At 44.7% G+C, this 288,358-nt stretch overlaps 3 protein-coding genes and 2 long non-coding RNA genes across 15 annotated transcripts; 2 read left to right on the top strand and 3 right to left on the bottom strand.

Moving 5' to 3' along the window:
• The first annotated feature begins 15,352 nt into the window (after positions 1-15,352).
• Positions 15,353-60,318, top strand: MGARP (mitochondria localized glutamic acid rich protein). 4 transcript variants are annotated; one of them, XM_075929940.2, is made up of 7 exons: positions 15,353-15,544; positions 18,036-18,139; positions 18,813-18,918; positions 28,386-28,616; positions 51,194-51,352; positions 53,668-53,716; positions 59,807-60,318. In XM_075929940.2, the coding sequence occupies exons 1-6, from the start codon at positions 15,472-15,474 to the stop codon at positions 53,712-53,714; spliced, it is 720 nt and encodes a 239-aa protein (XP_075786055.1). In that variant the 5' UTR covers positions 15,353-15,471; the 3' UTR covers positions 53,715-53,716; positions 59,807-60,318. The 4 variants fall into 4 exon arrangements, with proteins under 4 accessions (XP_075786055.1, XP_075786059.1, XP_075786058.1 ...); XM_075929944.2 differs by lacking the exons at positions 53,668-53,716; positions 59,807-60,318 and having other exon boundaries at positions 15,368-15,544; positions 51,194-51,453; XM_075929943.2 differs by lacking the exons at positions 15,353-15,544; positions 53,668-53,716; positions 59,807-60,318 and adding an exon at positions 15,552-15,666 and having other exon boundaries at positions 51,194-51,453.
• Positions 46,691-56,276, bottom strand: LOC112546013 (uncharacterized). Its single transcript, XR_016349462.1, has 3 exons — positions 56,120-56,276; positions 51,161-51,434; positions 46,691-50,575 (listed from the first exon to the last, which is right to left on the bottom strand). It is a non-coding gene; the product is annotated as an uncharacterized LOC112546013 (long non-coding RNA).
• A 1,092-nt stretch (positions 60,319-61,410) lies between the features above and the next one.
• Positions 61,411-72,180, bottom strand: LOC149524549 (uncharacterized). Its single transcript, XR_016349463.1, has 3 exons — positions 71,723-72,180; positions 69,145-69,333; positions 61,411-69,018 (listed from the first exon to the last, which is right to left on the bottom strand). It is a non-coding gene; the product is annotated as an uncharacterized LOC149524549 (long non-coding RNA).
• Positions 72,181-81,000: 8,820 nt separating this feature from the next.
• ELF2 (E74 like ETS transcription factor 2) lies at positions 81,001-146,902 on the top strand. 7 transcript variants are annotated; one of them, XM_075929935.2, is made up of 10 exons: positions 81,001-81,227; positions 98,222-98,293; positions 98,378-98,593; positions 99,614-99,779; positions 127,341-127,454; positions 131,604-131,777; positions 137,453-137,539; positions 142,711-142,903; positions 143,130-143,480; positions 145,193-146,902. In XM_075929935.2, exons 3-10 carry the CDS (start codon positions 98,522-98,524, stop codon positions 145,815-145,817), a joined length of 1,782 nt encoding a protein of 593 aa, XP_075786050.2. In that variant the 5' UTR covers positions 81,001-81,227; positions 98,222-98,293; positions 98,378-98,521; the 3' UTR covers positions 145,818-146,902. The 7 variants fall into 7 exon arrangements, with proteins under 7 accessions (XP_075786050.2, XP_006124485.2, XP_075786049.2 ...); XM_006124423.5 differs by lacking the exon at positions 98,222-98,293; XM_075929934.2 differs by lacking the exon at positions 98,222-98,293 and having other exon boundaries at positions 81,001-81,311.
• A 12,195-nt stretch (positions 146,903-159,097) lies between these two features.
• On the bottom strand, positions 159,098-185,580 carry NOCT (nocturnin). 2 transcript variants are annotated; one of them, XM_006124422.5, is made up of 3 exons: positions 184,687-185,580; positions 162,469-162,738; positions 159,098-161,300 (listed from the first exon to the last, which is right to left on the bottom strand). In XM_006124422.5, exons 1-3 carry the CDS (start codon positions 184,715-184,717, stop codon positions 160,465-160,467), a joined length of 1,137 nt encoding a protein of 378 aa, XP_006124484.2. In that variant the 5' UTR covers positions 184,718-185,580; the 3' UTR covers positions 159,098-160,464. The 2 variants fall into 2 exon arrangements, with proteins under 2 accessions (XP_006124484.2, XP_006124483.4); XM_006124421.5 differs by having other exon boundaries at positions 184,336-185,579.
• Between the last annotated feature and the right edge of the window lie 102,778 nt (positions 185,581-288,358).

The following is a 288,358-nucleotide window of genomic DNA, read 5'->3' as shown; positions in this document are numbered from 1 at the left end:
GTTGATTGCAGAGTTTTGGGGTCAGAAGCCCTAAAAAGGGCTGGATCCGATCGGGTCCCAGGGAGCAAAGGATTCGATCCCACGGCGGTTGCTTAATCAGGCGATATTCAAACAGGACCCCGGGCGGATACGACACTCGAGCTTACCTCACCTTACAGCGCACACAGACGTACTCTCCCCCTCCCAAGACATCCCCCAGCGCGGGGGAATAGAAATTTTCTAAGTCCCGCCCGCTCGCTCACCGCCCGCCGCCCTCTCCTCGCTCACGGCGACCACAGCGAGACCGACCGACTCAGCCGCCCCGCGCGCCTCCTCCGGCCTACCCTCCCTCGCCCCAGGAAGGCCCAGGTGGTGGTGGGGCGCCGGGGGCCCTCTGGGCAGCACCCCGCTCAACTCCCTCCCTCCCTCCGTCCTGCCTTTCTCCCTTCCCGGCAGCCCCCGGGTTCATATGCAGACAGGCTCCGCCCCCTCTCCCCGCAGTCTTTCTGTCTTTGCCTCTGCTCTTCCGAGCCCTCACTCCCGTTCTTGATTTAAAAAAAAAATTAAAATGAAAAAAAGCGGCGGCTTGCCAACGCTGCCTTTGCAAAAACCTCCCCCAGGAGACCAGGGAGAGGCAGAGCAAAGCCGCAGCGAGAAAGTACGCTCCGCGTCTCCCTGGTCCGCTGGGGGTTCCCCCCAGCGGACCAGGGAGACGCGGAGTGGCTTTGCTCCCCGCGGCTTTGCTCGGCGTCTCCCTGGTCTGCTGGGGGGGGCAGCAGACGCTGGGGGGGGGGGGCGGGGGCGGGGGGCGAGGAGACCAGGCAGACGCGGAGCAAAGGTCCACATCCAGATCCAGATCCAGCGGAGCAGATCCACAGCCGATAGCAGAGGATCCAGTGTAGCAAAAAGGAAAGAGCAGCTGTTGCTTTAAGGCAACAGAAGAGCCTCCGCCAATAGGCAGTCTCAAAAGACGTGCCTGGGCGGGGCCTGAACAGCTGATTGCAGATCAGCTGTAGAGCGGCCGGCAGAAAAACCGCGGTAGGGATTTCAATCCCTTCCAGGCTAAAAAAAAGAAACCGCACTCAACTGGAGACTTTTAGGCTCCGGAGCGGTTTCCGAGGGGCCTAGAAATAAGGCTGTTGATTGCAGAGTTTTGGGGTCAGAAGCCCTAAAAAGGGCTGGATCCGATCGGGTCCCAGGGAGCAAAGGATTCGATCCCACGGCGGTTGCTTAATCAGGCGATATTCAAACAGGACCCCGGGCGGATACGACACTCGAGCTTACCTCACCTTACGGCGCACACAGACGTACTCTCCCCCTCCCAAGACATCCCCCAGCGCGGGGGAATAGAAATTTTCTAAGTCCCGCCCGCTCGCTCACCGCCCGCCGCCCTCTCCTCGCTCACGGCGACCACAGCGAGACCGACCGACTCAGCCGCCCCGCGCGCCTCCTCCGGCCTACCCTCCCTCGCCCCAGGAAGGCCCAGGTGGTGGTGGGGCGCCGGGGGCCCTCTGGGCAGCACCCCGCTCAACTCCCTCCCTCCCTCCTGCCTTTCTCCCTTCCCGGCAGCCCCCGGGTTCATATGCAGACAGGCTCCGCCCCCTCTCCCCGCAGTCTTTCTGTCTTTGCCTCTGCTCTTCCGAGCCCTCACTCCCGTTCTTGATTTAAAAAAAAAATTAAAATGAAAAAAAGCGGCGGCTTGCCAACGCTGCCTTTGCAAAACCCTCCCCCAGGAGACCAGGGAGAGGCAGAGCAAAGCCGCAGCGAGAAAGTACGCTCCGCGTCTCCCTGGTCCGCTGGGGGGGCAGCAGACGCTCGGGAGGGGGCGGGGGCGGGGGGCGAGGAAACCAGGCAGACGCGGAGCAAAGGTCCAGATCCAGATCCAGATCCAGCGGAGCAGATCCACAGCCGATAGCAGAGGATCCAGTGTAGCAAAAAGGAAAGAGCAGCTGTTGCTTTAAGGCAACAGAAGAGCCTCCGCCAATAGGCAGTCTCAAAAGAAGTGCCTGGGCGGGGCCTGAACAGCTGATTGCAGATCAGCTGTAGAGCAGCCGGCAGAAAAACCGCGGTAGGGGTTTCAATCCCTTCCAGGCTAAAAAAAAGAAACCGCACTCAACTGGAGACTTTTAGGCTCCGGAGCGGTTTCCGAGGGGCCTAGAAATAAGGCTGTTGATTGCAGAGTTTTGGGGTCAGAAGCCCTAAAAAGGGATGGATCGGATCGGGTCCCAGGGAGCAAAGGATTCGATCCCACGGCGGTTGCTTAATCAGGCGATATTCAAACAGGACCCCGGGCGGATACGACACTCGAGCTTACCTCACCTTACGGCGCACACAGACGTACTCTCCCCCTCCCAAGACATCCCCCAGCGCGGGGGAATAGAAATTTTCTAAGTCCCGCCCTCTCCTCGCTCACGGCGACCACAGCGAGACCGACCGACTCAGCCGCCCCATGCGCCTCTTCCGGCCTACCCTCCCTCGCCCCAGGAAGGCCCAGGTGGTGGTGGGGCGCCGGGGGCCCTCTGGGCAGCACCCCGCTCGACTCCCTCCCTCCCTCCTGCCTTTCTCCCTTCCCGGCAGCCCCCGGGTTCATATGCAGACAGGCTCCGCCCCCTCTCCCCGCAGTCTTTCTGTCTTTGCCTCTGCTCTTCCGAGCCCTCACTCCCGTTCTTGATTTAAAAAAAAAATTAAAATGAAAAAAAGCGGCGGCTTGCCAACGCTGCCTTTGCAAAAACCTCCCCCAGGAGACCAGGGAGAGGCAGAGCAAAGCCGCAGCGAGAAAGTACGCTCCGCGTCTCCCTGGTCCGCTGGGGGTGCCCCCAGCGGACCAGGGAGACGCGGAGTGGCTTTGCTCCCCGCGGCTTTGCTCGGCGTCTCCCTGGTCTGCTGGGGGGGCAGCAGACGCTGGGGGGGGGGGGGGGGCGGGGGCGGGGGGCGAGGAGACCAGGCAGACGCGGAGCAAAGGTCCAGATCCAGATCCAGATCCAGCGGAGCAGATCCACAGCCGATAGCAGAGGATCCAGTGTAGCAAAAAGGAAAGAGCAGCTGTTGCTTTAAGGCAACAGAAGAGCCTCCGCCAATAGGCAGTCTCAAAAGACGTGCCTGGGCGGGGCCTGAACAGCTGATTGCAGATCAGCTGTAGAGCAGCCGGCAGAAAAACCGCGGTAGGGGTTTCAATCCCTTCCAGGCTAAAAAAAAGAAACCGCACTCAACTGGAGACTTTTAGGCTCCGGAGCGGTTTCCGAGGGGCCTAGAAATAAGGCTGTTGATTGCAGAGTTTTGGGGTCAGAAGCCCTAAAAAGGGCTGGATCCGATCGGGTCCCAGGGAGCAAAGGATTCGATCCCACGGCGGTTGCTTAATCAGGCGATATTCAAACAGGACCCCGGGCGGATACGACACTCGAGCTTACCTCACCTTACGGCGCACACAGACGTACTCTCCCCCTCCCAAGACATCCCCCAGCGCGGGGGAATAGAAATTTTCTAAGTCCCGCCCTCTCCTCGCTCACGGCGACCACAGCGAGACCGACCGACTCAGCCGCCCCATGCGCCTCTTCTGGCCTACCCTCCCTCGCCCCAGGAAGGCCCAGGTGGTGGTGGGGCGCCGGGGGCCCTCTGGGCAGCACCCCGCTCGACTCCCTCCCTCCCTCCTGCCTTTCTCCCTTCCCGGCAGCCCCCGGGTTCATATGCAGACAGGCTCCGCCCCCTCTCCCCGCAGTCTTTCTGTCTTTGCCTCTGCTCTTCCGAGCCCTCACTCCCGTTCTTGATTTAAAAAAAAAATTAAAATGAAAAAAAGCGGCGGCTTGCCAACGCTGCCTTTGCAAAAACCTCCCCCAGGAGACCAGGGAGAGGCAGAGCAAAGCCGCAGCGAGAAAGTACGCTCCGCGTCTCCCTGGTCCGCTGGGGGTTCCCCCCAGCGGACCAGGGAGACGCGGAGTGGCTTTGCTCCCCGCGGCTTTGCTCGGCGTCTCCCTGGTCTGCTGGGGGGGCAGCAGACGCTGGGGGGGGGGGGGCGGGGGCGGGGGGCGAGGAGACCAGGCAGACGCGGAGCAAAGGTCCAGATCCAGATCCAGATCCAGCGGAGCAGATCCACAGCCGATAGCAGAGGATCCAGTGTAGCAAAAAGGAAAGAGCAGCTGTTGCTTTAAGGCAACAGAAGAGCCTCCGCCAATAGGCAGTCTCAAAAGACGTGCCTGGGCGGGGCCTGAACAGCTGATTGCAGATCAGCTGTAGAGCGGCCGGCAGAAAAACCGCGGGAGGGGTTTCAATCCCTTCCAGGCTAAAAAAAAGAAACCGCACTCAACTGGAGACTTTTAGGCTCCGGAGCGGTTTCCGAGGGGCCTAGAAATAAGGCTGTTGATTGCAGAGTTTTGGGGTCAGAAGCCCTAAAAAGGGCTGGATCCGATCGGGTCCCAGGGAGCAAAGGATTCGATCCCACGGCGGTTGCTTAATCAGGCGATATTCAAACAGGACCCCGGGCGGATACGACACTCGAGCTTACCTCACCTTACGGCGCACACAGACGTACTCTCCCCCTCCCAAGACATCCCCCAGCGCGGGGGAATAGAAATTTTCTAAGTCCCGCCCGCTCGCTCACCGCCCGCCGCCCTCTCCTCGCTCACGGCGACCACAGCGAGACCGACCGACTCAGCCGCCCCGCGCGCCTCCTCCGGCCTACCCTCCCTCGCCCCAGGAAGGCCCAGGTGGTGGTGGGGCGCCGGGGGCCCTCTGGGCAGCACTCCGCTCGACTCCCTCCCTCCCTCCTGCCTTTCTCCCTTCCCGGCAGCCCCCGGGTTCATATGCAGACAGGCTCCGCCCCCTCTCCCTGCAGTCTTTCTGTCTTTGCCTCTGCTCTTCCGAGCCCTCACTCCCGTTCTTGATTTAAAAAAAAAATTAAAATGAAAAAAAGCGGCGGCTTGCCAACACTGCCTTTGCAAAAACCTCCCCCAGGAGACCAGGGAGAGGCAGAGCAAAGCCGCAGCGAGAAAGTACGCTCCGCGGCTGGGTTCCCCCCAGCGGACCAGGGAGACGCGGAGTGGCTTTGCTCCCCGCGGCTTTGCTCGGCGTCTCCCTGGTCTGCTGGGGGGGCAGCAGGCGCTCAGGAGAGGGCGGGGGCGGGGGGCGAGGAGACCATGCAGACGCGGAGCAAAGGTCCAGATCCAGATCCAGATCCAGCGGAGCAGATCCACAGCCGATAGCAGAGGATCCAGTGTAGCAAAAAGGAAAGAGCAGCTGTTGCTTTAAGGCAACAGAAGAGTCTCCGCCAATAAGCAGTCTCAAAAGACGTGCCTGGGTGGGGCCTGAACAGCTGATTGCAGATCAGCTGTAGAGCGGCCGGCAGAAAAACCGCGGTAGGGGTTTCAATCCCTTCCAGGCTAAAAAAAAGAAACCGCACTCAACTGGAGACTTTTAGGCTCCGGAGCGGTTTCCGAGGGGCCTAGAAATAAGGCTGTTGATTGCAGAGTTTTGGGGTCAGAAGCCCTAAAAAGGGCTGGATCCGATCGGGTCCCAGGGAGCAAAGGATTCGATCCCACGGCGGTTGCTTAATCAGGCGATATTCAAACAGGACCCCGGGCGGATACGACACTCGAGCTTACCTCACCTTACGGCGCACACAGACGTACTCTCCCCCTCCCAAGACATCCCCCAGCGCGGGGGAATAGAAATTTTCTAAGTCCCGCCCGCTCGCTCACCGCCCGCCGCCCTCTCCTCGCTCACGGCGACCACAGCGAGACCGACCGACTCAGCCGCCCCGTGCGCCTCCTCCGGCCTACCCTCCCTCGCCCCAGGAAGGCCCAGGTGGTGGTGGGGCGCCGGGGGCCCTCTGGGCAGCACCCCGCTCGACTCCCTCCCTCCCTCCCTCCTGCCTTTCTCCCTTCCCGGCAGCCCCCGGGTTCATATGCAGACAGGCTCCGCCCCCTCTCCCCGCAGTCTTTCTGTCTGCCTCTGCTCTTCCGAGCCCTCACTCCCGTTCTTGATTTAAAAAAAAAATTAAAATGAAAAAAAGCAGCGGCTTGCCAACGCTGCCTTTGCAAAAACCTCCCCCAGGAGACCAGGGAGAGGCAGAGCAAAGCCGCAGCGAGAAAGTACGCTCCGCGTCTCCCTGGTCCCCTGGGGGTTCCCCCCCAGCGGACCAGGGAGACGCGGAGTGCCTTTGCTCCCCGCGGCTTTGCTCGGCGTCTCCCTGGTCTGCTGGGGGGGCAGCAGACGCTCGCGAGGGGGCGGGAGCGGGGGGCGAGGAGACCAGGCAGACGCGGAGCAAAGGTCCAGATCCAGATCCAGATCCAGCGGAGCAGATCCACAGCCGATAGCAGAGGATCCAGTGTAGCAAAAAGGAAAGAGCAGCTGTTGCTTTAAGGCAACAGAAGAGCCTCCGCCAATAGGCAGTCTCAAAAGACGTGCCTGGGCGGGGCCTGAACAGCTGATTGCAGATCAGCTGTAGAGCGGCCGGCAGAAAAACCGCGGTAGGGGTTTCAATCCCTTCCAGGCTAAAAAAAAGAAACCGCACTCAACTGGAGACTTTTAGGCTCCGGAGCGGTTTCTGAGGGGCCTAGAAATAAGGCGGTTGATTGCAGAGTTTTGGGGTCAGAAGCCCTAAAAAGGGCTGGATCCGATCGGGTCCCAGGGAGCAAAGGATTCGATCCCACGGCGGTTGCTTAATCAGGCGATATTCAAACAGGACCCCGGGCGGATACGACACTCGAGCTTACCTCACCTTACGGCGCACACAGACGTACTCTCCCCCTCCCAAGACATCCCCCAGCGCGGGGGAATAGAAATTTTCTAAGTCCCGCCCGCTCGCTCACCGCCCGCCGCCCTCTCCTCGCTCACGGCGACCACAGCGAGACCGACCGACTCAGCCGCCCCGCGCGCCTCCTCCGGCCTACCCTCCCTCGCCCCAGGAAGGCCCAGGTGGTGGTGGGGCGCCGGGGGCCCTCTGGGCAGCACCCCGCTCGACTCCCTCCCTCCCTCCCTCCTGCCTTTCTCCCTTCCCGGCAGCCCCCGGGTTCATATGCAGACAGGCTCCGCCCCCTCTCCCCGCAGTCTTTCTGTCTTTGCCTCTGCTCTTCCGAGCCCTCACTCCCGTTCTTGATTTAAAAAAAAAATTAAAATGAAAAAAAGCGGCGGCTTGCCAACACTGCCTTTGCAAAAACCTCCCCCAGGAGACCAGGGAGAGGCAGAGCAAAGCCGCAGCGAGAAAGTACGCTCCGCGGCTGGGTTCCCCCCAGCGGACCAGGGAGACGCGGAGTGGCTTTGCTCCCCGCGGCTTTGCTCGGCGTCTCCCTGGTCTGCTGGGGGGGCAGCAGACGCTCAGGAGAGGGCGGGGGCGGGGGGCGAGGAGACCAGGCAGACGCGGAGCAAAGGTCCAGATCCAGATCCAGATCCAGCGGAGCAGATCCACAGCCGATAGCAGAGGATCCAGTGTAGCAAAAAGGAAAGAGCAGCTGTTGCTTTAAGGCAACAGAAGAGCCTCCGCCAATAGGCAGTCTCAAAAGACGTGCCTGGGTGGGGCCTGAACAGCTGATTGCAGATCAGCTGTAGAGCGGCCGGCAGAAAAACCGCGGTAGGGGTTTCAATCCCTTCCAGGCTAAAAAAAAGAAACCGCACTCAACTGGAGACTTTTAGGCTCCGGAGCGGTTTCCGAGGGGCCTAGAAATAAGGCTGTTGATTGCAGAGTTTTGGGGTCAGAAGCCCTAAAAAGGGCTGGATCCGATCGGGTCCCAGGGAGCAAAGGATTCGATCCCACGGCGGTTGCTTAATCAGGCGATATTCAAACAGGACCCCGGGCGGATACGACACTCGAGCTTACCTCACCTTACGGCGCACACAGACGTACTCTCCCCCTCCCAAGACATCCCCCAGCGCGGGGGAATAGAAATTTTCTAAGTCCCGCCCGCTCGCTCACCGCCCGCCGCCCTCTCCTCGCTCACGGCGACCACAGCGAGACCGACCGACTCAGCCGCCCCGTGCGCCTCCTCCGGCCTACCCTCCCTCGCCCCAGGAAGGCCCAGGTGGTGGTGGGGCGCCGGGGGCCCTCTGGGCAGCACCCCGCTCGACTCCCTCCCTCCCTCCCTCCTGCCTTTCTCCCTTCCCGGCAGCCCCCGGGTTCATATGCAGACAGGCTCCGCCCCCTCTCCCCGCAGTCTTTCTGTCTGCCTCTGCTCTTCCGAGCCCTCACTCCCGTTCTTGATTTAAAAAAAAAATTAAAATGAAAAAAAGCGGCGGCTTGCCAACGCTGCCTTTGCAAAAACCTCCCCCAGGAGACCAGGGAGAGGCAGAGCAAAGCCGCAGCGAGAAAGTACGCTCCGCGTCTCCCTGGTCCCCTGGGGGTTCCCCCCAGCGGACCAGGGAGACGCGGAGTGGCTTTGCTCCCCGAGGCTTTGCTCGGCGTCTCCCTGGTCTGCTGGGGGGGCAGCAGACGCTCGCGAGGGGGCGGGGGCGGGGGGCGAGGAGACCAGGCAGACGCGGAGCAAAGGTCCAGATCCAGATCCAGATCCAGCGGAGCAGATCCACAGCCGATAGCAGAGGATCCAGTGTAGCAAAAAGGAAAGAGCAGCTGTTGCTTTAAGGCAACAGAAGAGCCTCCGCCAATAGACAGTCTCAAAAGACGTGCCTGGGCGGGGCCTGAACAGCTGATTGCAGATCAGCTGTAGAGCGGCCGGCAGAAAAACTGCGGTAGGGGTTTCAATCCCTTCTAGGCTAAAAAAAAGAAACCGCACTCAACTGGAGACTTTTAGGCTCCGGAGCGGTTTCCGAGGGGCCTAGAAATAAGGCTGTTGATTGCAGAGTTTTGGGGTCAGAAGCCCTAAAAAGGGCTGGATCCGATCGGGTCCCAGGGAGCAAAGGATTCGATCCCACGGCGGTTGCTTAATCAGGCGATATTCAAACAGGACCCCGGGCGGATACGACACTCGAGCTTACCTCACCTTACGGCGCACACAGACGTACTCTCCCCCTCCCAAGACATCCCCCAGCGCGGGGGAATAGAAATTTTCTAAGTCCCGCCCGCTCGCTCACCGCCCGCCGCCCTCTCCTCGCTCACGGCGACCACAGCGAGACCGACCGACTCAGCCGCCCCGCGCGCCTCCTCCGGCCTACCCTCCCTCGCCCCAGGAAGGCCCAGGTGGTGGTGGGGCGCCGGGGGCCCTCTGGGCAGCACCCCGCTCGACTCCCTCCCTCCCTCCCTCCTGCCTTTCTCCCTTCCAGGCAGCCCCCGGGTTCATATGCAGACAGGCTCCGCCCCCTCTCCCCGCAGTCTTTCTGTCTTTGCCTCTGCTCTTCCGAGCCCTCACTCCCGTTCTTGATTTAAAAAAAAATTAAAATGAAAAAAAGCGGCGGCTTGCCAACGCTGCCTTTGCAAAAACCTCCCCCAGGAGACCAGGGAGAGGCAGAGCAAAGCCGCAGCGAGAAAGTACGCTCCGCGTCTCCCTGGTCCGCTGGGGGTTCCCCCCAGCGGACCAGGGAGACGCGGAGTGGCTTTGCTCCCCGAGGCTTTGCTCGGCGTCTCCCTGGTCTGCTGGGGGGGCAGCAGACGCTGGGGGGGGGCGGGGGCGGGGGGCGAGGAGACCAGGCAGACGCGGAGCAAAGGTCCAGATCCAGATCCAGATCCAGCGGAGCAGATCCACAGCCGATAGCAGAGGATCCAGTGTAGCAAAAAGGAAAGAGCAGCTGTTGCTTTAAGGCAGGCATGTCCAAAGTACGGCCCGCGGGCCAATTGCGGCCCGTGTTCCGGTTTAATATGGCCCCACAGGTAATTTGGCAATATCTATCTTTTATGGCCCCCAACAAATCCATATGTATTGAGATGAATACATTGTAAAATCTCAGTTAATGTCAGTTGGTCTAAATCAGTTATAAATATATTTGGACACAACATGTATACTTGGTGTTATGTTCCTGTTCATATTTTTTTAACTTAAAAGTTGACAGACAACCTTTATTACCAATAATATGTAATGTACTTTACAATGTTCCTAACATATATTTCAGCTACTTGGATTTTTTTTCGTCTGGCCTTCAGATATGAAAGGCAGAGTGATTTAACACCTGTTTAGATTTGTCATCCATGTGACGAAATGAAAAGTATGCTGTTTGCAATAAACTTTGCATAAAATAGTTAATTTGCATTTAATTTTAATGGTTCAAAGAATGTCAGGCAAAATGGTCGGCCCTCACGCATGTTCACTTCATCAAATCTGGCCCTCTTTGAAAAAAGTTTGGACACCCCTGCTTTAAGGCAACAGAAGAGCCTCCGCCAATAGGCAGTCTCAAAAGACGTGCCTGGGCGGGGCCTGAACAGCTGATTGCAGATCAGCTGTAGAGCGCCGGCAGAAAAACCGCGGTAGGGGTTTAAATCCCTTCCAGGCTAAAAAAAAGAAACCGCACTCAACTGGAGACTTTTAGGCTCCGGAGCGGTTTCCGAGGGGCCTAGAAATAAAGCTGTTGATTGCAGAGTTTTGGGGTCAGAAGCCCTAAAAAGGGCTGGATCCGATCGGGTCCCAGGGAGCAAAGGATTCGATCCCACGGCGGTTGCTTAATCAGGCGATATTCAAACAGGACCCCGGGCGGATACGACACTCGAGCTTACCTCACCTTACGGCGCACACAGACGTACTCTCCCCCTCCCAAGACATCCCCCAGCGCGGGAGAATAGAAATTTTCTAAGTCCCGCCCGCTCGCTGACCGCCCGCCGCCCTCTCCTCGCTCACGGCGACCACAGCGAGACCGACCGACTCAGCCGCCCCGCGCGCCTCCTCCGGCCTACCCTCCCTCGCCCCAGGAAGGCCCAGATGGTGGTGGGGCGCCGGGGGCCCTCTGGGCAGCACCCCGCTCGACTCCCTCCCTCCCTCCCTCCTGCCTTTCTCCCTTCCCGGCAGCCCCCGGGTTCATATGCAGACAGGCTCCGCCCCCTCTCCCCGCAGTCTTTCTGTCTTTGCCTCTGCTCTTCCGAGCCCTCACTCCCGTTCTTGATTTAAAAAAAAAATTAAAATGAAAAAAAGCGGCGGCTTGCCAACGCTGCCTTTGCAAAAACCTCCCCCAGGAGACCAGGGAGAGGCAGAGCAAAGCCGCAGCGAGAAAGTACGCTCCGCGTCTCCCTGGTCCGCTGGGGGTTGCCCCCAGCGGACCAGGGAGACGCGGAGTGGCTTTGCTCCCCGCGGCTTTGCTCGGCGTCTCCCTGGTCTGCTGGGGGGGGCAGCAGACGCTCGCGAGGGGGCGGGGGCGGAGGGCGAGGAGACCAGGCAGACGCGGAGCAAAGGTCCAGATCCAGATCCAGATCCAGCGGAGCAGATCCACAGCCGATAGCAGAGGATCCAGTGTAGCAAAAAGGAAAGAGCAACAGAAGAGCCTCCGCCAATAGGCAGTCTCAAAAGACGTGCCTGGGCGGGGCCTGAACAGCTGATTGCAGATCAGCTGTAGAGCGGCCGGCAGAAAAACCGCGGGAGGGGTTTCAATCCCTTCCAGGCTAAAAAAAAGAAACCGCACTCAACTGGAGACTTTTAGGCTCCGGAGCGGTTTCCGAGGGGCCTAGAAATAAGGCTGTTGATTGCAGAGTTTTGGGGTCAGAAGCCCTAAAAAGGGCTGGATCCGATCGGGTCCCAGGGAGCAAAGGATTCGATCCCACGGCGGTTGCTTAATCAGGCGATATTCAAACAGGACCCCGGGCGGATACGACACTCGAGCTTACCTCACCTTACGGCGCACACAGACGTACTCTCCCCCTCCCAAGACATCCCCCAGCGCGGGGGAATAGAAATTTTCTAAGTCCCGCCCGCTCGCTCACCGCCCGCCGCCCTCTCCTCGCTCACGGCGACCACAGCGAGACCGACCGACTCAGCCGCCCCGCGCGCCTCCTCCGGCCTACCCTCCCTCGCCCCAGGAAGGCCCAGGTGGTGGTGGGGCGCCGGGGGCCCTCTGGTCAGCACCCCGCTCGACTCCCTCCCTCCCTCCCTCCTGCCTTTCTCCCTTCCCGGCAGCCCCCGGGTTCATATGCAGACAGGCTCCGCCCCCTCTCCCCGCAGTCTTTCTGTCTTTGCCTCTGCTCTTCCGAGCCCTCACTCCCGTTCTTGATTTAAAAAAAAAATTAAAATGAAAAAAAGCGGCGGCTTGCCAACGCTGCCTTTGCAAAAACCTCCCCCAGGAGACCAGGGAGAGGCAGAGCAAAGCCGCAGCGAGAAAGTACGCTCCGCGTCTCCCTGGTCCGCTGGGGGTGCCCCCAGCGGACCAGGGAGACGCGGAGTGGCTTTGCTCCCCGCGGCTTTGCTCGGCGTCTCCCTGGTCTGCTGGGGGGGCAGCAGACGCTCGGGGGGGGGCGGGGGCGGGGGGCGAGGAGACCAGGCAGACGCGGAGCAAAGGTCCAGATCCAGATCCAGATCCAGCGGAGCAGATCCACAGCCGATAGCAGAGGATCCAGTGTAGCAAAAAGGAAAGAGCAGCTGTTGCTTTAAGGCAACAGAAGAGCCTCCGCCAATAGGCAGTCTCAAAAGACGTGCCTGGGCGGGGCCTGAACAGCTGATTGCAGATCAGCTGTAGAGCGGCCGGCAGAAAAACCGCGGGAGGGGTTTCAATCCCTTCCAGGCTAAAAAAAAGAAACCGCACTCAACTGGAGACTTTTAGGCTCCGGAGCGGTTTCCGAGGGGCCTAGAAATAAGGCTGTTGATTGCAGAGTTTTGGGGTCAGAAGCCCTAAAAAGGGCTGGATCCGATCGGGTCCCAGGGAGCAAAGGATTCGATCCCATGGCGGTTGCTTAATCAGGCGATATTCAAACAGGACCCCGGGCGGATACGACACTCGAGCTTACCTCACCTTACGGCGCACACAGACGTACTCTCCCCCTCCCAAGACATCCCCCAGCGCGGGGGAATAGAAATTTTCTAAGTCCCGCCCGCTCGCTCACCGCCCGCCGCCCTCTCCTCGCTCACGGCGACCACAGCGAGACCGACCGACTCAGCCGCCCCGCGCGCCTCCTCCGGCCTACCCTCCCTCGCCCCAGGAAGGCCCAGGCCTGCGGAGCGTACTGTGTCGCTGCGGCTTTGCTCCGCGTCTCCTTGGTCTCCTTGGGGAGGTTTTTTCAAAGGCAGCATTGGCAAGCCGCCACTTTTGTTCATTTTAATTTTTTTTTTTTTAAATCAAGAAAGGGAGTCAGGGCTCGGAAGAGCAGAAGCAGAGACTGGAAGACTGCTGGGAGAGGGGGCGGAGCCCGCCTGCAGATAAGCCCGGGGGCTGCCGGGAAGGGAAGAAGGCAGGAGGGAGGGAGGGAGGTGAGCGGGTCGCCGCCCAGAGGGGGAGAGTATGTCTGTGTGCGCCGTAAGGTGAGGTAAGCTCGAGTGTCGTATCCGGCCTGGGGTCCTGTTTGAAGATCGCCTGATTAAGGAAACGCCGTCGTGGGATCGAATCCTTTGCTCCGTAGGACCCGATGGGATCCAGCCCTTTTTACGGCTCCTGCACCAAGACTCTGCAATCAACAGCCTTATTTCTAGTCCCCTGGGAAACCGCTCTGGAGCCTAAAAGGCTCCAGTTGTATGCGGTCTCTTTTTTTTAGCCTGGAAGGGATTAAAACCCTACCGCGGTTTTTCTGCCTGCCGCTCTACAGGTGATCTGCAATCAGCTGTTCTGGCCCCGCCCAGGCACGTCTTTTGAGACTGCCTATTGGCGGAGGCTCTTCTGTTGCCTTAAAGCAACAGCTGCTCTCTCCTTTTTGCTACACTGGATCCTCTGCTATCGGCTGTGGATCTGCTCCGCTGGATCTGGATCTGGATCTGGAACTTCTATAATTATGACACCAAATTTTCTGAAATTGGGACTAAAATAAGTGGCATCACTCAAAATGAGGGGCATGGAGGAACATGATTCTTCAGTGAAAAATCTGCAAGTGAACTTTCCATTTGGGCCATGTGCAAGAAGTGTTGGATCAACTCCCAAAACTATGCCTCCCACATTTTACAGCATTCACAGAATCCTGGCCTATCAGGTTAATCCTGAATGTTGGGAGTCATAGATCTAGAACATGTGACATTTCTTTTACCTACAGGTCTGCTTATGAGGCAGTACTGGTCCTTACACTAAAATTATAGAAACTTCCAGATTGTGCCTTTTGCAGAAATCAACTGAGTTCTCAAAGGGTGATGATAAAAGTTTGACCATGAGAGTTAAGAATTGGTGGCATGGAACCCAGTATGAAGTTGTGCTATGACAATATTTAGCACAGGGTTAATGAATAGGCGTAACAGGCAGTAAGTAAGTAAGTAAGTAAGTTAATGAATAGGCAGATTAAGGGGGGGTGGACTGATAAAGCTTTTGAATGGAGTAGGATATCTTTTTATTTACTTATTTGTGTACAGGTTGCACTTGTACAGGTCCTAAACCAGGACTCTTGGACCACAGCTGTTGCTGTACAAGAGAGCCCTGGGGTAGGAGGGCCAGCAGCTGAGAGCCCCATGAAAAGCGAGGCTAGTGGTAGTGGGACCAGGACCTCAGCAGACCAGTGGCGGTAGTGGGGCTGTAGTAGCAGGGTAGGGACATGCTGGCCCAGCAACAGGGTTGTGCTGCAGCAGCCCAAGTGGAGCTGGGTGCCAGCCTGACAGTGGGGAAAGAGCTGCAGCAGTTAGGCCGGGCTGTGGCAGTCCAGCAGGGGAAGCAAGTCTGGGGCTGCGGCAGCGGGGCCAGGGCTACAAGCTGCCATGCTGGCAGTGGGTCTGGAGCAGCAGCAGGGTCAAGACACCTGGCTGCCAGCAGCCGGGTGGAGGAGCTGATGATGGGGAGGGGCCGCAGGCAGAAGAGCTTCCCTGGTCCGGCAAAATCTCTCATCCCAAGGATGCCGGACAAGTGAGGTCCAACCTGTATTATTTTTCTGGACCTTGCCTATACGGTACCGAAAGAAATTTAGATCTTGCCAAAAAAAAAATTGATTACTGCTGGGTTAGCGAATGGAACATGGTTAGTGCTCAACCTACTGTGGCCTAAATAGCACTCATAGAGGGGGAACGTTTAACAATCTGGTTTCTTCTGCAGCAAATTCGAGATGTGAAACTGGGCAGACAGCACAGCCCTGCTTCACAAAAGAACCTCCGGCCCTGGCACTCCTGGCTTTTAAATTAGCTGGCACCAACCAGCAAATCCCTTCAGCACTAACGGGAGAGCTCCCTGAGGGCAACACTCAGCTTTACCACTGTTTGTAAACCTCTTCCCCTCTGGCCACCCCAGCTCTACCGTGAGGCTGATGACTCCCGAAGGAGAACGCTCCAGGGACTCGGCCGTCAAGGACAGGAGCTCAGGTGCCGGTGGGAAGGGAGGGATGAGCCCGCGAGGCCCTGGCTGCTGAGGTGCGGCTGAGCCCAGGCAGGAGGAGAATGGGCCGGCTCTGCCCTCTCTCCCCTCCCACTCACGCGCTGCGGGGCGGACTCGCTGCCTGCTGCTCCCTCGCTCAGTCCCGCCGCCGCCGCCGCCGCAGCCGGGCGAGCTCCGCGCAGTCGCTCCAAGCCGCCGCCGCGCAGCACCATGTCCGCGTGCAGGGCCGCCTGGCAGGCACTCGCCGCGCGCTTGGCCACCGCCCCCCTTCTCAGGACCCCGGGTAAGAGCGCGAGGCAGCGGGGCGGGCTGAGCCCAGGTAGCCGCTGGCTGGGCTCGGAGGTGACAGCGCGCGGCACGTGCTGTGGTTGGAGCGCCCCGGGAGAGGAGAAGTGAAGGTCACAGGTGGGGAATGCGGCCCGGCCCGGCCCCTGCCAGGTCCCGCAGAGCGCGAGTGCCGGGCAGAACCAGCAACGAGACAGCCGTGCCCTTTGCCTGACCGGGAGGTGGTGCCATTCGGGCTGGAGCGACCGGGGCCCGCTGACTTGCGTGCCCGCTAGGGGTGGGCTGGTGTTTGCTGAAGAGGAAAAGACAAACCGCCCACCTTTTGTCTCCTGAGCGCTTCTTCTTCACTGAGCAAACACTGAGGGGTCATTACTGGGTGGTGTCATTCGGTCTGGCGACCCCAGAGGGCTACAAAATGCCAACTGAACCATGCACGGTGAGCGTGTTGTGCAATCGGAGTCACCCCAGACGTCCTCAGTCCGCGTCCTACAGGGATCCTTCATTTAACCAGCTGTCACAAAAACAGGAGATCGCACACCAGGTCCAACGGGAGGTCTGCGTGTGACTGGCAGAATTGTTATGCTGCCTCCTGCCAGTGGTTTTTGATCCAATTTATTTGTTATTCCTGAAAATGTAGATGCACTGCAATGTGCTTTGTGTTTCTCTGTATGTACTCACTCTGGTAGGTTGTATTTGGGCCTTCTGACCTTATCTTTCCCATGTATCTTTCTAAAGTCCATGTAGTATTATCTTAGTACAAAACTTGTTTAAATTTTTAAAGGTAATGGTAAGCAACTAGTAATGACACCTCAGTGTTTGCTTAGTGAAGAAAAATAAGCGCTCAGGAGACAAAAGTAAGTTTCAGGTGTTCAAAGGTGGGGATAAAGAAAGCTTGCAATGTGTTCCACTAATCTTCACTAGTAATGCTAAATATTTTCTGTAAAGAAACTGCTGTGTTTAAAAATTGAAGATGACAGTCTCCATAAAAAATAGAACTTCAGTTTGTTCTTGCCTTTTGCCTTCTAGTGCACATCACTGCTTGAACTTCTGAGTGATTAAAATGTATATTTCTCTTCTTTATTAAAAAGAACGTGCATTTATATATTTAGATGAGAATGTTTTTTGTTGTTGGGAGGGTTTTTTTGTACTGTAATTGGAATGAAAATAGTCAAGAAGGTCTCTGAGTAGTTTTCAAAACTGCAGCTTTCCAGTTCAGTTTGGAGCATAGCAGTGACACTTTTTGAGTCAGGAAGTATATAATCTGTAGCAATGCTTCTCAATCATACTGAATGTTTTCATCCTCACTGTATACTTCAATATTAGTAACACAGAAGTGCACTAAGAATCTCTGTCCACAGAACACTACAGCAACCGCTAAAACAGTTCTTCATCCATTTATGCAAAGTAAAAATACCCATCAGATTCCTGCTCAAAGAGAAAAGTCTGAATAGCATGTGATGAGACAAATGCTGCTAGACACAATCTGGCATGTGATAAAAGGATCAATAACCTCATTTAAAAAAAAAAACAGTTAACAGCCCCAAGTGTGTATACAGCTGCAGAAATGACTGGACAATATACATATATTTTAAATTGCAATAGACCCTGTGAATATATGATTAAATTGCTAGGAGCTGGAGTCCATTTTTCCTTTCTAGTCACCTTAGTTACAACTCTGATGACAGAGATGCTTTATATTTAATGAAAGATCCTCCAGGAACATAACACTTAGTATACATTATTAATTTTGGGTGCACTTACAGAGTGCAGTTAAAATACTTACTAGTCACAGTAGTATGTTAGATTATTCCTAAGCTCAGTTTGACATTTAAACTGATATGCAATAGAATTCTTTGGCGGTGCCTGTTGGAGCTACATTGGGGTGACTATCAATTCCCCAGAATCAGACAAAACAAACCCAGCTAACGTTACTGTGCCCATAACAAAATAAATCTTCAACCACCACTGATAGCATGGTGTAATTGCTGCATTTGTGAAGGCTTAAGGAAGGCTGGGTGAGACAGAATCTTGCATGGTGTCCTAGACCAGGACTCTGGGAGTGACTTCCAAATTTGAACTATTGGGACCAGGAGTATGTAAATCTAAGATCAAGGGTGCTTTCCATTCTTCCTCTTTAAAGTGACAGGGCCCAGTGGCTATTTTGATCACCAGTATGGCAAAATCACACAGGGACAAAATCATTTTCTCACATAGGTATGGCCCGATTAGGGCCATAGGATTTTATAGCTTACACAAATAGACAGCCAGTGTATCTTGTAGACTACAGATGTAATGTTCTAATGGTGAGATACTCCAAGTAGCAATTGCAGAGCTACGTTTAGTTAGTTAAGTACTTGCTTAATTTTTTTTTTGTCACCTGATTTTGTTTCAACTTTCTTTGGATTCATCACTGTCCAGTTTAGGTTAGATAATATTTTCTGTTATTTTATTAGCCCTTTATTTTAACATTATTTTAATATTTTATACAGCTCCTCTTCGCCAGATGTCCTCTGGCAGCGTGCCTGGCTCTTCAGGGGAGAACCTGATTTACTATTTGTTTGCTGGTGTGGCATGTACTGCTGGTGGATATTATGTAAGTTCCTGGTGTTTTAGTAGTATATGGAAGATATCAGTGGCATGTGGGTGAGATGTAGCATGATCACATAATCAAACATGGATTTAAAATGTGGACACAAAGTTCCTTGGTGAACTACCTCTTCTCTCTCCATACTGGAGAAATGAGATGATGGGTTCTGGATAATTAAATATCAAGTTGGTAGGGGGAGGGGAAATCCCTCATCCCAAACTGAAGAAGAAAATTCTCTGTTGGAGATTTGTGGTGAGAATTTCTCACCAAATGTTGATGCTCTTCTACTTCAAGTATTTGGTTTGTAACAATTTCTACTGCAGATTGGCAAGCATTTTTTTTAAATTAAAGACAGACTTGGGTCTGTTTTGACCGCCTCATTTTAGGGTTTGTAAAGCATACATTTTAAGAGAAATATTTTCTTGTTTTGAAATATTCATTTCCAATTCCTAAACAATGCAGTGTTATGTGAATGTGAGACTGACTGGTTTGTTTCCACTTTGAAAATGGAGGCAAACACAAAATTTAAAACTAGAATTTTGAATGATTAAAAATTTAAAGTAGATTTATTTTATTCATAATCTAAAGTCTTTCAGCATAGGAAAGAGCACTTGATGTTTTTAAAAAATTCCTTAGTAGAGCCATGGAAATAAGTGCAGGCATGTCATTTTATTTTCAGGCCTATAGAACAGTCACATCAGACAAAAAGAGGTACAATGAACGTATTCATGCTATTCAACAGAGTAATACAGCAGAGTGGAAACCAAAACCCTGGCCACCCCAGGGTAAGTTTTTGTTTTTAATTGTGTTTTTACCAAGTTTCTTTCAGCACACGAATCCTGCAAGAAATGGAACTTATTTCTAGACTAAACAGTCAGAAACCTTTGTCATACTCTGACTCCTTCACAGTCCGCAGCTTTTACTTGCTTTATAAGTTTAAATCAGTCTGCTTTTTAAATTGTAGAGAAAAAAAAACATAATGAGAAGACAGTGAATCTGGTATTTCTTCCATTAGAAGAAATACATTTGAAAGGAAATGGTTAAAAGAGGAAACAGTAATAGCAGATCGGGTGATAGAACTTGATGACTGAAAGTTTAATTAAACTTGACTAAATGAATAATGCTGTCAAAACCACTTCTGTTCTTTTGTTTATTTGGGAAGCGAAATAATATTTTTGTCCTGGTCAACAGTTTGGCTCCAGGCCATACATCAGTGAACACAATCACTATACAGTCCAATGTCAGCAGCTCAGCAGGCTGGGAGGAGAAGGTGAAATTTATTTAAGTTTTCAAAATACTATGTATAAAATTCATTTCCTCTTCCTGCCCTCATCTCCCAAGCACTGGGTTACTTTTAAAGTTAAATTGATATAATTTAAATTTTCAGCCACTTTAAGTGAACTAGAGGGCTACAGAACTCTGTTAAGTTTAGCAGAGACGTCATTAGCTTAGATACTCATGATGGAATCTTTTTGTTGAAACATTATGGTACAGAAGTTTACAGACTTTTTCTGATTAATCAGTCTAATATAGATGAAAAACTATGTTTCTCCCTGTGAGGGGGGGTCACTCACCACCGTAGCGGGGGTCCGTCGTCTGTCCCCGGAATCAGTCCATTCCGCCCGCACAGGCCTCCGCTCACGTGGCGTTTCCCCTCTGGAATCTTCTGGGCGCGTTGCTCTCTTCGCCACACTGCCCTCCGGCAGTGCCCAAGTCACTCGCTCTGAGCCCCCCTTCCGGGGGTTTGGTGTCTCTCCAGCAGGCCTGTCCGCAGGCCTAGCAGGCTGGCCGGTTGGCTGTCCGAGCGCCCTGGCCCAGCCTAACTCTCTAGCCCTGCCCTAGCTCCAGAGAGCGTCCTGCTCCCTCGGCAGCCAGGCTCACAGCCTTGCCGCAGGCCTAGCAGGCTGGCCGGTTGGCTGTCCAAGCGTCCTGGCCCAGCCTGACTCTCTAGCCCTGCCCTAGCTCCAGAGAGCATCCTGCTCCCTCGGCAGCCAGGCTCACACCCTTGCCGCAGGCCTAGCAGGCTGGCCGGTTGGCTGTCCAAGCGTCCTGGCCCAGCCTAACTCTAGCCCTGCCCTAGCTCCAGAGAGCGTCCTGCTCCCTCAGCAGCCAGGCTCACACTGCCTTGGCTGAAGCAGCCCTTCCCTTTTATAGCCCCCAGCTGGGCCTTAATTGGCCAATGCCGCCCAGCTGGGCTGAACTCCCCGGGGCCTGCTCCAGGCTGGGGTTTGGCTCTTAAGGGGCCAGTACAGGGCAGCTGCCCTGTTACACTCCCCTTGGGGTTTACTTGGCCATGTTTATATGTGCTATTTCAGATACTAGTCTATTTGTATGTGCTAGAGTTCACACAATGTGTACAACCTAACACTACTAAAACAATTTAAAAAAGGAGAGAGATTAAGGGAAATTAGGTTAAAAATGACCAGAGGGTTTTATTGAACAATAGTCCATCAAGTGCAATTCCAGTATTGAAAGTAACTGTAAAATGGTAGTGTAAGCATCCCTATGTATATTGCTTTAATTGCCAAATCAAATGGGATTAGTTCACAAATAAAGATATGGCATTTAGCTGGAACATGTGTTTTTGTGGCTAAAGTTTGCAGATATGATTGAATACGTACAGGGAGCAGATTTCTGGAGTAAAAAAGTGCCATCTTTAAAGTCCCATTTTAGAAAAGAGGTACAGGCAGTCCCCGGGTTACGTACAAGATAGGGACTGTAGGTTTGTTCTTAAGTTGAATTTGTATGTAAGTCGTAACTGGCGTCCAGATTCAGCCGCTGTTGAAACTGACAAGCGGCTGACTACAGGAAGCCCGAGGCAGAGCTGCTCTGCCCCGGGCTTCCTGGAATCAGCCGCTGATCAGTTTCAACAGCAGCTGAATCTGGACGCCTGGGACAGAGCAGTTGGGGTGCTGCCGGGTTGGTGGAGTGGCGCTGCGGGACCAACCCGGCAGCGCCCCAGCTGCTCTACCCCAGGCATCGGCGAGAAAAGCCTGGTCTGCTGGGGGAGGGGAGGGCGCACAAGCTGCGCTCCCCCCCCCAGTAGACCAGGGAGACACGGGTGGCAGGACCACCCAGACACAGCGCGGTCCCGCCGCCCGCGTCCTCCGCGGCTGTGCTCCACGTCTCCCTGGTCTGCTGGGGCCCCCCCCCCCAGCAGACCAGGGAGACACGGAGCGGCTTTTCTCGCCGTGGAGGACGCGGGTGGCGGGACCGCCCGTGTCCTCCGCAGTGAGAAAAGCCTGGTCTGCTGGAGGGGGGGCGCACCTAGTGAGCTGCAGAGCAACTTTTCTCGGTGTGGAGGACGCGGGCGGCTGGACCGCGGCACGTCTGGGCGGTCCCGCCGCCCGTGTCCTCCGTGGCGAGAAAAGCCCCGTTCGTATGTAGGGATCTGACGTAAGTCGATCCACGTAACTCGGAGACTGCCTGTATACTTGAAATTGATTACTTCTGTAAAGGTTTATTCCCCTCTTGAATTGTAGCGGATTGCTATTACTTTTGGGAGAGAAAGTTATATCATACTTCCTTCATTAGCTGTAAATTTTAAGATTAAAGGATTTTAACACTATTTTTAGAAATGAGAAAATATTTGTATTTCTTTCCTGTTTTTAAACAGCTGGAAAAGGTAAATTTTAAAATTTCGTCCTTTAGTGTTAGGGCTTGTTAGTTTAAATGCAAAACCCAAACCAACACTGACTGGGATTCTCCAAAATGTAAGTCTTTATTTGATAAATGTGTATTGATTCCTCATAAGGAATTTAAAATACTCTTGTGATGAGACCAAAAAGGAGTTGCCTTTTACTACATAGGCTTATGCAGTACAATATTGGGATAGTCTTAAAGCGATCGTATTCTGAAGAATCTGATATTTGTAGAGGGGGTTAGACAGTCTACTGTTGGCAAATAGAACTTCATAAAGAAAACTGGTATTACGAGGTTTGTGGCCTTAATTCAGCAGAGCACAAGTATACTTAACTTTCAGCTTGCGTGCGGTCCCACTGAAGTGAATGGGCCCACTTGCATGCTTTAAGTTGACTAACTAGGCTACGTCTACATTGGCAAGATTTCGCACAAATAGTTTTTGTGTTAAAGTATTTGCGCAAGAGAGCATCTACACTGACATGTGCTTTTGTGCAAGAGATATGCTTTTGCGCAAAAGCATCCGTGCTAGTGTAGATGCTCTCTTGCGCAAGAAAGCTCCGATGGCCATTTTAGCCATTGGGCTTTCTTGCGCAAGAAATTAATGTTGCCTGTCTACACTGGCCTCTTGCGCAAGAACAGTTGCAGAAGAGGGCTTCTTCCTGAGCGGGAGCATCATAGTTATTGCGCAAGAAGCCCTGATTTCACACATTAGAACGTCAGTGTTCTTGCGCAAGAACTCCCCACCAGTGTAGACAGGCAGCATGTTTTTGTGCAAAAGTGGCCGCTTTTGCACAAAATCATGCCAGTGTAGACACAGCCTAGGTGTTTGTGTTTTGATGAACTAGGGTCAGAGTCCCGTATACATTGTAGGATCAAGCTGTTATTTTGTAACTACAGGAAGTCCCCGGGTTACGTACAAGATAGGGACTGTAGGTTTGTTCTTAAGTTGAATTTGTATGTAAGTTGGAACTGGTACATATTGTAGGGGAAACTCTAGCCAAACATTTCTCCAGAGCTCAGTTTTATTCTCCCACACCTCACTTCCCTCAGTCCTTTATTCTCAAGCTGAGGTGTCTGCTGAGAAAAGCCGCTCTGCATCTCCCTGGTCTGCTGGGGGGGGGTGCTAGCTTCGCGTCTCCCTGGTCTGCTGGGGGGAAGCAGCTAGTGCAGGGTTGCCTCACCCCGTTTGTAAGTAAGGATCCGATGTAAGTCGGATCCATGTAACCCGGGGACTGCCTGTACCTTCAAAATCCTCTCTCATAGCTTTATATCTGTACTATATAATACCAAATATCTTTCATCTCCTGGATGTGTTTCACAAATATCTGATGTAGCAGTAAAGTTATCATCAGTGGAGGATGTGCAGATACCTTTTCTGTACTTTTTGCCAGTTCACAATTGTTCACCAGCCCTCCAGCCCCCTTCTTTAATGACCAAGCCCCTTAATAAACTTAGCTTACACTCCTCTGTCCAATCTCCTTCCCAGGATCATACTCCTGACTCTGAATGGAAACCTTGGGGTTTTCACTTTTAATTCTGCATATGAATAGCTGTAACCTCAATTTAGAATATAAATCTACTGTTGAATCAGCTCTTTCATTTCTACCCATTCTTAGCTTTCAAAATTCTTCTTCCCCTTTCTTCCTCCCTCTCGAATTCTCCTCCCATGTTCCCTAAACTGGCTTCTGTTCCCTTCTATTTTAGACTCCCTAAATTAACATTTTTTTGTTTTTTCAAAAGCACAAATGTCTTAGCTCCCGCTTTTTTTTCTTCTATAAGTAATGAATCCTGTATTTAGCATTTGTCTCATCACATGGCTTCTCCATGTGTTGTAGTTGCTAAGTGTCCTGTTTTGAACCGGACAGTCGGTATTTGAGCTTTCTGTCTGGGAAACAAATTTGAGAAAATACCGGACACATATATGTCTGGTATTTTATAATTAAGTAAGTTTTATTGTTATCATGAGTATCGGTACGTAGTTGCGTACTGCGTGAGTGTGTCTACCAGCCAGGCAGTACGCAGCTACACAATAGAGAGGAAGGAGGTAGGGGCGGGGCGGGACTGGAGCGGGATGTAATCCCCGGGGCCGGACTTGCTCGTGCACCCTCCCGGCACCATGCGTGGGATGGGCAGCACCCTGGGATCTGCTTGCATCCTGGTCAGCCCCGCTCCCCGCTGGCTGGTTCCCTCCTGGCCAGCCCTGCTCCCGCCGACCTCCTCTCAGCCAGCCCTGCTTCCTGCCAGCTGGTTCCTTCCCCCGATCTCCCCCTGCCAGCTCCGCTCCCCCTGACCTCCTCCCAGCCAGCCCTGCATCCCGTCGTCCAGTTCCTTCCCCCGATCTCCCCTGGCCAGCCCCGCTCCTCCCGACCCCCTCCCAGCCAGCTGGTCCCCCCCCCCAATCTCCCATGGCCAGCCCTGCTTCCTGCCAGATAGCTCTGCTCCCCCCAACCGCCTCCCAGCCAGCCCTGCTTTCTGCTGGCGGGTTCCCCCCACCCCCGATCAGCCCTGCTGTCTCTGACGCTGTCTCTGACCCCGTCCCGATCAGCCCTGCTCCCCTCCCAGATGGTTGTCCCCCCCCCCGTTCTGAGATAATGTATGTCTGGTATTTTTTGACAGCCATCTGGTAACCCTATTCCCGGCACCACAGAATCAGAATCCACAACTTCTCCAGTCCCCCGCAATTTTGAGCAGAGTTAGTCATCATGCCTATTTTTCACAATGCTTGTTGTGGAAATAATTAGAGAACTGGTGAACCTGCTACTTAGGAGAACATAATGTCGAACCCTTTAAAGCTAAATGATGCTACAGGTGGGGACTTATTTGAGAAATTTCTTATATTTGTGAGATGTTGGTGACCTATACACTCAATATACTCTTAGCAGAATACACATAATGGCTGCGTCTAGACTGGCAAGTTTTTCCGCAAAAGCAGCTGCTTTTGTGCAAAAACTTGCCAGCTGTCTACACTGGCTGCTTGATTTTGTGCAAAAGCACTGACGTTCTACTGTCCAAAATCAGTGCTTGCGCAAATGCTTTGACGTTCCTGTTCAGGCAAAAGCCGTTTCCCGGAAATGTTTTTGTGCAAGAGGGCCAGTGTAGACAGCTAAAAACTGTTTTGCGCAAAAAAGCCCTGATCGTGAAAATGGCGATCGGGGCTTTCTTGCGCAAAACTGCGTTCATGCGAATCTAGACACTCTTTTCTGCAAATGCTTTTAACGGTAAAACTTTTCCGTTAAAAGCATTTGCTGAAAATCATGCCAGTCTAGACGTAGCCAATAGATATACTTGCTTACTACTATTAATATCATGGAGGAGGCAATCACATGGCTAGAAGGACTGGAATTTAGGAAGAATTTCCCTCACATCCTCCCAGTCATTTGTCTTTCCTTTCCCATAAAGTAATCAATGTTTTTTCTCCAAAAATATTTAATTCTCAGGCGGCACACAGTGCTCACAAAAAGAAAGTGTACCAAAGAACGACAGGGTTAAGTAAATAGAAGTGGTATAAAAAAAACTATCAAATGTTATTTTCAAGTTTTTTTAATTTGATTATTTGAATACTTGAGAGAGTGCAATGAGCTCTAATAGCAAACTTTTTAAACTCTGATCTGTTTTAACAAACACAAAATGTAATAGTAGATTTAAAGTCTCTGGAAGGAGCATGACTAGAAATAGCGGTGGAAAATCTTATGGAATTACCTTGTAAAATGAATATTTGCCACAACAGAGTTCACTTCATTTTTTAACCTTTGAGTGCATGTATTTGCTTGTGTGTCCTCTTTTCTTATTCTACCGTGTCCCCTTCAAACTTGTTTCTGGTCTGCCTTTTAGTGATAATTTTCTCTTGATTTAACTTTTAATTGTAAAAGCTGATTCAGCCTTTCTAATTACTCTACTTTTTACACTTTCCAGAATAAAACACAAGGGAAATCTGAATTTCCAAACCTGAGGATGTAAAATACAAAGGGATAAATCTTCACCATTGCATACTTCGCACCTACCTTGGGATGACTTTATGCCTTCTACTGTAAAACTCCACCCACACTTGTGAGACTTAAAAAAAATACTATTTGCAAGGCCAAACCATATTGAGCTACTCAATATATCCTATAGAAGGCAACTTTAAGATTGTTAAAGACCTGGCTGTTTTGAATGAATGCATCTGTATATTTGACTGTCCAATAAAGTGTACTGAATGTTGAGCTTGGCTGTTACTCTGTTCTTTGTGTGAAAAGCTTAGTTTATTGAAAGATACTAAGGGACACTTAAAGGGACACAGTCAGGTAACTTGATCCTGATTTAGTGTATAGGGTTTTTTGGTTTGTTTTTGAACCAATGGAATCAGATTGTGTTTGAATTTAAACCTAAACAATGCAGCTCTCTTCTAGTGCATGAGAACCAGGGAGTGAAACTAATCAATTTCACTCCCCCTCCTCCTCCATCTCCCACCTCAGTTGAATGAAATATAAAAAAGTAAATAATGGCATATAGCCCTCCCTTTTATTCTAAAGTACTAATGTTTTCTAATACAGGTTTTTTTTAGACTGACAGTGTCTCTTTAAGCTTTTTTTTCTATTCTCTCTGCCTGCAACTATTGTACATCTTTTCCCAGTTCCATTCTTCACCTGGTAAATTTGGTATGAGAGCTAACTAATGATGAACACATGGCATACCGTTTCATTTTATCAACTTTTGTGCATGTGTGTGTGTTCTCCTGTGCATGCCCTTCTACTTAGGACTGTGTTCAGTTTTTTAATCCCATGTGAGACTGACCTAGTTCATGAGACAACATGGAGTTTCATTGTTTCTGAATAATTTTACACAGAGATGCAGGCAAACCTGCAGCAGAGAGAGTTTGGGTTTGCAAACAAGGAGACGATCACTTGTAAGTGGCTGCATGCATCTCCAATGTCTCTGGATGATCAACTGTGGTTTAGTTTTTAAAAACTGTTTCTCTATTTTAAATACTTAGTTTTGTAATAAGTGTTTTCTGTTTTTATTTCTGGCATATATGTATATATGTATAATGAGCTTTCCTTCATTATTTATGAATGCCATTCGTCTTGAACTGCAACTTGGACATGGTGCTAAATTGAATAAGAGCTTCTTAGCAGGACAGTGAGGGTACGTCTATACAGCAACATTATTTTGAAATAATTAGCGTTCTTTTAAAATACCTTAGTCCGCATCTACACAGCAGGCAGTTTATTTCAAAATAATGTTGAAATACTGTCAAGCTGGAAGATTTCTTACTTCAACTCCTGTAACCTTCATTGTACGAGGAGTAAGGGAAGTTGGAGGAAGAGTGTTCTATTTCGAAATAAGTGCTGTGTAGAGGCTCCCAATTTTGAAATAAGCTATGCAATTGACATAGCTCAATTTGTGTAGTATATTTCGCGTTAAGCCCTGCTGTGAAGACACACCCTTAATGTATTGTATTCCATGTTTAGATAACTTCATTGCTGAGTACTGCTGGAATGCAAACTCTGAGGGTATGTCTAGACTGCAGAGTTTTTCTGGGATACCTCCGGTACCCTGGAAAAGCTTTGCCGTGTCCAAGGAACACGTCTGGTTTTTCGGAACAGTTTCTGAAAAAGTGGATGTGTTCTTTCAGCATCCCTATATTCCTCTTGGGCTGTGTCCAGACTCAGGGTTTTTTTTCGAAAAAAGTAGCCTTTTTTCGAAAAAACTTCACCTGCGTCCAGACTCAAGCCGCGTTCTTTCGAAATTAAATCGAAAGAACGCGGCTTTTCTTTCGATGGCGGTAAACCTCATTTCACGAGGAAGAACGCCTTCTTTCGAAAGTTCCTCTTTCGAAAGAAGGCGTTCTTCAATGTAAATAGGGCTTCTTCGAAAGAGAGCATCCAGACTCACTAGATGCTTTCTTTCGAAAAAGCAAGCCGTTTTTTCGAAAGTTCAACGTGCAGTCTAGACGCTCTCTTTCGAAAGAGGCTCTTTCGAAAGTATCTTTCGAAAGAGCCTCTTTCAAAAGAGGCTTGCAGTCTAGACATAGCCTTGGTGAGAGGAATAAGAGATGTTCTGAAATGAGAGTTTTTTTCTGAAATTTGGCCTCGTGTAGATCGGCCAAATTTCGGAAAAGCCTCTTTTGGAAAAAAAGCAGATAAAGATACGCAAATTGCAGTTTGCAATTTGCATATCTTTATCCAACTTTTGTCTGCAGTGTAGACATAGCCTGAGCCTACTCCCAAATAAGTCAATGTCCATTTTGCTATCGAGTCCTTCAATGAGAACCAGTTTGGATCCATAAATCTTGCATCCCTTTAGCGTGGTTTCTGACACACTTTGTGTGTGCTCATTCTATTATTTTGTATACCATTTGCTTTAAGCCATACTTTCCTTTCTATTACAGTGACATGGCAGTAAAATAAAGCTAATGATTGAGAATATAGTTTAATAATATTTTAAACATCATCTGATGTGAGAGGTCTGTGAGTTCCTTGATTTTCTTATGGAAAATCTCAATCACAAAATGAACATAATTTTTTCATTTAAGATTAAATAAGATGGTGAAAGCAACTGTTGAACTTGTTTTCCTGTGGCATGCATACACTTTACTCTTTCTTTATTGTATTAACTAAATCCTTAAAAGGTGATGAAATGGAGACCGCTGAAGTCACTGAAGAAAGCATGCAAGCCACAGAGGTACCCACAGAGGAGGCTGAAGAACTAACTGCTGATGAATCTACAGAACAGAATGAGAGGTCTATGGTATCCACAGAAGCTGATGTCGAAAAAGAATTGCCAGTTGCAGATGCATCCTCTGCTGTGGAAGAAGTACAGCAGGAAGCCGCTGCTAGCTTGGAGGCTACCCAAGTGCAAGGTTAAGTCATAATTATTTTTAAAAAACAAAAACAAAGAAAAAACCGTTTACTACAGGGAGTTCTATACTGCTTACAAGTAATCATGTAGTGGAATTAACGTGCAGTGAAAATTAACTTCATCATCGTCTTGACAATCCTTGAGTTTCAAGTTAATTGTAACTCTCAAGGAGCGTACTGCAGTAATCTTTTCTCTCAAAAGCTTACCTCTTAGGGCATCAGAGTTGGTGCTAAAGGCCATGAGAATGAATGGATCTTATTACTTCCACATTCCATGTCTCTTCCACAAGTTTTTAGTGTGACAGGAATACATGTATGTTAGTGCCCCCTTATGAGAAATTTAAATACTTTGTTGGCTACTATATAGGCTTGCATATGAAACTATCTGATTCTATTTATATAAATAACTCATTTTAGGATACTGCTTATAATCCAAAAATAAATTGTTCCCTGATCTCAGACAAACAAAATGCCACCCTAAAACCTGCACAAAAAGAAGACATACAACTGGCAGTTTGATCATGCTTACAATTCAGTAAATACCCCCAACCTCTCCCAGAATTAGGTATATAGTATGACTTTGCTGCAGATGGCAAAAGAAAAAAGATTTTTTGGGGCTGTTTTGTCTAGTTATGTCCCCAGTTTTCTGAAGCTTTTCCTGTTTGGAACATAATGGTTATTCACTTAACAAGCTTTTTTTCCTCTTTACTGTAAAGCAATACAAAATCAAACTACAAGTACATTGTTGAAATGCAGTGTTTTTAAAGTGAGATGTTATATAAACTGCACAATAACTTGATTTTAATAACATAAATCTTGTTGCTGCCTAGAAATGAAGAGTATCCATTCATCTTGTTCTTTTTGAAAGGAACAACAAATATCAGTAGGGAGATATAAAACAATTACCATTTCATGGTAGGTAGGAAAGTAACACATCTAGTTAAATCCAAGATCTTTGGTAAAAACAGACATAATACATTTGATCTGTTGTACAGTATGTCAGTTCATGTCTTGAAGGAAAGATTTTTTTTTTTTAGTGTGACTGCAACATAGATGAAACATACATAAGTACACCTTTCAGTAGGATTTGCAAGGCAGCCTAGGAATATTTTGGGTGGATAGGAGAAGAGAATAGTGTTCCTGGAACTTACCTTGTACTGTGATGCATGATACTTAATTGATAACATGGCAGCCATAGTAAGTTGTAGTGATTTGAAATGGACTTTAGTAATGATCATATGAGATTTAGTAATCTCATTAAATTAGATGTATTAGCTAAATCTTGTATTCACAATATTGAAATAATTAGTACAAAGCTAGGGCTTCCTTCAGACTTGCTATTATAAGCAGACACAGCTTCATTTGAGCTTGTAAGTTGCTTACCCATTTTCGCCCATAGAGCATTTTTATTGGCAAACTATACTGAGTTTGTATGTGTCAACTGCCTATTACTAGGTAAAGCAGGGAACTACATTTTGCACAGGATTTCAAATTGCAGATTTCTGTAATATTTATGGATCTGTTTGGATTTTTTTCACGTGTGAAGTGTTTCTAACAGACAATTGTTTGCAAAGCAATCAGCTATGAGGTATATGTTGAGTAATAAACATAGTTTAAAACAAAGGAGTAGTGTTTACTCATTCATATTCAATTCAGTGGGATACTAAACTCTCAAAATAATTGTGTACTATTAGATATAATATTACCTGTGCCACTGAGATGTGGTGGCTTGTGTTTATGATTTTTTCCTCATTTGTTGGATATGTCTGCAATGATTCTTACATTCTGCATATGCAGTAGCAAGTTAAACAAGGGAATTATAAAGCAGAATTAAAGAATTTCAGAGAATCTTTCAAAATTTGTGTTGATATCTTAGCATCCTAAGAGATTGCTATTTTAATTCCACAGGAAATACAGTATAACATATTACAGTTCAGATAGATTAGAGTTGCAAAAACACAAGAGTCAGCAAAATATTTGCACAGCTCTTAGAAATTCTATATTTTTGTTTTATTTAGCATAAGCTCTGTCCCTTTGCAGAAAATTTACAGAATTTCTGTTAAGACTCTTCTACTGTTTCATTTATCTGGATGCAGTTTATTCATTTTCCTGTTTTACTTACCTGTGTATAGCAGGAGACATGTTAAATCCTGTATATCTTACTTATGGTAAATGTAATTGTCATGGTATTATTGATGTGGAAACTAAGACCCAGGTACTTATCTGGAGGTCAGTTTTTCCAGTGAGTGGGGTTTGTGAGACTGGAATTGGGGGTTCTAACTGTGGATACAGGGAGTTTGAGTCCTACCTTGGAAGTGCAAATCATTACTGAAGCTGATCAGAGGTAGGTATTGAATTCCAGACTTTCAAACCTACCTTTTTCAAGAAGTCTGAAGATGAATGGTACCAATGCTAACATTGACTTCCAAATGTTTGGTTAAGAGGGACTCTGAGATTTTGGTTAATTTTGAAAAAATGTAATGTTTTTGCAAGGTTTTCAGAATGTAAGGTGTGACATTTCTTGAACCAATCAAGCAAAAAAATTAAAAAAAGCCCACAAAATCTATTTACCCATTTACAATTTTCAACCCGCTCTCTGATAAAATTATACTACACATTAGCTGAAAGATTAGTTCACCATCATGTACCCACCCTCCCCATAAATCATGCCTTGCTCTCGTGGAAGGGTATACCTTGTCTTGTGTACCTATCTTGCTTGCCCCCCTTTCAATCTGATAGATTATGATCTTTGCCGTTACTATATTTTGACACTGAATGAACCTTTATGTACCAGTTTTACATGCTTACTGTCAGATAATGTCAAATTCTATTGGTCACTGTGTGGAGTTTCAGTCAGCCTCAATGAACTAGTCACTGGATCACAAGGATAGTCAGTCGCTAAATAACAATAAATTAAGATGTCCTCTTTCTTGAATTGTATTAAAACTGCAATTCCCTTTTTTCTGGTGGAAGATACAGAAAGCATCAATTCTTTATTTGAAATGATACAAGGAGAAAGTATTCTAACTCATATTGATAGCTGTCAATTTTAAGCAGATCAAGGACTGGGCAATGACATTATTACTCAAGGGACTTAACCTCAACATACCGTTTGCATTCTTTCTAATTAATTTTTCTTTTTGCTTTATCAGACAAGCTCTGGTAACTCCATCCTCTGCAGTATTGAATGTAGCCTCGTTATTTAAAAATCCAACAACTTAGGTCCTGAGGAGTTTTAAATGTGTCAATTATAGCACTATTTTTCTTTCAAATATTTAGGTGACTAGTACTGATAATGAAAAAGGCAGACTTACTAAAATACTTGAATTTTTTAGTAAGAAGCACCTTTCTCAGAGTTTATTTTTGGTATTTCTACATGCCTCCTGCATAGTGTTACAGGTTTTTTTTTTCTAGCATGTGAAATATAAACTTTCACTACTTGCCATGGGATAAATCAAGTTCTTCTGCCATATAACTAGAACTATTAAAAAATCCAGCTGGTGAACATCCCTCTTTAATTCCAGAGTGTAAAAAGGGATATTTAAGGGGCTAGTTCAAATGATTAAGATAACTACCATTTTACCAAGTAAATAAAAGCTAGTTATTAGTCAGAATTCTCTCCACACCTCTAATTCAACCCTTCACTGATATCTGTAATACATGGACACTGGACAGCTAGTCTGTATATTTAACAAGACAATCCTGTGAAAAATATTGCCTCTACTTTTACATTGCCAAATGTTGCTTTCTCTGGCCCAGTCCTGCAAACAGTTCTGACTACAACAAAGAGCTGATTCTGCTTCATTTAAACAATGAGAGCAGGATGGGTGCCTTAGTTCCACTGAAATCAAGAGGAATCTTTTGGGTCCTGTGCCTAATGACATGTGCACCAAAGCAGCATTTTAGAGAAGCCACAATCACAGCCTCCATGTAACTCTGAAATTGAAGGTTACTATAGACTTCAGTTTTCTGTTTAGTAGCCACAAAGCATAGTAGTTGAGCTAAGTGCCATATTGTTGTGTGAAACTTGTTAGTATCAATTTATATTAAAGTTTATGCATTAGGTGTTCAGAGGCCATTAAAAAGGTCCATTAGTCTTGAGATATACACATTATACAAAGCATAAACTGATAGGACATTAGTTATGAGAGCATTTGGACTGCTTTTATGCAATAAATATTTACTTCCACTCTGGTATTAATAGCACAGGAGCAGAGAAACATGTTTTGTTAACTCAGAACAGGCATTAGTTACTATGTATTTTAGGCTTCAACATTCCCGTTTCCTTCCCATTATTACTAATCTGTAGATTCGGAGTTAGATAACTAATGTCTGCACAGCTGCTTGTAGGCGTACTTGTTTAGCACCTCTTTTACTGACAGTACAAAGCTCTTCCACATATTTAATGTGATGGTATAAAGAAAAATATGGACTATTATCTAGCACTCTTCAATGGATCTCTCAGCTTTATTTTTTAATCAAAATCCCGATTCTTAAACAGAGTGACCTAAAACCCACAAAAACAATGTTCTGGACATTAAGATAACTTATTCAAGTAACTAACTAAAAATGTATACTTGAACATTGCCACTGTGAAACTGTAAAAAGTTGATTAATAAAAAGTGGTTTTCTTATACTTTGTTCTTGGCTGCTTTTGCAGACCTATGTAAGCAAGTGCTCTGTTTTTCAGGCATCTCAGTTTTTGCCCTAGCAATTATTGTAATCTGTAACTAAGTATTGTTATGACCACTCTCAATCTGGGATCAAGTGGGAGGATAAGATTAACTATGGGTAGGGTGACCAGATAACAAGTTTGAAAAATTAGGACGGAGATCAGGAAGTAATAGGATGCTGACATAAAACAAAGCCCCAAATATTGGAACTGTCCATATAAAAATCAGGATATCTGGTTACCCTAACTAAGGTGCAGTAAATGCATGAGAGCATACCTCTTCGAACTGGAAAAGCAGAGAAGGTAAACTATAAAAGCTAAATGTTTTAATCTGAAACTACCTATTAAGATTAAACAGCATTATATTATTCATGAAAGGAATTATTCACCCAAGGAATATTAAATATCTTATGGGTTGTAGGCGTTGATGTATTTCAAAGTACTTGAACAGTGTGGGAGAGGGCTTTGCAGTTATCCTCTATACCCTATTACTTTCATTGGCTGAAAATAGGAACAATGATAAGAATTGCTTATCAAAATTATTTGTATTGCATTAACTTATGTATGAAAGTATAAGTGAAGTAGGTACAACCCATGTAGGTGTTCTCCTAATTTGAGAAAAGTTTAACTATAACTTATTGTAGAGCTAATGACTGCAGCAGCAAAACCGTTTTCCTTGGAAACTGGCTTTTTGCAGAATGTATGAGTTCTAAAGCTGCAACTTAGGCCAGTGTTTCTCAACCAGAAGCATGTGCATCCCGGGATTAGCAGAGATCTTCTGAGGGTACATCAGCTTATCTAGATATTTGTCTATTTTTACAACAGTCTAAATAAAAAGCACCACAGAAGATAGTGCAAAATAAAATGTCATGCAATGGCCTGTTTATACTGCTCTCTATACGATACACTTAAATGTAAGTACATTTATATTCCAGTTTATTTATTTTATAATCTCTCTATATATACACACATTTTTCCTGTGGGATGACAAAGCGATGCCATCACGTCATTCTGCATCTACAGGAACCAAGCCCCACCCACTCCCAGCCTGGCCCTCCCCAGGGCCCAAGTGGAGAGCTGGGACTGCTGGGCTACAGCCCACCTGGCCCTCCCCTCCTCAGTGGCTGAGGGTGTGGGTCATGAAGAGACCAGGGTGGGCGTGGCCTCTGACCCGATCCTCGCTGGTTGCTGGGGGTGGGGGAAGAGACTGGGGCTGGCTTGGCCTCAGCCTGATTTTGTAAGCAAGTTATACTTTCATTGAGGTGAAAATAGGGGGTGTACAAGACAAAGAAGACTCCTGAAGGGGATGGAGGAGTCTGGGAAGACTGAGAGCCACTGAATTAGAGTGAAAGTGATTTGATTTTCAATTTGCAAACCTTAGAGTACAGACTCGCTTGCCAGTTTGGTGTTTCAAATTCTGTGCAGTCATGAAGGTGTTTAGGGGAGGTGAGTAAAATGGGTTTGGAAAGGATTAGTGTGAGAATGTGCCAGTGTTTTCCATGTTAAATGTTCGTGCACTGATTTCATTTAAAGCAACAGGGCTAGACTGCACTAGGCTGAAGGGCCACTGATTTTTGTAACAAGGTTCAGCAAAAACTCTACACAATGTCCCAAAAAACCTTTATCAGTAGAGTGTTATCCTTTTGTGTCTGCTGTGTTGTCAACCCCTTGTGCATGTCCACCTTTGTTTTAATGTCGATCCCAATAAAGGGAAGAAGATAAACTGGCATGTGAGAACCGCTTGAAGAGTGCTAGTTGAGGAAACGGTTGATGCCCCCCCGCCTGCTCCATCTACTCATCTTCTTCATCAGGCCAGTGTGACTTGGGGGAGAACCCTGCAACCTGCCTTTGGGAATTCTTCCACACTGGATGTTACGGAGAGAGGTAGAAAGGGCTCTGAGCTGGGACTCAAGAGACTTAGGGTCAATTCCTGCTGTCTGACCCTGAGTGAGTCACTTCCCCTCTCCTGCCTCTCTTTCCTCCTCCTCCTGTTGGTCTTGTCTATGCAGACTGTGAGCTCCGCAGGACAGGGGCTGCCATTTACTATTTGTAAACCAAGATCTCATTTGAGGCCTCTGACTGTTATAGTTAGGGTTGCCAGATGGTCTCCCAAAAATACCAGACACCTGCTATTTTTTGGTCGAGAAAAATAAATAAAAATAAAAAAGGAATGTGGGATAAGTAGCAATCACAACCCCACCTCCCAGCCACTCCCCCCGCCCATGCCAGGCTTCTGTCCGGTGCACTTGTTCGGTATTCTCTGATTTTTTTTTTACCAGACAAAGAGCGCAAATACCGGACTGTCCGGTAGAATACCGGACACCTGGCAACCCTAGGTAACACAAACAATAAAGAAATACAAGCCCAAATACATATTCGCCTCTCCAGGGCACTTTTTAAAGTCAAGCTATTTCTTTGATAGGCACCCCTTCTCTTGGCCAGTCCCTGTTCCTCCTCTTGCCACCTCCATACTCTATGGCCGTGTCCAGACTCAGGGGTTTTTTCGGGAAAAGTAGCCTTTTCCCGAAAAAACTTCCCCTGCGTCCAGACTCAAGCCGCGTTCTTTCGAAATTATTTCGAAAGAACGCGGCTTTTCTTTCGATGGCGGTAAACCTCGTTTCACGAGGAAGAACGCCTTCTTTCGAAAGTTCCTCTTTCGAAAGAAGGCGTTCTACAATGTAAAGAGGCCGTCTTCGAAAGAGAGCATCCAGACTCGCTGGGTGCTCTCTTTCGAAAAAGCGGATTTCCTCTATCGAAAGATCCGCCTGCTGTCTAGACGCGATCTTTCGAAAGAGGCTCTTTCGAAAAATGCTTTCGAAAGAGCCTCTTTCGAAAGAAGCCTGCAGTCTAGACATAGCCTATCTGTGCTACTGCAATACATGGGCCACTGCTTACCTATTTCTTTTCTCTTTTCCCTTATAGTTAAGCCACTGAGTAATAGTGATTGTAGTGCAGAGGTGGTCAAACTTTTTGACTTCCTAAGCCACATATGACACTCTTGTTTGTTAGCACCGCATTAATTTAGATATTAATTCAGATATTAAGGTATCAGTTATTGATCAGAATAGATCACTGGGGAATTTTTAAAACAAGAATAGGTAAGTTCTCTCATTTCTGTTAAACATAGCAAGCCTAAAAACATGTGTTCTCAATAAAAATACCTCCTACTTTTACTAAATTTGTGATTATAATGTAATTTTCCAACAATAACTTTGTTACACTTGTCAAATTAATAAAATATCTCTTACAGTGCTGTATTTTGGGTTTTTAATTGCTCACTTGGTAAGCCACTAGTTTGCAATGGGTCTTCTAATCATTGAAGTGAATTAATGAGGGCTATGTATGTGTGTAGGGGCTAATGACCTACTGTAGGGATTAATAACATGCAGAATGTTTGTTTGGAAAACCAATTTCATTGTTACACAGGGTAAGAAAACATTCAAAAATACAAACTTTTTGCTTGTTATTTTTAAATGTACTTCTAAACTGTTGGATTTATGATATCCAGAGATTTGTCACTGGGCTGAAGCCTTTTCTCAAGTTTCTGTTAAGAGGGTTTATGGATGAATTATAAAAGAAAAGGCTGATATTCTCAGTTATAGGGTCACAAAAGGTCAGGAATCTCAAGCCGGCTCCATTCTGGTTTTACTTCCTCAAAACCCATTATACACTAATTAAGCATTGTGTTCAGGAACGAGTTATGAAATTAGTGTGGTGCCAAAAGGAGGAGACTCTGAGTTTCAGAGGTATCCTGAATTGGAGCTAGGATATTTTTGTGGGTCCCTCTACCTGAACTATATCAGGCATCTTTTTGGCAAGAATAGTAGGATACGCTGAAAATAATTACTCCTGCTCAAATAATGGATACACTTTTAATCAACACTGTCCTAGTTTCTCTAAGTCATGTTTTGACAATGACTTGCAAGTTTAAAGAACCTTTCCATAGTGAGCTCTTTTAGAAAAATCTAGGTAATATAAGCTAGTGCTACTGGGATTCACAACTTCCTACTTCTTTTACTGTTTCAGTTCAGACTTGCTGTTAGTACCTGAAGTAGTTGCCAGCTGAAAGCTGTCAGGTCTTAGTGAAATTAGCTGGTCTCAGACTAGTTCCTAGTGGACAAAACCCTGTTACAGTTGGTTATCCTTGTGTAGTCTATGCAGAAAGGCCAAGGAATGGCATGACTATGGAAAGTTAAACTGCCCATTAAGTTCTGATGCCATAGTTACTTTAGGGTTAAAGTATATGAAAGGTCAGTGTGGGGAAACATTCACTACTGCTGGGTGGGCTGCAGCATCTCTAGATACATTAGACGACTCTCCTATCTATTGCTATCGATTTGTTACCTTGCACGAGATCTCAAAGGCGGTGCTAGCCCATTGGGAGCTCTAAATAGAAATAGTTTGGGGGGCCTCCCACACAACACCAAACAAAAAGCAGTTGCTTAGTCTGCTTATGCCTACTGCTGGCTCTGCAAGAGCTGCACTCGTTTAGGTCTGGTCTACACTTATAACTTAAATTGATATCACAAAAGTGTTGAGTGCCGTAGCTACACTGACGTACCTATCCTCCAGTGTAGATGCAGGTAAGTCACTAGAAGTATGCTTTCATCAATCTAGTTATCACCACATAGGGAGGCGGAGTTTCTACAGAGACAGGAACCCCCCCCCCCCCCCTTCTGTTATTATAGACTAGTGTTTCTCAACCAGTGATACGAGTACCCTTGGGGTACTCGAGAGAAGTCTGGGGGGTACATCAACACAACTGAAATTTGGAGAAAACTGAATTTTTGTTTTAAGTGTTACAGTGCTTTATTATTTTTGTACTTTTTACACCCAAAAATGTCATCGCCTGCCCGGCTATGATTAAGTTGTTTAAACAAATGTGTTGCAATGGTAGAAAAAATTGTGTCTCTGAAAACTGTAGGTACTGAGAGTACTTAAAATGGTTTTTTTGAAAGGGGGGTACTTCATAAAAAAAGGTTGAGAAACACTGTTATAGACCATGGGGTTACAGCAGCATGACGATCCTGCTATAGAACCCCTAGGCTACGTCTACACTGACAGCTTCTTGCGCAAGAACTCCTTTGCAGAAGAGTTCTTGTGCAAAAACTCTTCCAGGAGAGTGTGTCTACACTGGCATGTGCTTTTGCGCAAGAGCATCCATGCCAGTGTAGACACTGTCTTGCGCAAGAAAGCTCTGATGGCCATTTTAACCATAGGGCTTTCTTGTGCAAGAAATTCATGTTGCCTGTCTACACTGGCCTCTTGCGCAAGAACAGTTGCGCAAGAGGACTTATTCCTGAGCGGGAGCATCATAGTTCTTGTGCAAGAAGCACTGATTTTATACAGTAGAACGTCAGTTTACTTGCGCAAGAACACACGGCCAGTGTAGACAGGCAGCAAGTTTTTGCACAAGAGCGGCTGGTTTGGCGCAAGATTGTGCCAGTGTAGACACAGCCCTAGTGTAGACATAGTTTTATCCTGTTAAAAAAAATGAAAGTGTATTCCAAAAAGATTGATTACCATACATTTTGCAGGTCTTTCCAATTCAAAGGGTGCCCCGAAGTTTTATTAATTTATTTTGAAGGGGAGTGGGAAGACTTTCTCTTTTTTTTGAGCTGTGCTGTAAATTTTTTATATTAAATGAGTATGTAAATTTCATTCATAAACAGAGACTATCCTGAGGCTTTTCCCCTTTAATATATTCAGTAAACTCATATTTCAGGCATGAGACCAGACTAATGGATTGTTTTCTATGTTTCACTAGCATGTGATGTTTTTAGTCACCGTGTTCAGCAATAGTTAAAATATTATATCTTCTGTTCTTTTCATTAGGGTTTACCGTGAGAGAATTTTTTTTTCATTGCATTGTTCAGTATTTGATATGTTGCAGGTAGATTTTAATCATGAAAGACATCGCATTGCATTCGTGCCCTTATTTACAAGAATGTCATAGCTCCAGGCAGATTCCAGTTGTATTGTGCTGGCCAACATGAATTATTTTAGCTTCATAAGTTCTACAAAGAAACTTTGCAGAACTATTTGAACATGACATTATGAATTAGAAAAAGCAAATTTATCTTGTCTGAAAAATTAACTAATTACATGGAAGATGTGGTTGAGTGAAGTAGTCAGTCTTTTTCAGACAGGTTACTTTGCTTTTTAAATATTGCTTTAAATACCTAAGCAATGTAAATTTCTACTTCTGAAAAGATTCCTTTCTCGCTCTGTATCCTCTCATTAATTTCTAGCTTAACATTGTTTTGAGAGTATAATAGTTAAACCTTGTTTCCTACTAAGCAGGAAGAACTTTTAGGGAGAATTTACAAGTAGTAGTAAAAAAGAGCTTATGAATCAGGCACAAATCTGGGTAACTGTAGTATAGGAGTTTTATTCCTGAATAACAAGTTCTTCCCCCCAATGTGGAAAAACCCAACTCCAACCCAACCTGTCTGTCCTCACTCTGGAGGGGAGAACACGTGTGAATAAATTACAAGTTCGTCTCCGCCTCCCTCCCTTTGTCTCTCCTCTCCCTCTCTCCCTCCCTCCCCGGGAAGCGCCTTGTTATCTGGTCAGGTTGGGCCTAGGTGTCTGGGCTAATACACATGTGGGTGCATCAGTGGGAATTACACAGCACAGCACAGGGGGAGACCGGGTTACAGAACAGACAGAACCCCCACTATGTCACATAAAGCAATAGTTTTACCAACTTGTTTACTTTTTTCAGCACCTAATCTGTTACCAAATTTCAACCAAATCATTTGAAATATGCTGAACAGCTACTGAGCTGGCAGAACTGTAAGCGCAGCACATTTTTACACTATGACAATTCTGAATGTAATAGTCCTATTTTTACTTTAAAACTAATTGTGACACAGCCTCCTCTGCAACTATTTTCCATTTTAAATGCTAAGACTGAAAAGAGTTCATTATTAATTCCACAGGATACAATGTGTCACCTTTCTTTTTTTTTTAATTGTATCCTTTGGTTGTGACTATTTTCTTCCACTATTTGATCTGAGGAAGTAGGTCTGGCCCATGAAAGCTCATCATCTAATTAAACCATCTTGTTAGTCTTTAAAGTGCTACATAGTCCTGTATTTTGTTTCAGCTACACCAGACTAACACGGCTACATTTCTATCACTTTCTTTTTAAATTAATGTCGTTGCTGTAGAAGAAAGTTGAAACCTTCAACCGTTTGCCTTTTTAGTTTTTCTTATAGCATAATTGTGATTTGTTTGTCAGAATATTTCAACATATTACAGAGCCTCTCCTAAATACAGCTGCTTTTGTTGAATAGTTACTGCAATATTTAAAACCGTGTTTTAAACTACCATCATGGATACCCCTTAATTACAATATAAGGGCATGTCTAAACAGCAGGGTTAAATCCGAAATAAGCTACGCAACTTGACATATGTCAATTGTGTAGCAAAAGTTGACACAGCTTATTTCAGATTTTGGCACTGTCTACACAGCAGGAAGTCCAAGAACGAGGACTCTTCCTGCGACTTCCCTTACGCCTCATAAAATGAGGGTTTCAGGAGTCAGAGTAAGAAGTCCTCCAGCTCGGCATTATTTTGACATTGTCGAAATAACTGCTTATAGTGTCGACACAGACTATATTATTTCGGAATAATGTCAGTTATTCTAAAATAATATTGCTGTGTAGACATAGCCTATGTGTTGACAACATATCCTATACAGAACTGTCAACATCACCAATGTTCTACTCTTCTGCTTAATGTATAAAGATTCATTAAATGGCAGTTGATGTAGAACACTCCTTTTCTTTGTGGTCTCTCAGGGCTAGTCCAGATGGGGACACATAGGAAAGTTACCAATTAATTAAACCAAGTCTCTCTTGGTTCCCAAATTCACCAACTTCCATCAACATCTATTGAGAGTTTGCTAATAAGCGTGCTCAGTCACATTTTGTGTTTGCAATCATACATTTATAAAATTAGCTTGAAAGGGCATATTTCTTCCCAAAATACTTGTCCTCTTATATACAGTACAAAGTACAGGACAGAAATTAGCCAGCAAAAACACACATTTTTTATTGTAGATCTCAGAGTCAACAGTGCCTATAAGTGCCTTTAAAAGGTGCAGAAAATATCTTCCTTAGACGCCAGTAGTGTAATATGTAAGCTAGTGCAACTAGCTTAGTTCAGGAGTTTAGTTCAATTGTGAAATAATTTAGAGGAACAGAGAAGGTCTCCCTTAAAAAACTTTGAGCTCTCTAATGGCCCTCACTATCTTCTATGTTTTAAAAGCCACTGGAACCCTGCTTGGCTGAGCAGCCATGTGTAGAGGTAGGTAGGCCTTGTTTGTCATTAGTAAACAGTCACTTTAACCCCACTGGGCCCTGTGGTTCCTTCGTATTATATTTAGTTTTTTAAAGCATAAAGTCAGTTGGGGATGAGGATAGGCTCCTACTCCAAGAACACAGTGAAACCAAGTGTGACTGCAGTGGCCTAGTAAGTAAATAAACTAAGAAGGAAACGGCAGCTGCTGGGGCTGTGAGTTAACTCACCCGGAGATAAATTGAAATACCTAGCTGTTTGGAAGAAACAGGCTTGTTTGATAGCTCAGCGAAGGACTGGCCCAACTATGTCACAAGTCTGGAACATTGTGACTGCTAATGAAATACCTGATGGGAAAACAGGTAGCAAGTCCATGCGTCTAATAGAGAAGTGAGGGGTGTGACCAAGCTCAGCGTAGGGCACCTGGCTCCCATGTGGAGTGTGCATGCAATTCCCTGCTTTGTTCTCCCCTCCAGTTGTCTATAGGTTTGCCTTCAGTTGTGCTGCAGTATGGCTGAATAGCTAGAGTCAATAATCTAGCTCCTGTTCTCTGGGTAGTGCTGCCCAATGGCCAGAGTCAGTATACACACCCCTATTTGCAGGAAGTGCAGTACCCTGGTTAGGACAGAGGATAGGGGAGAGGGTTACATCCCCTGGCAGGGGGGGCGGTCCAGGTCCTCCTTCTCCACTGGACCCCAGCCCAGGGCCTATTATAGCCTATTAGTGGCTGTAGCTCGAGCCACTGAGTCAGTGGGGAAAAGTTCCTACCAAAATACGCTGACTCTCCAGCATCAGCCCACTCACTGGTTAGCCTTCCCCTGGGCTACTTCCTGCTGCCATCCCCACAGCTGCAGTGCTGGCCTCCGTCTCACCTCCCTGGTCCATGAGCTACCCACTTCTTGGCACCTTTGAATTATGTGAGACCTCTGGAAACATCTCGCCTTTACCCTGGGTTGCGGCATCTCCGTGCCTGGGTTTCCATGGCACCTTGCCTGGAGCAGGCAGTGTACATCCTCTCCTTCTGTCAGTCAGCCCCTTGAGCTTCTCTCTTTTATATCCGTGCACCTGGGATATGCCAAGTAAGGAGGAAGGGGTGTAGCTTTCTTAGCTGTTAATGCAGTGTTAACCCTCTCTCACCCAATGTGGGCTAAGTGTGCCCCCTCACAGGCAGCTAAAATTTTACAATGTGCTGTGCAATCTAACAGGCACATTGGTTAAAGTCAAAACCAAAACATTTGCTAAGATCATGGAAACTCCATCAAATTGCCTAACCCCAAAGACACTGGTGTAGTGTTCTGTTTAATATTTTCCAGCCATGTGCGGAATAAAAGACCTACCTGTGGACTCTCTGCTAATCAGCTGGGGGGTTGGCAGGGCATTTATATTTTTCCTGAGCAGCCACACAGGTGCACAGTTTACAGAGAACACTGCACTGGTAATTGAAGAGTGTTTCTGCTTTTATAAACTTTTTCAAGAAGAAAATGATACAATTTCTGGATATGGGGCTGTGTGACAGGGCGCTTGCCCTGCACTGGCCCTTTAAGGGCAGACCCCGGCCTGAACCAGGGCCGGGGAATTTAGCCCAGCTGAGGCTGTACTAGCCCATTAGGGCCCAGCTGGGCGCTATAAAAGAGAATGGGCTGCTGCTGTGGTGGGGAGCAGTGAGAACCTGGCTGCTGAGGGAGGAGGAGGCTCCCTGGAGCTAGGGCAGGGCTGGGGAGGCCAGGCAGGGCTAGGGGAGCTCGGGCCCGCCAATCCCCAGACTGCAGGGCTTGAAAGAAGGCCCGCTGGAAGAACATCAACCCCCGGAAGGGGGGCTCAGAGACAGACTTGGGCACTGCCGGAGGGCAGTGTGGCGAAGAGGACGCCGCGGCCAGGAGTAACGAGGGGAGGCACCACCCCAGAGAAGGCACCCTACCTGCCCAGGGAGCCAATTCCCGAGGACAGACGGCAGGGGGCTACGGTGGTGAGTGCGAACCCCCTCACAGATGGAGGAGAATGTGGGTACGTGCGGTCCCCCCCTGATACAAGGGGGCTACCTTGGTGAACTCGGGCCATTGGGCCTGCTGCCCTGCGACCAAGGGGGCTGGTTTGGACTCGGGACATTACAGAACGAGATGGACATTTATTGGAGGCCGTGGGTGGCCCAGCCTGCCGAGCAGCAGAAGAGGCCGGGCGGGCTGCTGCAAGGGTGGGCACCCAGACTCCAGGGACACACAGGCGCCAAGGGCTGGGAGCCCGGGCCTGGACTTCCAACTTGTTTCTCCTGCGGACATCGGGGCCACAGGAGGAGGGAGTGCTGCTACTGGGTCAGGGAAAGGAGGTCCCACCCAGATAGGATGGATGGGGGGAGAGTCCCCCCTGTGAAGGCAACAGGGGGGTTACGAAGGTGTTGGGCCTGTGGGGAACCTGGGCACCTAAAGAGGGAGTGCACCAGGGAGACCTACAGGGCACCGGCTAGCCCGAGAGGAGGGGCTAAGCCACAAAAGGCCTGGCGGAGGGCCAGGACCCAGGGGAGGCACAAACAGTGCTTTTATTGCCACGCAGAAGGCCATATTAAAAGGCACTGCCCTCAGGGAGGGGGGCGGATGGCCCAGAAAGAGAGCCAGCGTAAGGCGACTCCCCAGGAGGGAGTGGGGGAGATAAGAGCCTGTAGGAAGGGGAAGGCTGAGGCCCGAAGGCCTAGCCCAAAATGGGGAACCCGCCTCGGAATAGGCAGGGCCTCGGTGGGAACCCAGACTCCAGCTGTGGTCGAGAGGACCGCAGTGGGAGTCCAGACCCTGGAAGAGGGGAGTAGGCTGCTCCTGAGAGTGGAGAGCCTGCGGGAAGAGAGAGACACCCTACGGGCCCAGCTAAGGCGTACATTGGGGCGTTAGGGTACTTCCCCCCCCCCCCCCCGGGAGAGGTACTTAAGGGGGAGGGTGTGTGACAGGGCGCTTGCCCTGCACTGGCCCTTTAAGGGCAGACCCCGGCCTGAACCAGGGCCGGGGAATTTAGCCCAGCTGAGGCTGTACTAGCCCATTAGGGCCCAGCTGGGCGCTATAAAAGAGAATGGGCTGCTGCTGTGGTGGGGAGCAGTGAGAACCTGGCTGCTGAGGGAGGAGGAGGCTCCCTGGAGCTAGGGCAGGGCTGGGGAGGCCAGGCAGGGCTAGGGGAGCTCGGGCCTGCCAATCCCCAGACTGCAGGGCTTGAAAGAAGGCCCGCTGGAAGAACATCAACCCCCGGAAGGGGGGCTCAGAGACAGACTTGGGCACTGCCGGAGGGCAGTGTGGCGAAGAGGACGCCGCGGCCAGGAGTAACGAGGGGAGGCACCACCCCAGAGAAGGCACCCTACCTGCCCAGGGAGCCAATTCCCGAGGACAGACGGCAGGGGGCTACGGTGGTGAGTGCGAACCCCCTCACAGGCTGGATTAAGGAATGTAATAAAGCACTGTCAATTTGGAAAGACTGTAAATAATGAAGAGACTTGTTAGTACAGTACGTGATGTTCAAAATGAAACAATAAAAAGAAACCTGCTGATCATAGCTAATTTGACTAATTTTCCACTCTAAAACATGCTAGAAATTACTGAAAACAGCTATCAAAGATACCATGGAGTTGTACCAGCATCATGTGACATGTAATAAATAAGCTCAGAGTCCCACTGAAAGCACAACACAGAAAATTCTCCAAGACTGCATGGTTTCACTGTGGGAAATCAAATCACTTTCAGAACATAATCTGTAAAAAGTGGAATAAATTGGGGTTCATGCAGAAAATGTACGTGTTGGCAGAAAAGCATAACCATCTCCTCACCAAGGCAATTCCAGAGGATTTCAAAGTCATCAGCTGGCAATATAGAGTCCACAGAAAATGTCACAGCATCACTACAACTGTTAACGCAAATGAAGTGTCACTGGATTTCATTACAAGTGGAATGAATAAACTCCATCTCAAACCTTAACACAGGGTCTGCTGTTCCTGTAAGATTATCACAGGCTTCTGAGACGTAAAGTTGCAGAAAACCTTACTGCAATCAAAAGTATATACAGGGGAAATCTTTGCTTTCCTGGGTGTTATTATAGTGAAAGAAACTTTTTACAGTATGTGCTAAACCTTTACATTGTGAAATGGAGGGCTGCTCTGCTATTGATAGCAAATGGCTGAGAGAAATTCAGCTGGTCTAGAAAAACCTGCATTGTCCACAGGCTTAAAAAAGTAAACCCAAACTCAAGACAAAATTAAATGAACTGTTGGACAAAGGTGGCTGATATCTTTCAAGATGGCATCAGATCCTTAAAGACACATGAAAGCAAAAATTTGTGCTTGAAGAAGGAGCAGTTCCTAAATCTTACCAAATTTGGCTAGTACCGTTAGCCAAAAGTGAAGATGGAACATTAGCATTTACAGGACTCTGGAACTATTTCCATGGTTAACTGGAGAGAAAAGAACATCACTATAGTACAAGTAATGAAAAAGAATGTGTCTGACCCTACCTGCAAGGATTTCACGGTTGCTACTAACCCAGTGTTGCACGAATAGAAGATATATTTCCCTCATTAGCTGGTGGAAAGCATTTTTCCAAGATCAGTCTAGCCCAAGTCTTTTTACAAATGGAGACTGAACACAGTGCTAATTACAGCCTGGTGATTAACACACACAAGGGCTTATTTCAATGTATCAGGCTAGCATATAGCTTACATCTAAACCCGCTATTTGCCAGGGACCAGGTAGTACACGGTATTCCTGGCACTCGGGTGTTTATGTGGATGATATATTGGTCATAGAAGTTAGGGTATGTCTACACTACAAAGTTAATTCGAACTAACAGCTGTTAGTTCGAAACCTGCTACCCATTCATTTCATTTGGTGTCCTCTAGTCCTTCTATTATGGGAACTAATGAAGAACTTTTCTTTATGCACCCTCTCCACACTACTCATGATTTTATAGACCTCTATCATATCCCCCTCTAGTCTCCTCTTTTCTAAGCTGAAAAGTGCCAGTCTCTTTAGCCTCTCTTCATATGGGACCTGTTTCAAACCCCTGATCATTTTAGTTGCCCTCCCCTCTCCCACCCTCCCTCTTCCCCTCTCCCACCTCCTTTTCCCAATCTCCCTGAGTTTTGTTCAATAAAGAGAGTTTCTATTTTTGAACACACGTGTCCTTTATTTTGTACATCAGGAAGGGGGGCTAGGGAGGGGTAAGTGGAAGGAGGTGAGGGAGGAATGGGGTACGGCCCCCAATGGAGAGGACTGGGGTGGCTCTGCGGGCTCCTCGGGGTGGAAGCTCTCCTGCAGCCCCGCGATTGACCCCCCCCCGGATGGCAGCCTGCGGCAAGTGCAGCCAGGCTGATGGCCAGGTGCTATGATGTGCCGAGTGTGGGCACTCAGGGCACTCCAACCCAGGACTGCTTTGCAACCGGGGAACCCCTGAGAACTGTCTGTCCGGGGTGGGGGTCGGGTCCCTTTAAACACAGGCCTCGGCTAGCCTGAGGCAGCAGCTCCACTCTCTAAGTCCTAATCTGATGCCCTGCCGGCACTGCTTCCGGCCATCCTTAACCTCGGTTCAGGGTCCACTCAATGTGGACATGCTAGTTCGAATTAGCAAAATGCTAATTCAAACTAGTTTTTAGGTCTAGATGCACTAGTTCGAATTAGCTTAGTTCGAATTAACTAAGTTAGTTCAAGTTAGTGCTGTAGTGTAGACATACCCTTAGTGATGAACACCTTGAGAATCTTCACTTGCAAGGCTGAATGTGGCCTTAACACAAACAAAAGGAAAATATATATTTTTTTGAAGATTGTTGCATATTGTGGTTATTGATAAAGCTGGTTTGCATGAATCACAAGATAAAGCTGAAGGACTCCTCCTCCAAGCAACTTCAAAACATGTCGGCTACATCTAGACTGGCATTATTTTCCGCAAATGCTTTAACGGAAAAGTTTTTCTGTTAAAAGCATTTGCGGAAAAGAGCGTCTAGATTGGCATGGACGCTTTTCCGCAGAAGCACTTTTTGCGGAAAAGCGTCTGTGCCAATCTAGATGCGGTTTTGCGCAAGAAAGCCCCGATTGCCATTTTTGCGATCAGGGCTTTTTTGCGCAAAACAATAATGCGTTGTCTACACTGGCCCTCTTGCGCAAAAGCATTTGCGCAAGAGGGCTTTTGCCTAAATGGGAGCAGCATAGCATTTCCGCAAGAACACTGACAATCTTCCATGAGATCGTCAGTGTTCTTGCGGAAATTCAAGTGGCCAGTGTAGACAGCTGGCAAGTTTTTCCACAAAAGCACGTGCTTTTGCGAAAAAACTTGCCAGTCTAGACGCAGCTGTCATGATTATGTTCCTTCCTGGGAATGATTACCTATTACAACAGGCCCTTGCCTGCCACAGTAACAGCATTATATTCTCTGAATGAACTGTTTCATAGTGGGCAGAAATGGCATTGGCTTTTGATGAGGCCAATTGAATAAGCTATTAGCATCTGAAAGGGTTTTACATAGCACTATGTATCTTTGCCTGTAACATTAGCTTGTTACAATCGCCAATATGGAATAAGAGCAAATAGTTTCATGTGATAGAAATTGTACAGAAATTGCTTCTCAAACTTTTAACTTCTATCAAATGTAACTCTCCTGAATTTGATAGAGAAGCTCTGGATTTTTTCTGGGGAGTTAAAAAGCTTCACCAGTATCTGCATAGGAAACATTTTACACTAGGCACAGAATAACTGCTGCTTTAAATGTTTGCTTATCATTTAGCAAGCTTGCTTATCAGAGCTACCATTGGCAATAGCAGTTAAGGATACTGAAATGGAACCAGAAACAATAGATATAACTTCTGTGGTACAAACTGAGCCCTTGGCAGTGATAAAAGCCAGGGTGCAATGTGAAACAAAAAATGATTCAGTGCTCACTAAAATATATGATATTACAATGAATGAATGCACTTTGGCTTACAAACAACTCTTCCCAGCTTTCTTCCCTTAAAAAGAACAGTAAAGTGTATGTTATGGTTAAGGATGTGGCACCAGAATGGTGATTTCTAGGAATCTGGGGGCTTCCCAGAATTACCTAAAAGCCATTTGGGAATTCCACAGATGTTGCTGGACCAGAGAACTCTAGCACAATGATTGCTGGCTACTAGGAGCAGAGCTGGCTAGAGGGCCCAACGGGGCATCGGAGCCCATGGTGCACCAGAACCTGCAGCTGGCTGGGCTGGGCAGCTGGTGGGGGTGCCAGATCCCATGGGGGAGAGGGGCAGGGAGTGGCAAGCAGAGCTCACAGCAGTGCCGACAGCTGGAGGGGCCTGTGAATGGTGGCAAGGCCACGAGCATCTGCAGGGCTGCTGCCTGAGTTCGTGGGGCCCACAGGACTGCAACAGCCAGGAGGCTGAGGGCATTGGTGCCAGGTAGCTGGGGAGAAGAGTCCAATGGAGAGGCTGGTGTGCGTCCCCCAACCTTCCTTAGTCTGGAAAACTCCCTAATCTGGGATCAGTCAGGTCTCGAGGGAGCTGGGCCCGGGAGGTCCAAATTGCACACAAATAGAGAAAATGGTGAAAACTAGTAGATTGCCAGTACATGCTTAAACATGCTCTTTTGCATCCTATGCAATGGCTATGAATCCACACAGCCAAGGCTAGACAAATTTTGGGGTGTGTCTATGATTGCAACAGATGCCCATTCTAAATGTCCTGATGTCTTTGTTATGAATTCAGCTAGATCAGCATAGATGATGTAAGTGTTAAGACTATTGTTTTCATGTCCTGGAGTTAATGAACAGACTGAGACAATGGAATGAAATTCACATCTAAAGAGTTTCAATTGTTTGCCAAAAGAAATGGTATCAAATGTATTATATCAGCTCCTTGTAAACCTATCACAAATGGATTACTAGAAAGGCTTATCTAGAATATTCAATCAAGAGATCTGTGCCCTGGCTTGGATAAAAGTAGCTAACAACACAAGACTGTGATTTTCTTAGGTTGGCCTATAGGAATGTAATATTTGCAAGAACAAAGCAGATACCAGCGATGTTTATGAATTATGGTCTTGCTTGAACTTGTTAAAGTCTTATCTACAATGTAATGTTCTTAAGAAACATCTAATAGCCTCAAATAGTCACACCTAACTGTACAGTTTCATATGGGAGAAAACATCTTAGCAAGAGTTACTGGAGAAAAGTCATGGAAACTTAGAGTGGTTACATGTCATTCCGGGGATAAGCCTATAGGGCAGTGGTCCCCCACCTTTTGAGGCAGCTGGGTGCCCGGGGCCGCACATGCGCCGTTTGGGGGCAGGGCCATGCATGTGCCGCACGCCCAGGATAGGGGACGGGGCCCGGGGCGCAAGAATGGCTTGGCCATGCTGTGATCATTTGGCAGGTGTACATAAATGCCCTGGCAGGCGCCATGGCACCCACAGGCACCGCATTGGGGACCACTGCTATTAGGGAATGGGACAGAGATGGAGGAGAAAAGATACAAGGCTCTAGACTAGAGCTTTAAACATACTTTACCTTTTAGCAATCTGGCACTCTCATTTTCCAGAATGAACTTTTTCATTTAAGGTGCTAATATAGTGAATTAAGGTGTTTCAAGTTAGTGTATGCTGCCCATAGATCTTATTTTGTTAAACATGTGGACCTTGGTGTTTAATTAAGCTTTTTATTATACACTGGTGTATTGTTTCAAATAGCAGCTCAAAGCGCAGGATAGACCTTTCAGTAGCAGGAGGATCCACATAGTGACTTGGTGCTTGACTAGGGTTGCCAGGTGGTGTCAACAAAAATACCAGACACACTTGACATTACGTCACAATCTACATTACATCTTATTTAGAAAATACCGGACATTTCTATTTTCTCAATGTGTTTCCCGAACAGAAAGCTCAAATACTGGACTGTCCGATTCAAAACTGGACACCTGGCAACCCTGTGCTTGACAGGCTGGCGTGCTGTATCTTCACACCCCTGGCTTGCCTTGCAATAAGTCTCCATGTTGGCAAGCCTGAAAAAAGGCAAAGGGATATAAAAAAAAACCTCATCAAGTAAGGTTAAATAGCACTCATGCTATGGCAGTTCTCAAACCCAGTGACCCAAGCATGCGGTTAAAAGAAGGGCTAGTTTTGCATGCAGAACTGCTCAACAGTATCTTCATTACCCATAAAAGACAGGAAAGTGGAAATACATTTAATGTAATCTCTAGCAAACAGATTATCCAATCCCACCCAGTTTGTACTGAACCTTCTACAGCCAATTTAAGTCAGCATTGTGCAATATGGGTTAGAAAAAATTGAAAATACTGTACACTATAAAGGTGACCCACCAGGAGAAAACACTTTCTCAAAAATACACACTTTGTCTAGAATATTACAAATAATTCCAACATAGCTAATCAGTGCTCATAATTCTCTGTCCCTAGGATATGGGGATTTAACAAAAAACAGTAGTAGTGTCTTAAATCTCAGCCCTGCAAACACTTACGTAACGTATGTGCTTAAACTGTAATCACTGGATAATCTTATTTACTTAAACGACTTGTGCTTAAAATTAGAATCACGCTCACTAAATTAGGTCTAAAATGGAGCTTTACCTTTACTGATAAATTAACTTCTTTAATTTACAGAAGTTGTGGGTGAAGGCTTGGATGTTGCAGCAGCTTCTACTCATGAGGACAACGTAGACAGTATTCAAGAAGGAACAGCCACAGCAGCTCAAGAGATGCTGGACACATCTTCAAGGAATCAAAAGGCTGTTGCTGATGAGTCTTGGCAGGATTCAGAAGGTGCAGAGTATAGCCTAATCCAAAATGTTTTACTTGTAAAACAAAGTAATACCTATGTGTTTTGGGTCGGCTGCATCATTGTCTAGAAAAATTAAGCAGAGCTATATGTATGTTAACTAATATATCACATTTTAAAATGTCTTTTGTAGATCAAGAATTTAATATTTATTTAATTCATCACCAAACATTGAAAATGGCTTTTATTAAACTTTGGCTAATAAGTTAAACCCACAGAGCTTTTGGGAGGTAGCATATTGCAATTGCTTCATGATGGGTAGCAAAATTATTTGATGGAAAAGTTAGTGCCTAAAGAAAACTTCCTCTTTTGTCACACGATATAAGCTTTAGCCTAACTGAATTTGAAAGGAGGAATCTTCTCATATGAAGCTGACAAAAAGACCAATATGCAGACGTGGTATTTTATACCACACAGAATCAATGCAATGTTTAATACAATTATGGTACCCCATTTTCTCATTTGTTTTAACCAGTACTACGATAGAACTGAACTACAGGTTGGACCTCACTTGTCCGGCACCCTCGGGACCTAAGCGGTCCTGGATGAAGGATTTTGCCAGACCAGGGAAGGTCCCCTGCCTCTGGCCCCCTCAGCCTGCTGCCGTTCCCTGTTGCCAACTCCTTCGGCCCCGTTGCTGGTCAGGCAATATGGCTATCTTGACCCCGCTGCCATAATTGCTGCTCCAGCCTCGCTGCTGGCATGGCAGCTCACAGCCCTGGCTCTACTGCCGATCGGGCTGCCGAGCTGCTGCAGCCCCAGACAGGCTTCCTCTGCCAGGCTGCTGAGGCTCTGATCCCACCATGGGGCTGGCATGCAGCCCCGCTGGGGCTGCCTCAACACAAGCCCGGTAGCAGGCCAGCACACATGGGCTGCCCCTGTCCCGCTACCGTTGCCACTCTGCTGAGGCCCTGGCCCTGCTACCACCAGCCTTGCCTTTCATTGGGCTCTCAGCTGCTGGCCCTGCTGCCCCAGGGCTCTCTTGTTCAGTAACATCCATGGTTCTGCCTTACCAGGGATGTTGCCGGACAACAGAGTCCCAGTTTAGGGAGGTGCAATCTGTATAAGTCATGGTTGAGCAGTCTAGAGCATTTAAACACGTATGCCATTAAAATTTGAAACAAAATAAAGATAATGACCAGTAAGTGTCTAAATCCCCCAGACACCCTTGAAAATGTCAACCCATGAACCCAAACAGTATCTTTTTTCTATATGTATTTTAAAAAGTTTTTCCTGAGGGATGACAGACAAAAACAGTTTTTCCTGCCTCCTCCCTTTCTCCCTTCCCACTCCTAGCTTGAGCCCAACCTCGCTGCTTCCTGTTGCCATTTGGAATTGCTATTTTAAAACAAGCCCTACTCCCCTTCCTACACCCCCACCCCCACCCCCACCCCTACCCCACAGGGCTTTCAACGCCAAGAAACATGAGCCAACAGACCCCACATCGCAGCCGACAGCAGCCCAAGGACAGGTGCTAGGAGCAGGATGCCCAGCTGGGCTTATGTGCCAGCAGTGGGCTCTTGGGGGCTCCCCTGCTGCCAGACTCTTGGGGGGCCGGAGCACGGTGCCCAACTGCCCCGAGTCTGGCTGCTCCTGCGGAGGCTCACCCGCCTCCTCAGCAGCTGCACTTACCGCAGCTGCCAGAGCACCCCTGGGGGAACCACTGCACCGACCTGTCTGCTCCTTCCCTTCCACTCCTGGTGGGTGAACTGGCGGCCCAGGGCTCTGCGGGTGGTGCTGGGGCAGTGAACAACGCAGGCGGGACTGCACGGGGGACAGGTCAGGACAATGGCCCCCCCATGCTACTGCTTTCCTTACCTCAGCAGGCTGCAATGCCCCCCGGAGCATCACATGCACACAGCACTACCTGTGCCTCTCTGCTCCACGTGGGGAAGGCAGGTACCCTGTGCCTCCCTGGCCGCTGGGGTTAAAGCTGGGAAGCTGCGGGGCGGGGGCGGGGTTGGAGAGATAGGGCCTGGGCTGGGGTGTGGAGAAGGGGCCTGGCTGGGTTGGTGGGGGGGGGGGGGGGGGAGAAGGGGCCCGGGCTGGCAGGGGAGAGGGGAGAAGGAGAAGGGGCCCAGGTTGGCACAGCCATAGTGTATCCCTCCCTGGTGGCAGTGGGGGGGGGGGGGGAGAGAAGCTGGAGTTGCCTACCCCCTGCGAGAAGGGGGTTGGCAAACGCAGCGAGCAGGGGACACAGCCCCCAAGTATTTCTAAAATAAGGTTTGCTTTAATCGGTAGCTACACAGTTAAATCACTGAAAAGAAATGTTTCCAACTGTTTGTATTTTGTCTTGCAGGTTCTTCGGCAACAACTGGATCTCAAGAAATTCCTAAGAACCCTTAAAGGTATATGGTATAGTCCAGCATGCCATTTCCGAGCTCTCTCAGCTATTTACAATCAGTGCATATTGAAACTTTGTACATATATTGTGACTGTGAATCACATTCCATCCTCATAAAAAAAAAATTAATTGAAGTGTCTTGGCGCCAAAGGAAGCATAACTTCATTATCCTATCAATGGTTTCATAATTGTTATCTATTTATTTAGCAAGTTTACAAATCATTACCCTGTAAATGTCAGTGACAACATGATATTCATTACAACACAGAGTTTTTGTTTAGAGAAACATCATACAGTAATTTAATCCATCAGAGCTGTATTGAAGATGGTACTAATAAAATCTAATGATTTTTATTAAAGTGATCAAAGCTTCTGATTACACATGTATCTGACTCAGCTCCCACTGACTTTCAGAGGAGCTGGATCAAGCACTTAGGAGCTGATGGAATCCTAATTTTGTGCAAGATAAGAATTCTTCTGATGTTGATTTAAATGGGAACAAATACTGGACCCCTGGATTATTACCTTATCAAACTGAGCTCCTCTCTTTTTATCGTATGTAAACACAAGGGCTACGTCTACATTGCGCATTCTTGCGCAAGATAAGCAAATGAGGCGCGGCGATATTCATATTCGTCTACACTGCTTCTTCTTGCGCAAAAGCCCCTTGCGCAAAATGGCGGCTCATTAGGTATGCAAATGAGGCATGGGGATATTCATCGCCGCAGCTCAATTGCATATCTTATTGCGCAAGAATGTGCAATGTAGCCAAGCAGGCTCACTATGTGCTACTATGCTACGCCTCTGAGACTTTTCAGTAATTTGATTACTTCTCTTAGCGACAACAGAACTACTCGTAGTTTAGAGAGCGAAGGTGGTGAGGAAATATCTTTAAATGGATCAACTTATGCTGGTGAAAGAAACAAGCTTTCAAGCAGGTCCACAGAAAGGGGGGAGGCAATTGTCCCAAGGCTCTAGGCTGCTGCTCCTGCAGCAGTGTGCAGAGAGCGCTCCAGATACTTTAAATTATCACCAGAGCCCTGGATGGTGCACTCCAGGCACCACTAAGAGCTGGCTGAGGGGAGGGGATGTGGTGCTGCCTCCAGCCCTGCCCCTTCTGACTGAGGCCCTGACCCTTCCAGGACAGTGGAGCTGCCCCCCTCACCTTCGTGCCCAGGGGCCTGGCAATTCTGTTGTGCTGCCTGCTTTCAAGCCAAACACAGCTTTTCTTTGCTGTGGAAGACGTGGTTTAAACTTAAGCATGTGCTTAAGTACCTTGCTGAACAGGCTTTCCAGAAGAAAGTGTTACTATTCTAGGGATGTTAAATTTCGTTTAATAAGCTAATCGACTAGTCGATGGATTTTCCATCGACTAGTCGATTGGTTGATAAGCTGGGAACTGCAGCAGGGTTAGCTCCTGACCTGGGAGCTAGCTCCACTTCAGCTCTGTCTTTTAAATGTATTAAAAGCCTGTCCTCTTAGCAGGAGGGACTCAGCGTGAGCATGGACAGCTTATTCCCAGCTCACGCAGGGTCCCCTCTGCTGTGCACCAGCCCAGTCTCCATGAGGGGGAGTGGAGGCAGGGGGAGGAGTGGGGTCCAGGCACAAGCCAGGAATCAGCTGTCCTGGTTCACGCTAGGTCCCCCCTACTGTGCTTTAGCCTTTTAAATGCATTAAGAGCATGTCAGCTCTTAATATATTTAAAAAGCAGAGGCACGTCTGGGACTAGACATGAGCCAGGAATCACCTGACCGCTCGCTCCTGGTCCCTGCTACCTTCCTGCCTCCCCTGCCCCTCATGGAGATGGTGCTGGTGGGAACCGGATTTTAAGCTGGCTTCTCCCCCCCCCCCCACAGCACTGGCTCCTGCTTCCTCCCCTTGCTGCCTCTGAGAGTCAACTATCCAATAAGCTTTTGCTTATCAGATAGTCAACTAGTCACTTACATCCCTATACCATTCCATGTGAGATACCATTCCATGTGATTTTACATATTCCTAAAGGAGAGAGTAAGATAGTGAAATGAATCTGCAGAGCACTAGTAAAAGAAGAGGGGGAAGCTGAGCAAAAAATAACTCATTGTTCACCAGGGATCTGTCAAAGTAAGTGTGTGTGTGTGTGTGTGTGCGCGCGCGCACGCACACACAAAATGGTAAATAGATTCCCCTCCTCTATCTGTTTGCTAATTTGCTCAGTCCATTATACAGTACTATGTAAGATCACTAACACCTGTCACCCTCTTGTGATTAAAAAGGTAAAAGATGTTTTGTATTGTACTAATAGAGAGGCCATATGATCTGGTTTTTCATCCAGTTTTTTTCCCTTCAGCAAGCCAAACATTTTTTAATAGCTACACAATGTTTATTCATAATATATTGCTGTTCCAAATAGAATTTGCTCTGTGCTTACCAGAAATAAAAAGATGAAGTGGACAGGTGTTCTGTTTGTTCCACATGTTGTGAGCCCAGAGAAAAGCTGAATGAGTGTTGACACAAAGCAGTTCTTTTGTTCAGAGTATACACAGTGTGTCATGACAAATTCAGAACACAGAGCTACTGGAGTTTATTCCTGCAATCCAAGAAATGTGACCATATTGTTGAATCCTAAGGCAACAGCAACAACCCTAGTATAGATTTTAAAAGGAAATGTATTTTTGGTTTTTACGTGAAGATTTTGCAAGCCTAAATACTCGTCCCCATAAAAGTGGCCCAGTTTTTGATTTTGAAAACATATTCACCTTAGTGAATGTAGTGGTAGTAACTGTATTATGTATTAACTAACTGCAAATTTAAAGAAAACATTATTTTGGGCACTAAGAGAGAATCTATGTATATGGTTGCCACCAACTAAACAACATGGCTGTGTCTACACTGCACCCCTTGTCAGGAAAAGGGATGCAGATTAGACACTTCGGAATTGCAAATCCGCGGGGGATTAAAATATCCCCCGCGGCATTTGCATTTATATGGCTGCCGCTTTTTTCCATCTTGGGGATAAACCGGAGAAAAGCGCCAGTCTAGACGCGATTCTCCGGAAAATAAGCCCTTTTCCGGAGGATTTCTTATTCCTACTTGAAAGTAGGGCTTATTTTCCGGAGAATCGCGTCTAGACTGGCGCTTTTCTCCGGCTTATCCCCAAGACGGAAAAAAGCGGCAGCCATGTAAATGCAAATGCCGCAGGAGATATTTAAATCTCCCGTGGATTTGCAATTCCGAAGTGTCTAATCTGCATCCCTTTTCCGGAAAAGGGGTGCAGTGTAGACACAGCCCATGGGTACAAATACTACTTTTTAATATGTGTTTCTGCTCCAAAAAGCAACCTTTAAAAATAGTATGATGGGTTCCTAGTGACTCCATGTATAATCTTGTTTAGCTTACAAATAAAAAGATTCCTTGAAGGTTGGGCAGTTTTAATTATGCTAAAAATTAAAGTGTTTATAAATCAGCATGTAAGAGCTCGATAGCATACTAACACTACTGCTGGATAGTCCTCCCTATGAGATGATTTAAAACAGGCTTGATAGGAAGTGGTGGGTTGCAAATTCCAAACACATAGATGATGATTTGATTTAAAACTCTTAATACATACTGAAGTCCTTTCAAATACCTGATGAGACTCTAGGCATCATTTACAGCTTAATGACTATTATTTCATGTGTATATGCATTTAATTAATAAGATATTGTTATAAAATGAAGGCTCAGTTATTAATATATGACGATCATTTAACAGGAATTTGTAATATGGGCGTTAGTATATGTCTAAAGTATCTTTGCTTGATTTATCCATGCTTTCAGGATCCAGTATTATTGCTAAAACTAATTGTTTGCCCTTCAAACCTTATAGCTACTCTCTGCAAATCTTTAGTCTGGCTAGCTCCTGGTAGATAACAGGTCACAAGGTTGCATTAGTTATTGGTTAGTCTGTTAGTTTGCCCAAGCTAATTTATGTTAATAAATGTATAGAAATGTACTCTAAAAATATAATCCCAACTATACATACAAAATGAAGGGATTTATATCAGATGCTACCACGCAAGAAAGTGATCTTTGAGTCATTGTGGATAGTTCTCTAAACACATCCACTCAATGTGCTGCAGCAGTCAAAAAATGTTAGGAACCCTAAAGACAGAGAGAGATAATAAGACAGCAAATATAATGCCTCTATTTAAATCCAGGATATGTCCACTGTTGAATGCAGTTGTGGTATCTCTCTCTCTCTCTCTCTCTCTCTCTCTCAAAAAAAAAAAAGATATATTAGAATTGGGAAAATTACAGAGAAGGGAAACAAAAATGATTAGAGGTATGGAACAGCTTCCATATGAGGAAAGATTACAAAGACTGGGATATATGATATAGGTGTATAAAATAATGAATGGAGTGGAGACAGAGAAGAAAGAAGTGTCCTTCAGACAATACAAGATCCAGGGGCCATCCATGAAATTAACAGGCAGCAGGTTTTAAAACAAACCTAAAGAAGTACTTCTTCACACAACTTATAGTCAACCTATGACTGTTGATTTTAAGTGCAACTCACGACCCAGTACTGAGGGATGCAATGGAAGGCATTGGGTCGCCTTGCTCAGCACCCAGAGAGCCTTGAAATTCTGGTCAGCACCTCCGACTGGGCTTTTTAAAAGCAGGGCCGTCCCAAGGCTTCCCCACTGCTCCAGGCATGGGACTCAGGGCAACCCCCTGTCACAGGCCCCAGCCTGCCTCCTCTCCCCCTCCCGAGCAACATGACCTGGGGAATTATGAAAGGCCTGGTGCAGTGACAGCAGGGATTACCCTTCCCTCCACTCACTACACAGGCGACGAGAGTCAGAGTGGTTTGGCAGCCTGCTCTGCTGCATCCTGCCGCCCTCTCTCGGCCTGCTGCAGTCCACTTCATGGCAGCAGGAAGAAGAGTGCCCTGGGGCTGGGGTGCTCTGCTTCCCACTGCTGCGGGGAAGCTGAACACTGCGGGCTGGAGGGTGGTGGGGTGGAGCAGAGCAGGCTTCCAGGCCCCCATAATTTTCCTGGTCCCTCCTGTCCATAAGACGGTTTGGGCAGCCACCACAGGGCCCCAAAAGCGCAGGGTCTGGGGCGGCCACCTCGAACAATCCTATGAACGGAACGGCTCTGGTTAAAAGTCTCATCAGTGGTGCTGCCTGGCTGTGACTGGGTTGCAACCCGCACTTTGAAAACTGCTGGTCCTTACCTGTTCGGACATTGTGCTGTGCCCTGTCCGTCTCCTAGGCAAAGGGGTCACAGAGGCTGTTTCCCCGCCCCAAGCACCTGCTCTGCAGAGCTGGGGGGCAATTCCTGAAGGCAAAAGCCTTGCAGAGCCGCTTGCACACCTCCATCTCTGAGCTGGACTTGCTGCTGGCCACTCTGGGAATGCAGGGTAGTTTGCGGTGCCAGGGCATTCAGGAAGCCTGCCTTAGCACCTTGCTGTATTTCTGACTGGGAGCTACTAGAAGTAAGCCCCAAATCCATGTTCTAATCTCCTGCCCAAGCCCTGAGCCCTCCCCAGGCACAGAGGCCCCTTCTATACACCTAATTTCTCATCCCTGCACCCCACCCTTTTGCCCCAGCCCTGAGCACCCTCCCACATCCAAATAATTCATCCCCAGCTCTGTTGGGTCGTGGGCATCAGTGATTTTCTTCAACTGGGATGCCAGAAAAAAAGTCTGAAAACCACTGAGCGATGGTACTCGTTGCCAGGAGAAATTGTGAAGGCCAAAACAAAAAATAATGAGATAATTTCATGGAGGGTACATCCGTCAATGGAGTCAGCATGGTTAGGATGCAACTCCATGCTCTGGGATTTCTAGCCTCTGACTGCCAGAAGCTAGGTATGGATGATGGGATGATCATTCAATAATTGCTCTGTTCTGTTTTTTCCCTCTGAAGCATCTGGTACTGGACATGGTCAGAAGAGAGGATAATGAGCAAGATGGACCAATGGTCTGACTCATTATGACTGTTCTTATTTTCTTAAGCTAATGTAAATAAATAGCTGCAGAGGAAGTGATGGTGCATCAGGTTCTTCACTATTAAATATACGTTGCTATTTTATTTCTAAAACATCACTGTATTTTTTCCTCTTTCCTCAGTGAGCAACAGTGATACCTCTGAAGAGTCTCATGGAAATATGTATGACAATCAACCAGCTGACAGATGTTCTGAAACCTAATGTTCTTCCTTGGAGATGTAAAACAAATCTTGCAGGTTGTTGTGCCAAAAACTGCTTGTTAGGTCCAGTGATTGATATTTTGATCAGTATTTATTCCTTATAACTTACAACCTAACATGGCTTAGTTTATGCCAGAGAGAAATAAACTTTTGCAGTGGGTATGCTCCTTTCTGAATCAGAGACATAGTATACAGTAGTATAGTCAAGGTACCATACAGTACACACTAAATCTATTTACCAAGAAAAGCTGTAGATTTAATTAAATCCATTGTAGGTAAACTTTTGTTTAAGTTTTTCATTTAAATTTAGTTGTTTACATTGACTCTTACCTGTATTCTAGGCTGTGATTATTACATTGCAATATTCAATATTAATCAGAAAAACACTATCATTTTATTTGTTTTATTGAAATAAAAATGTTCATGGACACAATCTTGTACAAACTACATATGACTAATATTTTTATAAAAATACAGTACAATCTTGGCCACAAACAAGTTTTATATTATAATTAGGAACATTGTTAATATATGGAATATGGATCTATTTATAATGAAGTGTTTTATGTTATTTTTGCATAAACATTTTAGATTTTATCCTTCTCCTCACATTTCTACAATGTCTCTATTAAACAGCTTGAACTAAACTTTCAAACTAACATACAAAAAAGTATAATTCAAGGTTGGAAGTGCTTACAGGCACATAACTGTCAGAAGTTCAAAGCACCTGTTTACAAAATATAATTAATAACAATAAAAAAAAACCTTCCAGCAAGGTAAGGCAACAGTTACACCACAGAAAAATTACAGAAAAACTTGAAAAATACACATAAAACTTAATATGGCCAGTGATTATCATTGGCAATTATACCACTGCTAGTATCAAACATAGTATATTTCTTATACAATTCATATGGTAATTATGAATCCTAAAACTAGGACTAATATTTCTTCTGTAAAACTGATAGAGAACTCTGAAAAGAAAATTAATGTGGTGTAACTTACATGTGGATTTTTTCTTTCCAATTACATACAAGTGTATCCTCCCTCCCCGACATCCTACAGCAAGTTATAATGTTGTCAAGATGAAAATACGGCCCTATCTCCATTCCCTGTATAATATGAGTACCGTATTTTCCGGCGTATAAGATGACTTTTGATGTTAAAAAACATCCCCCAAAAATCGGGGGTCGTCTTATACGCCGGGTATACAGGCGGCGGGGCATCCCAGGCGCGCCTGGGCTGCCTCGCCACCCGAGCCCCTCCGCGGCTTTGCAAAGCCTCGGGGGAAGCCGGTGGCGGGGCATCCCAGGCGCACCTGGGCTGCCCCGCTGCCCGAGCCCCTCCGCGGCTTTGCAAAGGCTTTCCCGCTGCCGGGGCGTCCTTAGAGGCTTTGCTCCCGGTGTCCCTGGTCTGCTGGAGACGGTCCCCAGCAGACCAGAGGCACCGGGAGCAAAGCCGAAGCGGCGGCGGGGTGCCACGCTTCTGAGGCTTTGCTCTGGTGAAGCCTCAGAGGTGCGGGACCCCGCCGCCGCTGCGGCTTTGCTCCCGGTGCCTCTGGTCTGCTGGGGACCGTCTCCAGCAGACCAGGGACACCGGGAGCAAAGCCGGGGAGGCAGAGGAGCGCTGGGGTATAAGACGAAAACCTATCTTTTAACTAAAAAATTAGGGGGTCGTCTTATACGCCCAGTCGCCTTATACGCTGGAAAATACGGTACTCTGTATAATGTAGGGGTAGAATGAGGCTCCTGAACTTCAATAATCCCCCATATCACAAACTTACTTTCAAACAATGACACTCTGATTAAAAACAAATACAATTGTGGGAAGATCTATTTTGAATAAAAAAAGTCTTAATCTGGTATTTCTGTGGCTGTGTTTTGTATCTTAACTTACTTCTAAAGTTAAATGTGCTGTAACTATTTATCTATCTTACTACATTTAAAAGGCAGAGGCGCAAAATCTGGGACCAGGCGTGAGCTGGGATAGCTGAGTCCCAGGTCGTGCCCGGTTCCTTGCTGTGCCTCCCCTGCTCCTCTCCTCACCCCTCCCCCCCACAGAGATGGTGCTGGGGGAACCGGCTTTTAAGTTGGCTTCTATTCTCCCCACCCCCGCCTCTGATAGAGGCAGCAAAGGGGAAGAAGCGACTAGCCGAATAGTGATTCGACTACCCCAAAATACTAGGCTTATCGGTTACTTCACTAATTACCTACATCCCTACCCCCAAAAGACTTTATACTTTTATTTTTCAATATGAGCTGACTGTACTTCTCGAAAAGCGGGTTTTGGGGATGCCCAGTTGCTTTCTGAAGCTGCTCTTTCACACGAGTGTGAAGTCTGTCAACCTTCATGAAGAAAAGTCCTAAGAAGCAGGACTCAATCCAAGACTTGTTTAGGATATCCAGAGGCTTTTTAACTGAATTTAAGACTCTAAATTGCTCCAGTGCAAGCTATACGGCTGTTTCATATCATAGCTCTTTTTCAAAAATATGTGCACAGTGCTTCTGCAACCCATACAACAAGAAATCAACGACTGTACTGTAAACTCTTTCTCGGAGACTACACATTAGCACAATATGCTGCCTATCAAGCACCTGGAGACCTATGGATTTGTCATGTGATGGTATTTGGTAAAACATACCTGTAGAATTTGTTACTCTATGTAAAACAGCATACCAAAGTACTTAAAAGAAGTTTCAAAATATGAAGAGTAAATGCATCTTTGTCTATGAATACAGCACTCTTTATAACAATGAGAATATTAATTGGCGGTTATAATACGAAGGTGACAAAGTGCTTTATAAAGCATGGTAAAAATCATTATTCCTATTTTGTAGATGAAGAAAACGGAGGCTGAGGTGTCTGAAGTAACTTTTCGAAGTCACATAACAGCTTAATGGTGGAGTTGAGAGTGGAACATGGGTTTATTGATTCCTGTCCAGGTCCCTATTGGTTTGGATCATGTTGCCTCCAGTAAGATCCACCTATTATGAGGATGTGGAGGGTGCTCAGTAGTGTAGTACTTAGGTATCAAATGAAGCCAGTGAAGGGCATGTCTTAGTGTATCAGTAGTTCTGGTTGCATGAAATTAGTTTTGGAGAGAAGTATAACAGAATATATTTAGAGAAGAACACGCTTTTTCCCACCCACAGAGGGCAGTGCTTGATTTGTGTAAGTCTTGCTCTCTATCATAATCTTCTAATATAAAATGGTAATTCCAAAGACTGAACAAATCTGAACCAGTTGAAAAATTCTATTATGTCTACGTAGAACACTTCACAAAATCCTGTGATGCTCCCACAGCTGACTTTGGGATTTTACAATGGTCCCACATAACCACTGAGCCATTTTAAAGAAAATATTTCCTCTGCCATCACAGAAGTGGGACCCATACGCTTGTGCTTGGGGCCTTAGGTAGCTGTCAGCATCTAACATTTTTTAATCAAGGGCCACATTTTCAAATAAGACAAGGGTCTGATGGCTAGTAGGCCCTCACTGAGAAGAGGGCTGAGTGTACTCTGGTGGATTTATGTCCTGCACCAGCCTCCTTCCTCAATCTTCTGTTTATAGAATCTACGGGTATGTCTAGACTACATGCCTCTGCCGACAGAGGCATGTAAATTAGACATACCGACGTATTAAATGAAGTGGGGATTTAAATATCCCCCGCTTCATTAGAATAAAAATGGCCACCGCGCTATGCCGGCTCAGCTGTTTGTCGGCACAAATCAGCAGTCAAGACGGGAATCAGACGACAAGGGAAGCCTTTGCCGATCGATCCTGTAAACCTTGTTTCACAGCTGAGCCGGCACAACGCAGCGGCCATTTTTATTCTAATAAAGTGGGGGAATATTGAAATCTCCGCTTCATTGATTATGTCAGTATGTCTAATTTACATGCCTCTGTTGGCAGAGACATGTAGTCTAGACATACCTTAAGTGATTAGCATTGTTAATATATTAATACACAAAACTTTACCGGGAAACAGAGTTGCAAGGTTGCTACACACAGAAGCCCACAAAAGGCAAGACATTAAAAGATAAGACACTTAACAGTACATACCCTCTATTCCTCCACCCAGAAGCACATGCTTTATCAGTCCTACAATTATCATGCCCCACAAACCATACACAGCAACTGTTACTCTGCTCTATTTTCACATTTCTGCACATGTTCCTACCAGCTTATTTTCCTGTAGCAGAAGTAGTTGTGGATGTTGGGTATAGTAGGTAGGAGAAGGTAGTTTCGTAAAGGAATGTGTGAAGCTGAAGAGGGTAATGGAAGGCTGGCATCTCTAGGGATAGAGTAATGGCTGCTATCAGGGGGCTTAACTTTTTCATGACCTTGAATTTGTGGGTTTCTACTATCAGTATGGAGTAGCCGCTATTGTTATGTAAGGATATGGAAGTAAGTCCAGAGCCCTCTAAGGTTTTAGAACACAGACAGCTGGAAGACAGAGGGCAGACCGACTGGAAGGCAGAAGCCTCCAGCTGGCTCACATGGCTGTTAGGGAATATTTAAATAACACTAACTTAACTATTAAGCTATTTGTGCCTTAATAAGTACAAATCACCAGACACTGGATAAGAAGTAGGCTGTATATTAATTTCCAAGGTTTTTTCGGTGCTTAATGGGATGAGTGAAGAGGAGAGAGCCTGTGGGGCTAAAAGTGCAGTGGGAGTACATGTTTATCTATCAGCAGCTCTGCCTCCCATACTAGCAGTTGTATACAAACTCTCTTCTGCTGTGGGAGAGAAATTGGATACAAAAGTCCTGGAGATTAGGTCTGGACTCGACGTTGAGTCAGGGTTGATGCGCCTGCTCCTGTTCCCTCAAGCAAGGTTCTAGATCTCCCCTCACAGACCAACCAATGAGGTTTGGGTGTGCCTGTTCTTGCCTGCCTCATCATCAGTTAGGCTAGCATAAACATTCCCCTGAATTTAGTGTTCCCTCTAAATTCTCCTACCTCTGAGTGACATGAATTTTCTTGTGCGCGCCAATCTGGAGGTGGTGTTCAACATAGCACCTTCATACCGGTGCACATAACAAAATTCATGTGGCAGGTGTGGGGCCAAGGGGTTCTGAGTGTGGGAGGGAGATCAGAGCTAGAGCATAGGGTTGGAGTGCAGGAAAAAGGGCTCTGGCTAGGAGAATGGGCTCCAGGGTAGGGCTGAGAGCTGGGACAGAAGGTTGGGGTACAAAGGCTCTGGCTGGGAGTGCAGGCTCTGGGATGGGACAGAGGATAAGGGGGGCTTGAAGTTTGGGGAGAGGTTCAGGACTGGGGGCTGGGGTGCAAAAGAGGATACAAGGTTTGGAGTGTGGGCTTTGGGGTGAAGGAGGATGCTCTGGACTGAAGGGGACTTGACGTGGAGCAGGGGGTTGGGTTTGGGCTTTCCTGGGTGGCTCCCTGCAGGGGCTGGTGGAGAGGGGCTTTTTGCTGGCCATGGCAGCTCAGTGCTGGGCTGGCAGGGAGGGAAGGGTTCCCCTCTGCCAATCGCTGCAGCTTAAAGGCTTGAGGAGAGAGATCTCTTTCCGCTGCAGTCCTGAGCTCTTGCATGAGGCTTAATGGGAAGCTGTGCAGCTTAGGGGGCACTTAGCCCCACACCAATCAATCAATCAATCAGGTTTTGTATGTGTTCACTCTCTCTCAAATAACTAATCAGCTTTTTGTGTTCCTGCCATGCCCCATTAATCAAGCAGGGTTGCATGAGTGCCCCTGGCCTGCCTCCCCTCCTCAGAATAATCAGGATTCCATGCCATGTCATCAATTAATCAATCTTGTGCACATCCTCCCCTCTCACCCTCACTGCTACAATCAATCGTGTTATCACTTACTAGCACTCCATTGATCAGGCCTGCATGCACAGTATATTTAAATTTTCAGTTACAAGTAAGAAGCAGCTAAAATGACCAACATTCATTTAAAAAAATTCTCTGTTGCACCTGTTCTCTACAGGATCCACCTCGACCAAGTTTTTGTGTGGCTAAACAATGTAAATAGAACTGACTAGGAGCTTTTGAGTTAGAACATACCATTAAAATACAAGAGCCGCTGGTGGCATCAGGGGTCGCTGGGCATGAGGTGCAAAATCTGGGGTTCAGCACCCCACACACTTCTACTTCTCATGCCTATGCCTGGAGGAGAGGATGCCTGATTCAAATGGAGAGGGGACAAAAGTTTTGGGGAAAAAGTATAATGGAATAAGGAGCCAGGCCAAATCTGGTTGCTTTTTAGAGCATACCAAAGTAACTAATAGTCAGCATACAATCTGCTACCTCAAACTTCATCCAACATCCTTCCCCGCACGAAGAAAGGATGGGATTTGACAGTGGGACTCATCAGTGTTACTGGTTAACTGGAAAGGCTAGTGTTATAGTAACACAAAACAGTGTCTGAAAGGGACAGAGTGAATGTCCTTGCTTTAGTCTTAGTTCTTGGGCAGCCAAGTCAGGGTCAGATTTAGATATTATGAATGCCAATAGAAAAGACATTCAGCTAGGGAAAAAACTGAGTGATTAGCAGATTTACAAGCAATAATGCAATGGTACTTTGTACTGAGAACTGTATGAAATATTTTCTCTTACCAATATTTTCTCTCACTTTTCCAGTACCAACAGATTCAAATACGGTATTATAACTCTGTCTACCCGTTATGTTCAGGCATATATCACCTTTATTTCATTATTTCTTAAGGATCAATATAACATGAACGCCAACAATTGATCCATTTTGTGCTTATAAAAGGGCCTGTGGGCAGCAATAAGAATGAGGTCATCCAAAACCCGAATCCTTTAAATAGACAAAGTGAACACAGCTGGGGACATATTCTGGTATGGGTTAATGCCTTAGCTTTTCATCTCCTTAATATTAAAGTCAGGTCATGGTGGTCTTATCTGGCCTTGATTTGTACATGTCTTAATAACACCACTCAATGCAGTATAGTGGCTGTCCTAATCACTATGGTACAGGATATTCTGATATGGTGCTCACTCAGTTTCTCCTGTTGAAGTTGTTCCACTTAATCAGTGGAATGCATAACATTCATTGGGCCAAAGAAAGCATATGAATGACTATCTAGCCTGGTAGTTAGGACACCCATATGAAAGGTAAATGATCTCCCTTCCAATCTCTTCCTCTTCCCAGGAAGAGGGGGAATCTGGATTAGAAATCCCCCACATCTTGGGTAAGTACCCTATCCTCTACAGATATGAGGAGAAAGGACTTTTCCTATTAGCAGGTGCTATTTTGTATAAATTTACCTGAGGGCCCCAATCCAATAGGCAGCTTTTGAGCACGCCTAGAGGATTGTCCCTGCTCCCTGGGCTGCTGTACGTCTATCTTTTCTGGTTTGTGAAGCAGGAACTAGGCATCTGGGCACTAGAGTGAAATTGCTGTGCACATGCCCAGCTGCAAAAACTTAAGACATCAAGTGAATTTAGGCACCTATAGGGATAGGCAGCAGTCTGGTGGGAGTTTTGTGGATTACAATGGTGCTGTGATGGGGAATCTGCCCCATACTGGCCCTAACAAGGGTTAAATCTAGCTCTGGCAGAGGGCTGGGGTTGTGGAGTCAGCACCTATGGCACAGAGCAGCCAATTAGGGCCCAGCTGGGCCTGTATAAATAGGGGATCCTGGGGCGGTGGAAGAAAGAACATACTCTTGCTCTAGCTGTGGAACATGGAGGACTTAGCTGCCTGGGAAGCTCCAGAAGCTTTGAGAGACAGAGCCATGCTGGGGAAAGACATGGAGGCTGGCATGATTTTCCGCAAATGCTTTTAACGGAAAAGTTTTTCTGTTAAAAGCATTTGCGGAAAAGAGCATCTAGATTGGCACGGACGCTTTTCCGCAAAAACACTTTTTGCGGAAAAGCGTCCGTGCCAATCTAGACGTGGTTTTGCGCAAGAAAGCCCCGATCGCCATTTTCGCCATCGGGGCTTTTTTGCATAAAACAATACTGCGTTGTCTACACTGGCCCTCTTGCGCAAATGATTTGCACAAGAGGGCTTTTGCCTGAACGGGAGCAGCATAGTATTTCCGCAAGAACACTGACGATCTTACATGAGATCATCAGTGTTCTTGCGGAAATTCAAGCGGCCAGTGTAGACAGCTAGACGCAGCCGGAGAGTTGGGGAGCTACAGGGCCTGAGACTAGAGCTTAAGGATATGAGGGCTTCAGGGAAACAGCCAGTGCTGTAGAAGGCTGCAGGTTCACTCCTTTGCTAATGATGAGTGGCCATTTCAGATTGCAACTTGCCCCAGAAACAGGGGCTTAGATGACAACTGGCAGCTACTCTGAGGCGAGGTTCCCCAGGAGGAGATGATCCCAGAGTGTGGGGGAGGGACACTCTGCAGGGCAATACTGTGAAGAAAGGACACTGGAGCCTGAACCAGTGCAAAAGACAAGTAACAGAGGATGGGATGCTGGCCAGCAGAAGGTACTCCCAGGCTGAATAGCTAATTCCTGAGGAGCTCCCCCACCAAGCGCCGCGGCCATGCGCCAGGGCTGGCTCCGGCACAGCATGCACCACGTGCCCAGGGCCAGGCCAGCCCCGAGCACTTGGCGGGCGCACAAAAATGGCCCCGCGGGCACCATGGCGCCCATGGGCACCGTGGCGCCCGCGGGCACCGTGTTGGGGACCACTGTTATAGACTAACAAAACATGTAGATGGTATCATGAGCTTTTGTGGGCACAGCCCACTGAGGAGATCAGCAGGGAAGAGTTCAACACTAATATGTACCAAAACCACGACTCAGGTGCCTAAGTATCTCTAGATCCCAACCCTTGTGCCTCTCAATTCCTGGGTTCTCACCATCCCTTCTTCTCCACCATTCTTATTTCTTTTCTTTTTATCTGTCATCATTTTCAACGGTATTGGGATGATGACGAGAGCTAGGCTGGGGTATAGTTATAACTGTTAATGGATCCCATGCACCAGTTCTTTGATCTACAGACAATTACAGAGGTAGGTGAAACGGCTTGGTCTGCTAATGGGACACAAAGAGCTCTGTGTGATCGCTTCATTTTCCCCTTCTGTTTTTTATCAAATTCAATAGGGTTCTTCTGTCCATTGATGCCTAGAACATTCCCTGAGGTTTTGTAGTTGACTGAATGCAAAGTTCAAAAGTTATCCTGTTAAACATAGACAAACAGAAAAATGCCATCAAGTAGCATGTAGGACATTGCCGTGGTTGGCTAACTAACTACATTTTGCTGGACATTATCAGCTTCATGCACAGATTAAGTGTTCATAGATACCTCAAAGTGCTGATCATGATTACAGTAGCTCTCCGCATTCCAGATACCTGTGATCTGCTTACCTCAGTTATGATATACATATGAACCAAGATCTCTCATGAGGAAACTCTTACATGTTGCTACCTCTCCCATGGTTCAGCTCAGTAGGTGGTATCAATTGTAATTTGCTGCAGCAAAAATTCCGCAGTTCTGCAAACCAGTAAACAAAAGGAAAGTTAATAGCAATAAAATAGGGAGACCTAGTGGTATAAGAGAAACTTGACAAATGTTTCAGCTATGTGATATATAACTAACAAACATTACCCTGAAAAAGGACATTTTCTGAAGGACTATAATTACATTAAAGGGACATAGAAGCTTGTGAATGTTTCATGGCTTTTTCCACACAAAAAATTTCTAATGGAGCTTCTTTTCTTATGTCTAGTGCTCTTGTAGTTTTCAACTTCTAAAACATTTCAACCTGTTTCCATTCCCTTTAGTTTTTAATAATATTGTCTCATTTTAGGTAAATGAAGATGACAAATTAGTGGTGTTGTGTGTATTGACACTGTCCAACAGAAGAGGGCACTAAATCACAAAGGCATCAAGTTTCCTGAAAAGTACCACAAATGATCCTCCCAGTACACAGAAAACCTAAACTGAACAATGCAGATAACAATGAATAGATTCATGTTTTTTTCTGGAGGAAATTGGCTTGATTTTTGAAACTCATTGCAGCTTGAAGGAAATGCAAATCCAATTATTCTTTTTCATTCTATAGTTGTAGAAGGCAATTATTTTAAATGCAGTGTTTGGTTTTACATTTGTTATACTATGACTAGTGATAACCCTAAACTGCAGTCATTTTTCCAGACTTGATTGTATTTTGAAGACAGGGTAAAATGGGACTTGGCTCTGAACTATCTTGTGTTTTCTTGAAATGACCAGTAAGGTTTTGTAAAACTAAAATCACTTCAGTTTTGCCCCTTTCCACTGATGGAAACGAGACTGATTTAATGGAATTAAAAGGAGATGAAAACTATGGACACTGGTTATCTATGACTGCAGACAAAGAAGACAAGTACACTATAGAACTGATACAGTGTTTGAGGTTAATAATTTAATTCCTTTGTAAATATAAAGAAAAGCCTTATTAGTTATTTAATCTTTTTTTTTCTATCTGGTTTATTGTCCTCAGGACCTCTTTTTCTGTACAGGCAGTCCCCGAGTTACGCGGATCCGACTTATGTTGGATCCGCAGTTACGAACGGGGCCCTCTCCCTGGTCTCCAGCAGACCAGGGAGAGGAAGCAAAGCGGCGGAGCAGACGCGTCTGGGCTGTCCGCTGCCCGCGTGTTCCGCCGCTTTGCTCTGCTTTGCTCCCCGTCCACCTGGTCTGCAGACCAGAAGGACGGGGAGCAAAGTGGCTGAACATGCGGGCAGCGGACAGGCCAGACGCGCGTCTGGGCTGTCTGCTGCCCGCGTGTTCCGCCGCTTTGCTCCCCGTCCCCCTGGTCTGCAGACCAGGGGGACGGGGAGCAAAGCAGAGCAAAGCCTCAGAGCCCGAGGGCAGCAGGACAGCCACGGCGCGACTGGGCTGTCCCGCTGCCCCCGTGCTCCGCGGCTTTGCTCCAGATGCCTGTGGTACAGCAGCTGGGGCACTGCCAGTTGGTCCTGTAGCGCCGGTCTGGGCGCTACTGGACCAACCTGGCAGCACCCTAGCTGTTCTGCCCCAGGCGTCCTGATTCAGCCACTGCTGGTCAGTTTCAGCAGCGGTTGAATCAGGATGCCTGGGGCAGAGCAGCTTGGGTGCTGCTGGGTTGGTCCAGTAGGGCTGAGGAGCGGCGACGCTACTGGACCAACCCAGCAGCACCCCAGCTGCTCTACCCCAGGCATCCCCAAGTCAGCTGCTGCTGAAACTGACCAGTAGCTGACTACAGGAAGCCCCTGCCCCAGGCTTCCTGGAATCAGCCGCTGATCAGTTTCAGCAGCAGCTGACTTGGGGATGCCTGGAGTTCTTAAGTTGAATCTGCATGTAAGTCAGAACTGGCATCCAGATTCAGCCGCTGTTGAAACTGATCAGTTTCAGCAGCGGCTGAATCTGGAAGCCAGTTCCAACTTACATACAGATTCAACTTAAGAACAAACCTACAGTCCCTATCTTGTACGTAACCCGGGGACTGCCTGTATTAATTTCAAGATGCCTTCACCCTTGTAAAGTCCAGATGAAGACATTTATCAATTGCAGAGTTGTTAGATGCACAGATCTAAAAAGTATTTTTAAACGTGAGGGATAACATAACGTATTGTGAAAAATATTTTTTCTTGTTCAGGCCAAATCTTGTTCCTACTTCTCTTTAAAAGAAAATGGCTGAAAACTAGACTGGATCAAGACTGGATTTCTTTATATAAAGAGCTTCTTTTTACAGAAAACGTTCGCTAAAATGTACCAAAAAGGACTAAGATTTTTCCAGAAATAGGATGGACTCTGGTAGATGTTCTGTTTTATATCACTGATTAAGGAACTCGGTTTAGCAACACTTGCATCCTGCATATCTGTGTTTTATTTAAACAGTATGAATGTAAAAGTGGTATCTTACATCTCTATCATTCCAATGGTTCTAACTTTGGTATTCTCTCATCTAAAATACAGGAACCACCTTATCAGCATTCTATAGAACAAACAGAAGAAAATCAAGAAGGAGCTTAAAATACAGAAACACTCCAGATGACAATATCCTTGGATGCACCTATGTGGCTGCTCTTATTTCAGAAACAATGTGAGTTAATTTCAGGTCAGGGCAAAATTATTTCATTGGTGTTTGATGTAGCATTGCATTACTCCAGTCTAGTGCTGTGTAACTCATACTGATTTCAATGGAGTTACAGTGCTGAATCAGGCTTCCAGTAATTGTCCTGCCTTGCAGTGTATCTCATTTACAGGCAAAACAACATTAGTAGCACAACAGTTAAAATAAACATATTCCCCTTCTGTACGGCAAAACAGTCAGGTGCACACAAACAAAATGGGAAATGACTACATAAGAAGGAATACTGCAGAAAGATCTGAGGATCAGAGTGGATCACAAATTAAATATTAATTGAAGGGTATGTCTAGACTACATGGCTCCGTCGATGGAGCCATGTAGATGAGTTTACTAGACATAGGAAAATAAAGCGGCGATTTAAATAATCGCCGCTTCATTTACATAAAAATGGCCACCACGCTGTGCTGATCATCTGTTTGGCGGCACAGCGGGGCAGTCTGGACGTGCTGCGGTCGACAAGCGAAGCCTTTGTCAACTGCTCCAGTAAACCTCATTTCACGAGGCATATCGCCGCTTCATTTTCCTATGTCTAGTAAGCTCATCTACATGGCTCCGTCGATGGAGCCATGTAGTCTAGACATACCTGAAGTGTAACAGTGTTGCAAAAAAGCAAACATTCTAAGAATTATTAGCAGGAGTGTTGTAAGCCAGACACAAGAAGTAATTCTTCTGCTCTGATTAGGTCTACCTGGGAGTATTGTATCTAGTTTTGGGTGCCACATTTCAGGAATGATGAGGAAAAATTATTAAAGGTCTAGAAAACGTGACCTATGAGGGAAGATTGAAAGAACTGGGTTTATTTAGTCTGAAAAGAGAAGACTGAGAGGGGACATAAGTTTTCAACTACATAAAGTATTGTTACAAGGAGGAGGAAGAAAAATTGTTCTCCTTAACCTTCAAAGATAGAATAAGAAGCAATGAGCTTAAATTGTAGCCAGAGTGACTTAGGCTGGATATTAGGGAACTTATTCTAGTGCTTAACTATTTTGGCAGGAAGTTTTCCTAGAGAGGTTGTGGAATCTCTATCATAAGAGATTTTTAAGAGAAGGTTAGACACATACACCTGTCAGGGATGGTGTATATTATAATACTTAGTTCTGCCATGAGTCCAGGGAACTTAACGAGATGACCTCTAGAGGTCTCTTCCAATCCTACAATTCTATGATTCTGTGTTACTAAGGTAGGGTAAGAAACTCCCTGTGAGTGAAACTAAACTGCAGGTAGGGGTAAAGAGAGATAAAAACAAGGTATGTGCTTGTAGTTTCCCCAAGTAATGTTTTTCTTGGTTTATACTGAAATTGTTACCAGAGTACATTTGAAGTGAAATCAGTTGTTTGATTTGGACAGAAATAAATACAGTACAAAATGTAATGAAAAAGCTCAGAAAATCTCCTTAAATAACCTTATTTCTTTGTGTGCCTCCTACATTCCCATGTTTTTAACCAAGTGTAACTCTGTCAGGGTACATCTACACAGCAGGGCTTAACTTGAAATAAGCTATGCAAATTGAGCTATATCAATTGCGTAGCTTATTTTGAAATAGCTTATTTCGAAATTGGGAGCATCTACATAGCACTTATTTGAAATTAGAGCACTCTTCCTCTGACTTCCCTTATTCCTTGTACAATGAGAGTTACAGGAGTCGGAATAAGAAGTCCTCCAGCTTGACAGTATTTCAACATTATTTCAAAATAACTGCCTGCTGTGTAGACACGGACTAAGTTATTTCAAAATAACCTTAGTTATTTCAAAATAACGTTGCTGTGTAGATGTATCCTCAGAGACCATCACAAAAAGGAAAGTGGAGCGCAAGAACAAGGTGCTTTACAGCCAAGGTTGCGATCAGAATGTGGAGTTTGTTGAAAGCCCCTCTTCCCATTTTCTGTTTATTTTTTTAAATTATTATTACATTTTGAATACTGAATGATTGCATGAATGACACCCCCCAGGACTTTCATGACAATGAGAGGCACATCTCATGAGAATAGTGATAGAAATGTAGCCGTGTTAGTCTGGTGTAGCTGAAACAAAATACAGGACTATGTAGCACTTTAAAGACTAACAAGATGGTTTATTAGGTGATGAGCTTTCGTGGGCCAGACCCACTTCCATGAGACTATACCAGTAAACAAAGATGTTAAATAAATAAGCACATCTAAAAAGGTAGCACTACTTCATTAATAGTGAATGGTAAAATGGACCAGTTCAGACTGAGGGCATGGTGGCACTTAAAACCTCTTCATTGCTTCTGTGACACTTCATTAGTATAATTTCTTCCCTTTCATCAGAATGACAAAGGTAGTAAGCTCACTGCAGGCAGATTCAGACAGGCCTCTGAGGACTGTGCTTAAAAGCAATGTGGAATGTAACCTCCCACATGGAAGAGTGTCAGACCAGCATCAATTAAACTGCTGCTGATCCCACAGATTCCCACTGGAACATCCCAGCAGTAGCACCTTGGCTGAGGCTTATGGAGAAATCCCATCCATGCTGGTCAAACTACAAATGGGTGAAAAAGACCTTGTATGCACAGGACAGTTACACCAATTTTATTTAAATAATTTTAAAATTTATTTAAACCTATGCCAAACCATGTAGACCCTGATATTTCAATCTGAACATGGCTTATTTTGATTTAGCTTAAATCTGTTCCTAATGGATTTAAACAAAATAACAAAACAATCGAAACCATGCTTTAACAGAAATAAGAGTGTTCAAGCAGAGGTTTGTACCAATTTAACTACCTAAGGTTAAATCAGTGCAACTTTCTTTGGTAGACAGTTTGTGCTGACAGTGGCCAGTTCTAACTGTCACCCCTTGGAACACCTAAAGTGTGTCCCAGGTTAGGGAGCAGCTGGTTGACTGCTGAAGACAGCCAGACAATTTGATCTATAGGAGGAAGAATGAGAGTGGAGAAACATGTCAGAGGGTCAAGAGGAAAGGTCTCTTTGCTCCTCTCATCTATGTGCAGAGGGTGGGTAGGTGAGGAGGAGGAACAGAATGACAGGAAACGAGAATAAAGATGTAGTTCAGGCTCAAGAACACAGAAGGAGAAATGTGGGAGAAGCAGAGAGAAAAGGGTGTAATATAAACACATGAAATGAAGGGAGAAGACATCAGGAACGTCTGAAGTTTGCATCTTAGTTGAGAAGAGGAGGAACCAGAATGAAATAGAGGAATTAAGGTGTCAAAGGGCGACAGAATTTTAAACAGCAGAAACGTTGGCTGCTCTGGAAATAATTTAATTTCCACATTTAGATGAGGTTTGGTGGCTATGGGAACAGCCCAATAACCACATGAGGAAGCTACCAAAAAAGTACACATTGGATATTTTGTTCTTTCAGGTGAGTGTTCAGTTTGTCGGGGTTTCTATTTTGTTTACTATGGGCTCCACATTTTGGAGAGCTATGCACCTTTTGGGAGGAGCTAGTTGCCCTCAGCCATGCAGAGGGTCTCCTAGCATTGCAGCGGGGGTTCAGAATGCCCACCTCTCCTGGACTTTTAATTTGGACCTGTGCAAGGGGAAAACTGAATGTAGAGCAAGGATAAGTAAACATCACATCATGAATAAACAAACAATAGAAATTAAGATGCTGAACACTCTGATAATATTGTCAGTCTCATAAAAAGGACCAATATCAAAGGTGCAGACACCAGCTAATCTATTGTCAATTCTGCTCCATAATGAGACAATCTCTATCCAGCACCCCATATTCATCTTCCTACACCTGATCATTTATTTGATTTGTATTTTTTAAAATTTTTATAGGCAGTCTTCAGAAAGAATGATTATTTTCTATCTTGGAGTCTGTAGTCACCAACCTTAAGGCTGAACCCAACATAATGTGAACTTCCTGCACTCATCATCAGTGGGATTTTAACTGTATATCCTTGACTACATAATTAGCATCTCAATTATCTTTTAAAACATAACAAACTGCACAATAATATAAGCACTGGAAACTTATCATTTCTAACAGAAATCTCAAATCTGACCACATCCCTAATTTCTGAACTATTTGCATGAGTTCTTTACTGACTGCTACTGTAATCTTTAAGACTGATCAAAAATGGAATTGCTGATGTGATCAGATTTTAAAGTTACACACGCACACACACACACGCATATATATTAGATTGTGCTGAGTTTATTAACTAAAACATTCAGTATAAGTCTGCTGATTGGGTATGTGCAGGTGCATACTTAGTTGAAGGACAAGCAGGCTGGTTGCAGATGCTGAGACTTAATTTTGTTGAGCTAGTGTATTTATTTTACTAATAATTGTTAACTAAGTATATGCCTCAGTAGTGGCCATTTCATGTAATGGGCTGATTTATAGGTGGAGTTGATATCACTCCCTAATATTAAAGTGGTTCCACACTGCCAATTATAAGATTGTGCTCTTGGTTGCTTATATCTTTGCAAAACATTCTCAGTTTAGGCTAAATATTTCCATACAAAGTTTCTGCCTCAGGAGAATACATATTGTATTTTAATTTTCAGCCAAAACGATTTAGCTGTTTGCAAGAACAAGGCTAAAATGTTGTTTTTTTCTGTTAAAAAACAAACAAACAAAAACTCTGGCAACTTTTTAAATAGCTTTGCTGCTGCCAGGCTTTAGAGTAGGGACTTGACATTAGGCCAGAGGGCGTGAGAGCACTTTGTGTTAGGACTGTGCCTTTTGCCATCCTTGTGAAAATCCACCCATATTTGGCCAATTTACAAGCCTTTGGGGGGAAAAAATCAATAGGCGCCTAAATACTTTTAAGGATCTGGGTCTAACTACCATTGAAATAAATATGAATTAGGCATATCGTTGAGGATCTGGGCCTTAGATTTTAACAGCTAAAACCCCTGAAGATGCCATCCACACTAGGCATGCTGCTGCTTGAGGGTGAGCAGGATTTTCTTGTAGTTGCAGCTCTCAGTAGCTGAAGGTTCATGTACCTGAAGTAAGAGCAAGAAGCCCATCTCTCCTGTGCTCCCAAAGATCATCCCCCATTAATGCTTACACAATGTGAAGGAGAAAACTGCTGGATTAGAATGCAGATAGTGCAAGAACTGGACATGTGGGAGGCTAGTGATGGTAGGAGTTAGAGAAAAGGATCTTGAAGTGTAGCAACTGGGGCTGGAGGTTGGCATAGGCGAGGAAAACTGGGACCGGTAGGGCAAGGAGACCGAGATTGGGATGAGAAGGCTGATCAGTATAGATTGGGACTTGCTAGGTGAGGATAATGGGATTGGGAAAAGAAGCTAGGGTGAGGGAAGGGACCCGTGGAAAACATAGTATGTGATAATGTAATTAAAGACTGTATCATATTGCAAACACACAAGGAGGCTGAATTAAGGTTGCACGGTCTTATTTATGCTTTATACTTAATAACTTTAACAGTTTTGTATGTATAATCTGCACATAAATTTCTATTCTATTCTATCACAGCTAACACTATGGTATTTTAGCACAGATGAAGTTAAATGTTTGCAAACAGAAGAGTCAATCTAGATCTTACAGCTGTTTTATGCTAAGGGCCTGCTGTGCACAGGGAGGGCACTCCAGCTGGGGTGAAGAGGCCCCCTCTTTTTAACAGGTTAATCAATTAAATGGGATTTTACATCCTACTTTATACCATTGTAACTCACTGACTTCAGTGTAGTTACTCCTGATACACATTAGTATGAAAGCCAAGAATTTCCATGCCACATCACTGAGGGGATAATAAATGTCTTATACATTTGGATTACTCTAACAATCTTGTGATATATTTTGTATTTGTAGAAAACTTGAATGGACTTTCAACAGACACTACCTGTTATCTGGTAAGATATTTTTAACATAACTATTTCAAAAGGAACTCTTACTACATGAGTATGTGTCTACATTGCGTGTATGACTTCATTTTCAGAAATAAACATATATGATAATTTATTTGCACTTATTAATAGTTTTACATTTTTTCTGCTGATTTAGAGATTTTTTTTACATATAAAAAATGTTGCCAGAGAAGATTTTCAAGGATAGTGTGGTAGTCAGGAGCGAGTGATGTGGTATCCTGACAGGTCTCCTTCTCTGTCGATGATAACTGTTTGGCTGCATGTGTGTGTGCTCCTCCCATGTGTTGTGTTGACTTTGTGCAAGTAGTCAATACAGCAGACTCCAAAAGAATCCCCAAAGACCACACAATCAGATAAGGATCAAAGGAGTCTGGGCAGGTTTATTGTCAATGAAGTATAGTACTAGTTGTCTATGGACTTTGCTGAACCACTACACATATAAAACAACAAATGGTCTGGTAGCACTTTATAGACTAACAAAACATGTAGATGGATTGTATCATGAGCTTTAGTGGGCACAGCCCACTGGACTGTGCCCACAAAAGCTCATGATACCATGTACATGTTTTGTTAGTCTATAAAGTGCTAGCATACCATTTGTTGCTTTTTAAGTTTATCCTGTACAGACTAACTCAGCTACCCCCTGAAGCTTTACTACACATATATACCCCCTGACAATGGACCAGATTAGTCAGTGGGAGGTCCTACTCCCTCCTAGGCCAAAGACAGGCCATTCAAGCAACTTTATATACAGCTACAAACAAGTTACACATCACTCTGTATCAGTTTGCCACCCTCTGATGTTACCTAGACATCATCCATCACTCTGCATCTGGTGGCTCAATCAAAACATCTCTCTCCATCATGCTGTCATTTTAGACCCTTTTCTGAACTGGAGTCTGTATGTCCCTGTTACTGTGGGGAATGCATGGGTACAAAGATCCTTTTTTACCATCCTTCTGGAATGTGCTTTCAATCCATGGCAGTACCAATTACTGTTTTACAGCTGTGCCTATTACTAATTAGTGTAAAACACTATCAGCTCTGTGTGATACTGACAGGAACAGGGGCCAATCCATTGCTAATATAAAACTAAGCTGTGAGCAAAGTCTTGACCATTGTTAGCTAGGCCTCATATCAGGCCTGTGATTCATGGGCTTATATTTCAGGCTCTCATCTTACTACATATATAACCTCATGTGTTCATTTCTCTTATTCTCACATATGTCATTTCACTCATTATGTGAGACCAAGTTTTTCAAATCCATTTTTAGATACTTACATGAAAGTGGCCTGGTTTTCAGAAATGCCAAGGTGTGGAGGCATGCTCTGGATCCTGAGAAACCTACAGGCTCAGAGACAGCTCTACAACCTTTTCTATAGATGATGGGAATCTCCCCTTCCTTGCCTGAACGATATGGGGAAATTATGTGAGGGAATCTCTACAAGGGTCTTAATGCAATAATTTTATATCATACTACTCCACCAAGATCTAATTTCCCCCCTTGGTTAGAACATAGAAAATTATCCAGGATAAAGTCTAATCAGTGTACACCACAGGAAAAAAAAGGGAAAACTAACCACCAACTCTAAGTTCTGTAGCCTTGTTTAAAGTGAAAAAGGGAAGAGAAGAGAAAGTTGGGAGTTTTTCAATAAGAGCTGTTGACCAAAAAATCTCACTCTTTTTTAGTCTGAATGCTAAAAAACCTGAACATAGTTACTGTGTCATCCTATAGCAAAGTAAGCTCCAATCCTGCAAACATATATGGAGTGCAGGTAGTCACTATTGGATGCAGCTATGTTTACAGAAACTATCACTGAAAGTGTTTTTACTATTTTCATTGTTAAAAGCATGAATAGTGATTGGGCTATTAATATACAGCCTCTATTTTGAAAATGACAGCTGCTACTGACACTAAGGATCATTATTTTATTTTAGCAAAAATTAGTTTTTACAGATATCTGGGTACTCATGCATCAGAGTTTTAGACCCCATACAAATCTTTCATTTTTTTCATTGTACATTGATGTAATTACATTTTAACAGTTCTTCTCAATAAATATGACACTATTACAGAAAGCAGATATGCAAAACACAGAAACAACAGCACATGTTATAATATTACATATTACTAGAACAAAACATGTACTGATGACCTCTGGGAAAAAAAAGGAAGGAAAAGTCAAAGTACTTCCTCAGCAGGATTATTTATGATCTATTAACATGTTGATAGATATTTACTAACATTTAAAAATGTCTTACAGTACTAGCCCTCCTTTTTCCAAAGTAAGAGAGAAAACATACGACGAAAAACATCACTAATATAAATAATAACAAAAAAGAATTGAAATACAAAAATAAAAAATCCACAGCAAAAACTATTTTGAAAATCACTTGAAAGCGAGACCCTTGGTTATATTTTAACTGATACATCTAGACAACATCGATCATAACATTTTCCACACAGAAATCATACCTCAGTCTGGAAAATCGAAAGGGGAAAACATGGACATCGATACACAATTAATCTCAGTACTGACAAAACCACTCAAACATATTTGAAGATACTGAATACTTGTATTCTAGTTTTATTCAGTCAATCTAAGATTCCGTTCCACGGATGACAATCCAAATCCAATGAAGCCCTTTTATTAGCCTTATATTCTCTCCGCTTTGCTCCTCCTCCCTCCCTTAACCTACACCTGGTCACCCATCTTTGCATCCCACTGATCGTCCAGATTCTTCAAAAGCTGCTTCACTATCCTACAAGCCCGCTCTCTCTGCCTCCATCCCCTCGGACCCCCCGCTCTGTTTCTCTGTCTTCCTCTCTCCTCCAAGTTTTTGCTCCAGCACCGTGATCTGCTGCTCAAGCTGCCTCCTTCCCCCAAGTCGATCTGTTGCTCCTCCTTCCAATCCACACCGCTTTACACCTACCCCGACTCGGCCCCTATTTGCTCCTTCGCCCCCACTCCCCTGATCTGTTCCCCTCCCCAGTCACTCACCCGCCAGTCACTCCCACGAGCTGCTGCTGCTGGACCCATGCTCGGGGCGCTCGCTCCTCCATCCCTCCCGCCTGCTCCTCCCCCGGCTCGGCTGCCCTGCGCGCGGCGGGCGTTCCCTTGGCCAGCGCGAGCAGCCCTCGCGAGCCAAAGGGCAGAGTGAGGGCAGCAGCTTCCCGTCGCCAGTGGGCATGTGCGGGCGCCGCGCGCATGCCCGCTGGGCCCGCTCGGAGTGCGAGCATGTGCAGAAGGGACAGGGGCACGCTCTGAGGCAGGGCAGATTGTGCTGTTACACTGGCCAAGCCCCCTCCCGCCCCCCCGGGGCGGCTGCTACTGCTGGGGAGGCCCCGGCTCAGTCTCTCCGGGCGGCGGCGTTGGCGGCGGGCGCTTCTCGGCCTAGGGCAGGCGGGGTGACGCGACGCCTGCCCCTGACACACGGACAAGGTAGGCGAGAAGGGGTGTCGCTGCCTCCGCCCCGGGTGCGCCAGGGGGCCGGATCCTGCGCGCGCCTGGCAGCAGGGACTCGGGGTGAGTCCGGCCTGGGGGCGGCCGGGCGGGTCCCGTCCCCCCCCCGCCCCCCCCGCGTGGCGGGCCGGAGCGGGCTGACGGCGGGCGGGATGGAGGGGCCGGGTCAGGTGGTGTCCCCGGCGCTGTCTCTCGGCGGCCCCCTCCCGCGGGGCTGGGGTGTTACCTCGCCCGCTCCGGGGCCGGCTGGGATGTGCTTAGCCCCGCCGGTGTTTTTATCCTCCGGATCCCCCCCCAGCCACGGGCGCGTGTCCTGGGCAGGAGCAAGGACCTGTCCGGGCAGCGCTCCCAGGGGCAGCGGCGCGGCGTCCTCCCACAGCCGGAGCAAGAGGAGATGGCGCGGGGGCAGGTGCTGTAGGTATTTACCGCCGCGGACGGGCTGTCAGCCAGGGGAGGGGGAGCGCCGCGCCGCGCCGGCAGGGGAACTTGCTGGGCTGGCGCACTTTGGTGCTATGCAAACAAACAGGCTGGAGGGAGACGTCTCCGGAGAGCAGGGGTGAGCTGCAGCCTCCCCCGCCCGGGGCTGTCTCCGTGCCGGTTGCCCGAGGCCATCGCGGAGCTTTGCACCCGGGCGGACTGAAATGGAGCAGTTTGAATCGGTCCTTGGCGAATGCGCCGTCGGCGTTACCCCGCCGCCATCCCTCGCCGCCGCCGCCTGCACTTTCAGTTTCGTGTGTATTTCGCTTGCCTGCTTCCCCGCTCGGCCTTGCGTGGAGCGCCTGGGGGAAGGGTCAGGCAGAGGGGCTGACAACCACTTTTGCCTGCCGTCGTGGCTGTGATGAGTAGCGGTGGGTTGTGTGTTACTAGTTCTGGGAGTCAGTTTTTTCAACCGTGTGTGCGTGCGTGCTGGGCGGAGGGAGTTGGTGGCTTGGAAGTATTTTTATGCCTGTTGAGAACAACGGTGTGAATCAGCCTGCAGTCCACACACGAATGTTTTCCAGGGAAGGAGGCTAGATTGGGATCCCAGTAACTGAGCCCATCGAGGCTGTGTTTCCCTCTGACTTAGTTCTTATGCTGATCTAGCTCTTTGATGAGTCTTGCTTGGTTTTATGGTGATTCAAGGGGTTTCCCGTCCTGTCGCTTAGATGATCTGTAAACGCAGATATGTTAGGGACCAGAGGGCTCAGATCCTGGAATGGGAGGGGAGATTCCCAGCCAGACATGATGGCAGTTCTCTTCAGCTGTAGTATAAACATAGCCTCAGGAAACTTCATGTGTTTAGTTTCCTGCTTTCAGGAAAATACCTATTCCATGTTTCTTCATGTTACTTGTCAGTCCAGAAGCAGAACCTCTGATGGATAAATATGAACTTTACATATTTGTATGGTAACTTGAGAGGGCATTAGAAAATATTACAGAAACGTTCTCCTGTTTAGTTACACAGGATGGGCCAAGTAACATGGGAGCCTGAGCTTGCCTATGATAGTTGGTTAGCTGGTAGCCTTTACCCAAGTTTGCTTAAAAAAAAAAAAAGTTCTGCCACCTTCACTTTCCAAATCCTTTTCTGTTATTTTAACATTATTAAATATTGCTATTTTTAAACTATCATTATTCATTTCTAAGACTTTTCTTTTTTTTGAACTCTTATGTAAAACTTTCATATTGATATTTTGTAAAATATTAAAATTTATCAGTTTTGGTATTTGTTTTTAACTACTAGCCCCTTTACAGTTTTTATTCAGTTAATTCTTCATTTCCTCTTTCTGGTTCCCTCCTTATCATTAGTCAGTACCCTATCCTCCACCAGTAGTCTTTAACTATTTTACCACTTTAACAAGAACAGCAACAACAGCCTTTAAAGTAGTCAAAAGAGCCTTATTTTTGTGGAATACTACTTGTTTCCAGAGGATACACTGTATATGTTCCTGTTATGTCATCCAGTAGTCCAAATTTTTAAATATATGCTACGTATGATTCAGAATTGAAATTTACTATAATTATCAGTGCTACAGTAAAATTGGATAACATTCTTATGTATTTCTTGATGCACACAAAATGTCAAAGTTCTATGCTACTATTATAATTAGCCAAGACAAAGAACATGAAATAAGGGTTGACACAAACGTAGGCATTCTGTATGTGGAAATTTGAAATACAGAAAACAGCTTTGAAACAATATTGTAATGGTGAAGTATTTTTTTACTCTAAACAATATAGGCCTAAATGATATGATGTGGCCATTTAAAACCACACGGTAGATGCCAAAGCAACCCCAAGATCAGTATAAAAGGATATTGCTGAATTTGGGGGTGGGGTTAGAGAAAGTTTGAGTCAATGAATGGAAAAAATCTTATAAAAATTGAAAAGACTGGGATTATTTTCCTTAGCATGGAGATGTGAGGGACATGATAAAAACATAAAAATAATGAATAACCAAAAGTGTAGGTGGAGTTTGATTAACCCTATCTAAGAAATTAAGAGCCACAGGACATTCAATGAAATTGAAAAGTGAGAAACTCAAAACTGTTAAAAGGAAACAGTTTCACATAATATACAATTAATCTGTGAAATTTACTGCCACACAACATAACAAAGGCCAAGAGTTTAGCAGAATTCAGAAAGGGATTAATGACTTGTATACAAAAACATGCAGTAATAATAGTAAATACTGATGCACAAGATTTGTACAGGTGATAGAGATCTTAAGCTCTGAACCATGAGGATTTCTAACTACTGACGTCTAAGTACTAGCTACATCTGACAAAGTGGATTATACCCATGAAAGTTTATGTTCAAATAAATCTGTTTAGTTTTTAAGGTTACGTCTACACAGCAGGGCTAAAGTTGAATTAAGCTATGCAACTTCAGCTACATCAATTATGTATCTTAAGTCGAAATAGCTTAATTCGTTTTTGGCACTGTCTAAACAGCAGGAAGTTGAAGGAAGAACACTCTTCCTTTGATTTCCCTTACTGCTCGTGAGACGAGGGTTACAGGAGTGAGACGCCCTCCAGCTCGACATGATTTCAAAATGAAGGTGTGTCATGTAGATGTTATTTTGAAATAATATCAGTTATTCTGAAATAATGCTGCTGTGTAGACATACCCTAAGGTGCTACAGGACTCCTCATTGTTTTTGGAGATACAGACTAATATGGCTACCTCCCCTGCAACTCTTAACTACTGAGATTTTTGGAGGAAACTTTCTTTGTCTATACTGAATGGCTTCCTGTGTTCTTCATATGAAGGTGCCAGTATTTGTTGCTATTGGTGACAGGTCACTAGACTGGACAGACTGGTGGTCTGATCCAGGATGGCAGTTCTCATGCAATTGACCAAAGAAAGATCACCCTAGTGTAGGGGACACGTTGCTGTTGCAGAGCCTCTGGTGTGGGGGGACGTGGCCAAGATTTTATGCCTTGTTGCTCTTTAGTTCTTTTATCAGCCAGTTGGAACTGGCAACAGGTATAATTTGGCAACTTATTGGACTGTTCTGAGTTAACTGAGGTACTGACCCAATGGACAGATGGCTCAGGAGTGGGGAAGGCAAAGACCACTATTATATTCTCTACTTAAGCAATAGCAGTGGGTGCTTAACAGCGGTAACTGAAGATCAGCTGTAACTGAAGAACAGAAATCTTCCCTTTCTGGGTGGTGATTCTTGAGTTTCACAGCAAATGACAAGGAGTAACAGTGATCCAAACTTTCATATATATTTTTTAAACTATGCTTGAATGTTATCTTGGAGGATGGGAGGGGGAGAGGGGAATCTCACAGAAGTATAGGTGGGACCTCCCTGGTCTGGCACCCTTGGAAACCTGAGCGGACCCTAGCCCTGTTGGGGCTTTGCTTCCTGCCTGGGGCTGGAGCTATGCTACTCAGCGCTCTGACTCCGGCTGAAGTTGTGCTCTTGCCACTAGCTCAGGCTGCACTACTGGGTGCTGGCCCTGCTGCCTCTGGCCCGGGTGGGGCTACGCTCCCCACTATGTTGATTCGGCCCGGACTGTGCTGGGGCTGGTTCTTCCCACTGCACTGACCCTGCTACTGTTGGGGCAGCACAGCCCAGCCCCAGCCAACCCCAGGGTTCTCTAGTCCAGGAATTTCTGTGGTCCAGAGAGTCCCGTATTTTAGAGACACAACCTGTACTTTAATTGTATCAAGAGTAGCAGAGAGTAACAGTGAAAAATTTCTGGGATACAGAGGCCATTGTATTTGTTAAATTGGGCCCCTATGCTGATGTGAAATCCTGCTACAGGTAAAGGGACTCTCCAGGAGTCTGGGTTATTGGATCCTAACACAAGATTTAGACCTGAATTTGTAACTAATCTAACATGCTAGCAGACCTACCCCAAATTGCATCTGTGCAACATCTTCTGGCTGTTTTGATGGGTAGTATGCTACATTATTGTTTGTTTCATCCATATGAACACCTCCCAGAATCCATCCATCTGCACTCTGAATTAGGGAAGTAATAATGTAGTTGATGAGCTGATAAAACAAAAGCTTATAGGTTAATGCTATAGACTACATGCATTTCCCTATCCAACTCCTTCATAGGGGTGGATATAAGCGACTAGTGACTCAACTACTCACTCCCCCCGCCTCCTCCATTGCCTCTATGAGAGAGAGAGAGGCATGATCTCTGTTGGGAAAAGGTGCAGGTGTGCAGCAAGGGAGCTCGTGGCGCTTCCACCTTTGGAATGTAGCAAGAGCCGACAGGGCTCTTAGTACATTTTAAAGGTGGAGGCGCCTTTATCGACTAATTCAATAGTCGATGCGGATTACATCGTCTATTCAATTAGTTGTTAAATTTAGATTACTCATTCTTACCCCTCCAGTACATTTTTTAGCAGGTTGGTCAGTATTCCAGCTCAATCCTGGCTTGCGATGGGTCCTTAAGGGACCTACACTTGCTGCAGCTCTGCATTTAAAGTGTATTAGGAGCTGGGCAGGCAGGTAGCCCATCTTAGTTCCAGCTTGCGCTGGGTCCAGAAGCTCAGACCCACCCGCCCCCTAGACAGGGGCTGCTTTATCAGAGGCAACAGAACAGGGTGGCAGGCAGCTGGTCCACAAGGGGAGCTAGTTTTTAAACTGGTTCCCCTTGCGGACCAGCTCCTGCCTGGCACCCTATGCTGCTGCCTCTGATACTGGCTGACAGCCCCACTCCTGGGGACTATAGAATAGATGACTAACCGATAAGAATTCATGAGGTTACTTGACTATTCAATTAACTGATATTGAACATTCCTACTCTGAATATAAAAGAGTTAATGTTTCCTTATCCTAAGTTTCTTCTGTCTGCTGCAGGATCAGATGTCTTGAGTACAGGTCATATCCTTAAACCTTCACTACTGTTTTTGTCTAGATCTGGAGTGGGCAACATACAGCTCATGGATTGAATTTAGCCCATGGCCCAACCTGCTGGGCCCCTCAAGCACAGAGCAGCCCCATGCCACTCAAAGTGTCTGGCTGTTCCATATAGCTTTCTCCACCGTGCGCTGGTAGGGGAAGGGGCTTTGTGCACTAGAAACCAATAGGAGTTGAAAAATAGTGCTGGGGCAGCAACAGCGCACAAAACCTCTCTCCTCTCCCAGCACCTAATGCAGACAGCAACATGGAGCAGCCAGCTGCATTGCGCTTGGAGCTGCAGCAGGCAGGGAGCCTGTCTGAGGGTCTCACTAGTCAGTTGACTGGGAGTTGCCTAAGTAAGGACCTCCTGGCCAGAGCCTGCACCTTCCCTCCCCTACCCCAACTCCCTGCCTCAGGTCATCACCCAAACTCTCTTCTCTCCCCCTGCCCCCCACACACATACACTTTCCCCAGGTGACAGTTCCTTCCCAGACCCTGCACTCTCTCCTACACCCCTCCCCAGGCTAGAATCCTCTCTGTACATACTTTCTCCCTGAACCTGCACACCCACTGCACCCCAATCCCCTGCCCCAGATCACCACCCAAACTCTTTGCAGCTCCCTGCCCCAGGTCATAGCTCCCTCCCAGATCCTAAACTCCCTCCTACAGCCCTTCCTCAGGCCAAAATCCTCTCGTGCTTCCCAGTTCCTGGCCCAGGTCACAACCCCTTCCCTCAGCCAAATTCTTTCAGACTCCACACACTCTCCTGCACCATACCCTGAGCCTCCCTTCTATGCCCAACTCCATTCCAGGCCCTGCACTTCCTCCATAGAAAAGTGCAGCATCTGGAGACTTCCCTGCAGGCTCTGCAGTGTAAAGCTCTGCAATGCATGTAACGGATAAAAGTTTTATTGGCTACACAGTCACAATGTTAAACGACTTACCAAAATCTTGGAGTGGCTCCCCCATTAAAAATTATTGCCACCCCAGTCTTGATTGCGGAGTTTGTTTTTAATCCCAACCAGATGTGAATAGGGATGTTAGTTTACCCAACTAATTGTTTAATCGATAATCCGATGTTTGTTGGTTTAAACTCAGCCAGCTCCTGAGGCAGTGAAGCCTCTTTCATAGGTGCTCGGAGTACAAGGGCTGGTGGCTCCGCTCCTGGGGAGGCTTTGCTGCAGGCTCTGCAGTATAAAGCAAAGCGATATACCATAGAGCCCACAGTGCATGTAAAACGTGTAATAGCTAAGATTTAGTGGCTACACGGTTACTGTAATAAACACTTGAACATCTCTACTTTTGAGAAGTGTGTGTCATTCAGGGTCCGTTCCTCTTGGGCTCCCTTTTTTTTTTCTTTTCTGTTTTTCTGCTTTGTTGGGATGATTAGTCATTGTTTGGTCTGTTGTGCAGTGGAATCATAGCTACCAGGAAAGGCTTGGGCTTTGTGACCCCCCTGATGTTGGTAGCTGAGAGAAGACTAGTTTTTAGACTTGCTAAATATCTCAACTTTTCCAACAGTGCCCTGAAAGATTAGAACATTGGTCACCATCCAGTAGACTGGGATCTACTGGTATATCTTGGAGCCTTTGACAGGTAATCCTGACTGGTTTGGCCAACAGACTATCAAGTGCGGACACTTCAGCTGCCCCTTCCACATCTGCTGTGCACCTCCTGCCCTTTGCCTTGGAGCTGTCTCCCCCCCCCCACCTCGGAAGCCTCTTGCTTGAGGTACAGAGCAGGAAAGGGAGAGGAGGGTCGCTGATGTCAGGGTGCCCCTTCTTCCACCCTGTATTCTGTCTCCACAAAATGGAGGGGGGGGGCACAATAGGGTTTGGGATGGAGGGAGTTTACTGGCTGCTTTTGAGAGTAGTGCAGGGCCATGGCAGGGGTGAGCCTGCCTTAGCCCCACTGCACCGCTACCCAGGAGCCAGCTGAGGTAAACAGTGTCCTGTTGGAGCCAGCTCCGAACCCCTGCCCCAGTCATGAACCCCCTCCTGCAACCCCAGCCCTGAGCCCTCTGAACCCAAACTCCCTCCCTGCGCCCTGAACCCCTTCCTGCACCTCAACTCCCTTCCCCAGGCTCAGCTCAGAGCCCCTCTCACATTCCAATTCCCTTAGTCTAAGACCCCAACCCTCATCCGCTACCTGTGAAAGGGAGGGAGAATGGAAGAGGGAGGGAGGACAGAGCGAGCAGAGGAAGGGCCTCAGAAAGGGGCACAAAGGATGCGGGGCAAGAGTATTTGGGTTTGAAGTAGATCTTACATTGCACTTAAATTCAAAAAGTGATCTTGTGCTTAAAACGGTTGGAGACCACTGGATTAGAAGGACTGTCTTAAATTTCTGTAGACAGATGCTCAAATACTGTAGTGATGTGGCCACATAAATACCTAGACAGGCCTAGTTGAGTCTGGTTCTTAGCATCTGACTCTCTCTGTGACAAGACTTATTTCTAAGGCCCTACCAAATTCATGGTCCATTCTGGTCAGTTTCACAGTTATAGGATTTAAAAAATGGTAAATTTGATCATCTTGTATATTTGAATGTGAAATTTCATGGTGGTGTAATTATAGAGGTCCTGACTCAAAAAGGAGTTGTGTGAGGTTGAAAGGTGATTATATGGGGATTGCAGTGCTGCTATCATTACATCTGTGCAGCTGCTGGTAGCAGCATTGCCTTCACAGCTGGGCAGCTGAAGATCAGTGGCCAATAGCAAGGAATCCTGTTCTGAAGGCAGAGTTACTACCAACAGTTGTGCTGAAGTAACAATGGCATGGTATGGTATTACCACACTTCTGTGCTGCTATCTTACTCAGCAGCTGCCACTTTTTGGTCACCCAGCTCAGAAAACAATAGTACAGAAGTACGTTGCTATTGTATTACAACCCTTCCTTCTGCACTGCTTTTGAGTGGGTGCTGCCTTCAAAGATGGGCACAAGGTCAACATTACAACCACTTCTCTCCAGTTGACCAATTCTGAAGATAGTGCAGAAGTAAGGGTGACATTGCCATGACCCTCCTAAAATAACTTTTGAGTAGGGATATTAGTGACTAGTTGATAAGCTTATCAGGTAGTCGAGTGGAGTATCGACTAGGCAGCAAGGGAGCAGGAAAACAGGAGCTGGTGCTGGGGAGAGCTGGCTTAAAAGCTGGTTTTTTCCCCCCCCCAGCACTATCTGTGGTGCCACCTGCCCTCTCCCTCCCACTGCTTCTATCAGCAGCCCCTGATAGCCCTGGCCACCACTAATAGGAGCTGATGTGGAGCAACAAAAATGACAGTTTTGCCTTTGTCTAAGAGGAGTGTAAAGATTAGTGCCAGGAGATGCTTGTTGGTGAGCCCAGCAAAATGGGCTTGTGATTACAGTTCAGTTTCTTAAGAACATAAGAACGGCCGTACTGGGTCAGACCAAAGGTCCATCTAGCCCAGTAGCCTGTCTGCCGACAGTGGCCAGACCAGGTGCCCCAGAAAGGGTGGACCAAAGACAATGATCAAGAGATGTCTCCTGCCATCCTTCTCCAGCCTCTAACAAACAGAGGCCAGGGACACCATTTCTATCCCCTGGCTTTTATAGACCTAACCTCCCATGAAATTATCTAACTTCTCTTTTAACTCTGTTATAGTCCTAGCCTTCACAGCCTCCTCTGGCAAGGAGTTCTACATGCTGTGTGAAGAAAATCTTTATTAATTTTAAACCTGCTACCCATTAACTTCATTTGGTGTCCTCTAGTTCTTCTATTATGGGAATAGAAGTTGCTTGGCATACAGACTCAGCATTTCATGGCAAGAGGGAGAAGCTGAAGAGACACAGTGTCACACATGTTTCTCGCTTCCTTGTTCCTATTTATTGGTCATAGAAGACATGATACAGGTTGGACCTCCCTGGTCCGGCTTCAGGACCTAAGCCATCCCAGGGAGTTTGCTGGATCAGGGGAGCTCATTGCTCCCCTGCTTGCTGCCGTGCTGGAAGCTTCTCTCCCTGGAGCTCCCAAGGCTGGGATTCCCTGCCCTGCTGCTGCCCTGCTAAAGCTGACTTGGTGGAGGCTCCCCACCCTGCTTGCCCGCCATTTGCCCCAGGGAGTTCCCAGGGCTTCCACAGCGAGGGATGTCTGGCCGCCATCAGCTCTGCTACTTTTGGGGATTCCCAGCTAGCGCTGCTCGGTTGCCGCCAGCCCCGCTACCTCCAGGGCTTCCTTGGGGTTCCCTAGGCTGCCCAGCAGCTGCCAGCCCTGCTGCTGCATCCTGGCTCTGCTGCCACTGGGGGTTTCCTGGAATTCCCTGGCTATGGCTGTCAGTCTGGCCCTGCTGACACCAGGGGCTCCCCTGCTGGGGCTGGGACTCCCTGACTGCAGTCTCCCTGACTGCAGTGGGGTTCCCTGGACAGGGCTCCCAAGCTACTGTGTGGTCCCACTGCTGCTGGGGGTTTGTCTGGCCATCCCAGTTCCGCTGCCACCGGGGGGTTCCTGGGTTTCCTTGGCCACTGCTGACCTCGCTGCCAAGGACGCTTCAGCCGCCTGACTCCAATGACACTGGGGGTTTCCTGCTACCCATTAGCAGGAACCTGCTGATGCTGGGGTTCCCCTGCCTAGTCACTGCTGACCCTGCTGGGACTCCGCAGATCACACATACTCCTGGCTGGCTCCTGTTCCTCGGACTCTTTGATCCAGCAACATTTGTGGCCTTGCTGGACTACAGATGTTGCTGGACCAGAGAATCCTAGATTTGGGAGATTCATCCTGTACCAAGACAGTCTCCTAGCTGCTTTCTGTTACCAAGGTGATCTTCCCTCATAGTGTCACACTCAATATTCTAGGTTCTGGGAGTATTAGTGTTGCTGATACTCCGTAACACCAGAAAGAGCGGGGAGCTGATGCTGTTTGTGCCTTTGTTAATACCAGTGACAGTGGCGTTGTCTTTCTCCTCCATGGATTTGAGCATGGATTTCCCCCTTGTTACTCCACTTCAGTACAGCCTCTCTAGGGTGGTATATGCATCTTTCTGGTTGCACTGTGTCTGAATTCAATGCAATTTTTACTCCTGGTCATCATTTACCCTGTCTAAGCTGTATTTCTACAGGTTCTTTATATTGCAGATATATGCACTTCCTTTTCTTTATGCAGCCCTGAGCCCTTGTTTGGCTTTAGTGGCCTTCTCAGTCTCGGGAAATGAGAGCCATGAGGGCTGATCTCCAATGATGGATAGGTAGAGTTCTCCTCTGTGTAGATGTCTGTCATTTAAAGCGGGAGTTCAGTCTTGAATGAGTGTTAGGGAATTGAAATCATTCTGCTTTCCCATACTGTTAAATAGGAAGTGGAGTTCTGGCTATATGAGAGGAGGGTGGAGGAGTGTTTTTGGAATTGAAAAGACTGAGAATCATTCTAAGATGACATAGAAGTTAATCTGAGCTGCCAAACGGGGAGCATAAGATTGAGTGATCAGTAAAAGAGAAGATGGAATGTGTAGGATCTTTATTGCTTCCTGTTTCAATGAAGGCAAATCATTAATATAAAGTTCCTCTCAAAGTCTTGCATACTTTTACTCACATCTTGTTATAGGATCTTTAGTAGCAGCCATTACCACTGATTTTGATTTGGGAATGAAGTAACCACTATCTGATCACCTTGATAGCTCTTCATCAAGAACAGAAATTATAAATTTAGGAGGATGAATTTTTAGAAATGAGTTGTTTGTTTTATGTTATGTATCTGGGGCAGGGCCTATAGATCTGTAAACCAGCTACAAAAATAGAAAAGTTCTCCATCTTTCTTTCAGGTATAGGTAGGCTCCAGTATCTCTAATAGACGCCTTTCTCCTAGGTGGAGGACAAAAATTGCTCTGCATATTCCCTGTGACCCATATTGTTTGGAAAGACATGCTATTAATATCTCTGTCCTTGTCTTGACAATTAGTTTTCCAACTTCTTAGAATTCATATTGGAGCCTTAAGCGTTGCTTCTCAGTCTAACATATCTTTTATTTTATGTTTGGAGCGAGGTTCTGTTCTTGGAGTGATAGTGTCAGGCTGACAGTTTAGTTTCTGAACTGGTGGGGTTCCTAGACTGAGTGTTCTGTTGAAGTCCAAAAATTCTACTGAAAAACCAGACATGTTCTACAAGAAAAGCTGTCTTAATGAAATGGAAAAAAAAATCTGCATCACAGCATCTCAGAAGTAGATAGATATGTCCTGTATTCTCTTAATTTTGGACTTTCTACTTGATTTAAAAAAAAGTCAGTTCTGTCTTTTGAGCTGTCAGTCAACCTGCTCATTCACTGTTTGCCCTATTGTCGCTCTGAAGATGGCATTCATCATAAACTATAAATTAACCCAGCAAAGGGTTAGTGAGATCCAGGGCTTTTAGGAATTTTCCTTCACACCATGTTAAATAAAAATGTGTCTTTCCATGAATTTCTTATTGAGATGTAAACCAGAGACCACTCAAGCCACTGATATTTGTCTTCCCATTTCTCACCCTCTCACCTCTGACAACCAAATGAGTTGCATCTTAAGAGGGAGGGGCTCTAGGTATTTAAACCAATCTAGAAATCCTCACAGACTACTTAAGCCTTAAATGGAGAAGACTAGGGTCAGTGTCTCAATGTACACTGTCCAAATGTATCTGTGTAATCTTGATTTTTAGAACTTAATAGCTGCTCAGCCACCTACAAAGAGATTACAGTACTATATCAGCACTGGGATTTTGGTCTATGACTGGGATTCTTAAGCACTACATTAATACAAATAACTAGATTTATGGCATGCCTTAATGTTGCATCTAGCATTTGAAATATATGAAGTTGCTTCTTGGTGCTCTAGATTACCTTTACGTGGCATTACTTCCTCTATTTGACTTTTTGATCTGATGCCCAATTTGGGGAAAAAATGTATTTCAAATGACTTGACTCCTCAGAGCCCTCATTGCTTTTTAATCTCCCAAGTGTGGATCCATACAGAAAATTCTAGAAAAGGAAAACATGATTGTTTGCATAGTAAATGTGGTGGTTCTAGAGGAGTGCACTAGTGGGCCCACTCTTTATTCCCTTTGGCTGCTTTTTTAAAATTTTCAATTAAGGATTATTGAATAGTGAAGGACCTGAAGACTGGTGGAGATGTGGCCCTTTTTCTATTCACACAACTTAGGTGGTGAAAAGATGTGCATAGTCCCAGTGGATACTGCATGTGTGAGGGAGGTTCCACTTCTTCAAAGGAAAGACTGACTAGCCAAAGAAACAGTGACATTGACTGAGCACAATGTGCTGTCAAATGAACAAATCAAACATTGACAAGTTTTAAAAATTACAGTAATGGTAGGTATTGTTACTATAATATGCCTGAAAAAATTTCACATACATTTTTCCTTCCACTTCATTGTTCATTTGGTGTTACCTTGAGTTAAAATATTTCTCTGCTATAATTATTTTGCTGCCTTAATAATGACTTATCAATTGTTGAAGAACATGAAGAATTCTTATTCCAGAAATAATTTTCAATTGTTTAATTTTCAATTAAGATTAATTGCTCAGAATACTGACTCAGAATAAGTTCTCCATTTTTTTATCCATGTGTGGTGAAGTATTTGCACTATGCTCCATGAAAATGGAGCAAAGTCATTAGCACAGTCTTGCTTAATTTACTACTGTGGTATGTTAATTATGATATAGGGTCCCATCCCAATGAAGTTGAGGATCCATTAGCAGCTTATACCAAGGGGTTCAGCACATTCTAGGCTCTAGTCTATATTGCAGTTTTGTTTTTCCAGAACTTTGCTGTGTGACTGCATCGGGTTTTTGTAGGGATGAATCAGCTGTTCAAACTCTGGGAGGGAGAGGAATGGGGATGAAGTGTGAATCAGTGGACTCATGGAGCTCCAAAAGCGCTGGGAGGGGAAGAGAGAAGTAGGAAGTGTGGGACTCCACTGTGCCAGAGGCATGTAGGGGAGGTGGTAAATGGAATGTGCAGGCTGTAGGTGGAACATAGTGGACTGAATGTGGCCCGTAGGTTGCTCACCACTGATATAGACTCACTCATTGGTGTCTACTTCAGTAGTCATCTAGACCAGTGTTACTTAAACATTTTGAGACCACGGAACACTAAACAACAATTTTTTATGCAGAACATCTGTGAAAATTCTCAAAAAAAAATTTTCAGACAAAAAAAGACAAAACCAAAGAAGTAACAAAATAAAGAAGAGATCGTGGCACACCTGCGAGTTGTTCACGGAACACCAGTGTTCCATAGAACATAGTTTAAGTAACACTGGTCTAGACCCTCTCTGAGTCTAGTTAAGTGAAACAGTTCTAAGAACACTGGCAAGTTGAGACTAATGCTTCTTCTGTTGCAAGTAGGGATGTGAATGTTTAGCCAAGTGTGCCAGCTGCCCAGCCCTGGCTTTGCAAAGAAGCCCCAGCCTTGCCCCCTCCCGAAGCAGGAGGCAGCCCAAGGGGGACACACGCATGCCTCTCTGCCCCTTCTCCCCCCCAGCAAGAAGCTAGAGCTGGTGCTCCAGCCTGGGGCTGAGGCTGGAGCTGCAGCACTGGCTCCTCACTGTGCAGGAGGGAGGGGCGGGGGGAACTCCTGCCCCATGTGTCAGTAAAAATTGGCTTGTGTGCCACTTGTGACATGCATGCCGGGGGGTTGGTGACACCTGTAGTAGCCCCATCTAGGTTGTATTTCCCTAGCTTATTTATAAGAAGGTCATGTGAGACACTGTCAAATGTATTACTAAAGTCTAGGTATATCCCGGCCACTGCTTCTCCCTTATCTACAAGGCTTGATATTTTATTAAAGAAAGCTATCAGATTGGTTTGACATGACTTGTTCTTTACAAATTCATGCTGGCTGTTACCTATCATCTTATCTTCCAGGTGTTTGCAGATGAATTTCTTAATTTCTTGCCCAATTATCTTTCCCCAGCACAGAAGTTAAACTGACTAGTGTGTAGTTTGCTGCGTTGTTCTCATTTCCCTTTTTGTATGTGGGTACTATATTTGCCCTTTTCGAGCCTTCTGGAATCTCTCCTGACTTCCATGATTTTTCAAAGATGATCGCTAAAGGCTCAGATACCTCCTGAGTATTCTTGGATTCATTTCGTCAGGCCCTGGTGACTAGAAGACCTCTAACTTTTTCTAAGTGATTTTTAACTTGTTCGTTTTTTTAATTTTAACTTTTAAACCTACCCTATTTCCACTAGCATTCACTGTTAGGCATCCTGTCACCATCAAACTTCTTGGTGAAAACCAAAACGAAGAAGTCATTAAGCCCCTATACCAGTTCCAAGTTTCCTTTTAGTGTCTCCCCCTTTCCACTGAGCAATAGGCCTACCCTGTCCTTGGTCTTCCTCTTGCTTCTAATATAATTGTAGAATGTCTTTTTACCCTTTTTATCTCTGGCTAGAGTTAGCTCGTTTTGTGCCACTGTCTTTCTTACCTTGCCCCTGCATACCTGTGTTGTTAGCTTATATTCATCCTTTATAATTTGACCTAATTTCCACTTTTTATAGGACTTTTGATTTTTAGATCAGATATGGCTGATTCATGATGGTTTCCTGTCATATTTTCAATCTTTCCTACACAGGGGAATACAGTAAAACCTGTGTTGGCACTTAACTATTTGGAAAACTTTAGAAATCGGCAAATTTCCTAAGGAATTGGTGCAGCTGTGCAGCGCAGCACTTTGATCCAGCTGGACGGGGGCTGGGCACGGCCATGTGGCACTTTGATCCAGTTGGCGCAGCCTCGTGGCATGAGTGCAGCCTTGTGGTATGCTGCTATGATCTGGCCTGGCCAGAAACTGGACTGGGCAGCTGGTGGGCCCCTGCACCGCTGGCATCGCAGCTCCCAAAAGGGACCCTCAGATAACCGGAATGCCCTAATCCCTGAGAAGGCCGCATAACACAGGTTTTACTATTGTTTGATTTTGGGCCCTTAATAATGTCCCTTTAAAAAACTGACAACTCTCTTCATTTGTTTTTCCTCTTAGACTTGCTTCCCCTGAGACCTTACCTACCAGCTCTCTGAGTTTACTAAATTCTGCCTTCCGGAAATCCACTGTCTCTGTTTTGATAGTCTCTCTTCCGCCATTTCTTAGAATCATGAACTCTGTTGTACTGATACTATTACATAAAGGAAGTTGGTTACTCCTTATTTTTAATTCTTTGCCAGACGTATCTTCTGTGAGAGATTGTGTTTTGGTGTCTTGATAAGTGCCATTTCCCTAACTGGGAAGTCTGTTCCTCCCATATCAGAGAATTGTGTGGATGTGTTTAGTAAGGATTTGATTGTCATAATAAGTTAAGGGAAACACACACACTAGACCCAGTTCTGTGTAGTGTTAGGGCTGCTTTATATCACTTGGGTAATATAAAGCAACACTAAAACCAGTGGCTCCACACACTGGAGGATTCAGCTTGCATAAGAATTCCCAGGTGAAAGTCTCATTTCTCCTTGCAGCCCCTGTCATGGAGGAATTGCTAATAGATGATGTTGGCAGCAGACCCTAAGTAAAATAAATAGTCTGAATGCTACTATCTTACACCTGGGAGTGGACCCCAGTACCTGGTTGCCTCAGAATCAAGGAACTATATAAATGACTTTAAGGCACTTCTGTTCACTCTAGTTTATTCTCAGTATAGATTCACAAAACTGGAGGATTTGAACCATGGTAATTACTGAAATCACAAAACATCTCTTCAATATGTTCTATTGCTCTGGAAAGTTTTGCTTTCTTTCCAAAATCATGTAACAATCACATTTCTCACAAAATCAGTTCAGCTTACAATGTGTCTGAAATCTTCCTTTGTATTGGGGAAACAAAAAAGTGATCTAGAAAAATCATATCAAATATTTGTTCTGTTATTTATCCAGTAAATTAACTTTTTTAAACTATATTTGATTGAAGAGAAATAGTCCCAAAAGTAATGAACTTCTGGGTCCTAAGAATAATGGAAAATCCCTAGAAAGTGACAGTGAACAGTGTAGATAACTGTAAAATTATTGATGTCAGTTGCAATGACGTAAAAGTTAAACTTCATTTCCTCATTAAAAGCTTCATTAAAAGCTGGTATGGAAATACTGTTTGGCAGTTTGTTCAGAGTATTGAAGAACTGTCAAGGTCAGCTGAAGCAAAATGCAGGACAATGTAGCACTTTAAAGACTAACAAGATGGTTTATTAGATGATGAGCTTTCATGGGCCAGACCCACTTCCTCAGATCAAATAGTGGAAGAAAATAGTCACAACCATATATACCAAAGGACACAATTAAAAAAAAAAAACACACATGAAAAGGACAAATCACATTTCAGAACAGGAGGGATGTGGGGGGGGGGGAAGGAAGGAAAGTGTCTGAATTGATGATATTAGAGGTGGGGAGAGTGGGTTGTCTGTGAGCTAATGATATTAGAGGTGATAATTGGGGAAGCTATCTTGGTAATGGGTAAGATAGTTTGAGTATTTGTTCATTCCTTCCCGGAGAGTGTCGAATTTTAACATGAATGACAGTTCAGAGGATTCCCTTTCAAGTGCAGATGTAAAAGGTCTTTGTAGCAGAATGCAGGTGGTTAAGTCATTGAGAGAGTGTACTTTCTGGTTAAAATGGCAAGAAACTTGTTTTTTCTTTCTATCACTGTCAAGGTCAGTGCATTGTGTCTGAAGTAGAGTGCTCACTGATGCCCTCTTGATGTAGAGAGCAGTAATAATTTAAAGGTAAACTTATGCAAAATTGAGAATTTATGAGTTTTCCTTTTTTTTTTTTTTAATACCTTTCTCTCAAATGGTTTTGTTTTTCAGCATCGCTGACGGGCAGCACAAAAAAGTGGTGTTCTGCATACATGCTACTTGGATACTGAATTTAAGCCCCTGCTACTTCAAATTTTGAGCATTACTATCTTTGGGATCACTAACAACTTTCAAAACGCCTCCAGGGAATGCATCATGACATCAGCAGTGGTTGATAGTGGAGGTTCTGGCCTGGAGTTTGACAACAGTGAAGTAGAAAATCAGGAGGTTAGAAATCTGTATAGAACTTACTTCAAACTTGGTTTCATCCTATGTATGTAAATAACATGGGTTACTATACATTTGCTTTGTAAAAAGGTTAGTAGTTGAAGAGAGCAGCAGGATATTAGTCAATTTAAAAGTATCATTTATTAGATATCCTCTTACTGCAGAGAATAAATGGAGAGTTGTACTGTCTGCAAAACTGCAGAATTATATATAAAATACACATTTATAAGTTTAAACAAAGTTTTGGGTTCCAATATGATTTCTTTAAATATCCGTGTAATATAAAGACCAGAGATTGGAGCTGGCTAATTTTAACAAAGACTTTATAAATCATAATTTTGTATTGTTAAGGGACAAGGTGCGTTATACTCATATGGCTTGCAATACATTTCTGTATAGTATTTAATAATAAATCAGATTTTCCAGTTACTTCTATGTACCACCACCAAGAAAAACTTGGTTCATTAAGTATGTTTGCAGGTTCAGGATTTAAGTATGTAGCTAGTCAATATATGCCTACCTCTAAATCTCTGAGGAGTTCTGTTGGCTTCATTAAAATTTATGACCATTCACCTACTTAAACCTAAGCATGTGATTACGTGTTTGCAGGAGAGGGGCCATAGTTGTATGTATAGTGTAACATGCACATTACCAGAAAGTAAAATCAGGTCTAAAACTGATTATGAAAATTTGTTGGGTGGAGAGAATTACTTCTCAAATCTGAATACTTTACGGGAAATTGTGACACACTCTGCCATTCTCATGAAAAATAAATGTATTCTTACATTAAGACTATTGTAAAACTATGCAGTTAGCTTTTTATATTTAAAGCTAGAGAATATGACTTGGTAGTATTTATTTCCAGACATAATTTTGTTTACAGTTTACCTATCTCTCAAAAAAACTTTACAAATATTTTGTATTGGTATTCCACAGAATATATAAAAAGCAATAGAGAAGAAGAAAAGCATTAGTTCAGATGTGGTGGTTCAATATTTAAGGTTTTTTGTCTCCCTATAGGACAATGAGCCAATCTCTGAATACCCAGCAGTGATTGTGGAACCAGTTCCTAGTGCAAGACTAGAACAGGGTTATGCTGCTCAGGTCCTGGTTTATGACGATGAAACTTACCTGATGCAAGATGTAGCAGAGGAACAAGAAATTGAGACTGAAACTGTGGAAACAGGTAGACTTTAAAAAAATGTTTAACTTTTCTCCCCATCACTCTCTTCCCATGAGTTGAGCTAGCACTCCCAGAAGAATGTTACTTCATATTCTCCCACAAGAAGAGATCCTGACCCGGGGCCCTATGCAGTTTCCATTAAAGTCAATGGGAGTCTTTCCATTAACTGAAGTGGGAGTAAACTTAGGACTCTGTGTTAAAGTAGTTAAGTAAAAGCAAAGTTATTTAGACTCAAATGTTTGAAGATACTGACTCACCTAACTTCCAATGAAATCAATAGGTGTTGGGTGCATAAATACCTTTTGAAAATCTGGGCCTTAGTTCCCTCAGGTTGCAACTGCAAAGGGTGTATTAGTCCATTAAGATGCATATACAGGCAGTCCAAGTTACGCGGATCCGACTTATGTCGGATCCGCAGTTACGAACGGGGCCATCTCCCTGGTCTCCAGCAGACCAGGGGGACGGGGAGCAAAGCGGCGGAACACGCGGGCAGTGGACAGCCCAGACGCGTCTGGGCTGTCCGCGTGCTCCTTGGCTTTGCTCTGCTTTGCTCCCCGTTCCCCTGGTCTGCAGGCCAGGGAGACAGGGAGCAAAGCAGAGCAAAGCCAAGGAGCCCGAGGGCAGCAGGACAGCCACGGCGCGTCTGGGCTGTCCCGCTGCCCCCGTGCTCCGCGGCTTTGCTCCGGACGCCTGTGGTACAGCAGCTGGGGCACTGCCGGTTGGTCCCGTAGCGCCGCTCTGGGCGCTACTGGACCAACCCGGCAGCACCCCAGCTGCTCTGCCCCAGGAGTCCTGATTCAGCCACTGCTGGTCAGTTTCAGCAGCGGCTGAATCAGGATGCCTGGGGCAGAGCAGCTTGGGTGCTGCTGGGTTGGTCCAGTAGCACCGAGGAGCGGCGGCGCTACTGGACCAACCCAGCAGCACCCCAGCTGCTCTGCCCCAGGCGTCCAAGTCAGCCGCTGCTGAAACTGATCAGCGGCTGATCAGTTTCAGCAGTAGCTGATTTGGGGATGCCTGGGGTTCTTAAGTTGAATCTGTATGTAAGTCGGAACTGGCGTCCAGATTCAGCCGCTGCTGAAACTGATCAGTTTCAGCAGCGGCTGAATCTGGACGCCAGTTCCGACTTACATACAGATTCAACTTAAGAACAAACCTACAGTCCCTATCTTGTATGTAACCCGGGGACTGCCTGTAGGTCTATCCTTATAACTTGATATTTACAATAACTAGCTCTTCAAAATTCAATTAGTGTAATGAAATAGACATAAGTTTAACAAATTAATATAAAGATAAGTCAAAGTAGTTTTTTCCAGAATACTGGGAAACGTGCTGCATTGGAAGAATTGTTTAAACTTAGTAATTACACAAATCTCTCAAAGAAGACTGCTCAGTGATGTGTTCTCTATTATAGAGTCATACTTTGGATAAAATAAATATAAACCTGTAGGAGTAAAGTTGAACATGAATCACTTTGTACAACTTCGTAATTCTTTGTATAATGAATTTGTTTTGCCATCTTACTAAACCAATTGTGGTTTTTGGTACTAAGATAGAAAATCAATATTTAAAATTCATACAGGCTTAAAATAATGAAATGTGAACATAAACATTCATTATGCAACTGCATTACTGAATATTAGTTCTTCTTTAGTACTTTGTGGTATCTGAGTGCCTAATGTAATAAGTGGGTAAGATTCCAATCCATTGCAATTCACAGATTTATATAGGGTAACACAGGATGTAAATCAGCACAGAATATTCTAAAAGCTCCGAACCACTTTATAACTAACCTGTTATAACTTTTATAACTAACCACTTTATAACTAACCTGTCACAAGCATCTGATTAAACACAAATTCCTTATTTTCAGTGATATAGGCCAGTCTCTTTTTTACCAAATAAAATGTGAGGTTTACACAATGGACAATAACAGAGGGATTTGACATTTATACCTTATGTATCAGATGTAGTGAAAGAATGACTGCAAGACAGATGCCATAGGCATTAGATTTGCTCATGTGGACCCTTGCAAGGGCCTGTCACTGCAGCTTCACTTATACTATCACAGCCTATGGTGTAGGCTGATCCTGGCAAAAAGTCACCAAGTATAAGTGCTCTTGACAAATTTAAAGAATGTGATTCAGATAAGTACTGACTTGACTATACAAAATATAAGAATGGAAATCCATAATTAACTATCAGTTAATGCTAGCAGTATGGGGGTTTTGGTTTTTGCCAAACCACTTTTATTTAATCATCAGATACTAATTCGTATTGAGAATTCAGTCCATAAGCGCAAATGAGCAGGGCATTAAAAAAACAAAAAAGCATCTTCATTTTTTAAAAGGGACATACAATTCATACACTTTAGAGATTTAAAAACAGCTTAGATTACTTTTTTCAAACATGTCGGAAACCTCCACTTGTTGACTCAGAGTAGCAAAATTTCAGTCCAAAAGAATGCCTAAAGAAAGTAATTGACTGAAGGGAGTTAGGATTATATTTGATCCTTGGATGTGCACATGGCATTCCCACTAAAGTCAATGGGTGCCTTGTGTAAGCTTCCCAAGTTAGAACATAGGGCTGCAATGGGCAACCACAAATCACGAGTGGACCACATGAGTGATCCTCCTTCACTTCAGTGGGCCACAGCAACCTGTGGCCTACTGGGGTCTCATCCATCCCACTTGCCTTGCTCACACTTAGCCGCTATTTCCCAGAACTTTTGGAGCACGCGTACTGCTTGATTCATGCTCTGTTGTGCTCCTCCCCTTCCCCTCCACCGGAGCTTGAATAGCTGATATGCAGTGTTTCGGCTCTAGCAGTGACAGGGAAGAGTTGGGGATGTGTGCTCCTAAAGTGCTGGGAGGGAAGAGGAGATATAAGATTTGTGGACTGTAGTGCCCCAAGTGTGCAAGAGCTGCATGGGAGAAGGGGACAGACGGGAACTGCGGGCTGCAGGTTGCCCACCACTGATGGAGGGGTTAGATTGAAATAGTTCTTAATTTATATTTATCATAGATACGATGTCACTCTAATAGAGGAACCTGAGAGCCTACAATCCAGTTGCTTTAGACTTGCAGGGTATGCCTATACTGCAGCTGAGAGCATACCTCCCTGTTCAGGTAGACTGATACAAGCTAGCTCTCTTGAGGTAGCATGCTAAGAACAGCAGTGTATACATTGCAGTACAGGCTTGAGCCACCCATGTATGCTGTTTTTAGCACTTTTGTTCAAGTAGATCTAGCATGTCTCTCTAGCCTCATCCGGGGGCACACTCCCAGTTGCAGTGTACACACATCTTTAGGGACCTTGTTGCTGTCTTAAAGTTTTGTTAAAAGGCAGTGGTGGTTACTGTTACACTGTATACCCTTCATCAAAACCTTTGCAGTTCACCCTTAGCAGCAGCAGCAACTGCTTCCATTTAAGAGGTAGTCTCTCTCTGAAATAAAGTTTACCTAAATCTCTTTGCTAGCGGTACATATATTTTGATTGATGACCTAGTCCATGAGAGTTACTGACAGTTAAGCACCCGAACTTACTTCAACAATGCAAGAATGTTAAAATAAGATCATGTTCATGTGACATGATTGAATTTCTTTTGGCATACTGGATGATTGGTAGAATGCCAAACTGTTAAGACAATCCCAAATAAAGATAGCATTATTGTAGTGATTTATTGCAAAAATACAGCAAAACTTGCTGGGAATACTTTCAGGAAAATTGATCACAGCCTTTGAATCCTGTTCAATCATGCTAACACCACCTAAGTGTCAGTAATAATTTGTTTGCTATTGCATGTTGAGTGTTCAAAAAGAGTCAGGTTTTTTAAAATACCTTTTGCTGTACAGTAAACTGAACAAGCCATTTTGAAAAATAATGTTCTACTGAATAAACACAATGTGTACTTAATATTTGAGAAGGACTAACAACTTAATATATACCATGTTTCAGCTGATTGAAGACAAATGCAACTTACCAGTTATATGCATGTGTTTTCTTTATTTTTAAATGTGCCAGAATGAGTGAGTACATATTTGAGATTTTACAGAACAATCAGATCAAAATCAAAAGGAAATACAACTTTTTTCATTAAAAGAAGCTGAGATGTCATTTGACTTCACTGTGAACTATGACAACTCCCTCTTGCTTTTGGTGTTGCATCAGAAATCCTCTCTGTGGCAAAATCTGAAGGTCTATTAATTTTTAAAATACTGTTGCCATGGGGAGGTAGAAGACCTACCTGAAAAACTGGCGATCTGAAAAGGAGCTTCTCCAGGATTACCATGAGGAGAAAAATACTGAGCTAGAGAGACAACTATGCTGGTATGTTTGTTTATAATTTATTTAGATATTAAGCTACATAGGAAATATAGTTATTTTAAGTTATCATATAAAAGCTTATGGTTGTCCTTAAAGGGGGGTGGAGAAGGGAAGATAGTGAACAGTGAAATAAAGCTTATAACTCCTCATCCCTTTATACAACATAATACATTAAACTGTTTATTTTAAAACAAGTTCTCTTTCTCTTACAGGTGCAGTTTCCAATTACTACTTACGCTGCTACTGCCGTGGGAACCAATTCTGTACATCTACTTTAAGTCTTCATTAATTGTTTTTATCGGTTTGTGTTTCTCAGCTTTTTCTCATTTTAATTAAAAATGATAGCTTTTGATTTGAGTCTGAGCCTCCAAGCTGCATTACAGTTGTCTAAGTACGTCTGCATTTGTTTTGATATGTTGTATGCTTAGCACTGAACATTAAATCAGGTTTAAACCTTGTAGTTGGATTAAAATTGATTTTTGGGGAAGTGAGGGGGGAGAACAGGAGACAGATAAAACAGTACGTTATCCTCCATTCTGTCCAGACATTTGATTAAGCTGTGTTATTAAGATTACTATGATGTGGACATCTGGCCTACATTTTCCATAAGTATTTGCTTCCTTAACCCTTTCAAAGTAGTGGTTGAGACGTGTCCCATTGAGAGAATTCAGACAGGACAGGAAAACACTTTTGTCTGGCTTTGATAGAAAATAGTTTAAAAACTAAAGTAAGTATTACTTTTTGTGGAAGACTGAAGTGCTGACTAGGCTGTCCAGTTGTTACTTGGCTGTACAAACTTGCTTAAGCACTCAACTCTTTGAAGCAAAGTTCATGTCAGTTACTACCCAATATCAGGGAACAAAAATATAGTACTTTATCTAAAAAGAAAAAGTGCATAAATATTTTGGCTAAAACAAGGTGTATCTGTTTCAATGTATAAAACCGACTTTTACTGTGTTCTAATAGAAGAGGGGACTAAAACCTAATTTTTGGAACTCGAAAAAAAATTTAGAACACTTAATGCTGCAGTAACACTGGCCTAAGTTTCCATTTTTCCAAATTGCACATAATATGTATCTACACATTATTTAGAATATAACATTCTATCCCTATAACTACACATAGGAAAATGGGTCATACATTTTTAATTTTACACCCTCCAGTTATACTAACCAAATAACACTCTCAGTTCGGAAACAGTAGGCAGCCTTTAAAACCAGTGTTTCTTAAACTTTAAGACCGAGGAACACCAAAGAATTCTTTTTAAAATAAGGAACACCAAGGATTTTTTTGTTGAGCCAAAAAAAAAGGGGGGGGGGGAAGAGTGGGGGAAAAAGTTGACACTCCTCCCCCCCCCCCCCCCCCCAAGCCTGCTCCTTTAAGGGTGGCCATTTTGAACCCTGTTGTTCTCCGCGGCGCACAGTTTAAGAAACACTACTTTAAAACTGAAGTCTTTGATGACGTCTTCTGCCATGCAGCTTGGGTGTGTTTCCTTCCTTGAGAAAATGATAGTTTAGTAGGGCATTGGGTGCCATAGTTCTGTCTGTGCCTTTCACTCTACTTGAGGTGCAGTTATAATAGTAATCCTGTAAAACTTCCTTTTATCCATTTTACAGGTCCAGGATTTGCCTTTGAACCTGGGAAAGCATCCAGGTTTCATCAATGAGTGGAAAAATTAATTCATAAGTATTCAGGAAATGAAACTATATGTCCCTCTATGGCTGAAAATCTGATTTTGGAAGTGTTGAGTCTTTTCTACTAGGCTTGTTTGAGTTTTGAAATACCAGACCTCAAAATCAGATAATTCTAACTTGGAAGTTATCCCCAAATTCAATTCAAACTGTTACAGAATAAATGGAAAAGCCTTGAGTTCAGTAGCATTTAATTGGTGTCAAACAGCAGCATTTTGCCTTAATTGGAATTTATTTAACAATTGATGCATGAGTTAGAATAAAATCTAGTTCATTATCAAAGCTGAATGGGCTCTACAGAACTAAATGGACTTAGTGTTAAAAATAAAGTACCTATTCATATTTTACAGTAATGGATATAGCATAATTCCCTATTTTTGTTTTAATTCTTACAAAGGAACCGTATTTTATGGCGTTACAAGGGACAGAGATCCATTTCCTTTAAAGTGGTTAAGGAGCTAGTTCTTGGAAAGCAAGAATGAAATGAAAAGGTTGCATGCTTAAAACAGACAGGTTAGTATTTCTTACGACGCAGCTAGCCTGTGAAATTCTTTGCCAGAAGATGTTGAAGGCCAAAACTAACAGAATTTAAAAGAGAACTAGATATTCACAGAGGATAGATCCATCAATGGTTGATTAGCAAGGATGGATAGGGATGGCATCCCTAACCTCTATTTGCCAGAAGCTAGGAATGGGCAGTGGGATGGGTCACTTTAATTACCTGTTGGGTTCATTCCCTCTTAAGCATCTGGCATTGACTGTGTTTAGAAGACAGGATACCAGAGTAGATGGACCTTGGGTCTGATCCAGAACAACAGTTGTGCATGCATTTAAGCCCCAGTTATCCATGAATATTTTTTGCCTCTACATATAACTATAGGAATGTTTGTTCTAAATTCTAACTGGACATGTAATGGAGTCCTGGTAAACATCCAGGCTGCTCTGAAATCAGAGGGATTGATCATGTGAAAGGTTAGCCCACCCCTACTTTTGCCCCAAATTAAATCTTATTACACTGCATCATAAAAAATGGGGATAGGATTTATTTAGGCAGTGCAACTTCACAGTTATCAATCTGAACAGCTACTTTTCCTGATAATGGAAGGCAGTATTCAAACAAAGAAAAATGTTTAGAAGTTAAAAATTTAAGAAATTAAAAAAGAGCAAGTTAAAAATTAATGACGAAATGCGTTCTAGAATACTTGCTCTTATAGAGGTGGTATCTTAGCTATCATCTTTGAAAAGTCATGGAAGTTGGGAGAGATACCGGAAGACTGGAAAAGGGCAAATATAGTGCCTATCTATAAAAAGGGAAATAAGAACAACCCAGGAAACTGCAGAGTCAGTTAGTTTAACTTCTGTGCCAGGGAAGATAATGGAGCAAGTAATTAAGGAATTCCTCTGCAAACAACTGGAAGATAACAAGGTGATAGGTAACAGCCAGCATGGATTTGTAAAGAACAAATTATGTCAAACAAATCCAATAGCTTTCTTTGATTAGATATCAAGCCTTGTGGATAAGAGAGAAGTGGTGAAGGTGGTATACCTAGACTTTAGTAAAGCATTTGATATGATTTCGCATAATCTTTCTCAGTAAACTAAGGAAATACAACCTAATAAGGTGGGTGCATAGCTGGCTGGATAACCATTTTCAGAGAGTATTTAACGGTTCGCAATCATGCTGGAAGGGAATAACAAGTGGGGTTCTGCAGGGGTCTATTTTGAGTCCAGTTCTGTTCAGTATCTTCATTGATTATTTAAATGATGGCATAGAGAGTACGATTATTAAGTTTGCAGGATGACATCAAGCTCGGAGGGGGTTGCAAGTGCTTTGGAGGATAGGGCCATAATTCAAAATGATCTGGACAAACTAGAGAAATGGTCTGAGGTAATAGGATGAAGATTAATAAGGATAAATGTAAAGTACTGCACTTAGGAAGGAGCAATCAGTTTCTTGCATACAGAATGGGAAATCTTTGTCTAGGGAACAGTACTACAAAAGGGATTTAAGGATCATAGTGGACCACAAGCTAAATGTGAGTGACACTGTGGCCAAAAAAAAGTCCCAGAATCGTGTTTGCTTAACCAGGAGTGTTGTGAGCAAGACATGAGAAGACATTCTTCTGCTCTAATCTGCTGATTAGGCCTCAAACGGAGTATTGTGACCAGTTCTGGGTACCACCTTTCAAGAAAGATGTGGAAAAGGTCCAGAGAAGAGCAGCAAAAATGATTAAAGGTCTAGAAAACATGACCTATGAGGGAAGACTGAAAGAATTGGGCTTCTTTAGTTTAGAAAAGAGACGAGGGGGGGACATGATACCTGAAAACTGCTATCTAAAAGGGTGTTATGAGGAGGAGAGAAGAAAAATTGTTCTCCTCAGCATCTGATGTAGGACAAGAAACAACAGGCTTATATTGCAGCAAGGGAGATTTTGGTTGGACATTAGGAAAAACTTCCTGTCAGTGTGGTGAAACATTGGAATAAATTGCCTAGGGAGGTTGTGGAATCTCTATCACCGATGATCCAGACAGTGCTTGGTCCTGCCGTGAGGGCAGGGGATTGGACTTGATCTGTCGAGGTCCCTTCTAGTTCTAGTGTTATGATTCTATGTGCATTCTCGTTGTGTAAGCATTACTTGAGCTATAATTTGCTGTAAATCTATATTCCAGGAGCATTCTATTGTGGGTTCAAGCTTTAAGTGGACATTTCTTCAAACTTGTCGTTTTGGCATAGTGGAATTTAACTTGCATAGACTGCATGTGTGACGTGACAACCTGTATGTACTGCTTCTACTATATGCTCTGTACTACTGCATTTACATTTTCCATATCTGCCCTGTATCTCTTCTTTCCATACTGGTGGGAAGGGGCTGGGTCAGCTTCAATAGAAGAGGCTGAGTCACAGAGGCGACTAATGTTACTAGGTCAAGATAGGATCCTGGCAGGACTGCTAGCTCACTGAGCATACCTAGCGGTTCAGAGTGGTATTCAGAGCTATCAGCTTATTCAGTTTTGGTGGGCCACTTCTATAAAAATGGCCTTTAATCAAGAGAGCCATACTGATTTCTGGACCCAGGATAAGTGATGATTCTAACAGGCACATAAAACCTACAAGATCTCTACTTGTGGCAAGAAATAGATTATCTTGGTCAGACATAAGTTTCCTAGCTCTACTTCTCTGAAAGTTACGATTTAGGATCAGTGTATAAACAGGCTAAATTTGTTTTCTTCCCTGTGTGAAAATTGAAAAAGTGTGTAAGCTCTCCTTGGCTGAGTGAGTGAGACACTAGTGTGTGCAATATTGTACCTTCCCTGATGAGACTTGAATCTCAAGTGTTTTATGAAGGACCATGTGGCTCTATTGTGGGTTCTTTGCTAAGGGGATGTGTCCTACTACATAGATATAAATGTGAAGGAGAGAAGCTGTTTGCCTTGTGGTGTTGAGGGTTTTTTTAAACTTGCAGTTCAAGTTGTGACAATTTTCCCATCAAACATCATGTTTTGGAATAAAGGGATTATGATGCCATTTCTTGTGATTTGAGATAATGAACTTACTTGAATGATGGGCTCATCCTGAGAATGTCAGCATGAAAAGCAAAACTGAGGCTCTATGAATGGAATATCTAGAATTAACTGGCTGATGTGACTACTATAGTAAGAAAAAGCAAGATAGAAATAATAAACCCCTCGCTACAAAAAAGAGAAGGAAAGTCATAAGAGGACATTTACCACCACATTAAAATCACATGATGGGGCCCTGTGTAACTGGCAGATGAAAATGCTGTTTTAAGAGAAACTCTGTCTACATAAAGATATTCCTTGTGAAAATTCCCAGAGCACTGAATGTAGTTAAAGATACAGTACCTGAGTATGTGCAAGGAACATCAATATGTGGCATAATTTTGCTGATTTTGATATAACTGCTCCCTGTACACAGAGTTTCACTTACAGCATAGATTATAGGTGGACGCTTACCAGTAAGAAAAAAAAATACATTCTCTGAATATTGCTTTTGTCTGTAGGTACTTCCTTTCAAATGTCTGGCAGTGAAAGTCTGGATTTTTGTCACTAGGTAAGCTGCTCTTTAGATATTAAAGAACAGTTCTAGTTTTTTAGAGTAAAATCACACTATTTAAAATCAAGATGCCTATTGATATAGGATCAAAGTGCCTACAGTTGCTTATCTTTTATAAACACTTGCTGATTTAGCCTCATTTGGTGGGAAGGGCAAAGTTTTCCAAAGAGTCATGCCATAATTTGGGAGACAACTAGTACCTAGGTCTAACCCTGTTTGCATATGATCTTTCATAGAATAACTTAATGCGAGATGGTTGCCTTTCATTTGTCTAATGAAGACCTGATGTTTGCCTAGAGAGAGAGAGGATGTAAAGCTGTTAGTTTTCCAGTTCTAAAACTGTGATAGAAGCTACCCACCTCAGTGTAGCTATGGCCTGTCTCAATAACTGGAATCTTAAGTGGATGCTATAAGTCAGGGGTCTCCAACCTTTTTAAGCACAAGATCACTTTTTGAATTTAAGTGCAATCCAGGCTCTACCTCAAACCCAAACATGCTTGCCCTGCCTCCTTCCTGCCCCTTCTCTAAGGTCCCACCCCAGTTCACTCCATCCTCCCTCATCTCACTCGCTTTTATCAGGTTGGGGGCAGGGGTTTGGGGTGCTGGAGCAGTTCAGGACTGGGGCCTGGGTTCGGAATGCAAGCTCCAGCTGGGCACTGCTTACCACCGGTGGCTTCTGGGTGGTGGCATAGGGGGCTAAGGCAGACTCTCTCCTACCCTGGCCCTGCACCACTCCCAAAGCATCCAGCAAACTTTCTTCATCCCTGTCCCCCTCTGCTCTGTGGCGATGGAGTACAGGGTCGAGGGAAAAGCATCCTGATATCAGCACCCCGTCTTCTTCCTGTGCCCTGCCCAGCAAGCAAAAGGCTTCCAGAGGTGAGGGGCACTTCCAAGGCAGAGGCCAGGAGCAGCACAGCAGTGGTGCCAGGGGCTGATGAAGTGCTGGCACCTGACAGTCTCCTGGCCAAATCTCTCAGGGTCACCTGTCAGAGGTTCCAAGAACTACCAGTAGATCCCCATCTACTGGTTGGTAACCACGGCTATAAGTGAATTACTGCCAGGTAGAAGAATTTTACAGTACTGAGAAACATGGTATACCATGGAACATCTTTACCCAACAAGTCTTAGAGATTGACTTCATGGACCTGAGGCAGAAGGTGCAGGGTGTGGGACTTGCATGTATCTTGTTCAGAATTAGGCTGTGTGTGAGGGGCAACTTAAGTTTTTTTAAATATATCCATGGTGGTAGGTAAGGCTCATCCAGAATGTGTTTGGGTAACTGAATCTCAACCTAATATATAACAAATCAGTCTCTTGCTAATAATAAATACATCAATCTCTTACAAAGTTCCTTTGCTAAACTACTTGGATTCGATACACACAACAATGCATTGCTAGAAGAATGAATTTTAGCTTGGGGTTGACTTTCACGTCTTGATGTTTGAACTGTGGACATTTGGGAGGCCTTTTGTGATCTCCAGTTCCAAGGGGCTCCTGCTCTTGGAGGAATCGGGAGACAGACCCTGGACAGGTTAGAGGAGGAAAATTCGGTTTGAGAAGCCGCTTTGCTGACAGCACGGCGGAGATGAACCTACTGCCATTCTGCGCGATCCTTTCTGCCTGGCCCGCACTCGCTTCTCCCTGCACCCGAGCCCGCCGTTGGCCCTCCCCCGGGCTAGTTCTCGCATGCCGAGCAAGTGCGGTAGAAGAAGGTTGTCGCTCACCTGCCTGCTCCCAATTGAGCTGAGTGGGGCGGAGAGGATGCTCTCGCCGCAGTGCAACGGGAACGAGCTTCTGCTACTCCCAGGCTGCACACACCCGAGACTGGGCTTGTCAGCTAGTCCTGCCTTCTGCAGCGTGGCGCCGGCGAGCTGTGCACGACTCCTGCTTCCATTGCAGCGTTAGCAGACGGGGATGCTGGAACCAGCCCGGGGCGGCCAGAGCCTATGGAGGGAACCCGGGCCCAGCATTATATACTCGGTGCAGCCCTCAGCCGTGCCACTCCCTTGCTTCCTCCCCAGCCGCAGGTGTCTGTTTCCCCGCCTGCCCTCGCCCCCTCCCGCGCTGCGGGCTCCGCCGCTTTGCTCTGGGTTGCCGCTGTGAGTGGCAGCCCGCCACTTCCTGTCTGGGGCTGGCGGCGGAAGGATCGCGTGTGCTGTGCTAGAGGAAGCGCTCCCCCGCCGCCGCGTTGTGTTGTGGGGGTGACCCGCGCTGCGCTGGCTGGCGGGCCGCTCGGTGTGCGGAAGGATCCGCGCCGTGTGCCCGCCCCGCGCTGGGGCTGCGTGTGTCCGAGGCCGCCCGTTCTGCGCTCCCCGCGAGTCAATGTGAAGCCGCTCCGGCACCATAAACATGGCGACTTCTCTGCATGAGGGGCCCACGAACCAGCTCGACCTGCTCATCCGAGCCGGTAGGTGCCCCGCACAAGTTTGCTACCTGCCGGGGGCGGGGGGTGCGCGTCGGAGGCTGCGGGAGCAGCTGCGCACGCTTTGGGCCGGGGCGGCTGCAGCGCTGAAGCAATGGAGGACAAATCAGGAAGTGATCACCTTGGGTAGCAACCTGGCTGGCACGGGGTTGGGCAGCAGGCCGGCGGGCACCTGTCCCTGATCACGGGAGCCACCGCTGCTGGGGAAGTTGTGTCGGGACCCGCGGCGGAGTTTTGTGGGATTTGTGTTGCTGGGGAGCGAACCAGGAAGTGTGTGGGATGGGATTGTCCGTCCTCGTCCCTCCTCCCGCCGCTGCCGCCACGCTGTCTGAGCAGAGAGGCCGTGGGCAGCCGCTTCCCCGCGCCAACACTCGTTCCCTCCCCGCTTTGATCGGGATCGGAGCTGTGCTGCCCCATTCTCCGCTCTGGCGGGCTTAGGGCGGCCCGGGCTGCAGGACTCTGAGCCCGTTGTTCCCGTGCCCTTTAAATTCCCCTCTCGCAGGCGCTGGGATCTGCTGAGGCGGGGCGGGCTGGAGAGCTGCAGGGAGATTGCCTTGGCCCACGTGTGCGGCCGGGGGAGGCAGTGCGGGGGGGGGGGGTGATAAAGGAAAGTCTATCTCCCCCTCCCCCACTAACCCCATAGCGGAAGCGCCGAGCACCCTCAGGGGCCCGAGCGCGGGGGGAGTGAGAGACCCGCTCACCAATCAACTGTCGGGGACATTCGGAATCAGAACGCTGAGGTCTTTGGAGGCGGGGCTCGGCTCAGCCGGGCCAATGCGAGCGGGGCGGTAGGGTGAGTGACAGCTCCCCGTGGCGCTGACAATGCGCGCATGGAATTGGAGGGAAGAGGATTGTAAACACGGAAGTGGGGGGTGGTGGTGGGTGCCCGGCGCTGTTGCGAGTAGGGGGAGGGGGGGTGTCTGAGTGCTGCGGGGAACGCCGTTCGGCCGGGGCTGCCTCTGCTGCTTGGAAGCTGCTTTTGCTCGGCCACGCGGCAGCGGCAGAAGTTCAGTGTTACCCCGGCCACAGGCGAAGGAAGCGAGCAGTCTCTTCGGGGCATGGCCATGCTTTCTGCCTGCCCCTCGGTTGGAGCTGTAGTAACTGGCCAAGCCCGGATTTGGGTCCATGCACGCGTGCTTCTTGGCTCTGCAGCGGTCGGCTCCGCTATTCAAACAGCCCGTATGGGCCTCTTGCTCCAACAGTCCCTCACTGTGACTGGAAGAAAGGTTCTCCCTTCCCAACATCCACCCCCACCCTCGAGGGTATATGTACGGTAGGAGTTGCAGTGGTCTGCAGCAGACTGGACTTAGTGGAAAGTTTTGCCCATGGTGTGTTACACAGATGAACATAACATGCTTCTACAGGTACATTAACAAGAACCTGCAAACTGAGGTCTCTTTGTAATAGTCCAATCCTATGGACAGCTGTCTCCTTAATATCCTTGTGATTAAAATATCACTTGTATGGTTTTGACATCCCGTCTTTGGTGATGAATTAAGGGGATCCAATCCATTTCAATCAAAGGCTCTTTATGTAGTAAATCAAAATTATTTTAGCATTGGTATCTTGCTTCCCACTTTCCATGGAGAGTGGCAGTGGAATACAAATGTTGAGTCTAAGGTGTTCCCTCCTGTGCCATAGCCCAGGTCCATGTATTCCTCACTCATCCTAGCCCCCCAACTGTATAGAAGGCATAAGTTCTTGTGGCTCCTGACGGGAGAGGGAAAGGTCTGGGAAACTAATGGAGTAGCATCTTCACAACATTGAGACAGGTATTATGTAGTTAAATGATGATATCTCCCATGAACTAAAGCATATCGGAGGGAAATTCCATTTGGTCATAACTTACACACTAAAGCAGTCATCCTCTGTCTTCATTGTGGGAGGTGGGGAGAATAGAGCAATGTAGTTTGACCTGCATAGAGTAAGAGAGGACATGAATGAAATTATTTTTGTTTCCAAATAATTATAAATACAGCAGTGCTACGTTTCAAAATAATGGGTTTCAACCTCTGTGGTTGTGTGTGTATGTCGTAAACAGGTGTTTGAGGGTTGTGACACTGCCCTTTTAATATTTTCCTGAACAAGAATGGGGTCCCATGCAGATGGATGGAGAACCCACGAAACAAGGGGAAGGCAGTGTCCTGTTACAGAGAGAATCCCAGAATGGAAAAAATTTGAGAACCGCTATCCCAAGGAATTACCTTCACAACCAACTACAAGATTCAAATGTGCTTTTAATTAGCACTCTGTATAAAAATAAATTTTATTTGCATAGCTGTAGAAGTAGAATATTTAACAGTGCTCTTCTTTGTTCCCATAACCACTCCTTATCTGTATAATCCTGATGTATAGTCAGAATGCACTTTTAGAGTATTAAGATTAAGAGATTTCACACCTGTTTGGAATTCTGTTAAATGAATACAAAGTGAGGCATAATTCCGTATAACCTTTTTGGGGGGGATTAAACAATAAATTGTACAGATTTTGACTTGATTTACCTTAAAATGCTTTACATTTTATGTGCCTTCAGGAACATATTTCATGAATGACAATACAATTATACCAGAGAAAAATATTCTGGAAATGAATTTAGAAATACTTGAAAACAAAGATTAGACCACGTTCATTAACATTTTAAGATGGAAGTAAAAGTGAGATACAATATAAGCATTTTACTGCTGAGTAAATCATTAGGGTTGTGATGTCAGGTATAGAAACATAGAATGTAGGGCTTGATGCGACCTCAAGAAGTCATCAAGTTCAGTGCCTTGCATTGTGGCTGTACAATCGCCATTTAAACCATACTCCAGAGCTTAAGTGCCCTGGGAGTTACAATGATTTTCATAATGTCTAACCTAAATTTCTGTTGCTGCAGATTAAACGCATTGCTTTTTGTCTTATCTTCAGTTGACCTGGTGTACAATTGATCACAATTGTCTTTATAGCAGCCCTTAACGTACTTGAAAACCATTCTCAGGTTCCCCCTCAGTTTTTTTCTTCACAAAACATGCCTAGTTTTTAACCTTTCCTTATGTCAGGTTTTCTGAACTTTTTATCAATTTTGTTGCTTTCCTCTGTGTGCTTCAATTTGTCCATACTTTTCCTAAAGTGTGCTGCACAGAATGGGACACAGTTCTTTGGCTGAGGCCCCAACAGTACCAAGTAGAGCTGGATAATTACCTCTTGTGTTTAATATACGATCGTCTTTTTAATACACCCCAAAATATTAACTTTTTTTGCAGCTGCATCACATTCCTGACGTATGCCTAGTTTGTGATTTGTTATACCCCATGTCCTTTTCAGGAGTACTGCTGCCTAGACAGTTATTCCCTATTTTGTAGTTGTGCATGTGATTTTGTTTTCCTTGTTGATTTCAGACCAGCTCTTCAATTTGACACAGTATTTTGAATTCTAATCCTGTACTCCAAAGTGTTCCTATCTTGGTGTAATCTGCATTCATTATCCACTCCATTATCCAACTCATTAATGAAATATTGAATAGTACCAGACCCAGGAGTGACCTTTGTGAGTCTCACACCTTCCCAGTTTGACAGCAAACCATTAAAGCTACTCTTTGAGGATGGTCTTTCAACAAGTTGTATATCCACCCTATAGTAATTGTGTACTTTTCCATCATTTGCTTATGAGAATATCAGATGGGACCATGTCAAAAGAAAGACACTCCAGTAGGATTAAAAGAAAAAGAGCAGCTCACCTCTGCCAACAGAACTTGCTTACTGCAAACCAAAATATTTCACAATAAAATACCCACATCTGGTTAAATCACTTCATGGTTATCATAATTTTTGCTAATGGAAAAATATCCTCCATTTATAGTGTGTGAAATTAGGAGCAACTGAAGTTTGAATCCTCGTAAGCAAGCCAAGAGAATACAAAGAATAGGGGGGCTAGAATTGTCTGATGGTGAAATTTAGTATAGTGAAGTTGAATGTGTTTTATCTTTTGTTCTTAATGTTAGAGCTGTTAGTAATGTTAGATCATTTAGAAAGATGCAATTTGGAAATCAAATCCTTGTTGCTTTCTGCAAGTACTGTAGGCTGGATGACTTCACTGGGACTTATGAACGTGAATACTGTGTGGCCCTAATTCTCTAGTGAAGACAAGGTTTTGAACTGTTTGTAACTGAATCACTTTAAACATAAACAGTGTGTTCACACTAACTATCCTGAATATAAATTTTGCTCCTCATTTACACAAGCACTATCTTAAACAGTTTATTTTTCAATGTCTGCTGGGTACTCATCCTAGCTGAGCTTCCAGTAGTGCATTTTGGGAAGTTTCCAAGTACCATTTCTGCAGTAGGGGGAGAGTTAGCTGAATGCTTTTATGTTGTGTGCATCCACAATAGAAGTCAACTAATTTGTCTTGACTTTATTAAGCCTGCTAAAAAGTCTCTCAAACCAATTATTAAATCTTTGTAGACTGTCTGGGGTATTTTTCTATGTTGACATAAAGTGTTATACAAATGTGCTAGGAGTTTTCACTCTAGAATAGACTAGGCCTAGATGTTTGCAAGATATTTCCTTACTTAGGAGAAGTGGTGGGCACAACATCTGTCTTGAGCTACGCTTTAAGTCAGTTGTGTCCAACACACTAGCTATATGTGGCTATTTGGCCAGTTGAGTGTTGCTAGTCAGCTATAGCAGTATAAAGGCTGCTGTTTCAGAACTGGTTGGGCACCATGGTTTTAAGTACCTGATAGCCCTTTCCACCACTGCAATATGAGTATATGTACACTGTTGTTATGCCTATTGCCATATTATGTAGACAACATATTTATGTACTTATTTGTGTATCTACATGTTGTCAAATTGATCTAGGAAGAGCAGTCCTTTACCCTAAGGTATTGTACTCTTTAGTGCTTTGGCTTTTAAAATTGGGTAAGACGCTGGCGATTGTGTGGCTTGTAGCTCCCCATGGTTGCGGTTTGCCATTCCCAGCCAAGGGGAGCTATGTAAATGGAAGCTGTGAGGCTCTGTAGCTATGGACACTTAAATAAACAAAGTGTTGCGGCCCTGCCAACAGCTTACCTGGGCGGACTTGTCACCCAACTTTGAAAACCACTGTTTTAAAGTATGTTTCTGAGAGCAAAAATTTCTAGCTACTCCATAGTTAAGGTCTGGGCAAGGACAAGTCTTATATTAAACCCCTAAAGTGGAAAGGCTTATGTTCATCCTGGTCTTTGGTGGTATGACTTGATCTTTAAAAAAAAAAAAAAAATTGGTAAAAAGAGCAAAATATTTCTCTCAAAGTTGACCTGATAATTTGATATCTTCACAAAAATAGCATTTTGAAAAATGTGTTCTTGTTTCTACTATTCAGTTTTATTTTTTGGAAGTGATTTAATTATCATTCTAAAAATCTGAAAAATACTTCAAAGTAGATAATTCAGACTAGTAGCATTCTAAATGTTCTACAAATAATCTAGCCTTGAGATTTCTGAACAAATTTCTATCAAGAACCACCCAGTATTTTAAAATTGTTTTCAGCAAGTGGCATATTCTGTTCTGAAAGTTCTTGGGTTGTAAATGAATACATGTAGAGACATTTTAGTTATTTAATTAAAGTATGACTTAAGTAATATAATCTAGTTTTCATCTTTTCAGTGAAATAGGGAGATAAAATAAAGCAAAAATATGTACTTCCGTAGATACTTACGAGGTCATTTAGAATACATTTGCCCTTCATGTGTTGGTCCAGGTTGAACACTTGGAATTATGAATTCTTAACTAAAGTATTGCTCTTTGTCACATGGCATTAAAGAATAAAGTATTATAAATCAGCTGTTGCAGTTAAGTGTTGACCTTGTAATACTGATAATGATAACTATCAAGATTAAAAGCCAGGAAAGGATCTGTTGCATAATTTTTTTTTAACTGGTTTAAAAACAATCCAGGTTTCATTTCTATTTTCTTTAGCTCATTTTGTTACTGTATTTTTTATTTGTAACAATGCTCTTAGTTTAAAACTTGATATGTTGCCAGTATTCTGTTCTGTTATGCTGAAGCACACCACTGTCAGACTTAATTACCAAGTTTGGTATTTTGTAACAGCTGTTGAGAGCCTTGTATAATCTGCTGTGCATACTGTTTGTTTAGAAAGATGGAAATAATACATTTAAGTAATAGTGAACAGAAACTCTGACACTAACTACTTTTAATTATTAAAACTCTATTCTCCTGATTTCTTTATTCTGTTAATTCTCCTGGTGCCTATAAGCAAATCCAGCTAGTGGTCAGGGATTAAAAAGAGCCAATCAGCAGGGTTCATTTGGATTGTTCTTAACTGTTTTTTAAAAAGAGGAATTTTTTCCCCAAAATATTTCAGTAGATGCCATCAGTTTATAAACTAACAGGTGTCAGAGCATCAAGTTGTTATCGTATATGGAGTAAGATAACCGTTATCTGTTCCAAATGGGCAAGCCATTTCCTGTGATTCTGTTACCCGGTTTTGCAAAACTGGGTATCTCCACTTGCGTAAACTATTGTCTCCTTTGGGCAAGTAGTAATTCATTCATAAACGATTTTTAAAAGGTATCTAGTCTTTACTGAATTGATTTTTTTTTTATCAGAACAATTTATATTTATTGCAGTGAGGTTTTGAAACAGTATTTCTGTTGTTTGCACCAAATTGGGACTTATGCATATGTTAAAAAATGTAAAGAAATATTTTTTTCTAATCAAGTAAGAGATTTATTCTTACTATATTGTAATGCTTATGTATGATGATGACAGGTGTTGAGAGAGAAATGAGATTTTTAATGTAATAAAAGTAGGCTAGCCCTGATCACTCATTCAGTATTGTTAAAAGACGTTTGCTTTGTAGAATCTCCTAGATTTTTTTTTCCACTGTGAGAATGTTTTGTGTTTGACTGGTTTTGGATTTTAAGGGATACCCTTTTTTATCTCTTCCTTACACCGTTACCTGGTAACATGATTTTAAAAAAGTTGTAGTGGTAAGGAGTGCAGTGAATGATCTCTGTTTTATCAACCAATCTCCTTGTGTCTTCAGGGTCAGCCAGCTGGTTTATTTGTCCCATCTGCTGTCTTGACAGCAGTGACAGTGCTGGCAAAGTGACTCGTCTCCCCAGTTAAGTCTAGGATATATTTTCTAGTTCCCCTTTCTGTCGTAAAGTTTCACTGTATTCTGTTCCTGCTGGACACACTACAACTTACCACATTTTGAGAATTAAACACTTAAATAGAGTTTGACAAAACTTATTGAGGCGTAAAAGGGACTGGAGTGATGTAAAGACCTCTAAAATGGCTCCAGGCAGAGAGAGATTCCTCCAGCTCCCATCCTGGGACCTTGCACAAAGCCGTGCCAAAGAACAGATTGGTATGGAGTGCTGCAGAGATTGAGACATTGCTGTAATTGAGACTGCTCCTCAGAGCTGTCTAAATTATGACAAGAGCTGCTCCAACACCCCAAAAATGTCTGGGAGAGGAAGGACAACAACATTTCTCCTCCCCCTGAGCTGTGAATTCTGTGCTGTGCTTCAAAGAAATCAAGCACAATGTACATGTTTGGCATTAAGAAATTAAAATTACCATACAAGGTGACTTTTTTTTTCTCCTCCAATTGCTAGTTCAGCCCTCTTAGCTTTAGGTAGGCTAACACTTTTGAAGCTCTGTTAGCTGTGTTGAAGCTTAGGAAAGAGCATGGCTAGTAGGGATGTGGTAGTTTAAATGCTTAAGCTAATCTTCATGGTTACATGCAAGACCCCTGTCCCACGGTATGGGAGGTGGTCACACACCCCTTTTCCCCCTGTGCTGATGCCTCTGATACAAAGGTGATAACTGAGACTGTAGTGGAAGTATCAACTGAGGAGTTGGAACCAATGGATGTGTCTCCTGTTCCAACATCCCCTGATATCCGTGAGCCAATGAAAAAGAAAAAAAGATACCCCATGACTTCTATTTAAAGTAATTGATAGTAAGAGCATTTTAAAAACCGGCTCCCCACGTGAGCCAGCTCCCACAGAGCTGCGTCTCCCCCGCATGTAAATGTGTAAAGCGGTTACATGTTTACATTCCCCCACACTTTTTAACATCCATAATGGCTAGCTAATATGGCTTTAAAGGTGATTACAGGCCTGCTGAAGGGGGAGGGGGATGGGGAAAGAGGGCAATTGCCACAGGATGCAGCAATTCAAAATGGCCCAGGGCTCCTGGCCATTGCTACTGTGGTGGTGGCCAAAGCCAAAAACTCTTTAAATCGCCACCAGAGCCCCATGCAGTAAGCTCTGGTCAGTGAAGGAGGCACTAATAGCTGCTCCCCAGTCCCACCCCTTCCACCAGGGATGTGGAGCTGGCCCAGGGGCCCAAGAGTCTGTTGGCCCCACTGGGTGGTGGCCTCTGTCTTAATGTTCACAAAGGCTTTTAGGTCATCTTAAGCTAACTGGATTATCATGACTGGAAAACACCCCTTTTCATCCATCAACATGAGGACATTGTAATTTTTTGTCTGATGTTTTTATATGGTGACCTAAGTGCTTTAAAGAATTTTATACATATAGTAAATGTGCAGAGGTGGATAAGAAGAGTTTAATAGTGTACTTAGTGTTGCTAGAATTGATCAGTTTTAATTTTAAAGTATTTTTATATTATAAAGTTTAATTTTCAGTTTGGGGAACTTATGGGGGTGATCAGATAATGGGAGAGTTCAAACAGTAATTATGACAGTTGACATTGAAATGCAAACATTTAAAGCTTTATAACCATCAGAACGTAAATTGTCAATATCACATGTCAAAAAATACAAGTAAATATCCTTACATTAAATTCCAAAAAGTTATCAAGCAGCATTTTTCTTTCTTTTGCCTAGCTGTAAATTTCAGTTATTATCAAAGGAAACATTTTCCCCCTTGGTTTGTGTGTGTTTAATGAAGTTCTCATAGTTTTTTTGTTTTTTAAATCAGTCTAATCTTGCATGCCTAAATTTATTAATTTCATTTGGATTAATCAGTTAGGTCAAGGGATCATATTTGATCTTAAGTCACAGACCTTGATTCTGTGGCATTAAGGCAGCTTTGTGTCTGCCTTCAGAGTGATCAAACACAGTGTTTCTCAAGTGGGGGGAGGGCTGAAAGCCAGTTCCAGGGGTTCTGCAGGACCTGTGGTTGAAGCCTGGAACCCCAAACCATGTTGCTGTCTGTGGGCTAAAATGCAGAACTATGGGGCTAAAACCTGGAGCCCTCATGTGCCTGTGGGGTTGAAGCCAGGAGCCACAGGGTGAAGCCCCAAGCCTAAGGGCTAAAGCTGGGAACTGCAGGACAGAAGCCTTGAGTTCTGGTGCCCACAGGGGGGCTTACTCCCCAAGCTTCAGTTAGCTTTGTGGGGCTAAAATTGAAAGTTGCTGGGTTGAAATCCAGAGCCATGAGTCCTGGCAACCCCAATGTGGCTAAAGCTGTAAACAACATGGCTGAAGCTATGGTCCCAAGCCCTGATGCGTTCTGTAGAGCAAAAACTAGGAGCTACAGGACTGATACTCATGAGTCCTGAGCCCTTGTGGGGCTAAAACTTGGAAGCTCTGATCCTCGGTGCCTCTGTGGGGCTAGGGCTCCGAACACTGGTACCCAAAAGTTAAAGTTAGGTGTCATGGTTGTTAAGCCAGTAGCTATGAGGCTGAAGCCCCAAGCCCTGGTGCCAACCCTCCTTCTCCCACATGGAGAGCCAAAGCCCATGGCCTGCTTCAATCCCAAAAGGTGGGGCAACAAATATATCAGATAAGGATATATTTTTAATTTGACCATCAGTTTCAGAACACAACCTGTGGAGTGATAATATTGAACTCCTTCAATAAGTTCAGCTACCTTGTGGGCTGACATACACTGAGGAGGTGATGCGAGTAAGAAAGCTGTTATTAACCTTGGAAAGTTTCGGAAATACAAAGACAGCTATTTAATTTTGCTTTTATTTTGAAGTGTAGGGGTGCGTCAGCCAGTCTGTAATTAGTGCACACGTACTGTCCAGTGAATGTTTGAAGCCCTCCAAATTACAGAGACATTTAATTACAGAGCATGACATATAATAAGTATAAGCAACTTTCATTTTTTAAGCAAAAGGCCAGGGAACTGCATACTAAAGCAGTAATGAAATCCACAACTACTGTGGATAAACAGTTTTTAAGGTCATCCTTCATAGTAGTGCAGAAAATAGCAAAACAAAAAAAAATGCATACAATTGCTGAACCTTTGAGAATGCTGAGCGCTACTGCAATAACAAAAGAGTGTTTGGAGAGGAGAAGGTGAAGGTACTGACAAAACTACCGATGTCAGATGACACTGTCAAGCAACGTATCACTGCTGTGTCACAAGACATAGTCTCACAGTGTATTGATTGGCTGCATGACAGTGATGTTGCTATACAACTAGATGAATTCAGACATTTAAAAACGTCCTGTTTACTTGCCTGTGTTCGGCACATGCGATTAAGAAAGGAAGATTTTTTTGTTTTGCAGAGTGCTCAAGACTACCGCCAAGTCAGATGACATTTTCAAACTGTTAGAAGATTTTATGATTTCAGCAGAAATCAGTTGGACTAATTGTAGAAGTTCTGCTACTGGTGGGGCAGTATCAGTCATGGAAAAGCAATCTGGTGTTGTGCAAAAAGTAAAAGCCATATTGCACCTTGTGCTCTTGGTACACCGAGAGGCGCTTGCTGCAAAAGGTATTGAACCATGTATTTATGGAGTTCTGAACACAGCAGCAATACTTATTAATTTTATTAAATTCAGAGCAATAAACACCAGGCATTTTACTGCACACTGTGAGGAAGTGGGTACAGAGCACCATTCTTTGGTCCTTCATATAGAGGAGAGATGGCTATCACGAGCCAGAATGCTTGCCCTATATTTAATCTCAAGGAAGAGTAATGTATCTTCTTAGCCAGGGTGAAATACAAAGAAATGCAGAGGGAACTCATGTCCCCCCATAATATGGTGACAGGAGGGGCAAGAGGTCAGAGCCTCTGGGTGGCCTGGGGGATTAGCAGGGAGCCTGGTGCCTACAGCAGGTGCTGGGACCGCCACGCTCAACCGGCAGTGGCACGGGGAAACAGAGCAATACAGCTTGGCTCCCCCTTCTCCCACCGCATCACTCGGGAACGGATGGAACTGTCCCTACACATTCATCAGCAACAAGGTGGGGAGCAGAGCAAGCAGGGGCCAGCTGCTGTTGGTGAGTGCAGGGGAAGCCTGCCCCTGCAGTGAGTGCTGGGTCCCCACTAGTGCATTGCTCATGGGAGATAGCTTGTGGGGGAAGACTTGGAGCAGGAAGAGGCGGGGCATGGCATGGTCTGGGTCAGAGGGAGCGTTGTCCCAGTCTTCCCCCAGTGCTGCAGAGAAGAGGGGGTGGCCACCCTCCATGTCCTTCCTCACTGGTCGCCCCTATTCTTTGCTGATGATAAATCTGTGTGTGGCTGGCAAAATTGGGTTAACTCTCAGGCATTTTCAGTGAATAAGATGAATAAAGTTATGTAAGATGAGAGCATTCATTTTAGTGCCAGCAGTAAAAGAATTGAGGCATTCAAAAGAAAACTACAACTCTGGAAAGTTTGTGTTCTGTGGAGGGCACAACTGATACATTTGAGCTCTTACATGTTTTTATTCAGGAATGAAATATTGACTTTGACCTAATAAACCTCAGCTAGCAGCACATCCGTCTGGTCTGCTTAATAAATGTAATGCTTATTTTCTCGAACTCACAACAGAGCAAGATGATACAAACATGGGTTACAGTGAGAACATTGAAGGTAAACTTCCATCCCAATGTCCCATCAAAACTGTTAGAAGCCAGACAGCACCCTCAGAACCAGGTTCAAAGAAATGCTACTGGAGACATTTTGGTGTGAGTGTTCTTATAAGTAAAATCACTGTTTCTTCTGCAGCACAGAAAATTTTGATCCCTTGTAGTGCTATTTACTATTTAAAGCCAGGTTTTCATCCATGACATCAATGAAAATGAAGTACCAAACAAGGATAAACACAATGAGAGGTGGATGTGATTTTTTCAAAGAAGCCCTTCCCCCTGCATTTTAACAGAATTGATCAACACCAACAATTTCACACTCCTACGATAGGTCAGGTGTTCCTCACCTGCAAAGCAGAATCCAGCCTTCTGCCTGTAAAAAATGACTAACAGCATCAGATGTAAAATTCAGATAGATGTACAAAATTTTAGTAAATTAGAAGTCATATAAATTCATTTACAGTACTTAGAACTTAAGTCCATCAGAAATTGTTTTGGCTTCTTCATATAATGCATTTATGTACAGAACAATACATCTTGAAAAGGAATAGGCAGCTAACTAGTAATACCACACAGTAATTCGTAAGACAAGGCAAACTAAAACAGAATTAAAATTGCACTGTTGACCATGAAGGGAAGTGTCAGAATAATTTTGACATCTTATTTGGAAGCTTTTTAGGGTCTGTTTATCTAAAATATAACTAATATTTTGGGACCAACATGGCTTCAACGTGGCATAAAATATAACTTGGTGTTTTTAGACTGGTGTAAAATTGAAATTATATAATTAGTTGACTGGTGGAAAGTTTTACTTGTTGAGTATGAGGGCAGAGTCCTCAACTTCAGTGTATAAAAACATTTCAGTGTAATTGAAACATTTACATAGTTGGGTGTGTGTGTGTGTTCACACATGCATATGTGTAGACAGTGCAAGAGTGGTCAGTTTTCATTTTTTCACCAGTGACACTGTCAGAATCATGTCCATTTCAAGTTGCTGCTGCTGGGGAAAACGTTAGCAGTAGCAGAGACAGGAGAATCCAAAAATAGCAGTCATGAGGAGGGTATTGGAGAATTCTTGCCGCCTCCTTTTTACAGAGTCTAGAGTAAAGGAGGAATTAATGGAAACTATTCCCAGTAATCTGGATGCTCTGGAGTGGACTCTTTCTTCTTTCCAGCTGCTATAGAGTTTAGGTGGAACAGCAAATTTACCAGACACCTACTACTACAAAAAGATAAGCCCATAACTATTGTTCAGAATCAGTACCTTCTTAGAAATGTCAGTGGCCAGCTGGTGAGGAGCTAGGTTTCTCATCACATTAGTGCACTGAGTCAGGGCTTGCTGATAATGCCTCTCTCATATGAGCTTCTGGATTAGTACATTTGGTCCTTTGGCAAGTAGGCGTTAGGAAGGGACTGAAAAATTTACCTCTCAGTAAAATTAACTGGATGCCATACTAGAAAGAGACATAATTTTCCTTCCATATACCACATGACTGTGTACAGCTGAACAATTTATTTTTCCTGCACCGGAAGTAGTAGTTCATAGTTTGGGTATTACCCCTGCTTTTTAATTAAGTGATGTTAGGTTGTTCACCAGAATGTTTAGTAATTGGATAGGTGTCTTGAAGTGCCAGTAGAGTTACTAGTTGAATCCTCTTTAGTTCACTGACACTGGAGATAGGTGACCCAGCTTACTCTAAAGATAGATTTGCTCAGACGCTGGCTGCCTTGCAGGAACGATTTAGCTTTGAGCAGATTTCCATAAATGGAAAGAGTAACTGGAGGGAGACGGTACCTTGGTAAGAGTGTCAGTGGTGTGTAACAGGTGTTTATGGAGTTGCTGGTTTTAAAAACCTTTTTCCAGGGAAAGGAATAGAGCATTGGCCCTGAATATAATGATATTTTAAACTGAAAATTCAGCTTGCTTATTAAAAAAGTTATTGCTGTGTTCATGTTGTTAAATGTGTCCTGTATCAGGTTTAAAATTTAGAAATGTATGCTACAGCTAGATTTAATTTTAAAACGTTTTTATTTAAAAACTCACTATTTATAAGATTTAAGTTGAAAGAGAAATATTCAGTAGTCCCTTCTCCCTTTCCAGCTCTTGCTTAAGAGAAGAAAGCTGCATAGTAAAAAAAACCCTGCTAAGTCCCAATTCTGTGAAAATATAAATATGGTCAGGTAACCGAACATAGAACCAGATAGGTCTGTTATACAAACTAAATCTTTTGTTGTTTTATCTGTTCTGCTCAAATGAGCTGAAAATATTACTAGGTGATCCCTGGGCTTTAGTGGGACAGTGCTTGGTGATGCATTTGAATCCTTCTCTAGAACACTGTTAATCTATAACCTGTCCTTATGAAAAACTAATTTGTTTTTGTTTAAAATTAAGGCAAAAGTCAAGTTTCAAAGACCTATCTTGTAATCCTTTCATTACCTACCACGGACTGTAGTCTCACTGACTAACCAAAATCCAGTTTAAAAAGTGGGGACGTTGTTTTCTAGTTGACTTGGATCTGTCAAAACATGTTTTGTTGGTGTTAGCATGAAGCTTTTGATATAAAGCAGTGGTGGGCAACCTGTGGCCCATCAGGGTTCTACATATAGCTTGCGCACCCCCTAGCTCCTCTCCTCCTGCCTCTCACATGCTGGGACAGGAGCAGGGACAGGACATGAATCAGCCAATTCACAGCACTCTGGAAATGTTGGGAGGAAGGGGAAGAGAAGGGACAGGGCACGCTCGGGGAGGTGGCAGGGAAGAGTCTGAGTGGGAGTTTAAGGGGTAGTGTGTGGATGGGGTCTGCAGAGTAGAGCAGAGGGTTGAACAGCCCCTGGAAAAATGAGTAGTGACACACTTATAGCAAGGGCGTGTGTGAGATGTTTGCTCCTTGCGCACACAATGTTGTGAGAGCCGTGCACTCCTGCTTCTTTAAGTTGTTTTTGCTGGCAGCCTCATTTGTCCCTATTAATGGATTGCTTTGTGTTTGGAAAAAAACATGATAAAGAAAGAAAATCAAGTGCAATGTATTTAATTTTATTCTTAGGGTCATAGTTAGTGCACATGCCCAATTTCAATCTTGTGGCCCATTGAGATAAAAGAGGATCACTCACTAGCTGTGGTTGCCCATTGCTGGTTTAAAAACTTCAGTCAGTTATCTTTTGGTTTCACCTTCTGCAACACAATTTAAATGTGTGCTGGATCATGTAAGCAGGTTGTATTGCAATACCTGCGACTCTCTTATAAATAACATTGTGTCATTGTGTTTGGTATTTTTTGCAGTGGAAGCATCAGTTCATGGCAGCAATGTGCACTGTACAGATAAAACGATTGAAGCTGCGGAGGCGTTGCTTCATATGGAGTCTCCTACCTGCTTGAGAGATGCCAGGAGTCCTGGTATGTCAGCTACATTTCCAAATTGCATAAGATCTTTCTCCCTTCATTAATACAGTCAGATTTATAAGGAATTTATTTATATTGAGGACTGTATGAAATTAAATACATTTTGTTTTCTCATTTCAAAATAATTGTTTGATTTGATTTAGTTCTCCAAGTTTGTGAGAGGTTTCATTTGGTGCCTCTGTCCTGCAAGGGATATACACCTAAAAATTGTCACCCTTCTGAAGCAGAATCTTGACATGTTAGTTAGTTGTAATGGTAAGATAGCTTTGAAAAGTCTTTCTCTCACATTTATTTCCCTGTAAAGTGATAGTGGCTACTTAAGTGATAGTGAATTCTTCCTTCAGATGTCTCACTTTCGCACTCTAGTGAAGCTGAGGATCAAAAGCTGCATTGTGGTCATTCTAAAACCTCAGTAAATAGTGCTTTTTATTATTCATGGTCACTCAGTGTCTAAGATTCTTTAGAGATAGCATCAGTCATATACAGTGAAGCTATAAAAGTGAAAAAATCATCATGTAAGGGCTGAAGTATGACATTTTTAGCTAGATTCATGCATAACATTTTGCTGAGTTTGAAAAATTTCAGACATGAAGCTTAAAACAGTCATCTTTGTTTCTAAAAAAACGGCAAGGAGTCCTGTAGCACCTTATAGACTAATAGAAGTGTTGGAGCATAAGCTTTCGTGGGCAAAGACCCACTTCGTCAGATGCAAAGAAGTGGGTCTTGGCCCTCGAAAGCTTATGCTCCAAAACTTTTGTTAGTCTATAAGGTGCCATAGGACTCCTCGCCACTTTTGCAGATTCAGACTAACCCAGCTACCCTTATGATATCTTTGTTTCTAGTTTGTTTCAATAATTGTCTGAGTCTGACTCTTAATTTGCCTGATTAAGAACTGAGTTACATTCCTAAAAGAGAATTATAGTCTTAATTTTTCCATGTTATTACAAAAGAGACTAAATCATACTCACAAACCTTGGATCTAATTTTCAGAAGTGCCGAATGGGGATGTTAAGGACTAGTTGACTATCTGATAAGCAAATACTTATCGGTTAGTCAGTTGACTAGTCAATTCCTCCCCCTCCACCCCTTTTGCTGACTCTATCAGATAGAGGCAGCGAGGGGGTACTTGAAAGCAGCAGTACCATATAGCAGAGCCTAGGATCAGCTGTGCGGCTGTCCCTTTGAAACGCCGAGGTGGCATTCAAAGGGGCAGCGCTGCACAGCTGATCCCTGGCTCAGCTGTGCAGGTGCTGCTGCTTTGAAATGCTGTCTCGGTATTTCAAAGCGGCAGCGCCACACAGCTGAGCCCAGGATCAGTTATGCAGCGCTGCGAGTGTGGAGCCCGGGGTCAGCTGGGGAGTCCCCAGTTGATCCCAGGTTCCATGGAAATGCCGTGCTGGAGCCTGGGATCAGCTGTGCAGTGCTGCCACGCATGGAGCCCGGGGTCAGCTGGGAAAATGCTGTGCAAAACCCGCAGTCAACTGGGGAATCGCCAGCTGAAACTGGCTCTGCATGGCATTTCAAATTGGTGTCAGAGCATGGAGCCCGGGGTCAGCGGGGGACTCTGAGTCCCCTGCTGACCCTGGCCTCCATGCTGTGCTGCTGCTTAGAAATGCACAAAAGTGCACACTGGGGAAGTTGCCAGAATTTTTTCTTTGAGCAAAGCTGTGTATTTCACCCCAGCCTTGTTTTTAAAGTGACTGAGTTGTTGTGGCTGAAATATTAAAAAAAAAAAAAAATTTCAGCCAGAGCTGGACACCTAACATGAAAATTTCAGCTCAACCATTTGCAAGTGTTGGGAAACCTATGTAGTAGGCAGTTCTCTGAGCCCCATCTGTAATAAAGACATGCGAATCTGTTGCATTATAAAGTATAGATACTTCATGAATGTAGACACCATTTGAATCCATGGGAAAGAAGCCACTTTCAAAAGTAGTGAGGGTTTTTTTTGTTTTTGTTCCTTCAATTTAGGCCATTTAAAAATTCAATTTTAAAATATTTAGTGCAATTTGGATTGTTGTGTATATATCTATATCTATAAATATTAAAAGTATAATAACTAATAATTGCAGCCTAACTTTGAGCTTCATTTTTTTTGGGTTGAAATCCAATGCCTAATATTAAATTATGCTGCAAAAACATGAACATACTCAATTTTACACATTCATTTTGCCCAGCTCCCTTCAGTAGGGCTACTTACCTATCATTATGCATGTGTTCAAATCTCTGTGAGATTGGGGCTATAGTTCTTAGTAGCTAAATGTATTCTTTTTCCAAATACTATAACAGTATTTAAGAATTAAATGTTTCCCATGGGTTGTTCTGCTATATTTTAATGTTTGCTTGAGAATTTTTTTCTATCAGTTGTGTAAATGTATATACATATTAATAATTATATTGTTACTTCCCAGCTGTGCTAATGTTCTGTTTCAAACAATTATGGCTCCTTGGCTGAATCTGTATTTATTAAAAAATGGGTTTCTAATCAGACAGTCCTTTGGAGACACTATGTACTACAGCTGCTCCCCAAGTTGCGAACGGTCGAGTTACGACCGTTCGCACTACGACAAAGCTTCCATGGAGCGGTCGTAAAGGCGGTCCCCGAGTTACAAACGCGATCCGCACTTATGAACAGTGCAGTCGCTTGTAACTCAGTGGGGTCCGAGTTACGAACAGTTCGAGTTACGGACCAAGTGTTGGTCCGTAACTTGTTCGTAACTCGGAGAGTGGCTGTATAGGTAGTTTGGGTAATATAATGTAGCATACAACCTTTACTATGGTGATGCTACAGTGTTGTACATGAAAATCAGTCAAATGAGGACAATAGTTCCATGTACAATAGCTTACTGGAAAAAAATGTAATCTGGCTACTTTTAATAAATAACAAAAAAATGCTACAAAGCCTATGTGTACATTTTAGACTACCAGTCTGCAAAAATTCACATAAAAACTATTTTTGAAATATATATCCAAAAATACAGCTAATATGGTAAGCATATCTCTTCTTTTTAATAAATTGTATTTTAAATATATTTTGAAGTGGAGACAGTGGGGACTCTTCATATCTGTGTATTAAGGATGTTAAAATGTGGTTAATTGACTAGTCGAGTAGTCGATGGAATTTCCATTGACTACTCGACTAGTCGATAGGCACTTCTGCATTTGTCCTTTGCAATGTACAAGAATCCCTGCTGGAGGAATGGGAGGAAGGAGGAATGCGGAACTCCGTGTACATCCTGGGGCCAGCAGGAAGTCCTGCTGACTCCGGGCTGCACGCAGGTGCCTGCTTTGAAATGCCAGCGGGGGCTCTTGTGCATTTCAAAGCCATGGAGCCCAGGGTCAGCAGGGGACTCCCTAGCTGACCCCTGTTCCGAACAGCATTTCAGTGGAACCAAGGATCAGCTGGGGAAATGCTGTGTGAAGCCCGGGATCAGCTGGGGAATCCCCAGCTGACCCTGGGCTCCACAGCTGCCCCTTTGAAACACACGGAGGTGGCATTTCAAAGGGGGCAGTTGCTGCGCAACTGATCCCGGGGGCATTTCCCTAGAACTTGGGGTCAGCTGGGGAATCCCCAGCTACTGTGTATGTAACATTTTAATTAAACTTAATGGAGTCTTGAGTTCTGTGGTAGAATTTGTAATGGCTAGGTTATAAACATGAAAATAGGAGTGTCTGATGGAAGTGCTGATGAACATTAACAGCAGTAAATATCAAAATGTCACATCTTAACTACTGCCCATTTTTTAAACAGTTAAATTTGGGTTTTAAAGTGGAACTTGGAAAGTTTCACAAGTACTTAAACATATACATCTTAAAATGTAACCATTTATCTTGTACATGTTCTTAATATTGTAGAAAGAATGTTATTGCAGCCAACAATTTACTTAAGACTCTATTTTTATTTATGCCCTTCAGACAAGTTGATGTTCCCTCTAACGCGAATAGCAACATCCTTACTGACTTCAGTGTGACCAAGATTGAACTTGGATACCTGTCACTGCCACATGTCTAATAACATTGACTTGTATATGCATGATTTGATTCCTGAATCTTAGGCGCCTTTATTTCCTGTAAATAATTTGATATATGAGATAATAAAGGAGTTGGGTAGAAACTTTATCTGGTGCATTTTTTTTTCTTTAGTGGAAGTTTTTGTCCCTCCTTGTGTGTCAACCCCAGAGTTTATCCACGCTGCTATGAGGCCAGATGTGATAACTGAGACTGTAGTGGAGGTATCAACTGAGGAGTCGGAACCAATGGATACGTCTCCTGTTCCAACGTCTCCTGATATCCGTGAGCCAATGAAAAAGAAAAAAGGTACCCCATGGCTTTTATTGAAAGTAATTGATACTAAGAGTATTTTAGCTCTAATTCAAGATACTATGTGCAATGGAGTTCGTTCCACTGGCGATAATTTTGACGTTATCCCCACTCATATGCTTGTGTGTGAAAAGGGAACTCTGAGTTGTAGGACTGTAGTACATAAAGATGCAGTAAAAGAAGGGGGAAAGCATAAGCAAAATAATATGGGTTGTTAAATCATAAGAACGGGGGATTGAAAAAATACAAATAAGAAAAGGTGGCAACCTTTAACTGAAAAAATTAAGGGATTCAAGCAGAATTTGTAAGTATTCTCTGGAATATGTATAATTACTTTTATATGTCACCAAGGAGCATCTCAAATATACATGAAATTCTAATTTTCCTGATATATTTTAATAGTTGAAACCTGTGAAAATCTTTTTGTTAAACATCTCTGCTCATCTAAGGGCCCGTTTAAAGATACTGTTTTAATATATGGATGCCTTTACATACAATTTCAAATAATTCCAAACGTTCTACATCCAAAACAAGTCAAGGCCAGCATTAGAGGAAATGACATCTGCTTAAATTATTGCCTGTAGGGTAAAAACTGTATAGTGCTTATTAGCGCCAGGTGTTTCACTGAAGGCGTTTGTGGTAGTTCCTTGTAGATGGTGACTTTATAGGCTGAAACATCATGCTTCTATTTTTCCTACTAAGGCTGAGGTTCACAGCTCACACTGGAAGCTAAGGCCTGGTCTACATTACACAGTCAGGTTGATGCAAGAGAGCTTACATCAACCTAATTATGTCAGTGCACTATAGCCTTGTCCTGTTAAGATAAGTGCCATACTACACTGATGTAGAATCTCCACCTTAACAAGTGGCATAGGGCTGATGTTGGTGCAGCTTAAGCCACACGCTGTCTGTGTAGACACTGAGTTGTTTACATAAGCTGTTAGCTCTCTTGTCAGTTTCTTGTAAGGCTCCAGCAGAAATGGGAGAGGAACATGAAATTGACAAGAAAGCTGGGCAGCTAGAGTCTGCTACCAACTGGGAGCCAGGCAAAGAAGCCTGAGGGGCTGGGAGCCTGCTTCTGGCTGTTAACTATCTTGTCAAATTTGACATGCCTACTTGGCTCCTAGCAGGCAACAAGGGAAGGGAGGGGCCAAGAAGCCAGGACAGTTGGACCCTGTTCCCTGAGGAAAAGAAGCCACGGGCATGTCTCTTCCATTCTCTCCCTTCCCCCTCCTCCCGTTTCCCCTCCCTACTTCTAGCAGAGAATGGAGAGATGAGTCCCGGATGACTTCTGCTCCCAACTGGGAATGAGAGGGTGTGTGTGTGTGTGTGTGTGTGTGTGTGTGTGTGTGTGTGTGTGTGTGTGTGTGTGTGTGTGTGTGTGTGTGTGTGTGTGTGTGTGTGTGTGTGTGTGTGTGTCCCGGATGACTTCTGCTCCCAACTGGGAATGAGAGGGGTGTGTGGGTGGGTGGGTGTGTGTGGGTGGGTGTGGGTGTGTGTGTGTTCGCACGATTGTATTTACAAGAACTATAAGGATAAAAATAACTTTGTCAATAGCCAAATGCCACAATGAGTTTGGCAGAAGCTACAACAATACTCTGTTCAGCCATTTTGATGCTTCTGATATCCACTGAAAAATAAAATCTCTCTTGTCAAACAGTCAGATTTACCAGAGTTGGGTCATGTTACTAAAGCGAGCTGTGAGGTTATTCTCGTAGTAGGCCAAGATTTTGGTGAATGTCTAATTGTTGGTTGGAAAGACTTACAGAACCCCAGGGCAGCCAACTATATATATGTGCCTTTTGGGACTTTCTTCTTCCCGCAGAATGTGTCTCTCTTTCTTCAGCTTTGTCAGGTGGTTGTTCTTAATAATTCTGCTTCCCCATCTGAATTTAGTAATTTAGCTGTTGCCGTGGCTGAAGCAGGGATGACTAAACCAGTGTTCCTCAACCAGTGGTATGAGTACCCTTAGAGGTACTTGAGAGAAGTACCTCTAAGGAAACTGAATTTTTGTTTTAAGTTTTACAGCGCTTTATTATTTTTGTACTTTTTACACCCAAAAATTTCATCATCTACCCAGCTACAATTAAGTTGTTTAAACAAATGTTTTGCAATGGTAGAAAAAAATTTTTGTGTCTGAAAACTGTAGGTACTGGGGGTACTTATTTTTTTTTAAAGGGTACTTTATCAAAAAAGGTTGAGAAACACTGGACTAAACCATAATTTTCATAACTTCCATCTTAGGGTAGGGGCTCAAAAGTACTCCAGGAATTTTCTCCATTGGTGGTTCTTTTAGGTAGTATGTTGCCATGTGGTGTTAGTATCACATGTTTATTATCACAGCTCAGCAAGACAGACAAAACTGTTTTGGAAAAGGCAACAGATAATTTCTGCAGCCTCCACTATTTTTGTAATTTTAAGTGACAATGTTGGAAAGGAGACCTATGATTCTATTTTGTATGTGTATAATAAAAATGTTACCTTTAAAAGTATTTTCCTTTAAAAGTGTGCCTTCAGTGGGCAGTAATTCTCTTCAGTATATGACTCTTGTAAATATTCCACTGTCACTATAAACTTCAGCTCCATTATGTGATTAACTGTATTGTAATTTGCAATTTTTAAGCCATTGTATCAAGTTATAAAATGTATAAATCACCAATTCTAAAAAATAAATGCAAGAATTACATTATTAAAGGAGGAAGCTACTTTCTTGCTTATTTGTGTGACATGCATTGATGAAGAAAATGATACTTACCTGGAGGATACATGCATTTTGAGAGTTATACAATTTTACTAAAAGTTTTGTATGTTTTATTTAATAGAAAAATGTATGTAGCAAATGTAGCTTAACTTAAAATAGTGAAACAGTAGCAAGTCCACCAGGACAAGATGGCATTCACCCAAGTGTTCTGAAAGCTCAAAAATGAAATTGCAGAACTATTAACTGTGGTTTGTAACATGCCCTTTAAATCAGCTTCTGTACCTAATGATTGGAAGAAGCTAATATGATGCCAAAAAAGGGCTCTCGAGGTGATCCTGGCAATTACAGACCAGTAAGTCTAATGCCAGTATCAGGAAAATTAGTTGAAACTATTGTCAGGCACATAGATAAATATAATTTGTTGGGGAAAGTCAACATAGTTTCTGTAAAGGGAAATCATGCCTTACTAATCAACTAGAGTTCTTTGAGGGAGTCAACAAACATGTGGATAAGGGGGATCCGGTGGATATAGTGTTCTTAGATTTCCAGAAAGCCTTTGACAAGATCTCTTACCAAAGGCTCTTAAGTAAAGTAAGTTGCCAAGAGGGAAGGCCCTCTTGTGGACTGGTAATTGGTTAAAAGACAGGAAACCCAGGGGAGGAATAAATTGTCAGTTTTCAGAATGGAGAGAAGTAACTAGTGGTGTCCCCCAAAGGTTGTCCTGGAACCAGTCCTATTCAACCTATTTATAAATGATCTGGAGAAAGGGGTAAAGAGAAGATGATACTTTACTGCTCAAGGTAGTTAAGATCAAAGCAGACTGTGAAGAGCTTCAAAAAGATTTCACCAAACTAAGTGACTGTGCAACAAAACGACAAATGAAATTTCATGTTGATAAATGTAAAGTAGTGCATTGGAAAAAATAATTGCAACTATACATACAATATGATGGGGACTAATTTAGCTATAACTACTCGAGAGAGATCTTGGAGTCATTGTGGGTAGTTCTCTGAAAACATCCATTCAGTGTGCAGCAAAATTCAAAAAAGCAAACACAATGTTAGAAATCATCAAAAAAGGGATAGAGAGTAAGACCGAGAATATCTTTTAAACCATGGTACGTCCCCATCTTGAATACTGCGTACAGATGTGGTCACCTCGGAGACAGTGCAGGGGGGAGCCGGCTTAAAAGAACAGTTTTCAAAGTAAATGTCTTAAAATGTAAAAGAGCAGTTTTCCATATAGGCAAAAAAATTACAATTTCAATTATTGTATTTCTTAAAAAAATATTTTCCTTTATATTAATCTTTTTGTAAAACCAATTAGTTCTGAACGGAAGAATAAAATATAATGAACTAGGGATGTAAAACCTTAGGTTTAACCAGTTAACCGATTAAATAGGTTCCTGCTGTGTGGAGAGGGGCAGTGGCAGCAGGGGCTGGCAGCCCCAAGTGCATGGGGATCGGCTTCTGTCCAGGCTCTTGCTTCCCCTGCAGCAAGAGTGGGGAGAAACGACTAGTCGACTAGTGATTCAACTACCTGATAATCCTAGGCTACTCTACTAGTTGCTTACATCCCTAGTTTGATGTAGAATACTTTCTTTCAGGAGCAATTCACATTCATGTTATTAAAATATGTCTTAATGGCTGAACTTTTCTTTAACCTTGATCACAGAAACACAGACTGTCTTCAGCTTTCTGACATAGGGTGAGATCTTTACCACTTACTCTGGTCCTTTTTATGTTGAGTTACAGGGTCTTAGCAGCATGGGGCACTCTGAAAGCACCAGATCTGGCTGGGGAAGGACTCTCTTGGCACAAGAACATGAGGCAGTTAACTCTGAAGCTGCCTGCTTAGGACTCCCCCATTGTTGCCATCCTATAGGGAACATAACAGTTCATGGCCATAGCATGCAGCACTGCTGAGATTTCAGGCTGGGGGATCATAGGCAGCCACAGGTAGGCTGCTATAACTTAGGCCCTGATGGCTCTCTCAGTAATTCTGAGGGTTACAAAGCAGCCCTGCATCAAGAAAGTGGAGAAGTGGCTTATTAGTCACCTTAGTCCCCAACCCCCATGTACTGTGAATTTGATGCTGCACCTCTTGGAATTGCAGCGCAGCATCTCACTCTTAGCCTTTTAACAGATAAAAGGTTACCCAGAAATGAAGGGATGCAGTTCTTCTTGTTCATTTTGTTTTGATTGTGATCCTTTGCGTAGTGTACTTTCACAAAGGACTACGATGTTAATATTTTTAATGTAAAAGAGCAGTTTTCCATATAGGCAAAAAAGTACAATTTCAATGGTTGTATTTTTTAAAAAAAATTTCTTTAATATTAATCTTTTTGTAAAACCAATTAGTTCTGAAAGGAAGAATAAAATATAATGAACTAGGGATGTAAAATCCCGATTAACCTATTTAAGTAGGTTTCTGCTGGGTGGGGAGGCGTGGCGGCAGCAAGGGCTGGTAGTCCGAAGCGCAAGGGGACTGGCTTCTGTCCACCTCTGGACTAGAGCAATCCTCTGCCCACGGCCCCGCTGCTCCTGAGTATCGGTTAACAGGTACCAGTAAGCATCACCCATTAAGGATGATACTTACCTGGGTAACCAGTTAACTGGTTATCTGTTCATGTCCCTACAATTAACATGATACTTTGATTAATATGGCAGTCATTACTGACATCAGACCAAAGGAATATAAATGTATATGTTTAGTGCATCCCTTATATTTAACTGATTTGTAGCTGAGTTACACTGACCTATGAAATCCATAATCAGATTTACTATAGTGACTTGCAAAATAAATAATCTTATAAGATTTAAAATTAGAATATTTAATAGAGGCCTATTTGTCCATACAATGTAATAAGGGAAATACCATGCGAAACATGAATCACCACTTAAGTTGTAAGATATTACTTATTTTTTCTATATGTATGTCTTACAATTTTCTTTTTAAATGTCATATACAGCTGGCCGTAAACCAAAGACACAGCAGTCAGCCATTTCCAATGGTTCTCCCGATTTAGGTATGAAGAAGAAACCCAGAGAAGGCAAAGGTAATTTCTTCCATGTATTAAGTCTTAAAGTAGTGCATTTTATTTAGTTATTTATTTATTAGGGTTTTTTTATGCACTAGTACTAAGTACATATTGTGAAATACCATGTTTTGGTCAATTCCTTGCTGAAGTCACTGGAACTAGAATTTTACCCCATGTCTTAGTACAGGGTCTAGTACTAGCTTAATTGGAGCCGCTGTGTTTTACTGTAATATGATTATTAAATATTTATAAGTGCTGTAGTTAATATTGTGTATTTTGAAATTCTGATAGTATATATGGACTTCACTTATACTGGCTGTTGTGTTCCTGTTGGCTTGTTGGACACATGCTTTGTTACGCTGCCAGTGGAGAGCCTATGGCCAGGTAGAGCAAGCAATACAGTGTGTTTGCCTTACATGTAGAAGCTCCTTGTTGTATATGCAGAGAATCTTGTTGCTTTAGTAATGGATTCAGGGTCTGCAGTGGGTTAAATATTCATAAGGAAGTACTAGGTATGTTAAATTTAGATGAATTAATTAATCAAATACTCAGTGGGATTTCCATTGACTATTGGATTAGTCCATAAGGGTGCCTCGCCTTTGAACTGTAGCAAGAGCTCTGTTGGGTTCTTGCTACAGTTCAAAAGTAGAAAACCCCACAGGCAGCTCCGGATCAACGGGGGGACTCTCGCTGGCCCCATGCTCCCTGCGGTGCCTGAGCCTTTCAAGAGCCACTTGGCTCTTGTATATTTCAAAAGCAGAAGCCCTGCAGGGAGTAGGGGCCAGCAGTGGCTCCTTGCAGTACCTGAGCCTTTGAAATGTACAAGAGCAAGCCCGGTGCTCCTTGTGGTGCCTCAACTTTTGAAATGTACAAGAGCCCCAGAAGGGCTCTTGTATATTTAAAAAAAAAAAAAAGCCCTGCAAGGAGTGCAGGTTGTGAAGTTCCCCGCCATCCCCCATGTTCCCTGTGGGGCTTCTGCTATTGAAATGTACAAGAGCCCGGGCCACCATGGATAGGGGCTGCTGGACCCAGCACAAGCCAGGATCAAGCAGTCCTGGTTTGCGCTGGTCCAGGACTGTTGTACCTCTGCTTTTTAAATGTAGAAGGAGGGGGAGGAGAGAGAAGGGGGGGAAAAAAATGGAGGGGACGAAGAAAAAAAGAGACAGTGACCGTCTCTCTTTTTTTTTTCCCCTTCCCCCCTTCCTCCCCTCCATTTTTTTTTCTTCTCCCCGCCTCCCTCCTTCCCTATTTATTCTTGTATCTGGACTTCCAACACTCCTGTCATCTGAAGAAGTGGGTTGTGCCAATGAAAGCTCATGTTACCATCTACATGTTTTGTTAGTCTTTAAGGTGCTACCAGACTATTGGTTGTGTTTTAAGTTTTTCCTGTTATAGACTAACTCGGCTATCCCTCTGAAGCTTTTGTACATTTAAAATGCAGAGTTTCCATGAGCTGCACCCTCTGCAGCCACGGACAGGCGCTGCTTCACAGCAGCCTCCTTTTACTCCCCCTACTATGCTCTGATCTCTCTCTGTGCTCTGCTCTGGTCCCGAATTGGTCCCACGACCACAGTGTTCTCTTCAGGACATTGCCCTCCAACAGTGTCCACTCCACTGTTTCTTACCCCCTCACAGGGGTATCAGCAGTTTCCATTCTCATCTGCCACTGTGGCCAACTGCAGCCCCAAAGTCTAGCCCTTTGCCTCAGGGGCAAGCCACAGTTCTTGGTGTGGTGCTAGAGGGAAGAGGGGTCCCAGGCCTGCCCACTACATTGGATCGCAGCTCAAGGACTCTCTGGCAGCAGCCTTGTTCTGCCCTCCTCTCCCACTCTGCTGCCTCCTTTTCCCAAGGCCACTTCCCCTGTGACTCTCGCACCCTCCTGTCCCCTATATCAAGGCCGGTAGCTTGGCAGGTATCAGACTGGAGTCTCCCTCTCTAGCTGCCCTGAGCCTGCCCAATACTCTCTCTCTAAGGTGCTTCCCTGAGAACTGGTCCCGCAATCTCCTTAGGTCAGTCTCCAACTGCTCTCTGCTCTGCTGAGAAGTTCTGTATAACCAGGGTCGCCCCAGCAAACTGTCTTTTGATTGACTCCTTCCAAGCCTCTCTCTGATTGACCAGGGTTCTGCATAGGCTCCATGCATCCTCCTTTAACCCCGTCTAGCCAGAGTGGGTTAGCCGTCCCACCACAGATGTGCATTCAAGAATTATTTGCATATTTATGGTTCATTTTTAATTTGACATTTTAGGGAACTCCTCACACACTGACAGCAAAGGTTGTTGGGTTTGGGGAGTGACAGCAGATGGTATGCAATGAGTCTCATATTGGACTACAACTGTCAAATTATATTATACCTATAAGAGGCACACAAAGATATAGATTGATGCAGTGATGCATCCCTGATACTTTGAGCTGCTGTGGTTGTGCAAAGTAGCTGTAAACCTGTCTTAATTGGCCCCCTGAGGAGTCCTTATTTACGGGAGGGGGAATCCCGAGGTGGTATAGAATGACTTAGAGGTGATTAAAGATATTTTGATCCCCCCCCCAACCCTCCGAAAATGATTATTTGTAGAAACGGAACTGTTTTTGTGAAGACTTAGATTTGACAAATCTTTCTTGAATCATGGATAGGATTTAGTCATAAAAACATGTTCATAGCTTTCCAGTGAGATATAGCATGTGTTTTACCCCGGAATGACCTGCCCTATTGGACTTTACCAGTGTGATGTTTCTGTGCATAAGAAAACCTAATTTAGATAATTTTAATATTTTTGAGCATTATTTCCTCTTCCTCAGAGGTTGCACACTAAGTTCGCTAGGGGAGGCTTTACAAGGGAAGGGAGTAAAAACAAATCCCAATGAAATGCTTTACAATTTATATTAAATATTAGCGAAAATAGTAGTAGCTACAGAATATGCAGTGGTATAATCTGGTTTTAGGAGGACCTGCCATGCACCTTGTGATTAATATGGCTATCCAAAACTCCTACTGACGGAATCATACATATTTAGTTTGATACAGACTGTGAGGGAAGAGTGCCACCTACTGAATCACCAGTACCACTTTCTGCAGCAAAATGAGGGTCATTTCCATTAAATTGGTACTTTGTGGATCTAATGTGTTCGTGGGAAGGAACAATATATGTTGAAATTCTTGCTCAATTAATGCTGTGAGGTTTTTCATTTTTTAAGTGCAGAGGCCATAGCAGAAAGACACACAGCACTGATAGCTGGAGGTTAGCATGTTGATGATAAGCATGGGAGAAATCCTGTCAATAACTGTTAAAAGAATTCCAAAGAATGTAAAGCAAATTAAGTTTCATTTTTCTTGTAGGAACAATTTATAGAATTGAAAACTGACTTTTCCTTTTTTATCATCTGCAGATTAACTATAAATATCTGAAAAACAGCACTTACTACTGGAACTTTATTTCCATTTCATTTTCCAAGTCAGAATAAAACCAGTAGATCTGGGAATGTCTTAAGAAGTGTGTTCCCTTGGTTAGAACCGATAACTGGATTCCTTAGTTCAGTTCCTGACTGCTACTGTGAGCCTGTTCTGAATTTCACTGAAATCAGTGGGACGATTCCCATTGATTTTAGTGGGCTTTGAATCAGACCAAGTACTGCTTTAGTTAAGTCTTTAATCTCTGTACCTTCATTTAGCCATCTATAAAGTGAAACTATAATAGCTTCCCCAAAGAAGAGTTAGTAAATTTGAAGGAATTTTGAGGACAGTTGAGGACCGTTATAGTGACACTCTTTAACCTACTTCTAAGAGAAGTAACTGTAGTTTGCAATGCTTTTTATCATAGACCGTGTACAGCCCAGGATTAGTGATGCCATCATGAAGTCTCAGGAATGAATGTCTGAGTGTTTAATTGGTATAGTAGCATGTTGCACAAATAGATTTTTTTCTTCATTGGGCTTTTATTTGTTTACTTGGGCTTCTGGATTCTTCCAGGATTGAAAATTTGGTCAGCTTGCTAAATCTGAGGACTCTGACTGAGTGTCCCTTTAATAGGGTGTTGAGATTTTAATCTGTTAGCTCATTGAAGGGCTTCCTTTATTTACTTTTTTCAGATGTGGATAAATCTCAAAACATACAAACTGTTTGAACTGTTTTGTGTTGTACAACAGTCCCTCCCCTGCTCGCTCTCCTACAGGTTCTCCTTTTTTTTTTTTATGATTTGTTCACAGACTCACTTTCTTACACCTCTGATAAGCAGAATGTGGCCTGTTTTTCTCTGTTCGTATTCCCTTTTCCCAGATAGAATTGGCCTACTCAGAATCCAAGTAGCTTCTCTATTTAAATTTAGTGCAATGCTGGGTCTTTTCCATCACATATGCTGTAGTTCTGAAACTCAAGCGTATATAATCTAAGTAAATATAAGCTTTTTGGGGTAAAAACAGTCATTTTGTTCTCTGTACACTGCATCGGGTAATGATGTTCTGATCTGCGATGGGCTGCTAAAGGCTGTGGTACAAATAATAATAATACACAATAGGACTACCTTGCAGATGTAGAGGTGTTTAGGCACTCAGAAGATTTAGGGCAGCAGTGGAGTACAGTGATCAGTCTAAGAAACCATGTGAATACTGAACTCCCAGTAATAAAAGTGAGGGATGGAGGCAGATCCAAAAGAAGGAGGTTACTAGGAGGATGTGTATGGGACTTATATTTTCCTCTTCCCCCCAGTAAAGAAGAAAAATTTCCTTAAGTAGTCTCTCCATCCTCTCTCCTTCTCTGCCATCACCAGACTCTATCCCAAAATTGTACAGCCTTTGTTCTGGAATTGTTGTCTGTGGCCCTAAAAGCTTATCAGAACTTCTTTCAGAGCTTTGTGCATGTCATCTAGGTAGACGACAGGTGTTGGTGATGCAGGATTCCCATCACTTGTTTTCTTATAGTCAGTGAGAGCTAATTTTGGTGTGAAGAGTTGAGCAGCCTAGTGCTAGCCCTTTTGAGTTTCAGAATGTAAATATTTATGAAATCTTTCCTAAATTTATCAGAACAAACAAGCACATACCCATTACAAGCCATGACATGCAGAGGATGGTATGTAATGTAGTTGTTTGAGGTTCCTATATCATATAGTTGTGTAAGTGCACTTTGGTATTTCTAAACATGGAGAGTTTTTTATATCTTTAAAAGTGTAAGTTGTCTAATTTTCATAACCTATTTTTGTAGGCAGTACAACATATTTGTGGGAATTCCTTCTGGATCTTCTTCAGGACAAAAATACTTGTCCTCGATACATTAAGTGGACTCAGCGAGAGAAGGGCATCTTTAAGCTTGTGGACTCCAAAGCTGTCTCCAAACTATGGGGAAAGCACAAGAACAAACCTGACATGAACTATGAGACGATGGGAAGGGCCCTGAGGTAAATGAAGGGGGAAGAATATTGGGGCTTTCCTTTAAATACAAAATAGTCTGCAATTTTTAAGCCCTGATCTTTGAGTAGTATGCTTAACCGATATGTTGATAGCTTTCCCCCCCCTGTTATTGTAGAAATTAGTATGATCTAAATTAACAAGCAGGTTTGAAATGTTGAATTTCTATGTACATCCATGAGTAGTGTTTGTTTTATAATTATGTTTTTCTTGCAGATATTACTATCAAAGGGGAATTCTTGCAAAGGTTGAGGGACAAAGGCTGGTTTATCAGTTTAAGGAGATGCCAAAAAATATAGTGGTCATAGATGATGACAAAAGTGAATCCTGCAATGAAGATTTATCAATGCCTACAGATGAGAAATCATTGGAACGAGTGTCGTTGTCTGCAGAAAATCTCTTGAAAGCAGCAGCGTCGGCACGTGGTGGAAAAAATTCTTCTCCATTAAATTGTACAAGAGCAGAGAAGGCAGTCACCAGAGTTGTGAATATTGCCTCACCAGGGCATGACACGTCATCTCGTCCTCCCACCACTACTTCCACTGTTCCAGCAGCAGCAGCTCCCAGGTTTGTCAGTTGCTGAAGCTTAGTTAGGAAGCTGAGTTTTGTCGTAAATGTACCTGTAATACCTCTGTAACACCTTCAGAGAAGCTGGTGTCGACTACCTTGTAAAACAATACTTGTGATTATGAGAGCCCAGCCTAGGCAGTTTTAAACTGGCCTCTAGTCATGCAACCCTTAGGCCAAGGATTTCAAAAATAACAGTTTGTGGTTCCCAAAGTCCATATTTTGGCCCTTAAATAAGTAGCCTGATTCTTCTAAAGGTTGCAGCGAGCAACTCAGTGAGACTGACCTACCAAGTACTCTGCACATGAAAAATCAGGCCACTTATTTACCAGCTGCACTTTAGACTCGTGTAAACGTGTCCTCCGTGGGGGAGTCCCCGGAAGTCCGTGGCTCCCCACCCCTGCGTCTCTGTCTCTTTAGAATTGACCTCAAATGGTCCCTTTTTCACCGCGCTCTTACCGAGACTCTTTGCTCTGGTTGTGTGCCCGTCATGCCCTGTGGCAGGGAGAGGGGGGGTCTGAGCCCGCCCCCTCTCGCAGACCCCAACCCGGGGCCCTAAGGACGCGGGCTCAGCTGCGATCCGGTCCGGCTGGCGGGGCTTCCCGCCGTAACGCTCCAGCCCACGGGCTCCCTTCGCCCACAGTGGGCTGCTTCCTCTCCCCGACACCGGTCGTCCTGCCCTAAGGCAGCCTTGCCCGGACAGGCCGTGCTGGCTTACCAGCAGCCCAGGCCCCCGGCGATCTCCTCTCTGGGGAGGGCTCTTCCACCGCCCTCCCCCTTTTTGCGCCGGAGCCGCGTTTTAATTTCCCCGTCGGCGACCGTCCGGCGAGGGCTCCACCCTCTTCCTGCCCCACCCCTCCGGAACACCGGCATCCATCTCCCACATGGAGGCGCCCCAACCCTGAGATGCTACGGGACTCAAGGCCCCTCCCGCAGCTCAGCTGCGTGGTGGCCGCTGCACCTCCGGTACTCCCTCTCCGATGCCGCTAGACAGGCGGCGATCGAGGGAGTATGGGTGTGGGGCATTTCCGCCCCGTCACAACTCTCTCATTTTATTAAGCTTCAGGCGTACCTTTAAACTGTTTTCTTACACCCTGTGGACAGGTTCCTTTCGAGGGTAAGCCAGGAACAAGACCAGGACTGGAGCCATGTGCAGTGGGGAGCTGGGTTGCTTCTGGGGCCCAAGCTGTGGCTGGGGGTGAGACTGGAGCAGAGTTTGGGGCAGAGCAGGATAGGATTGTGTGGTGTTTGCTCCCTGCCCTGCATGGGGGCTGACATGGTCACACTGGAGCTCCCCCCCCACCAGTGCCTTCATAGCTCACAATTTGGCGATCACTGATTGAACCAGATTTAATTTTCAAACATAACATTATCGATTGTTTTGATTGTTAGAGTGGCATCACTACAAGATGGAAACTGATTTATGAGTCTCTACCTTCTGGGACTAGAGCCCATTATAATCATCTCATGGTGATCTCTCATCATGCTGCTGCTATCAGTATACTTGCCCCCAGACTCATTTGTCAAATAATCTGATGATTTATTTAACAGAAGAAAAGGATATAAATGCTGTTTCTGATTGCCAGGGAGTATAAAAAAATTGTACATTTTTCATTTGATCCAACTCTAAGTCCTGGGGTTTTTAATCCCTTTTACATTTTCTGGTGATGTGACAGCTGTCTTATATACATCTATATTAACTTTTTCAACAGGACTGTTCGTGTGGCCATGCAAGTGCCTGTCGTAATGACATCTCTGGGGCAGAAAATTTCAACTGTGGCAGTACAGTCAGTAAATGCAGGGTCTCCATTAATAACCAACACAAGTCCAACAACAGCAGCGACTCCAAAGGTAGTAATCCAGACAATCCCTACTGTGATGCCAGGTTCTGCTGAAAATGGAGATAAAATCACAATGCAGCCTGCCAAAATCATTACCATCCCTGCTACTCAGCTCACACAATGTCAGTTGCAGACAAAAACAGGCCTGACTGGGTCAGGAAGTATTAACATAGTTGGCACCCCATTGGCTGTGAGAGCACTTACCCCTCTGTCTATAGCTCATGGGACACCAGTAATGAGACTATCAATGCCTGCCCAGCAGGCATCTGGCCAGACTCCTCCCAGAGTTATTAGTGCAGTCATCAAAGGGCCAGAGGTGAAACCAGATACAGTGGCTTTAAAACAGGAACGTGAAATGAAAACACTGCAACTTGTACAAGAAGAAAAGCCAGGAGATGGAAGCAAGACTGTGACGCATGTTGTAGTAGTTAGTACACCCTCTGCCATTGCTCTTCCTGTAACAGTGAAAACAGAAGGAATAACATGCGAGAAATGAAGAACAGGCAATTATCAACGTAGATTTTCCTGACTTTTATTGATTGAGCATACTGACAGACATGGGCTGGGCGGGAGAATGGACATGATCAAGACGTCAAAAATGAGATGTTAAAAAATGTAAACATACACGCATATATCAGAGACTTACTGGAAATTAACTAATTGTCCCATGTTTCAGTGGGAATAGAACCACACATTCATATGCTGACAGAAAACTGCCTCTTACAGTTGGGAAACAACTGAATCTACGAAGAAGGAAAACGATAGGACTGGACTGAAAGGGACCAAACAGTTCACTACGATATCAAGTTACACTAAGACCTGGAACACTAAAATGAGTTCTGTGAGAGGCTTTTCTTGGTTTAATTTTCAGGGGGAGAGGAGAGTTTCACTGTTGCAAATTTGATGCATTTTTGTATGCATACCAGCAATTACTACTGTGTGCGCACAGTACTCAACTGGTGCTATGTGAAAAACCCTGCTACTAGGTATACGAGAATGTGAATTAAAGGAGAGGATTAAGAGCTTCTAAAAGAAGACAGAGAGACCTAGAGGGATTTTGTATCATACAGCTTAAGCAGATTTAAATTGAAAGCCTTAGACTGATTTTCAGTTATCTTTCTTGAAATAAGCTAATGGCTTGTTTGTGTAAAGCTTTTTTATTAAAACAATTTTTTAAAAATCTTGTACCTAGCACAGTATTGTTATAGAATTACATGTAACATATTTTTATGGTAGTTTAAAGTCTGTCTAAATTTCTTAATTGTGGACAAAATAGCAGCAGGCTTTTGGCCTTTTGCTGTAACATGCCTGTGTCACTCACTTAGCCTTGACATCTGTGCATACATTTCAGTTTCAGCTCCACTCTGTCACTTGAAAGGTCACGCTCAGCATGAATTTTTGTCAGGTAGTTCTAAACCTGTACAGTTTCTTAGTTGAAGTTAAGAGGGAAGTACCAGTGTTCAGAATGAACTATAATAGTTTGTATATTCAACATTTGAAGTATATTCTATTTTGTTGTACTCTTGTTTCAAAGTGTATTCAAGTAGGTTTTACTGAAATATAGAAATGAAATTTAATTGATTTTGGTCTAATGTTTGTTTTTCTTTAAAAAAAAAAAAAAAACCAAGAAAATAACTTGTTTCTCCTCTGTCTGTCCAATTACAGCCCTTGTCCCATTGCCCTTTCCCCATTTTAGTTTGACTCCCCCTCTCCCATTTGTTGGGTCAGTCTGACTTTAGATTGTAAATTCTTGGAGCAAGGACCTGGCCACATAATTACCTGCTTGTTCGATTATACTCTGGTCACCAAACTAAAAGGATGGTGACACAATCAAGTAGCTTGGCACTTCCTTACACAGTTGATGGAAGAGCTCTGCTTAGTGTAAGAATAATTGGTAACTTTTTTAACCTAATGACTGCTGATGGACATTTGTGCTATGTAAAATCCTCTAGTTACAGAGCACATCTGATGTTGCATGGGTTCCACTGAAGGGAACACTTCAGAGTAACAGCATTAAGTGGGAGCACAGCAGTTGTTTGATTTTTTTTTTTAATGCAGTGCCTAAAGTATCACTAAGCACTTTAACAACTGATTAGTAGTTCCTAAGCTCAGACCTGAGAGGAGACTGGGGACACCAAAAGTTTACAGGACTGAGACCATGGTTACTTGGGTTATTCATGTGCATGTTTTTAGCGTTCTGTTACATATAAATGAGTTGCAAAGGTGTTTTGAAGGAACTGGTCTGTAGAGATGAGGTACAGAGAAGATTGAAAAGAGGGTGCTAGTGGAAACAAGAGGGCGAATAAGGACATAATACAGGGACAAGTGGGAGCATCATTTTAGTGTGAGAAATAGGAGTGGCTGAAGGAAAAGTTAAATTGCCTTAAGTCAGGCATGTCCAAAGTCCGGCCCGCGGGCCAATTGCGGCCCATGTTCCGGTTTAATACGGCCCCCCAGGTAATTTGGCAATATCTATCTTTTATGGCCCCCAACAAATCCATATGTATTGAGATGAATACATTGTAAAATCTCAGTTAATGTCAGTTGGTCTAAATCAGTTATAAATATATTTGGACACAACATATATACTTGGTGTTATGTTCCTGTTCATATTTTTTGAACTTAAAAGTTGACAGACAACCTTTATTACCAATAATATGTAATGTACTTTACAATGTTCCTGACATATATTTCAGCTTCCTGGATTTTTTTTTTCATCTGGCCTTCAGATATGAAAGGCAGAGTGATTTAACACCTGTTTAGATTTGTCATCCATGTGACGAAATGAAAAGTATGCTGTTTGCAATAAACTTTGCATAAAATAGTTAATTTGCATTTAATTTTAATGGTTCAAAGAATGTCAGGCAAAATGGTCGGCCCTCACGCATGTTCACTTCATCAAATCTGGCCCTCTTTGAAAAAAGTTTGGACACCCCTGCCTTAAGTTAATTGCAGGAGATTGTGAAGAGTATAGATAAATATTCCTTGCACACACTGCCGCCTCTCTGGGCACTTCTTGCTGTAGCATAGAAACATAAAATAATAAGGAAATATCTCCTTTAATACAACACTTTAATCTTTAGCTCTCCATATGCTAAAGAAAACAGATGCAACACAGTAGTAAGGAATAAAACACTTGATCAAGCCACCTACCCATCCAGTGCAGTAACCTTTCTGTGATAGTAGCTAGTACCCTACACTTTGGAGACATAGGGGGAGAGGGGAAACAGGAGCCAGTGCTGGGGGGAGCTAGCTTAAAAGCTGGTCGCCCCCCCCCCCCCCCAGCACCATCTCTTCAGTTGCCACCTGCCCCCCTGCCTCAATCATAGGCAGTGGTGGGGTGGGAGGTGGTAAGAGAGGTGCCGCAAAGCAGCCCCTGTCTGCAGCAGTCTGGGCTGGCCGCAGGCAGAGGCTGCTCTGGGAGCAGCCCCTGCCTGCAGCTAGCCCAGGCCACAGTGAACAGGGGTTGCTGGAGACTGCGCGAGCTGGGACCAGGCAGTCCCAGCTCATGCTGTTACGGGACTGCTGTGCCTCTGCATTTTAAATGTAGTAAGAGCCTGGCAGCTCTTGCGACATTTAAAATGAAGACCTGCAGCAGTCCAGTGCTGCAACCTTGGCAGAGGGGCTCCTCTTATCGACTAATCATGTAGTTGATACAAGTTATCTACCATTAGCCAAATAACCAACCCTTAACAGCCTTATTCTCTACCATTTATATTCTGTATGTGTGTCTTGTCCCTTTTATTCATCTAGCCTCATTGCTGTAGTCATTTGTCCTTGTACTTTTATTTCTTGTATGAGACTGTTGTTAAATTCTATTGTATTTAGGCTCTTATATTGCGCTCACTATTACCTGAGCATCTTCCAATATAGTGCATTAGGCCAGGGGTTCTCAAACTTTGTGATACCGCGACCCCCCCCCCCCCACCCGGGGGTTGGGGCCCACAGTTTGAGAAATGTGGCGTTAGGCGATTTAACTATGAATGTCACATGTTTTGTTCTCTCATCCTCTCCTCAGGGGAAAACGTGTGTGCAGTGGAATCTCTGGTTTTAGGGGTGTGGTTTTTTTTGGTTTTGGTGACTTACCCAATCTCACTCTGCAAGACAACAGTAGAGACTTGAATAAAATGTAAAACTTCTGACCTCGTCAGGTCGCTCTCTCACTGGACCACACTGATTCAGTTCTTTCTGTTGCTTATCAAGGGGAAGAAAATTGCAGTGACAGTTTGTTTTCAATTACCCTAAGGAAGTGTGGGGAAAACAAATTATGTAACAAAATGCATCAAGGCTTTATAAAAGATCGATCTTGGGTTATTCTGACAATGCTACAGTTGATTCTGGTGCTGCAGTAAATCAATAACAAAAAGGAAAACCTATTTTTCAGCTGCCTTTGAATAATTGTGGATTTTGCCAATACAGGGCAATCAATCCTCTGATTCCAGCACAAGTCTTGTGATTTCAGGTAAAGCTTTTGTGGCTAAACAATTTATTTATTCATTTTTACTGGCAGTTGTTCCCTTAGGGTGTGTCTCCACAGCAAAGTTATTTCGGAATAATGGCTGTTATTCCGAAATAACTATGCGAGTGTCTACACAGCAATTCTGTTATTTCAAAATAATTTCAAAATAACGGACAGCTTATTCCAACTTCTGTAAACCTCATTCTACAAAGAGTAACGCCTATTCCAAAATAGCTATTTTGAAATAAGCTGGGTGTACACACTCTACTTCTGCTATTTCGAAATAGCCCCTCATCAAGGCCACTCTAAATTATTCCTCCTGGCGCTCTAAATAGAGATAGCTTATTTCAAAATAGCATGTCTACACTGCAGGGAAGCCTCAAATTATTCCGAGGCAGGCTTCCCTAGTGTAGACGTGCTATTTCAGAATAACTATTCCGGAATAGCTTATTCCGAAATAACTGTGCGGTGTAGATGTAGCCTTAGTGTGCTGCTTGAAGTATGCAATTTCAATGAACCTTTTTAAGTGAAAGCCCTCTTATACCAGAACCAGAAAAAGAGCTACTGCAGGGAGTGAGAGAGAGCCTGTGATTGGGAACATTATTTAGTCTTCATAGAGTCCTAATTTTGCCCTCAATGTCAGTGTGGCACCACTTGTGCGCTAACAGATAGTAAAACAACATTGTAGCTCATTTCCTTCTCACCGAAGTCAGATTGTGGTGGTCTGCTACAAAACTTTTTTTCTTTGCAGGGGGGAGAAATTGCATTGTCTTGGGGGAGGGGAGTATCAGGGATTGGGCAGGCAAGAGAAGCTTAACAAAATGCACTCATTAAAATTGGGGTTTAAGCTCAACTTTTCATTTTGGCATGTTTTCCTGTCCACTTTGTTCATATGATTTTTTTTTTTAAACTGTTGGTGTTGGCAGGAACACTTAGCAGAGCTCAGTATCCACATGAGATTTGAGTGATTTCAGTGAGTAAACAGTGATTTTGAGGGGGATACTGCATGGTTATTATAGCCTGAGAGCAGAGAGCTGTGCAAACTCTGGTTTCACTTAACCATAGTCTGAGTTTATAATCTTCTAGAGAGCTTGTGAATTAAGAGAGGAAAGTTGTATTCTAACAAAAAAGGCAAGCTAACTTCTAGCTGGATATATACACTTAAGTGGTCTACAAGGAACAGTAATGAAGAGGTATGTGATGGTCAGGCCAGATGCAGGACCAAGTCAGTACCTTGAGGCAGGAAGAGAGAGTATGGAACCCAGGCCAACTTCATATAGGCAAGCCAGTGGTAGGGAGCATAAAGTCAGCTGCATAATGAGGTCTCTGAATATATTCACAGAAGAAGAGAGGTTTGAGAGATGGAGAATTGACTCATGGACAGTGTGGGGGCAGCATCCAGTGTGTGTTTTGGGCATCCATTAGCCTAAGAGTTAACCCTTTGAATCAGAACATCCTATAGAAAGAAGAGGCTGAACCATGCTGCTTGTGAGCCTGGAACAACATGGGACACATTGCTGAGGAAGCAGACCAGGAATGACTGCAGCTGTCCAGGAGAAAAAAAAGAAAACTGGTTTGAGGACCAAAGTACCGAAGAGAAGACTGGAATTAAAAATGGCAGAATTCTCTTGTTGTGTACAGTATCCTGGCTCAGTATCCTTGCTTATTTACTGAAAGCAATTGGTAGATGGTTGACAGGAGGGGATGTGAAAGGTTAACTGGTAACCAGTGGGGACTGGAGCAGCTCCCTGCCTGTCACAGGCAGGGGGCTGCTTCAGCTCCATAGGGGGCCCACCTCAGATAGAGGCTGGGGGCTGCTTCAGCTCAGTTGGAGTAGCTCCCAGCCCGGATCCCTCTTTATCCAGTTAACCATTAGGTACCCCTAGCATTTAACCGGTTAACTGATTAACTGGGGATTTTACATCCCTAGTTGACAGGATTACCAACTAGTCCCTAAGGAGCTGCCATGTCAACTGGGACTGTGTCCTCTTGGCTACTTCCACAAATTCCTATTTAAAAAACCTGGTGGTGTGTATAAGGGATTGGAAATAAGGCACCCAGCCTGTAGCAGCCATATCTCATGTATGCTGCCACTGTGGAGGAGAGGAGAGAAAACAGAGCTGTACTTGCCAACTGGAGCCAGTGAGGTTGGATTTACCTAGAAATTGCAGGTGAGAGGCAGGAGTGAGAGAATGAGGTAAGATTCAAATGGAGAAAACAGAAGATGGGAGGGGGAAGATGACTAGCAAAAGGACAGTTTCTTATTTTGTAAGGAACACTTTTGTAAGTCTTTTGTATAAGCAATGTTAACCAAAGAGATGTTTCATGATCATGCCTGAGGGAAAGGGAGGTCACTCGGACACTTAAGATGTAGCCCACAGCATGAAATTTTATGAGTCTCTGAATACTTGGAGGAGTTACAGTTCAGAGGAACTCCCACCTAATATATTACTTCAGTTAGAGTGACGTTTCTGTTCACAACTAAGGATCCAGACTTGATGACATACTAGACTGCAGTCAGGACTTCCTTGACCTCTTTCTCATGCAATCATAGAAATAAAAAGAATAGAAGGCAGATGTACTTCTAAGCCCTACAGCCTAAAGTTAAGTTCTGAGCAGCCACAATCATGGCCGTCCTACCTTTCCAACACTGAGCATGGCACACTTCTGAATGCTGCTGCAAAGCACTCATGAGACGCACAGCAAGGGCTGTTAGAATCACAAAGCCTCCATAAGCGTGGTTTGGCTGAAATAGAAGGGATGCTTATGGTGTATTTCAAGCATCCAGTACCTTTTGTCTAGTTCTTAAACTAGCCGCTTTGGTCACTCGCAAGTCCCTGACAGTAACAGCAATTCCGTAAGGCCACGTTTCTCAAACTGGGGGTCCCGATCTCGGGGGGGGGGGGGGGAGGTCGCGGTATCACAGTTTGAGAACCCCTGCTTTAAGGACTATTCTTACAGATAATGCTTGAAAGAAGTTCTCACCCCTAACTGAAACTCAACGTTTACTACTTCCACAGTTCTCCTTCCCCACCTACTCTCCAGCATATTATGTAATACATTCCAGTTAATGACATCTGTACAATTTCATGAGAGACATAGAAGGGGGTTGCTGAGGGCATGATTTGAACGCAAGGGGTTTAGGACAGATTTTCTAAGTTATTTAGGTGTCTTAAATATGCATAAAAATGCCTAATAAGATTTTCAGCAGCAGCTATGGCAGTTAAGACACTTAGACATGTCTGAAGATCCTGGTGCTTGGCGTCTTTAGATACCTGAATAGCTTTGGTCCTGTCTGGTTTGCCCACAGAACTTCTGGTGCCTGCTATGTGAGGTGGAAAGAATCCAAAGATGACTCGGAGCCCAGGCTGCCTGTGCTATTCAAAAGAACGTCTTTAGTTGTAAGATGAGCACATTTGATATAAAAGCTGTTGAGACACAGATCTGAAATTCCATCATGTCATTAGTTCAAAGTCACTTCTCAAACTAGACCTACATTTCACAGCAAGGATATTCTATTTGTGTGCAAGCCAGACTACCAGAGCTAGGTCAAACATGAGTGGAAACAAATGGCTGCCTTTCAGTAGTTGTGACCTTGAATATCAGACTACTAATGCCTGTTGTGGCAGGGGCTTTGGTCTATCCATTACAATAACAGAATCCTATGCCAGTTGCTCAGGACTGTCTGTTCCCCAAGCAACTGCTGCAAACTGAAATAGACAGTTGGTTGTCCTGTTCCTTATACTGTTTTCTCAGTTTGAAGACCACCTTCCTGGAATGAAATAGTCTGGAACAAGAGTTTGCATTTTTCTATAGATAGTTGCTGGAGTCTTACATTTAGCTTTCATTAAAGAGAGAGGGGTCAGGTTGTTACTAGACTGATCTAAGAACTTCTCAGCTTTCATCAGTCTTGAAAAGCTGATTTGGAGGAAAAATCACTCCCCACAAAAGTTGTTCTTTGTCACTCCCTCTGCTTGATGAATAACAGCAGATACTGATGAGGGGCATGGCACAGATAGCTGATAGTCATATATCAACTTGTATATTACGGAAAAGTAAATTTACTGTACTGTAGAACTGACATCTCCGTTTACTCATTGGAAATCGGTGGAATGTAGATGTCTAACGTCCAAAAAACCAGAACAAGCCAAATGCAGTTTATGCTATATGTAAGTTATTCTATTAGTGGGTTTTCTCCAGGTGGGAGAAGTGGAGGGAGAAATGGAAAGTGACATTACTTTGAATCCATTTATTTAAGCTTTCTGTTGAAAGATGAATGTTTTTTTTTAGTTTTTTTTAACAAATATTTTCAAACAATGAAATAACTTCATTTCTTCCTGCAGCATCACTTTGGCATGGGAACAAGGGCTCAATGATGATAAAAGTTAACTCAGCCTATACTCACTATTGAAACAGAGAATGTGACCTTGGATATTTAGTAGTGGATATTCACAGCCCTAGAAGAACTTGGGTGCTGAAGACACATTTTTGGAATCAGTCACATTGCCGCATGGGGTTCTCCCTTTCGTCCCCCAAAACAGAAAGATAGTGGCTCCCCAACTCATTAAGATGAATTACAAATTATTATCGATACAAGAACAAAAGCACTATCACCATTGCAAACTCTTCTCTTGCGGAATACTAAAAGACCAAGAGTAATGTTTCATTTTAGTCTTCCTCCGTGAGGGAGACCACAAAACAACTAGGATTGTTAGGTGTCCAGTTTTCACACGGACTGTCCATTATTCTGTGTTCGGTATTTTTTGTTAAACCATCTGGCAACCCTAAAAACAACTTTTATGGCAGCTGAGTTAAGAGCCTGACCTAAATGTTCATTGCCAAATGCTGTCCAACTTCAATAAGTACAGTAAGGGAAAATGTAAGACATCTTCAGATACAGCAGTTCTAATCTCTTCTTGCAGGTCCACCAAAGATCTGTGACTTCCTAGGCCTTTTAAATTGAGTGACTTGCTTTCCAGTCCTAACCACATCCCAGGCCCCGCCCCTCCTTTCCTTTTCATACTCAGTTTTCCAGGATGTCCACCAGCTGCACATAATCATTGAAGGATGATCGAATGGACTAAGAGGTCCCCGACCTCTTTCACTGTATTTTGCAGTGATGACAGCTGCACAGAAATCCGGCCCTCATGCACTCAACACACAGAGGTAACTTTCTTTACTTATTCATTTACTTTATGTAATTAATTTGGTAGAAGTATGACCATGGTTTTTAATTCTAGTTTGGAAAAAAATTAAACTGATGGTGAGATTCCAAACCAAATGGTAAAAACATTCTTTGAGTCTTCTGAAGCCTCCCCACCCCACTCCCCTCACATGTGCTAGGATGACATTTACCAGAAAAAAGGCATTTTGGCTGAGCTGCAGAATAGATTGACTTCTTGGTCCTGTTCGCAAACAAGACTTGTTGCAGACCCTGTGCTGTGGCTCAGTGCCCCCAGAGAGTTTGGAAATCACAATGGAGACATTTGGGAGCAAAACCAGATACCTTTTCCTGCAGCATGTACACAGAAAAGGATGGAAATGTTTATAACAAAAGTGAAGGATGTGGTGATGGAGAAAAATATGCTTTACAGAATTGTGTGATGTGGCTCTGAATGGAAGATATTTGCTTTCCAGCTGTGCCGTGTGTGTGACAATCTGTGCACAATTTGAGTTGTGTGAACACAGTTTGAGTTCAGCCTGCAAACTCGATTATGTATGTGGGGACTAGTTATCCCTGTTGCCTATTTGCCTCACTGTTGGACTGAAACTTCAAGGGGTAGCAATACAGAGCTGGCAAGAGAGGATCACTAACTCAGGGTTGGTCTAGCCAAACATAAGCATCCTAGACAACAGATGGATTTCACATAGAAGAATTGGTTGTTGAGGGAAGTGGGTCATGTGACAAAGGCCTGATTGCTTGAGATTGAGCCAGGAGTCACCTGACAGATTGAAAGGTTATAAAAGGGCAGGAACTGAACTGTTTGAGGTCTTTGCCTGTTTTCACCAGCTCAAGCAGAAGTTAAGTTGTTGCAGGAATCTGAGGCAGGGAAAATCAGATGGTTCATCATCTCAAGGAAAGGGTGAGCTAGAAAGAGACAGACTGCTCTCAGTTTGTTGTCTGTGATCTGTACACTATTAAAGCAAGAGCAATGATAAGAAGTCTGTATCATGTCTTTGTTTTAAAAGTTACATTTAATGCCTGCCCCATTGAAGAGGTAAATTAGAAGGCTCACATCCACAATGGGATTCTGGGAAAAGTTGGGTTTCAACTGGCGTGGGTGTGGGGGGGGAGAGGGGGACTGAGAAATTGGCCAGCCAGAGGAACTATGTTCTAAAGACCTGCCTAGGAGCCCCAACTCAGAGGACAGAGCCAGGACACACTATTAACATTGCAGAGCCAGGACTCTCTCTTCGCATTCCAGATGCTTAACACCTAGGAATCACAAGCTGGATCCCCTCAAAGCCTGGTGAGTGGCCAAGTTGGGGGTGCTTGACTGGCGCTATTACAGCAAGTCACACAGATCATTTAATGTTACAGCTAAAAAGTTAGGCCTATACTGGCAGGGTTTGTAAAAGCCTCTACTTTTGGAATTGTAATTGCGTGGAAGATCCAGCAGGGGAGAATTGGCACTTTGGCTTCTGATGAGATTGGTTGGTGCTTTTTAAAATTAGTTTACCATACTTTCCGGCATATAAGACTACTTTCTATGCTAAAAAACATCCCCCCAAAATTGGGGGTCGTCTTATACGCTGGGGCTTTTCTCACCCCGGAGGACACAGACTGCGGGACCTCGCGGTCCCGCCGCCCGTGTACTCCGGGGGCGAGAAAAGCTGCTCCGCGTCTCCCTGGTCTGCAGACCAGGAAGACGTGGAGCAAAGCCACGGAGGGGCTCTGGCAGCGGGGCAGCCCAGGCGCGCCTGGGCTGCCCTGCTGCTGGCGTCCTCAGAGGCTTTGCTCCCAGTATCCCTGGTCTGCTGGAGACGGTCCCCAGCAGACCAGAGGCACCGGGAGCAAAGCCGAAGCAGCGGCGGGGTGCCGCGCTTCTGAGGCTTTGCTCTGGCGAAGCCTCAGAGGCGCGGGACCCCGCCGCTGCTGCGGCTTTGCTCCTGATGCCTCTGGTCTGCTGGGGACCGTCTCCAGCAGACCAGGGACACCGGGAGCAAAGCTGCAGCCATGGCGGGGTCCCGCGCCTCTGAGGCTTTGCCAGAGCAAAGCCTCATAAGCGCGGCACACCACCGCCGCTTAGGCTTTGCTCCCGGTGCCCCTGGTCTGCTGGGGACCGTCTCCAGCAGACCAGGGACACCGGGAGCAAAGCTGGGGAGGCAGAGGGGTCCCGCGCCTCTGAGGCTTTGCTCTGGCAAAGCCTCAGAGGCGCGGGACCCCGCCATGGCTGCAGCTTTGCTCCCGGTGCCTCTGGTCTACTGGGGACCGTCTCCAGCAGACCAGGGACACCGGGAGCAAAGCTGGGGAGGCGGAGGGGCGCTGGGGCGCTGCCGGTTGGCCTCTTAAGGCGGGGTACTCTTATACGGCGAGTATAAGACGAAAACCTATCTTTTAACTAATAAATTAGGGGGTCGTCTTATACACCCAGCCGCCTTATACGCCGGAAAATATGGTAATATCGGGAAATGAAATAGATAAATTTTTTATAGGAACCCATTTGTTACAGGTCTGAGTGTTGTTAAATGATCTTGGTTTTAGTACTGGTTTTAAAAATATCCATCACTATTTCTATCTGTGATCAGGTGTATGGTCACACACTGGCAGAGATCTTTTTTTTGAAACAGCAATATGGAGAAGAAACATGGAAGTGTTTGTGCTCCAAAGCAACTCGAAGGGGACAGTTAAGAGAGAGCTCAGAGGTTATTTGGGTTGAGTAGAGGAAAGTTTGCTTTTCACTGAAACGCTGCCAGTTACTGAGGTTGATGGCTCATGTCCATCTACCCATGAATACACATGTCCTCTATGGAAGTGAAGGGTCATACCATGCTTGTTTTGCACTGGGATTAAGGACATGCAAAATTATGGCTCAGGCCACTACCAGAAGAGTAGGATTTGAAAGACTTTTCAGAAAAGAATCAGAGAAAGTCAGGGCAGTATGAGCTGCTGCAGTTCTGGTAACACAGAACAAATAGATAATGGGGTGGGAGTGGAAGACACAGCAGTGATGAACACAGTACCCGACTGGAGCATTTACCCTCCCACTCCAAAAACATTCCTGTTTGACCCAGGAAAAGAGGAAGGTAGCCAGTGGGCACTATTTCCCAGCATCACAAAGCAAAAATGCTCACCCCCCAGAGCAAGGAGCTCTGTTAGTTCTTTCTAGCACAGGGGTGGGCAAAAGGGCCTCTGCGGACCAATCCAGCCTGCCAAGAGGGTGGATCTGGCCTGCAGAGGCCCTGTTGCTCCCCAGGCCAATTAGAGCCTGGGGAGGGGGAGCGCCCGAAGCCTTCTCCGCTCTGCCCCCACCCTGCGAGCAGCTTCAAAGCGCTGTGTGCTGAGAGCATGGTGGGGGCAGAGTGGAGAAGGTTTCACGTGCTCTCCCGCCCCCAGGCCTTAATTGGGGAATGCTTGAAGCCTCCTCCTGCCCTGCCAGGAGTACGGGGGGGGGGGGGGGGGGAGGGAGAGCGGTGGAGGCTTCGTGTGCTCCCCCATCCCCAAGCCCTGATTGGCTTGGGGGTGGGGGAGCATGCCAAGCCTCTTCCAGGGCATGAGTGCCGAGTGGGAATTGGGGGCAGAGGGGCTCCCCCACCCCCTGACCAATCATGGTCTGGCGATGGGGTAGCTCCACTCCTTCCCATTTAGGCCCTGCCCCTTCCGGGGAAGCCTGGGTCTACTTTGAAAATTTTTTTAAGTGGCCCCGGGACAAAAATGAGTGCCCACCCCTGTTCTAGTAGATAAAATGCAAACACCTGCTGACATCTGGCAGGGGGAAGGGGGAGAGTGGCGTGATGGTGGTGGAGAAAGGACAGGAAGGCAATAGTGTGTTCCAACTCTATTGGCTGATTAATGTGGAACTTGCTATGTCAATGCGGGTTGCTAAAAGAAGGCTCTAGCGTAGCCTACTGTAAGGTTTTGCAGTGTAACCAGAGAAGGCCGTTTGCCAGCAAAAGCAAATATCTATTTCTCATGAGTTTTCTTTGTGGGTTCTGGCTGCCTTTTTGTCCCTGCCTCACTAAATGGAGTTCATAGTTTAATGGTGGTGGTAACACGAACTTGAGGACTGGAAATGTCACCGCCACAATTTCTGAACAATGTTTCTTTGATAATTGTGATATTCTAAAACTTCAGCAAGAAGACGTTACACTGATCGTTATTTTAAAAAGACCATTTATTAATGTATCTGGAATACTTACAACTAATGGGCCAATAACTTTATGTAAAATACTGCTTAGCCTGGAATTGTCCTATGTGTTTTCTTTTCCCAATGCCCCCCTGAAAGTTAGCCCCATGGCTTCCCCGCTCCAGCCACCATTCCCACCCTCACTTAAATAAAACCCTTGCTGCTAGATTCATAACGCACAGCTACAGGGCCTTCTTGGTGGAGAAAAGCACTGTATACTTTGCAAGGTTGGCAAAAATAGCTTACACTAATATTTTTCTCCCTCCCATAGTGAAACTCTAGCAATGCATTTAAACTAACTCCCTTCCCCCCCAAAAAAAAACCCCCACCCCAACAAACTCAAGACCCTTTTGTCCTGTGTTGTATAATGGCAGGAGCAGAGCTATCATCCCTCCTCAATAAATTGTCTACCATTTTCTTAGAATGCCACCAGTGTTAAGGCTTCAAAATGCAATGCTCCAACAAAAAAAGGGTGGGGGGAAGAGTGTGGCTTAACATGAAAACTGGAGCTTTATCAAAACAGTTAAACTAGGACAAGAATAAATAAGGCTACAAATTTAAACCATTCAAAAAGGGGTTTAAAAGCTTTAGACTTCAAACTGCAAAATGTTCCTGGATTAAGTGTGCTCTTTGAAAGGAAGTGCATGGAAAACAGTCGTTATAACTTTGTCTTTAGAGGCCACATATGAATTGATGCAGGCACATTTTCTGCAAAACTAAAGGTACTACTAAATCATTATGCTATGGTCAAGTCTCCTCTCTTAGGCACTACTTCAGGAGTAGGCTTTGCATCACAATACGTGATATGTGGAAGCTGCTATTAAGTCTTAAAACACAGATTAATTCTATTTCAAATAATTCCAGAATGATCATTCCTTGATCTCTCATGTATCTGAAATGTACTAAACTTAACACACCTTGGTCGACTGCACTGCTTACATGTAAATATAAAAATAAATAAAAACAAGTATTATATGGTCAAGCCTCTTTCCCTTTGATGCACACACAAGGGTAACATAAAAACAACTTGCCCTGACAGCATGCTAATTTTGTTTGTTCACAGGAGAAAGAATGCAGTTTCCCCTTTAACTGTCAAACTAAAATGTGGGAAAGCCCACAGTGAACAAAACCATGACAACTAAAAAACTGGCAGTCAACTCCTTTTTCCTCCTTTGGAGGTTTCAAATTATAAGGTTTGAATGGCAAAATTATTTCCAAGTACATGCCTGCAAATACATCGTCATCCATATCCCCCATCTTTAAATTCTAACCTCATCAAAAGTTTCTTTAAAAATGATGAGTTAAGTCACTGCAATACCATATGGAGTTCAAACCAGTTATAAAAGCCTATCAGGGTCTTGATTAAAACTGAAGTCACACACCAAAGACAGGTGGTCTGAAGGGTAATTGAAGGATGGCAGCCTGTTAGGTCCAATTTGTTCTTCAGTCAGCAAGCCAAGCGCAGAGTTAACATTTAAGGCATGCTGGGAATACCAGATATAATCCAGTGTGTGCCTGCACTCTCCAGAGGGCCGGATCTTCCATGTAGTGTAAGGAGGCTCTGACTGCCCATCTGTACTCAGCAGCTTGTAAGCGCTGTTCAGGTTGAGACTGGAATTAGAGAATTCCTTGTAAACTTCTTCAGTGGGCTCTGCATTGAAGTCTCCACAGATTATTAGAGGGATCTCTGCTCCTTGAGTAATATTTTTTAGGTTCTGTAGAAGATCGCAGCCTTGTGCTGATCGAAATCTCTCCCAACCAGTACGGGCTTTCAGATGAGTGACTGCAATACAGAACAGCTTCCCAGTTTCACTGCATCTCAGTGTCTGAGCTATGGCCACTTGGTTGGTTTTTAGCTTCATTGCAGTTAAGCGGATATTAACACTGTTGACCAATGTAAAGCGGTCCTTGAGAAAAAACAAGGCACAGCCATCTGGCCCATTATTATGTTCCACATCTAAACAGGGGGACCATGGCTTAGGGAAGAAAGTACACTGGTAGCCTAGCCGGCTAAGGAGTGGTTGAAAGGTGTCAAAATAGTGGTCCACTTCTTGCAAGCACAAAATGTCTGGTTGGTATGCAAGGATTTCTTCCAGAATGAGGCATTTCCTTTCTTCCCACTTGAGAGCTTCCATGGGACACTGAATGAAGCTATCCTTGCCTTCTCCAAGAGCTGGAATGAAAAATCCGTCAGTACCTATTAATAGCCAAAATAAAACATCCCCCTCCCTAACTTAAATTGTGTGGGCCCGTGAAAATAAGGAACAGCCTTATAAACATAGTGCCAGCTATGGGTAAGTATAGTTTGCAGATTTCTACTCAAAATCTGGATCAAATCCCAAATGGATTTGAAGGATATGTCCACAATTTTCAGGAGTGACTAGTGATTCTGGATGCCAAATCGGAGATGCCTTAGAGGGGCATGATTTTCAAAAGTCTAGTAAGAAAAATAAAAACAACCCTCACTTTTCCCACACAGAGAGGCTCCTGTAACGAAGTGTCAGACAGGGTACCCCCCCAAAATTGAGTCACTTTAAACTAGATTAGTGCACAGGGCTGTTAAATCTTCTCAGAGTATTTTTTAGGTCCCTTCCATGCTATTGGAAGAACTCTAGCATCTGAAAGCTGTTCAAAGGCAGAAAGGACTCTACGTAGAGCTTCCTGACAAAACATATTGAAACTAAGAATATTATCAAAAGTAAAAACAAAAAAAAATGCAGCATGAAGGGGAGATGAGGTCGGTGTATTAAGGGAAGTTCAACTCTCAACACTGAGCGCACAATGTGGAAAATACCACTATAAACACTTGCAATTATTCCAATCAATTACTCCACTTCAAATTTGCTTTTCCAAGTAGTAATAACAAAGACAAGTAAAAAATTTCTGGAACTGAACGCCACATTTAACCAGTTGTTTTTGTGACTAGGTTGCCACAGGATGATCTGAATATGTTAATTCAACTTCAGAAGAAGGATTAGAAGGGGCAAGTCTAACTTTTTGGGGAGGTCACTAAGGATCCAATAGTGGGGTACTTCTCAACCTAATGGGACATGTCTTATTTTCACAAAGATATGGAGACAATTTCAGTTTTAGGAGTACAAGAAAAGGAAACCTTTGTGTGACTGTTGCGCATGGGAGGTTCCATGAATTCAGATCCAGAAGCTTTTTATTTTTGCTCTTCCTTCTGAATTACACGTTTCTACTTTAAACCTCCCACTCCCAGATATTTGTACTTTATTTAAAATGCTATTTCTACATTTAAAAAAACACACACAATTAATTTCCAACTATCTAGTTCCAAGGGGACTGCCTCTCATTGGAGATTTATACGAGATTCATACCTTGCGCAAGAATGTTCCATTGCATGACTCTAATCGGATGATGGCTGCTGGTAGAATCTGTCTTCAGCTCCACAAAGTCTCTCTGGAATCGGGGAGGGCGTTTTTGAAGAACTGCCTGGCATTCTTGAAGCAGATCTTTAGGATCTATGGGATCCAGCTGTTCCGAATCAGGCTGTTCCAAGTACTCCTGATGCTGGGAGGCAGCATTGCTGTTCAGTGACTTAGCAAGAGCACTATATAACCGGCTTGTACTGTTTCCCATGGAACACGCTGGAAAGAAGGAAGTCACAGTTCAGCATCAAGTATTATTAACACCCCCTCATGGCTTTCAAATATAGGATTGATCTTTCATCTCCCAAGTCAGAGGAGGTTATTGAATGAATTAAAGGTAGTACTACAAAAAGTTCTGGCATTTGCCCCTTGAAGTATGCATATGTTTCTAAGATCTGCACAAAAACAGCATAAGAAATAATACAATGAGGGCTCGCTCAGAGTTATGTTTTCTCACGTCACAGCACCATAGTGGAATCTGACTAGGCTGTTTTAAATTTTTAAAAAACTCCGCGTAATACTAATGCTAATAGATTTGCGCTAGAAAATAAATACATTCAGAAACAAGGAATCCCACAGCATTGTAAATTTCCTGCATAAATAATAATTTTTGTCCCTCATTGTGGCTCTTGGTCATACGCTAGCCTATATCGGAGTCTTGCCAGAGATGTAGTGAAAGGGTCGGCTGGTTTCTGGGACTATTTATTCTTGGACTGAAATCAGGAGATCAGTAGAAACTAGCCTCAAGATCCTCCCACTCTATATTAGCATGATTCTCCAGAAATGTTTTGCCATGGTGATTCTTTTCATCTTTTGAACGGAATAGGACCAAATAAAATTATCTTCAGTTTTTCCATCTATTTCCATATATAGCATTGTCTTAAAGGATTTTATGCACTCTGTGTGGGTGCTATGTTAAAATCTGACATGGGGTTGACTCACTCTGTTTTGTTTGTTAAAACAGCCATAGAAAAGTTGTGTGTGTGAACAAAGAACTCTATCATAACTGTCCAAACTGTTAAGAGTAGTCTCCATACAATAAATAGCAGTCAACGTCAGACAGCTCAAGAAAACAGAGGCAATGGAATGAAGTACAGGAGATTTCTGAAAAGTGAAATGCTCTCATTAGAAGGTGCAGTAAGGACCAGTAGCTATGAAAGGTGCAGCTAACTTTGTGAAAGCCAAGTTCTACCTTGGGATTGCCCAAGGCAAGAGAAAATAACATATGCCCAGTAATATTCAGAAGAGAAATTATGTAGTAGTTGGCAAAAGAAGTTGTTTAATTTCTGGGATTCTCTCGGGAAGTAGAAGATATTTTGTGGATTTTCCAATTACCTGATGTTGTCATTAGGTGGTACTGGAAAAAAAAATCCATTCATGGCAACTTCAGAGGTTTAGAAATCTTTCGTTCTCCAGTAAGACAAAGCTACAGCTTTTTGAACATTTTTTGCAAAAATGGATTTTTGCCAAAATGGCTGATTGTGGAGCAAAACCAGAGCCTTTGATGTGGGCAGATTTGGAATGGTCCCCATTATGACATTACACCCTATATACTTTACAGAAACATGATTATGGCATAATCAAGATGTATTTTATGCAAAATGGGTCTTGTGACATTTCATTGGAAAGATTAGATTTACTGAATAGGATTATCATTTGTACGCATGTATCATTTTTCTATCTGAAGTTCAGAGTATTGTCTATGAACCTGTTACAAATGTGTTTATAGCCCTAGAGCAGTGTTTCCCAATTGGTGCTCTGCAGAACCCTGGGGGTCCGCGGAGCACAACGAGGGGTTCCGCGAGGAGCCGGCGCTCCCCCGCCCCCTCTGAAAAAGAGAGAGAGAGAGCCCGTCCCTGCCGTGCGCAACCTTCCCTGAGCTCTCCCTCGCTGGCTGCTGCTGCCCTGCGCAGCACGCTCAAACCAGAAGGTGGAGAGACGCCCGGACGTGACATAACGTCACAGCCCGGGATTTTAAACTTGCTGGGCGCTGTGATGAGCGCATGGCTGAGTTGCGGGTTTGGAGTCCGGGGACAGAAGGGCTGGGAGAGGAAGGTGCTTGTGCGGAGGGGAAGGTGCTTGTGCGGAGGGGAAGGGGAAGGCACCTCAGGAGCGCCGCAGATTGGCCGCCCGGCGCTTGGGGGGGCGCCGGCCCCGGGCTCGCAGCGCTTGGCGGGAGCGGGGGGGGGCGCTGGCCCCGGGCACGCAAGTGTCCCTGCCCTCTGGCGCCCGGCAGGCGAAAGGGACAGGGGTGGAGGAGAGACAAATGGCAGGGGGCCAAGCGCAGACAATGAGGAAAAGGGCAGGAGGAGCGGTATTAGTGGGAGGGGGACAGGTTGACTCAACAGGTTCCTCACCCCTCTCATATATAAAGACAATGCTAAAACCTTTTGAGTTTGACATATTATTTTATTTAAAAATGAAGCCAGGCCAACAAGCCCCCAATTGGCACCAAGCCCCCATTTCACTGCAACATCATACACTCCTGCACCACCTGACCCCAAATCTGAGCCTATCATACACTGGAACCCCCGTCCTGAGCCTCTTACATCCCCACACTCCTGCATCCCCACATCCTCAGTCTTCTGCCACAACACTCCTGCACCATCCACACATCACAAATCTGTGTCCTGAGCCCATCATACTCACAAACTCCTTGCCCTGAGTCCCTCACATATCCAGCCCAAAGTCCTGCACCCTCACATCCACAAGCCCTGGCTTGCTCAGCACCCCAACCTTTCACCTGAACCCAACACTCCCCAGCCTAGAGCCCCCTCCCTGAGTCAACAGCCCTTTCTCCTGCATCCAAATTCCCTCCCAGAGCTTGTACTTCTCACCCCTTCCCACACCCAAATCCCTCATTCCCACCCCACACCTCACTCTCACTAGGTTGAGACAGGTATAAGGGCTGGGTATAGCAAGTGATGGAAAGGAGGGGAACAGAGCAGATGAGGACTCACAGAAAGGAGATGGGGGGTGTGTCTTGGGGAAGGAATGTGAATTTCATGAATTGGTGGGTCCCTCTCTCCTCCCCCGCCCCCTCCTTTTTTTTGCTTGACAAACCTAGGGGTTCCTTGAAATTTTGAAAAGCTGAAAAGGGTTCCTCAGCCAAATAAAATTGGGAAACACTGCCCTAGAGAATGCCCATTACACTGAATGCAATCAGTCTAGATTGTGGGCTGGAAAGGATCATTAGGAAGAATAGGGTTTTAGAAGATGCTAATCTCTCCTAGGAAAACCTTCCTGTGGACACTGCAAATGACTGAGTTCTGGCTGCAGGGTCATGTGATCAAGTCACCTAAAGCTGGACTCCAAGATACTATTAGTATTTTTTTGCTAGCTGGGTGCTGGATGGGTTTGGGAATCACACTGGAAGCCAAAGCACTTGGAAGGTATGGGAGTGACAATCATGGTTGGTTCTTCACTGAATCCCTGCCCAAGATGACTGTTGTAAAACATCTAAGAAACAAAGGTGGGGGGATGGGAGGCGGGAGAAATGCTGAGTCCAGTCTGGAAGAGTGTGAACAAAATATATCAAGCTTATTCCTGAGGACCAGCTACACTGGCCCGCAACTTACCCTGCAATCTGCCTAAAAACATTCAGGGTGAGAATTTACTGTTTGTAACCAGTTTCTTCAGTATCTTAAGCTTATATTGTGTGTGTGTTTTGCTAGGTGATCTGTTTGCTAGCCCTTTAATCACTTTCTTTTATAGTTTAACTTTTTTCTCTAAAATCAGTTTGTAAAATTCATAACTGGTGGGGGGGAGGGGATTCTACATATCTTCCTCCACACTGAGGGAGGGGACAAATTGCATGAGCTTGCGCTGCATTATACTCTGTGCAGTGAAAGACAGTATAATTTGGGTTTACGCTCCAACTGGGATGTGCACTTGAGTGCTGGGCACTTCCTTGGCTGATCTCAGCATCTGTGTGCGTAGCTGCAGCTGGCAGTATTCCCACCTGTGTGTGTGTGCTGCTAAAGTGCTGACAGAGAGAGAGTTTGACTGGCATGCCATAGCAGTACAGTGTGAGGGGAACCCAGACTGCTGGGTCAGGCAGGCTCAGTGGTACCACAGTTCCAAACAGCACCCTGAGAGGGAGACAACCTGTCCCAACCATCGCACAGACTCCCACTCTATAATTCGGTGGCTGGGGCAGGCGCCTGGTATATGGGAGCCCCAGTGTCAAGCCACTGCTCCATCAGCTTTGTAGTCTCACGCTGAACGTTCCAGCTAACTCCTGTTGCCACTCGAATGCATTGCACACCCAGCAGTGCTCACTCAGTAGCCCAAACCCCAGGGGAGAAGTTACATTTTAAACCTGAGCAAAACCAGAATGGTTGCAGGAAAGGGATTGAAGCCTTCAGCAACTTGAACAGCTTGGCTATGTCTACACTCACGGCTTCTTGCGCGAGTAATATGCAGATGAGGCAAAGCGTGGAATATCGCTGAGCCTCATTTACATACCTAATGAGCCACCATTTTTTTCAGAAGAGGCTCTTGCACAAGAAGGAGCGTCTACACTGCCCCTCCTTGCGCAAGAAAAACCCTCTTGCGCAACGCTGTTACACCTATTACTTGACAGGAAGAACGGCATTGCGCAAGAGGGTTTTTCTTGCGCAAGAAGGGGCAGTGTAGACGCTCCTTGTGCAAGAGCCTCTTCTGAAAAAAATGGTGGCTCATTAGGTATGCAAATGAGGCTCGGCAATATTCCACGCTTAGCCTCATTTGCATATTACTCGCGCAAGAAGCTGCGAGTGTAGACATAGCCCTCAACTATAAGCCTCATACCCAATCTTCATCCTAGATATTTTCTGGCATAAAACCATCAACCTTGCAGGTTTCCCTTGAAATACTCTTATAATTTGCATTGTGTTTACTGAGATTTGCTTCCATCAACACTCTTTAGACCACGTAGGGATTTATTCCATTTAGGGATCTGTTGCTCTCTTCCTGGAAGCTCTGACAACAAAACCCAAAATGAGCAGTGTCTCTCCTTCCCTCTAAGGAGATGAGCTCATGAACCTACATTACATAGCCTATCTACAGTTATGATAGTGGAAGTCAGTACTGGGACAGCAGTTAAATCCACATGGCCTCGTATGCTCTGATCTGAATTCACAGATTCAGGACAGCTATTGTTTTAGGACTCTTGGCTCATACGTATTCTTTTGAGAGAGCAATGTTGAATCTCCCTTGTCTAGCACCCCCAGGACCTGAGTGGTCCTAAACCATGAAGTTTGCCAGACAAGGGGAGATCAAGGCTTCCTACCCAGCTGTAGCAACTGCTTCTGGTTGGGGTTGTGCTCAACTGCCTGCTGCCTCCAGCTCCCCAACATTCCAGCCCTGGCTGCATCCCACTGCACCAGCCCCAGCTGAGGCTGTTTCTCCCACAGCTGGGGCTATGCTCCCCACCTTGCCAGCTTCAGCTGGAGCTGTGCTCCTGGCCCCGCTGCCTTCAGCCCCAGCTAGGGCTGCGCTCCTTGCCATCAGCCTGGGCCAGGGCTGTGCTCCCCAACTCACCAGCCCCCGTTGGGGATGCACTTCCCACTGTCAGCCCAACCTGCTGTGTTTCTGAACCTGGCCAGCCTGGGCTCTCTGTTCCAGCAATATCCATAGTTGCTGGATGTTGCTGGAACATAAAGTCCCAGATTTAGAGCGTCAACCTGTACTGCTGCAAAGTTCAGCTTTTCCTGAATGAAGAATTTATTTGCCAAACCACTGGCCACTTACACATTTTCTACTGAAGAAAAAAATTTCTTAGTAGCTTTTTAAAATTAGATAAGTCAAATACCTTTCACATAGCCATTTATATGGTGTCCTTTTATTTTAATGATGCAGCCAGTAGCAGAATCTTACTCTACAGCAGCAGAAACTTACTCTGGCCATGAAGGCCCTTACTTCAGGGCCAAACCTTCCACAGTGGGTACTCCTCAATTATATGCAGAATATGAAGCAGACCTTTACTTCTGGAGCACCAGAAGTGGGGCTATTTGGAAGCCACAGGAAATTTAGTGCCAATACACCCACTCTAATCTCAGACATACAACAGAGACATACAGCAGGCCTTGCCCTATGGGCCCTGTTACTTTCTGCTAACTAAACAGTCTTCCCTTCTCTCTTCCAAGCATCATATCAGAGACAGAATTTACCTTTTTAACTTCAGAACTTTTTATAAGGTGAGGTTATTTATAACTCTAGAAGACCCCAGTGAAGATTGAGACCTGTTGTGCTGGGCACTGTATAAGCAGCCCCTCCCTGACCTATAGCCTACTGTCTACTCTAAGCACACCAAACTGACACAAGGTTGGAGCAGAATGGAGAGGAAAACTGACTCATCCAAGGTCACCTAGCAGGTCAGTGGCAGAGCTAGGAACAGACCTCAGATTTCCTGACTCCCCAGCCAGTGCTCTAGTCCCACCACTGTCCTGCCTCTCGGCAGTGACAAAATCTAAGCAGGAGGGGTGAGAATCGAGTGAGATGTGGGCCCCGTGTTTTGATTATTAACAGAAAGATGGGCGCAGGTTAGACAGCTTCATTGCTTCTGAAACAAACATTGTCTAGACTTAAGTTTGGCTGAGAGGGGAAAAAGAGGAGTTTGTTTAGGGTTGTAGAGTTAATTCCCCCCCATTACAGTCCGAAGTCATGGTGGAAATCCATTAACTGAGTTCTAAGGAATAAGCTCAACACTAAACTCCAGGCAGAGCTTATGTCACACGTAGCACTGTACCTTTGATCAACATAGTCCTTATTGTGCACTGTGCCATGCGTCTTATGGATCCATTCAATCTGTCGGCTTCCTGCGTAGAGACTGAGGAGTAGGCTTACTAATCTATCCAGGCTAGAACCTTCAGCTTTCAGAGTGGGAGGCTGGACCCTATTTTGTTCTGAAATGCTGGGGAGCAAGATGCATTCATTGGGGTGACCAGATAGCAATTGTGAAAAATTGGGACAGGGGATGGAGGGGGGCAATAGGTGCCTATGTAAGAAAAAAATCCCTGAATGTTGGGACTGTCCCTATAAAATTGGGTGACACTCTCTCTTCCTCCCCTTCCCACCTAGGTCCTTTTCACCCTCCCTGCCCAATTACCCCCAGACCCATTCAGAGTGCAAACATTTTACTTCTGCTCCCATCATACCTTTTGTTACCCAACATTGGCTCCCAACAGCCTTCCCATCATGCTCCACAATCAGAAGTAACTCTGTCCCTACCAGCATTCTTTTTATCTGTATCCTGCACAATCTGTACTTCCTTTTTGCCCTGCGGTCCTCTTCTACCCACATGTCCCGCAGCCAGCCCCAGCACCCCTCCTGCAACCATCCTTCTATGTGGCCCCTGGAAGACCCTGCCTCTCTCTAGCACTCATCTGGCAAGGAGGTAGCTTTCTGGGCTTAGCTCCATCCTGCCTTTGCCCAGTTCAGGGACAGAAAACAGACTGCTGCTGTGATAACAGAGGCAGCTACTATCTGGCCCTGCTGCCAGAAGGTCAGGATAGCTGGCATTTTGAGCAGAGGGCTAGCTGCTCTGCCTGGGAAGGCAGTACCCCAACACCTCCCCAGAGTGACAGGACTCAAGCAGAGGTATGTAAAGTGTGGCAGGAGCCATTCACATGCCTGACACATTGTTAAACCACAGTAAGTATGATTGAGTGCACCCAGGAACACAAACTGGGAATAATTACACTTGGCATCTGATGTTCAGCCAAACTGATCAACTTGGGGGGGGGGGGGGGGAAGGGGAAAGTCACATTATCCCCTATCTAAACCTACCGAGGGAGGAAAGAAAGTGAGGAAGGCCCAGGAGGAACGGGCAGAAGACAGAGATGGAAGATACAGAATGCTCTGGCATCACTTAGGAGAAATACTGCTTCTAGAGAGTGATGAGAATCAGTGAAGGAATGGGGCTGCACCCTGTGGCAGCAACACAGGAGGGTCTAAGGTAACGTTAAAAAACAAACAAATCTCGTTCTCCAAGCTGACTCTGTTCCTTAAAGTATTTAAGTTTAATATATCCACAGAGAAATATGGGGCAATCCTGGCTCCCTCCATCCCCTCCCACCCATTACCTTCCCAGAGTACAGGTTTAACCTCTGTGGTCCGGTGTTCTTTGGTCCAGCAAGAGGTTCTCTGGTCCAGTAGGACCATGGATGTTGCTGGATCAGTGTGTCCCGGACCATAGAGTCCAGTAGCAGGTAGGTAGCCAGAAGCCCTGTGTTGTGGGGCTGGCTACAAGCTAGCAACCCGGAGCAGTAGCCTTCTGGCAGCCCTGGGTTTGTGGAATCCCGGCAGTCCAGTGCGTGCAGAACTCAAGCAACTTGGGGGCAGCGGCGCCTCAGCAGCCCAAAAGCTCCAGCAACCTCATGAGAGTGGAGCCCTGGCAGCCCCAGGAGAGTGGATTCCGCCTCCAGGAGTGGAGATCTGGAGGCCCCAGAGGTGGAGACTACCAGCAGCCCCCGCAGACTGGGGACAGGAGGGGAGCTAGACCAACCAGCAGCAGAGCCAGGTGGGGAGCCCAGTGGGGTCTGCTGATGGACCCCAGAAGAACACTGAGTTTATCAGCAGAGTGGCTAGAATTGACCTCTAGAAAAATGGCTAGAAAAATCCCTCGTTTAGGATGAGTCAGGTACCGAGGGTGCCAGATCAGGAAGCTCTAACCTGTAGAAACTGTATTAAGCTTATTGATCTGCAGTTTCCTGGATCACTCCTCAATTCAACTTCCCCTTTTTGTTCTGTAAGAATAGAGATGATGGTGACTATTTCCTACTCCTTTTATGGCCATACCTTTCCAATGTACTTTCTCTAGAGTGACCACCAATGGTTCTAGTGCTATTAGTATTTTGAACTAGAGTAGGTACAGTGGTACCAAGCACTGTATAAATACAGTACAGTCCCTGATCCAAAAATACTATCTCAGTAACTTTCTGCTTTAGCATTTTAGTGTAAAATCTGAACAGATTTAAATAGGCTGATTTACGTGGTTTAAGTGTTTGGGTTTTTTTAATCAAAATTCTTTCCCAACTGTGCCTTTCCTCTACTTACAGTACTGTTATCTAGACAGTGAAATACTTTCCTTTGATTTCCGCTTCCTTCTCCTTGTAACCCCTTGCTCTTCCTGATCAAGCAGCAGATCTCTAATTATAAAAAAAGAAAGTTGTCTGACTAACTTTGCAGAGCTGGCGCTCTCATTCTTTGTTTACCATTAAGTCAAATAAGATTACTCCAAATATTTTTAAAATTCTGATATTTACTAGTAGTTGAGAACTAATATAGCAGATAGGGTACTTAAAGCTTCTGGTTGGACTTAAAGCCCCATATAGCTGTAAGTTAAACATCAAGTTAAAATATATTAAAAAACTGGTTATCTATACGTGCTCTCCTTTCTCACAGAACTACAGGGAGATGTTGTCTTACAGCTGCCAGATAAACAGGTTCTAAACACTTCCAGCCTTACCCAAGAGCAGTGTTAATTTGCACTGGGGCTTGCAAGGGCTCTAGGTTTGGCAGTTGGTAGCCCCAGCACATTTGGGCTCAGTGTGTCAGTTATGAAAATAAGAAAATTATCTGAGCCTCGGCACCTCTTTCATTAAAAGTTAAGCACTGCCCGAGAGTTCAGCATTGAAGTGCGGCACAGGTTTTGCAATACTCAAAACACAATTCCAAAACACTCAACAAAGAAAAGCATTATCTTGCATACACACCTGCTAAGCCGCAAGGATACACCAGTGCCAATACAGTAAACAAAGTTAACATTTGTGCCTTTCACCATTTGTCCTAACATCACATGACCTCTTTATGGATGAAGCTAGTCAAGTAGGGACATCTAGTGGCCACTGGCAGAATTGCTGCAAACAATCAGGGCTTTAGTGTGGGAAATATTTTTGGTTAAGTGTTTATAGTGAACGTTTATAGTTAAGCTAAACTAAATAAGCTATTACAGTGACCAATATGTTGAGTCAAAGGTTCTTGAAGGAAACTTTTTCTTATACTTGTTAGTCAACATATATGGACAGCTTTAGTACCACAAGATGAACAATTTGAACGTTTATCACATTAGAAAATATTCTGTATCATAAGAGTGGCATAAGAATGATTGTAAGAGATTAAAATGAACACATTTTCATTGTAACATCACTAGATATATTCACAGCTTTTTTAGAAGTCACATTGGACTGAAAATTTTCAGGTTTTGTCTAGATCAAAAATGAGAGGTTTTTTGGAGAGGATAAGACGTGAATAGATTTAAGAGGGCAAAAGATTTTCATATTCAAACCTAAAAAGTAGCTGAAATTAGACACTGTTCATGTGTATAGTAAGAGATCCAGAATGTCTGAGGATTATCCTACACAAACTCTGTCTAATTAGACTTGTTCACTGGTAAGATTTTAACACCACAAACAGATCATATGCAGCTTGATACTGCAACATACTTAAGTTCCAAGTAGTGTTTTCCTAGAGGCCAATCAAAATATTTTTGTTGCTGTTTATTCAGCATTTTAGATTGGCAAACTAGCTGGATCGCAGCTGATAGCCTCATAGCAGTAAAAAAAGCCAAACAGCAGGAAGCCAGCCAAGTTCCATGCTCTATATTACAAGAATCCTGCTCTCTCCTCCTTCCCCAAGTCCTCATACATCTTAATAATGCTTGTACTTAGGGAACAGTAATGATTTCTCAGAAGCAGCTGTTGGTAGCAGGGAAGTCTCAATATTTCTGTTATCCATATAGGCACATGATGTTTAGACAAGTACAGGGTATTTTCCCTGAAGAGCTCACAGTTTAGATTAACTTGAGCTAGAATATGACAGTTGCTATCCATATCTTCAGTAATTAATAAGACAGTATAAAGTTTGTGACCCTTCTGATAAATTTCACTGTATCACAAAATACCTACAGTGAAATAAGAGTCACCATTAAGTTTGAAGTTTAGTCATGGGCCAGTTAACATGGATGTGACATTCATAGGGTGATGCTGCAGTCAGGAACGCCAGCTCTGCAAAAATTCTTCCCATGACTGCCCTATAGCAGAGGCAACATACTTTCAAGATGGTGGTGATGGTCAGACGTCCAGTAATGTGGGCGTAGAGTCCAAGATTGTACATGGCATCCATTGATACGAGCAGAAGACATGGACTCTGAGGAATGCCATCAAAGAGCAGTTCATAGCTTTCATATTAACAGCATGGTTACAAGTGTGCTAGGAAGATCAATGTTGAAATCTCCAGATAATCTGAGTAGATACGCAAGAGGAATTTTGGACCCATGTACATTGGTTTTTGGGTAGAGAGATTGTCATTCTGCCCCACCGCCATCTTGAGAAAAGCAGCAGTCAAGTTGACAGCCCTCCTCTTGTTTGCCACATAAATTTTATGGAGCATAGGGAGACAATAGGTCCTCCAGGAATGGAGGCTCATTCACTGTGTATCATGAATCTATGTATCTGGTTTTTCTGGACAGATCAAATTAGCAGAAGATGCTACACTTGTATCTCAAATCATATAATGTTTCTTGCTGAGAAACAGTATGGTCAGTTAGTCAGATATAACACTGTGAATTTAAGTACACTTGCTTGGGATAACAGCAGGGCATGAAGTCAAGCACATGCATAAAGTACTTTTCACCCATTGGCTGGCAGCAATAACAGGCCTTTTATATGGACCAGCCACTACAGGGGACAAAGACTCACTCACTTGACATGTGTCAAGCAGGCCTACTGACGGGGAAGGGGGCAAAGGGGACAATTGTATAGGCGCTCATAGCTCCAGGTCTGCCATCGCTGCTACTGCAGAAGCAGCTGGAGGCCTGGGCCCCTTTGAATTGTCATGGGAGCGCTGCTCTGCCAGGCTCTGAGGGCTGGGGAGGGGAAACCAGCACCACACTCCAGGCAGCGCTAAGGGCTGACTGCTTTTGGCCCTGCCCCCACACACCTAGCCCCCGGAATGGCAGTGGCTTTTGGCCCCAATGGTGTAATTTATATACCAAGGCCTTGACTAGGAAAAAGTCATATTTTTAGTTCCTGTTTAGCTAGCGCATGGAAACTAACATGGGTAAAAATCCAATAGAACAGTTTGTAGTTTAACAGGTGTTAGCCTGTCGAGGCAAATCCTAAGCTGCCCATAGCATATGGAGGTAAAGACTATGGAGTTGCCTACAACTTACTGTACCTTGACCTGCTTACTCCCAAACAGCTTTGTCAGCATTAGGATTTTAACCCATGTTATTTACCACGTATTAGCTATGAGTTTAAAACAAACCTTTTTCCTAATGAAAATGCACCTGGATGGGGTGGAATTGGCATTTACTGACAACTGCTTAGCTGTGCAAACTTAAATGGTCTCAGCATAGTTCTCTATGTACTTTGATCGTGTCTCTCGAGGCAACCTTTTAAATTGCTGTCTAATGTTTTTGCTTTTGAACTGCCTGAACTTCCTTGGGGGAAGCCCAGACAGGGTCTAGACAGCAGACCCAAAAGCAAAGCAGAGCAAAAAGGTAGAGAAAGAGACACTCTGATTAACTGTTAAAGTATGTAATGGGACAACTCTGTGAATTTTTGGGAGAAAATGGTAAAAAATCCCTGGTCTTAAGACATTTGAGAGTCATCATTTTACGTTTCTATTACTATCCAGTCATCTACCCCAATGTATTCTCCACAGTGATGTGATGCACAGACCAGAACTTAGATTTTCTTCAGATCTTTGTCTTGGATGCAACACATTATCAGACCCCAAGTAAAACTTCCCTCAAGCATTCTGGAAAATTGTACCCCTAAACTAACACGATGGATAATGTGTCACGTACAAGACAAAGGTTTGACGAGAATCTAAGTGGTTAAATGGACACAGCTAAGTTATTAGGCTCCTGACTCACTCAGGCCCCTTTGAAAAAAATTAACGTTAGATGTTGAACTTCAAAAATAAAAGTCTGCTTCAGCCCACCAATCCAGTTCTGGCTGATTAATAAAGCTGGCAGAAGGCACTAAAGCAAGTTGCTCTGAAACCCTTACAGTAAATGACCAGGGATTTGACTAATTTCTTCCTTCTATTCCGCTTGTTCATACATAGTAAGCAAAAGTCATTCCAATAAACAAGAGATTACTAGACCACTGGTTGGGCTGTAAACTGACACAGATCGCTAGTTATTCAAGAACAATTATAAAAGTTACTTTGGATAATTTGGAGATAAACAGATGTTTCTATTTGGAGTGAAACATTTAACTAAAGCAAATGTCTCTTTGGGTATGTCTATACTTGTACCTTCTTGAGAGAGGGATGCAAATGTAGAGATTCGAAATTGCAAATGAAGCCGGGATTTAAATATCCCGTGCTTCATTTGCATAATCGCGTCGGGCCGCTATTTCGAAATAGCGCTATTTCGAAATAACAGGTACTGTATAGATGTGGTTATTTCGGAAGAAGGGGTTTCTCCTGAAATAATCACGTCTAAACAGCGCCTGTTATTTAGAAATAGCGGCCGGATATGATTATGCAAATGAAGCACGGGATATATAAATCCCGGCTTCGTTTGCAATTTCAAGTTTCTACATTTGCATCTCTCTCTCAAAAGAGGGTGCAAGTGTAGCCATACCCTCTGAACTGAGAATACTAATTCACACAAGAAAATCTTCGTTTCCACTATGGGCCCTCAGCTCTCCCTAATGGCTCTCCTTCTCATCAGTAACTGCAGTTTTAGAAAGCCTTTCCCCCTGCACCAAGTCTGTGCTTGTTTGCCTCAGAAGTGACAAATTAGGGCAAAGCTAGTCAGAACACTAATCACATCACTGCTGTCTGTGTAAGGGGGTGAGAAGCTTGCAGCTGAAGACACCCGAGTCATAAACTGAAGATAACACCTTTTAAGATTTACCGTCCACATCACACATCTTATCCCACATTCAGCAACTCAAGTAAATTAGGATAACTGAAGCCAATGGAGTCACACTAGGATAAGAGAACAATCAGTACCCAACCCAGGTCTTCAGCAAGAGAGCACTTACAGTACTCTCTGGCTACGTCTACACTGGCCCCTTTTCCGGAAGGGGCATGTAAATTTCATGAGTCGTAGTAGGGAAATGCGCGGGGGATTTGAATATCCCCCGCGGCATTTAAATAAAAATGTCCGCAGCTTTTTTCCGGCTTTTAAAAAAGCCGGAAAAGAGCGTCTACACTGGCCCCGATCCTCCGGAAAAAATGCCCTTTTCCGGAGGGTCTTATTCCTACTTTGATATTTAAATCCACCGCGCATTTCCCTACTACGACTCATGAAATTTACATGCCCCTTCCGGAAAAGGGGCCAGTGTAGACGAGCCCTCTGACTATGCAATAGAGCAGTGTTTCCCAATTTTATTTGGCTGAGGAACCCTTTTCAGCTTTTCAGAATTTCAAGGAACCCCTAGGTGTGTCAAGCAAAAAAAAAGGGGGGGGGCGGGGGCCCACCAATTCATGAAAATCACATTCCTTCCCCAAGACCCCTTCCCACTCCCATCTCCCTTCTGTGAGGCCTCATCTGCTCTGTTCCCCTCCTCTCCATCACTTGCTATACCCAGTCCTTGTACCTGTCTCAACCTAGTGAGAGTGAGGTGTGGGGTGGGAATGAGGGATTTGGGTGTGGGAAGGGGTGAGAAGTACAAGCTCTGGGAGGGAATTTGGATGCAGGAGAAGGGGCTGTTGACTCAGGGAGGGGGCTCTAGGCTGGGGAGTGTTGGGCTCAGGTGGAAGGTTGGGGTGCTGAGCAAGCCAGGGCTTGTGGATGTCAGGGTGCAGGACTTTGGGCTGGATATGTGAGGGACTCAGGGCAAGAAGGTTGTGAGTATGATGGGCTCAGGACACAGATTTGTGATGTGTGGATGGTGGAGGAATGTTGTGGCAGAAGACTGAGGGTGTGGGGATGTAAGAGGCTCAGGACCGGGGTTCCAGTGTATGATAGGCTCAGATTTGGGGTCAGGTGGTGCAGGAGTGTTATGATGCTGCAGTGAAATGGGGGTTTGGTCCCAATCGGGGGCTTGTTGGCCTGGCTTCATTTTTAAATAAAATATTATGTCAAACTCAAAAGGTTTAGCATTGTCTTTATATCTGAGAGGGGTGAGGAACCTGTTTTGAGTCAAAGGTCACTGACCCACAGAAAAGTCAGTTGGGGCCACACAAGTGAGATGCAAAAAACAAACAAAAAAAAGCTCCTCCAAAAACCCCCGAGCCTCACTAATGTGGTCCCAAATGTGCTGGTGGGGGTATGGGACAGAGTGCTAGTGGGTGCTGGGGCTGGGGAGAGGGTGCTGCTGGGTGGAAGGATGCTAGCTCAGGTGGCAGGGTGCTGGGGTCAGTGACATGGTCTTGCTGGACACTAGGGTGACTGGCAGGGTGCTGGGACAAGGAACAAGGTGCTGCTGGGTGCTAGCGTGGATGGCAGGGTGCTGGGGCCAGGGCCAGGGCCAGGGTGGTGCTGAGTCCTGGGGTGTGAGGCAAGGTGCTGGGGCCAGGGTAGTGCTAGGGTGGATGGCAGGACTGCCAAGGAGCGGGATAGGGATGGGGTGCAGGATCTGGGAGGGAGCTGGGGGACGGAAGGGGACAAGGTCTGGGTGCTAGGTAGGGTGCAGAAGCAGGCTGGATGTAGGGTGTCTGGCTACGAGGGAGGGTGCGAGGAGGGGACTTGGGTAGGAGTTGGACCTCCCTGATCTGGCACCCTCTAGACCTGACTGGTCCCAGATGAGGAATTTTTGGACCGGGGAGGTCATTTCAGGGCTCCTGGTTTTCTCCCCCCCCCTTCCCCACTAGGCTTCTTTGCACCTCTATTCCCTGCAACTGAACTAAGGTGCCTACCCCTGCTGGTTCCCTGCACTTCCCCCAAAACCATCCTTCACAATCCAAGGGAGTGCAGCACCAGTTCCCTGCAGCCCCTCACAGCCCAGCTGAGCTGCCTGTCTGTTCTGTATGCCCTCCCCTATCCACCTCAGCCCAGCTGAGCCCTGCACTGGTTCCCTGCATGCCTTCCCCACAGCACAGCTGAGACCCGTTTCCCTGCACCTCCTCCAAGCCCCACAAAACTGCTTAGCCAAGAGCCGATTCCCTGTCCTTCCCTCCCCTTGAGTCTAGCCTCTGAGCTCCACACACACACACTCCCCCACCCCAGAGCCCAGCCCAGCCAGCTCCCCAGACCTCCCCACTCTGCAACCCAGCTGAGCTCAATTTCCCTGCACCTTCCCCCAAACCATGTAGACATGCTGAACCAGTGCTGATTCCCTGCCCCTGCCTTCCTCCCTCCCCTTGGCTGTGTCTACACTGGCACAATCTTGCGCAAAAATTTGCTGCCTGTCTACACTGGCCGTGTGTTCTTGAGCAAGCACACTAACGTTCTCAAGCACACTAACATAGCAAGAACTATGATGCTCCCACTCAGGAATAAGCCCTTTTGAGCAACTGTTCTTGCGCAAGAGGCCAGTGTAGACAGGCAACATGAATTTCTTGAGCAAGAAAGCCCTATGGCTAAAATGGCCATGGGCACTTTCTTGGGCAAGAGAGTGTCCACACTGCCATAGATGCTCTTGTGCAAAAGCACAGCTCACACATGGAAGAGTGGATGTGTTCTTGCACAAGAAACAACCAGTGTAGACATAGCCTAAGAGTTTCCTCACATGAGCAAAATGAATTTTGCGTTGTGCACCAGTATCGAGTTCATGTGGATTGTTTGGATGTGCCACCCAAGTTATTAATAAATATCTTTAAATCTCTACCTTTTCCCTCTACTGCCATGTCAGCTCCCCTGGTGCCTGCTGCCCCCCGACTCCTCACCCTCCTCTGCTGTCCTGCCTGACTCCTGCTCTTCTCACTGTCCTCAGCCCTCCTGCAAGCTGCCCTCCATCAGCCCTTCTCTCCTCCCTGTGCCCACTTCTCCAGTAGCCCCACTCTGATCATGTGAGCTACCCCTCCTCATCCCCTCTTCTAACACCTCCCTCTACAAACCTGCCCTGCGTCTCTCCTCTGATGGTGGTCCCTCCATTGCAGGTGTCTGCCCTTCTGCTTCACCCCCAGAATCCCCTGGAACCTGCACCCTCCTGGTGCCTCCCCCTTCCCTCACTTCCCCTGCCCCCTTTGCTCCATTTTTCCCTGATGCCCACCCCTCACCCCCCTCTGCCCCCATTCCCCTCATGCCCCTCTGCCCTCTCACATGACTTGCTCCATCCCAGCCTTCCTCATGCCCACCCCTTCTTTCAAGCCTTCTCCCAGCACCTCCCCTCACCCCTCTAGCCCCCAATGCCCTTACCGTCTCCCCTCCCAGCATCACCCTGTCCCCCTCCCACTGACACCTCTCCCCTCCTGCACTTTCCTTCATTGTCTGCGCTTGGCCCCCTGCCATTTGTCTCTCCTCCACCCCTGTCCCTTTGGTGCCTTCCCCTTCCCCTCTGCACAAGCACCTTCCTCTCCCAGCCCTTCCCCTTTCCCTCTGCACAAGCCCCTTCCCTTCCCTCTCCTTTCCCCTCCCTCTCCTGTACCTTCTGCCTTCCACTTTGTGGGGCCGGAGTCTGTGCTCGGTCTCCGGACTCTGAACCTGCAACTCAGCCATGCAGCGCAACACAGCGCCCAGCAAGTTTAAAATCCCGGGCTGTGACATTATGTCACGTCCAGGCGTCTCTCCACCCACTGGTTTGAGCGTGCTGCGCAGGGCAGCAGCAGCCAGCGAGGGAGAGCTCAGGGAAGGTTGCGCACAGCAGGGACGGGTCTGTGGACAGGGACGGGGGAGAGACGTTCTGGGGCAGGTCTGGGAAAACGCGCACGCGTGGGGGGGGGGGGGGGTCGGGACCCACTCCACCTCCAAATATTGCGGGAGCATGGGCACCACAAGCCCACACAACTCGCCGCCCACATCTCTGCTGGCTAGCCGTCTCTCTCTCTCTCTCTTTTCCAGAGGGGGCGGAGGAGCGCCGGCTCCTCACGGAACCCCTTGTTTTCCTCCGCGGAACCCCAGGGTTCTGCGGAGCACCAATTGGGAAACACTGCAATAGAGTGTATTACAGAACTATAATAGTGCAAATGCTGAGTCTATCAGGTAAAGTGAGGCACAATTTCAGGAGCAGGTCTAGAAAGAAAAGGATAGCTTGCTACCTTCTGAATTTTCATAAAGGAGATTAATTTTTCCTGTAAAAACTCTGGTAACTGTAGAGAATAACAGGCCCTTGTTTCTTTCAACGAGAGTATAGTACCATTGAAACCAGCTTTTTTGGCCTCTCCCGGACTTATAATGTGTAATTTGCAGGATAGCAGTTAGTTCAGGTTGAGTAGCTCTGTATTTGGAATCCATTTGCAGTAGGAAACAGTTAACTGCTCTGAAGTTCCACAGCCCTTGGATCTACAATGCTGAATTTATTCTTCAGCTTCCATGGTAGATTGATTTAAGTCAAAACGATTTAAATCACCAATTAAATCAGCAAGCAAAAAACCTTATTTACATAACTGTTTTAATCATATTTTGCCTTAGTACTGTTTGATGTTTTTCTAAAGAAAGGCTTATTCTTATGGCTGATAATCATCAAAACATACTGGCTACGTCTACACTGGCCCCTTTTCCGGAAGGGGCATGTAAATTTCACTAGTCGTCGTAGGGAAATCCGCGGGGGATTTAAATATCCCCCGCGGCATTTAAATAAAAATGTCCGCCGCTTTTTTCCGGCTTTTAATAAAGCCGGAAAAGAGCGTCTAGACTGGCCCCGATCCTCCGGAAAAAGTGCCCTTTTCCGGAGGCTCTTATTCCTACTTCGAAGTAGGAATAAGACCCTCCGGAAAAGGGCGCTTTTTCCGGAGGATCGGGGCCAGTCTAGACGCTCTTTTCCGGCTTTTTTAAAAGCCGGAAAAAAGCGGCGGACATTTTTATTTAAATGCCGCGGGGGATATTTAAATCTCCCGCGCATTTCCCTACGACGACTCGTGAAATTTACATGCCCCTTCCGGAAAAGGGGCCAGTGTAGACGTAGCCACTGAGTTGCAAAAACCAGCACATTTAGTTCAAAGGCTATATTTAATTGCAATCCAGGATACACTAGATCTACACACATTTAAGTAATTATCTGTTTATTCAGATTCTTAATTTTTAAATGTTAGAAAACTGAATGATGCATTAGATGATTTTCTTAAATTGATACAAATCAGAAGTAGGGGCATGTCAACACTACACGGAAGATCGATGCTGTGAGGTTCGATTTAGTAGGCATTGTATAGACATTGGAAACCATCTGACAAACACTGTCCTCTCACAGCTCAAAAATAGGCTGTCTGTCAATTCAACATAATCAAGTGCTACTTTTCCCAGTGTTACATATACACAACTGCACTGCCTTCTGCATTAGTGAGAAGTCTTTACTAGTGTTGTATTATTTCTGTAATACTAATATAGCACAGGATTTATTTCTAGCACTCCTCTTTATCCTCTCTCGTCAACATATCTATTGAGTCTTTTCCCCCCTGGAATTTAAACCTTTGTCATAGAAATCCACTCCAGAATAAAATTTTGCAGAGAATTTCAGCTTATGAGCCATTCAACCCTGTGCCCCAATCCAAGCTAATTAAAAATATTAATGTAACCAGAGCAAAATCAGGATATTTAGGTTTTTGTATGTTGTTGTCCATTGATTAATAGAACAATTCAGGGCTCAGCAAAAGTAGTAATATATGCTAGTGCCACCATTAGCAAAGGGCAAGACTCAATCCTGCTGTTTACTGCATTGATGAGGTTCCATACAGGTGCTATGGTCCACCCAGGTGGAACCAGTTGTATGAGAGGGACCCAAGTTAAATTGATGCAACTCCCACTGAAGTCAGTGAAAAGACTAATAAACTTCAGTGGGAGCTGGATCAGTCCCCACAGCAAAATAGCACACTCTAAAAATTGATAAATGTAACTATTTGGGCTGCAGTTTGAGACCCACTGCTGTAATCAGTAAACAACTGCAACCCATATGACATACTGAGAGGTGGAACTAAGGAGGAACACTTGCCCTGGGTTCAGAGCCATCAGGGAGTGTCTGTGCAAAAATGGGGTGGTACAGGATCAGGCTCAACAGCATCAGCAGGAAGCTAGGGTGCTCATCATCCCCCCCAAGCCCACAGGATCATGGGTCCAGTGACTCCAGCTGCAGTAGCCTCCCTAGTACTAGGACAACAGTGGTAGGTGGGCGGGGCTGGCTGAGCTCTATGCAGCCAAGGTAGAAGATCAGTTGGCACAGAGAGGGGGAAACTGGTGCGTGGGGAGTGGTGGCTGGGGGCAGTGCATGTTGGGGGGGAGCGGGGGGGTTGAGTGCTGAAGGGTAGTCTTGGAGGTAGTTTCTGGGTTAGAAGCCTGGATGCTGATGGGGGAAGTTCTAGGAAGATAGAACTATATAGAGAATTATTCCCGAGCTAGGAAGACAGTCTTTGGCTGCACACATGAGGGGCAATCCTTGATTGGGATGGATTCCCCATCTTTGCAGGCAGGCTTCGCAGTCATGCCCTCTGGGTGCTCAGCCCAACTGTTCCACCTGCAGCAGCACAGAAGGGAGGGTGGCAATATGCCATGCCATCCTTACATGTAAAATATGAACTATCCAAATGGATTTGACAAATGTTGCTAATTTAAGGTGCTTCTGGTAGATATTTCCAGTGTTTAAATGAAACATACTAACTATATTGATTTGAATGGTATTGCTGTCAATATCATAACAAATACTTAAGCTTGTATTTTTTTAGATGTAGAGGTAGAGTGCGTGCGCGTATATATACATATCCTGTGGATGCTTCCCATAATGGTAAATAGGTGACTTATTACCACTATGGGGAACAAATAATTATTCTCACCATAAATCCCGTGTAGGCTGGCTCTAAAGGAGTATGGTCTGGTTCTAAACAAAAAATCCCTAACCTTTCTCTTTACAATACTGAATGCCAATCCCGTGATGTTACCTGATGAAACTTTATACCTCTGCAATACACCTATAGGAGGAGTTTGTACTGGAGTAACTTTAATTACACAAGCACTGTTTTTATTAGTCTAAAACAAGGCCTATTAGTGCATGTAGGTTTTGTCTTTGCTTTTTAAAGGAAATTGAATGCAAAAAATATTAAAATATGTAAGTTAGGTACGTATTCATTCAAGTGAGCAAATTCAGAGATGGGGCATTTCAGCCTGCTCTTTTCTTCTACCGCTTGTGTACAAGACCTATCAAGTCTGAGAACACATCATTTACGTTAACTATATTGTGACATAATTCCAGGCTATGAAATGGGTGAGGATATATCAAGAAGTTTTAACTCTAAATATCCTGTATTTTAAAAGTGTGACATAGATGTCTAAGAGGAGCAATGGCCCGAAATTTAAATTTGTAAGAAGTAAGAGAGACCAAGCTCAAGAAATGGCTGTAGATATTTTAAAAATTTCCTTTTTTAAACATATAACAGTTTGGGAGGATTTACAATTCCCCTTCTACAGTATTTTCAACTAAAAAACATATTAGCATCTGTTTAGTACAGGGGGAGCTGTACCGTGACACTAGCTAAAACCAAGAATGCATTTATTTATTTTCATCAAAGCGCAAAACTGGGGAAAATAAAAATAAACATTCAGTGTGAAACATTAATTTCAGAACAAAACCGACTGTTAATCTGTGTCTTTTCTGGGACGTGGTTTTTTAGCATCAGGGAAAGACGAGGGGTATTTTTTTTTTTTGTTAGTTTAAAACCAGATCTTACTCCCTTCACACCAGCCTTCAGTGGATTCATGGTGAGAACATTTTTTCGTTCCCCGTAGGACGTTCTAATTCCCACGTTTATTCAAGGAAGCTTCAGATCGCGAACATTCCAAACACTCACCTGCTCTGGAACTCGCAACACCTGGACCTACAGCTGCAGCAGAACCCCGGCCGGCCGAGGCCCCTTGGTGACAGCAACCACAGCGAGGCGCGGCAGAGGAGGAAGAGCCAAGGAGGGCAGGCGGGGAAACGGCTCTCTTCACCGGAACAGGAGATCGGAGCAGCAGCAGGGGCGAGGAGGCGGCGGTGCACGGGGCGCAGCACAGCGTGGAGAGGGCCGAACACAGGGACCTAGCAGGGCTTTGATACATAATCCCGCGCTGCCCCCCCAAAAAGCAAGACGAGGGCAGCAAAACCGTCGCTGCCTGTGGAAGGCTGGACGGAGTGGGGGCGGACTGCGGGGTTAGCTCACCTACTGCCGCCGCGGGCTCCTCCGCTAGCATTAGCTGCTCGGCCAGACAAGCCACACACGTACCCAGGCGGGAGAAGGAGCCGGCGCTGCCCGGGAACAAAGGCCGATCACAGCAGCTTCTCGGTAGCTAGTTCCCGTTATCACGCGCGCCGCCAGCTCCCCACGCGGTGGGCACTCAAAGGGTTTGCACCCAACCAGCCCGGCTCCCAGGGCCTCTGATACATCCGGCAGCTACCAGAGCCCAGCGTAGGGGAGGGGAGCGCTCCGCTCAGACTCCGCTCCACCGAGACCAGCCTGAATTAGGCTCGCTGGGACGCCGCTAGTGTGGCACGCTGTTACCGGCCCACTGGCTGCCTTGTGCTGGGGAAGAGGGAGTTAGTGAGCCTGTCCGAAGCGGGGCAATTTATCAGCCATCCCCTCTGCCGCGTGATGACATGGGCTTGCCCACAAAGGGTTACCGAAACCAGAGCCCGCACTGACATCACACACAAAGAGAAAGCTGATGACTTGGGGAATTAGATGACCCGGGGAGGGATGTAGGGCAAAGGTGGGAGAAGGAGGAGTCCGGGGTGGGACTGCTCCAGCAGACTAGACGGAAAGGAAAAGCAACGCTGTTCCATGCTGGAAATTAGCTGACTTCAAAAATTAAACTGTTAGACGGGCCCTGTTAAAACAAACCTTCTTCCTTGTAAAAAGCTCATGATATCTACGCACCAAGACATTGCGAAAAGAACTGCATAAGGGTTTTTTTTTAAGTCTTGGTAACGTGCTGCTGCCAGGAAGCACTCCAAAGGCTGAAGTACTTCCAGAGATTTTACTGGATGACACTTTATTTTTTCATATGGGGTTTTTTAATGCCACGTATAGTGTTGCCTATATACAGTAATAATAATGAAAATATAACTTTACATCATGTCCAGATGAAAAAGGTTGAGGTTTGTCTCATCTTTCTACTTTTTGGTTAAAGTCAATGTAACTGATAAGAAACCCTTAGCTACCCTTCTCTAAATCTCATTATGCTTACATGACAGAAAAAATTTGCAAGCAAGCAATGGAAATCCCTTCTCCAAAACCTTGTTGCGCTTGATCTAGTCATGGGTGTAACCGTTGCTAAAAGTTGAATGGAAAGCAAAGAGTTGACAGAGAGTCAGGCTCCGTGGTCGTCTAACATCCACAGCGCTGTCTAAAACAGGGAGATGGAAGTTAGAGATCAGGGTCTCTATTCTTAGCTCTATCACTGTCACACTGGGTGAGTCACTTATACATTTGGATGACTAAGTTTAGCCTAAAACAGTGGTCATTAACCAGTAGATCGGGATCTACCGGTAGATTTTGGAGCCTCTGACAGGTGATCCTGACTGGTTTGATCAGGAAGCTATTGAGCATTGGCACTTCAGTTGTCCCTCCACCCACTGTCATGCTGCTGCTGCTCCTGCCCTCTGCCTTGAATTTGCCCCTGTGGGTGCCTCCTGCTTGCTGTGCAGGGTGTGGAAGGGGGGGTGTTCTTCCTTCCCCCACTTCTGTTATCCACACTAGGTATATAAAGGAGTAGTTGACTATCCGATAAGCCTATGCTTCTCAGGTAGTTGTGTCCACTACTCACATTCCTCCCCCCCCCACCCCACTGCTTCAGGAGCCAGTGCTAGGGGGAGCGTGCTTTCCAGTTCCCCATAGCACCATCTCTGCAGCACCACCTGTTCCCTCTCCCATCCACAACTGCCTCTATCAGAGGCAGTGGGGGAGGGGATGTTGCCCTGAATTGAAGCAGTCTCTGTCTGCAGCAACTCAGCCACAGGCAGGAGCTGCTTCACAGGGAGAAAGTCTCTATGGGGCAGGCTGCCCAAGTCCTACTGCCTTTTAAATTGCAGAGCCACAGTGGGGTTTGATCACATACCTGGCCTAAGCCAGAACTGAGCTGGGCTACCTATTGACTAGTTGATAGAATTTTTATCAACTACTCCAGTGGTTCCCAACCTTTGGTCTGTAGACCCTAGTGGTCTGTGATGGTACTGCAGGAGGTCCAGAGAAAGTTTAAAAATAAGGCTCAGGTGCACCAATGTTTTCTTGTGCCTTTTTCTTTTCTTGGCTCCATGATATTTTAATAGATTGAAAAGGGATCCACATGCTCAAAAAGTTTGGGAACCATTCCATTAAATACCCACATTTTAACATCCCTACTCCACACAGAAGGGCTGTGTCTAGACTGGCAAGCTTTTCCACAAAATCAGCTGCTTTTGCGGAAAAACTTGCCAGCTGTCTACACTGGCAGCTTGAATTTCCACAAGAACACTGACTTCCTACTGGAAGAAATCAGTGCTTCTTGCGGAAATACTATGCTGCTCCCATTCGGGCAAAAACCCTCTTGTGCAAATCATTTCTGCACAGTACTGTTTTGCGCAAAAAAGCCCCGATGACTAAAATGGCGATCGGGGCTTTTTTGCAGCAAGCGCATCTAGATTGGCACAGACACTTTTCCACAAAAAATGCTTTTGCGGAAAAGCGTCCGTGCCAATCTAGACATGCTTTTCCACAAATGCTTTTAACAGAAAACTTTTCCATTAAGCATTTGCGGAAAATCATGCCAGTCTAGACATAGCCAAGGGGAAGCAGGGAGCTTGGCAGTACAAATGTCACACACAGAGGCTATGTCTACACTTGTGGCTTCTTGCACGAGTAATATGCAAATGAGGCCAGTCATAGAATATCGCTGAGCCTCATTTGCATACCTAATGAGCCACCATTTTTTTCAGAAGAGGCTCTTGCGCAAGAAGGAGCGTCTACACTGCCCCTTCTTGTGCAAGAAAATCCCTCTTGCACAATGCCGTTACACCTATTACTTGAGAGGAAGAACAGCGTTGCGCAAGAGGGTTGCTCTTGCGCAAGAAGGGGCAGTGTAGACGCTTCTTCTTGCGCAAGAGCCTCTTCTGAAAAAAATGGTGGCTCATTAGGTATGCAAATGAGGCTCGGCAATATTCCACACTTAGCCTCATTTGCATATTAGTCATGCAAGAAGCCATGAGTGTAGAGATAGCCACACTGTGTGTCACTCTTACAGAATGTCCTTCACTCATCTCCTGACCCAATACATAGGGGGTAGGGGTGTCACTTTTTACTGCTTGCAAAATGTGTTATTTTTGGTTTTTAACTTGCCTGTGCATTTTGTAATTTTCATTTTTCTCTTGCATTTAAGTTTAATTTGAGAGTGTTCTAAAATGCCTAATCTGTCATGGTTGGAGTAGTTATCCCTTTGGTAACTGCTGCTCCTGGAAATGGCTGGCATGTCCCTGAAGCCCATGAGAAAGGCAGAACAGGGAGCTCAGAGGGTCTCCACCTGCCATTCTTGGCTGCAGCCACCACTCCTGCAGCTGCCATTGATCAATAACAGGGAACCATGGCCAGCAGAAGCTGCGCGCTCAGTGCCTGTAGATGAGGGGCAGCACACTGAGCCATTGCTGTACATGCCAGCTGTTTTCAAGAGTGGTGCAGGGCTAAGGCAGGAGTAAGCCTGCCTTAACGTCATTGCTCCACCACCTGGAAGCAGTCTCAGTTAAATGGTGCCAAGCCACAGCCTGCTTCCTGAATGCCTCTCCCAGCCCTGAACCTCCTCCTACCCCAAATGTGAGTCCCCCTGCACCCAGAGTCCTTCCCAGAGCTTGCACCCTGAAATGGCTTCTGGATCCCAATCCCCCACCCTGGGATAAGCCCAGAGTCCCTCCCACACTCAAAACTCCTTAGCCCAAAGACTAGAACCTGCACCCCAATGCCCTACCCAAGCCTGGTGCAAGTAGGGGAATGGAGCCAGCAGGGTCAAGCTTCAGAGAAGGGGTGGGAAGGAAGTGGGGCAACAGTATTTGGGTTTGAGGTAGATCTTTCATTGCATTAAATTGGAAAACCTGCTTTCAGTGTTAATGAGGCCTAAAATTAAGCATCGACAATCCCAGCTTTACAATGAACTGAGTGTGAGTGGACCCCCACCTGAAAGCTTCACATAGGCATAGATTTTCCTGTATGGAGCCCACTGCAGGCTCTGGATCTAAATGCTTATGTAGACTGTGGATAGTTAACTAGTGGTGTCCTACAAGAGTACATACTAGAATCAATCCTATTCAACCTATTTATAAATGATCCAGGGAAAGGAGTAAATAGTGAAGGCAACAAAATTTGCTGATATTAAACTGTTCAAGACAGTTAAGAACAAAGCAGACTGAAGAGCTTAAAAAGGATCTCTCAACTAGGTGATTGGGCAACAAAATGGTAGATGAATTTTAATGTTGATAATGCAAAATAATGCACATTCCAAAAAATAATCCCAACTAGACATACAAAATGGGGACTAAGTTACCTATAACCACCCGAGAGAGATCTTGGCATCATTGTGACTAGTGCTCTGAAAATATCCACTCAACGTGCAGCAGCAATCAAAAAAGCAAACAATGTTAGGAATCAAAAAAGGGATAAGGGATAGAAAATAAGAACATCTTATTGCCTCTGTATAAATCCATGGTATGTGTACATCTTGAATACTGCAAACAGATATGATCCTCATCTCAAAAGATATTGGCATTGAAATAGGTTCAGAGGAGGACAACAATGATTAGGGGTTTGGAATGGGTCCCATATGAAGAGATTAAAAAGACTTCTAAATTTCCAATTTAGAGAAGAGGAGACTAAGGGAGGGATATGATAGAGGTCTAAAATCATGACCAGCATGGAGAAAGTGAATAAGGAAAAATTTACTTGTTCCCGTAACCCAAGAACTAGGGGGTCACCAAATGAAATAGGTAGCAGGTTTAAAACAAACCAAAAGGAAGTTTTTCTTCATAGTGCACAGTCAACCGGTGGAACTCCTTGCCAGAGGATGTTGTGAAGAGCAGGACTTTAACAGGGTCCCCCCCCCCCCCCAAAAAAGAACTGGATTAACTCATGGAGGCTAGGTCCAATCAATACTTATAAGATAGAATGATTAGGAATGGTGTCCCTAGCCTCTGTTTGTCAGAGACTGGAAATGGATGACAGACGAGGGATCACTTGATTCTCTGTTCTGTTCACTCCCTCTGGGGTATCTTGCATTTGGCTACTGTTGGACGACAGTACACTGGGCTAGACAGACCTTTGATCTGACCCAGCGTGGCCGTTCTTATGTTCTTAGCAGTCGGACTATCCTAAATGTAGGTGCTAGATAAAGCTGGTTTTAAAAAAATGCCAACCAATATTTGACTGTTGAAAGTTTCAGGTTCTTGAATATTTGAAGATTCTTATATAAACAGATACTGTATTTTCCTCTAGAAAGTTTTTCCACCAGAAAATACATTTTCTAAGGAACATTTTTAGCCAATTAGTGCTAGAACTGAGCCTAAAGATGCAGTATAAAATATTTAACAACAAGGCCTCAACCAAATTTATTTTGGTCAGTTTTAGTCCTAGGATTTATACAGCATACATTTAATACTTTCAGCCATTTAAAATACAGTGACGTTTCAGATTCGAGTCCAAGGGCTTTGATTCCAAAAGGAGTTGCGGAAGGGGTTGTGATACTGCTGCCCTTAATTCTGCACTGCTGAAGGCAGCAGCTGAGCACTGGCTTCTGGCTGGGAGCCCAGCTCTGAAGGCAGCACTGCCAGCAGCAACAAAAGAGGTATGATACTACCACCTTTAATTCTGTGCTGCTGCAGGTGGGGCACTGCTTTCAGGGCAAGGTGTCTGGCAAGAGTTGCTACTCTCCAGTTGCCCACCCTACAGAATTATGGGTGGCAGTAACATGCACCCCCTCCCCCAAAAAGAAGCCTGAAACATCACTGCAACTCAAAAGCACACAAGAGCACATTTCAGAGGCAGGGGGTGAATATATAACCAGATTTTCTGGTCCACAATGCATTTTTCCCCATGGCCATGAATTTGGTAGATTCCTCCTAATTAATGCAGGAAGATGATTGAGCTAGCTTGAAGCAAGATAAGAAAACACTCTGCCTTCTTTGAGAAGCAGCTATAACCAAGGTTGCCCCTGAAAAATTGAGACCCCATACTACTTTCTAGAAGCATCACTCAATCAGCAAATCTAGAAATAGAAGAGCAAATAAAGCACAAGCACCATTCCGTGCCTGTTGCTGGGGTCAGAATGTCTCATCCCATCACCCATGGCCTTCAGATGATCTATGACAGGCAAAAAGAGAAGGAAAGACTTCTGTGGTTTCTTCCAGCAAAGCTGTCCATTCCAGACAGCTTCCCCCCCCCCGCAGAAATTTTTCTAGATCCATGCATCTTCTTTACCCTGGAGGAAAAAGAAAAATCCACACCCATGCCCCTCAGAACTGTTCTGTAGCATTTTTCTCTGACTAAGTCAAGTATTAAATCTGGTATGACTTCACTCACGCTCAAAACCTACCATCTCATTGCAAGGAATAACCCTTTCATTCATCGCTCATAGCAAGTCAGTCATCTGTGCACAGAATGGCCTTGCAAGATCAAGCCTACAGTGCCTTCTCTCCAGAAATTCAGCCTAGTGAATGGCATGAGAGAGTCAGGGAAGCACTGACCTCAGTTAGAGCCAACTTGTGGGATTCTGGTCACTGTTCTTTCAGGCTAGAAAGAGAGGATAGGAAACATTCAGGATGCTTACTAAGATATCAGCAACATTTCCTTTTGAAGAGAGGCTTTACCTCACTCTAAAGTAGGGATGTTCAAAACAGTATATTGGGGGTAACCATGCAACTGCTGAAAGTCTCAACAATTCCACAGCTACCCGCTCTGCAGAACAAAGCTTAGCTTTACACTACAAAGCCTCCCCAGTAGCAGGGACACTAGCCCTTGCCTGTCCAGCTCAAGGGGAGGAGGCTTTGCTGAGTGTAATCAACACCATTACCTGATAAGCAGATGCTTATCAGTTAAACGTTTTGTCATTTACACTCAAACATCCCGGCTGTGTCTACACTGGGCCACTTATTCCGGAAAATCAGCCGCTTTTCCAGAATAAGCTGCGAGCTGTCTACACTGGCCCTTGAATTTCCAGAAAAGCAACGACGTTCTACTGTACAAAGTCAGCCGCTATTCCAGAAAAGCTACGCTGCTCCCACTCGGGCATAAGTCCTTATTCCGGAACACTGTTCTGGAAAAGGGCCAGTGTAGACAGCCCAGTAGTCTTTTCCAGAAAAAAGCCCCGATCGCGAAAATGACGATCGGGGCTCTTTTCCAGAAAAGCGCGTCTACATTGGCCACAGATGCTTTTCCAGAAAGAGTGAAGTGAAGAAAAGATGGGCCAGGCCCAGCCCCCAGAAACTCAAAAGAACCTTTTACTGTCCCTTCTCTAACTCAAACCACCTTCCTAGACCATTTCCTCAGAACTCTAGCACTTCTGGTTCCCAACCAAAGCTCTCTTCCCCCAGAGCCTAGACTAGATCCTCTCAGACTCTCAAAGCCACTCCAAGTGCTACCAGCACATTCCTCTATACAACCAACCAACCTTCTAGGTAGAGCTCCTAGCACCAGGCTCCCTTCTCACCGGCCATCCTTTTATCAGAGTCAGCTGTGCCCTAATTATCTGCAGCCCCACCTGTGGTTGTCTAGCACTTAGCCTAATTAACTTCAGCCTCACCTTGTGACTGCCTCCCACTCAGTTAATTGAGAAATTAGCAAAAACAGCTTTCAACCCCACTGTCAATAGCCAATGTCCTCGATTTTTCTTAGTTTAGTAGTTGTACAGCACTTGTTGGTCTAATGGATGGCCTTCTCTTATTCATAGGCAGGGAAGTTTACATCCATCCTCATCTTGCTGGACCTGTTCTTGGCATAAAACAGCAATGATCACCAAATACTCATGGCCTGTCTCCAAGATTGCTGCATGAATGAATGGAAATCCCCTTAAATGTGTCATGCTCTTTCTCTAAACAGAACTAACTGGTTGAGGAAGAGTTGCTCATTGCTGGCTCCAAAGCCCTCACTTTTAGTGGTCCACAAGATCCACTCCTCTCCCTTCATATTGCCGAAAATGTGTATGAAGCCATGGAGAGCTAGTTAGGCAACATGTGCTAACAGGCCAGCAATATGTAGGCACACAATTGCTGTGTCTACACTGGCATGAATTTCCGGAACTGCTTAAAACGGAATACTATTCCGTTTTCAGTTTTTCCGGAAAAGGAGCGTCTACATTGGCAGGCTGCTTTTCCAGAAAAGCCCCTTTTCCGGAAAAGCGTCTGTGGCCAATGTAGACGCGCTTTTCCGGAAAAGAACCCCGATCGCCATTTTCGCGATTGGGGCTTTTTTCCGGAAAAGACTACTGGGCTGTCTACACTGGCCCTTTTCCGGAACAGTGTTCCGGAATAAGGACTTATGCCCGAGCGGGAGCAGAATACTTTTTCCGGAATAGTGGCTGATTTTGTACAGTAGAGCGTCGTTGCTTTTCCGGAAATTCAAGGGCCAGTGTAGACAGCTCGCAGCTTATCCCGGAAAAGCGGCTGATTTTCCGGAATAAGTGGCCCAGTGTAGACACAGCCAATATGTCTATACTGGCATGATTTTCCGGAAATGCTTTTAATGGAAAAGCTTTCCGTTAAAAGCATTTTCGGAACAGAGCATCTAGATTGGCATGGACGTTTTTCCTCAAAAGCACTTTTTGCGGAAAAGCGTCCGTGCCAATCTAGATGTGCTTTTCCACAAAAAAGCCCCGATTGCCATTTTCGCGATCGGGGCTTTTTTGCGGAAAGCAAATCTGAGCTGTCTACACTGGCCCTTTTGCGCAAAAGTTTTGCACAAAAGGACTTTTGCCCGAATGGGAGCAGCATAGTATTTCCACAAGAACACTGACAATCTTACATGAGATCGTCAGTGCTTTTGTGGAAATTCAAGCGGCCAGTGTAGACAGCTGGCAAGTTTTTCCGGAAAAGCGACTGATTTTCCGGAAAAACTCTCCAGTCTAGACACAGCCCAGATGTAAATAGTGCCATGTCTCAGATCTCCCAATGACTTGCAGAACTCAGCACCTGCAGGGCATGTAGCTGGCTGAAGATGAACCTTCACAAGGCTGAGCTGATACTGGTAAGAAGAGGAAAGTAAGAGCTCATCTCCTCCACCACATCCTCCTCTGCTAAAGGCCCCTGGCCATTCTTATTTTTGTAACCTTGAAGTCCTCTTGGTACCTTCACTTCTTTGGAATTCCTAAAAATCCAGGGATGTGAATGTCACCCATTTTCATTTTTAGAAGATTGCTCCATCCCAGTGGCCGTGAAAGTAGCCCAGGGCTGGCCTTACCATGAGGTGAACTGAGGGGGCCGCCTCAGGTGCCAGACTGTGGAGGGGGGCGCCACTAGGACTCAGAGTGTAGAAAATTGTCTCTCCTGCTGGTGCATATGCATTCTCGCTGCTCTAGATGCAAAGAGATGGCAGAGCAGTACCATGAGAGGAGTAGAACAGGAAGAAGGCAGAATTGAGACATTTCAAAGTTTTGGCCCAAGCGAGGGGGCATGGAGCTCCCCACCTCAGGTGTCAAAATGTTGTGGGCCGGCCCAGAAGTAGCCACAGTTATACCTATATTTGAAGCCTTGAGGTCCTTGTCACAACTCATCTAGGAATGAAATCACATACCCTTAAAAAGGCTCGCCCAGTACAAAATGCAGCAGCTGATGTACTAAGCAATACAGATTTCTGTGAACCCATCGTCCTAGTGCTTTGCTATCTGCACTGGGTTCCCATTTCAAAAAAAGGGAGTAAGCTTGAATTTATGTTCAGCAGCCAAATTATAAACCAGGGTGCTGAAAGTTAGGAACCTAGCTTTTGATTTAAGAGCCTAACTATACATGGCCTGATATATAAAAAATGCTGTGTATCCACAGGTGGTGACTCTGTGGGTGCTCTGGGGCTCTCGTACTATGAGGAAAAATTAGTGGGTGCAGGGCACTCAAAGTCCCCCTCTACCCCTCCCTTTCCCCATTCCTCTTGAGTGCTAGTGGCACCACTCTTACCAACTTCTTCCCCTCCCACCCAGCGCTTCTGGAGCACTGCAAACAGCTGATTCAGTGTTCAAGCTCTGGGGGTGGGAGGAATTGGGGATGGGACGCACTCAGGAGAGGAGGCAGGAAAGAGATGGGGCAGAGGTTGATTGAGGCAGGAAGAGGCAGAGTGGGCAGAGGCTTGGAGGAAGGGGGTGGAGTAGAGCAGGACATGAAGTGAAGGGTGGAGTTGAGCACCTCAAGCAAGAAGAAAAGTCTGCACCTGTGTGTGTACCTGCTGTTTCCCAGTGGTTTTATTTGGATGTATGGGTGCTCAGTGCTTGCAAATGTAAATGACTTGATTTTTAGATGCCTCCCTGGAATACTGTGTCAGTGAACTTAAGGTGTTTTGGGAGCCTCAGGCGCAGGGCACCGAATAAATGTAATTTCTGCATGTAACCACTGAAATAGCATCATACCTTTAAAAAAAAACCCACAATCCTGTGTCTATTTGGTCATAGAAGTGGCCTTTCTGATCAATGGGTTGTATACTCCAACCCTGTCTTTAAAATGATAGTTCACAAATATTCAGGTAGATAATTATTATTCTTTTCACCTCTCTTCTGTTTCTATAGCCATAAAATGACTTGTCTAAGTCTCACAGCCAGTCATCAGTATCAGAACCAGCATTTTCTCTTATCTAACCTCTCTCCAACTTGCTTTATTTCTCATGTATCTCTTGGTCATCTCTCCCTCACACCACTAGTAGTCGTGCATCTGGCTACTTAGACTGCCAGTCTCTTCCTCTCTCCTGTTTCTCCCACTCCAAGATACCCTTGCCTCTGGCCTCCAGGCTGCCTGCATCTGATCCTTCACCTCATTGCTTCCAGTCTGCAGCTGCCACACTATATAACTCTTCTGCTTTACCTACTGTCTATCACTCCAACAAGCCTCTGTCTACTGTCTCATGTGAGATTCAATTTTTCATCAAATAATTAATAATTAAATGTAAACTATTTGATTGTTATGTAGTTTATTCATTATAGGATGGCAGTTGGAAATGGGCCATCCTAGCTCAATGTGACTTTTCTAAGCTTCCTACCTCTTTCTTTGTATTAAATGGGTTATTATTCTGTGTCGTTAGGATTGTTAAACTGTATGTGAACAAATCAGTAGGATGGCATCTGTAGTTATTTAAAGAAACAAAAGCTACTTGGCATGTACCAAATGATCTTCCACACCTACCACTTCCTTTGATAATGACAGGAGGAACTGTGATTTAGTTCCAAAAGATGTCAGCATTTGCTTGGCACACAGAGGGATGCTTTTAAAGCTGTAATGTTCTATAGCAAAAATGGATTCCTACATAAAACCCCTCCTTTAGCTTTGGAAACATTTGACTTAGTTTTTTTAGGCAATCTATACTCCTACTCCTTACACCCAGCCAGCACAGGTATAACTGAATGCTATTCAGACTAGCCAAAACAATGAATATTTGCCCTGAGTATGGCTGGTTTTCAGGATGGTTACATGGATAAACCATGTGAAACGTCTTGCTTGGATATCTTGCATTACACAGTCATTCTAGAATCTAGATGGAATAGAATGATAGAATAGATTTGATCAGTCTGGCTAACATATAGGGCACTATGTCTTTTGCAATGCCATGTAAATACCACACCCTGGGAAACTGTGTTACTCACTTACAAAAAATTCCCATGTCCACTTTGTATCCAGCATATGGCAGAATTAATGTTCTCCCCACATATCCTTGGGACTAAATACTGTTGGGTTAATGATTCTTACTGCCCCTTCAACAATTAGTTCCTCCTTTGCAATCGTTAGTTCTTCAGGAATGACTCTGAATCTCATTGATTAATGCTACAATAGCAAATAGCAAGCCTGTCACCAACTGTGTGCCTGTTGTGGCAGAACATGACTTTTTAAAATAAACAATGTATGTGGTTTCTGTGACCTTTATAAGAGAGGCAGTAATCACAGAACTAACAAACTGGATTAAAAGAGGATTGCTGTCCTCTGTCTCCATTCTGCACAGAAAGTTGTGCTTTCCTGACATAGGACAATCATGCCCTAGAGTATGTTTGAGGTAACTGCCCCTTTGGGATGAAACCTCATGCTCTGTATGTCCCATACCCTCTGATTGCCAGAAAGTGAGACTGGACAACAGGGAATAGATCACTCAGTAATTGTCCTTTTCTGTTCATTCCCTCTGTTATGGAGCGGGCTTACCCTGTGCAGGAACTGCAAGGATTAACTCCAGTCTTTGGTCCTGGGAAGCCATGTTTCCTTGACCTTGTTGGGCGTGCTCCAGTAGGCATAAAAAGGAACCTCTTGGCATATTCAGGGCTGACTGCTGAAGGGGCAAGATCCATACTGTGGGCTCTAGCCTGGGAACTTCTGAGGTTTCTGAAGCTGCCAAGATCCAGACAAATATCCAAACCCCTGAGAATGCCCAAGGAGCAATGGAGCTGTTGAGAGCCACATAGACTAAGGAGCCCAAAGACCTTGGAGATGCCAGGACCACTACACCAGGGATAGAGTAGGAAGTAGCTTGTGACAGGACACTTTGCCTTTAAGGGCAAAACCCCAGCCCTGAGTGGGGGCTGAGAGTGAAGCCCCAGCTGAGGCAGTTCTTGCTAATGAGGGTCTAGCTGGGAGCTATGTAAAGAAGGACTCCTAAAGGGAGAGGAAGAACTGATTGCTACTCTAGAAAGAGTGGTAGGGCCCTGATTGTTAGGGAAGTAGGTGTGCTCCTTGAGATAGTTGTGCGTAGGCAGGGCTGGAGAAGCTTTGGACAAGGAAGCTCCCAGGCTGAAGGGCCTGAAGCAGCCGGGTTAGGTAAAGGCAGCAAATCCATGTCCCTTTGCCAGTGATGAGTGGCCATTACAGAACTGCAGGTTGCCCCTGAGGCAGTGGCTAGATGAAGACTGACAGTGGGTCACTGAGGCAAGGGGGGGGATAGGGGAACTGGGTCTTCCCTGAGAGAAGAATTGGGTACAGGGGTGGCCCGTGAGCCTAGGGTGCTGCTGGCCCGGGTGCCTGATGATGACATCATGGGGTGCTGGGGTGCCCTGTGATGATGTCATGGCCGTGCAGGCGGGGCACCGATTGTGCTGCCCCGCCTAGGGTGCCAGCTTCTGCAGCCAGCCTTGGGCCGCTCCTGGCTGGGTGCCCCTTGTGAGGGGAGGACCTGAGAGCATGCAGTTGAGTAAATAACACCCTCTGCCTCCCTCCCACAAGGGAGTGCAGAGAAACTGGAGTGGGCACTGCTGGAGGGTTAAGGCTAGAGGGTGTCATTGTCAAAGGGTGACATGGGTCTGGACTAGAGGGAAGAGCATGCACACAGGGAGATATTGGCTAGAGGGAGGCATCCAGTGAGCAGATGTGCTAATTCCCAGGACTGGCAGCTGGAGGTGCCAGCTTGGTGAGTCTGTCCTGTGACATCGGTCGGAGGGAATTGGTCAATGTGCTGGGTGGTGTCAGTGTGTTTAAGATGGATACCTTGCTGACTCAGTGGCAAACATAGTTGCTACTTCTAAGGTCCTGTGGGAGGACACAGTGCAGGTGAGAAGGCCTGAGTTCCCCTACAACCTGTAGTTGGTGGCTCACTCCACTGATTGGCCATTAGGCCCTACAGCCCTGAGGAAGAGAGAAGTTGCACTGACTTTAACCATTTGGCCATACAACCTTAAGAGGGGGCAGTCATATGGATTTTTGTCCCAAGGCCATGCTATCTTGAGGCCAGGGGTGATTGTACAGACCCACCTGTGAGGAAGAAATAACCTTCACCCTACCCCAAGAGGGGATGTGGTGCACTTGTCCCAGGACACCCTTTGAAGCATCTGGCACTGGCTACTATTGGAAAACCGGATATAGGGTAGGATGGATGTGAGGATTTCATTTGTTCCCTCCCTCTGGGGGACCTGGTATTGGCTGCTGTCAGCAGACAGAATACTGGGCTGGATGGACCTGTGGTCTGAACCAGTATGGCCGTTCTTATGGATCATTGATCTGACCCAGTATGGCTATTCTTATGCTCTTAGTGGGTTGATGGGAATGGAGCAGAGAATGGTTGTCTAATATTTAAAGTATAGCTAGTAAAAGGCTGACTACAGATCATGAGTACAAACTTTAAAAGCACCCAAGTCCTAGTTCAAAAGTGACTTAGCCACTCTTAAGGGTGGGAGGATCCCTTTGAGAAAAGGAAGTGAAGTTCTTGGGAAAGGAAATACTTGGCCAGGATATTGTGTAATAATGTGTTTTGTTAAACCAGATTCTAGGATGTGTTGACTTGGACTCCATACGGTGGGCATCAGAACTCTTCTGTGTATCCTATTTCACAGTATGTTCTAAACCAGTGTTTCTCAACCAGTGGTCTGAGTATTCTTAGGGATACCCCCACCCCAGACTTCTCTCAAGTATGTCAACACAACTGAAATTTGGAGAACTGAATTTTTGTTTTGAGCGCTTTATTATTTGTACTTTTTACACACACAAATTTCATCGCCTGCCCGGCTACAATTAAGTTTAAACAAAGGTGTTGCAATGGTACAAAAAAATCTTGTCGGAAAACTGGGGGTACTTATAATTTTTTTTAAAAGGGGTTCTTTATTAAAAAAAGGTTGAGAAACACTGTTCTAAACTGCAGCAGAGTCCTCGATCCTGTCTCATACTGTGGCTTTTTTTCATGGACATCACAGGCCGAAGTAACCCTTAATTTGCACAAGAATTAAGGTTTTTCCTATTACCGACTAACTGGGCTACCCTCTGAAGCTTATCTACTTGCAGTTTCTTTCTTCTTCCACCCCTCCTTTTTTTTTCTTGTTCCTTATTCCCCTATCTTTTTCCCTTATTTATTCTTGGATCTGGACTTCTAACACTCCTGTCATCTGAAGAAGTGGGCTGTGCCCATGAAAGCTCACGATACCATCGACATGTTTTGTTAGTCTTTAAGGTGCTACTAGACTATACTTTTTAAGTGTAACCCTTCTATTAATCCATCTGAATCTGGGCTGATTACCTTCATGGCCAGCATCCTTATAGCAGGGCTGTCTCTAGCCATTCCTGCGCCCTGGGCAGCAGCAGTAATGCATGTGTGGCTCTGTCCCCAGCTGCATGGCACATGCGTAGCCCTACCCCCCCAGTGCACTGCGCACCTTACAGCTGCCATCAGGCAAGTGGCGCCTGATGGCAGCTCTAAGGGGTGCCACGTGGCACCCCTTACAGCTGCCATTAGGCGCCTCACCATAGGTTGGCGCCCTCCTCCCCCTTAATCTGGCCTTGCTCATAGTGATGTATTCTACAAAGACTTTCCTCTTACTCTTACCCCTGCCACAAGTCTTTGCAGAACAGCTAGTACAAATGGCATATAGCAGCTATATCACAGGTTATGTTTAATTTTTAAAGACAGGTAGGGATTCTCCTTCCTATCAATTATGGCATCTTGTGCTCTCTAGACATTCATATTGCACATCTTGCCATATGTTCTGATTTGTTTGGATCACACCTCAGCAAGCTTGATGATTGCAAGGCATAATAGATGTATTTTAGTTATGAGTTGTTTGGCTCACAAACCTATTAACAATTCCTGCCGTCATCCAGTCTCTTGCCACTTAAATTCCAATTAACTAGAGAAGAAGCAATTTTCTAGTGCTAGGGCACAGTACTTATTTTCACCTATTTACAACAGTTATAAATCAGAGTTATAAATAGTTCCTGTCTGAATAAATAACACTCATAATATGCAAAGTAGCTTCCAAGGTGTATTTTTCAATCAGACTCATTCACTAGTGCATATACTCTCAATGAATAGTGACACAATGAATATTGGCCAAGAGTTTTGTCTTAAGCTTTAGAAGTTTGAAACATTGTGGTCTGATATTACTCAGCTACAGTAATATCACAATGAACGATATTACATGAATATAATTTATAAATCAATATTGTACTATATATGTCTGTCTTTTTTTTTTTTTAAACTTGGATACTTCCCAGTTGAACTTCAGGAGTTATATATTTCAGTAAAGCATTTCCATCATCAACTTTCTAATTAGAGGGGTCTTGTGACAGGGTGCGATTAGCAGCTCTAAATAGAGTCCATTGTGGGAGGCAGCACCCTGGTCACTTATATTACACAAGGCTCTGAGTAATTAGAGTAGGAGGGATTATGTGGTCTGATTGGGTTTAGATGGTTAGTGGGGATCACTTGCATCTGTAGGAAGTTTGATGAGGTAATTAATTCATCCGCTGGATGGTTTGAGAGGGAAACAGCAGCACAAAAGGCAGTCAGAGAATGAAGGAGACCTCTTTTCTTGATAGCTGTGGTGAGCTGTACCTGGAACATAAGGTAAGCAATAATAATAAAAACACTTGGCTATGTCTACACTGGAGGCTTCTTGTGCAAGAACATCTTGTGCAAGAAAACATCCACACTGCCATGTGTGAGCTGTGCTTTTGCGCAAGAGCGCCCATGGCAGTGTGGATGCTCTCTTGTGTAAGAAAGCTCTGATGGCCATTTTAGCCATAGGGCTTTCTTGAGCAAGAAATCCCTGCCGAGTGTCCACACTGCCTCTTGAGCAAGAGCTCCTGCACAAGAGGGCTTACACCTGTTAAAAGAGTGTAGCACTTGTGCAAGAAGCCCCCTCTCACCATGCTGTACTGTAAATTTCCTCGCTCAAGAACGGGCGGGCAGTGTGGACGCTGTGTGGATTCTTGCGCAAGAATGGCCATACTTGCGCAAGAAGCCGCCAGTGTAGACATAGCCTCAGTGAATGTACCCTGGTGGAGTGCATGTGCTGTTTAATCACAAGAGGATTTACCAGAATGGAGGGCTAGAAAAGACACCACCTTATGGGTCCAATCTGTGACATTTAGATGAGAACTTCTAATCTGGAGGGTGGAATTAGTCTTCCAACTTGGTCTATCACAGAGACAGGCTTGAGTCATGAAGGTTAAATGGAAGTATGACCTCATTAAGTAAGTTGCAGGGTACCTGAGAGTCATTTACATGCATACAGAGTGAGAGGGGAAAACACTGCTATTATGCTCTGATAACATTTTACACCAACTTGATTAGAGAATTAACTAATTTGGGTGGAGAAAGTGAATTCATCCATTTGCACTCAGGTAAAGCCAAGAGATTAGTTTACTTCATAAAAGTAATTATCCTATGGTATACATTAATTTAAAACTCGTAACTTACTGTAACTTTTTGACTGAATATTTATTAATGTCTCTGCTATGATCAACTTGCATTTTAGTTCAGGTACATATGGCTCTCATCACTGAAATCTTAGCTTCTTTTCACATCTGTCAGGTAGGGAAGTATGATCTACATTTTTATAAATTGGAGAGCTTGAGGCTCAGATTCCTAGTGATATTAAGTGCAGGTTGAGCCTCTCTAGTCTGGCACCCTTCAGACCTGACTGGTTCCAAACCAGAGAATTTTCCAGATCGCAGGAGGTCAATATTTTTTAGCAGCATTACCAACACCTCCACTGCTTACTGGGCTGTTAGAGGATGTATAGAGGTAAGTTAGAGCTAAATAACAGCACAGAACACTGAGAGCTAGGAGTGGTGGCTGTAAACAGACTTTATGGGACCATGGGAAACTTGGTCACACCCATGACAGGTGGATATTTGGCTAACTAATTCTAGACCACGGATGTTTCCGGACCAAAGTTCTGGAATACAGAGGTTCAACCTGTACTTAACTCCTACTGACTGCAGCTGTGTTGTTGTTACTCAGCACCAATGAAGATCAGGCTCTGACTACTTGCCCAATAGCATAAAGGAAGTTTGCTGCAGAGCTGAGAACTGAACTTTGATCTCCCAACTCTCAGCCTAGCACTTTAACCACAAGATCATCCTTCCTCTGAGTCTGATGTCAAAAGATTGTGAAATTTCAGGCTTTGGTATTATGAAATTTCTAATTTGAAAGTTTTCTCATAATATGAGCTGCCTCAGTGTTAGAAAGTGGGACTTAGGCCAATTGAGAAATAGAATATTCACTTAGTTGAATTCCCACTGTTCACAGTTTAGTCAAGCATGATCCATGTAATAGCTGCACATTCTTTATGAAACAAACACTGATCAAGAGGAGAATCTGATACCTTCTCTGACCACAGTTTTGGGGGAGCAGTTACTTTAATTTAGCGAATACAGGCAGTCCCCGAGTTACGCGGATCCGACTTATGTCGGATCCGCAGTTACGAACGGGGCCGTTCCTCTCCCTGGTCTCCAGCAGACCAGGGAGAGGAAGCAAAGCGGCAGAACACGTGGGCAGCGGACAGGGCTGTCCGCTGCCCACACGCTCCGAGGCTTGGCTCTGCTTTGCCCCCCCCCCCGTCCCCCTGGTCTGCAGACCAGGGGGACGGGGGGGGGGGAGGGCAAAGCAGAGCCAAGCCGCGGAGCGCACGATCAGTTTCAACAGCGGCTGAATCTGGACGCCAGTTCTGACTTACATACAGATTCAACTTAAGAACCTCAGGCATCCCCAAGTCAGCTGCTGCTGAAACTGATCAGCGGCTGATTCCAGGAAGCCCGGGGCAGCGGCTGACTAGGGGACGCCTGGGGCAGAGCAGCTGGGGTGCTGCTGGGTTGGTCCAGTAGCGCCGCCGCTCCTCGGCGCTACTGGACCAACCCAGCAGCACCCAAGCTGCTCTGCCCCAGGCGTCCTGATTCAGCCGCTGCTGAATCTGACCAGCAGTGGCTGAATCAGGGCGCCTGGGGCAGAACAGCTGGGGTGCTGCCCGGTTGGTCCAGTAGCGCCCAGAGCGGTGCTACGGGACCAACCGGCAGCGCCCCAGCTGCTGTACCACAGGTGTCCGGAGCAAAGCCATGGAGCACGGGGGCAGCGGGACAGCCCAGACGCGCCGTGGCTGTCCTGCTGCCCTCGGGCTCCGTGGCTTTGCTCTGCTTTGTTCCCCGTCCCTCTGGTCTGCAGACCAGGGGGACGGGGAGCAAAGCGGCGGAACACGCGGGCAGCGGACAGCCCAGACGCGTCAGGGTTGTCCGCTGCCCGCGTGCTCCGCGGCTTTGCTCTGCTTTGCCCCCCCGTCCCCCTGGTCTGCAGACCAGGGGGATGGGGGGGGGGCAAAGTAGAGCCAAGCCGCGGAGGACGTGGCCAGCTGACAGCTGTCCGCTGCCCACGCGCTCCGCGGCTTGGCTCTGCTTTGCCCCCCCCCCCGTCCTCCTGGTCTGCAGACCAGGGGGACGGGGGGGGGGGGCAAAGCAGAGCCAAGCCTCGGAGCGCGTGGGCAGCGGACAGCCCTGTCCGCTGCCCACGTGTTCCGCCGCTTTGCTTCCTCTCCCTGGTCTGCTCCCTGGTCTGCTGGAGACCAGGGAGAGGAACGGCCCCGTTCGTAACTGCGGATCCGACATATGTCGGATCCGCGTAACTCGGGGACTGCCTGTACTTGTTTCTCTGAATTCTTGGTGTTTACCTCCAGTCTGTCAGTTCAGACTTCAAAATGTTCAGACTTAGCTTTTTAAATTGGTCATTTTGTCAGATGCCTCTTCCATTTTCTTCTGTGTTCTGTGACTTATCAGCCTCTGTGGTGAGTAGTAATTAATCTACTTTATAATCACCAGAGTCAGAGATACAACTTTTCAGCATCCATTATCTTATTTGCAAGTCTGTCTTTTAAATCTTTGGGCAGATTGGTAAAAATATTGGCAAAACACTCCTTGCAACAACTTGATAAATCAGTCGTATCCATGACTCACTTTCAGTGAATTGCTGGGCAGATCATTGTGATCTTTGGCTTTCCAGAACATGGTCTGGAGGGGATTTGATTTTTCTCCATGCAGTGAGGTCTTCTCCTCTCCCTGTTTCTTGGAGATGGCTTCACAAAACTGCAGATTTTGGGTTAATCTACCCTCCAAATTGTGTGTCTTAATGTTTTTGTGCTAAAGATCCACTGGAAAGTTAGTGTCAGTATCTAGCTAGCTGGCAGAACACTGGGAGAAGGTGGGTGTTGGATATACCAGGAGGGCCTGTAATACATAGATGTCTTCTGATGCAGAAGAGGGGAATAAGTAGAGGGCAAGAAAATAAGAGCCAGAAGGAATTGTGGTAGGCATTGGAGAACTACCCACACCCAAATTATCCATTTTGCAGTGAGAACACAGGATAAGTTTTGAGCCTGTGGTAGCAGCAAAGTAATCGTCAAATGCCCCACCCATATGCCCTAAATGTGATGGTGAGGAATAATTAACCTCTCATGACCAAATCTCTGTTCCTGTTTAATCTTTCTCCCATAAGATCTCCAGGAAGTGACAATTTTGAAGGCTGTTTCCGTGACGTGTCCTTGTCTCGAACAGGACTGAAGCCATCAATTTGCTTCTCATATCTTCACTATGGGCACTTGCTGCAGTGATGAGCACAGTGCATCTGAGCACCTTCTTGTAGTGTGCTGAGCAATGTGATTGGGATATTACAGAGGGGGGCTAACCATGACTTAAGTTTCCCCCTAAGCTGCATGGCCATGCTGCTTCCCATTAAGCACTGCACTGGGGCTCAGGGCTGCAGCAGGGAGAGTTCTCTAAACCCTGAAGTGACCAGAGTTGATGGGAAGGAGCCGTTCCCTTCTGGCCTCAGCACCAAGCTGCTGGGGGAAAGGGAAACATCTCATTGTTCCCAGCAGGAAACCACTCAGGTAAGCCTGAGCTCCAACCCCTGCCCCTTTTTAATGTCCCCTCTGGCCTGAGCAGCCTCCTGTACCCCCAAAGCCCTCATCTCTGGGCTCACTCCAGAACCTGCACCTCCAGCCAGAGCCATTGCTCCCCTAGTCTGAGCCACTCCCTGCTGCCACATGAATTTAGTGATGTGCACCAAGATGAGGGTGATGTCATGTGCCGCACATCACCTCTGCATAGGTTCACATAAGAAAATTCATTCGGCTCAGGGATGGGGGGGAAAAATTAGAGAACACTGACCATGATTCTCACGGGGGGTAGTGGTGACCAGAAAGGATGGCAGAAGGCTGGCTGTCAGGGAAAGAAGCCTGGCTGGAGCCTGGGGGCTGAGTTGGACTACTGAGCTGAGATGCCAATACAGAGGCTGGGAGCCTGGCCCTGGGATCACTAAGACAGGCTGACGTAGAAGTAGTTCAGAGAGGGCAGGAAAAAGTCAGAATAGCCAGAACTGGACTGCTTCTTAAAAGATTTCTGGACTGGATCCCAGATGAAAGGGATGGTCTGGGTTCCCTCACTGGTTCACTGAGGAAGGTTGGGTAGAAACCTCTGGACACAGTGCAGACTTTAGGAAGGCCCTGATACAAGAGGTAAGGGCGAGAGTGTGGAGCTGGACCAAAGGCTGAATGTGAGGATTGTGGGATTGTTTACCCTGAAAGGGGTGGGCCCATGTCACTCAGCCCTCCAGCTAGGCCAAAGGAAACAGACCATGGGAGGCCAGGTGTAGCTGTCTGTCGGGGCATAGAGAAAAACAAGGCACCTCAGTCACAGCATAACATCAGTCATGTTGTATGTTCTCCTCTTCTCAAGTGGGAGGTATACGTGCAGTGGAGTGTCTCTTGTTTCAAGTGTCTTTGTTGGCAAAAACAAGGTGGAAGGAATGCGCCTTGCGCTTGGAGAAGAAGGTGGTAAAAGAGGTGGTAGCTGCCATCAGCTGGAAGATGATAGGTAATGACCCTGATTTATTATTGCCTTGGCGTTAATTTGAAGAAGTGACCCAGAGGGGAAAGTCTGTCTCGTATTAATCTCTGAACCAGCCAGCATTTCAATTCAAAGCTCCAAAGTCTAGCAAAACAAGTGTCTGATTATAATCCAAACCAGCAGTTTTAAAATACTCTGACTCAGGCTACATAAGTTACCTATTATGTTATCTTTGACCTATATTCTAGACAGTTTGAGGTGAAGTCCACTGTTCATCTTGTATTTGGAAAAGGCCTCATGGGGTGAATAAACATACTTATAAGGACAAACACAAAGATTAAAAGAGGTACAACTAGCATACCCCGGAGCTAATCTTCCCAGCTTGAGAAATGGTAACCATGGGTGGCAGAATTAGTCTAAAAATACAAAATTGACTCTAAAATTTGGAAAGCTAGTTTTAGATATTAATAAAATAGTATTATTACATTGTAGATTGCAGTGGCTGGCTGGCTTCCTCTGGAGGGAAATGAAGCTGCACCATTTGGCATATTTAAATGACAAGAAATGGGACTAGAAGACACAATAGTTCTTGTGCTTCTCTGAGTCTGGAGGGGATGAAACGCACAGGATATCCAGCTGTTGTGGTTATATTGATCTCAAGGGCTAAAAGAATTCATCAACAACCATGGGCTCAATGCCTATTGGTCTCTGATGCCTCCCTCACTATTTCCTTCCCTCTTTCCCTGTCCAGCGAGGAGTGGCTTAGTTTCTGTAGATTAGCTCTGCACCAATGTACTATATCATCTACCCATTCTCTGTGGGGTCTGCTTCTCCTATTTGGACCATCCATTACGCCAGATAGCAGGGTTTTAACTTTTCGCTCATTGTGCTTTCTGCAGATATGCCCGGATAGCTGTAACTTCTGTTGTATAACGTTCTGCAGTATGTTCTTTTGGCTGTATCTTCCTATATAATTCCTTGTTGGTGACCTTCTGCATTCATCCTATTCTCAGGATCTTTCTATAACAGCTCCTCTCGAACGCCAATATCCTTCTCTTTGACTCTTTTGCTATCATCCATGTCTCACATCCATACAACATGCTGATAATACACATGTTTTCAAGATGCTCAGCTTCATTCCTAAGCTAATCTCTTTACTTTTCCAGATCTTATCCATCGCCTTCAAACTCACTCTTGCTTTCGCTATTCTAGTCACTATTTCCTTCTTACAGTCTAGCTCATATGTCATGTTGCTCCCCAAATACGTGAACTTCTCTACGTTCTTTAGTTGGATCCCATCTATACTGATCTCCAAATACCATTCTTTGTTTTATCAATATTCATAATCAGACCAGACCACTTCCCTTCCTCATTTAGCACCTGCACCGTTCTCATTAGCTTCTCTTCATCTTCCTCAATGATAACTATATCATCCGCGAACCTAAAGTTGTTAATTCTGGCATGAAACCCCTAGAGGCTTCATGGTGGAGTTGCCAAAATAATTAAATAGACTTTATAAACTCTTGCTGTTCAACATTAAAACAGATGTGATACTGGCAGACCAGGTCAGATCAGAGCACCATGTCCATTTACTTATGCTAGTACAGGCAGTCCCCGAGTTACGCGGATCCGACTTATGTTGGATCCGCAGTTACGAACGGGGATTTTCTCGCCCCGGAGGACTGGAGCAGCAGGACGCCTGGTCCCGCTGCCCGCCTCCTCCGGGGCGAGAAAAGCTGCTCCCCATCTCCCTGGTCTGCTGGGGGAGCCAGCAGACCAGGGAGACGGGGAGCAAAGCGGCGGAGGACCCGGGGCCGGACCCGCGGCCGCTTCCAGACCAGCTGGAAGCGCCGCGGGTCCGGCCAGGTCCTCCGCGGCTTTGCTCAGCGTCTCCCTGGTCTGCAACGGAAGCGCCTGATCTGGAAGCGCCGCGGGTCCGGCCCGGGTCCTCCGCTGCTTTGCTCCGCGTCTCCCTGGTCTGCTGGGGGGGGGGGGAAACGCAGCTAGTGCCCCCCCCCAGCAGACCAGGGAGACGTGGAGCAAAGCCCGGGGCCTGTGGTAGAGCAGGTGGGGTGCTGCCGGTTGGTCCCGCAGCACCGCTCCTTGGCGCTACTGGACCAACCCGGCAGCACCCCAGCTGCTCTGTCCCAGGAGTCCTGATTCAGCCACTGCTGATCAGTTTAAGCAGTGGCTGAATCAGGATGCCTGGGGCAGAGCAGCTGGGGTGCTGCTGGGTTGGTCCAGTAGCGCCGAGGAGCGGCCGCGCTACTGGACCAACCCAGCAGCACCCGAGCTGCTCTGCCCCAGGCGTCCCCAAGTCAGCCGCTGCTGAAACTGACCAGCGGCTGACTACAGGAAGCCCGAGGCAGAGTTGCTCTGCCCTGGGCTTCCTGGAATCAGCTGCTGCTGAAACTGATCAGCAGCTGACTTGGGGACGCCTGGGGTTCTTAAGTTGAATCTGTATGTAAGTCAGAACTGGTGTCCAGATTCAGCCGCTGTTGAAACTGATCAGTTTCAGCAGCGGCTGAATCTGGATGCCAGTTCCGACTTACATACAGATTCAACTTAAGAACAAACCTACAGTCCCTATCTTGTACGTAACCCGGAGACTGCCTGTATAGATCAAAGTAATGGTTGTGTGTGAAAGTATGGGTGGTTTAAACTTCATAAAAACAAATGGGATGATGATTGCATTGTTTTTATTTATCTGTTCCTGTTAGAATATAACAGCAATCATTTACTTTGTGTAAACCACTAACTCAAATGTTCTAAGTGCTAATGAAGGACTTAAGCAGAAAAGGCAAATTGCCATTATGTATGATGACCAGAGGTCAAAAGACTGTATACGTGATGGAGAATAGAAGATAGAAAAGCTAGGAGAGTCGGGGAGAGGAGTTTATGGCCTTGGATGTTTTTGGAACAGAGGTTGGCTAGTCAGTTATGAATGGATGCTTTGGATTTGCAGGTCTACCACAACATCTGTTGCTTAGACCCTGGTTCACATTCCCTCATCTGGATCCTCCTTAGATGAAGCAGGATTGTGGTCCCCTCCTCTCACTGTGCTGATGCGATGGAATGGAATTCAGGATTCAATGTAACCCCAAGAGAATAAGAGATGGGGAGGGGAGGGGGGAGAGGATGGGTGCAGAAAGTAACATGGAAGGAAGACTGGAACAAGATTTTGCATGCCTCCGCAGTGCTGGCAATTAGATAGCTCATTGTCCACATGATTATTTTTAAGATTCACGAGTAAAAACCAGAGGAATAAAATCCTTCGGTCTGGTTTGCTTCCTCTGTCTTGTGGTCAGAAAAGATCAGCTGACATGCACTGGGAAGATGAGATTCACCCTTATCCAAAGTCATTAAGCACTCCAAAAAGGATAAAAGTGGGTGGCATGGTTCATTTCCTCATTTTGTCGGCTAGTTAAGCCTAATATCACCAACTTTGGTTCATTAATTTCTAGCATATCACTTCTCTTGCTTATCAAGCACAATCTTAAACACAGCCAATAATATTACTCAAGGACTGTCATTTGCTGATGGTCCAGCACCACCTCATGGTGGTTCTAGTGATTAGCTCAAAGCTGAAGTCCACATCTACACCCTCTCATTCGATCTCCTTTGTAAACCTGCAGCCCCTCTTTCAGTGTCAGGAACTGCAGCATACTTTTTATGGCATGGCCCTCCAGCTGTCTTGTCATCCGCTCTCTAGGGGAAGTACAGCTCCTAACCCAGTCTTTTCCCCAGTGACAAAGGGAGAACTCCGATCCCCTCTCTAATTTCGGAGTCAGCCTCAGAATCCTCCAAATTAGTGTCATTGACTGTTCCCTTTCCTCTACTGCTGCATTTTCCTGGTTTACTTTCCCACAACTTCAGTGTCCTCCTCAGTTTCAGTAGCCCAGCCAGAACTGTACGTCTAGACTACATGCCTCTGTCGCCAGAGGCATGTAGATTAGGCTACCAGGCATAGGAAAATGAAGCGGCGATTTAAATAATCGCCGCTTCATTTAAATTTACATGGCTGCTGCGCTGAGCCGATTAGCTGTTTGTCGGCTCAACGCGATAGTCTGGACGCGCGGGTGTCGACATCAAAGGCATTTGTCGACCACCCAGGTAAACCTCATCCCAGGAGGCATACCTGGGTGGTTGACAAATGCCTTTGATGTCGACACCCGCGCGTCCAGATTACCACGCTGAGCCGACAAACAGCTGATCGGCTCAGCGCGGCAGCCATGTAAATTTAAATGAAGTGGCGATTATTTAAATCGCTGCTTCATTTTCCTATGCCTGGTAGCCTAATCTACATGCCTCTGGCGACAGAGGCATGTAGTCTAGACGTACCCCACTGGTCTCTGGATTCCTGCCTGCATGGAGTTATTCATGGTGCTACAGGCTTGCTTCCTACTCCAGAGAATCCTCACTCCTCAAGCTCCAGGCAGCTACTAACCCTGTTCTCCCCCAGTGGCTTTTTATAGGTGCCTGAAAGCCTTGACAGGCTATTCCTCGCAGCCCATCTCTTACTGGCTGCTTTTTGTGTGGTCTCTCTATTAATCCCTTCTCTGCCAGTATGGGGCAGATGCCCTTTCCTGGGCTTTTTGGGCATTAGACCGAGCCGTTTGTTCTTCCTTTCATACTTTTCTCCGTCAGGTTAGGTTAGGTCATAGGTTAGGATGACATGAACTTTCACATACTTTTTACAGTTGAGCTCACAACTGGAGTAAATTGTGGCTCAATTATCACAACAGGTGGTACAGAAAGGGGTCAGCTGCCTCTTTAACATCCTACTTTCTTGTTCTAATCATGCAATGAAATCCCTGCAGGAAGGGAGAGCAGGTTGTGCATCGTTCCCTTTTGCCTTGAAACTAGAGGAAACTGACTGACTGAGATCACAGCCTGAGGCTACAATAAAGGGACACTCTTCCCCAGTAAACACAGTAACAAAACTGAATAGGGAGAGCAAGCAGAGAGAGAAAGGGGGAAGAGGATTAGGTCTAAGCACATTTGGTGTTACTCTTGGGTCTATCTCCCCCCCCCCCTTACCCCAGTGTACTTTGCAACAAATTGGACCTAATTCTGAAGCACTCTGCTGAGGCAGATGGCAAATTCTGCAGCAGCTTCATTTACACTTTAAAAATTGAAGGTTTTAATCAAATTAATTATGAAAATTCTGATGACAGTAGTGCCTGTTTATTTGTATATTACATTTATTCTGTCTCCAACTTCAGTCTACAGTGTGTTGCAGGTATTTGTGATGACAATGCAGATCTGTGTTGGAGAGGAGGCTTGAAAGTGGAATTGGTGTTTTTGGCAGCTGGGTAGGGACAGCTTGGGCTTTTGAAACATGGGAGGAAATTCAAAGTGAAGATAAAACAATGCTGATTCTGATACTTGGACATGGCCAAGCTACACTCAGCGTAAGAGCCAAAAGGGAAAAAGATGACTTATTAGCCAACCCCAGAATTAGGGTAAAGGTAAGTATCAGTTCAGCTCTGCAGCATAAGTTAAAAGTCTTAGTCTAAATTATTCCTGTTTACCTATGACCCTTAGGGTCGATCTCAGCAGCCAAAATGTCTGGGAAACAAAGATAAGTTCGCCTTTACCCAGTTTTTCTGTGGCTCAAGCGCCTACTCAGGAGTTAAGATTTGTAAAGGGTGGATAACAAAGAACCACGACTCCCCTCTGTCCATTGTGCGTGGGGTGGAGGGGTCATCCGCTCTGCACCAGCAAAGAGATGCATAGGGGCCATCACAGATCTGAGAACCAAGCCTGAGAGTTGAACATTGCTGCTTTTCACTGCAGATTATTTTAGAGTTAACGATATTTTCAGCTTTGAAAACCCACTATGATGAATAGTTCAGACAACTTGAAAGAAAAGCTCCCAGAGGGGTGAAGATTGAAGTAGATGGCTTTGCCTTGGTTTAGACTTTCAAAGTTTATCCTTTCACAGTGATGGCTAGAAATGTCTGGCTTCATTGCTTTTTTTTTTTTTTTTTTTTTTTTTTTAAATGAAAGCTAAGGTGCTGGAACATAGTTCTGCAGCAACCGGTGCATGCTATGGTAAATTTCCTGGCTGCAGAATGTGTGAAGTCCCATTTTTATTAGGAGTGGTGCAAAGACCCTTCACTTTTTAAAAAAAATTCTGCATGTGTCATTTATAGGAGGCTCTATTAGAAAGCTGAACTATTGAAACCTCAGGTTGACTGTGCTTAGCTCCCATCATCTTTTGGGACAGGTCTAAGGGCAGCTAGGAGAATCCCTGTTAGCTCAGCTGGGAGGAAGAGAAGGCCTCCGGACACATGGCAGTGGCCCTTAGTGCCATTTCTAGATCCATACTGATTTCTGGAAATCTACTGAGTTCTGCTCATTCCGTGGGAGGGAACTGTCTCTCTTCCTGCTCAATAAGCCATCTGCTGGGAAGTATGGGCTAGGAACTGGATAGGCTTAATTGTGGCTCTGGTGGGTTTTCCTGCATAAGGGAGGGATCTAGGATTGTGATTTCTGTAGCACTGAATCTTGAAAGTAGAACCTCTCTTGCCTCTACCCACACAATCCTGCCAAGCACAGAAGACAATCATGGATATTGCTCAGCGATCAGTATGGGTATTAGAAGTGTTCATAATTCTGAAACCTATGGAACTGTTCTCCCAGGCTGTGTCTAGACTGGCCAGTTTTTCCGGAAAATCAGCCGCTTTTCCAGAAAAACTTGCCAGCTGTCTACACTGGCTGCTTGAATTTCTACAAAAGCACTGACGATCTCATGTAAGATTGTCAGTGTTCTTGCGGAAATACTATGCTGCTCCCGTTCGGGCAAAATCCTTTTGTGCAAAAGGGCCAGTGTAGACAGCTCAGATTTGTTTTCCGCAAAAAAGCCCCAATCGCGAAAATGGCAATCGGGGCTTTTTTGCGGAAAAGTGCATCTAGATTGGCCATGGACGCTTTTCCACAAAAAGTGCTTTTGTGGAAAAGCGTCCGTGCCAATCTAGACGCTCTGTTCCGAAAATGCTTTTAACGGAAAACTTTTCCATTAAAAGCATTTCTGGAAAATCATGCCAGTCTAGACGTAGCCTCTCAGTGCAGGCCCACTGTTGTAGTGAAAGGTGAGGATGAAAGTTCTATGGCTTGTGTTCAGTAGGAAGTCAGACTCTCTGGTCACAGTGGTCCCTCCTGGGCTTCCCTTAAATATGAGTTGGTCAACTTGCTTTAGCTCTGCAGCTAAGGGGATTATGGTTGTACACTGAGCAAACTGTACATGAACTGGCACAGCATCCAGTATTCCCCATATTTTTCCAACCAGGCACAGAATAAATGTTATGTGTGCCAAAGCATGTGTGGATGTGCACCACAGCTAGAAACACATGCTGTTGTCTGTGGGCACTCTGCTAATCAGCTGGGCAGCATTTGAATCTTTCGTGGGTGGCCACTCAAGAAAGGGCACTGTTTTGGGGAGGAGGAAGGGGTGTGTGCAGCCATGCAATCCAGGGTGCAGCTTGCTTTTCTTCCTGTTCCCTCGATAAGGGAGGGAGGGAAAAGTACTTGGATTCTCTGAATTACTACTCCGCCCCCCTCTTTCACCATCCAGGAGTGAAAGGCATGCACAGAATCCAAGTACTTTCCCCTCGCTCCTTTACCAGGGATATGGGAAGAACAGCGAGTCACGTTCCAGCATGCACAACTGCTGCCTTGTCTGCTCTCCTGAAAGGGTGCCCTTGCTTACAGGGAATACCGACTGCATCCACCATAAGGGGCTCAATCCTGCTTCCACTGAGCCTTTACTATTGATGCCAGTAGGAGCAGAACTGAGTCCTATGGGCTAAATTTGCATAAAAATTCCTATTGAAGCACCAAAATAAGATGCCAGTTTTCCCAAGAGCTCAGGCCGTGGGGCGCTGAGCCTTTTTAAAAATCTGCCCTCCATTATGCATGTTGAGCTCTTGACAATCTAGCTCAAGCTCTTTTGCAGAATCTAGTCCTGTGTGCACAGTGAACAATTTAACAGCTCTGCTCAGCCCTACGTCTTCAAATATTTATAACTCGAGAGAGTTTTTTCAATTGCGCCAAAGCTGTTGAATAAGAACGTTTGCAGACTTTTTGGATTCAGACCGCCCCTCACTTGTTACGATTTTTGGTTGTGCCTTCTTCAGAGCAGACAAAAATAGGCACATGCAAAAGTGTGCTTGGTAGTCTTCTCATAAACCCAACAGAGACCTTACCACCACTAATTACATTACCTACCCGTATAAATTTCAACTATGCAGGCAGCCAAGGCATCCTCAATAGGGAGCTGCTTCCCTTGCTGCCAATACTTGCCCTACCCCTTCAAGCTTTCAGGGTGGTGGGAGTGGAGGGAAGCATGTGTGATGGTCTATGGGGTGGAGTCAATGTAGGGGCAGAGGCTGCTGGGAGTGAAAATCAACACAGCTGCAGCAGAGGTTGATGCTGATCTACAGCTTGGGTGGCTCGCTGAAATGAGGCAGGGAATGGAGGTGGTGCTGTCTTGGCACTCCTCAGGGGGGCTGGACTGGGTCCTGCTGTCACTGTTTGCTTACCCCAAAATGTTTCTCTCTGCCCCTTGGGAAGGCGCACCCTGCTGTTTGAAAACCTCTGTATTAGGGTTCAAAGCAGCTGTCTTTACGGACAATGTATCCCTCCAGGGTATCAAAGCATGGCAAAGGAAATAACTGTCACTAGTTTATGATAACACTAGTTCATATTCATAACTCCACCTTAGGCTAGATGACTTTGGTCAGACTTATAAAAAGAAACCTGCATGTGCACCTTTGGACAAGACAAAGCACAGAACACTTCTGCCCCAAAGATGAAAGTTTCGCAAAGTTATGAGCATGTAGAAAAAACCAGTTGTCTGCATGGAAACTTTTTGCAGCTTTAACTATAGCAGGGGTGGCCAAATTGGGCTTGAGCCATGTGTGGCTCTTTTGCTATTAAAATGCAACCTACAGACCCCCTGCCCCGCCCCCCACTCTCTCCCTTCTGCACCTACCAGACTGGAGGTAGGAGGGAAGTTCAGGGCCTCTGCCTTGCAGTGGGATGGTGGGGGTAAGAGCTTCTGCCAGCGGGGGGGGGGGGTGATCTTGGAGCTTCATTCCCAGTGGTTGTACCAGGCCAGGGATTTCCCTACACCCCCACCCCCTCATGGAGGTGTATACCCCCTGAATTTCCCCAATTACCCCCCCCCCCTCAGTTTTGTGAATTATAGTGCCATATAGCTGACCTTCACTCTCACGGTCTCATACCTCATCAGCCCGGAACCCCCTTCTGTAAATTTGAACCCCCCCATTTCAATTCCTGGGGAGGCTACTGGCACTAGCTGAGTTCTTGGGGCTTCAGCAAGAGGTGGGGCTGATGCTCTGAGGCCTGGCAGGTGTGTCCTGGCTCTCACCTTCTGAAGACAATCGTATGTGACTCTGAGGGTCAGTAATTTTGTTCACCCTTACTATAGCAGCTGCAATCACTGTAATGTAAATAGACAAGTTTGACCATGGTTTTGTAGGGAGAACTGTACAAGGAAACCCTGGCATCCAGACACTCCAGTGGCGTTTGCTGCAAGATTGCATAAACACGTTTGTGTTGTGCATTTTATTCTTGCTTCTAAAATTGTTCATAAGATAAAACAAGTCAATATTGGGCTCTCCATAATTAGTGGGAATAAGTGAGGTGCTGCTATGCTGTTGCATGATGTTGTTAATCCTATTTTGCTAGTGCATTGTGATCTATATTCTACTACTTCCAAACCTCCATACTCATTTTTTGCATGTGTGATTCATTTTACTTCTCTGCAAGGAATTCACTTTTCATTCACTAGATGTCACTCTACATACAAAAGAACTTCAGACACCAGTGGATCGGGTGATTTTAATTAAAAAGGAAAGCAATTTGGAGAGGGTGCATAAATGGCTGCAAAAACACATTTTCAATTACTTCCAAATAAGAACCTTTTTTCCCCCTACAGTTTGCAAGAGACATTCATTACTGCTTTGGTAAAATGAAACCCTTCAAAGCCCATTAAAAGAAAGAAGAGTAGAGTGTGGCAATTTTTCTTTTGTCCATCCCCTTTGCCAGTGGGGATTTAGACAGGTGTGCAGCTGGATTGCAAAACAGATTTTCCTGGTTATCTTCTCCTTTCTGCAAGATGCAGGTGGTGGGCTTGATTATATTTTAATCGTATTTCTCTTGAGGCACAGAGCAATAAATAAATAATAAAAGCTCCCCCTGACTGCAAGGAAAGAATACTGTCATCATTTTCATCTATTTTCTTGATTTTTTTTTTTTTTTTTAAGTTGGCTTCTTCCCCTCCCCCGTTGGAAACAATTTTTATCAGCCATTTAATTAAGATGACAGTGTGAGTGAAATACAGAGTATGACCACAGAGGACAGTTCTGAAAGATTGTACTAGCTTTTGATTTTATGTTGTCGAAAGGGAAAGAACAAACAACATTTATTTTATGGCTTCCTGCCACTTTTTTTTTTAAATCAGTTTTAAAGAAGTACCAAACAGTTAGCTGTGACATAAATAAATAGCATGTTAGACAGGATTGATAACAAGGCAAGTTTGCCTTTTGTTACCATTGTTTATTTTCTCGTGTAGGTTTTAGCATGACAGATGTCTCCTGAATTACAGAATTTACATCTTTACAAGTTAAAGTTTCTAGAGGGAGCAGAGAACAGTGGAGAACTCAGCTGGGAATATGGCATCTTTTCAGTTTGGCAAGTACTGGGGCTAGTTAACCGCTGATCTGTGGTTTTATTTTGCCTTTTTTAAATTCTAAAACACAAAATGAAAACACTAGGTGCATTACAGTGATGTCTCATGTAAGAGTGTGGTAAAAAGGGAGATCTTGTCCAAAAATTGAGGTGACAATTGAAACTTGCCAGGAAGCTAAAGGCTGCACCTAATTTGGTAGGACAGGAAACAGATGGCAGCTGCTTGCATTTTCATCATGGCTACTCAAATCATGATGGGATGCTGAATTATGAAGTATTGCTTGTACTTGCTTTTGGCTGCACTTTCCTACTGAAAATAATGGTGCACCTGCATTGTAGAACCCTTTAGATTCATTTGGCCCACAGCTTGTATGCTGGCGTCCCTGGCATGGTCTCTTTTGCTGAGTTGAGGTCGGAATGTAAAATATCTATTTGTTTGGCCCATTATTTCTTAGTAGTTTTGTAAGTCACTTATATACCCTGCTGAAACCCGATCAGCCATACCCCAGATTTGGGCATCTGTTTGAATCCAAATCTCACTAATGATTTTTTTTTTTTTGTTTTGTTTTTTGTAACACACTGGACTGGGTCTTGAGAGACCTGGGTATATTCCCAGCTCTGCTACTGGTGTATCAATGACCTTGGATATGTCACATCTCTAAGTCGCTAAGGTTCCCTATTGTTAGAATGGAGATAGTACTACTGATGTCCTTTGTAGTGTTTTAAGATCTCCTTCTGAAGAAAAGGACTACATAAGAGCTAGGTTTTATTAGCTATGATAAGCTGAAATAAAACTCCAGACACATCCTGTACATGATGCTTGAGGGATCTGACATCTGGATCTGTGTTAAATTGCTAGCGTCCATATTTATTTCATATTTCAGGCTGTACCTCCAAAATCTGGCACACTCTGATCTGTAACATCTGGACCAGAGAATCTAGAAGCCTAAGGGCAGGAGGGCCATCTAGGTGGGGCATTAGGTCGGCAGCTCGACTGGGGGTAGCACCGTACAAGGGCAGGAGCTCCACAGCAGCCTCCAGCAGCTGCCAGGACCACGTGGCTGAGGCTGTAGCCCTGTGGCAGTGTGGGGCCAGAGTCCCCATAGCAATCCCCAGGTGCACAGGGCTGCGTAGGGTCAGGGCTGGGGCTGCATGGGGCCAGAGCCTCAGCCCCTCAGTTGCACGGAACCGGAGTCCCGTGGCAGGAACCAGAGTCTGTGCTGCTCAGGGAGCTGGCAGTAGCTGAGTGAGGAGCCTAGCCAAGTTGAGGGGGGAAGGCAAGGCACAGTTGCCTGTTGGAGCATTCTGTGAGCCGCAGGCAATGTACTTGGGAGCCAGTGGCTGGCAAATTCTCTCGTTTGGAACGGGTCAGGTCCTGACTGTCATACCAGGGAGGTCCAACCTGTAGCTACAGGTTGTACTTCCAAAATCCAGCTCTCTCTGGTCCAGCAATGGCCTGGTCTGGCAGGTTTATGGATGCTCCTGGACCAGAGAGCCTGGAGTCTAAGGGCAGAAGAGCCATCTGGGCTGGGCATCAGGGTCAACTGCACAGCTGGGAGTAGCACAGGACCAGGGCTGGAGCCCTGCAGCAGCCTCCAGCAACTCCCAGGAGTGCGGGGCTGGGATCGTAGCCCTGTGGCTTCCCCTGGCTGCTCTGGGCTGGGGCTGGAGTCCAGTAGCTTCTCCTGGCTGTGCCGGGCTGGGGCTGGAGCCCCGTGGCTGCGTGGGGCCAGAGTCCTGTGGCAGGAGCCAGAGCCTGGGCTGCCCAGGAATCCAGCAGTAACTGGGCAGGCGACCCAGCCAGGCTGGTGGGGAAGATGAGGCAAGGTCGCGTCCTGGGGCACCCTGCCAGCAGTGGGTGGTGAGCTTGGAGGCCGGTGACAGCAGACTGCCCCTCATCTGGCAAATTCTCTCATTTGGGACCCATCAGGTCCCAACGCTGCTGGATCAGAGAGGTCAAACTTATATTTCTTGCTAAATACATTTAAATACCAAGACTTAATAACTGGTATACAAATTCTCATCAGTATAAGACAACACAGAATGAGCATGGAGAGTTCTGATTAGGATGGGACAATAGGGTCATACATTACTGTTTCCTGACAGATACCTGAATTGTATTTATCTGGCAACCATCTTCTGTGTTATATTAATGGCACTGATAAGCAGAGGCCTGAAACTATAGGTGGACATCCAATAGGAGAAAAGTGACAAGGGGGCAAGTTCAGCAATTAATGTTTAGGGTTTTTTAATATTGTGGGCTAAACTCCTCCCTGATATAACTCCACTGATGTCCTTTCGAAGGGCTATTAATTCTGAAGATAATAAGTATTGAAAGTCAATATGGCTGGATTGCCAGCCCCAAATATTCAGAAAGCAAGAATCAGAGCCCCCCAAATCAGAAGATTATCTCAAACTCAAGAGTTCAAAACAAAAAGAACCCTTGTTTATTTCGTTTCTGATTTTTGAGCCTTCAGGGTATGCTCAGGTCATATGATGAGATTTTCTTTGAGCTCTAGAAACTTACATTTATTTTTGTTTTATTTTAAATGAAAGCTGTAGTCAGGTTGATGTCAGATCTAGTTTCCTTTGATATTTTCAATTTAATGACATTAAGGCCTGGTTTACATAAGAGAACTTGCATTGCCATAACTGTTTCTTAGGGGTGTGTGTGTATATTTTTTGCCTGTGTCGTTATCCTGGGATAAGCCTGAGTGGAGGTGCAGTTTATATTGGTAGTATATACCTCTCTGGCTTCAGTAGGTTAATGCTACTGCCATCTGCTAGCTTAGCTGTGTTGGTCAGGGGTTCAAAGAGGTGTGATCCCTGACTGACATAGCTGCGTTGGCTGAAGCCCCAGGAGAGGCACAGTTACACTGCTTAAAATCTAAGCTTTGCTGGCATAGCTTATTCACTTGTGGAAGGTAGCTTTACTAGATCTGTACAAAACCCAGCTTTGTCAAAATAGCTGCCTCTGTGCTAGGAACATTTTGCTGGGATAACACATGATTTAGTCTGTTCTGGCAAAATGTTCCTAGAATAGGGCAGGCATCCATAACACACTGGTATTTGGAAGTCTATTGGGAAGTTCTCTTTTCCCACCATCACGGCATACAGATTGCATATACACACTAGTATAGTTAATACGGCAGTGAAACTTTCTAGGGTAGGCAAGCCTAAATAACACAGGAAGCTAGCAACACAGCAAACAATTGTTAAGAACTTTGAGGTAAATCGCTGCAGCAGAAACATCCTGCTGGGGTGTATGGATGGTGCTTTAGTAGAGTACCAACATTTCCTCCTCTCTTCATCCCAGCATACTCCTGTTACAGCAACAATGCTCGTTTCTGAGGGGTGGGCTTCCTGTCTGGAAACCACAATGAGGATGAATATCCCTCTCTCCCATGCAAAAACTCCTGTTTACAAGGTGAGGCCAAAATTTCCTTGTCTGAGTCGGTCAAGAGTACTGTTAATCAAAGCACCATGAAGATAGTGAAGTGATACGTTCCCTTTCTCCCTTCTAGGATCACTGAGACTTCATGCCTTTGTTCTGTTCACTTTTAATAAGGTGCGGTGTGCTGGAATGATGTGCTTTATGTGAAGTAGGGATGTAAACCAGTAGTCAACTACTCGCTCTTCTCCCCTCCCTCCCCCTGCCTCGCTACCTTTGTATGAGAGGCAGCAAAGCCAGGCTGTGGAGGGGGTGGGAGGAGAGGGCACAGAAGCCACTGCTGTTGGGGGGGGGGCAGCCGGCTTAAAAGCCGGTTCCCCTCAGCACTGTTTCCGTTGTGCTGCCCTGGCAGCATCTATCAGAAGAAGCGGGGTGAGGGATATCGGGGAGGCTGCTGCGAAGCAGCGTCTATTTGCGATGGACCGAGGCTCACCATGGGCACAGACTGCTCCAGCAACAGCCCCTGCCCACGGCGAACAGAGGCTGCTGGACCCCTGCTGGAATCTACTCTGTTTATGCAATATTTTCACTAAGAGTTTCTATACCTCGGAGAAGATTGACCCGCCGGAGGCTGATCTTCTAGTGTTTGATTTAGCGTGTCTAGTGTAGACCCCCAAATCAAACTGAGGGTAGCCTCTGCCAGCATCCTGTACTCCTCATTCTGTGAGTAAGGGAAGCAGACAGGAACATATGCTCTCATCGGCCTCATTCAGTATAGATGTGGCAGCGGCTCGGCTTATGGTAAGCCGAATCCAGCTATGCATTTAGTGCAGACCAGGCCTAACAGATTTGTAATGTACCCTAGAAAGAAAAATTGAGGAACATGTGAAACACAGCAGCCCAAGATCATCTTCCTTAGATCTATTAAACTAAAAAAAGATTAGGAAGAGCAGCTCCATGTGGGGTGAACATCCACTAGTACTGGAGGTCCCCGCTTTGTGACGACCGGAGTTACGACACTCCCTCCCCCTCCTCCCCTGCACTTATGGCCTTTTCCGAAACTGCAGAAGTGGCCAAAAATCCTGACTTATGTCCTCAGCCCTGCATTTACGATGGCATACGATGTCATAAATGCGGACTCGAGTTACGAAGCCCCCAACTTGTGACACGATCTCTGGAACAGATCGTGTTGCAAGTCAGGGGCAGCCTCTATTTTAATGAAACATCTAGAAGGGTCCTGCACATAAATGGTGCGTAAGAAGGTGACTAGTAGAGCTGGCTGGAAAATGGCAGTTCCTTTGTGTGAAATATTTCAAAGGACACTGCACAACATATATTTTGTTGGGAATATTTCATCAGAGAAATTTTCATTCTGCTTGAAAATAAAAATTTGCTGGGTTTTCTTTTTCGGGTTTTGTTCCAATAGTAATGAAGAGGGAGGAATATGGAAAAATGAGGAGGGCAGACAAAAGATTTTAAAATCATTTTGAAGGAAAACTTAAAAGCTTTTGTGTTGTTCAAAAAAGACTTTTCAATAAATGTCGACCAGCTCCAGTAACCACCTACAGAGACAAGTCATTTCTTTGTAGCATTTTCTTCAGTGAGCATCATAGTGACCTGGTGCTGTGCAACAGTAGAACCACCAACAGGGGTGGCGGGAGATGATCTAATGCAGTGGTCACCAACCAGTAGATCTAAGAGCCTCTGGCAGGTGATCCTGACTGGTCTGGCCCCATGGCTATCAAGTGCCAGCACTTCAGCTGCTGCTCTTCCCACTGCTGCACATCTCTGTCCCTTTGCCTTGGAGCTGTTTCCCCAGGAGCCTCCTGCTTGCTGGGTGGGGAGGGAGAGGAAGGTGCTGATGTCAAGGTGTCCCCTTCTCCCACCCTGAATCCTATCTCCACAGAGCAGAAAGGGGGCACAACGGGATTAGGGATAGAGCAAGATTGCTGGCTTCTTTTGGGAGTGGTGCAAGGCCAGGGCAGTGGTGAGCTAGCTGCCTTAGCCCCATTCCACCACCACCCAGGAGTCACCTGAGGTAAACAGTACCCAGCTGGAATCCACATCCTGAACCCCTCCTACCCAAGTCATGAACCGCCTCTTATACCTCAAGCCCCTGCCCTAGCCCTGAGCCTCCTGCATCCCAACATCCTTCCAGAGCCTACACCTAGAACCACTTCTTGCACCCCAACTGCCTGCCCCAAGCTCAGCTCAGAGCCCCTCACGCTCCAAATCCTTAACCCAAGACCAGAACCTGCACCCCCAACCCGCTGCCCCAGCCTGGTGAAAGTGAGTGAGGATGAGGAAGGACAGAGTGAGCAGGAGCAGGGCTGCAGAGGTGGGGGAAGGAATTTTGGGTTTGAGGTAGATCTTGGATTGCACTTAAACACGAGATCACTTTCTGAATTTAAAAAGGTTGGAGACCACTGTTCTAGTGGTTAAGGCACAGACGTGGGATCTGAGATATCAGGGTGCTATTCTGTCTTGGCTCTGCCATAGACTTGCTGTATCACTTAAAAACTAGGGCCAGCTGATTCTGTGCCCATATATTTCTTCAGTTGGAACAGGATCAGGCCTCTATTTGTTCCATTCCTTGATTTCCTCATCTGAGAAATGGAGACAATTATTCTTTCTTACTTCCTAGGAGACTTAGAAAGTTTGAGAATTTTTAAAATTTAAAATCAAAATAACATTTTGAATTTCTCTCCTTTTGAGCTGTTCAATAGGGAGTAGAAGGAAGGTAAGCTGAAAAACACCAGTGGCTAGCTGTGTGTGAGGCTGTTTGGTTTTGAATGAGAATATTTCACTTGGGAACATCAGCTGCCTTTATTCCATTGCTTCCTTTTGTAAGCCAATCAATGAAATAAAATGGAGATAAAACAGAAGAAATAGTGGGATTTTTTTTTTGTTTCTGTAACCCTTCTGCCGGGTAGGCCTGGCAGTAACCAGGGCTGGGTTCAATATCTTGGGGTCAATCTCACAAAGAACCAGCTCGAGCCCCCACCCAGTGATCTGGGAAATTCACGCACCTCTGGGCGCCTCTGAGAGGCAATGCTTCCCCACTCGCAAGCACTGAGTCTGAGTGTAGGAAAAGAACATTTAATGAAACAGATGAAGAATTCATACGGCATTAGCTTGGGGAAAACACCACAAACAGAGTTCATAACCCAAACATGAACCAAGCCCCCACCTCAGACAAGAATCGCCCAAGGTCCACAGAATCCGACTCTCCAAAAGTCTCTGTCCCCACAAGTCTCTGTGCCACCCAGAATCCCAAAGTTCACCCGCAGGGTTTCACCTCCCAACCAGGGTAGAAATGGGGGTGGGGGGAAAGATAGGGGGCACCTTATACGAAACTCCGCCACGCTTCACCAGCTGTCTCGTCCCACACCACTGGACACTCCACTGGGTGCCTGCCGCTGCTCCACGCCATGCTGCTGATCACCGCTCCTCACCTGCCACCGCTCCACCCCACGCCGCTGACAGCCGCTCCTCGCCTGCCGCTGCTCCACGCCATGCCGCTGATGGCCGCTCCTCATCTGCTGTCGCTCCACGCCACACCACTGATGGCTGCTCTTCGCCTGCCACTGCTCCAGGCCACTGATTGCCACCACTTTACTGGCTGCAATAGGTCTGGCTCTCAGCCAAACCAGTGATTTCAGCTCTCAGTGATTTCAACTCTTTAGCCACCAGCTGGGCTGTCAAATGAATCCAGCTTTCACTGGACTAGTAAACAAAAAGACTCCTCAGGGAGTCTGCTTTAGGTCTGTCCTTAAAACAAAGGGGGAAAGGTGCAGGCTGGGCCAGTCTTATAGCTCATACCTGGCAGGTGTGAAGCAGGCTGACTCAAGTCCTTTAACCCTTTCCTCCAGCTCTGTTCACTCAACTCTGGAAGGGGGGAGGCTTGTTCTTCCGAGACCTCTTACCATGATGGTGGTGTCTCTCCTGCAAGCATGTTTTACAGTTCCCACATTTAGGGGTAGCATGATTAGTTACCCCCACAACAGTCCCAAATTATATACAATTCTCCACATTCCATTCCAACACTGACCCTCCATCAGCCCTGGCTGAATGGGATTTACATAGCCACACCTTGGATTCTCTCCTGAGCAGTATTTACATGTTAACAGTTAATTACCATGTAGAGCTAAACAACTGGGGGCTGTGTCTACACTGGGCCACTTATTCCGGAAAATCAGCCACTTTTCCGGAATAAGCTACGAGCTGTCTACACTGGCCCTTGAATTTCCGGAAAAGCAACGACGCTCTACTGTACAAAATCAGCCGCTATTCCGGAAAAGCTACGCTGCTCCGGCTCGGGCATAAGTCCTTATTCCGGAACACTGTTCCGGAAAAGGGCCAGTGTAGACAGCCCAGTAGTCTTTTCCGGAAAAAAGCCCCGATCGCGAAAATGATGATCGGGGCTCTTTTCCTGAAAAGCGCGTCTACATTGGCCACAGATGCTTTTCCGAAAAAGGGCTTTTCCGGAAAAGCATCCTGCCAATGTAGACGCTCTTTTTCCGGAAATACTTATAATGAAAACTATTCTGTTTTAAGCATTTCCGGAAATTCATGCCAGTGTAGACACAGCCCTGTAGTGGGCACACCCACCCCTCTTTTTAGCTGGCTGACAGCAAGCAGCAGTTCAGCCCCTGCTTACATTTCTTTTGTCCCTTCTAAGGGATTTACCATTGGTGGGGTAGAATGTTTTTTGAAACACTCTACTAGGAGTGCTTTCTGCCCCCATATGCTGACATCTTGAGTTCCTTTGAAGGAGGGAATCCTGGTGAGGACTCTTTTTTTTTTTTTTTTTTTTTTTGAGACCGGATATCTAGTAAATTGTGCATTTCTGTCTACGAACTAGAAAAGAGCAGGTAGGCACAGCAGAGGCAAGCAGGTATCAGTCCATGTTTTTACTCATATCATGTTCACATCCTGATAAATGCTGCTCTCTTTTCTGTCAGCACAGAGTCAGACACTCTGCTGATACTGTGTTAGCCCTTCCTTCATCTCTATATGTGGTTTGAAAGCTCATCTGTAGAATCAGCTGGACCTTGGCAACTGATCAAGGTAGTGAAATACTGAACTTTGTAGTCCCTTTAAAGCAGAATAAATGCCAGTGATATCAAAGAGAAATCATCCCCCACTCCCAAATTTCTTGACGTTGCCACTCATGGAAGGTTAAAAGGTGTAATTACCATACTTACATAAAGCAATTCTTCTAATCTTGCTTGTTACTTTGTGAAGAGAGGAAGTGACACTTCCCTTTTTCTCCTCCCCCCCCCCTCACTTCAGCCCCCTAGCCTGAGCCTATTTCTGTATATAAGGGCAGTCTAGCATAGATGTAATCTGTTTCCTGATGTATGGAATGGAGACTAATAAAAGCCATTAACTTTTTTTTTCTCTGCACTTGACTTCAAGTGGCTGTCAGGAGCAGTGCTAGGCTGACAGAACATTATACAAATAGCCCTCAGTCCTGGCAGATCATTCAAAATAATGTATGTAAGCCACAGGAAAGCAGGAGGCATTTTTCAGTGAAAGGATATAATCAAAGAATTGATAAAGTTATCACACACTGCTTGCCTTGACCCTAAACCAACAAAAGCAACTGAGAGAGAGGGGGATGGTGCTAGTGTTGGACTTTGGGGATTTTTGCTGTTACTAAAAGCTGCCAACTCTCCACATCATGAAGTGTTTAAAAACCAAAGAGTAAATAACAGGGCAGTGGTCAATAAATGATTGTGGGTCAATAAATGATTCATTTTTAACAGCGCTGCTCCTATTTGGCAGGAGATGGAAGACTATCTCTAGCTCCATATCCCGGCTGTGCCAACAGAATCCAATCCAGAATCAGCAGAGGGCGCTTGTGTTACACCCAGAAGAGGAGAAAGCTGTTCTGTGAGGAGAGGGAAGGGGGGCAGGAGTGGTGGAATAAAATAAAATCAGAATTCTCACAGGCAGTTCAAATTTAACCCTACAGTTTTTCAATAGTTCTCTTCTTTTTCCTTGGATAGGAAATTATTTATTTATTTTTAATGCTGCAGAATGACAGATTTAGGGCAGACTTAACACAGGATGTTAGATGTTTGAAAATTAAAAGGACGGAGTCTGTCTTAGAAACATGACCCTTAAGGATTCATACAGGCCTCTAGGGCCTTCTCCCCTTCAGTCAGCAAGGCAAAGTCCTTTCCTGCTGCTGCACTCCTCCTCATGCTTCCTGTAACAAAGGCTGACTGAATTTTTAGCATGTCCTTCATGGAAATAGTTCCCTTAATATCAATCAAACTCTCTACAGATCTGTCTCCTGGTGCTTGTCTGGAGCCTTATCTTGTTTATGAAACTGTATTATGTGAGACAAAACTCATTTGCTGGCAGATAAGGGGCATTGTACTCAGTGGGATATTTGCTGTGTACCTAAGGCTTTTAGGTACAATTTATCCTCTGCAATAATAAAGACTCCAAGAATGCATGGGTCTTTATTTATAATAATATCCCAGGTAGCCTGTGGGGAGGTGTCATCTTGTTTGTAACTGGTCCCAGTGTGATGCTTTTAGTTGCAACACAATCACGCTTTGCATTAAGTGATGAATTGGGTTAGTTGTCTTATTCTGACTGTCACTTTATTTCACTGAGGGTGCATTGCCTTTATTATAAGGCTGTTGTAGCTAAGCATCAGATATTCACACACAATTATAAGAAAGAGAGGGAGATCCAGTGTGTACCCTTCTAAAACCCTACCCCCCCCCCAAACAAAAACAACAAAAAATCCCTAATCAAAACCAGCCAAACCCCAAAGCAGGTACACTGTTGAGTATGGGAAATAACACATTGAAAATAATTGACTAGTTGCAGGGTGAGCTATGCTTGCAGTGAGGTAAGCATTGATTTATTTGGCTGAAGTGGGTCATTATTGAATGACCATTGTATTTCTGGATTGATTTCAGCTAGGAACTTGATGACAGTGTGGATATTTTACTGCCAAAGAAACAGACCATCCCTGAGACTAAACAAGCTAGATACATTTTAAGAGATATTTTCACTTGGTATGCTGGTAAAACAGCAACAACAATACCTCTATTAAAGGAGCTGAATTTGGGCACTATAGAGATGCAATCAATATTCCTGTGTCATAAATGTGAGGTTGTTACCATCAAGGAGGGAAACACATTCATTGCTTAGTAGCTCATGAGTGAAATGCTGGGGAAAAAACAGCATCCTTCTTAAGGCTGCCTGAGCAAAAAGCCCAGTTAGGATTGGGACAGGGCGTGGAGGTTCCAGGATCATCCTGACGGGGGTGGGAAAGCTTTGTGTTAATAGGGTGCAGAGGCATGAAGTGTGTTCAGCCCCTGGAAGTGGGGAGGGAACATTCTTCTTTGTACTCAGTTGACTCAAATCTGGCAGCTATTTTGAGTGAGGTTCATCTCTGCTACAGCTGAAACCACATCCAGTCCTCCTCAGCTGCCTGGGTGCTTCTGTGGGGAACTTAGAGGCTCCTGGAGGATTCCCTCCAAAATCAAAAGGAAGGCAAGGTTGAATAGACATGGGACCTGAGTTACGCCATCCCTCCAGAGGTCAGCGTTTTGGGTCCATTGTTGAGACAGTGATGGTAGAGGTGGCTGTGAAGTCAAGAAGATCAACATTTGTCAGCTGGATCCCTGAAACTCTCCAGCTTTCTGATCTGAGAGGCAGTTTAGGAACATTGCCTCTCCACTTCCTTCTCCGGGTGACTCCATCTAAATCTCTCCTGAGGCTCTGGGCAATGCCTCTGATCCACGTGGGGAGCAATGTAGTTTCTGCCCCTTGGTCCACCCCAAAGCCTGTCACATGGAAGGAACAAATTCCTCCAAGGCTGTGCCCCCTTTCCAGGTCTGAAGAACAGTGCTCAACTTATGGTGGAAAAAGGTAGACGGTGGAGTCTTTAATAAAACAATAAAACATTTTTTTCAGAACATGAACAAGTGTGGGCGTTACTTGTTGGACTGAGGGGACTTCTGGGACAGTCCCCTCATCAATTTACCATAGAAGAGCACGTTTCTAGGGGTTCAGCACTAGTCTTGATACTGTTTCACACAGCACAAAGAAAGTGTCCCAACAAACACCACTCCTGAGTCTCCCTCTGTACCAGAACTGCCTTAGATCCACTGAGTTTAACTGGGGGAAGGGAAAATGCACACAAAAGCCCATTTCTTGAGCTCCTAACAGGCTTTAAAAGCAACTTGCCCCTCCTGATTTCACTGAGGCTGCTGGGTAGATCTGTCTGCAGAGTTTTATCTTCTCCGCTCCCCCTGAGCAGCTTTTGATGGTGAAACTTGAAGGGCGGGAGAGTGGGATGTTAGAGAAAGAGATAAGACATGAAATATTCAAGCCTTATGCCATAAAGGTGGGCAGATCACTCCTGGGGAATGTTTAAGAGGCACTGAGGCAAGGAATAGGCAGCGAGGCAGGGAATGGGCCTGTTATCAGCACGTCTGGTACAGACAGTAGAGAGAGAGTAACAGTGGCAAGAAACATTTACTTCTAGGCTTTGGCTCCATCATTCTGCAAGGGCTCCTGGTTCCTGGCAGGAGTTAACAGACCAGTCCTGTAGTAGCAGAGAGTGCTTCTTTTCCTCCTGCAGTGCTCTGAGGCTTGGGAGCGAGTAGTGGGCATCCAGTTCATCTGCTCCTTAGCACAGAGGCAATCCGGAGCAGTGTAGCCAGCTACTGGCTGGGAGAACTGAGGGGGAGGGATGGTCATCATGTCCTACAGCTCCATGCAGAGCAATCTTCTGAGCACAAACCAGCATTGCTGCTAGTCCTGAGCTCAGACAATGGGAGTCGGGCTGGCTTGCTCTCAGGCAACTAGCCCAAGTTGCCACCCATGCCACAGCATCCACCATGCCACTTACCAGGTGGGTGCAGTGTGTGAGACCCAATGATGTGTGAATGGGAAAGGAATGAGATAGGAGTGCATGGCTGCCTCACCCACCTGTGAGAGAGTGCACCACAAGAGATTGGGAACTGAGAGAAATAGAAATGGGGCCTTGAGACGTAACATGGGGATGTGAGAATAAGAAAACACCCACATTGTGTTAAGCATTCTGAATAAAAATCACTTTCCCAATCAGTTAACTGGCTTTCCTTTGCAGAAGATCTCCAGTGTTCTCACTCCTCTAGTTCTTTAGTTGGCCATAAAGTTTTTCAGGAAAACCAGGGTAGCCAAAATCTGAATTTTTAATGTTAAAAATAAGTGGGAAAATATCACTCGTTTTATATAAACACCTTTCAGACGGTATTCAGTTATACACAAGAAAGCAAACAAAATTGACAACCCTATTTTTCTTTGCAGTGAATTAAAAATGTTAAAGGGGTTGCTTTATTCTCACAGGTTGATTTATACACAAATTTTACTGCTACATCCAATTTCCAATCAACATGTTTGACACCATTTTATCCATTAGTGCCAATTTTCCTTCCATATTTATACTGAAGCATCTGTATCCCACTACTTTTTGGTGATACTTATTAGAAGCAGCTGGACCTGGCAAATCTCAGATTCTTGGTACAGATCCTAAGTGATCCAAGCAATAGTGTGGTTTTTTTTCTCTTCCATCTCAGGGTAGCTACTTCCCTTTGCTGCTGAGATCTGTCAATCAGCCAGCATGATAAAGGTCCAAAAAATCACTTGTTCTTCTGATGTTGAAGTTTCCACTGGAACTGGGAGTTAGTCTGCAGGTACCCAGTGGGTTAGTGGTGTAACAGCATAAGTAGGACTTTCAACTACATTTACAGATCTCCTAGGTTGAATTGCAGCCTCCTCCGTTTTGGATTAAACACATTGAGGTGAATTTGAAGTTTGTATATTATTTTGTTACCATTTTTTCAAAATCTCCCTCCCCCTTATTTTTAAAGCAAACTGAAGCCACTTCTTCCATTTGTAATAGTGTAATAAGGACTAATCCCACCATAGTGAGTGAAGTTACGATGGCACAAACCAGAAAGCAGGATCAGGCATACTACATTGTTTTTGTTCACTTAAATTATATTGTCGCGTTAAGGGCTTGATCTTGCAGTGTGCTCAGCACAATCTGCTAGGTTCTGATTTCCTTTGTGACCATGGACGTTGGCCCTAAGGCAGAAGGCCCACAACACCTTGTAGATCAGGCTATAATTCAGTAAATCCTGGTCAGTCTGAAGTAATGATAGTTGGAAATAGAGAAGCACACCGAGGGTACGTCTACACAGCAGTGTTATTTTGCAATAACTGACCTTATTCTGAAATAACATAGTGCATATCTACACTACAGTTTAGGACAGTTAAAATCTGATTTTTTTTTAAACGGAAAAGCAAGTTCCAAAAAATTTGAGTTTGAAATGTCAACCTGAAATTTGCTGATATACCCAAAATGATTTTTTTTCCACATTCATTCAGTATTAAACTATGCCCCCTATAATGCTATGGGATCTTTAGGCATTTTGGTTCAAGTACTTCATGCTCCCATGCTCCTATAGACCCGGCTTTCCAGCTAGACACCATCACCTATGATGCACTGTGGTAACAGGACTCCCATCACTTTGGCCAGAATTAGCTTGATTTGGTGCAACAAATCAAAATATTTAGATTTTGGTTTGCTGGGATCTGAAATGAGAGATTTCATTTTGATTTTCGTGATGAAAAATCTCCTCCACTCCCAGAACAGTGGAGTCCAGTGGAAAAATTCTATTCTGCAGGAACTGCATTTTTCTGTGAAAAGCATTTGACAGAAAATTCATGACCAATTCTAGTAAAGAATAATATTTGAACACAGGCCAGGCGAAGATACAGATTTCATTCTCCATGAAATAAGAACATGTACACTGTTAATACAGTACTATGTACCATGTACTTTTAAGGGAAACGGCTCATGAGATAATGCAATAATAGTTTTTTCCTCAAAGATTTATCTGCTGCCAAGGGAAACAAGAGTCCAGTTGAATGTATAATGCATCAGTGCTAATGTAATAATTCAAATCCATACCTTAAGGAAGAAATTTTATGTAAAATATATAAGCTGAAAGACGCAGTTGGTCATCATGGGAAGGAAATTTGTTTAAATTTACAAAGAATGAAACTACATTATGAGATGCTTTGTGCATATCTAAGGTGTAGAATAATTGTATGATATAGTGTAATCCACAATAGCAGTATGTGTGCAATTAAATTCTAATTTGTAATGCCTACATACAAAGGGATAGATTTAAAGTTGCACGTTGAACATAGGTGTTTTGGATAGCCTGACTTTTGAGTACTTACCTGGCTAATCAATGCCCATTGAAGTCTATGAGAATCCTTCCATTTACTTCAAAGAGCTTTAAATCAAGCCCAGATATTATTTTGTATATTTTTATCTGTAGCCTACACAAAAAGATATGTGATATATGTATTTTCAACTACATGCACTCTATGTTAGTATAAATTAAAATTGATATGGAGGATGAGTCCAAGTCATAATATTCAGATCCAGATTTCCAACATCCCAAATGTTATTGGTATTGGAGTTATTGGTATTTGGAGTCTGTGCAATGCTTTTATAGATTCACTATACCTCCTTATTTTGATCCTCTGCATGTGTAATTCAACACCATAAAGTGCTGCTGTTATAGAAACCACACAGCCATATTGTATTATCCTGTAAACTGCATATGGCAATCATGCAATTACAGTGATTATATCCCCTGTTACTTACTGGATGTTGATGCTTAAGTCAAGACATATTTAACTAGGAAAAATAACTGTTAGGTTTGTCATAAACATTAGCCTGTAAATCATCTATCTGCATCCAGTTCTAGAATTAACTTTCATACCCAGTCAGATAATACCTAGCCTGATCTCAACTGTCATGTGGAGATGGAAAACAGCTTCTTAGCCTGTCTTCCTTGCTATTAACTGACTCTTTCAACTAACTGGTTTTTTCCATTGCTGAGGCTGAATAGGGATTAATACTACTAAGCCTGGATGAAAAGCCAGAGAGAGGTCTAGCAGACAGCTCCATTGCATAGACATCTGTCCTGCAGCCTTGACAAGGGCACATTTCTCCTTCTTATTGATGAGTTCTGTAGAGAAGGCAGAGTTCTCTTCAAGACATTTAGGCTTTAAACAAGGGAAAAATACCATACAAATCAATCTGAAGTAAAATTGCAGGTGCTCTGGGGCCAGGAACTCAACTCAACATCAACCTGCCCAACGTGAATGTCACTCTTCATTTCCACTTGCACCATTACAGTCAAGTTTGGAACATACTGTAGGTGTAGAATGTAACATTTGATTAGTTTCCAAAGCACGGTCAATTTTCACTCTGATGTCCCATTTTATGTAGTCACTTCTGATCTAGGCTATTCAATCCTCACTTCTAACTACAGTATATTATGCCCAATTGCCTACACCCTTGACCTGAAGACCTTGCTATTGCATACACAATTCTTCTTTCCCAAAATCAAACTTTTGAAGAAAGGGGCTTTTGAAATTGGTGACCATCTTGAATTTTCCTTCCTACTTTTCAAATTGGAAAACCAAAAACTGAGTTTTTTTAGTTAAATATTTAAATATGGATAATTAATCTTAATTGTTGAACTTATCCTTGTTTAATGAGGTGCTTTAGCTACTCTCCCCAAATGTCTACCAGTCTGTCATACCCAATACTGGAGTTTCACTAAATTCTTTGCTTAACAGGACCACCAAATTATATTATATAGGAAATGTCTAATGGCTGATCAAATAATGCGCAAATAAGCATTTGCTTGAGGGTTATTTGTGTGGCCGGTAGAGGGAGTTGAGGAAAACAAGGTGGAAGAGCTTGGGCTAAGAATACCGTGTATGTCCTGTACTTTTCTCTCACACTCTGTTGAATTCTCACCTTAGGGTTAACTTGTGTGTGTGTGTGTCCAGAAACATAGTATGTGATAGGTGTGTAGTACAGTTAGAAGACCTATGGCAGTTCAGAGATTAAAAAACTTGTGAGATTGTGCCAAGGCTCAAGGTATGGTAAAGAAAATTAATAGAGATGGGGATTTTCAACATAGTCCAAGGGAATTAGGCCTTCAAATCCCAATGTACCCCATCACATTTTGGCACCTAACTCCCTTAGAGACTCCTTTGAAAACCCAACCCTTGCCAAATAATTGGCTGTAAGGAGTAAACGGAGAAGCAAATATGTGATAAGCACTCTTAAGTAATTCCTTCTTTAAGAATGCTGTGCACAGGAGTATGCTGTTTGTATTAGTCACTAGTTCTTTTCTTAGCTAATGAGCACCGAGCACAAGGACTACTCTTAGGACTGGCAGTTACTCCTGGGGATTTTTCCTTCTGAATGTTTGTTTTTATGATCTAAAAGCTGGCCTTACCTGCAGAATAGCTAAGTCCTTCTCTGTGACACTTTGCTTTGCCATCGGGGGATTTGCTAATGGCCAAGCTGTATTTTGAACAGAGATTTATGATCACCTTCCCAGTCAATTAAAATTCCAGATACTACTAACGCAGAATTCAATTAAGGTTAATTGGAGCATCTGAAAACTGCTTTTCCAAAGGGAAACAACTCTGGGATTGTGGATCCTAGAGGGTTTCTATCAATTTTAAATAACTTCCAGTACTGTTCTTTTCTGATTCAGACAGAATCCTTCTTCAGACCCTTATGCTCTTGCTATTATCGTGCAATTCAAATGTTGGTTTTTTCTGTCATAATTTATCACTTTGACTTATTTGTTCTTTTAACATTGTCTTCTAGGAGGAACAAAAGATGCCAACAAACCTGGAAATGGATTTTTATTTCAGTCCCAGTAGTTTGACATGAAAGAAATATAGCCACTTTTAAGAATTTGACAACACTTCAGTAACAATTATCCAGATAGGCAAAATAACAACTTCCTTTTCTTTTGCTGTTGAAAGGGATGCTAAGACTGTAATGGATAGTCAATAAAGATTAAAAAAGAATAAAATAAAGACTGGAAAAAAAAACAGGTACATAAGAAAATCCATTAACATGCAACTCAGGTTTACCATTCTACCCTAAATTTTATTTTCTTGGCATCAAGGACTATTGTGACAGTTCTTAGCACACTTGATTGAACTGGGAAAACACATGGGACTGTATCTTAGTCACAGAATGCAGAACATGTAGTCCTTGGCTCACAGAGCAATCTTATGAAGGGATGAATAATCATTTCAGCCGTTTATTTTGTCAGAATTTGCAACCCATTGTTTACTGTTTGGGGACTAATAATAAAATACCAACAAGGAATTAAAAAGGAAAAAATAATAGAGAAAGGATTGCAACTAGTCGAGGGCTCTGATATTTCTCACAAAAATAGTTGTGTATTTGTCACTGGTTGATTGGAATGTTTTGCTGAATAACATTTCTCTCTCTATATGTCCCGTGTTTTACTTTAGGATAAAACAAACAAAATTGAAACCTATACCTTGGATGCATATGTTTCAGGGTTTCTTTCTCTTCATGGGAAGCACAGGAAAAAGACACATTCACACATTATGCAGAAGTTAAAAGGAAAAGTTTCTGTGATAAGAAATGATTGTGTAATTATACAATAGCCAGAGGAAAGGAATATGTAGGTGGAAGAACTCTCCACTGTGTGATTATTAATGAATTCTCTGTATTCCTCATGGAAAAGAGCCACATTTTATAAAATTAAAAAGTCAATGCCTCTTTGATGAGAGGATTTGCTGCCACTGATGTCCTTTATCAAATAAAGTGTGCTTTGAAAGAAGAACAGTTGCTTCTCAACTTCTAGTCAAGGACATCAGAATGGAGGAAATTCTTCACTGTGCATTTTCTCAGTTACTTGTTTATAGCGCACAGTAAGAACATAATGATTTTATGAGGGAAAGATTATGGGTAGGGACATTGGGGAATGGCTGGGTGATAGTTATCACTGGTACCATATGGCCGCTGGGGAGAAGACACTAGATTCATTGTCACATTTGGGTGCATGAATTAGCAGTGAGTGACAGATATGGAAGTTTTAAAAGCATCCTTGCTTAGAAAGGTGAAAAGTGCCATGTGACTAGTAAGTGAAGCATGCATTCTACTTCATAGTCTAGGGAGCACTAGAATGTATGTGTCTCTTCTTCCCTTGCTTCTCTCCTTCTACCAAAGTAAGCAGTCATACATTTTAACTTCAGAAAGATAACACCCTTTTTAGTTTCCTTTGTGTGGCCTGAGACTCATAGCATCTCTGCCTAGAATTATACATCTTTCTTGTTAATCTCTAAAATATCTAATGTAGGCTATGCAGTGTTGTAGCAGTCTGTCCCAGGATATTAGAAAGAAAAGGCATGTGAGATAATATCTTTTATTGGACCAACTTCTGAGGAGTGAGACACAAACTTTTGAGTTTACACAGAGCTCTTCTTCAGGCCCTCAGGCTTGAAAACTTGTCTCGCTCACCAAACAGAAGTAGGTCTAAGAAAAGATTCCCACCCATGTTGTCTCTCTAATTTAAGATTGGGTCAAAAGAGGTGGTTATCACGCTCCAGCTCTAGCCATGTGCTGCCGTGGTCCATCTCAGTCAAGGAGGTTTATTTTTATGACAAATTAACCAAATAAACAGATGCAGTCTTAATGCAATACCAGACCCGTAAGCTTCAGGGCCACCCCGCCTAGAGGCCTCAAGGACTCTAGCTCCTGGCAGCTTCCTCATCTCCACCAGCTGTGGTCCCCTCTTGGTCTGCACCTCTGGGCTGTGTCTAGACTGGCCAGTTTTTCTGGAAAATCAGCCACTTTTCTGGAAAAACTTGCCAGCTGTCTACACTGGCCGCTTGAATTTCTGCAAAAGCACTGACTTCCTACTGTAAGAAATGAGTGCTTCTTGCGGAAATACTGTGCTGCTCCCATTCAGGCAAAAGACCTTTTGCTCAAAAGTGTAGACAGTTCAGATTTGTTTTCCGCAATAAAGCCTTGATTGCGAAAATGGCGATCGGGGCTTTTTTTGCGGAAAAGCGCATCTAGATTGGCCATGGCTGCTTTTCCGCAAAAAGTGCTTTTGTGGAAAAGCATCTGTGCCAATCTAGATGCTCTTTTTTGAAAATGCTTTTAACGGAAAACTTTTCCATTAAAAGCATTTGTGGAAAATCATGCCAGTCTAGACGTAGCGCTGGAGTTGCTTTCCTTAGCCCCAACTGGTATTAACTCCCCTGCAGCATAGCTTTGCACCAAGACTGGATTAAGAAAGGAGTTTTAGGGGCTGCAGCCACTAAAATATCTGTGTTCTGGGCAGGGGCAGATGACCATTTCATGGGGCCCAGGGCAGCACAATTTCATGGGACCCCTTTTGCCACGGTGCATGCGCGGTGGCACCACAGCACATGCACAGGGCTTCTTGAAGTGCGGGGCCCAGGGCACCCACCCTGCCCTGCCCTGTATCCGTCCCTGGTTCTGGGCCAGCCCTTCCTCAAGGCGTCAGGAGAAGCAGCTGTGCACACTGCCATTCCTTCTCTCCAGTGCTGGATCTGTGTCACTGAGTGCTAGGGAAAGTTCTATTGCCACACTGCCCTCACTTGGAGGCTCTGTCCCCACATCTCCTATTGTCTGGAATCCAGCCAATGGGAGCTGCAAGAAAGCATGGGGCAGCACAGAGCCACCTGTCCACCTTCACCACAAAAAGGGAGCTTCCCCTTAGTAAGCACACCATACCTCAATCCTGAGCCCTCTAACTCCCTCCTACAACTCAGACCCCAACCTGGAGATCCCTCCTGCACCCTAAATCCCTCTCAGATCACATACCCCCATGTCCTGCTCTGAGCCCACTCCTGCACTCCAATCCCCTATAGTCAGTCTGGAGTCCCCTCATATGCCCCAAATGCCTCATTCCCACACATACCCCTACATCCACCTCCACCCATAGTCCCCTCCTGCACATAGAACTTTTCATTTTGGTCCTACCCTGACAGCTATAGGGCTCTACAAACTCTAATAGCCTCAGACCCTCCAGAAGAGTTGATCCAATCACTATTTAAACCCTAGATCTCAGCCTAATGTCTTAATCCAGCTGCTTACTAGCAGCCCCCTTATAGGCCCAGGTGTAGCCCATTCTTCTTTAATTAGCTGGATTAGGCTCACCTGATCCAGTCCAGAGGTCCTGTTGTGTTCAAGGGAGGTGGGTGGACAGGAGTAAACCCACTTCCAGTCCAAAGGTGCTAGGCTCAGTCATTCTACAGAGCCCTGTGGTGGTTCTATATACACTGGGGTTAGGTGCATCACTTGTAAACTTGGCTGTGAATATCAGTGAAGGGACAGTAACACAAACTTCAACACAGGTTGTACAATCCTGATTGGGACTGTGGGTAAGTATCTGAAACAACAGTCTAGTGCTGATGCTTACTTAAGTATCATGCCTCTGCTAATGGTATCCAAGTTAGCTAGATCAAAACTAGCATCAGTATGTCTACATCTTGATAGTGCAGATGTATCCTCAAAGCATGAAGTTTGTGAACACAGGCTTTGTTGGGCATTGCCAGTGTGTGCAGAGGCAGTCAAAATTGGTTGTTGAGTTTGAACTTCAGGTTTGGAACCAGGCTGAGTCTTGGGACACAGTAAAATGGATAATGCCTGCTGGGAGGAAGGGGAAAGGTAATGCAGCTAGAGTGTTATGTCAAAGTGACAATAATGGGATAGATTGTGAAACTTCTATTGGTGACATGTGAGGTCCTGATGTAAGTAAGGAGTTCACCATGTGGTCCCATCGGAGAGTGGCCCTTAAAGGGTAATAAGAGCTTTTAATGGCTGGTGAACACATGAAATAAATGCATGCAAAACATACTGCTGACTACAGAGAGCACAAGGAGAAAAGCATAGAATTTCTCTGTAGGGATCATTTTGTGTGTAGGCATCTCAGATGAGAAGAGATCAGATTATCTGAAAGATGCCATTTAAAATGGCAGAAGAAAATAGCAACAAAGTAGTGAATAAAGAGCAACTGTTTTTCAAACTCTGCCCAAAAGGAGATCACAGCAGTTGTTAATATAGGGATGGAAGAAGTAGAGGGAAACTTAGTTCTCATTCCCTGTTGCTTTGAGTCATTTATGACTGACCTCCTTAGATGCCAGAGGCACCACATAAACCACTGCTTATGTCATCCCTCAGTGAGTTTTTTTGAAGCACCAGAGGGACAGGCACAAAAGATGTGGTGCAAAGATTATGAGAAACTGAGGTTTTGAGAGTAAGAAGAAGGCTGAGAACCCAGCAACAAGGGGTCATAATTACAAACCTCAGAAATTATTCTACTCCTCTTATCTTCACAGGAGATAGCATCTTTTGCAAAGCTTTTCCTATTCCTTCTTTTGAAATAATGTAGCTAAATACAAAGAAACCCACTTATAATGAATGCAGAAACAACTGTGCAATTCTGCTTCTAGTGAAAATGGGAGCCAAAAGTGCTCAGTTAACTGACCATAAGGCCTTTTGCTTAGCCATGTATGCAGTTAAGAAGGGATTTGATTACAGCTACTTAAGCAGGGAGGCTGTGAACTGAAAAGGCACCATTTGAGCTCAGTCAAACTGGAATGGTGGGACATGGAGCAAAGATTAGCCATGGAAGAAGGTAGAGGCAAAGCTGTTGCTTGGGTACCTGAGGGCTAGGTGATAAAAATCTTTCTCTGTGGCATCCTTAGAAATGTTTAAATGGATATAAACAACTATTACTCCATGTGGAAGTCCAAAAGGATGCGTGTGGGGGGAGATCTTAAAATATTCCAAGGCCTGAATAAAGAATTGGAAGAACTGTGAGAGTGAATGGACAGAGTTTGCTATAGTGACAACATAATGAAAATATGCAACTGAGCAAATATCCAGTGATCTTTGAAGGGAACATAGTATAGGCTGGAGCTGAGGATTAGTCTCTGCAGGATTAGGTACCCGAAGTCTCTTTTCCTCTTTAATTTTTTGGAACTAAATACTTGGTTCCAAATCTCCATGAAAAGAGTGGCTCAGTAACACACTGTCGCTTCAGTATATTTGTCTTGGATCATTCAAGATCCAGCTTCCTACAGCACAGGCTCTTACTATATGCAGAAAATGTAGACTTATTTTATTCTCTTTATAGTACATTAAAGATTTCAAGAAAATGCAGCCACTTGCTCACACAGCAGGCTGTTCTTTGAAAGGTCTATAGTCTTACCAGTATGTTCATTAGCATAGAAACTCAAGGCAATTCCACCTGTGTATCAAATGTCACACCCATATTGTGATGAGGTTTTTCACTCCATTCTAGCTTTGACAGGGTTAAACAACCTCATAGATAACACCTGAGGGACTGTTAGGCTTGATGAGCAACACTAATTGAGGATGGAGTCCAGTGGGACAGGAAGGGGAGAGGAGAATAACATAAGGCCAGAGGGAGGACACAGTGTGGAAGTTGTAGTTACTTTCTGGACTTAGAGAGGGATAGGACAGGGAGAGAGTAGATGGCTTAAGTTGCTCATCTAAAAGGAAGCATTTACCCCAAAGGGTGGTGGAACAGAAGCCCTGATAGATTGGAAGTAGGAAAAGGCTGAGAGGAACAGCAGCATGCGTAAGGGGACTGTTAGTTCCTTACTAACACTCTGTGGGAGTCTTTGGTTCGCCAGCTCCCAGTATCAAAAGGGGAAGGGTCCATGAGAAATAAGGGCCCTGAGGCTGACAGACCCCAGAAACAATGGAAAGCAGCCAACACTCCAGCTTGGCTTGACTGACAGGTTGGACAGGCCAGTGAAGAAAGTAAGAGGCCAGGCCCCATCCTCCCTGTGAGCTGGGATTTTTCTAGGTGTCTTTGAGCAAGGAGAGAGCTGAGAGATAGCTAAGAGGAGCAAGCTGTGTGGAGAAGCAGTCCTGCAGCAGCAGAGCCAGGCTCTCACAGCCCAAGGAGCGCAAGCTGTGCTTAGGGGCAGTTTTGCAGCAACAGAGCCAGGCACACACAGCTCAAGGAGCGCAGACCCTGTGTTGAGCAGCAGACTGGCAGTGCTCAGAGAGCCAAAAGGGACAGAGAAGCAATGCAAGGAGCTGGAGACTGGCAAAGCAGCACAGCCTGCAGCTGGATGTGGTGAGCAGCTGGGACCAGCAAAGTGCGGGGAGAGGCTCTGGGCAGGGAGATATCACCAGCCAAGAGGCCCAGCAGGCCACACTGGGAGAGGGGTCTGGCCACTTAGAGCTTGAGGCTGTGTGGTCACTGCCAGAGCAAGTGTGTCCAGACTGCTGCCCCCCTGCAGCACAACCAGGGTTTCTAAGGGGCCTATAAGGAACAGACTGTGGACTGTCCTTACACTCTGCAGGCTGCTGTTTTGATGTCCCTGTGCTACAGAGCAAGGCTGTGTGTTCTCATTTAACCATTCTCATTTTTTTTCTTATTTAATAAATTGTATTTGCTTTGAACCTTATGAAATGGTCACTGGGCCAAGAAAGCCTGCAGTGTAAAGAGAGCACCTCGGAGTGGGGACACCCAAACTCCTGCCCCTAGTGACTACAAGGTTGGGGATTAAGCCCCAGGAAACCTGGGCCCAGCCTTGTTGGGGTTTCAAGGGCTCTGCTACTCAGGAGAGTGGAGGGGGAGCCCTCAGGATCAGGGAAGCTGTGGGGTAAGGGAAGTGGGAGCGGGGACTCAGATCCTTTCGCTGGTCCATTTCACCAGGGTGGTATAGAAGCCAGGAAAGTTCCCCACAATAGCGGGACCATTCCCCTGTTTACACATGGTATGGGATGGTTCAGCCTTTGGCTACTGATTTGAGGCCCCTGAGCTGGAACCCAGAGGAGTAGTTGGGCTTGGGTTATTGTACTAGTCATTGGGGAAGTGGCGTAGCCTTGAAGTAAAGGGCTGTCTTGAAGGATTCCCAGTCAGCCAGTCCAGGGACAGCTTAATACTCCAGAAGTGGAAAGTGATAGTGACTTGGTTGGAGGGCCAAACCAGAAAGAGCATCCTAAGTGACAAACAGAAAACACTGCAACTCCTGGAGCATGAGAGGGGATCAGAGCACAAGAGACAGAAAGGGGAGTTGGATTAGGTGGGGTTATGCCCCAGATGCAGCCGCACAGCGGTGCCCCAGTAGTGAGTCCTGTGAGTAACAGTCATGTCCAATTCAAGCCAATGTTTATATCCTTACTTAGTTCTCTCACCACTAGCACTGTGTATTTATTTGTGCATGTGTCTATCTCTACAGGTGGCTGTAAGTGTTCCCATGGCAGACTTTAATGCTTGGCAAGTAGGCCCGGTCTACTGAAAAGATTAGGACAATGCTCTCCTGAAAACTGCAATAGTCACACAACAAGAAAGCATGCTACACTTTTCTTCTATTTTAGGTGTATTTGGGGTTACCTCAAAGTCTCCCATATCCCTACTCCTCTGTCTTCCTATTTCAGTCTGATATAATTACTCAGAGCTGTATGAACTAGGAGTAATGTAAAATCCTTGACATTTAAGGGTCATATTTTTACAGAAGGCCATAGGTCCGTGGGCAAAAATGTGTGCATGAATTTGAGCTTAAATTTGTGAGCATAGTAATCATGATTATGCTCCCACAGTGAGAAGCGAAATATGCAAACTGTTGTTTGGACAATCTGAATGGCCATTTACATTCACAAATATACACAGTTATAGTAGTTAAAAGTGTGTATATATTGCCAGGGAGTTGTATGATAACCACAGGCTTTCTTTAGTAATGAGCAACCCTAAAACCCATGGATACCTTGGCTCATTGGCCTTGTGCTGGTAATGTAGACTGTACTGCAAGAGCTGCTTTAACTTGGGCTGGAAAGTTTCCCTGTCTGTGCTCTGTTTTTAAGGCTAGAGGCCATTAGCTCATGTAGTCTCTTACTTCCTGCATAGCTCAAGGTATGTCTGTACTTTCAGCCAGCGGTGGATATAGGGCAGGGCAAGTGGGGTGGCTGCCTCGGGCCCCACGCTTCAATAGGCCCAGTGGGATACTGGGAATTTCCCGGTGGGCCATCTGCTGGAGGAGGAGGGGGATTGTGACTGGGTGCCGCAGCCCCGCACTTTAAATTCCCTGGTGCCAGCCAGTATGGGCCATGTGGGGCCGAGGGAGCGCATGCGCAGAGTGCTGAAACACCGCACAACAGCTGAGAGGGGAGACACCCAGGCGTGCTGTGACGTCATGGCCTGGGAATTTAAAACTGCGCGGCCCGGCATTGCACCGCTCAGTTTGGCACATGGTCTGGAGCCTGGGCCGGGGTCGCGGCTGCTCTGTAAACTGGAAGGCAGAAGGTGGATGACAGAGGAAGGGGCTTGTGCTGAGGGGTGGGGGGCAGGTCAGGAGAAGAAAGGGGAAGGCACCAAGAGATGGGGGGGGGGGGGAGGGGAAGACAAATGCCAGGGGGCCAAGTGGAGGCAATGAGGAAAAGGGCAGGAGGGGAGGTGTCTGTGGGAGAGGGGACAGAGTTATGCTGGGAGAGGAGAGGGTAAGGGCGTTGGAGGGGGAGGTGCTGGGATAAGCCTTGAAAGAAGGGGTGGGCATGAGGGCGGGGATGGAGCAAGCCATGTGTGAGGGCACAGAGGGAAATGGGGGGCAGAGGGTGGTGAGGGGGTGGGCATCAAGGAAAAAGGGGGCTAGGGCAGTGAGGGAAGAGGGGGGCACCAGGAGGGTACAGGGCTAAGGGAAGGTACAGGTGCCAGGGGATTCTGGGGGTAAAGCAGAAGGGCAGACACCTGCAGGAGAGGGACCAGCACCAGAGAAGAGAAGCAGGGCAGGTGTGTAGAGGGAGGTGTTAGGAGAGGGGATGAGGAGGGATAGCTCACATGATCAGAGTGGGGCTACTGGAGCAGTGGGCATGTGGGGGGATGCCTTTTTTCTATTTTTTTCTCCAAAGGGGGGGCCCTGTGAAATTGTGCCGTCCTGGGCCCAGCAAAACACTCATCTGCCCCTGCTTGCAGCAGGGGGTATGATTCCTAGATGGAGAAGATATCCTTGTGCTAGCTCTCATTGGGCTAGCATGCTAAAAGTAGAGAGTAGCCTTGCCAGCCAGAATTGCCAGGGCCATAAGCTGCTAATGCTATATACCAGTAGTAGATTGCTTCTTCCTGAAAGAGGTCAAAGTCACAATTCCCTCCCTGGTATACTTCTGGGGTTGTGCAACTGTGAGCTGCTCTGTACTCAAGGCAGCTTGTAAACTAATGATTTAGCCCTTCATTCACCTTTGCCAAATTTCCAGTGCTTTTCTGGTTTTGAGACAAATGACAGCTATGGTGCTTCCATCGCTTTCCCAGAAAGGCTATTCTACAGTGTAATTATTAGGAAATGTTTCTCAATAGTCCATTACTTAAAATTTCCTTTTTTCATTTTCTCCTCATTGCATCCATTCTGTCGCTCTAACCATATGGCCCATCCTGCACAATCCCTGTCCATTCTGGTAGTTACTCTGTGTCTTTCTTCTATCCAATAGATTCTAAAGAGCCAAACTCGGCCAAGTACAAACTGGTGGAGCTGTGAGAGCTTTCTTGTGAGCATAATTTCTTCTATATAAAAATTATAAATCTCAGCTAAAGCATCTGCATTCCTATGTTAGAGAACACCTGTAAGGAGTCAGCATTTCATGGGTCAAAAGCACACAAACCCAGCAATCACTTAAAAATAAGATCACACAAGAATACCAGGAAAAATAAGAACACCAGGAAAAGGCAAGCCATAGGTTTATAGAAGAATAGCTGGAAAGGAAAAATGATTCCACTAGCAAAGCTATGCAAGTCACGCTGTTAGTTTGTGATAATTCAACTTGATTAGTAATGTAGATGAATGTGCTCTGAAATTCAAGAAAACCTCATACCTTTCTACCCACCATATATACACCAGAGGTGGAGAACCTCAGGCCTGAGGGCTGGATGTAGACCTTGGCTTGCCTGGATCTGGCCCCCCTGAGACTCAGGTGCCCCCACTCCACTGCAGGGATGGAATATACAAAATATCACTTGTTTGGCCCCCAAGTGAAGCCCTGACCCAGAAAGGTTCTCCACCCCGATATACATGAACAGGAAAACTATAGCTACTTCTTTACATTTCTAGGGCCTCAAATCATGGAGTGGGCCCATGGCAGAGGATTTTTCATCCCCTAAAATCCACCTTTGTGATGAAGATTCAAGGGCTTAGGCTGTTGAAGAAACAAATGACCCCAGGAGCCTTGGAAAAACTGTAGCAAATTCCTGTTTTAAGGAAATGCGTTTTCTTATGCATTTTAATCATTCCTTTCTAGATATCTTCAGAGAATTTAAGTAGTCTTTCTGCAACATGACATGGCCCACCGATCTGGGAGGGGAAGAAAATGACATAAAAGTGCTAGGGAATTAGCCTTGTAGTTTAGCTAATCTTACCCCTAACTTCGTTTTCCTCATCTGCCTTGTGTCTTTTTCCATGGTGCCACTTGGATTGCGAGCCCTTTGCAGTAAGGAGTGTCTTTGTGTGTTCATTGCCTAGCACAATGGAGTCTGGTCCTTGACTAGAGGTCCTAAGTAATGTAATATTTGATCAAGATCCCTCCCACAGCTAATTGGTTTCTATATAAATATTGGTGTTAAAATGGTTTTATTAACTCCCTCTTTTAGGCAATATAAAACGTGTTGCCAGCAATAACTTTCTTTTCCCCCCTCATGATCTGGAGTTAAGAGACAGGATATTTGGGTTCCATTCTTTACTGTTACTTCCCAAATGCCTATAGACAAATTTCTTCACCTCACTTCGCCTTGTTTTCTTCCCTGTAAAATACAGTAATATTTGTCTACATCACAAGGGTGTCAGGTCTGTAAAATTGATGTCTGTAAAGCAAACTGTTTGTTGCAAACTAGGTATTCATTGCAGCCATTAAAAGTTAGCCGGCAGGGGACTGACAAAGTACCACTCACAAATATGTTCTACAGACCTGTAACTGCTAGGAGCTGATTTTGAGTGTCTTCCTTCAGATGCTAATTTGTTCACCTCCAAGCTAAATCAAACCACCTCAACTCATCAGACCTCTTCTTACCTGTTTTGTATTGCAATAGGTTATACCATTCAGGACTAAATCCTTCCCATACACCTGTGCAATTCCAAATCAATGCGACCGTAATTGAGAACAGAATTTGGCCATTATCTGTGTGCTTCAAGATGATACTGATGAGGCAGTGACTGGGGAGAAAACACAAACAGTACACTTCAGAGACTTGGTTGTGAACTGCTGCTTTCAGAATCTCTCAAACATTTTGGCAATCGGTTGTGAATGCAGTACAGTTTTGTGATTTACAAATAAGCTTTTGCTGGTTTGGTGCTGTAAAAAGATACTCAATATCCATTACGGAGACTGCCTTGAGGGGCTGTTTTTGCTGCCAACCTGGCTCATCTCTTCCAAACAGTGTGAGAAAATGACTTTGTGGGCTTTATAAAGAAGTGCCACTAGATGGCACAGAAGTCTTTTGCAAAGCAAATTGTTTGTCATGCAGGAATCCTTGTGGAGGAGAGACCTTGATCATAAATCCCATATGCAATAACAGGTTCATAACGCATCCTACAGACTATATGTTGTGTTTTCCCCTAAGATATAAAGTTTCACTTTCAATAGAGGAAGCTGTTCTTTTACATCTAGCATGTTCCCAATGTTAAGTTTCCTTTCCAAGAAGTGGACAAGTTAAGCCTTTAACGTGCACTGACCAAGATATCTGTGTGATGTTTGCAGTGAAATGCAGGATTGATAGCATGAGGGAATGAAAATGCATAAGCCACAGTCTGGATAGAGAGGGCTATTCTTTGTCGAAAAAATGAACATTAGGCTTGTCACAAATGTATTCATGCTGATCCATTGAGACGGAACATCCAGGTCAGAGGGAAGGTTTTGCAGAGAACCTGCCTCCTTATGGAAGAATACTAAGGAGAAAACTAAAGCTCATTTCTTTTTGTGTCTTGTTTTGTGATTGTCTGTCTGTAGCTATTAGATGGCAATTTAGATATAAAAAAATCAGTGAAGGACAGAAACAGATGCTTGCTCTTTTGCTACTCTTTGACATTATGTACTCCCATAATAGTAATAATGTGATATGAAAAGAATTGCTAATGTTGATGGAGATAAAAGTAAGGCATAGACCAACCACACTCCTATATTTGTTTTCAATTGGTATTAGTATTGATTTTAGCAGTAATAATAATAGAAAGCCTTTGCAGATATATACTCCTGCAATCTTATTGCTGAGTGGTAGGTATTACACAGTGAATGTTACACAATTTGCTGGAAACAGACCTATCTTTTTTTAAAATTTTAAAAAAGCAAACCAAAAAAGCAACAACAAAAGGTCTGGTATCACTTTATAGACTAACTCAGCTACCCCCTGAAGCTTTGGAACTAAAGTTCAGTGGGTGATTTCTGGTTTTTAAGGTGATAAAATTGGTGAAGGAATGGAAAAAAATAGCCCTTCCCTGAATGAATATTAATGAACAAATCTGAGAGAAATCTAAAAGGCTTAGATAACTATCCAGAAGCTTTAGTTTTCATCCAAACTTCTTAGATCTGAATCCAGTCTAGAAATCTCACAGGTTGTTTTAAAAGCTTTCTGACACCTTCCTTCTATTTTTGGTTAGGCTGGAAATACTAAGATTTCCTGTAGCATTTTGGCACTTACCTTTCCAGTCCTGGCCAGAAGTGCAGAAATATATAAATCTCTTTGAACTGGGAAGTCACTGCCTGAATTTGGGTTGTTAAATTTTGATTAATCAAGTAGTTGATGGAATTTCCATCAACTACTTGATTAGTCAATAAGGGGGGCACTTGCTATCTGGCTGCTCCTCTCCCTTGGAAATGTACAAGAGCTGCAGGTGTGCTTGTATATTTCAAAGGAAGAGGGGCAGGAGGACTGCTTAGGTTCCTGCTCCTTTCACTTCAAAGGGAAAGACACAGTGGGTTCCAATGGCTGCGCCTCTCCCATTGAAATGTACAAGAGATGTGGGCTCTTTCAAAGGGAGAGATGCAGCATTAGGGACTCTGCTGCCCCCTGTGGAAATGGTGCTGGGGGGGGAACCGGTTTTTAAGCTGTCTCTTCCCCCTTGCTGCCTCTCTCTGGTGGGAAAGAGACTAGTTGAGTGATTAATCAATTTTCAGATAAGCTTATGCTTATTGGGTAGTTGACTAGTCGCTTATATCCCTAGTCTGAATAGTTCATGTTTTGCTGCTAGGAATACTAGGCTAGTGCTGGATGAAATGTTTCCAATGGAAAAAAAATATAAAATATTTTGTGAACAAAAGGCAGGTTTTGATGGGCGGAAATGCTCTGAATTTGGTATTGAATTTGCCAAATTGTTTTGGCTGGAAAACAAAACCAAAGCAAATTCCAAACCCCTCTAATAACAAAATAAAAGCCTTGATTTTTTTTTTTACTAGTCTAAATGACTTTTCATTTTGACAGTTGCTCCAATTTTTATTATCTCCTTAGTTAAAACAAACTAGAAAATGAAAAGTTATTTAGACTGCATTTGACACCTCCCCAATTTTTTTCTTTCTTTTTGAGCTTGCCAAAAAACTCTGTTTAGGTCAACCTTAAATGATTTTTTTTTTAATATCAACCTGTGAACTGGAGAAACCAGTGCCTATAGCACTGTCTACCCCAGGCTGACAGAGCTTGGGGACAGTTTAATGTTAACATTGATTCTTCTGAGGCAGTTCAGTATTTCATTCACAGCCTAGATTGTTATAGGACTGTCACAGAACTTAGTGAGCATTTCCTCCTGGTCACACTCTAGGACTGCTTTGAGGGGACCTCAAGTCCTGTTGCTCTGGATTCTCAGGTTGCCACCCCTTCTCAGAAATGGAGTTCCTTGGCTCCTGTAGCCAGACACAAACCCCATCTTGTTTTTCCACAAACCCCATCTTGTTTTCCCCCCCCCCCCCAGAGAGCAAGAGAAAGGCAGTCAGCCTTTGATGCCCTGGGAACACAGGTGTGCTGCCTGTCCCTGACTCTACCATAAACAGAAACCAGACAGTAAATGGGCTAGCTGACGACCCGGGGCCTCCCATCGCCCTGATGGCTAGTACCAGTAATTGACACGCCTGCACTGTCCCAGGAGAGGAATCTTCGCCCATCACATACCAGAGGTGCCCATTGTCTGCATTTTTCCCAGGTGTAAATTATGCTTTGCACCCTTCATGGGAAACTTGGTGTTCAAAGCCATTTTTCCTAATTGGCCACTTGAAACCAGGAAGAAGCCTACATGACCCAATGGGTTTAAAATGGTTCAGCAACCCACCCCATTTGAGCTCCAATCATCTATACCTGCTGGCAGGTATTGATTGTCTCCCGAGGTCTGTGGGACGCCCAACCTCACCCTACTTCTTCCCGAGGGATTGAGAGAAAGACGCTGGCCACGCCAAGTCTGGAACGCAGGGGTGAGAATATATACCTGCTATGTGTCTATTTTGCATGCATTTAATAAGAGCTCAGAGCTTAAGGGTTTCATGGTACCTGTAAGTGACTTATTAGTGTAATTTCTGTCCTGTCCTTTGTAGTGTCTGTGTTATCTGTAACACAGTAGTAGCATTTAACAACTAAGTTTACCCTGTAACAATAAATAGTAACTGTTTAAGCTTTAACCTGACTCCTTCAGTTGCTGTAACAGAACCAAGCACAATTTAAAAGAACTTCAGCCGGTCATAAGGGACTCATTGCCCTGACCGTCGGCTGACAGCTCCCAAGATCACTGCTAACCCCGTTCTTTCCCACAGTACCTCAGTTACTTAAGCAACCTCCTCCCAGAACTTTCACCCAAATGTAGGGTTCCCAGATAGATTCAACAAAAAAACTGGACACACTTGATGTTACATCACAATCTACATTACATCTTATTTAGAAAATACCGGACATTTCTATTTTTTCATTCATATTTTCTCAATTTGTTTCTGGAACAGAGAGCTCAAACACTGGACTGTCCGGTTCAAAACCGGACACCTGGCAACCTTACCCAAATGCTGTAAAGTTTCACAGAGTACTTAGATTTTTCTGACATTTATCAGAGGCATTGTATCTGGCTGCAGGCTTGTGTAGGGGTTAAAGACCATACTGTTGACTTTGCTAGAAGGTCTCTTGACAGGGAATGAAGATTAAAATCCTGGCCTTGCTGAAGTCAATAGAAGTTTTATGTTTAATTTTACCAAAATAAATCAGCTGCTGTTGATATGGTTGATTATGAAGTGGTGTTGACTCAACTCCTGGCAGGATTGTCTGTGAAGGAGTCTTTGTCCTTAAGGAGTCTTTTCTCACTTGGTCTGTATTGGACTAAATCTGTTGCGTGTGCGTGTGCGTGTGTGTTTTTGTTTTGTTTTGTTTGGCATGCTTGTGTGTGTACATATATGCAAATGTGCCGATGGCTAGGTTTTGTGTACAGGCAGTCCCCGGGTTACGTACAAGATAGGGACTGTAGGTTTGTTCTTAATTTGAATCTGAATCAGGACGCCTGGGGCAGAGCAGCTGGGGTGCTGCCGGGTTGGTCCAGTAGCGCCCAGAGCGGCGCTACGGGACCAACTGGCAGCGCCCCAGCTGCTGTACCACAGGTGTCCAGAGCAAAGCCGCGGAGCACGGGGGCAGCAGGACAGCCCAGACGCGCCGTGGCTGTCCTGCTGCCCTCGGGCTCCGCGGCTTTGCTCTGCTTTGCTGCCTGTCTCCCTGGTCTGCAGACCAGGGGGACGGGGAGCAAAGCGGCGGAACCCGCGGACAGCCCAGACGCGTCTGGGCTGTCCGCTGTCCGTGTGTTCCGCCGCTTTGCTCCCCGTCCCCCTGGTCTGCAGACCAGGGAGATGGGCAGCAAAGCAGAGCAAAGCCAAGGAGCACACGGGCAGCCCAGACGCGTCTGGGCTGTCCGCTGCCCGCGTGCTCTGCCACTTAGCTTCCTCTCCCTGGTCTGCTGGAGACCAGGGAGATGGGCCCCGTTCGTAACTGCGGATCCTCGGGGACTGCCTGTACTAGAAGTTGAGGGGCTTCCTCTTTCTTTCTTAGTTCTAGGGAATTTTTTTGCATAGGTATGTATAATTCTGATATGTGAATCAACTGACCTGGGATACATAGAAATGGAGGTAGGATCTGTATAAATCCTAACAAACGTGGTATCTAAGGAGTAAAAAGGTTCTTCGAAGTATAAACCTTTTGGAAGTGAGTGTTAGGTGAAGGTTGAAAAGAAATGTGCATTGTCCATTTTATAATGTATGGAGATATACCATCTCATAGAACTAGAAGGGACTTTGAGAGGTCATAGAGTCCACTCTCTTGCCCTCACTGCAGGACCAAGTACTATCCCATTTTGATTTGCCTTTCTTTAATGGTATCCAATCTTGAATGGTATTCAATCTTGAAGGAAAAATAAATGCTGACTGTGGCTAACTAGTGGGACAGAAGTTTGTTTTTATCATTCACTCTGGAAGTGGTGGAATATCAGAAAAACATCATAAAGCTGATGCCAAGCAGCAGATAATTCATGAACTTCTCCAGGCAAAAAAGGCAAAGGGCCAAATTCTAACTTTCAGCTACTCCCACAGCACCCCATTAAAGTCAATATAGGGAGATAACTGAATTTGCCCTTTCAGACCTTTGATGCTCTATTATTGATTTGATTTATCTGAGCCTCTTTTCCTTTTCTGGATAAAATCAAACTCACTTTCCTACTTTTTTTTCCACCTTCCCTACCTCCAATCTCCTAAGCCTTTCATTTTTCTTAGTATAATACTGATCCCTGGTTTCTCTTGTACCCAAAATGAGCTCACTGTTTCCCACGTCCAAATCAGAAGAAATGTCCCAGATGTAAAGATTTCTTCTTTTCTATATTTTTGCACATACTTTATCCATTTCTGTAATTGGACATACTGCACTCTGTGGATAACACCTACCCTTGCTGCCTGCAGGCCAGTGGGTACTGTATAACATTACTTTTCTGCTATCTGAATTTATGATTGACAGATGCTTTAGCACCTTTTGGCATCTGACACACACATTGTCCCCAAACCACTTGTGCTTTTCTGATAAACAATTTCATTCTTTTCTTCTCTTTAGACTCTGAAAACTTTTCCATGTGATGGAGTTGTGATGGAGTTGAAATGGAACAGAGGATTGCAAGTATGTTTCTCTTATATGGAGATGTACTGTTTGCTCTTTGACCTTGTAGCAGAAGGTGCTTGATAATGGATAATTTATAAGAATGTATTGTGTAATTTGTTATGGTGTGTGTGTGTGTGGGGGGGGAGGGGGGGGATACAAACTCGCTGCGGATGTTCCCTACAGCATGTATTGTAAAATATTACCCTATTTTGTAAACTGCATTATCTTCACATTTTGTCTTGTATAGTTCTGATTTTATTTGACTAATTTTTGTACTGAGTCATGTTATAGATTCTATCCACAGAGAAACACAAAGCATTTGATTGGAAAGGTTGTGCGACTCTGGATTCTGAGTTCTCATTTTTCCTATAAGTATGGGTTTAGTAGTGTGCAAAACAATGAATTTTAACTTCTGTAGTATTTCAGCACTAATTAGGATCTTAGTGCACATTCAGTCAGATGTTTGTGAGATGGGTGGATTTTACAATTTAAACAAACATTCTAAGTTTTGATACTTCCATGTGAATACATTTCGATACTAAAATCTGCCAATAAATTGAGGCTTATGCTCAGAAATAGGATCATGATGACTGAAGTGGGCCTCCACATTTTTTTTTGTCCCTCCAAAATTCAACCATTTCTATGAGATGCAAGTTTTCAAATGCCAATATTTTCCAATTTCATAATATTTTTCATATTCTATTTCATTATCTATTATTCTGCATAGACTATAAGCAATTTCCTAGTATACATAAACACTTATGCTTTTTGCTTGAAAACTATAGTCCTTTGTGAAATTCATTTGTCACTCAGTTGTAGCTGTTGGGTAGATTACATTTCTATAAGAGCTTATTTCACTCTGTTCACATACCTTTCTTCACACAGCTGGCGCATGGAGCTCAGTTCACTTAATGCTATTAGGGGATATTGCTCTTTTAGAATGACTGAAGGAAGTTAGTGACTGGGCATAAAATGGAAGACCTCACACTGTGCATGACCCTTACTAGTTCCATGTATAAACTAAGTACTTCAGCTTTCAGCATGGTCAGTTGCTTAACCTTTCGAGCATGCATGCACATACAGAAGGGGAAAGAGAATACAGAAACCATCTAGTAGCTTACTTTTTGACTCTCTGTTTACTGAAGCTTATCTCCTGCAGTACATCATGTACTGCAACTTTATAGTCAGATACAAGCCCAGCAGTCTACTTGCTTGCTTGCTCACTAGAAGTACAATCATGCAAGGTGCTGAGCACTCTTGCCTCAATCCAGCAAAGCACTTAAACCTTTGCTTAACATTCGAATAATCCCAATAATTTTGGTGTTCTACATCTGGCAGGGCTGATTCTGGGAGCTCTATGAGGAGTCTTATTTTTAGACAAGGCTCGTAACTGGCCTGTGCTGCAGAGAGAGATGCAAAAGAGAAAACCAGATCTTTAGATTCTACTTGCCTGGATTCTGTTGTATAATTTCCAGCGTTCCCATTGTCCTGCTAAAAAAATAAAACAAAGTAAGCAATGTCTCTGTGACACAGGGAGAGTGCTGCTATGAGACAATGTCTCCAGAGACCTTGATGCATTCTCAGGCATCTGCCTGAGGCGTTTTATGCACTGTGGCAGCTGTTTTTGCAATACCACTTCTAAGTACTCTTTGTGCCATTCGAGGGCCCAGTCCTGCAAATGCTTATGCAGGAAATAACTTGCTCATGAGTGGCCGCATTCAGTGAACTCAGTAGAACTGCTCACGGGAGCGTTGTCAGTTCTGTGTATTGGTGTTTGCAGGGTGAGGCCCACTAAGGGGTGGAATGGAATCTTTTGCTATCTTTAGCATTTTAAACTACCTTCATGCTGGAGCAGCTAACTACATCTCAACTGACTTAGCCATTGGACATTACAGAGGTCAAACAAACCATGTGGGATTTGTAAAGGTTTGTGTTGGATGGAATAAAGGACAAAATCCCAACCATCCTTACCATATTGTCTGGATTTTATATTTTTTCCCCCTTCTGTATGTGCATGAAAAGTTAAGCATATGTATCTGCCCCGGAATAATTTATTTTCCTTTCTTTTGTCCTAGTTAGTCCCCACAGTTCTATTAATTTTACCCTTGGACTCATGTAACTTCAGGCCCAGATAATGCATCTATAATTTGATTGCCATTTGTGTCAGGTAGTCTGGACTCTGCAATGCTTCCCCAGCTCAAAAACTTGTTCACTAATGCTTTACTGTGTGCTCATACCTAGGAAGCACCAGGATTGCTGAGCAGAAAATAAAGGCAAGGGTGGATAAGAGCAGTGGCAGGGCTCTATAGACAGTGAGATTAAAAATAGAATAGGGTGAGATGAGTGGCATGTAACAAAAATTGACTCAGGTAATATTTTTTTAAAAAATATTTTGCACTTGAATAGCTCTCTCCAACTTTTGCAACACCCCTCTGAGGATAAACATTGATATTACCCATTTGATACATGAGTAAACTGAGACACAGATTAAAAATACTTTCTTGAGGTCTCAGAGGCAGAGCATAGAAGCTATGAGCCCTGGTATACTCCCCTGCTCTACTGACTTGACCATGCATGTGGGGAAAAAATGGGTAGTGGAAAAGGAAGAGGGATGTAAATTAGATTGATTCCGAAGTACATCAACCATGAATTCAAGCTGGATCATCCAAGTGGGAGAATTGGAGATGAATTATTCTAGGTTCAGTTTTTGCAGAGGCAGATCATGAATGTAAATAGGTCAGCAGGATGGTTAGAAGAGACCTGATCGAAGGCACCTCTATTCCTTGGTATGTGAAAGGCAGTAAATAGAAAGCCTGGGAACTAAGATTTAGTTTGACTTCATTTCCGGAGTTCCTTTTTTGCGGGGGGTGTTGGGGGGGGGGGGGGGCGGGGAGAGGGGAGGATGTCACATTGTCTGGGGATTGGGAATTGCAGCTTCAGAAATTCATTACCATGTATGTTTTCAGTAACACGTAACTACATTGGGTCTCGTTTTTCCAGGGTGCCAACAACACTCACTCCTAGCCTAGGGCCAGATGACCCCTCTCCCCCCAGTTCCCAGTTTGTGGTTGTCAGATTTTGGTCATAAAATATTAACAATTGAATTGACAGAAATTTTGTCCTGTGCCTATCTGTGTGCACATGCTTGAGAGGAGATCACCATATGGCAAAGTCTCACAAAAAGGGGTATGTGTAGATTCTCCGCTGACTGGGAGGGGCTGCAAAATAGGAAGAAGGTATATGGGGGATTTTGTGTGTACATGGAGATTAGGATGAGGGAAACAGAAGGTGGGGCACTAGTATGTTTCTTCAGAACATGGGGCCCATAAATCCTAGAGCCAGCTATGACTAGTATTATAGGGAATGAAGTAACTTAGTGTTTTCAAGAGTGACACGGGTTGAACCTCTCTAATCTGGCACTCTCTGTTCTGGCAATATCTTTGGTCAGGCATGATTTTAGGTAGCTCGATGTCCAATTAACACTTACCACAGTCCCATAAAGTTAGTTTACAGCCACCAGTTCTGTGTCTGTGTGCTATGCTGCTGTCTAGCTGTAATTTACCCCTAGATGTCCTCTAACAGCTCAGTAAGCAGTGGAAGTGTTGGTAATACTGCTAGACAACATTGACCCCGTGGTCCAGCAAATTCTCTGGTTTGGCACCAGTCAGGTTTCCAGGATGCCGGACTAGAGAGGTTCAACCTGTACATAATGTCCCCCTGCCTATGATCCCTGTTCTTTTTTCCCCAGAGTGTGTCTAAAAAATTGATGTTTAGAAACAAACTCACTTTTTATCCTGGTAAATTCAGTATATTGAACCGAGTTGGTATTGAAGTGGCAGCCAATGGGGCCCAGGATATGGGCAGCATTACTTACCAGCTCCCAAAAATAGCTTCACTGTGTGATAATTGGATACCAGCTTTCTATACTGATTGGCCAGGAAGGCCCACTTCTAGTACAAGAGGAAGATAATCAATCATGTTACTTAGCTTTTGTCTTGGTAAGGTATTTAGATTTCAGCCAGCTGGTTAGCTGCTTCAAGGCCACCTGCTTGACTGAAAAAAGAGAATCAGTTCCTTTCTTTGTGCAAAGGAAAGGGAAGGAATATTGACTTGTGTGATCATTTCAGGTGGATGATTAAATTTGGCCTTGGAGGCCCCAGATGAAAATTCAATTCAGATGACTGGTTTTCTTTTCATACACTGTTGAGCAATCCAGTGTTCTGCCATCACTAATGTTCCTGATGTTGATTGTCCTTTCACTTTAACAAAGCACGAAATACCCAGCCTGCTCTCTCTTTCTTATACCTTTGGGCTATTGAAACATAATGAGGAGACTGTGCTCACTTAAATTAAGGACACGGCATCTGCACTTAAACAGATTGTCTTGTGTACTCCATAAAGTAATACATTGATGTTGTACTGGTGAATTGTCAAGTTAGAAATGGTGTAACTTTTCTGCTGGCTTGGTGGTTTTAAAATATACTGCTCTGAGCAGCCCATTTTCTTGAACATATATGGGGGCAGGGTGAGGGAAACTGTCCTGAACTTTGTGCTGTAATTAACAACATAAAGGATAGAACTGCAAGATAGTACGCTCTGTGAACAGATATAGATGAAGTAGAGTATACACAAGGAAAGGCAGGCAAGCGGAATGCTTATAGAGTATTCTTGTGTTTTGTCACATGTATGATGATGAGACCCAACTAGCTAACATGGGGTAATATACAAAGTAGGATAAATCTTCTTATGAAAGATGGAGCAGTATCTTGCATAGTTAGTATGCTATATGAGCTGGCAGTTATTTGCCACCAAGATGAAAATAGTATAGCAGCCTTAGTATTTTTTAGCACATTGCTGTACTCTGAATAATATGGGTAACACTGAAGCTGGACGTTTGGACCTCATTGACACTCAGAGCCCCAGATTGCTGTCAGACTTGCTTGTGTTGAAGGTAGGAAGGAATGGATACATGTGTTGCACAAGATCTTATGCTTTAGTTTTAACAAATAGATCTTCATTTAGGAAGGCGTCAGTGTTGCAAGGGCAATTCATTTATCTGAGTAAATGAATACATGAGGTGCTTTCTAATGGCAGTTTGGAAACAACTGAATATAGAATCGTAGAATACTAGTACTGGAAGAGACCTTTAAAGGTCATCCGCTCCAGTCCCCTGTCCTCACAGTAGGACCAAGCACCTTCTAGACCATCCCTGATAGATGTCTATCTAACCTGCTCTTAAATATCTCCAATGATGGAGATTGCACAACCTCCCCAGGCAATTTATTCCAGTGTTTAACCTCCCTGACAAAGTTTTTCCTAATGTCCAACCTAAACATCCCTTGCTGCAATCTAAGCCCATTGCTTCTTGTTCTCCTTGACCTCTGATGATAGGACAATTTTCCCCCTTCTCCTTGTGACGTCCTTTTCTGGGTACTTGAAAGCTGCTATCATGTCCCCTCAGGCGCTCTGTCTTCTCTTTTCCAAATTAAACCCAATTCTTTGTCTTCCCACAAAGGTCCTATTTCGAGACCTTTAGAAAACCTATCACAAAGAGTCTTGTATGGTATGTAGGAGAAACTACTTGAGTGTATTAAAGAGCAGTTTGAATTGTGCTACCCAGCAAGGAGCACTAGGAAGTGAGCTTCTGATTGCTAAAGATACAGTGTTGGCTAGTTTAATGGAGTTAAATAGATGGAATAGATAGATAATAGGATTAGGAAACAAGATACAGATAAACTAACACACTGTAAAGCCAAGAATTTGTACTTAGCAAAAAGATGCTGTCTACATGATAAATGTTGTCTTAAAAGAAATCAAACCCCACACTCCTCCCCTTCCCAAAGGGATAGATTATGCTTTTGAACATAGCCCTGAACAAAGGATGCTCCTGAGTGAATCGCCAAATGTGTGAGTCCTTTAGAGATGAGCAAGTTTCTACATAGTCTGAGTTCTGAAACTGAAGCAAGATTCCCAGGGCTGATGTAGGCTTTAAAGTCTTTAGCTTCACCCGCTAATAGGTGGTGGCCAATCAGCCACCTCTGCCTGACCCGTCGGAGTTTGAGCTAGAAGCATACACTGCAGACTTTCCAAGATCCAAGAAAAACCAACCAACACATCAACCCAGTGTAAAAATACCTACAACTCTAGCTCTGAGTAAAAGAAACTAAAGGTATAGAAAAACCAACCCTGCAGTGAACCTCTTGCAGTTGGATTCTATCTTTCTGTCTCTCGCTTTAGACTCAGTAAAGAACTTCAGCCAAGACAACATATATTATTGTGTGACCCTTCTGACAAATCAAGCATCTGTGCTCCATGCTCTCTAGGATACAGGCATGTTCAGCGTGAACCTTTTCCATACCTCTGTCCACGAATGTGTCTAACTGGTGGGATGAATAATTAGCATAGAGGAAACAGAACCAAGTTTAAGAAAATGCCAAATTATATTGAATTCTAACTGTGAGCTTGTGCAAAGTGGGTATAAAATGTGGCTGAATCAGAATAGTAGCATTCTATACCCACTCATTTTCTACAGGTGTAAAGAATTACACGAGGGTTAAGAGAGCAGGGAATCAAGCTCTGTATCTTTAATGACAGGGAAAAGTTCCTCTTTTTAAAGTTCAACCCTTAAGTAGGCTCTAGGTGTGAAACGAATCTAGATCCAAAAGAAGGAACTCTAGTTTATTGTGGATGGAATGGATTCATCTTTTATGGGAAAACAGGCCTCTTCCATGTTACTGAAGCTGCCACAAAGATACATTTGTTACTTAGCACACTAGATAATGTATCATGCAATCAACCAATGTGCCTTCATCAAGTACAAGCCTTTCATTGTTACTTCACTGGCTAAAAGTACTGGATAACTAGACAATATGTAGCTAGCTACGCTACAATCAGCTCTTGCAAGAGATTTTGTAGCTGGAACAAACGTTTCAAAGTTAGTTTTTAGGGCTGATTACTGTAGAGACAGAACTTCTCTACTTTAAAAGTAAACTAACTTGATACTCAAACAGTAGGAGGTATGCACGTTTCTTCTGGATAATACTGTAGATTGAGCTCTGCTGCCATAAGTACACTGCAGGACCATGTTATATGAATTAGTAGACAAGAACAGCTGAAATCTAGTCAAGATGAGTTACAGAACAAGCAACATTGTTTCCCAGTGACAGAACTAATCTAATGCCAAAGGAAAAAATCCAACACAAGTCGTGAAAGTACTAAAACAATGAATTCATGTTCAGTGCAGCCTTAAATGCAAGCCTTTATGAAAAACAATTACTCAGTACTGGTACACCTAATTCCTCATTCATTTCTTCCTTTCTCATCACTAATCGAATAAGGGCTGGCACATCACTTGAGCATAATTGTTTTTGTAAATTAGGAATAAATCTTCCTGCCTTCTGGAAACCCCAACAAAAATCTGTGTATTTACCTCTGCCTGTATCTAGAGCCAGCATAACCGATTGATTCTGACGATGACCTCTCCAGTTCCAACAATAAGTCCTTCTAAGTCTTAAAATATTAGCTGAGGAAGGGAAGCTTTATAATTAAGTTTCCTGGAATCCCCTAACTCGTGATGTAGGACTTTCAGCTCTGGTGGAAACATCCAGCTGTCCTAACCTGTAGAGAGAAACTGGGGAAAGGAGTGGTTTTTTGGTTTTTTTTTTTGCTTTGGAAGATTACATTATTAGTTGAATACAGGTTCCTAAAGAGAGAAACTGTGGTGAGAATATCTGTTAGCTATGATTTAAAAATAACGGTTTGTTTACTGCTGGTGCAGCTGTTGTTTTACTTTCCTTGCTTTTACTTAAGTGTCATGTCTTTGTTTTAGTAACCCCTTCTTGAATGCCTACCTTATTATGACTCTCCTTATGACTACAAAAATTCAGCTTGTCATAACTAATATGTGGCCTGTCTTTAGCCTTTCTCTTGTTGATCTCAGGCCCAGAGGGAAGCCAGGCCTAGCACAAGGGAAGGGAAAACAGCATGAGAATGTTTTGTTCCTCATGCAGGGTCAGTCACAGTGCCTGTACACTTTTGCTAGTTCCCCTGTGAGCACCAGCTACCTCGAGAAGTTGAAAGAAGGAGGGCCATGCCCAATTTCTGTGCTGGATCCCCAGTATCACCTGTGCTGCTACTGGGACACTGGTGGGCTGTGGTTAAGGTTACATTAGAGGCTTGAACCCATAATATGGAGTCTTGTGTATGAGGAGATTTCAATCTAATGGCCACCTAATTTAATCTAAACTTGCTTCCTATAGAAAGAACAGAAGAGGCCCCAAGACAAAAAATAGGGTTAATCGACCAATTGTTCCAGCTCTGATCAAACCCACTGAAAGAAAATGGACTGATCTCTCTCTCTCTCTCCTTTTTTTTTTTTTTTTTTTTGCAATAAGCTAACAGGACTACATGGGAGGCAGTGACTGAGACACAGGTCAGGGAACAGAATCAGATGATAAATCTCAGTCGCTGTTAACCTGAGAGATTCTTTCTCGCTGAAATAGTTTTTCAGATTAATCTGGGGTTTGTTTAATATGTTCAGGGAGAAAGTAATATTTTTGGGATTACTGATCAGTAGCCAGTTGCATATTATTCCAACTATAATGCACAGTACAGGTATTCTCTCTCTTTCTAGCCTGACAGGTCATGTTGGGATAAAAATGATGAATGCTGAGGTTTCTACATTTGAGGAAGACCATAAGATTCCAATCTCAAGCCTGTCATGATGAGGCTTAATTCTCTGACCTCTTCTCATTGCAATTTGCAGCACCAGAATGCATCTGTTTCGTACCATGTGGTGCTCTTGTTGTAATCTTGGCCTCAGGTTGAGGACAAAAAAAAAAAAATCTTTGTGACAAATATTAATGCAAACAGAAATGGCAAAAACAGGAAGGAAAAGACCTTTTCCATGTTGAAGTTTGTAAAGAGAGTAAAGGAATAGTACATTATGTATTGGTGCAGACTTGGGGGTGTTTCAGCCTCAAAGCACCCATTGAAAATTTTCTTTTGTAGACTCGGTGTAAGGAGTGTGAGCTCAGCCTCTTCCCCCACCCAGGCCCCACCTGCTGCTTGCAAGGGGGAGAGGGTGTGGAGAGGAGCACCCACAAACAAAAACAAAAATCAGCACTTGTGACCCCAAGGACATAGTTCACCATACTAATTAAAAAGTGCCTGGCCAAATTGTGAAGGGTATGCCACCACCTGGGTTGGCTGCAGTGAGAACTGCTGGAAATATCGGGCCATACGCTGTTCTCCATTGCCCCTGTGTAAATTAAAAGTAACTCCCTTTACTTAATGGATTTATACTTGTCCAGGGACTACGGAGGGGAAGTGGTGCACAGCTTTTTGAAATGTTGCAACATACTTTTTTTGTTGGCCCAGCTGTCCATTGTTTGATGTGGAAGGTGGTTGTGCTTTGTCAGAAGGGCTGTTTCACCCCTGAGGAACTGATTTGGCTCCCTGAGTCTGAGTACTGGGATTGTGATGGAAGAGACTTTGTATAATATTTTGTGTAACTGCACTGGATCAAAAGGGATTCAGTGAAATTGAAGCTATGCAAAAGCTGTTTTATTTAAAAATTTTATTATCTCAAAATTTACACCAAGTTTAAAGCTCAGAAACGTGGGCCAGTTTATGATTTTATATCTGAATAATGAAAAAATGTTTTACAGTAAAAAGTGTGAATTAGAGGATGGTCAACAAAGTAATGGGCAAATTAAGAAGTGTCACCATTGTACATTTATTGTGGGATGTTTCCCCATGCTAAACTGTAATGAAAATGGAAAGAAATTTAGCTTCATATGGTTAGGATGAGAATCTAGGTCAAAGTTAATGATTTATAATAGTGTTTTGCACTGAGAGTTTAAGTTAATTCACACCAAGAGTTGAAAATGAAACTCTGCAGAGAAGAGTGGGAGATATGAGCCACATAGAAGGCGATGGAATCAAATGTTGGTATAATGCCCTGTGAAGCAAAGCTGCTGGATTTTGTACAACTTTCATTAAAAGTCACTGTGCAACATAGATCCATATTCCAGAAGTATCTAATTTCCATACCAGGTTATAAGTGAATGTAGTGAAGTGTGAGAACTCAGACTAGTGAGGATGATTTTTAATTTTTTTTCCTTCTACTTGTACCGGCTGTCAGTTGAGTAATTGTCTACCAGTACAACGTCTGATTGAGTTGTCATTACAAAACCTCTTTGAATGCTTTTTTGCTTCAAGAAATATCAAAGTCGGGATAAAATTGGAATAGCAGCCTGGTAATGAGATCATTATACATAAATACTGAAGTGCTCACAGGGGGTGTAATGATTCCTCAGTGCAGGTATGCAGTGCATACCTATTAAGTGCAGCCTGCATTAGATGCTTCCCCATTGCAAACACATATCATCCTCTTCTGTGCAAGGTTCAAGTCACAGAAAATGAATGGCTGATTAAAGCTGGGAATACGTTATTTATGACACATGTGAGGAGATGACAGAAGCCTGGGCTATGTGCTCGCTTTTCATTTGGGCTTCTAAAGTTTTCTGATTGACTAAAGGCAGGGGAGAGAGAGCTGGTATAAGGGGAAATCTATATCAATCCAGAGTGTGAAGTTTGCTTTCTTTCAGCGATCGCTCTTTATGTTTGTACTGCACCAAGCACATTGTTGAGAATCAACAATGAATTATAATAATGCTTGTAGGGAATCCATGCTGAGAGTGGCTTCAGCACCTGCATTCTGCTGAGGGTAAACTCCATTGAAATTAGTGAAATTATATGGCTCTGTAACTAGAATAATGCAGAAGTGGTTCAGTCCTTCTATATTGGAGTGATGAAAGGAGACAAGTCAGATTCATGAAAACATAAGTATCAAGCAACTAAAAGTGCAGGGGAAAAGCAGTTTCTGTTGATGCACTAGTTTTACTGATCTAACATAGTCCATGTGTTAAAGTTCAGTTACAAGTATGTCTCTGTCTCACCATGATGGCATCTGGTTAATGCCTCACTAAACTGAAACTAAGTTACATGCATGAGTTGCTTTGCAAAGTACACATTCTGTGTAGACTAGAGCATCCTTCTGTCCAGGACTGTCCTCGTTGTTGTCTTTTTTTTTTAATCTTTTTTTTTATTTGATGAACACATTTTTACATGTGTTGGGAGAGTCACCAAAGTGAATACTAAGTCACCAGGTTTACATCCATATCAACTCTCTCTGAGGCAAAATAGAAAGTTGACTAGACCAACAAAGTATCATCAGCCATATTTTATTGTCTCTGATATTTACCGGAACTGATCCTGATCCCAAAGTTGCAGAATTTCCATAGCCAGCCCTGAGGCTAAAATTCTGTAGCAATGGATATAAAACTCTCTGGCTTATTGTCTTGATCAGTTTAAATTATTAGCTATAATTAACATAACCCAGAACGCTTGTAAATTAAGTGGATTTTAGGTTCATTTACAACTGCCTGGCATTGATGTCAGTAAATTCAAAGAGTTAGCAGGACTCAGCATGTCAGCTTCTATGGGAATGGTTTCTAAGCCAAGAGAGAAGCAGGGTGCAGGAAAAGAATTTGGCATGGAAGTCTGAGATTGGGTGTCCCACTTCAACTCCAGTGTGGATTCTCGTCCCACTTAGCTTAATGACAGGAGAGAGCCTGGAATAGTACAACTCCCTGTCAGGCCAAAGGAATCAAAATGTCCATGGTTTTGGAGGTCTCTAAAACTTTCTATCTGGTGGCTTTAGTCCTTCTCCTGGTATTGTAAACTCCCCCTACTGGGCCTGTCTCAAAGTCCAAAAACCAAACTGGCCCCATACTAAAAACAGTGCTCAAAGCAAACCTTCCCTTTTATACCCAACACAGACAGTAGAGCTGTACCCCAAAAGCTAAACCAACAGTTACAGAGGTTACGTTCCTGCCTCATGAGCTTCTCAGTCCTTTTGACTATCATTTCCTATCACTGGAGAAAAAGGAAGCTATAAATCTTCCTGTACTGTGTTGGAAACCTACACTGTGGTGCATCACTAGAATCAACAGAGTCTGGGCTCCCTCCCAAACCATAAATTGCTACCAGGAGACCACTTCCTCATGCTCAGCTACCACCTTGCTTATATTTCAGGTGTGTCCCATAAGTAAAAACCTGGAATGTAACAGTGCTGGCCCAGAAGGATTCATTTATCTGTCTTAAAAAGCCAGTATATTGTACTATGGTCTCTTGAGTAGCAAAGATCCTGCTTTGGTAATGTAGGAGCACGTTAAATGATTAAACTAGCTCTGCATTGTGCACCAGTTTCTCCTTTTCTATCTTCCTCTTGGACAGCCTTCTCCATTGGTCACCATCTTTCTAGGTGGTGGATTTCACTGTCAAAGAGCTGAACTAATGGCTCCTGATTTGTTTTAATTTGTTGTATTTTTAGCCCCAAAGTAGTCGTAAGTATGTTATATCATTTGAAGGAGGTAAACTGTGAAAGTATTCCAGATTTGTTTTCAAATGTGTGTTCTCAGTCTCTTGCCTAACAAAAGAACAGAGGTTCTAACACCCAAACAAGCTATATTCAGAGTAAATTTAAAAGCAACTATATGACCCATACTCATTATATGGTTAAAATAAGGCCTGTCCCTTCACATGGTACTTTGTGGTCTTCTATACCAATGTGTGTATATTGGGCTGTAAAATATATTACACCCATGGAGTCTCAGATACAATCCATTTGTCAGGGTCATGAGACTTGAAATAATTCTATCGTCTAATGAAGACAGTGATTGGTTGAGATAAGAAACTGAAGGATGTTTAGGGAAAAAACAATTTTTAATTGAGACACATAAACTTTGAAAGTGCCTTGCATGTTCAGAAGCTTCAGGGGGTATTTGAAGTTTCCATACAGGACTATTCATTTGGTAGCCTATTGCTTTTATAGGCTTGTCAGACAAACTGCAGTAAAGAGGAATCATAGAAAAAGAAGATGAAATTGACAGGAAAATAACAGTAAATAAAAACTCTTGCAAATGTTTTCAGGGACATCAGGGCAGTACTTCCAAGGATGTCCCAAATAAAACAAAGTAATAAAGTTTGATGTGACAGACAGCAGCCATATAAAATGGAGGAAAAATGCCACTTAGATTAATCTAAGGTGGAGGCTGCTGTTGCTGTTAGAGCTTTTTGCCTCAGCTGCTGCAGATGTACATGATAGGGGGGAGCAAAAAAACATGGGCTTGGGATGTAACTTTTTTTTTTAAATGGCAAATGAAATTTCTACAGACAGGACTTAATTTTTCTGAAGGTGTTATCATGGCCGGAACCAAGAATACTAGGTGTTGGCATCAGTGTCCTGGTCCTGATCGTGAAAGCTGCCTCTGCGAGCAACTTGAAGGTCTAGTCCTCCAACCTGTTTTTGCTGCCTTCTGCTACCTTAGTCAAAGAATGGGAGGCTGTCCCCCTGTACTCCGGTTGGTTCTCATGTTGATTGTTCCATGCTCAGATGTGTAAGGGAACCCCTACTAAAACCAGCTCCTGCTTTCTCATTGCTCCTGCTTCCACACATATTTGTTTTTAAAAAGAGATGGAATGGACCATTGGGGCACAATTCTGTACCACTGCATCATGAATCTGGGGTACCCAATTCTGTCTTGAGCTCCCTACCATGTGAAGGAGCATGTCTTGTGTGGCACCCCCAGAAAAAATGGAGGGCACCATTGACCTTTCATCATTCAATGGACCTACTCCTGCATTCTGTGCTCAGGCAACATTCCCATTCAATGTCAACAGGGATTTTGAGTCAGTGAGGAGTTCAGGATTAGGCCCAACATAAATATTGCTTTAAAACTGCAGTGAATAACTTTTATATTTAAAAAATATTTCAGTTCTTTTCCTCTTCCCTTCAAGGCACTAGCAGTGCAGTCACAAGAGACTGGCATTCTCCTATAATAAATAAATACCTGGAGTGCAAAAGCTGCATGTTGTATTTCCCACGGAGGATCCCTTCTGTTGGTTTAAGAATTTCATAAAAGTAATGTTTAGTCTGAATAATCATCAGCCTGTCAGTGTCCTTCTCAGCAAAAATCACAGTGCCAAAGACAGACTGAAATGTACACTCGCTCCTTGTAGTTGCGGTCTAGTCACTAAAAATAGTCAACCATGACACGGTAACTCTCTGTCTTACAGAACCATTTTCAGCAAACATAGGCAGGATTAAAAGTAGCCCACATCTAGCTCATTTAAAAAAAAAGTCCTTTTGCCAGCTTCTGTGTAGGATACAAATCAGAGCAGAACTTAGCCCATACTGTAACTTCGCTGGCAAGTAACAACTAATCAGACCCTATTAGACTAGAACCAGCACTAAGCAACTGTGTGTTGGTTTGAATCCCTTTTGCCCTCCCTAACTGCAGCTGCTCTTCCTGTCTTTGCCCCACAGATAGTGCAGAATAAATGTCATAGGCAAGGCAATAGGCTTTGAGCTCTGGCTCCTGGTGAAGGGAAACAGGGCACAGATTCTGTTGATTCATTTTGCTCTTTATTTTCTGGCTATGAAATCACCTTCCTTTGAGATGAACTGTTGATAGGAGGAATGGCATTGCCCCTTTCGAATTGCCCTGGGCTAGAGACATGCATTTTGGCTGATGCACAACCTTCTCCTTCCATGTCTGCTTTGCTGCATTAGGGTTTGAATGTCCTTGTTGTCTCCTAAAGCTTTAAAGCAGACTCCGGATGTGTCTTGGCAAATGCAAAATCCAATAGTCATTGAGCCCCTGATAATCTCTTATGCCCTGTAGAAGTATGCTTTCATTCATCCGTTTCTTCATGAGGTAAGAAATAAAGCTATTCTTTTCCAGGCATAAATTAGCATTTGTAACAATGCAGTGCAAAAATGCAATTTAAATGGAACTGATTAGAATTTTGATAGGGCACCAAGGAACCTCTAAACAAATGCTGATCAGGTAATGAGCTGAACAAGTCATTTATTTTAGTGGTTTAGCCATCTATTCAGTGTTTGGGTCACAGCTTTCCAAACATATACGGTGACTGTTCATTAATTATGCACTTTTCACTCAGTAATTGTCCAATTTAACTACACATCATAGCTTATGTGTCAGAGCACATCACACAGCATGTGAAAAGGGGGGGGGGAGAAGGAGTAGCAGGCTAGATAACGGCATATTTAAAAATAATGTGGTCCTTACATTCATTACTCCACGTACCCCAAAAATGTAGAATTGGCCTTAGTCTTTTAGGAGCTTCTCTGGCTTGCAGTTTTGTCTTTGTGTTAAATGTTGCGATGTTTTGAAGATTGAAGTCCAACACGGTGCAGTTTAAAATGTGGCTACAGCATGGCTTCAGTTTCTGACTGTCATCTTCAGAATGTAAGACCAGTCCAAATAGCCCAGTGTTCTGTTTTTGAACAGCGTACTGTTTGTTGCCAGATGCTTCAGTGGGAATGGCCAGAGCAGGGCAACTTACTGAGTGACCCATCCTTCAAATCCAGTTCCAGCTTCTGGTAGTCAGGCTCAGGGACACCCAGAGCATGGGGCTGAATCCCTGATTATCTTGGCTAGTGACCTCCAGTGGACGTATCCTCCATGATCTCCTCTCATTCTCTTGGTTTTCTTAACATCCCATGATAATGAGTTTGACAAGTTGACTATATGTTGTATGAAGGCGTACTTCATTAGATTTGTTTTTAAATCTGCTGCCTATTAACTTCATTGGTTCTTGTGTTCTATCAAAGGGTAAATAGCACTTCCTTATTCAACTTCTTCAAATTGTTCACGATTTAATTGACCTTCTATCATATCCCCTCTTAGTCATCTCTTTCCTCATATGAATAGTCCCAGTCTTTTTTTAATCTTTCCTCATATAGAAACTGTTCATACCCTTGTGACAGACCAGACTGGGCCTTGGCACTGCTGAAGGCATCAGCTCAGGGCACATTGCTCAAAACCAGGGCTACTTACAGCCACATGCTAGAGTTTAGGGGGAGGGGATAGCTCAGTGGTTTGAGCATTGACCTGCTAAACTGAGGGTTGTGAGTTCAATCTTTGCAGAGGTGATTTAGGGCAAAATTTGTCAGGGATGGTACTTGGTCCTGCTGTGAAGGCAGGGGACTGGCCTCAATGACCTTTCAAGGTCCTTTCCGGTTCTAGGAGATTGCCTATCTCCACCAATTTATTTAAATTTTCTTGATGCAGGCTCTTAGCAGAGATGTTACAAACTGCTAGCTTAGAAGTCTCTGGTGTACATCCTGCAGTAGGATGGGTCAGCAATCCTTCCTGGCTCTCTGTCCCTAGCAAGGCTGCATCTGGAATCAGGAGTAAGATTGAAGACAAGATGGAGATGGACTCATGGGATTTTTATATTCCTGCTGTCTCCCAAACTGGAGCTGGTCACATGATCAAGTGACCTATCTCTGTTTCACATGCAAGTAGCCATTATGCACTAGCTAGTCTGCAGGTTTCCAAACTCATTCCTCAGGTGTGCATTGGCTGCTCTGAGAGCCATTGTCCATGGAGCAGTGCTAGTTAGCCCAGCTATTCACTGAACAATCCTTCCTCGCAATAGGCAGTCCTGTCTGGGAGGGAGCAATGGGCCAGAACATTTAAAATACAAGAACAGAGCCCATATTCATAACTTCACATAGAAAAATCATACAAGCACATGAATCAGTAGATCATAAGCTTCCATTTGACACTTCACGTGGCCCTCTTTGTACAGAATTTGGGACAAACACCACTCGTGGGTGCAACAGTGATTTGTCTGCTCACTTTAAAATCCAATAACGTGACAACCTTTCTTTGTACTTTTTCTGTTTCAAGTATCTTTTTGAGATGAGGGTGAAATGCACACACTATTTGAGGTGTGGGCATAACATGGATTTATACAGAGCCATTATAATATTTGTTCTCGTTTATCCTGTTCCCAATTATTCCTAATTTTCTTAGACCTTTTAACTGCCTCTGCAGATAGAGGGCCGGCTTGAGCCATTCCTGCGCCCTGGGCAGTGGGGGTGCGACGCATGCACGGCTCTGCACACAGCGCATGCATGGCCCTGCCCCTCTGGCGTGCAGCACCCTTAGAGCTGCCTTCAGGTGTTCCCTGCCCCCTCCCCATAGGTTGGTGCTCCGGGCAGCTGCCTGACTAGCCCCTCCCTTAATTCAGCCCTGCACATAGAGCAGATGTTTTCAGAGATCTGTCTACAAAGATTCCAAGATCTTATTTGAGTGGTAACAGGTAATTTAGACCCCATCATTTTTGTATGTATAGTTGGGAGTATGTTTTCCAATCTGACTTTCTTTGCATTTATCAACACTGAATTTTATCTGATGCTTTTCTGCCCAGTCACCCCATTTAGTAAGATCCCTTAGGACTCTTTGGAGTCAACTTTGGACTTTGTTGGGGATACAAAATTACTCAAGCTAACTTTGGATGTTTATCCCATTTTCCAGATCATTTGAGTGTGGGTTTCCACTGGAAAACTGATCATGTATTCCATTTGTCCTTTCATTCAGAAGATCTACCATTTTACCCCATAACAGCAGGGCTATTCAACACGCGGCCTATAGGCTGCATGCAGCCTGCAGCGCCTTCAGCCACTTCCCAGGCCGCCTGCCTGCATGATCGCTGGGACTCAGTGGTAGCGCTGACCCACAAGCCAAGCTGCGTGGCTTTGAGACAAGCCGGTGGCAGGGGGCAGCAAGAGACGGCAGCAGAGCAAGCCTGCCGCATCTGCCACAGTGCCAGCGCCTCCCCGCGAGCGGAGCCACGCGGTGCAGCAGTGAGACAGGCTGCATTGGCGCATGTGTGGGAGCTGCTGGCTGGTGGGGAGGGGAGGGAGAGGTGACAAAAGGCAGCAGCAAAGCATTCGTTCCATGTCTGCCACAGCGGCAGCGCCTCCGCGAGCCAGGCCACATTGGTGCGTGCGCAAGAGCTGCCAGGGGAGATGAGGCAGCGGGGGAGCTGGGCAGTGAAGCACGTGGCAAGACAGTAGCAGAGCTGGGCAGTGGAAGAGCAAGGTGGTGGTGGTGGAGCCAGGCAGTGAGGCCGGGGTGAGAGAGGTTTGTGCTGGGGCTTGGATATGGTTACCCAACGTCCTTATTTTCACATGTTAAATCACCATCCGGACAGGTTTTTTAAAAGGCAAAAAAGGTCTGGAATCTTTTGCCCTGCAAAGAGGATTGGGGAGCAGATGGTGGCACATGCCTTTAATGGAACGTTCAGAGCCGTGTGCCCGGATCATTCACAGCCGCTCTGTGCATGGGCCCTAGCCTCTGGAAGAAGAAGCGCGTGGCTCTGGTGAGACCCAGGGCGTTACCCTCCGCCCCACTAGATTTATTTTCCCGGCTCTGTCGGAGGGAAAGCGCATTGAGTTAGAGCAAGGAGACTGGGGGGTTGCTGGTTCTGGGGGAGGGGAGGGGCACTGGGTTAGAACAGGGAACTGGGTGTTAAAACTTCTGACTTCTTTTCTTTCCTGTAGGTGGGCAGTGGGTCTGTTGGTTAGATTTGTGGGTTTAAGTCTCTGCTCTGTGAGGACTGTGGGAGTTGGTGCTTGGTGGGGAGGGCAGGGGAAAGGAAGGAATTCTGGGAAGCAGGCTTCTGGAGTTCCTTTTCTGGTACCCAGAAGCCTCCTGCTACGGGACAAGCCCAAGAAAGAAACCAACAGAACACCACTGGCCATCACCTACAGTCCCCAGCTAAAACCTCTCCAACGCATCATTAGTGATCTTCAACCCATCCTGGACAATGATCCCTCACTTTCACAGGCCTTGGGAGGTAGGCCGGTCCTTGCCCAAAGACAACCCGCCAACCTGAAGCATATTCTCACCAGCAACTACACACCGCACCATAATAACTCGAACTCAGGAACCAATCCTTGCAACAAACCTCGGTGCCAACTCTGCCCACATATATACACCAGCAACACCATCACAGGACCTAACCAGATCAGCCATACTGTCACTGGTACATTCTCCTGCACATCCACCAACGTAATATATGCCATCATGTGCCAACAATGCCCCCCTGCTATATACATCGGCCAAACAGGACAGTCCCTACGTAAAAGAATCAATGGACACAAATCTGATATTAGGAATGGCAACATACAAAAACCTGTAGGGGAACACTTCAATCTTCCTGGACACACAATTGCAGATCTAAAAGTAGCCATCCTGCAGCAAAAAAACTTCAGGACCAGACTTCAAAGAGAAACTGCTGAGCTACAGTTCATCTTTAAGTTTGACACAATCAACTCTGGATTAAACAAAGACTGTGAATGGCTTGTTAACTACAAAAGCAGCTTCTGCTCTCTTGGAATTCACACCTCCAGATCAGCTGCTAGAAGTGGGCATCATCCTCCTTGATTGGATCCACCTCGTCATCTCCAGCCTGATCCTGGCCTGCATATTTATTCCTGCCTCTGGAAATTTCCACTACATGCATCTGACGAAGTGGGTCTTTGCCCACGAAAGCTTATGCTGCTACACTTCAGTTAGTCTATAAGGTGCCACAGGACTCCTCGTCGCTTTTTCTGGTTATGCCACTTCTCTGCTCAGTGCCTTTAACTTCACATTGATTGTATTTATAGTTCAGTAAATATTGTATTGGCAGTTTTTGTTTTTTTGTTAAAATTGTGAAGCCATAATAAAGTAATCAATATATAATGGTCTTCTGTTATGTGTTTTAGCAGTTAAATTGCTGAACTGTCATTGCTCATTAAAAGTGCTGTCATATGTGTGGAAATCAGGTAAATATTGCTAATTTTCATAATATCAGCAGAACTGACTTAAATGGGGCTTGTGTGTTTTGTGTAGTCTTGCCTTAATCTTTGTATTTATATCAGTCAGTATGAAAGCAGCTATTTGCAACCATGCTTAACTTGCAGTCCTTGGCATGTGCTGTGGGCTTTATTTGTGGCCCCTGGAGCTTCCAAAGTTGAGTGGCCCTGCAAAACCGCTTACTTTAAGAACTTTTGGTGGGGGAGCTAGTCAAAGGCTTTCTGAAAGTTTAAGTACACTATGTCCACTGGCTCACCCTTGTCCACATGTTTGTTGATTCCCCTCAAAGAATTCTCATAGATTGAGGCATGTTTCTCTTTACAAAAGCCATGTTGACACTTTCCCAACATACAGTGTTCATCTATGTGTCCCAAACTTCTGTTTGTTTCTGTGGTTTCTGACAATTTGCTTGGTACTGAACTAGGCTTAGTGGCCTATAATTGCCAGGACTGCCTCTGGCAATTACAAAAACCTCAATTATATTAGCTATTTGTCAGTCATCTGATAAACAGGCTGATTTAAGCAATAGGTTACATAAAAGTTGTTAATTCTGCAATTTCATATTTGTATTCCTTCAGAACTCTTGGGTGAATGCCATCTGGTCCTGGTAACTAGTTATGGTTTCCTTTATCAGTTTGTTCCAAAACCTGTTCTATTCATGCCTCCATCTGGGACAGTTCTTCAGATTTCTCACATGAGAAGAATGAATGTGAGGGATCCCATGTACACCCTCCCCAGACAATGCAAAAAAATTCATTTAGGATCTCCACAACAGCCCCTGTTTGGCAGGCTCCTTGCTTGTGACATACAAAAACAAAGTTTTTTTTTTTTTTTTTTTTTTTTTTTTGTAATATATCTTGTTAGTTGAACTTCAAATTCTTTTTTCTTTTGCCTTCCTAATTATACTTTTTCACTTGACTTACCAGAGTTTATGTTCCTTTCTATATTCCTCAGTAGGATTTGACTTCCAAATTTGAAAAGATATCTTTTTGTCTCTAACTGCCTCTCTCTAACAATAGCTTTTCTTTTTTTTTTAAATAGGGACAAGCACAATATAAAAGGAATGGACAGTTCTAAGTAACAATACCATGTCCTAATTTCTCTCATAGGTGGTCTCAGGGAAAAGATTCCAGGGAAAAAACCTAACATCTCATTCTCTTTTGTTGTGTGTTGTGTGTTTTTTTTTGTTTTTGTTTTTGTAGCAAGAGCGTTCTGCCTTTACTTGTTTAGTCATCCTAAATTTATAAATATTCTTGCACCTCGTTACCTAAGTTTTTGCTTTTATTTTGACATTACATTAACTCTCAAGGTATGTCTTTGTAAGAAGCATGTAGAGCACATGCATGGCTAGCTGCCACGGAAATAGCTATGTAGATTCAGGACTAACTAGATGGTTTATTAGATGATGAGCTTTCGTGGGCCAGACCCACTTCCTCAGATCCAATAGTGGAAGAAAATAGTCACAACCATATATACCAAAGGATACAATTAAAAAAATGAACACATATGAAAAGGACAAATCACATTTCAGAACAGAAGGGGGATGCGGGGGGGGGGGGGGGGGCGGAAGGAAGGTAAGTGTCTGTGAGTTAATGATATTAGAGGTGGGGAAAGTTAGATGTCTGTGAGCTAATGGTATTAGAGGTGATAATTGGGGAAGCTATCTTGGTAATGGGTAAGGTAGTTGGGGTCTTTGTTCAATTCCCCCCGGAGAGTGTCGAATTTTAACATGAATGACAGTTCAGAGGATTCCCTTTCAAGTGCAGATGTAAAAGGTCTTTGTAGCAGAATGCAGGTGGTTAAGTCATTGAGAGAGTGTCCTTTCTGGTTGAAATGGCAAGAAATAGTTTTTTCTTTGTGATCTTGTCTGATATCTGTTTTGTGGGCATTAATCCTTTGGCGAAGTATCTGAGACGTTTGTCCAATGTACATAGCAGATGGACACTTTTGGCACATGATAGCATAAATTATATTTCTGGATGCGCAGGAATATGTGTTCTTGATCTTATAACTCGGTTAGGTCCAATAATGGTATCAGCAGAATGAATATGTGGACAAAGCTGGCAACGGGGTTTGTTGCAAGGGAAGGTACCAGGGTTGGTATTAGTGTGGTATGTCCTGTGTTTGTTGGTAAGAATCATCTTGAGGTTAGGTGGTTGTCTATAGGAGACTATGGGTCTGTCTCCCAGAGCCTCTTGGAGTATGGTATCCTGTTCCAGTATAGGCTGTAGTTTATTGATAATGTGTTGGACAGGTTTAAGTTTGGGGTTGTAGGTGATGACAAGTGGTGTTCTATTGTTGGTTTTCTTGGGTCTGTCTCGAAGTAGATGGTTTCTAGGTATTCGTCTGGTTCTTTCAATTTGCTTTTTTATTTCTCTGGGTGGGTAGTTGAGATTTATGAATGCTTGGTAGAATACCAGACTAACATGGCTACATTTCTATTACTATGTAGATGGTGAGGCATAGCTTAGTTCAGTAAAGACAAGACCTAGCTGAAGCCTCTGGGTATATATTCATGTTTATGCTCACCTGAGGCCTTCCCTGACTACCATGTGCAGTGCACGAATTCTGCTTTCGGAGATGCTAGCCTTTTGCTACACCCCTTCTGCCTGAGGTGTCCTCTCCATTACACCCCTTCCCTGCTCTTGCCTGCAATAACCAGAGGAGTCTTGGCGTGGTCAGTTGTGCCATCTACCTCCTCCTGGTCTGCCTGGAAGAGCTGTGAGCCTGGCCCTAGAGTGGGAAGCATTAGTAGAGTTTTGGGGAGGCTTAACTTAGTGTGCTGTCTATACCAGTGGGCTACGTCTAGACTGGCCCCTTCTCCAGAAGAGGCATGCTAATTTCTAACTTTGGAATAGGGAAATCCGTGGGGGATTTAAATATCCCCCGCGGGATTTAAATAAACATGGCCGCCGCTTTTTTTCCGGCTTGGGGAAAAGCCGGAAAAGAGTGTCCAGACTGGCGCGATCCTCCAGAATAAAGTCCTTTTCCGGAGGATCTCTTATTCCTACTTGCTTTATTCCGGAGGATCGCGCCAGTCTGGACGCTCTTTTCCGGCTTTTCCCCAAGCCGGAAAAAAGCGGCGGCCATGTTTATTTAAATCCCGCGGGGGATATATAAATCCCCGCGGATTTCCCTATTCCAAAGTTAGAAATTAGCGTGCCTCTTCCGGAGAAGGGGCCAGTCTAGACGTAGCCATGGTTTTCAAACTACAGGTCGCAATCCAGCTCTGGGTCATGGAATGTCAGGCAATGGGTCTTGTTGCTGCAGGGGGGTCATGTGACCAGTGCTAACTTTGGCTTCCTGCCTGTCCTGGCACCACAGATTGTGGTGTGCCCCAGAAGTGGCCAGCAGCCGGTCTGGCTCTTATGTGTATGTGTGGAAAGTTGGGGGTGCGGGGAAAGCACAGGGCTCCATGCACTGTCCTTACCATGAGCACTAGCTCTGTACTCCCATTGGCTGAGAACCTGCTGCTGGCCGTTTCTGGGGTGCAGCATGGTATGCAGTGCCAGGAGAGGCAAGAAGTCTGCATTAGCACCTTCACTGCACTGCTAACTAGGAGCTGCTCAAGGTAAGTCCTCCTGCCCCACCCCTGAACCCCACAAAGCTGGAGCCTCCTCTACACTCCAAAGCTCTCATCCTCCGCTCCACCCTGGAGTCCACAATCTAATCAAATTATGTTGGGTCACTGACATCAACAATTTTCTTCAACTGGGTTATGAAAGAAAAGTTTGACAACCACTGGTCTATACTTCAGTTTTTAGCAGTGATCTCTTACTTTCCAAGTTTTTTTCCCATTGTCCCTAGTACCACAGTGTGTCTGCTTATCTTAGCTAGACTGATTTCAGCCTAATGCTTGTTACACCCTTACTTACAACTTAATCTTCCATTCACCTTTCCAGTCATGCTCAATGAGAATACAAGACTGAAGAGCTATTGCCTTTACCCTTTCAACGCCCTTGTACAAGATGCACCTAAAATCGAAATCACCCTTATGTAAATTATGGGCCCAATCCTGCATTCCTTCCCGCCCAAAACTCCCATTATCTTAACAGCTAACAGCCAAAGCAAAATAACAGTTTTGCCTGGATAAAGCATATATGATCCTGTGTTGTTATACTTCTTGTTACACTACAGAGGTTTGACCATATGTAGCAAGGTGACTCGGTGCTTCTGTTGATTCAAAAACCTGCTGGCATGCTGAATCCTGCTGATTCACTGTGCCAGATTGTAGTAAAATATAATAAAAACTGTGTGTGCTTCTTCCCCTTTCCATTACTTAAGCTTGAAACGGCACGTATCATTTAGCTGATTGCGCATGTTTTAGAAGCTGTAGAGGAACTAGCTGTTTAGACCCATTTCTCAAGGACTGGATTACACGTATTACTTGAGTTAGGGAAACTTGCTAATTGCTATTGTTTAAGTAAGCTATACTGGTGGTTGTTACTGAGTGGAATAGAGTTGAAATATGCTAACCAATAACACTGCAACATGAAGCTAAGGTAACAAATCAAGACATGCCAAGTTAGATAAGAAAGTATAAAAAAGGATGCTTAGCCAACGCCCAAGGTCGGCTTTGCTTTGAGCACTGAGCTTCTTAGCCGAACCTTGGTTGCAACCAATAAAATTGAGTTGGACCCAGCCTAAAAGTGTGACTCTCTTCTGTGGGCAAATTGACTTAGCCTCCAGGGGACGAACCTTGCAATTTATGCAACAAGATGCAAATGCTTGTCTACACTGGATATAAGGAAGAGGGGAGTGGCTCTCTGGTTATAAAACTGGAACAGCCACGCCCAGGAGAAGATTGAAGTTTCTTATTATTCTAATAAAGAGGAACATTAGTGAGGGGTGAATTTTGAACCTACATTGTGTGTGCTGACTTGATTGTGAGCAGTTTTTTTCCTATATTGCTCCATTGTATGTTTTTAAGAATCGTGACTACTTCTGTTCAGTATTCCTTTCTCAGATAGAAAACTGCGTTCTTCAGTTTTCTTAAAACTGTCACCCCCCTACCAGATTTTCTAAAACCAGTGGTGCAATTTGATAGTGTCAAATTTTTACACAGGCATTTTGTCGTGTGCATATGCAAGTTCAGTTGACAGGTGTGTGTTAGCCAACTTCTTTGTGTATACACACAATTTGCACACACATCTAAATGCTATATTTTGGGAATCAGTGGTGCTACAGCTGGAAATTTAGCTCAGTTTCTTTTTTCACATTTTGGGTATGAAATCTTTGACATGCAGATTTGTGCATGCTGTTTTACTGTTTGGGTTGAAACCCCTTTGGAAACATCTGATCCTTAACTTCTTTGCTTATTGCTGGTTTTGTAAAACCAATCTTTTGGTCTGCTATTCCCTTTAAGAAAAACATTGGTGGCTTATTTGCTTTTTTTTTACATTATGTAAATGTGTTTTTAAAGATTATCAATAATTCTTAAAGTTATTAATTTCTGGAAGGAATTTTAAAAGCCTTTCCAGGATGTGTGTAGATCAGAAATGAGAGGATTCTCAGTGAGGGCTTGATTCTGCAGCTGTTCCACATGCACACTTCCTTGCTTTCTGTAACTAAGGCATACGCCTCAATAGACATAAAAACATAATTAACCCCCCCTCCTGTAATTTTTGATTTGGAGAGTAGTAGGGAGATAGAATCATGTGAGACACATTCCAGAAGCACATTGTGATGCTACTAGAAGCACTAGATACTACAGTGATGAGGATGTTATAAGAACCTGAAAAGAACAGAATATTGACTTGAATGAGTGTTTAGTGGTTATAATGAGGATACATACTGGTAATAGTGCAGGTGTTACATAAAAAGACTTAACTATGGATGATAGTAATTAGATCCAGTGTACCATTGCTTTTGGTAGAGGAACAAATGGGCCTGAAATGTATCTCTTGAGGACAAAGAATGGAAAATAAATACACAGGGACAAGAGTCTGCTGCTTGTTAACCACAGGATTTAAATCCATGCCATTCATTTACTTAGGAGTCATATGATGAGAACCTGCTCTAAAGTGTCTCCTTAAAGTGTCTTTCATTTTGCAAAGTAGAAGGCAGCCAGCAGCACAGACTATGCATGTCTAAGAGCCTGATTAATTGTACTGTGGTACACATTGAATTCTTTAGTGTCTGGATATTATTTATATCAAAACAGGAACTAATCTGTGGGGAATGCAAATGCATTAAATACCACACTTCGCTGATTACCTTTTGTGTCTAAATGGGGGAGGTATTTGTGCTGTATTGGCTGTGGGAAAAAGTCTTGGCTCCTGCCTGCCTGACCTAAGCATGCCCTCAATCCTTGAGTCTTATTTCACATAAACAAAATGCACTTGTTAGAGTCAATACAGTGCATTAAGCTGCTCCTGTGAGGCTGACTGTAGGGCTCTTGGGTAGAACTGGTCCTACTGCAGATGATCGGTGTTCTAGTTCTCACACTTGCTGTCACTAGTATTCAAAGGAGCGCTCTCCTTCTCTGCTAAAGGGAATGCCAGGCATAAATAAGATGGTTCTTTTGCACAGGGCCATGTGTTCAAGGGGAGCTCGCACTGAGGAGAGGCAGAGAAGAGATCTTTGCACCTGGATTTTGAACATGCTTACTTACGCTTGTGGGGGTGAGCTAATCTTCAACGTTCTAACTATGGGAAACGAAAGCAAAGAGTAGATCTGCCCTCGGTCTCTCCACTGACTTGAATGAGGAGGCTTACTGTTGGGGAATCAGGACCTTTTGTCTTCTGTACAAAAATGTCTCCCCTTTTTCATCTCTGCATGGATTTCTCCTCCTCCCCATCATAGAATCCTAGGACTGGAAGGGACCTCGAGAGGTCATCGAGTCCAGTCCCCTGCCCTCATAGCAGGACCCAGTACTGTCTAGACCATCCCTGATAGACATTTATCTAACCTACTCTTAAATATCTCCAGAGATGGAGATTCCACAACCACCCTAGGCAATTTATTCCAGTGTTTAACCACCCTGACGGTTAGGAACTTTTTCCTAATGTCCAACCTAAACCTCCCTTGCTGCAGTTTAAGTCCATTGCTTCTTGTTCTATCCTCAGAGGCCAGTAAGAACAACTTTTCTCCCTCCTCCTTATGACATCCTTTTAGATACATGAGAGCTGTTTTCAGGTCCCTTCTCAATCTTCTCTTTTCCAAACTAAAGCCTAATTCTTTCAGTATTCCTTCATAGGTCACGTTCTCTAGACCTTTAATCATTTTTGTTGCTCTTCTCTGGACCTTCTCCAATTTCTCCACGTCTTTCTTGAAATGTGGTGCCCAGAACTGGACACACTACTCCAACTGAGGCCTAATCAGCGCAGAGTAGAGCGGAGGAATGACTTCTCATGTCTTGCTTACAACACACCTGTTAATGCATCCCAGAATCATGTTGGCTTTTTTTCTTTCTTTTTTGCAACAGCATCACGCTGACTCATGTTTAGCTAGTGGTCCACTATAACCCCTAGATCCCTTTCTGCCGTACTCCTCCCTAGACAGTCGCTTCCCATTCTCTGTGTGCAACTGATTGTTCCTTCCTAAGTGAAGCACTTTGCATTTGTCCTTATTCAACTTCATCCTGTTGACCTCAGACCATTTCTCCAATTTGTCCAGATCATTTTGAATTATGACCCTATCCTCCAAAGCAGTTGCAACCCATCCAAGCTTGGTATCATCTGCAAACTTAATAAGCGTACTCTGTATGCTGATATCTAAATAGTTGATGAAGATGTTGAACAGAACCGGTCCCAAAACAGACCCCTTCAGAGCCCCACTTGTTACTTCTTTCCAGCAGGATTGTGAACCATTAATGACTACTCTCTGGGAGTCCTATTCCAGAATGATCTCCCTCATTGCTAAATGCTTTCTAGTATGGGAAGAAAACAATCTAGTGGAAGGAATGAACAAAACAGTGTTTCACGTTTTCACTGTTTACACTGTAACTAGATGCCTGTGGCTAGGTGTAGACATTTGTGCCTGGATTGGAGCCTGGGAGGCTCCCATAGAATGAGCTTGGCTTGTGGGTCAAATGTCTACATGTCAATTAAACAGCCTCTTAGCCTGAGTCAGCTGGTATGGGCCAGCCAGGGGGTTTCAACTGCAATGTAGATATACCACAAGAGATCTGCCTTCAGTCTCCCTCCATCTCCAGCTCTCTTCAAAGCTTGTGCTGTCACAGTTTTGTCAGCTACCAGAATGTGTGTTACTAACTGGTAGCCTTTTATGCTGCTTAGGTTTATTTTTTACTTAAAGATGGTGGTATACTTGCTCTTTTACAACCTTCTGGGACCTTGCCTTCCTCAAACAATATTAAGAAGTCACTGCCAGTGCCAGGTCCTCTTGCTAGCTCTTAAAATCCCACGTGCATGTCACCCAGCCTCTCTGATTTATACATTTAGTTTATCTGATTTTTTTTCTTTCACCAGCCTCTTTATCAGTCCTTCCACTATCTCACCTAAACCATCTTTAGCCTTCAACTCTCAAAGCTCTCACGTGCTTTATTTTTCTGATGCAGACTGAGACTGAAAGGGTCAGTGATTCTGAGTCCTCTGACACACTGTTCCGAGCTCCTTTAGGACTCGATGCTGCATGGCGCTGCATGCTTATTGAGAGGTGCAGAGCACCCTCAACTCCCATGGATATTGTCAGCTGTCCATGACACTGAGAATTGAGGATGCTCAGCCTATCTCCAGAGGCCCTTGGCTCTCAGCAGGCTTGAACTGTAAAGGGGAGATATCCATTCCTGAGTGATCCACTTACCTGTCTTTTCTTTGTAAAATGTCTCCTTTCCTCCATGCCCTTTAGCAAGTCTCTTACATTCTGCCTCACGACTTTTTTCTTACAAGACTTTATAGGGTATTTCATAGTAAATAAGCAACAGTCTTTCTCAATGTAATAAGTTCAATCAGGTCATGGTCATTGGCTTCAACAGCACCTTTCACCTTTACATTCCTGATTCTTTCTTCACCAGGCCCACACTACCGTAACTCAGTGTGCTCTTTCTGCTCTGGGACAAGAGGTTAAAACCAAACCAGCCCAGGAAGTTATATACAGTAGATCAGAAATGATCAAGTATCTTCCAGGAAGGGTTCAAAAAGAACTAGATCAATTCATGGAGGCTAGGTTATTAGCCAGGATGGTATCTTCAGCGTCTCTTGGTCAGGGCTGGGAGTTGACGACAGGGGATGGAGCACTTAGGCTATGTCTACACTGCAACATGGTTTTGGGATACTGGAGTATCCTGAAATAGCTATCCCGCATCTTCACAGCAAGCCCGTTATTTTGAAATACAACAGGCTTGCTATTCTGACATCCCTATAAACCTCATTACATGAGGAGTAAGGCACACTTCAGATTAGTAAGTGATTTCAAAATATGGCCTGTGTAGACAGCACCAATAAGCTATTTCGAAATAAGATATGCTATTTGCTTAGTTCAAATTACATAGCTTATTTTGAGCTATGGGGTAGTGTAGATGCACCCTTAATGATTACCGGTTCTGTTTATTCTGGGACACCCGGCATTGGCCACTGTCAGAAGAAAGGATACTGTGCAAGATAAACCTTTGGTCTGACCTCAGTATGGCCATTCTTAAATGTTTGGGTAATTAAACTCTCTCTCTTGAATACTAAGTCTTGTCATCTTTGATATTTGGCTCTATAGTTATTTGTCAGTGTGTTTTGATTAAGTAATCATTTAGATGCCTTATATTAACTGCTTCACGGCCCATGTGGTGAGTGAACAGCACAAATCACGCAGGTAAGCATTGGTAGGGGCAAACCTGGTCACATACCTGGGGCAAAACCTCACCCTTGCGTCCTGCCTCCACAGCTACAGAGGACCTCTGTGCTGCTGAACCATCCCATGGCCAATGTAGGGAAGAGGGTTGATGTATCCTGCTCCATTAGAATGGACAATTAAAACTATAGGAAACTTTTATTAACTTACAATTTACACGTTAACATACACAGAACACTTTAGTAAAAGGGTCCGTGTTCCTTGTAATACACGGAGTTCTGCTCCAAGGGAGCTTTTTTCATAGTCCTCTATAGAAGGTGGGTAGAAATCTGGCATAGATGAGTGTTTTTAACTCTTATTGTTTCCATCTTTTTCACTTGTGAAGCCTTTCCATCAGGCAATGCATTATATTGTGAAATGCACAGCTAAGTTAGTCAGGAAATGCGCACTGTGCCTTCCATAGCATAATGAGCCCAGCCAAGGGCTCCGAGCACGGAGCTGCCTGGCTGGGGAAGGGGCACTTCTCCTTCAGTGACAGTAACAGCTTCCTGCTGAGGACTGAGCAGAGGAACTGGGTGGGAGAGATTCACTGCTCTGTCCTCAGCCTGGAGCTGCTGCTGTAGCCAGGGGTGGACTGGCCTGGCAGGATACTGGGAATTTCCTAGTGGGCTGTCCTCTAAAGGGCTGGCTGGCAGCTGCTGGAGGAGGAGGGGGATTGTGACAGGGCGCCGCAGCCCTGCACTTTAAATTCCCCAGCACTAGCCATGTACAGGGCATGGTGGGGCTGAGGGAGTGCATGTGTGGCATGCTCAAACGCCGCACATCAGCTCAGAGGAGAGACGCTCGGGCGTGGCATGACATCATGGCCCAGGACTTTAAAACCGCCCGGGCCAGAGTTGCACCACGCGGCCCGGCTACAGGCCAGGCAAGTGGTCTGGAGCCCCAGAAGCAGCTGGGGCCAGGGCTGCGGGGACTTCTGGGGCCAGATCAGACTCCAGCATTGCAAACTGGAAGGCAGAAGGTTGGAGAGGGGGAAGATAAGGGATAGGGGTGGGAGAGGAAGGGGCTTGTGCTGAGGGGAGGGAGGCAGGTCAGGAGAAGAAAGGGGAAGGCACCAAGGGACAGGGTGGAGGAGACACAAATGCCGGAGGCCAAGTGGAGACAATGAGGAAACGGGCAGGAGAGGAGGTGTCAGTGGCAGCGGCGTGGAGACAGGGTTATGCTGGGAGAGGAGAGAGTAAGGGCATTGGGAGCTGGAGGGCGAGGTGCTGGGAGAAGGCTTGAAAGAAGGGGTGGGCATGAGGAAGGTGGGGATGGAGCAAGTCATGTGTGAGGGCACAGAGGGGCATGAAGGGAATGGGGCAGAGGGTGGTAAGGGGGTGGGCATCAGGGAAAAAGAGGGCAAAGGGCACAGGGGCAGTGAGGGAAGGGGGGCAGCAGGAGGGTGCAGGGGTAAGAGAAGGTGCAGATGCCAGGGGATTCTGGGGGTGAAGCAGAAGGACAGACACCTTCAGGGCAGGGACCACTACCAGAAGAGAGGCAGGGAAGGTGTGTAGAGGGAGGTGTTAGAAGAGGGGATGAGGAGGGGTAGCTCACATGATCAGAGTGGGGCTACTAGAGGAGTGGGCACAGGGAGGAGAGAAGGGCTGGTGGAGGGGGGCAGGTCTCAGGAGGGCTGAGGGCAGTGAGACGGGCAGGAGTCAGGACAGCAGGGGTGGGGGGGACAGCAGGCACCAGGGGAGCTGATGGAGCAAGGGGAGGAGACATGGCAGCAGAGGGAAAAGGTAAAGGTTTATAAGATATTTATTAATAATTTAGGTGGCACATCCAAACAAGCCACATGAACTCAGTACTAGTGCACAACACAAAATTCATTCCCCTCATGGGAGGAAACTCTTAGAGGAAACATTTCCCCTGGCCTCTTCGCCCCTGAGTTAATGTCACACACATTCAGTTAATGCAATTGCAGGATAGTTGCATGATGGGGGAGTTTGGTGGGGGTCAAACTAATCCCTGTTGGTAGGGGGATGGTGGGAAAACTCCTTAGAGGTCACATGACACCTTTTACTTCTGGTCATGTGTCCATCTTGCCCTGAGAGTGTTACCTCCAGAGGCCTGGCTAATGGGGGTCAGGGTGTGTGGCTAATGGGGGTCAAAGAGTAAATTTAAAAAAAAAAAAATCTTTGTGAAAAAATGAGCCGTTCTCAACGTATTTCCTGGGCCTATTTTGATTGCCAGTCCATCCCTGGCTGCAGCTGAGGGAAAAGTGCCCCTTCCCCAGCCAGCCTACTCTATGCATGGAGCCCTGAGTCCTTGGCTGTGCTGCCATACCGCTAAGAGGGAACATTGGCTCTCAGTACATTGGGGGGAGGTGCTCCTGACCTGCAAGATCAGGGCATTTAATGACCAATAGGCAGCTGTTTGGGCCAGGATCATTCTTTGACCAATGTACAGAGGGGCTGACAGCCACACCAGGCTTCTGGGCAAGGTGCAGGAGGGCATCTCTGTGCTCCTGGAAGAGGCCAGGTCCTTGGGCAGAAGGGATGGGATGGGATGGGGGTAGCTATTCCTCAGTACTTCTCCTCCTGCCCCCCAAACCAGCTGTTAGTGCTGCCAAGAGTGCACCAGGTGGAATTTAAAGGGCCCAGGGCTCTGGCGGCTGCTGCTGCTGCAGTGTTGGCAACAGTCAGGAGTCCAGGACCCCTTTGAATTGTCGGCCCCTTTTGCCCCCCCGCCGGTGGGTCTAGTTATGTGCCTTTGATGGTGGTGTATAAAATGATAATACTTGTGTTAAACAAGTTACTGAGGCCGCAGAAAACCCTGGTACTTGCTGGTATAATTCATTAAAGTAAACTTTAACCTCCAGCAGATCATTGGCCAGAAAATGCCATTTACCAAGCTAGTCCACTAGATTATTGGGGTCTGCTAAAGGGCAACCTGGGATCTAAGAAGGAAGCATAGGGTTTAAACAAAAGGGTTCCCCCGCCCGTAGCATCATCTTTGTGTTTGGCCTTGGAGACCTATAAGACCCATACATTACAGATGTTTCCAGCAGGGCCAGTTCCTTTGAGTACCACACAAGTATGCCTTTTTCATCAGAAAATGTAGTGCAAAATTGTCAAATGTGATTTGTGCGTTAGCCAGAGATGTGATGGGGAGAATTATTTTTCAAGGTTCTGATAGGTGTAATGGGGTGTGCCTCACCACCACGGGCGCCTCCTGCTGGTCACTTGGGAATTTGCTTTTCAGCCCCAGAGCGCCCCCTTCAGCCGGTGCCACACCTGCTGTTACCTATTTTTTTCCCTCCATCTCTGGGTACTACCCTATCACAGTGCCCCACACCTCTGGGACCCTTACAACCTCCAATGCCCACTGTGCCTCAGTGACCCACTGCCAGTCTTCATCTAGCCCCTTACTTCAAGGGCAAACTGCAGTCTGAAATGGACACTCATCATTGGCAAGAGGGTGTGGACCTGCAACCTTCTGCTATCCTGGCTATGTCCCTTAGCACCCTCAAGCCTTGCTTCAGGCCTGGAAGCTTATCTAGCCATAGCTTCCCCAGCTCTGCCTGTCTTTCCCTAGCCCTGCTTTAAGTCAGGAAGCTTCTAGCTTCCCTGGCAGCAAGGTCCCTCCTACTCCTCAGCTAGAGCAAGAATGAGTCTGTCTCCCCTCTCCTCTAGGAGCCTTTATTTATAGTCCCCTGAGCTGAGCTCTAATTAGCTAGTACCTGCCTCAGCTCTGGGGCTTTGCTTGCTCAGCTCTCTCCCAGGGCTGGGTTTTACCCTTAAGGAGCCAGAGCTGGGCGGGTGCCCCATCACAATGAAGTTTTATGGAAAGAAACTCTCTTCTTTGAATAGCATGTTATCAGATGGTGAGGTTATATAAGGAATAACAACAACCAAGGCTAATGCGCACACATTGGAAATAAGAGGCTGAAATGTGTGGAAAAAAGTCCGTGGATTAAGTGCATTCACTTGTAGGACATGCTATTTTTGGATACAGCCCAAACAAATGTGTAATTATTTAAGCGTCAACTTTTTAAGCAAGAATTTCCAAGGGGACTAGATAAAAGGAAATAAAATAAAAAGCAAGGCCAAAGGAAAAAATTAAAAGCAACAATGGATCAATAAATGAAATTTGTTAGGAAATAGGTACTGCATTTCCAAATGGTCCAAATTACTTATCCATTACTAGTGGCTGAAATACATTCATGACTATTGAGATTACATCATCAGGTAAAGCACAATAGGGGAAATAATGTTTTTTTCTTTGCTTCCAGTATTTAGAATCATTTTTAAGTATTCTACATGTCTCTAGTAATTCAATTTAGCATTCAGCCAATATTATTTCACATCCGGTACACTGTTGTTGAGGCAACGAATGATTCACTTTAGATCTATTCTTCAAGTACTGACTGAACTCAGAAAAAAGGGAATTCCAAGTGAAGAGTGCTTGTAATCTAATCGTTAAAGAAAAAGGCAGAAAGTTAGACCTTCTGGTGTTTGTGCTTGGCTCTGCCACAGTTGTCCTGTGTGACCTTGGTCAAATCCCTTATGCCCTCTTTTAAAAAGTAGGTACCTAAAGCTAATGAGAATTATAGCTTCTGAAAAGAATTATAACATCTGAAAGTTAGATAATTGATTTAGGAAGTCTCTCTCCCATCACCCATTCCCATCCTCAGACAGAGGCTAGGGATACCATTCTTACCCATTCTGGCTAATAGCCAGGGTTCGCCAGCCGCGTGGTTTCACACAGTTCTGCGTTCTGCGCATGCGCAGACCGCTCTGCGCCGCCTCTTCCGGGTTGTAATCTACTTGCTACGGGCGAGTAGATTACTTTATTTGTCGAGCCCTGCTAATAGCCATTGATGGACCTAACCTCCATGAATTCATCTAGTTCTTTCTTGAACCCTATTAAAGTCCTGGTCTTCACAACCTCCTCTGGCAAGAAGTTCCGCAGGCTGACCATGTGCTATATGAAGAAAAACTTCCTTTTGTCAACCTGCTACCTATTAATTTCATTTGGTGACCCCTAGTTCTTATGTTATAGGAACAAGTAAATAACTTTTCCTTATTCACTTTCTCCACACCAGTCATGATTTTATAGACCTCTATTATATTTCCCCCTTAGTCTCCTCTTTTCTAAGGGTGCGTCTACACATCAGGGCTTAACTCAAAATAAACTACACAAATTGGCTGCATCTACAGCTGTCTACACTGGCCGCCTGAATTTCCACAAGAACACTGACTATCTCATGTAAGAAATTGGTGCTTCTTGCGGAAATGCTATGCTGCTCCCATTCAGGCAAAAGTCCTTTTGCACAAAGCTTTTGCACAAAAGGGCCAGTGTAGACAGCTCAGATTTGTTTTGCACAAAAAAGCCCCGATCGCGAAAATGGCAAAAGCGCATCTTAGATTGGCACAGACGCTTTTCTGCAAAAGGTGCTTTTGCGGAAAAGTGTCCGTGCCAATCTAGATGCTCTTTTCCGCAAATGCTTTTAATGGAAAACTTTTCCGTTAAAAGCATTTGCGGAAAATCATGCCAGTCTATACATAGCCTGAGGGTTACAGGAGTTGGAGTAATAAGTCTTCCAGCTTGACAGTATTTTGATACTTCTAAATAACTACCTGCTGTGTAGACACAGACTAAGTTATTTCGAAATAATGTTAGCTGAAAAATCAATCTTTTAATCTCTTTTCATATGGGACCTGTTCCAAACCCCTCATCATTTTTGTTGTCCTATTCTGAACCTTTTCCAATGCCAATATATCTTTTTTTTCTCCAGATGAGGTGACCACATCTTTACGTAGCATTAAAGAAGTGGGTGTACCATGGTTTTATATAGAGGCAATAAGATATTCTCTCTGATTCTCTATCCATTTTTTTAATGACTCTATCCTTTTTTTAAATGAATTTCCTAACATTCTATTTGCTTTTTGGCTGCTGCTGCACATTGAGTGGATGTTTTCAGAGAACTATCCACAATGACTCCAAGATCTCCCTTTTGAGTAGTTATTGCTAAATTAGTCTCCAACATACTGTATGCATGTACTAATACTAATCACAGTTTGTGATGTGCTTTGAAAGTTTTGGTGCTCTAGAAGTCAAAAGTTATGACTCCATTCCAATAAACATATGGCACTGGAGCCCAGGTCAGCTACTTCAGCTCATGGGTCTCAGATTATAAAATTACCATTTGGACGCTCAGCCTCTAGAGCCTGGGCTTTGAGACCCTCCACTTTTGTGTGGTCTTAGAACTCAAACTACTGCTTGAGTCTCAACATCTAGTACAGCCATTTTTATAAGCCCACAGCTGGGGCTCAAAGAGCCTGAGTCAGCTGAGACAGGCCAGCTGTGGCTGTCACAGGCAGGCCCGCCTACAGAGTGTCGGTGGGGGTGGGGAGAGGATAAAGGGGGCAGTTGCCCTGGAGTCCAGCAATTCAAATGGGCCAGGGCTCTGGCCACTGCCACTGCTACTTTGGTGGCTGCAGTAGTAGCTGCAGCCCTGGGCCCCTTTAAATCACAACTGATGAGCCGTAGGCTTCTAGCAGTGCTAAAGGTGTGTGTGTGTGTGTGTGGGGGGGGGGGGGGGGATGAGCACACCACATTCCAGATAGTGCTGAGGGTTGTCTACCCTCAGCCCCGCCCCTTCTGCCCTCAGCCCCGCCCTTCTGGGAGTGTAAAACCAGCCTCCCTTCTCCCTCTGCTTCCCTGAGGCTGTTGACTCTGCTGGACACAGGTCTAATATTGCAGTGCAAAAATACCCAAAGTGCATTAGTGCTCATTTCTATGATGGGCGTTGGGATATTTAAAAGTGTAACAGACTCTGTTCCCATTTTTGGTTTAAAAAAACAACAACATATAAGATGAGCCAATTTGTGGTATGAAGGATGTAATTTATCATTACTGATGGAAATGATCAGGTATGCAGAGACAGCTTGCAGTTTGAGTAAACATTCCTTTTTTAATGTTCCTTTAACACCAATATCTGGAACAAAGGGGAGGGGGGAAGGAACAAAAAGAAGTCAGGCTTCAGGCTCTTGTTTGAAGTAGGCATTTTGTGATGGATTAATGGCAAATCATAATAAATTATTTATCAGATAATAAGTGTGATAATTGTTCTTATTTATCATCAGTCTAGCTTGGCTCATTCTGCTGTCATGCTTTCAATCAAGCCATCCCTGAGGATTCACCAGATAAAAAAAGTACAGTCAAAAGGTCAGCCTAACAATTTTAACTTATAATGGCATACTGATTATCTCCTAATTGAAAAATGTAAACTAGAGACACTGTAAATAATGCGAGTGACCCCGTCCTCCAAACAAAATGTGCAGAGTCGCCATGTGCCACTCATCCTGCCACACACAACTGCCGTCTTCTGCAATGTTCAGAGTTCCTACAACTGATTTGGAGGAAAAAAAGCCCAAACTTTTTTTGTTTGATACAGGGAAACCCTCCACTTTTCCAGAAGAAATAGAGATCCTTATA

The sequence above is a fragment of the Pelodiscus sinensis genome, chromosome 4 (assembly GCF_052426305.1).
Source record: "Pelodiscus sinensis isolate ZL-2025 chromosome 4, ASM5242630v1, whole genome shotgun sequence".
NCBI classification, from domain to species: domain Eukaryota; kingdom Metazoa; phylum Chordata; order Testudines; family Trionychidae; genus Pelodiscus; species Pelodiscus sinensis.
The sequence above is the reverse complement of the archived record's forward strand: the minus strand, read 5'-3'. Positions and strand labels throughout refer to the sequence as shown.

Excerpts from the sequence above, each read along its gene's own strand:
- MGARP (XM_075929944.2), top strand. The coding sequence starts at position 15,472 with ATGTCCGCGTGCAGGGCCGCCTGGCAGGCACTCGCCGCGCGCTTGGCC. Across the intron at positions 15,545-18,035 it reads CCCCCTTCTCAGGACCCCGG|CTCCTCTTCGCCAGATGTCC; the intron begins GTAAGAGCGCGA and ends TATTTTATACAG. Across the intron at positions 28,617-51,193 it reads GGAGGCTACCCAAGTGCAAG|AAGTTGTGGGTGAAGGCTTG; the intron begins GTTAAGTCATAA and ends TTTAATTTACAG.
- ELF2 (XM_006124423.5), top strand. The coding sequence starts at position 98,522 with ATGACATCAGCAGTGGTTGATAGTGGAGGTTCTGGCCTGGAGTTTGAC. Across the intron at positions 99,780-127,340 it reads GACTGAAACTGTGGAAACAG|TGGAAGCATCAGTTCATGGC; the intron begins GTAGACTTTAAA and ends TATTTTTTGCAG. Across the intron at positions 143,481-145,192 it reads CCAGCAGCAGCAGCTCCCAG|GACTGTTCGTGTGGCCATGC; the intron begins GTTTGTCAGTTG and ends CTTTTTCAACAG.
- NOCT (XM_006124421.5), bottom strand. The coding sequence starts at position 184,717 with ATGCTAGCGGAGGAGCCCGCGGCGGCAGTAGGTGAGCTAACCCCGCAG. Across the intron at positions 162,739-184,335 it reads TGTTGCGAGTTCCAGAGCAG|CGTGTTCCATGGGAAACAGT; the intron begins GTGAGTGTTTGG and ends CCTTCTTTCCAG. Across the intron at positions 161,301-162,468 it reads ATGGAACATTCTTGCGCAAG|CTCTTGGAGAAGGCAAGGAT; the intron begins GTATGAATCTCG and ends TTTTCATTCCAG.